We start from the raw sequence: 250419 nt of genomic DNA on the forward strand, positions 1-250419 counted from the left end.
GCAATCCCAGTAGAGAGCCATATAAAGGAGGGAGAGACGGAGACCGATTATGCTGTTGCCTAGCAACACATTTTGAAGCGATTTAGTGCCCTCACACTGGTTATCATGGAGGTCATATATTTACTAAATCCACACCGTGTGCTGGCTGCCACACAGGGCTGTCAACAGATCAACACCAGTACCTGTCCCCGTCCTGCTTGGTGCACGTTGACCTGTCGATGCCAAACATGTTTAAACCTTCAACTAGGCTGAATGTCTCTTAAATCATGGCTGTCTAATTCCATGCATTTGTGGAAACGGCATTTCTTTTGAATGAGTGGCCAATGCAAAATCAGAATCCCAACAGAGGAAAAAGCTAGTCTTTTTCAGCTGTGGGATTTAACTTCTTTGCATAGTTGATCCCTTCAGGAAGGTAAAATCAGAAAGAAAAACACCAAGGAGAGAAACAGAGCATGCTCCACAAATTTGGTGGATGATTCACTCACTATTCCTGAAATATCATTGGCCAGCCCACGTCACTGATTCCTGCATCCCACAATACTTCACTACGCATGTAAATAATATCTGGTTGTTATAAAAAAAAAAAAAACTAAAAAAAAAACTGTCCTCTCAGCTTGTTTTGCTTGTTTTTAAATTGTGTGTGTGTGAGAGAGAAAGAGAAAAGGAGGCATACAAAGAGACAGAGACAGAGAGACGTAAGGAGAGAGAAAGAGAGAGGCGAGACAGAGCTGCTGAGGCACTCACTTCACAGCAATTTAGGTCATGCTAAACAAATGCTATACTAAAGAAGCGCAGACAAATAAGAGCATCTAGCCTTGAAGTGATTTCAGTGTCTATGGAGGCTATACCCTGTGGAGATCACAATGCAGTGATTTAGAACAAAAAAGAAGCTGTATACTTGCAGTGGATATCTCAGGTGTCTCTGTGCAGAATGTGCAAGTGTGAGGTAAATTTAATCAATCATCCCTGGGAGGGCAGGCTGAATTACATCCATGCTTCATATAGAAATATTGAGTGAGTGGTTATTCAGTTATGCATTACTTCCCCCGGTGAAATACATATATGCCAATCCCTCTATTATCAAGCGCAAGTGGTACACCACAGCGGTATTGTACTCTCTCTCAGTGCCTACAAGTCAAGAAAAATGCACAGCAGCAACCATGGTTCAAGGTTGATGAAAACAAAGAGCAGACAGCAACAGAAAAGGGGCTGCACATCCAGGATTCTGACAGTAAAACTCTTTGAGGGATTACCTAATAAGACATATTTATATTTTAAATACCCTGTTGAAGACTGCCTTGTTGTCAAAACAGGGGTTTTGTAAATATTGAGTGTGGGTTTTTTCTTTTTGTGAATTGTATTTTGCAGACTTTGTTTCTATGTAGCAACTTAGAAACCTGATTTATCCTGAAAAGGGGATTGAAGCAAGATTTACCTCTGCTTTCATATAAATTAATTTACCTTATCTGTATCTATTAGCTTTTGCACTCTATGTAAAAATCATCATTCCCACTGTAGATTGTTAGCAGTCACCAGATTGACTTCCATGTTGACAATAAAAAAAATAAAATGGGATGTATACACAATCTCAGCAGAAGGAGAAAAACAAGTCTGTGACAATATGAATAAAATATGTGAAATGCTTATGATTAGCATACTAATGACTAATCATCATGCTAATCAGTTCATTTTGTGGCCTCAAATTGCAGACTGGTGTTGAGGAATATGAGTGTATGAAAATGCATTCTGAAAAGAGAAAAATGCTCAGGGATTACCAGCAGTTAAAGCAATAATTTCAAGGTAGGTTATTAAAAAGTATAGAGAAGGAGATGATGGGCAGATCATACACTGCTTGAGTCACATACAGATTTTGTTTTAAATTTGGCACAGAATTGTGTAATATTCTTGTGTGTGTTTTATTTTTTTTAATTTTACTTGAGTTGATGTTTAGAAAATCCAATTAAAAAACATTTAAATATTGGATTATAATGTTATCTTTGATTTAGTATTTTGTGTTTTTGTTTTGATGATTGTTATTAATAGAACCAATGAATTAGGCATTCAATTCCATCTTTAGAGCAGTTATTTTTAATTTATTTAAATTTGTCAACATATTTTGGCGATAAAACAAGTTTATATAGCCACATTTTTAACACAATAATCATAATCGTGTCCATAAAAAACTAAATAAATGACAAGAAATCAATAAGGAATCTTAAATGTGAAGTGCAGCACCTTGGCTGCATCCTTCTGCCAAATCTCCCCAACATTCAGATGATTTTACAGCCAACGGGCGAGTAAAGAGGGGCAACCCAAGACTCAATCTCAGTCACATACTTTAAAAGCCATTACAAGAAAGGAAAAGTAATCCCAGCCTAATGGAGCACGTACAGCGTTCACAAGTAGCCAAATACAAGCTTCCGACAGAAATGAAGAGACTGGGGGCTGCTGGTGAAAATGGCAGTGAGCTGAATCAAACCAAAGCTGCAGGGTTAGGAGGTCAGCTGGCTGAGCGTACATGTCACCAGCTTATTGGACATGCCTGTATGCTCCATCAGCAGGTGTATAAATACGTGTCATGTTTCACACCCCATGTCCTCAGGGACGGCTGCCCAGATGGGGTTTTAAATGTTGCATTTCATGTGGTATCATTTAGTAGGTTAGTTTACCCCTCATTGGTTTGCCATCTGGTGCCCTCTCTCAGCCTGTGATAGGGACATTCACACCGAAGTGCAAATGCTCCTGATCTCCATGCCAGAGGATTTCCAGAAGTTTGCACCACAGTCAGTGTGCACTACCTCAACCTCAACTCAGTGACATTAAAAAAGTGTATCTACATGTTTTGTTTTTGTTGTGTTTGTTATAAGGATCCCCATTTGCTGACGCCTAGACGACCAGCTAGTCTTCCTGGGGTCCAAAACAACATTTAATCAGACAATATTAAAACATTTCATAACATATACTGAAAATAAAAAATAATAATAATACCACAATATCTGATTACAAAACTAAATAGCACAGAATGTTTTTTTTTTTATTAAAATTAAATGAAAACAATAACAAACCAAGCAAATAGAGAAATATCTTGAAAACGAAGTTATATATTACAGTTACATGGATAACATTAGGGTAGCTTGGATTAGCATGTTCAGATTTTAAGCAGGAAACTAAGTGTTAGCAGCCAGGACATGTGGAGTTTGAAAACAAAACTACAAGCATGAAGGCAAACTACAAAGGCTTCAGATGTGGTGGAGTTGGTCGAAGCGTGGACAAGTTGTAGCCGACGTGACATCACTGTTTACGCAAGAAAAACAGCTGAGCTGAAGAAAAACGTGTGCTTAATATTCATGTAAATCAAACAAGTGGGCCTATTTAGATATGCTGTGAATCACTTACCGTTGCACTTTAAATTGACGAACTGCTCCTTAAAGAAATGTTTTGATCTTGTATATCACTTTCCGGATGGTTTCTGTAGGGAAAAAAAGAACAATCCGCGGCTGGAGCCACTCTTCGCTGATTTGCTGCCCATTTGAACATTTCCTCCCCCTAATCTATAAACATTTGTTGCTTTACTTTCATTTTTCCTTTTTTTTGAGCTTATCGTCCACGAGTTTATTCTTCTCATGTCATCCCCTCATTTGTGGAAGACGTCGGGCTTTGGACGATTTCATGCAGAGTTAGACAACCAGCCAATGTTCCCTCCCTTTATTGACGGATTCCCTATATCACAATTTGCCAGGTTTGCAGACATCCGCTGACTGGCCTCACCTTCCAAATATACGCGTTTGGACCAGATAATGCTGCTTATATCACCCCCCCCCATATGTTTCCATGTTGGCACCTCGACCATACATTTCATTACTGGAGGGGAGGGGGTGCTCTATTTTTGTGGGAGGGGGGCACATTTTGCTGGGCGCAGAGATAATTGCATTATAAATAGTTCCATCATAAAAGTGTCTGAGGGAAACAACCTGAATAGAAGACTTTTAAAAAGCCCCCAAAACGGACTAATATTTATAACTTTGAAATGGCAACTGTCTTCATTTATAGTCCGTTTTGTGTGTGTGTGTGTGTGTGTGTGTGTGTGTGTGTGTGTGTGTGTGTGTGTGTGTGTGTGTGTGTGTGTGTGCAAAACTTGCTTGTCTGCCTATGGGAGGTCATGGCAAAAAAATGTGAAAACCTTTTTATTGGTGTTTATTGAAATAGGGGAGAAGAGTATAACAATTTAAATATTCAAAAACAAACATGTAGCAAGTGCGATGTCAATGTAGCCTATAGATGAGGAGGAAGAGGAGGAGGAGGGGGGTCGACTTTGAGATGACATTGAGGCTGTAAGGATGGGAGCCGAGTCTCTGGTTGTTGATGTTAGACAGTCGCACAAGGCGAAGCGGCTGCTGCCCGTGTTGATTCAGCCTCCTCCTCTTCCTCCTCCTCCTCCTCCTCTTCCTCCTCCTGGTCTTCAGCACTGCTCCCCGCTGGACAGCTCCTGCTTGGACATCTCTAACGCTGCATGGTCCCTATAAGTCTTTTAATGGAAGTAAAATCTACTTATCTTCCAAGAAATATTGGGAGTTTACAACTTTATCCACAGGAGGAATCTACGGATACCTCGTTTCGAGATTTGTGGCAGGCAGCGTATCCTCGGCGGCACAGATCACAGATTCATTGTGAGTAAACTGGGTGCTGATTCCTGCGTCTGTCTGTGCGTGTGTGCGTGTTTGAACCCTCATACAAACGAGTCTGGCTAATGCATGATTCTTTTTTATTTGGCTTTGCAGCAATAGTGAGTGTGATTAAATTGTGAATGAGACTGTCAATGCGTTGTTGGGGTCAGTGTAATGACTGCATGATGAGCTCCGCACCTACATGCTACAGCCAATTAAATGCCGAATTGTTTACGGTTTGCTTGTCTATTGGATGGTGCAAATGTAGAGACGCATTCTCGTGCGTTTAATAACATGTTTAGTTCTCAATGTTTCGCATAGAATGAGGTGGCAATTTGTGCAGCCTGATGCGTAAAGCTTTTACGCATAGGACATCCCTTTGTCTCCACAATGCGTTTTGTGTTCCTGTTTGTTTGAGACCTCTCTGTATCTCTGCTTGCATTTCTGTATGTGGATAACTGTTTGGAAAATCTGCAGGTGGTAATTGGTGGACTCTACTTCATTATGCTTAATTATCATAGGCTATCTGCTATTGCTACGGTGCGTCTTGCGCTTGAAGCGCATGTATTTGGATCCTGTAATTTGTCTTAAAGTTTTCTTTTTTTGTTGATCTTAGTGATATCCAGCTCCGTTTCTTTTATTTGGCTTATTTAATTGCGGGCTTTGTTTAGGCTATTAGGGTTGTGCTGATCTGGTGTTGGCTGCTGTTAATTTACGCACAATCTGTCGTCTGTGTTTTAGTTATGGGAGCAAGTCCAGCATGACTTTGTCATCGATGTTTTTTTGTATTGTTGGTGTTTGTTGAGTCTGATATAAATGAAAATTTTGTCAGGCAGCAAATGTTCAAAAGATGCTTTAGTGTGCGTTTATAAAAGCGTATTTCAGTAAAACAGTGCATGTTTGATTTTATTGACATTGTTTTATTGTACCTGCCGGGGAGTAAATGATTGTCTGTGTTTGCTTTACAAGTAACCACATTTTCAGCGCGTCCTGAAGAAAAAAAACACAAAAAACGACCAAATGCTCTATTCACGATTGCAGGTTAACGGCGACTGACGAGCCGTGTGTGCACAGGCTTCATCTCCAGACATTTGGTCCAAAGGTTAGGTCTAAAAACCGCGAAGCTGCTGTCTGCGTGGTCTGGTGCTGAAGCATACCGTCCGACTGCCAGGACCTCTGCCAAATCCAGAGACATGGCGACGAACGGCACCAAAACGGATGGACAAGTCACAGAACTGAACGAGGTGGCCACTAATAATGACAAGCCCAAGTCACTGGACGTGAAAGCCGAGAAGAAGAAAAAGGATTTGCCTGACAGAGAAACATGGGGAGGGAGATTTGATTTTCTCCTGTCGTGTGTGGGTTATGCAATTGGACTGGGAAACGTATGGAGATTTCCCTATCTCTGTGGAAAAAACGGTGGAGGTAAACATTATTTTCACAGCTAATTTAAACAAATTGCACGGCCCATTCAGCTCCATGATGCACATAGTCGAGTTTACCTAAATGACCGTGTCGATTACATGAACATAATGAACATCACACTTTTACAACCCTAATTAACTGACGTTGTGCTGTGGTTTTTAAAGTAATGCGTCAGTGCAGTTTTAGCCTAATATTGGTCATTTATTTAATGCATAACTTGATCTACTTTTGTCCATCCAGGAGCCTTCTTGATTCCCTATTTTTTGACCCTCATATTTGCTGGGGTCCCCTTGTTTCTACTGGAATGCTCCCTTGGTCAATACACCTCAATTGGAGGGCTTGGTGTGTGGAAACTGGCTCCTATGTTTAAAGGTATACTTCACTTAAATACTTCTGGAAAATTGTGTCTTGATACCAGGCCTGCCTAAAAAAAAGTATGGTATTTGGTGCTTTCATAGACTATCAGGATTTATGGAGGCCATGTAACACACATATCCAGTGATAGTTTTACTACACTGCCTAATTCATTTCTGTATGATAGGTGTGGGCCTTGCAGCAGCTGTCCTGTCCTTCTGGCTTAACATTTACTACATTGTAATCATTTCTTGGGCCATTTACTACCTGTACAACTCCTTCACCACTGTAAGTATTACACAGTGAACTCACATGATTCATAAAAAAGCTGAAACCAGCATAGGGTCAAGGTTGTTATTTATCAGTTCATTAGGAATTCTAGCCTGTGATACCTGTAAGAAATGTATAATCCATAAATGTGTCAAGTAGGGGAAAAAACACTGCAATTTTTGTTTTACAGGATCTTCCATGGAGCACATGTAACAATCCATGGAACACAGAGAAATGTTATACAAACCACTCCATTGCTGATACAACCAACCTCACCAGTTCAGTGTTGGAGTTTTGGGAGTAAGATATTGACTGCTTTCTCTTGCTTTCACAACAGCAGAGCTTTAAAGTATCCTGCATGCATCCCTGAAATACATAAAAGACAGCCTCCTCTGCTGCATGCTTATGTCCCTGTGTGTGTGTTTGTGTGTGTGTGTGTGTGTGTGTGTGTGTGTGTGTGCGTGCGTGTGTGTGTGTGTGTGTGTGTGTGTGTGCGTGTGTGTGCGTGTGTGTGTGTGTGTGTGTGTGTGTGTGTGTGCGTGTGTGTATAACAGTGTCATTGTTGCTCGCTCTGACTTATAGGCGCAACATGCATGAAATGACCGATGGCTTGGAAAAACCAGGCCAGATTCGAGTGCCACTGGCAATAACGCTGGCCATCGCCTGGGTCCTTGTGTACTTCTGTATCTGGAAAGGGGTTGGCTGGACAGGGAAGGTAAGACATTTGCCAGATTTGGGTATCCAAGACCTATTATGCTATGCTGGTTCCCAATAAGTAGTAGTATGTGACAGCAATGCAATATTAATCAGTCTAATATCACCTCATCAATCATTTACAATGCAGTCAGGATTGTCCAGATTGATTTTTAAATAAGAGAAGAGACATCAAACACTCGTGTTTAGTAATCCTACTCTGCCTCATGGCAGATCCTCTAATTCCAACTCTCCTGACACCGTGTCTATACTGAGTGTGGATTCATGATAGGAGGAGCAACAAACAGCCATACGCTACAATCTGGTTTTGTACTCTCCCTTCACTCCCTGCAGCTTCCCTCCCATGTGGTGCCACATTTCGAAAGTCTAGTGCATCACATGACCATGGCAAATAAAATTTGTTTTGGTCACAAAAACCCCATCCCCCTGCACACTTTTCTCACAAATTGCTTGCAGAGCGTCATACATCTACACAGCCATTCAAAGTGAAGCTGCAGTGATTTCTTTACTGAATTATTGGTCTCTTTATCTGTTTTGTTTTTGTGTGTGGAAGAGACAGAATGAATTAAATCTAGAACATATTAACAACCCTTATGAATATTTCTGAATAGTGGGGGGATTTCAAATTTACAACTTCTGCATGCGTCATAAATTTACTTCAGATTCAATGGTGTTACCCTGCTGATCCTGCTGTCTCACACTGTATAGGTCGTTTACTTCTCAGCTACGTATCCCTACTTCATGCTGTTTATTCTCTTCATCCGTGGCGTGACTCTACCTGGAGCTAGAGAGGGAATTCTGTTCTATATCACCCCGGACTTTGCAAAACTCAAAGAATCGGAGGTAATGACATATTATCATATGATTCATACCTATGTACTGCACGCCTGAGTGAGCAGAGCTAGGGCCTCACGCAGCTAAATGCTTGTGTTTCTTTGTCAGGTATGGCTGGATGCAGCTACCCAGATCTTTTTTTCCTATGGATTGGGATTGGGCTCACTTATAGCTCTGGGCAGCTATAACCCTTTCAATAACAATGTTTACAGGTAAGACTGGTCATGATTCATGAATAGAGATAATCTATTTGAAAGAGACAGAGAATGCTGCTGAATTTAATATATCAGAGCAAATTGTAATAGCTGAAGATTATTTTACTATATTATAGGCCTCTATTGAAGACCTTATTCAAGGATACTTAATAAGAGCTGTCTGCGTTTTCAGCGTCCTCCAAGTTGACAAAAAATCCTGGTGAGGCAGAGATGGTTCAATATAAAGATCTTACTCACAATTGTATTATGATGTTATCCTTATCCAGTCCAACCTTCTTAGTTATATCCACAAATATGTGCCGTCCTCCTATCTCGGGGCCCGGGCCAGTTATTGCAACAGAATATTGGAAATAACATTGTTTTTAAGGTTACCAAAATAAGTACTAGACTGTCAGCCTGTCTATCCTGACCTTTCAATGTGTCCCAATCAAAGACTCTTCTCTGTGCCTGTCAGATACAGCTGCACTTGTGGAAAGCTCCAAGGTTCATTGTACAATGCTTAGAGTACAACGGTGCATGCAGAGGTTATTTGTTTAACTAGAACATACATACTAGGGATTTCTACCAGAGAGCCTTTGAAGTGTCTTTTAAATGTAAGTTGCTGGCATGAATATAATATTCTAAGGAGAAGGCAGTTTCTTGTGCGTGCTAGAGGGAAAAAAAAAACTATGATTGCGAAGTGTTTTCTCCAGCAGCCCCATGGTTCTGGGTCACATAAACAATCAGTAACATAAAAATAGTTGCGCTCATTTTGTGTGCTTGTTTCAAATGAATCTATGTTCTTTTACATATATATATAATTCTATGAAAAATACATGTTTATTGATTGTCATGAGTTCTTAAATGAGATCTGTTTATGTCTGTCTTAAACAATAACGTGATTTTGTCAAACATCTGTATGATCAAAAGGAACTAATAGCAGAGATGCATTCTCACAGCGACTCTTTCAGATCTCAGTCTCTCCTGTGTGGACTATTTTGAGGGAAGCTTGATACAGAGAAAAACATAAACATGTCTATTTTGTATTTCCTCTCCCCAGAGACTCCATCATTGTGTGCTGCATCAACTCATGTACCAGCATGTTTGCTGGCTTTGTAATCTTCTCTATTGTTGGCTTCATGTCACATGTGACAAAGAGACCCATTGCCGATGTAGCAGCTTCAGGTAGGATCGCATCTACTGTATGCCTTTTTTTTCTGTACTGTTTTTTTCCTCTGCACAAAAAAGTGCACTGTCACTTATTAGTGACTGCTAAACACAGCATTTGTCACTTTTATGTGAATATATGTGTTTGCAGTCATAACAGAGTGTTATGAGAATAACCCTAATGAAATATGATTTTCCCATTTACTATCCAGGTCCTGGCTTAGCTTTTCTGGCCTACCCGCAGGCTGTAACCGAGTTGCCTGTGTCTCCTCTCTGGGCCATTCTGTTCTTCTCCATGCTGCTCATGCTGGGGATAGACAGCCAGGTAAGGGGCTTGGAGATGATCTGCTCATGGGCTGACCTAAATATTTAAATGCAGGTACCTATCATGCAGCTCACCCCTGCTCTCTGTTGATAAGCATGCAATTTGCTTCTTGTGGACAGATATAGCTGATCTTTGACATCAGCTGTCAAGTCTTTTCAACACAACTTTATCACCTCCATGTGCCCGCAGGTTTCCCTGTCGGTGTGGGTCTTTCTTTTCTGTATGATAATTGGGTTTGAATAAGGCCACAGAGACTAGAAAAAAAATTGTAGTATATATATATGTTTCAAAAAATTGTAGTATATATATATATATATATATATATATATATATATATATATATATATATATATATATATATATATATATATATATATACACACATATATATATGTATATATACTACAATTTTTGTTGTGGCTATAATGTAGCTATACACTAGATATGACCACCAGCTCTTCAAAGGAAAAGACATCAATTATAACCCTATTCTAAATAGGGTAAATAGTCTTTACATATCAAAGCTATTACCAAAATGGCTTCCAAGAAGTGGATGCTTGGTCATTCAGAAGATTGCGTTAGTGTTTCTGTCCCATGGTTTGGTGCACACTGCAACTCTTTGTCATTTGTCATCATCAGTCAGCCTAACCACTAAAATAAAAGTTCTTTGGTGAAGAATACATTTTGCAAAATATTCACAGACCTAACATATAATATATATAAAAAAAGATAAAAATGCTGAATTTATTTAAAAAAAACATTTGTGTCAAAGAACACAGTGATAGCGCACATATTCACACTTAAGCTTAATGCTGTTACTATGATTTTGTCTTTCAGTTCTGCACTGTTGAAGGCTTCATCACTGCTCTGGTGGATGAGTTTCCCAGAGCTCTTCGGGGTAGACGAGAGATCTTCATCGCGTGTGTCTGTCTGGTGTCCTATTTGATCGGACTTTCAAATATCACACAGGTACAGCAGGGGCAGCTCTCTTATGATACTACTGTCAATTAATGGAACGGGATTAAACAAATAAGTAATAGAATTGAAAGATGTAATTAAAATATACAAATCCATGCATCTACTGTATGTAGTGGGCAAGAGGCTATTTAAATTTCCACTTGTTCTTTTAATTGCATCAAATGCATTACCAGAATATGTTATACTGTATTCTAACACTTATCCATGTTTCTGTAACCAGGGCGGAATCTATGTGTTCAAACTGTTTGACTACTACTCTGCCAGTGGAATGTGTCTGCTGTTCTTGGTCTTCTTTGAATGCATCTCCATATCCTGGTGCTACGGTGTGTATCATCAGTGTTTCATGCAATATAGCAGAACAGAACAAACTTATCATTCAAAAAATGCATTTTTCTTTAATTTTACAAATAAAGTCAGTGAAATATCACATACATAAAAAGAAGGGGGGAAATATGAAGGTTAGAAAACGTCACACCTATCCAGAGATATTTGCGCAGCTTCAAACACTGTTCTGCCTCAAGGTCATGTGTTCCACCTCACCGTCCTCATCATCATGCATGGCAGACCGGCAGCAAATTGAAATAGATTGGATATGAATATTTTGATCATAGATTCATTTGTCTCGCAGGTGTGAACAAGTTCTACGACAACATCCAGGAGATGATTGGCTACAGGCCTTGTATATGGTGGAAGATGTGCTGGCTCGTGTTCACCCCTCTCATCGTCGGCGTGAGTACTCTGAACTAATACAACCGTACATGTAAAGTCATGACATGAAAAATGAGACAATAAATAAAGTCAATATTACCTGCCTACGGCCATGTCAGGCTGAGACAGTGCTGCCTCTAGTCAGTGGTGTCAGGATGCATAAAGTGTCTCATGTCTCCCACAGGGGGTGTTCTTGTTCAGCGCCATACAAATGGTTCCTCTCAAAATGGGAGACTATGTGTTCCCAGGCTGGGGTCAGGGAGTGGGCTGGCTCATGGCGCTGTCCTCCATGGTTCTCATACCAGGATACATGATCTATATGTATCTCGGACTTAAGGGCACTTACAAAGAGGTAAGAAGTGAAGTGTCTGTTGGGATTGTTAGGTGAGCATGAGGTCTTGCTAGCTTGTGTTGCTAGAGTTTTAGATCTATTCTGACTCTGTAAGATAACAAACATTATACTTATACTGTTATGTAATTCATTTGCGTTGTGTTTCTGTCCCAGCGACTTCGGATAATGCTTCAGCCTCCGGCAGTTGTCAGGCGACCTCTGGAGAATGGACCTGAGCAGCAGGTGGAAACCAACACCGCTAACTTACCCAGCCCTACCAATCCAGCCAGTCCAGCTAGTCCTGCCAACCCAGCTCCCGTAAACCCTGCCAGCCCCACCATTCCACTAATCCGCTCCAACCCAAGATCCCAACACCAACTAGTAACCCAGCCACCATCACCACTACCACAATTACCCCCACCACCACAGCCAGTCCGGCTAACCCCCCCACCACAACTGTTAGCCCGACCAGCCCACCACCCAACCCAGCTAGCCCAACGGAGCACGTTAACCCCCCGAACCCAACAAGCCCCACCTCTAACCTGACCAATGCCGAGGCCAACGTGTAGTCAGCAAAGAAACCCTCATGGAGCATGTAGACAAAAGAGAACATTACAAAGGACTTCCAAGATTTTAATTGATTCACCTACCTCCAGGGGCAATATGTGATCAAAACAGATTTTCAAACCATGTTTAATTTTTCTGCATTTGTAAAACCAAGCCAATGATGTCTTATTGTTGGTTTGCAATCTGAAAACAATATCAAAGACTGTTAGTGTTCATAAATACAACCATAAATCTGAATAAAAAAAAAAAAATGTTAACATACTGTGTAATACTGTGAGAAAAGAAAAAAACATATAGATTAGAGATTTGTTGAATATCTTCATGAATCAAGTAAATACCGTGTGAATATAGTAGATAAAGTAGTGAACAAAATTGACATCATTGAAGAGTGCAAGGGATGGCGTCAATTTTATTGTGGATGTTTACTAAACCTCACACAGTTGTCTCTTTTCCAAACGTTACTCTGTGAGGTAAACTACAGGCCACAAGGCGAGCGGGGAGCTCTGAGTAAGCACAATGCCAATAAGAAGTTCATGTTTAGGAGCTCTGTTGCAAAAGATTTTGTGTGTGAGAGAGACTGTTATTTTTCCTTCCTTTTTTTCAGTAAAAAAAAAGGGAAAACTTTTATGTGATCGAAACATTTTCAGAATTATTTTTAGGATGTTTTATACTATATGTGTTGGGATGGAGGACCAAAATCAATAGGCAGACAAAAGCAAAAACTATGCCATTTAGTGTTTGGTTGGCGAAGCACAGGGTACAATGAAGTACAAAAGAAAAAGAAAAAAAAAAGCACAGGGTTAGAAAAATGATTTACAAACAATCGACTATCCCTTAATGCTGACAGTCAATCCTGTTTACGTTTTGCATGCTTTCCTCAGGAACATCAGTGAAAATTTCTGAAATGTCTCCTTACAAAAAAAAAAAGAAAAGAAGAAGAAGAACAAAGAAGGCCTTAAGCCAACCAACCAATTTTAACTAAGCCATAGTCTGTTTACATGACTGGGCAGAACTACAAAATACAACTTTGTATGCTAGAACAAAAACCTGGACCAACTCTGTGTTTAAGTACAGTCATTATTTTTTCTTTATGTGTAATGATCAATTATAGTTTGATCAATATGTATTCAGCAATACATATGTAGATGTATAAGTGCAGGCCAGTAAGCAAGTGGTCTGTTTCTCTTTTTGTTTATGTTGTCTTTGCTTTACTAGTGAAAAGCACAAAGCTTTAATTTCCCCAGACTTTTGCCATGGCGTTTTAGGACAATGTTAGTTTGCTTCTATGGCAGCTACTGTGAAAGGCATCTGGTTGAACAGAACATGTTTACTTTGAAAAGCAAAACAACTGAGCGAAAATGTGAAATGGCTACAGTTCATGTCCTGTGAATTTTGTATAAAGTTACTCTACCACAGTTTTCTCTGGAACTTTGTTGTAAAACTGTACTGTGTAAAACATGTAACTGTAAATGTCTGTAATACATTGGAAGTTATTGTCTAAATGTTGAAAAAATGGAGTTGCTGTTTTCTGCAATAATATTTTGATCACAGAAGCTAAAGCACATATCTTACAGAAATATACGAAATGATGATGACAATGAAGATGCTGACGATTATATTAAAAAATAGAAACTATGTCTAGTAAAACAATATTGTTTTGTATATTTTTAACTGTCTCACTGCCTAATGTAAAACATAATATAAACATGATATGTATCTAAATGGTGTCACATGATAAAGCACGATTGTTATGTTATACAAACAGAAAAAGACTGAAAAAATAAAGAATTATAGAAAATATAAATACAATACATGCCTGGCATATGTCCCTTATAGCATGTGTGCTTAAAGTAGCAGCCCCGTGCTTTTCAACACTGTTATCAGGAAATTAGGTCAACTAACTATCCAATGAAAATATGTATCCAGTACTGAATCCTCCTGCAGTTCCCTTTTTGTAGAAAACCCTGTTGTTGTCCATAGAGTATTTCTAGTCAATAGGTATAGAAAAATGCAATCCCAGTAAAACTACAAGCAGGGATTAAGAGGAGAAAAGTACAAAGTGTTGTGTAGCTGGTTTCACTTTTTGTTTAGTTAGAATGAGGCCAAGTGGGACATGTAAAATTAAACAAAACCTCTCTTCAGTAGTTTTGGGTGAAGAAGCCCCCAGCTTAACTCTAACATGGAGGTAAAAAAGGAACTTAACATTACAGTAAAATGAAACATCAAAAGAAAATGAGAGAAATGCATCTGAAGCCCATCCTTGTGGTTTATTGAGTGTCAGAAACACAAGCTAATAGAGAAGCCTCGGAAAGAAAAACATCACCATAGAACAGCTCTTGGCCTGGGGCCTGGCGTGCCCACCCGCCCCATCTCCCCAACCTCTTATGGCTCTGTGTGCATTTGATGTGTGTGTGTGTGTGCCTGCTGCATCTTTTCCCCCACCCTCCTGCAGTTGCTGTTTCCATTAGCTTCCAGTGTGATAAAAGAGACGGCACCAGCTGACACTACCACAATGACTCGCCGTGGATAAAGGAATGAGATGTCCCCTCTAGTAGCTTGTGGCAAACTGTGTGTGTGTGTGGGGTTAGGGACAGAAAGCTATGTGTTTGAGTGTACTGGGGTTTGAATTATGCCCCTAAGGGCAGCTGATATAAACTAGCCCCTGATGGATGGCTTACTAGCCTCCTTTATTCCCAGTTGTGTAATTTAGCATCATTACCTATGAAAACCAGTCACCACCGAGACAACCCAAACTGATGTCGTATATCCACAAGAGCCATAGATCATCATTTTCGGGCAGGGGAGGACAGGAAGGTGGCAGCTCTTGATTAGTTGGGAGCAATCTAGCAGAACACAGTTAGTCTTAGGTTATAGTGCCAGCAATGTTCGGCAGTGATGGCTTGAATGTCTTTAAAATTGTTATTACCAATATATTTATACACAGAAAAATAAATATTTTTTCTGGGCTTTAGTAGGGTGCAAAACATGTGCTTTTTGTTTTTCTACCAGGGAGGATGTTCAAATAGTTGACCTATTTCTGAACTTCCTTTGTTTCCCCCCAGCGTTTTCTCCAACGACCAATACTTGCTGACATCCCAGTAACTCTGAATGCTGTGAGCCATTGATTGTGTAACCTGATTAGGAATTTTAGCTACACTTCAGATGTTTTTATCATGGTGACATACTGTGTTTTGTCACCATAAATGGTGCCTCCATAGTATTTAGATACTTAAAAATGTTGACGGTTGCAACAACACATTGTAACCCCATAATATCCGGATTGGGTCACACATTTTGATAGTGTGATGGCAGAGACTGGTGGCCGGTCTTTGTGCATTGGTCTGTCTATAGAGCATTAGTCTCGCTTTGCCTGACCCTCCTCCGAAGCGCGCTGAAGGAGGGTCTGGCTACTCCACAAGGCATTCGGGATGGGAGGAAAACGTGCTCTGGTTTAATGGCATTTCTTTAAATAGTCATGGGCGGCTCTAAGCTCCGCAACAGAGCTGCTGCAAAATAGTCATGCGAGAGAAAACTCAGATTGGACAGATAGTCTATCTAGCTGTCTCAATTTACCATGCAGAGATCTGAGGAGCAGTCAAAAATAGTCCTTATTATCCACCGAATTAAAAATTCCAACACAAAGGAAGCGGAAGGAAACTGAAAATACATGCATCCGGCGGAATTTCCTGTGGCACCGGAGCAATCCTGGAAGTGTAACGTCAAGGATATAGACTAATAGAGCATTAACACCTCAACTATCAAAATTTGGTCAGTCCATCAGTCATTTTCCTATAGCTGACACTTTAGCGTCACTGAATCTGATGGTCACAAATTTCACCCGTTCCTATAATGTTATATGTAACATTAGTGACAGCAGATGCAGATGGTGGTCAAGTTGGTGCTCATGTCCAAATGATAATTCAGTCTTCATTTTGTCAGTCCATGATCATCAGATATCAGTGTGTCGGGTCGCGGGGGGAGCAGCTCCAGCAGGGGACCCCAAACTTCCCTTTCCCGAGCCACATTAACCAGCTCCGACTGGGGGATCCCGAGGCGTTCCCATGCCAGGTTGGAGATATAATCCCTCCACCTAGTCCTGGGTCTTCCCCGAGGCCTCCTCCCAGCTGGACGTGCCTGGAACACCTCCCTAGGGAGGGCGCCTAGGGGGCATCCTTACCAGATGCCCGAACCACCTCAACTGGCTCCTTTCGACGCCGGCGAGCAGCGGCTCTACTCCCGAGTTCCTCACAGATGACTGAGCTTCTCACCCTATCTCTAAGGGAGACGCCAGCCACCCTCCTGAGGAAACCCATTTTGGCCGCTTGTACCCTGGATCTCGTTCTTTCGGTCATGACCCAGCCTTCATGACCATAGGTGAGGGTAGGAACGAAAACTGACCGGTAGATCGAGAGCTTTGCCTTCTGGCTCAGCTCTCTTTTCGTCACAACGGTGCGATAAATTGAATGTAATACCGCACCTGCTGCGCCGAATCTTCGACCGATCTCCTGCTCCATTGTCCCCTCACTCGCGAACAAAACCCCAAGGTACTTGAACTCCTTCACTTGGGGTAAGGACTCAATCCCTACCTGGAGTAGGCACTCCATCAGTTTCCTGCTGAGAACCATGGCCTCGGATTTAGAGGTGCTGATCGTCATCCCAGCCGCTTCACACACGGCTGCGAACCGATCCAGTGAGTGGTGAAGGTCACAGGTCGATGATGCCATCAGGACCACATCATCTGCAAAGAGCAGCGATGAGATCCCCAGCCCACCGAACTGCAACCCCTCCCCACCCCGACTACGCCTTGATATCCTGTCCATAAATATTACAAACAGGATTGGTGACAGAGCGCAGCCCTGGCGGAGGCCAACCCTCACCTGAAACGAGTCCGACTTACTGCAGAGAATCCGGACACAGCTCTCGCTTTGGTCGTACAGAGATTGGATGGCCCTGAGAAGAGACCCCCTCACCCCATACTCCCGCAGCACCTCCCACAGTATCTCCCGGGGAACCCGGTCATACGCCTTCTCCAAATCCACGAAACACATGTAGACCGGTTGGGCATACTCCCAGGCTCCCTCCGGGATCCTTGCGAGAGTGAAGAGCTGGTCCGTTGTTCCACGACCAGGACGGAATCCACATTGTTCCTCTTCAATCAGAGGTTCGAAATCGGACAAACCCTCCTTTCCAGCACCTTGGAGTAGACTTTACCAGGGAGGCTGAGAAGTGTGACACCTCTGTAATTGGCACACACCCTCTGGTCCCCCTTTTTGAAAAGGGGAACCACCACCCCAGTCTGCCACTCCTTTGGCACTGTCCCAGACTTCGACGCAATGTTGAAGAGGTGTGTCAACCAGGACAGCCCCTCCACACCCAGAGCCTTGAGCATCATCCTTTGTGCCTTAATGAGTAAATAAAGGGAACACATCCCAAAGTCTGTCATTTTCATTTCCTGTTTCATAATGCGGATAATATGAAGCCCATTGATTCTGTAACTATGAATAAGGGGTATATAAAATATAAAATAAACTTGACCATAAACTGACACTGTACATTAGGTGTGTATATGTATCAGCACTGTGCACGTTAATTGATATAGATCGTATTATTGTGTGATACTATTTTTTTTCTTCATGCAGTCTCTGGGCTTATCAGCTCCATTTTGTGGCCAGATCTGAGCATGGGGACATTGTTTGGAGTTTAGCATTTCTTGGCACTCTCTGTCGCGAGCCTATTTTTAAAGTTAAAAAGTGCTTGCAGTGTGGCCGCAAGAGAGGACACTGAAGAAGCAAACTGGTGATCCATGATGCTTTTATGAAAGGATGACAGAACGCTACAGCTTATAAACTCACACAGGCTGGAATGATTAATCCTCATAGCCCACTTAGAGCAAGAAAAAACTAATTCTGCTCTGAAGATGAAAAGGCTGATAATTAGGTTTATACTTTCTCTGTTTTTAACCCCCAGTGCCAAAGGATTTTCTTAATTGTAACGCCCTATTGGATTTATGTTGTGGGTCACCGAACCTGCATATTTTTGATGTGGGTTTTGTGTGATCATTTGTGACATTTTTCCTCTGATGCATTTGGTTTGCCCCAGACTTCTGTCTGAGGTACACTCACCCGAGAATTCAAAGCAAATACATTAATGAATAACTAATCTTTGCAGATGCATGAATCTACATATCAATGTAATCAGAGGATGTTGTGTGCATGGCTATTTCCAGCAGAGGGGCTGAGAGGATGTCAAGCATGCAAAGCCTCTCTGCATATATGCTAATTGGGCTCCATTTTCCAAATCTGAATATGAACCTTGCCGAAATGAACTTTTTTTACCAGTTCACTTTTTAAGGTGTCTTTTTGCACACGCACACAAACTTTACTGCTGCTTACATCAAGCATACATTTAAGCTGTGCAGCTGGGTGAGATCTGAGATGAACGGGTGCACTCTGGGACATGAGAAATTGTGGTTTCCCAATGATTTTGCTGTTTGATAGTGTGCTCTCGTGACACAGCAAATATAGCAGTTATTTCAGGCAGCGAAGCTCAGAGGCAAGCGGAGGCGCATACGTTTTCTGTACAGATGAAAATGCCAGATTCTGAAGCCTATGCCAGAGAGGTTACCCTGTCGGAAGGGCTTATCACACTCGCTGTAAGAAAATCTATGGGTTTGAATGAACAAATCCCCCTCTTCTGGAAAGTACACAGACCCTTCAAAAAGGACTTCAATTTACATTACATTGCCCTTCCCCCATCTTGCCTCTTTTGGCAGCTCATAAACCTACAACATCATATGGAGTAAGTATGGAGGAAACCTGTACCCGTCTATCTCATGTGGTGTCTAATGAAAATATTTTAACTGTTTGAATTTCCCCTCTGTATTTCAGTATATACAGTCCGTGTATGATCCAAAAAGAGGATAGCATTTTTATATTGCAAAAAAAGAGACTGTGATTACTTTGTAAAATGAATCTCTGTGACAGTGAATTTAAAGTCACAATAAAGAGGACAATTTTAGCTAATCATGAGACTGTCCCCTGCTACTTTCAGTTTGCTGTAGCGCTTGTTGTCTTTTGTCACAGCTTATAACGTCTCCCCAATGTGCCAGAGGCTTATGGGGGAGTCATTGTAGATTACTGCCTGGGTCAAACACAGAATGCAAATCAGGCCAAGGAACAGGCAAAGTGAAACACTGGAGAGAAAAAAAATCAGGGTGCAGGAAATATCTTAAAAAAAAAGAAACTGCAATATGTTACTTCTATAAATTTGTCATATACTCTAAATTGCAAGTGTGTTTGTGCGTGCGTGTATACAGTTGCATATATTTCAATATTTTGAAAGAAAAAAAAAGAATATCGGAGACAATGTTTTCTAATATTAATTATAACTATTTTGAGAGGCGGCTAATTTACAGGACTGAATAGGTCATGGCAAACATAAGCCAAGGGGAGAAATTCCACATCGTTAGCAAGACATGTTACTCTGCCTAGATGTCACGCACAGTGGGTGCTCTGGATGATCTTGTGCCCTGATGTGAATCTAGAGGGAGGAAGGGCTAGCTCTCCAGTGAAGCTCCTCTAATGGTTTCCCCTGGATTCCCTGCCCAAAGGCTTTCAGGCCCTGTGCTCTACCCTGGGCTTCTTTAGGCTGTGGGACTTTGATAATAGCTGACAAATGAAAAACTCTGCCGACATCAAATGGAGTTATTTGTTTCTCTGCTCTTACACAGAAACGTACTCCACTCCGCTGTGTTCCACTGAATTCTCATTATTCTGCAGCTAATCTCCTGAAACTTAACCCACACCGACTAGCAATGCTGCACCTCTGTGTGTGTTTACAGTAAGTGCATATTCTGTGTTGTGTTCAGTTGTGTTTGCATAAATGGATGGATACACGTGTGTGTGTGTGTGTGTGTGTGTGTGTGTGTGTGTGTGTGTGTGTGTGTGTGTGTGTGTGTGTGTGTGTGTGTGTGTGTGTGTGTGTGTGTGTGTGTGTGTGTGTTTGTGCGTGTGTGTGTTGTGTTTATGTTTATGTTTAGCATGGATTTACTGTGAATGTGTACAAATCCTCCTGTTAAGTGTAAAGACAAGACCAGGCAGCTGCTCCGGGCACAGCTTTAGTAAAGACCTGCATTCTAAATACATTCTGTCAGATTACACCGGCACACACTTAGCACTTCACTCCTCAGGATGTTGGCTGAGTCTCCTCAGTTTATAACAGCTGGGAACTGAAAGCAAGGTAGAAGGTGAGGGACAGGCGATTAAGAAAGTTAACGACTCTAAACTAGTGTCAGTTTATTTTTATAAAACATATCGTAAATTGAAGCCAAGCAAATACTCTTGGTAATGGAACAATCACTGTTTATTTTATTCTGACACATGACAAATGATTTGTATACATTGTAGGGGGAGAATCACAGTTTCATTTTCTGTGTGTTTGTGTGCAAACAAATGCTAATTTGATTATTTTTGGCACTTTGTTATATGCAAATGTGACCAAGTGACCTCCACACGTGCTTTGCATGCATTATCCCTACTGTTGCATGACATTTTCACTCATGTAGTTATGCCCTTGACTGCACATTATGACTGTGCAGAACAAGACAGAGATATTTAAGCCAACCCGATATGCATAAATACCCCCCTCCCTCAAATACGAACTGAAAACTGAGACAAACACACAAGACACGTACAGTGCTATGCTCTGGGAGACATTTTGAAGGCCTGTTAAGATGCAGTTTACTCTTTCTGACATGTAGAAAACACACGGACAACTTTTATAGAAGCACTGTCATATGCAAACAAGCTCATTCATTCCCTGTCTGTCTCCTTTTCTTCCTTAAACAACATATACACACACACACACACACACAGGCACACATCATGATTAAGAGCTCTGAGGGCCCTCAGGCCACGCTTGGACTTGAGGCTGCAGTGAATCGTGACTCATAGCTATGATGTGGTGCATGCTTTCTATTCTGATCTGTCACAGAGGTTGGGAACTATGCTCACTGATGAGTGAGCCGGACCAGGCAGGGCCACAGCGGCCTGCCCAGTCTGTCCTTCCTCATCCTCAGGCACCTCAGCTGTGCTCTCTCTCTTCCTCCCCTGACCTGAACAGTGACAGGTAAGACGCCCCGAGAGCAGCCTGCATACTGCAGAGCTGAGAGGCACAGCAGGGGTTAATGAGGTCAACAATGAGCCAAACTGTGTGCAACCACTAGTGTTAACTCACTAAGACACAGAACCAACTTATATTCAGCAGCACACAAGACATATGTTGAAATGTGTAGATGCCAAATAAATATAAAGCGTGTTTGGATATTTCATATTGAATGATTACAGATTAAGCTCACATGGTATTTACTTATTCAGTGTTTATGTAATTATGTGTATTACGTAATTGTAAAATAAATCACATCCTCTCCTTTTTTTATGCACTTACAGAAGGTATAGAACCCGCATCGTAACCTGCATTTATAAATATAAAGCATGGGGTACAAATGTGAATTATTTTTGCCATTTTGTTTAACTTCCTACATAACAACATAATGAAGGAATTTACAAGTTTAAGTTTAAGTTCTCAGTTAATAATAAATGCTTCCATGTCAAAGAGCACAATGATGCATCTAGTCTCGATCTTAACTTTAACCTTATATTTGGGATCAGTTCTTTTGTTCAAGTTTGATTTCTGTTGTACAAAGTTGGTCCAGTCTTTATCAAGTGTGAGAGAATGGATCTTCACTCAGTAGACACACAGGTCCTCAATGTACCTGTATGAAAATTTGAAGAAAAAAAAATCCTCTGATGACATTTTCAAGGTTGAAGACACTTTTTAGGTAAAGAGCAGCATCTTGAGTGGCCACTAATAACTTTTCTAGACGATCATTTAACCGCAACTTGATAAAACTGACTTCAGTTAGATAATACTGACTCAGTGAAACTTTGGCCTGTAGTTCAAAAGATTTTCCAAATTTAACAGTGTTCCAACTTGTTTTATGACAGCTGGTTAAAAACAAAGAAATTAAGGTATATATCCTTGAGCTAAATTGGACACAGAGCACTTAGGCAGTTTTACAGTTATAAAAGCTTTTTTAGGTTCAGTGTGGACATACAAGATGGCATCATAAAAACCTTACTTAAAAATGTAAAACGTGTATGTCTGAACATTAGCTCCTATACTGTAATAAAAGCTTTATTTATACCACATGCTCCAGACTTCCTCTTCCTTCTCTAATGTGCGATTGTCTGTAAGTCAGTTAATGCTTGGAGATCAGCATATCAATTTTCATGGTCGTCTGTGTAAAACCTTTAACATTGCTGCAGTTCAGTCAGTTATTTACTTACAACACACATTTCTTTTCGTTGTGTCAAAGATGGCAGTGAAGACACAAAAAGAAAGTTATATCTTTACACTTATTTCTCAAATCAATGACAAATCCATGGCTGGTGTTAGCTCAGTTGGTAGAGCAGGCGCACATATATAGAGGTTTACTCCTCGACGCAGTGGCCACTCTCCCCTTTCATTTCTTCATCTGTTCTGTGAAAATAAAGGCCTAAAAATGGCCAAAAAATCATGACTTGTACCTGTGTGCAGTGTTTTACTGCTTGTGTTTAATTTAAACTCAAGGAGTTTTGTGTTTTTAATACTTGAATCCCACTGAACCAAAAAGGTAGGTAAGTGTTACTTATTAATTATACAATAGGAGTAACAGTGTAAATGTAATACCATGAAAATCCTACCATGTAACCGCAAAATTGCATTTGATGAATATAGGTTTGAGTTCTGGAAATGTCTTGTCTTGTAAAATACTGTGAATAACTTTCTAATTCATCAATGACTGCCCTTTTTACTTTATTATTTCATCATTATTCCTGTTATGTTGTGGCAAAATCAAGGATGAAATTCCAGTATATACAGTATTCTATAAATAAGACCCCAGAATTAATCTTGGAACTATCAAATAGGTCTGACGATATGAAGGGAGGCAAAGCGTTTGGTAAGTTCCTGTGGTCTGTCAAACACATCCGCTGGCAGGACCTAATGTGGCGTGTGACACGTCACACCCTATCACTCTGCCTTACAGATGACCAGCCGCTTACGTATGCCGCGTGCACCACTGGATCCCAAACCAGACACTGTCAGGTGTGATAACAGTTTGAGCACCAAACCCACTCTGAAGCCTTGCCCTCTCCCATTCCCACACAATTCATTTGATGCTGCAACCGCACAGCTCATGGTCGGCTATGCACTTCTGCAAGCATGTGCCGTGCCCTAAAGATGCTTTTATTCCTGGTTCACCTGCACATTTCCCCAAGGCTGAGGGCCAGAGATAACCCTGCCGCTCTGCTCCCTCAGACCGGCGAACCACTCTCCATCACTGGGGGGGTTTACAGAGATAAGGACTGCTGCCGATCCCAGCTCTTTGGAGGGAATCAAATACTTGTACGTCACCTGAGGTTCACTTTTGGGGGTACTTAGACAGTCAGCGACAATGGTGCATGCTATACATATAAGCTACATGCGCCAGATACAACTTACAGTATGTCATACTATTAGATTATTGTACAACATTGTGCAAACAAGTTTTCCCCTCCTTCAAGAGGAACTATCCTCTTAAAATTGCACGCAGTTTTCCCGCTGCTCTTTATCTCGTAATTTGTGCCCTTTGGTACCAAAATGTGCTGCCTACATTTGGCATTGGAGGTAAATGTTCCCCCAGCACACAGTCATTATTTCAATCCTCCCAACGCTGTGGACAGGCCCCAGCCTCTTTGACAGCATTTGATGCTCTCTTTCTCTCTGTGTGTCACCATCTCTTTCACTTGATGGAGAGAGGGTTTCATTCTTTTTCTTGGCCTTTTCTATTGATTTCATTTCATCAAGGCTACCTGGCTTTGTGCGAGCATGTGTGGTGCAACATGTAGTCGCATTATGTTACTTTGTAGCAGTGACAATCATTCTGCTTGCTCACGCATAGAAGTAAAAAGAGAATTCTGCAAAATGTTGAGTAGAAACCCTTCCACAATAATGATTTCATTATAATTCTATCAGTTTTGTAAGAATGTTTTTGCTATTGTAGAAGAGGCCAGCCCGTGGTTAAAATGTTAAAGCTACAATGTACTTAATATTTGTGTAGCTTTCACATGAAGCGACTCCATTTTCTTTCATTAAAATCAATCTCTTCCTGTCACCTTCTTGGTTTTTTCTTTTGACTGGGTTAAAGTTGATTTCCCTGCATAAGCGTATAACAAAGCTGGTAAATGAATAAGGGCACATCCAAAAAGCGTAAAGACTTCTATGCCTGAAGCATCTTGCCTATCTGTTCTAACCTGGTTGGTAACCTGTTTTTTTTGGGAGTACTGAAGTCTGATAAAAACAATGTGATGGTGGAAGAGAAGAAAAATCAGCAAGGAGCAATTGTTCTGTGCTGGATTCTCTTTGATCTGTAGTGCAGTGAAAGGAGGGCATTATGTAACGTCTTCAGCACACACATGGCCGACTGTGTGACTGCCAAACACACGGGGGGAGTGGTGGTGGTGACGGTGGTGGTGGGGCTCTGTGGCAAGAGGGGTGGGGGGGGCAGACAGTCGAGAGGAAAGACCGTGGAAGACAGTAGAAGATGGACTTGTGAGGAAAAACATTGCTGCTCGTATTGGTGTTGGGTCACTTTCCTTATTAAGGCTGCTCAGTCAAGCAGCTGTAATAAAGGTCCTAACAAGCCTCATTATGAGACATGAGAATGCCCCTTAGTGATGGTTCAAACATTTATCTGCTGCTCAGTGCCCAAAACCCACTGTCACAATGCACATCCTTTTCTGCCTGTTGTTAAGAGAGGGAATTTGAATAATTACATGGAGTCCTGATCTTGTAGGAAAAATATGGTCTGTGGCTAACAAGAAATATTACCCTATCATTTGTATTCCCTAATTGGAAGCAATTCATTATCTTGTAGGAACAACAAAATGGCAGCACAGTCATGCTATTGCACAGCAGATGGCCCTTTAAATCAATCATTTACAAATCAATCAATAATATATAAAAGTATGACATTTAAGCCAATTGTATGAGTAGGAAATCACTGGCTGTGTCAAGCACCATACGGCAGGCCAAATGTGTGCAACAAAACAGGTCAAAGATGGAGCTGAGACAGCATTGAACATAGAGGGATGCAAAGGAGAAATTTATTAACAGGACGCTGCCAAATCAATGTAGCATGCACGTCACACAAGACAGCCTTATCAAGAAGGAGCTGTCTTAATTGATGGGAGGAGGAAGTAAGGAAAAGGCAAAGAGTGATTGGTAGTGTGTTGGTGGTGGTGTAAAGCTGAAAACTGATGTTGAGATGGCTTGACAGGGTCTGTTTCTGTTCATTGCAAGACTGTGATCCAGAGTGACCGTGTTGTCTTCCCTTCTCTCCATAAAAGGTTATGCCATTGCCAGCAGTCCAAATGACACAATGAATGAGCCACAATTGCCAGAGCCACAGAGGCTCGTCAGGTCAGTCTTAAATTACGTACCAACACTGGACTCAATCTATACCACATTCAAGAGTAATTTATGGGTACTTGGATCTCAATATTTTCCCCCTTGTTTGCGACCTATAGTAAGGCTACGACTGCATTTTAGAAAATGACGTGCTTGGTAATAGAGTGTGTTGGGCTGTCAGCTCAGGGTGCGACTTCCGCATGCATCGCAAGGGGGGGGGGGGGGGGGGGGGGGCTTTGGGCCCTTCCGGTTGCTTGTTTGTATTTTAGATTATTTTGCCCAAGGATGTGTGTGCATTCTCACAGCAGAGAGCCACAGAAATAAAAAAAAGAGGAGGAGGTGGGGGAATAGATAATGTTCAAATAATCTACAGGCAATCATGCAAATTCCCCAGCCGTTGTTGTGCATTCAGGGATGCTGTAGATAGGGGTGTAGCCTCACATTCTATTCAGGCACAACACATTTGGAATTATGCAAAGAATGAGATCTCTAACATGTAGGGAATGTGTGTGACACTGCAAGGGTCACTTCTTCTCCATTGAGTCTGTAGTTAAATCATGTAGTTTATCCAATTGGATTAATTACTCCACACCGTGTCCAGAATGTGTCCAGAATGCACGGTGTTAAACCGTTTCCATTGGTTCATTCCTTTTACGTAAGAGCAAAATGGAGAGGACAGTGTTCAACATGTGTGTCTTAACCGTGTCTGAAGGCAGCAGAGTCCATCCTGTTACAGCAATAACAGAAGGCAGCAACTGAGAAACCAGTCCTCTATTGCAAGCACAGATGTCATGCTCCTTGTGGCCTTCACACACTGAAGGGGCCAAGTCGAATTTGGCGTGACCCTGATGTGTCATCTTGATTTAGACAGTAGTTTCACGTCGGCCACCAATGTGGCCCGATATCTGTGTGCATGCATTTGTGTGTGGATCTGCGATTGGTTTTGCGCAAGCAGGAAAAATGTGGATCTCATCTCCATTATCCCACAAGAGGGATGCCTTCCTTGGAAGGCATGGTGCAGCAGAAGCAGGGGCATTGTGGTTGGTGAATGGCTGGGTCTAATCTCGTGGAGGCAGTGGTCTGTTGGAGGGGCTTTTGAGCAGATTTGAGCCTGAGGGGCGAGAGCAACAACAACCAAAAAGAAAAAATCTTTCTTATCTAGTTTAAAGATGTGTGTTATGAATGGTGCTCAGCAAATTCAAATTAGCCAAAGTGGAGGTATACTCATTTACATTTATTCAGCCTTTAAAGGATTCTATTTATAGCTTAAAATGCAACTACGGATATGCTAATCTGGCACAATTTTTCCAATACAGAAATGCATCTACAATGAAATGTCAAAAAAGATCCTATAAAAGGCAAGACTCTGGGATATGGAGCCATGTTTGGTAACATCTACAATGCATTCTGCTCTCAGCATGACAGCAATGTGTTGTTAATTAGAGACCCTTTTTACATGCAAAGTACATTTTCACATTATTAACAGATACATTGAAGAAATGCGGCATCCATATCAATCTTCCCAGAATGACGCTTGTGTCTTTGTTTAATCTCCAGGGACTAGGAGAATTTGGGGGCACCTGTAAAGTGGTTTAACACCGCCATCTGCTGGTTGGGAAAGAAAAGTCAGCTAACCTCTGATCCAACTACAGTCTGGTCTCACAAGAACGATCCGTCTTATCCCATTTCCATTAGAACATAATGTGGAGGCTAAATGCTTTCTAGGACAATGCTTAAATAGTAATCTAAACAATTCTCATCACTGACGATCTACTCTTTTCTCCCTTTAAAAGTAATGGATTTTTCCAGCAGCAATTATCCACTCTTATGTTACCATAACACCAAATCAACTAAATATCATCTATGGCCAACTGAGTCCACAGAGGCTTCAACTGTAATGCCTGTGGAAAGAGGTCAGCTGCTGGTCGAGAACTTGACGACTTTGTCATAGGATTTATTATGCACACAGCAATTAAGTTGAAATAGAAAGATATTAAATATTCAGCTGTTTTGACAACCGGCACTAGAAACATAAAATCTGAATCACAAGAACCAAATAACTGCATGTGCAAGACCTAAGGAGAGACACTGGGACAAGAGAGGGTGACTTAGTCCAATAATATTGCAAATATTACAGTAATTAATTCTAAACAGCAACAGTTCCTTTAATATGTTTTCCAGATTTCTCTACTTTAGGTTTATCTAACTGAAAAAATAAAACCAAATATGACAGAGAAGCTGGTGACAAGACACTGAAACTAGCACACAAAAAGGCTGCTCCAGGAACAAACGCAAACATCAGGCACTGTACCACATGTACACGGTTTAATCACACATAATATATAAGGTCTACCATAAAAGGACATTTTTCCAATGCTGGTCCTTCTAAGCCAAAGAGGTCTAGTTAATATGTTGATTAGTCACTTCAGTTTGCAACCGTTGCAGTGCTTGTCCAAGGAAAACAGAAAGAGCGAGGACTCCTGATTGGTTGTTTCAAAAAAGATGTGCTCCAATCAGTGAAAACACCTCATCACTGACTTAAGTATCTGCAACATTGAAGGTGCAACAAAGACAGCTACAGTTTTACAACGTAATATAGCAGTACAATTCAAAAAAATCTTATTTTATTTTGGGCAACTGTCTGCAAAAACACTTGGATTAGAATTAGATTTTGCTGTCATCACAGTTGATTAATATGTTCATCTATATCATCCATGACTTTGTACTTTTTTTTTTTTTTTTTTAAATTGTAATTGATGTTGCTTTGATAAACTTTTGATGTTGCCTTGAATCAGAAAATCTGATCAAAAATGGAAAAAAAACCTTAATGTTACTGCAAGTGACATACAAACAATATAATAGAGTGTATCTCATCTGCTGTTATGACTCGAGTATGTCACATTTTGTTTGGTAAAAATTACATAACAAGAAATGTGCAAAGGTAGGCATTTGTATATTTATTTGGAAGAAAGTAAGTACAAAACAGTGGCATTTTCTTCCATAGAAATAAGGACAAAAGTAAACAAATATTACTTTTTTCTATGTGGATGACACCTGGAGCAGGACCTTTCCGCAAACAGTGTTTGCGATACAGGTAGTCTAAATATAGCAAATTAAATAACAATGGACTAATACCCCAAACATATTACTGAAAGATCTACTTGTGTCAAACAAGCAAATTCTATGATAATCCCTACATTCCACTATGGTACACACAGAAAGCTAAACAAACTCTTTACACGGTTAGTACAGAAGTCTTTGACCCTGCACCAAGAAAATCTTTGATCAAAAGACCATTGTGTTCCTGCACTTATTCATCATCTGACAATTGTGGGAAAATAACCAACTTTTAGAAAGATAAAAAAGCATGGTTACAAGGTAATGAGCATCCATGCTACATATGAGTACACTTATCTGAATAGAAACAAAATATCTATGATCATTCCGCACGGCGCAATGATAGTCTTATAGGAGTAAAATAAAATATAAAAGACAGTATAGTGTATGTAACAATTTGAAAACTGTAGAATATTAATACAAATGTATGTTTTCACATACAGTTAATTGACATTCAAAAAAAATAATAATAATCTGAATTTACAATACCATATCTTAAACAGTGTTGACAAATAGGTTACGCTACTATAAGTAGAGAATTTCAGGAGGGTGAGAAATTACCGCCGGTGGGGGAATAACAAAACTCAACTGCACATAAAAAAAAAAAAAAAAAGAAGAAACTTTTGTAACCCACTTACACCTTTCCTGCATTATAAAAAAGGAAGACTTTGGCAGCTCACACCATGACATCACCTTAATTAAAAAGGAAAAATGTACTTGTCATACTTGTTGTGCTTGCTAAACACAACTGAAGTGACTGATGTGTCAGACAGTCATGGTGGAATGTTGATACCTACTCGTGAATTAAGGACACCCATACTGTATGTGCATTAGATCTTAAGCTTTAAGGGAAATCAACTGCTTTGTCACTGAAACAGTGGAGACATCCTCTGTTGTTCTCATTAGAAAGAAAGAAATTTAGAAACAAAGTTAGAATTCGGTTGTCACCATGTTTTGCCGAAAGTCAACATGAAACTATCCTTATGTTCAGAATAAATAAAGCCACTGCTAATACACTGCTACCGAAGATCAAATTCAGCTGTATTCAGACATGTAGAAAGCTATGTAGCATCCAGGTCCAGAGAATAACAAAGCAATATTAGCCTTTTAAACTGTGTTCAGACAACCTTGCCAGAGGCTGTAATTTGTAGATGGGTGCTAAAGATAAACACCTATATATAGTAATGAAAACCAGATACAAAAAATATATTGAGTACAACTGTACCAGCAGTGAGTATTTCTAAAATGTTACAGATAAAAAATAAATTCTGAGTAAATATTTAGTATAGAATAAGGTTTGTAATAGAAACCAGCTATTTGAAACATGCTTTCTAGTTAGACACATCTACTATGATTGATATTAGTTTACTAAGTAATCAGCCACAGTGAGCATATAGACAGGAATCTAAGATAATTCAGTTAACAGTGGATAAGTCCAGTTCAGGATCATAAAAAGAAGACCCATTAGTCTAGTGTCTTCAGAAAGCAGGGGGGGTGGGGGGGGGACCAGAGCCTTAAACGCATTATCACAATTTCAAAACACAAAATGCATTCGTGAACACATTAGTTCCAACTGAAACAGGTAACCTGCTACCTAAACTGTCAGAAACAAAAAAGAGCAAAGGAGACCTGGCTGTCTTTTTCAAGTAATATAGATTAAAAGCAGAGGGATTTTAGAATGAAAAACAATAAAGACCAGATCTATGGCTTATAGGTTGATGGGAAAGGCAGGGTATTTTCTTTGGCTATCAAGGCAGTTGAAAGGCAGGTAAAACAGATCATCAGCTGCTAACCGACCACTTTCTGAATCTCATTATCAATGCAAAATAAAATCTCTGATTGTACAGTTTCCACAGCTAACATTGTCAACCTAACTATGCAGTATTTATTTTCTCTTCTTCAATAAAGAGACGTTGCCAATAAAGAGTGTTCTAATAAAATAGTTGACCTCGAGGTCCACAAGGGAACAGCCTATGTGAGCACCATATGTCGTACATTGTTCTTAGCTAAGGGAAGTTGATGCTTGGCAAGAAATGGCAGTGGGGAATCTCCACTGTTAATATGCAAACACTAAGAAAGTGATAGTAATGTTTACTCCCCTCTGCTTCATGGATCTGTCTCTGGGATTTGATGACCCCCATCCTTGGCCTTGATTTGGAGCCAGGCATCTCCCAGCGCCTTTGCAAAGTGATCATCCACTGAACCGGTGATAGACACAGAGTTGGAAACAGGCTCCGCTTCTTTGTAGTTCTTTCCAAGGCTGCGACGGAAGTGCTCCTCAATCACGGGATCGCATTCTGTGTTAGCTAAAGCAACATCAAGTGTCGAGGAAGGAGACCACAAATATGGTTATATGGTTATATGATAGATAGATAGATAGATAGATAGATAGATAGATAGATAGATAGAATATCAAATACCTCAATATCAACACCGCAATGATATTGTGGTGTTGACTATTGGTGCTTTCACAAAATATTTACACAATATTATTTTTGATAAATAATCATCAGTAATGTGGATACAATGACTAAGTGGGTAACGGCAAATAATAGAACAGTTACAACAGTCTGGTAAGTTCAGAAAATGACAACTTTACTGTAATGCAGCCTTTAAAACCAGGAAAAGACAACACTTATGCCATATTACAATATCCAAAATCTAAGACGATATCTACTCTCATATCACAAAATCGATATATTGCCCAGCTCTAAATAAATAAACAAATAAATAAATAAATAAATATATACATATATATATATAAATAAAAGATTACACCCTGGCTTACCATTGGTCTTCATCTGATCAGTAGGTGGGCTGGGGGAACAGCCATTCATGTGGCAGTGCGAGAGGTTACAATTGCGGTTGCTTGCAGGGGCACAGGTTATAACGGAGGGACGATTCTATATTTGGAATAGAAATGCATACAATCAGCTAACACAGACACAGTACTATGTATGGGTTGGTACACTCCTTACGGATGTCCTCCAGAGAGACTTGACATGTAAAGATTACCCTGCACTGCTTAGTATATTGTCTATTATTTGTCCAGAAATGTTTATGAAATTGCTGAAAAGACTTTCACCTAAAATGAGAATTTTACAATCTCTGAATATGTAAACCGAGATAAAGGTCTCCAACAGATGTAAGGCAAATACATAAAACCGTTGTACTTTAGCAGAGGAATGTGAAGACAACCTTCCACAATAATCTACGCAACCATGCAAGGGATCATTTATCCAATTGATTAAACATAAAAATTGTGTATTTTTTTTAAATCAAACTCTTTTATCATCTATAGCTCATTTAAAGTTTAGTGCTTTTATTCTTGTCACTGTGAACTTCAGATGCGCCCTCCTCCATAAGTGTTAAAAGTTGACGTACCTGCTGCCGATCTGCAGTCCCACCCACGGTAGACCTCTCTCTGGCCCCACCTCTAATGTCATGGCTGCTTTTGGTCAAAGCCAGAGGCTGGTCTACAGCATAGCTAGACATGGAAGCATACAGGTGGTTCCCATGGAGACCGTTGGAGGAGGAAGTAATGTGCTCCACAGGAGTGTGACCTAGGCCCCAGTGGTCATTACGATTGTCTCCAGCAGAGGGACGGGCCCTAGACAAAGAGAGTCCAAAGTCAACATATACCACCAACAGTTTCACCTTTTCGTAGACAAGTCATACACCAGCTGTCACATCTCATTTATAAAAAAAGATAAAAAAGGCTTAAACTGGGGAGGTGGTGTAGTTTGTCTTTTTTAGTGTGCAGCCCTTGAAGAGAATTAAAGATTATATGCATGATTTCCCTTTTGCAGACTTTGTTGTGCTAGTAATCCAAGTTGTCTCTTAAAACCGTGATACTTTACAGCCTGGAAGGAATCTTTGCATTCCACCAGGGTTAATGCTGTAAGGTTTTGTTTCATAATCTCAAATGGGGCCATTTCAGGCTGAACGGTTCAACTGTTCTTTGACTTATTCAAAAAATAAAATTTGTTGAGCATTGAGTGATCCTACCCAACTGCCAATATGGCTGTTTCCTTGTTTAAAAAAACTTGGTATTACAAATAATAACAAACTGCTCTTCTACAGGTGTAATGTACGCTTTAGGGGAAGGCAATCAGTGAATACTAATGTTCGGGTTTGGGGAAATCAAAAAGCATTATTAAAATGACCTTGTGCTGTGCAAACGTATTTCCATTATTTGGCCAGAGTAAACCAAATCTTACTTTGAGATTTCATTAAGCTCCCATGCGGTAAGATATGAATGTACAAATCGAAGTTCTGGTGTGTGTATATTTTGAGCGCAAAATACTTTTCACAGTGAATCTATTTAACATGGAGCCAATGCCATGCATTACACTGCAGGTTGACACAGGACAACAATTTATATCTCTCTTTTTTTTTTTTTTTAAAAAGGCACTTACAGCTGTGTGGCAAACAATCTGCTCATTTTGGTCACATGGTCTTCATCACAGTTGATTCGGTCGTCCATTTGTTCTTCGCCATACTTCCGTTTGCTTGGGCAGTGTGGAGGAGGCCCAGTTATGTTGGACATAGCAGTGGGCAGGGAGGGCTTCCTGGACTCATCTGTGTGAAGGATTCGGCAGTACAAATAATGTAATGAAATTTAGATTCTAGCAACAAGTACATTAACTCCACATGGAACATAAACTACTATGGCCTAATACGTCTACATTTATTGCATCATGACCACATGTAAAAAGTTAGTTTGATTAAATTAACTTGGCCATGGTATCCATTCAAGCAATCATTGGTTAACCAGATTTTCAGTTTAAGCAAACCAATTGTTGGCCAGCAAAGAATAAAGCAGGAAATAGTTTTATTGAGGTAGTGTCATTTTAAAATTATCGGGAAAAGACCATTAAACTCTGACCCAGATTACCCCGCTGACATCCCAAATATGGAAAGTTGAGGACATTCTTTAGTCTTCAGGGACAAAATTGATTTCCGAAGGCAGCTTTGATTTAAAAGGTCAATTGAGCAATGAACAAGTCACAAGAGTAATTTACTTCTGGAGTAAAATCACCTCATAAACATTGAGGAAATAACTTATTGTCAATACTCAATGCTAACTTTTTAAAGCGGTTGCTGGCTTGGCAAACAGGCATCAACTTTTGGTTGCCGAAATTAACAATTCGGTTGGCATGTTTTAAACTGCCTACATTTGGAGCAATTCATTTCATATGTAACTATACCACACATTTTAATAATGAACAATGAGAGAATGGTTGGCAATATAATTTCCCATCCCTCTCAAATAGGGGTGCAACGGATCACAAAACTCACCGTTTTGAATCACGGAGCAGATCAGCACAAAAAAGGGGGGAATTTAAATAATTATCAAAAATGTAATGATAACTTGTAACAATAATTACTTCTTTCACCAATAAATTGCTGTTAAAGACAAAAACAGATGAGAAAAGGATTTTTACAATAACTTTGAATGCACCACGAGGTTTACTAGTTTTAAGTAAAGCAACCTAGCAGTAACCAGTGCTAGTTTGTGTCTTTTAGCACATAGCTTTAGCGGCACACTGTTGTATGTCCCACTGTTGGAATCCTCTACAGTGAAATACAGTCACACTTTTACACCGTTATCTGTCAGCATGACACGTCATGTCACTCTCATGTAGATACTAGGGTTGCACAATCTTGACAAAATGTGATATTGCGATATCGATTATGAATATTGTGATATTGATATTAATTTCGATATTTTTAAACCTATGCAAAATTACAAAAGTTACGGAAAAACGCATCAAAATAGATTCATAACAAATAAAACAAGTTTTCTTACAACACAAGGTTTATTTCAACTGACGGTCATATTGGACTGGTACAACATGAATAAATAAATAAATAAGGACCATGTCTACAGAACAGGACATGTTTTACTGGTTGTACAGTATAACATATATAAATAAAGAGAACAGGGCACAACTTTCTTTCCATTTTATTGTCTATTTTTTCACTGAAATGATGATTATAGCGTTTCAAGTGGGCTCTAAATCAAACACAACTAAGCCACACAACCAACGGACGGGACGCAGCGCTCCACAAAGTAAACAAAACATTGCATACTTATCGCGACACTTTCGATATATTGAGATAACGATATTGAGTCGATATATCTTGCACCCCTAGTAGATATCTTAAAGTAAAGTGTAACCGTGTTTACTAGTGGGAGATATATATATATACACATACATACATACATACATACATATATATATATATATATACACACACACACACACACACACACACATATATATATTATTATAGTATATCATTATTATTATTATAACTATGTTTTCTGGCGCATACAACAAGTTCCTCTACTCAAAAGACCAAGATTCCTTGCGAATAGAACATGCGCAGAACACAAATCAATGTTCCTTTTGATGGGGATATGCCGATACGCGTTTACATGACCAAAATGTTGGGTTAGAAAAGGGGTAACCCAGGTAGCATATTCGGGTTCTTAAAAACCGGAATATGAGCATATTCGGGTTTTTGCCGGTGTTTACATGGCCGTGCGCGACCGGGTTATTGCTAATATTTCGGTTTTGAACGGGTTATTGGCTGCATGTAAACGTAGTCAGTGAAATAAAACATGTTTTCGCCGATTCATCTCTAGAAATGCGACTGTAGCAAGCATGTCGCTATCACTAAGTTATCCACATTTATATTTACACGCAACAAATGATATATCCAGCTTCAAAAAAAGTCTAAAATCTTAAATTGGCAATTGACAAACTCCATTTCTCTAGAGACTGAAGCTGCAGCATGTTGATTGACAGGTTTTAATTATGTAAAGACATGTTCAAGGCATTCAGATAGAGCCTGTATCAGGGCCATATTTAGTTCAATGTGTTGTCACTATTTTTGGTAGCCTACTGTACTTAATTGCCAGTATGTACTTTATTTTATTTATTTATTGAAGCCTCAATGTTTACAGGCTTGTGGTGATGCGCAATGTGCTATAGGTGCAACATCAGGTCATGGTTCATGTGTGCAATAAACATTACACTTCATGAGAAAAAAATCGTGGCAGAGAATCGTGATATCAATTCTAAGCTAAAAGAAAATCGTGATTCATATTTTTCCTTGAATCGTGCAGGCTTAATCAGAGAGCAGCGCAGACATTTAAAGCAGCACCATAACAAAGGCACTGAAATCCCGATGCTATTCAGTCTGGTAGATACCCGGCACCGGTGCCATATTAGCAACATGCGCTGTTAACATGAACAGAAAATTGTGTTGCCTGTATCTTTTCAGAGCAAACGCACGTGTGGAAAACGGTCGCCCAACAGTTGAAACGTTATGTTGCGCATGAACGTAGTGTTTAAGACAACCAAATAAAAATATTGACTTCTTTGGAAATAAGATTTTCCAGTTTTGTAAGTTTTGATTTGTTTTTATATTTAAAAAAAACAAATATTGAACAGGTAGTTGCCAAAGGAGGCAACCAGAGGCCACGAAATGGTTGCCAATCGACTCGACGCAACCGTTACTGTCGAGCCCTGATACTTTTTCCTGGCAAACTGTTTATTTATTACTATTTATTCTAAAGCGGGGTCTCTGCAGGTTTTACAAAGTCAAATTTAAGACCTTTAGAAGACCTACTGTATATCCTCACAAAAGTACTTGCAAAGTGAATACATTTATTAAAATTGAATAAAAGCAACAGAGTAATAATCTCTTCATATACAGCCAATTATATTTGGACAAGCGAAAGAACGAACTACAACACCACGGAATCAAAAAAAAAAACATTTAAATGAGCATTACAGGTAGAGTTACATGGACGTAGGAAAATGTAAGACCTGTTTAAAATGATTTAAGACGTACAACCCAATACTTCAGCGAATTTAAGATTTTTTTGATTTTTAAATTTTAGACTTTAAGACTGCGGAAACTCTGTAAAGATTTCTTGTGGATTATGGCCTTCCCATATAGACACAAAGAGTGTAGGCTAAACAGTTTTATGTCTGACCCTTCTGCATCAAATAAGGCAACATTTGTAGAGTTTGTTATTGATCTTTGTGGGTACTTGGGTCTGTGTGCAGTTTATAACATGCTAATAAGAGTTTGCAGAAAGGACAGATATGTAATTTATGTAAACAAAACATTTTTTAAAGAGGTATAGGGATGAGGAAGTGCTGGTGGGATGAACGTGAGGTACATGGTTGTGCATATTAGCACTGGCACAGTTGTTTGAGTTGTAGTATATGATAAATATGATTTAATGGTTTGAGTTATGAAGGGGTAGGAGGTTTAGATAAGTGAAAACGTTTTCCTACCCTTTTTTACACATGTAATATTTATTCATGTTGTTTATGTTTTATGAGAATTTGGATATTGAGTTTGCTATATGTGTACCGTTCATTCTATTCAAAACTGTAAAGTTGTGTGCTTGTCAGTAGCACTGCACAATAAATCTTTTTTAATCAAGTTATTTGCAATAAACACATGGCGAAAGACTGACATATTGCAAAAGACAGTTTTTTTATTATTTTATTTTAGTTAAGAGTTATCTGCAATTTAGAATGTAGCTATCACTTTTTTCATTGGTGCCTTTGCGTTCAGTTCAATGTTCAATTTGTTCAATAAAAGAAAGTTGGAAAAAAATGTGTTGAATTTAAACAGTATACTGAAAGCAGCATAACTGAATACACTTTAATATTTTTATTTATCGCAAGTAATGTCGTTCTCGCATATTTTTCTCATATCGTGCAGCCTTAACGTTACATTTAACGTTAACGTTACTTGTCAAACCAAAACACTAAGAAATCGGTGTTGGTAATTAGGGAAACCGCAACTTGTTAGTTCCACAAATAAGTTAAATACACAGTATAAAAACTTAATACAACACACATATAATGTCAAACTAACCTTCGTAGTGCAGTCTCCCGATGTTATTGTTCATCTTGTCCAGGAACTGAGAGTTCAACAGGTCCATTCTAGTGATTAGCATTTACACGCACAGGCTAGTTGCTAACATCGATGTTAGCAAGACACACCAGCGATGCAACACAAACGTTATATCCTGAAGAAAATTAAAAAACATTGGGAACATCAGATAGTAAACAGGAAAGTAAATGTGGCTTAACGTTACATTTGAAGCTAATTTAGCTAAACATATAGGCTCAGCTAACCGCTAGCTAACATTACAATGTTAGGCTAACGTTAGCTTTAGCCAGCTGGCTACATTTGTTAGTTTACTTAGCTAGCTAGATAAGACATTTAGCTACAATCACTAATGGTAATGATTAATATTACAATAGTTTTACACATTCTGTTACAGTAGTTAGCCAACTGTTGTCTTAGTTGCAGGCGCTAACAAACTAGCCAGCTAACTTTAGCTACTTGACACAAACTAGCCAACAGCTAGCTAGCTAGCTAAGCTAGTCCCCAACTTTGGTACGATCATTAACGTTAGTTCGCTATAAGGTCCCATATTCTTGAACTAACGTTACAAGTAGCTCATTAGTGACAACTTACTTTACGTTACGTGCGTTTCTATCCAACAACTAATTTTCAAAGTAGCGTAACCTTAAAAGTTTACTCACTTCATCGACGAAATTAGCTTTACAGCCACAACATCACCATGGCTAGCCCAGCTTGCCTTTACACTGCCTTGCCTTCAAGGCACGCACTTTCCCACCGCACCAGTCGTTACACAAAAGAGTGGTGAGTGGCCCTAGCGGAGACGAGGCGAACGGGGGCGAAGTTACCGTGTCTGGGGATCTGCTCGACACAAACTTGTATGATGACATCCAGCTAAAAGGTGCCTTTATTCTGTATAAATACTGTGATTTGCGGAGGCGCATTGCATTCACATAAAACATTTAAAAAAAGTAATTTCATTATGTTGCATCTTTAACTGTCCGTTTTCATACTGTGGACTTTCTCATCTAGAAACACCTGACTTATCATTTCAGCAAAGTTGAGGTTGATTTTGATGTTCACTACACCACTTCTACCAGATGATGTCATCCTAGTATCCATGCATAAGATGCAGCACATATAGTACAAGTACAAATTTAGACTGTCCTTATCGATGTCTGGCATGACCAATATTCAAAAAGAAAATGAGACCCCCAGGTCCTTGTTTCTATGGATATTCTGTCAAGAATAGACCATAGGCTACATAACCTTTATTTATGTATCACAAAATCACAAATTTGCCCCAAAGAGCTTTACAACCTGCACAACAACTCCCTCTGTCAATAGATCCTTGATTCAAATAAGGGAGAACATTCCGACAACTATGCAACAGCTGTTAAAGAGTAGCTAGACGGAGTGACAGTAAAATAGAGGAACAAAATGACAATATTAATGCAAACCATAGGTGCAAACATACAAGCTATAATTAGAGCTGCAGTTGTCACTGTCATGGATTTAACAAAACTCCACTATTCATGTGAAGCTCAGTTTTGAAAATTGTTATTCATTTTTCAGGATGATTTACTGTTTACCAATTCCTTCTTCTGTTCCATTTGCTAAAAGCAGATGCATGTGCTCCTCTCCCAAATGTGTTACACACATATACATAGCCTACAAACAGTTCACTGCTTGAAAAAAAAAAATATATATATATATATTTATTTGTGGTTTAGAAATGATAGCAGTAGAGACATGTTAATGTTAATGCTAATTTAGACAAAAGGGTAACTTAGACCTTAGTTAATCCACATTTAGAGGTATAAAACAAATACAAGTATGTATTTTGTAGACAATTCAGCTGACCACCTGTTGTTGCTTTGCCTGTTGCGTTGTCGTTTTAATTCTTTTTTGCTTCCCTGGTGAGTAATCTCCACCTTGCATTCGTCACGCTGCCAATAGGTGTAAGAGGGCGAAATATGGAGGTAAGTCCCTCTTTGGCTAATGTTTTTTAAAGATGGAGGCTACATGGCTGCCGTCATTCGAGCGAGTCTCTCATATGTATTCTGAATGATTCTGAATGTCAGATTCTACGCTTACGAGAATACTTTGATTAGTTGGTGGAAGTAATTACACATGAATGAGTACATATTTGTGAAAGAACAAAGTGTTTTTTGCTAAGAATCAACTCAAAAAATTACACAATGTAGGTTTAAATGTTTTTTGTATTAATGTTAATTAGAAGATCATTTAATACAGATTTGTTTTTGTAAGTTGTGTTATTGTGCTATCATAAGCATTAAGATTGTATGTGTGCAGAGGTGAATGTGTTTATAAAATGAAATTGCACATAATTATAAACTGTGCCATAGTAGACAAGTGCTGTCCAATTAAGTCTAATAAAACAGTTAGGTAAAGCATGTCTTGTAGAACATTGTAATAAGTAAAATCAGTAGCTAGCTATATATGGATTGATAAATCTATTAAGAGAGAGGGTTTACTGCATACATTTGTGTCTCAGGGGACTTCTGCCGATGCTTCTCCTCTCATTCAACATTGCCCACCAGTCTAAACAGCCATTTTAGATTTCATGGCTACATTATAAACAAACAGAAATGCTGTGCATGGACAGAGGGCAAAGAAGACACAAGGAACAGAGGGCGATTATGATGTAGTACTCGGTATACCCTCTTGCACTTACACTGGATAGCCCTGTATTTTAAATGCTGTGGTTCAAAAAAGCATGACGCCTGTGAGGCAGTAGAAAATGGGGGAGGGGTAAGGCACACCAGTGAGAGAGTGGAGAGATGAGAGAACAAGAGGAGGAAGGAGAGGCACGGCCGGAGCATCATTTGCAATGGTTGAGGAAAGCACAGGGTAAGGGGATTGGTTGAGGGAGAGTGTAGCGTCACCAACACTGAGGGGGAGCTCTGAGGATGCTCCACTGAACTGGGAGGGAATACGTTCGCTGTGAGTTTTGCATTGAGAGCTCAGCCATTATCAGCTGTACACTGGGAACAGGGACTCCTCTGCAGAATACATATTCACACTGCTTGTTGACTCTTCTCTCTCAGCTGCAGCCATGAATTATTTGCGTCGGCGTCTCTCGGACAGCACGTTCATCTCCAACCTGCCCAATGGCTACATGACAGACCTCCAGAGGCCTGACAATGCTCAGCCTCCGCCACCTGGCTCCACCACCCCTGCCAAGTCCCCTACAACTGGGCCTACACCTCCAGCCACTTCCCCGGCTCCAGAGAGGAAACCCCAGCCATCTCAGTCCAGCGGAGCAGGCTTCTTTAGCTCCATCACCAACGCTGTTAAACAGACAGCTGCCTCAGCAGGGCTGGTGGAGCAGACCCAAGTCACGACACCTAAGAAGTTCAAGATTCTCTTGGTAATTGATGAACCACAACAGGAGTGGTAAGACAATATGTTGTCATATAGTTAATCTTAAACTATTTATTGGCTGTGTATTCTTTGTGTGCTCATCCTTAATGCCTATTTATTTTTTATGTTTCCTCATAATTCCTCTGAATGTAGTAGTGAGGTAAGGGTTAAATAACCACTGAACCAACATATGTGTCATGTGACCCTGCAGATGTGAATGGGAACTGCTGCTGTTGTTTGATGATACAGCACATATACAAAGAGGCAGCCAATAAGGTCCATTGATTCCCCAACAGTAATGATATTACATCAAGATAGATGACTTTTACTGTCCTCTATTTTGTTTGTGTTGTGAGATGTGTTTTTCTGTGGCAGAAATTAGGTTGGATCAACTAAAATCATTGATAGTATTGTCATGAAATGTGTCTTTTTGCAATTGTTAGAACAAAAGATGTTCCAGAGGTTGTGCAGAATTGGGAAATGTACATTATTTCTCTGGAAGGAGTCTAAATACTGCAGTGCTTTCCCTCCATCAATAGGGTTTCCCCCTGCTCACTAATAGGAGATCACATGACATGCCCTGCACTATGCATGGTGCACAGTGTTCCATTAGTCAATCATACAAGTGGTGTGCTGTAGATAGGTAAGTCAGAAAAATTAAATAGCATTATCTGCTTGGCTATATCAGTCTGGGAAAAAGGACCATTGTGTCATTAATGTTAAGAGTGGACTCACATTAGGCATTTAAGACCGTCAGTCCTAGGGGATCTTACTCAGAGGTAGCTTAAAACAGGCATCTTTGTCAGTCAACTGTGGTAAGGAATTAAAGTGATCTAAATGAGTATGTACACAGATTTAGAGGAAATTTATTTTGACTAAAATCTGGTCAAAGGATAAAAAATATGGTATCTATCGCCACACGATCAACACTTGTTTACACAGCTGATATTTTCCACAGCGATGTCACACATTTGCTCAATTCATCTATGTGATTTTTATTGCATCCTATAGTATTTATGGGCATTATTGGTTACCACCTAGAGATAAAAAGCAGGAAACTGAAACTCAACTCTATGATGCCTTACTAACATACAGCGCAAAGAGACTACTTTCACACTGGATGGTATGCTGACTTTGTGGACATTTTGGGCTTTCCTGATGTAAATAAAATCTGAATGAAATCTACTTCCCCCTTCTTTAAGCATTGGACAACATCACAATACACACTCACTCATCATTCATCTTCAACCGCCTATCCGGGGTCGGGTTTCAGGGGGTAGCAGCTCCAGCGTGGGACCCCAAACTTCCCTTCCTGAGCCACATTACCGACTCTTATCATCACAATAGTTGATAGTTAGATCTGATTTGTTACTTATTGATTTCTGAAAATTGCCTACAGTAAACAGTAAGGCTATTTTCACAGAGCAAGGAAAAATATCAGATTAGATAACCTTTACATTTGGGAACAATATATACAGTGTAGGTGTGTCATGTTGTAAACACGGGTGTCACATCAAGGTTAAAATGTCGTCTGCATTTGATGGCCACAGTGGCGGGATATCATTTTACACTGATTAAGATACAGCTGAATTTAATTGCCCTTTAAACACACTAAATCACACAAATATTAGGATATCGGCTTGGCTAATTCAGTGGCCTTGCAGAGTCCACAATCCTGTTTGTGTGTGCATGACTAGCCATTTATATAACAGAACCGTTGATCTATTTTAATAAGATCAGACCCCCATCAGCGGGATAGATGCCAACCTTATGCGTTCACTTCCAGTCTGATGTGCCAACACTGATCTGCAGTTCTGGCAGAGGAACACAATATAATACATTTATTTATCAAAGGTAATTTAAATTGAGAATATTGAGTAGGTTGAGCTGTGAGATAATGCTTCATTACACATCGTTCTCACTGTCGGCATTTAACAATATCTGATATGAAGTAGTGCCTCTCTATTTGATAAAAACGTTAAGTGATTTCCTGCTCTGAAATTCTTTCTTGCCTTATGCAGCTTATTCAATATAATGTTATTTTTGTGTTCATGAGCTCCACAGAACAGCATTGCTACTAACAGTTTCTTGCTTCATATATCTAGTACACATCCACTTGGGAGAATCAGCTAAAATACTCTATTCAAGAGCTTCCTCTGTCTGAGTGCTGCATCTATTTTTCATGGCTGCTCAATATCACCGAGTGGGGAGTTGGACATGTTTTTTTATTAGATTTAGTTTGTTTTGGTTGCTTTTAAGCAACCCATCATCCAGTGGTTGTAAGACACTATAGCAGTGTTCTGTAGATTATAGGTGTTTATGTACAGACACTTTTTGAAATTGTGATTGAAACACTACATGCTTTGTATTCAGCTCTGACAGTGGAAGGACAAAAACCATAAAAAAAAATAGCTGTTGGCAAGCTATAGGAAGATGAAATGTGTCTTTATTTCCATGCAGGTTTTGCTGAATACCAAATATTCTCTGTAATGTTGGCACACCTTGAGCCTAACGGCCTGTTTATGTGCTGTATCTCATTGTGTGACGTCTGTTTTAAGGCTTTTTTTCTGCCCGCCGCTGCAAATGAAAGCCAGAGTGATGAGTACTGGTGGCCCCAAGATATACAGAATGAAATCATGAAAGAGTCCTTCAGACAAATTGCATCTGGCAGAAGATTCAGCCATCAACATTTATTTTGTGTGTGTGTGTGTGTGTGTGTGTGTGTGTGTGTGTGTGTGTGTGTGTGTGTGTGTGTGTGTGTGTGTGTGTGTGTGTGTGTGTGTGTGTGTTTGTGTGTACAAATACTGTTTTTCTAACATCACGGTGACATACCACACTGTCAAAGTACTTTGTTACCATGACATTATTTGTAAAAGATAGAATTTGTGTATTCCAGGTGTTGTAGAGAAAAAACATTACTTAGATTAGGTAAAATGACCTAAAAATAATGTTTATATAAAATGTATACAAAGTGTTTGCAAATGGACACCTTTCCAGCAACAAATGAGGATTATTTTAGTGTCTGGGATGTTTTTTTATTACACATCTCATTCGTACCATAGGCAGTTACTGAGAGCTTGGCAATTAGTAAAAACATAACATTTCACAGAGGCCTGTAAATGCAAAAGGTCCTGCAATTTTAAAATCAGCCAGAAACACATTAGTGCATTAATATGGATAAGTATTTGAATAAGGAATTTGTTGTGTAACAGGTGGTGTTGAGCAGAATAATTAACTGTAGGATAAAATGTGTGCTGAAAAAATCACAGTGATCGCCAGGGTCACAGCACATATAGACACAGAAGCCTTCCTTCATTCAGCCAGCATTTTTACTTGTTAGATGACGCTGCCAGTCACCCAGAGAGGTCTGTGTGATGCCAGGAATACTGTGCTATAAATTGCTCTTATGACAGGAGAAGCAGATGTTCCACTGTCTTACTTATCAGACTAATGGCCGACATGTACTGCTTCCTTATTCTCCCCATAATGTCGCTCAATTTAAAGTAGAGAGGCTTAGATTCCTTTTATTTAGTCACTTTGTGTTAAAAAGTACAAAAATACGTAGGGGACTGTATTAAACTGGAATGTTTTAGACTGAGCTTAACCTTATTCAAACATTACCAACATATGAGAGTGAATGTTAAGCAGGCTAAATGATGAGACATTACAATGCACGGACTCCCGCTTACCAAGCTCTCGGGTGAATCATCTGAATGAAAAATTATTTTGCAGCAATATGTAATTTGGCAATTTGACAACGTGCAACCATTAATGAACTCGCTGTATTTTTCATTGTTTATAATTCAAATCAAGAGTACCCATATTGATTCTTACAAAGAAATGATCCAAGAAAACATCTCAGTGAGCAGAAAGCAGCCCGGAGACTATCTCCAGTTTTAAGGCCAGTATGTTAGTCAATGGCAATGGCAGAAGTATTCCTAATAAATAACAATTATGTCCTTTGTTTTTGGATTAAAAGCTAACACAAGGAGAACAGAAATGGCCTTGGCGTTAACCAGAGGAGCTGGTGACTGTGAGGGGACTGTCAAATACTTATACATATTAATGCAAGTGCTGAAAGATCATGTTAAACGTGGTGTCCTCTTTGAGCGGGAGGTTTCCATGCTCAGTATACCGAGCTGGGCTGGGCTCTGCAGAGTGATATCATAAAATCAACTTAACACTATGGTCCACCAAATAGCGTTCCCCAACCTGATAAAGATTTAAAAAATGTCTCATCTCGGTGTTTGTTTGGAGGAGTCGTGTTTGGGAAACACTGTCTCAGTGTACAGTATGTATTGGCAAAGCACATTCATCACAGTGCAGATTATGCTTTTCATTTCCCCTGATATAGGAGCAGTGAATCATGTTTTAATGCTTGTTTTCCTCCGTAGTCAAATAGATCCCCATGCCCCCAATTAGATTGGGAATGAATTATTCAGCTTTACCTCCTCACTTGGCAGGGAGTGCAGGGTACATGAAAGCAGGGTGATACAAACTAAGAGGAAAAGGAAGTGAGAACTCCACAGCATGTCGCCTAAATATATCAACACAGCCATACTGAAAGGTGAACATTCTACAAATCCTATTTTGGATAAAGATGGTTTCATAATGTTCTGCATCACACCAATATACCAGTGTTGCACTGCAGTATATGTTAGTTTAAGTATGGGCTTTAAGCTGTGGAAAAGAAACCAGAATGAAACCTGAAATGGAAGGGAGGGGTTCTTTTTTGGACTACATTACTATTGATTTACTGTAGTCTGTACTGTATCACCCATGGTAGTATCTACTGCCAAAGCATTTGTTGTCAGGCCCAGCCCCAGCACATCAGTAATAGGAAAAAGCCAAATAAATCAAACACACTGTTAACACAACAATCATTGCGGCTTTCATCTCTGTGTGGTGTCAGTATATAGACACTGATCCATTTTAATCTTAAATACCATGGCAAATGATTTCCACTTCACCAAGCGATCCAGGGAAAAGAAGAAGTAAAGGACCCACAGGTGTCATTTTTATTCAAGTCAGAAAAGCCAAAAAGTGCTGAATCACAAGTCATGAAAGGTGCAGCCATTTTCAGAAATTGTGTATTCAGTGTCTACAATACGACTGTTACCTCACTGCATCATCCTTGATTCACCCCATGTGGTACTGCTAGTGAAACCAGGCAGTAGGGAATGCTCAATTGTGTCTGTGTGTATGCTGTGGAAGGCTTGCCTTTTAAAATGATGCAGCCTAGAAAAGTGTTGCAATGTTTTATCGCTATCCTTGTTGCCAGATTGAAGGGAATAAGTGTTAGAGAGGCTGTGCATCAGTAGTTTGAAAAGTGTGAAAGGGAACATTTGTCTACTCTATGCTGTATAACAAAGTGGGATGTATTCAACTATAATTCATATTTAGGAGTCCTTATTCTGTTATTAAATTAAAAGTTAAAACATTGTTTGTGTTTCTATTTTAATCAGGGCAAAATTATTCCGGGGAAAGAAACTACATGGGGATTATGACATCAAAGTGGAGCAGGTACGTTTCACCAAGCCAGTGTTATCCATTTGAAGTACTTATGTAAAGAGAAGTTTAAGTACTCTGTCCTCATATGCTTCTCTTGTCACCGACTCCTTAGGCGGAATTCAATGAGATCAATGTTGTGGCTCATGCCAACAGGACTTGCAACGTTAACATGCAAGTTCTCAGAAATGGTACCAAGGTTATGAGGTGAGACACACACACACACACACACAAGAAAATGATAAAGGAGGGAAGATTTATCAAGTCATAGATTAGTATGGTTTTAATCAATAGGGATGTTGTGTATCCACCTACAGTGCTGACAGATCAACCCTGATCACAGTTTGTAATTGTTCTGGTCAGATTTTTGTCACATCTCTGCTACAATTTTATTTTCTAGGTCATTCAAGCCAGACTTTGTCCTCATTCGTCAACATGCCTTCAGTATGACCCAGAATGAAGATTTCCGCAACCTGGTCATTGGTCTGCAGTATGGAGGTGTCCAATGCATCAACTCACTCGAGTCCATCTACAACCTGTGTGACAAGCCATGGGCGGTAGGCACTTAGCAGGAAGAGAGAGCTTTACTGTAAAGCAATGCAGCAGGGAAAGGGACAATAATAATGAGCTATTATCTATCTGCATTGCATCCTATCTATTAGATAACTGTAATTTGCTCTGTGACATGATTTAAAAAAACTTATATCTGATTTATTTACCTTTTTGTGTGTCCAGTTTGCCCAACTTATCAACACCCACAGGAAGCTTGGTTCGGAGAAGTTCCCTCTGATTGAGCAGACCTTTTACCCAAACTACAAGGAGATGGTGAGAACCAACTTTTTACTGCATCCAAAGATCATTTCAGAAATTGTGTTTGACATGAAACAAAACATGGGTTGGTTATGATATAAGGCAATCACTTTCTTACTTTAGGTAAGCATGCCATCATTCCCTGTCGTTGTGAAGATTGGACATGCCCACTCCGGTATTGGAAAGGTATAGAGATTTCTAATATAAAAGAATGCATTATTTTGTTTAGCTATTTGTCTATTTGTCTACTATTATGTTGTTGTCTGCAAGAGTCAATAAGGTGCCAGATGCCTTTTTAAATCCTGGGTATTTTGCTGGGTTCTGTCTCATGTGTCTGTTTTTGTGTACAGGTGAAGGTGGACAATCACAGTAAGTTCCAGGACATAGCCAGTGTTGTGGCTCTCACCCAGACGTACACCACCACAGAACCTCTCATTGACTCCAAGTACGACATAAGAATCCAGAAGATTGGCACTGACTACAAAGCCTACATGTAAGTATAATTACACGTTTGTTACCTCAACTTTACAAGTGAATGAGAAACAAATAATCGGTTGTAATCTGTGGGCTTCACACACTTCAGGAGAACGTCTATATCTGGTAACTGGAAGACTAATACTGGCTCAGCTATGCTCGAACAGGTGGCCATGACTGATAGGTGAGTGCTAAACAAGAATCCTACGCTCCAATAAAACAAACAAATGTTTCATTGTGATGTAGAAAATTATCTCAGTTTGAGAAAAGGTTAATTAGCTCTGCTACATGTGATTTCTTAGCAAGCAGCTACCGGTGTGTTATTTTATTTGTAGTTAATCAGTTGTGATAATCAGACCGTGGTGTCTCATTATGCTGCCATTGGTTTCGAGTCATGCCTTGATTGTTTTGTTTAGGTACAAGCTATGGGTTGACACCAGCTCAGAGATTTTCGGGGGCCTGGATATTTGCGCAGTCAAAGCTATCCATGGGAAAGATGGCAGAGATTTTATCACAGAGGTAGGAGTCGAGGATAAGGGCTTACAATGATATTTCTGGTACATACTGACAAATTGTTCCTCTGGGTCGAGTATTTCAGTACATCAGCCAAAATAATGTGACATTTGTGTCGACATCCTTTTTCTCTCTCTGCTATAACCATCCTCCATTTGACATAGGTGGTGGGCTCCTCCATGCCCCTGGTCGGGGAGCACCAGGCCGAGGACAGGCAGCTCATCGCTGACATGGTGTTGGCAGCAATGAACCAGTCAGCAGAGAAGGAAGCTAATGCTCCCCAGAGACCCACTACCATACAGCCATCCCAGGTATAGTAACACCCAGGCACAGGGTTTTAGAAACGGCTTGTTTTTTTATTATCAGATACACAACAATTTCAGAAGATGGATAGAAGAAGTCATTAGATCTCAGGCTCCCTCTAACAATGCTAATAGAAAATCACAGGTAAAAAAAAAACTAAATGAGAAATAGATAGAACAAAATTAAACAAGAAAAAGAGCAAAGTTGTGGAGGAGCCCGAGACACGGCAGCCGTCCACGTCCGGCGCCATCTGTTAGTTTAGTTTCATTGTCAATCAAATGATCTCATTACAAGAAAACCATCACAGTTGTCGCTGGATGAGTAAGTTATTCATTTGTCTTTTCAGGGAGCTGGCCAGAAGGGAGAGATTGTTGGTGAACCCACTAAGAACGGTGCTGGGAACCCGCCTCAAGGTTGTCTGCAGTACATTCTCGACTGTAATGGCGTTGCAGTGGGTCCAAAACCAGTCCAGGCCAACTGAGTCACCAAGGAGAAAAGTGGGGGAAGTCTAGATAACAACGACGAAACTTAGCCGAACACAAGCACAGACGTGTGTGTGTGTGGATGCTAATAGCTAGAATCAGATCTGGGTGACGTGAGCTCGGTACAGCTGAGTGCTGGTCTGGACTGTGTTTTTAACTCTATGCAGTGTCAAAATGTACTGTCTACTTGTTGACCTGTTGATTTGTGTGCTTGTATAGGTCACCTATGTTTCAGTAGCTGTGGTGTTTTCTTTGGGGCTGTTGTTGATGATGTAAAAAGCAGATTGTGCCTACACTGAGTTCAGTGCTGCTCTGTGCTATCCGTTTAACCCGGGCTATATATCATTTGTTTGCCCCCCTACCCCTACCCCCTTTTCTGTTTTCTATTTTGGTGTGCACCTTTAAATATCGTTCAAACTGATGACTATGGTGCAGTTTGAAGTTTGTGTAAAGTTCAATATGTATACAGTATGTGAGTGTGTGTATGGATGTAGTGGTGATTATTTTTCATACGTATACTAATAGATATTTATTTTTGTTTTGCATGATTGATACAAAGTACGGCGCAGTCAGTTAATAATGTCTGATCAAGTGAGATGTTCATGTAACATCGCTGTGTTCCCCAAGCTGTGTTCCCCAAGCTGTGTTCCCCAAGCTGTGTTCCTATGATTCATGCATTGTGAATGTGTCATATACTGTAGAAATGCATATTATAGAAGTTCTACAGGATACATGTATTAATTACCAAACATTCATTAACACAGTGTGCATACACGTACAATAGAGACATACAGTATGTGGCCTTTCTTAGAGTTAATTTTTTCATCTATATTGTCACAATGTCACCATGGAGAAGTAAAGGGATTTAAGAATATTAATAGATGGACACATAATAAATATAAAAAAAAATTATTAAAGATTTTATCATGTAAGTTGTGTCTGCACACACAACTTAAATATATTTATATCATTTTGAACCAAAGAATAAATGATTTACTTTTTAATCAGTCTTTGCACTCCAGTAACCCACAATGTAAATATCAGTAAGGGGACTGTTAAGACTGCAGTATGTCACATGGAGTGTATAATTTCACCAGAGAACAATGTTCTGAGACAATATTTATGTTCTCAAATATGCTGTTGTAATTCACACGCCGGTGTGAGCTGATGCTGTATTCAAATTGTTGTCTTTTTGCGTTTGGTTGTGTGGAGGCAGACATTACAGCTGATAATAAAAAGGTGTATAATGTATGATCTGCCATGTAATGACAGATATAATGCCCTCCCCTATGACCCTCACACTGGATATTGGCTATCATGGTGGTGTTGCCATGACAACAATGCAAGAGCTCTGAGGTTTTAGTGTGCTCGTGTTACTGCCATTCAAAGATTCAATACTTGTCCTGTGAGTTGATGGAAAGTGCAATATAGATCTTAGTTTTTTACTCAATAATTTAATGTATTTATTTTGAAATCAGATCTTAAGTATAGTCATCCACACACTGAATTGTTTTAAAACATTTTTACACAAATCACTTGGTTGTTGTCCAGTGGCTTTTGTGGAGGCCATTTCATATATCTAATACCCTAAATGGTGAAACAGCTAAAAAGCAACCAAATCAACTGTAAAAAGAAATCTGTACCGTTTTCCAAAAGTAAAAAAAGTATGTTACTACTATAAAATATGTTCAGCAAGCTCTGTGTGCAATTCTTTTCCAAGTTGTATAAAGTGCCATTGTATCTGTGAGCGTATCCTTGTAAAAGCCATGCCTGAGGCTTTATGGGTGTGATGTTCTGTTTAATAGGAAATATGCCATGGCATTGATTTTTAAGGGAGGAACATGCAGAGGTACCCCAGCTGCATGGTAGACCTTGGTTCAGTGATCGTGATTGAATATTTGATCAATTATAACTGGACGTGTTTATTTGCCCATTGTGTTGAGGTGAAACTTGTATATTCAGACCTGCAGGACTGTAACTATTAAGGGCCATAGTAACTTGCTAAATATATGTACTTTCAAAACCGGTGTTGGACTGTTTAAAATCAAGTTCAGAATACAATATATTGTGGAAAAAACGTCCTTTCTGGATATTTCCTCTCTGTCACTGGCAATAAAGCTTCCTTTGCAATATATGTTTGGTGTGTGTCCTCATATGTGTGATGTTATGAGTAAAAATATTTCTTAAGAAAACCATTATGCTCAACAATGTTACGGGTTTTATCAAACATGCAATGAAGTGAGGAGGCCATACCACTCCAACAGTTCATATACACCACTGCACACACCCTATTGCTTACAATGCATGAAGCGATATCTGTATTGTGATAATGCATTCCCTCCGCTTTGTTTGTGCCTTTATTTTGTGGTGTCTGTCTCACACGTTAACAATGCGGGATTACTGTATTTGTGTCAGATTAGTTAACAAATAAATCCATGAGAACATGCAAGACATATGGACATACTAACATCTCATTTGAAACATTCACTCATTATTTGGTCTTTTTTGGTAAGATGCCTGAATATCAATAATATGTTTTGTGCTGAAATTAGAGGGCCCAGTGGAACCCCAAGGATTTCTTTCAGAAAGGCATGCTCCATAGTTGACCTCTCATACAAAGTCACGATTCTCTTGTCTTCCAGCAAATCCACACTGCCAGTGAAGATACAGTGAACGCTGAGACCATCTGCACTTTGAGGAAGTCCTCTGGAAGTCTGTTCTCTGACTAAAGAAGCTTTATTTTCAACCTAGATGACTCCACAACTGCTCACCTGCGAGTTTGCTTAGCTATACAGGAAATACTGACGTTATAGTACATATTAGGTATAGTATTAGGTTCTAGTATATATTAGGTATTTTGTCAATGACATGATATGAACCATGCTGTAAGGTGAATGTCTTTACAAATCAGATGTATACCCACTCCAAGAATAATGAGTTTTGTGACTGCTTCACTGGAAATGTATTTCTTTAGTTGTATGCTGTCTGGTACTCACCTTCTGAACATGTAACCCTAAAATGTGGTTATAGTGATTATCATTAGTAAATACTGTGTACTTAATAGTGGTTGTAGTGGTTAATTTTTAATCTATTTCTAATAACTTTAACTTAGACCCATGGTGATGATTAACTGGGCTTAGATGACGGGTTTATTTCAGTTGAGATGTGAATGTGAACAGTCACTCTTGGGATTTAAAGTCCAATTTATGAAGTGAGATGAAGCAGCAAACAAAAAAAAGTGTTCTGTCTCATAAAGTGCAGGAAATAAAATGTGATTAACTTTTCTTTCAAATATTGAATGTGTGACAGAAACATTGTATATTACATGTTGTAATTCCTGACACAGAATAGACATCAAGACAGTCATTATTCACCAACGTTTATTAATCATTCAGGTTTATCATTCTCTTGATAACACTTCTACCACATTGAACAATATCACAGAAAAATCAGATGAGTGCTTAGAGACTCCATCATGATTGCCTAGGTATATTGTATCAGCCAACTGGTGACAGCGTCATTTCAACTAAACGCTTCCTTCTACACCTGAGCTACCTTCACTTAGAGAGCACAAGGAACCCACAGCATATGCATATATTATCAAGTTATCATACATGGTCTTTTAACACTGTTTCAGTGTTTTTGCACCAACATTTGTTGATATGCAACACATGCAGTATGATCTGTACTAGTGAGGTTATTATTGATGTTATCAAGGGCAGTATTTTCATTCTATGTGAAGACATTCTGAAACCTTCAAGAGATCCCCTCCAGACATGTTTTAAGACACACGTCTTGAACTCAGTTTTCACAAAGAAACTTTCCTTCGTGTCAAACTCTTCATAACCATAAGAATATGTTCGAAATTCTTCTGATAACCTCAACATTTCTAGTTTGCTCTTTTCACTGATATGATGCCTTGGTGTGCATCCTCTTGTTATTCATGACAGGAGAGACTGGTCACCAGCCACCAGCACTGGTACATCTTCTGCCTACAGATGACGCATTTGTAATTGCAATGGCTGCAGAAGCCCTGATGGGAGCATATGTTTGCTGAGAAGTCTGAGATACTGGAGCTAGATGACATAGCAGACTATCACATCTGTTATTTGTCTTAGAACAGCAAATTCATGTTGTTTGCTTTAACAAATCAGCAAACATCTCCCACAGATCAAATATGTTCACCATTATGTATTTGTGAGGCTTCCAGATAGTGCTGATGTTTTTTCCCTCTCATACCAAGCACACTGACCTGGGTCTGGTGGTAGTAAAATACACAGAAGAACTCTGAAGGGCCCTGAAGCTCCAGCTGAGGAGCTTCCGTCTAGACTCCTCCCAGCTGCCTGCCAAGCTGCTGCACAACATGAACAACTTGTGCCTTGCGGGTGCACACTGCACTGACCATCTGCTGAAGAACACAGACAAAGAGTAGCGCTTCCATCCCACAATGAAGGAGAATGAAAAAGTGCTGAGTGATAAACACAGGGATCATTGAATATCACCTGATTATCATTTGTAACATAACGTAACATGACATAACATAGTTCCTTTTTAGTACTCACTGCTTTTACTGGTTTAAAATCAAACAACACCAAACAAATATACACCATCAACATTGCTGCTTTAATAGTGAAATACTGTGGATAACCCAGTAGACATACAGAGCTTCTTGTTGCCATCTGGTGGTGGAGATGAGGCACAAGAGGCCTACATACAGTATCTGTGTTATTATGGTTACATAATTAGCCAGTTGAGCTGCATGAGTGTGCCTTCCCTATGTCACAGAATTGATGGAACCATTTAAATGACAATCACAACACATCACAGAGGTGTAGGTTGCAGTTACAGCATCACATATACATATGTAGCCTTCTATTGTAGGCCCATTAGGGAACAACACCCATATGAATATCAAATTGATGGGTTTTTATTGCCAGATAGAGTTGAAAGGTGGTAACAGAGAAAGGCTAGTAGCCGTCTTGGTAGACACTATTAAAATGCTCACAGGGTTCCTGTTATAGATTGGCGCACCATGTTTGGGGGTCATCTCTGTCAAATCGCATGTATATGGACATTGTCTTTCTCTCTTTCCTTTGACTCTGCATTGCTTGAATGGATTTGTTTTTTACGCTCCAGTGGAGTGAGAGAAACAGCGGAGAGCAGAGTTCTTTCTGCCTGTGATGAGCAATTCACTCATACACTTATCCAGAAAATGAAATAACTTTTAGATTCATAATTTTTAGTGGTGGAAAGTAACTAAGTGCATTTACTTAAATACTGTACTTCAGTAAAGTTTTGAGGTAGGTTAAGTGTTACGTTTTAATTATACTCTACTACATTTCAGAGACAAATTTTGTACTTTTTACTCCACTACATTTATTTGACAGCTATGGTTACTTACTACTTTTAAAATTAAAATTTTACATAAAAAATGTAAATAAGCTTATAAATAAAATACATTGTTAAATATTAAACAAGGTGTTCTCAAACTTTTGGGATTTTTACCCCTTTACAAAAGATAATTGTTGCCCTTCTCAGATGGTTTCTATGTAATGCATGCTACTTCCAACCCCATTAATCATCTCATCTTGTGGTCCTATTAAAAGTATATAAAGTAGTTCTAACAGCTTTTGCTGACAATACCTCTGTAGTTTACATAAATAGGCAGGACTTTTACTTGTAATGGGGTACAATCAGTTGCCCCTTTGGTTACAAATAAAGTTCTACTTGATTACATTACATTGATATACATTACTGTAGTGGTACTGTACTGGTTCCACCACTGTTTATAAGGACTTATATGAAGAAGGCTAACACGCATCATGGAGGAACATCCACTAGATGGAACTATTGTAGGCTAGGGGTGTAGGACGTTTGGGCTCGGTGGGTTTCATTTTGGCCAGCCTGCGTGGCTTCTTAGAATGCAGAAATAGAACAGATAAACACATATAGTAAAACTGTTGTAAAAATAGACGCCTAGAGGTCAGCCGATGGCTTTGCTCTTATTGCGTTGCTCCACTTTTGATGACGTGAAGTCTATTTTACGCTGTGATCAAATAAGATATAATTTAGAAAGCTTCTATCATGTTTTTTGCCCTGAGCTTCAATTCAAATTCAAAATAAACACTTTGTTCCATATTTGGATCACAGCAAATATTCCCATATTTACTATACATTTGCACTTGGCACTGGACTAAGTCAAGTAGTTCTGCCCAGCAGGACCTACACGTTGGATGTTTACACTAAAACAAAATATAACTGTCCTTTTTTACCACGACATGTCCCTGCCTTACTGAATGATTGTTGTTCCACTTAACTTGCCAGTGGCTACGCACTGCACTGTAGCATCAGCCAATGGTGGAATCCCTTGGTGGCGTGTCTGGACTGGATCCCATGTGGGGTTACACCACGTTGCCACTGCTACAGCAAACATTTCACCCTGCCACAAAGTCTTGCACATGTGTGGGATTTTACTGTTAACGAACAAGAAGAGAGACAGTATAATCGGATGTCAACTGCCCACCTCACCTGCTTCCATACCTGCACTTAAAATGAAGCTCAAATAGTCAAACATTACCAATGCAACATACAGTATGTTGACTATTCAATGTTTTTCCATGATATGAAGTAAAAAAATATATATAAGGAGCACATCTTTGGCAAAGTAATTTAACTTAATTTTATTAAAATATTGAATAGACAACTTTCTCACCACGTACACAAAAATGTTTAACCTCCTGAAAGAGACATCAAAAGACAAAAAAATACAAATTAGTTTCCAAATCATTTTAAACATTTAAGACAACCGCCAAATGTCCAGCTCATGATAGCCTACCCGTGGTGAGGACTGATAAGAATGTATGTTTACTCAGAGCTTTTAAGCAAATGTGTAGACTGTTGAAACATGACCATTGCTTTTGCTAAAATGTGCAAATTGAAATTTTACGTCATCACTCATGCTCGCTGTCTGACACGCTTTAAGTCCTCCAAAATGACCCCAAAATATAAACAATTAAAAGAACAAAAAAAAAAAAAAGACAACAATTTCCCATATCTATGCAATTATCATTTATGACAATGCAAAATTAACTACTACTGTGCAACTAAATGGACTACATCCAACGGCTTTGTTTGTGATAACAAGAGGAGGTGAATTGTGCAGGATCTTAGTCCAGGCTTTGTTTCCTCTTAAGGCATGTAAGCTTGAAAGGTCCTCTTCATCAGAAACCAGGGCTGCCAGATAGAAGGGTGTGCTTCACATCACAGAACCCAAATCAAGAGAGACACATCTGTCTTTCTCTTGAGCTTCCTTCAGTGTCCATTTATCGTTGTCTTAGGTAGGTGTGCGTGCATGTATTTACAAACTTTACCAAATGCATTGCCTCTGCATACTTCCTAATACGTGCAGTGATAAGCAAGGCACCAACTTGATGCATCTTATGACAGCCTCTTCATGTGTACATCTCACTGCAATCCATCATCACTCACTCCCTTCCGTAGTAAATCTTAGATGTACTTCCCTGTCTCCTCTCCTTATATATTCTATTGATTAGCATGGGTTTATGTATGATTGCAGTACACCGTTAGGTCTACATTTGCATCTGTATGTGGACAATTTTGGGCGTACTGAGCATTTGGACTGTTTGGGATATTTCGAAAGAGAAGGAGGAGGAGGTGGGGGGGTGGGAGTGTAAGGGGCGGTGCTGTCTGAGCCTCTAGAAAACAGGCAGTCTGGTGGAGGTCAGAGTACAGGCATTGATATCCTCAGTGTGAGAGGCTCTGTGCAGGGACGGTTCTGAGGCACTGCGGTTTATCTTAGGTAGGGCATGCTGGAGAAGCTCAATGGAGGACAAGATCTAAAAAAAAAAATAAAAAGACAGAAGAAGAAATAAGATTAATTAAACAAAAACACTTTTTGTTTAGCTTGAAGTCTACAATTAGACTGTACTTCACCTGCGGGAAGAGCGGCCTCTCGTCCTTGGACTTCTTGATGCAGTCGGCCACCAACCTTTTCATGGCTTTAGGGCAGTTCTTGTAGAGCTTACTGAGGTCTGGAGACAAATAGCCTCTTCCCACCATGAAGATAATCTGAGAGGAGGGAGTCACACGCAGCAGATAGACTGAGGGAGTGTGCGGAGCATAGATCACATTTGCAAATATTTCCGAGTTGAACTATTGATCCAAGTCAGTGCGACAGTAAGGACACCTGATCAGTCCTAAATCGGCAGTCCATCTCAGAGATATTTTAGAAGTACAGTCAGTGAGCCAAAGGTGACAAGCCTCTGAAACACTGCAGCTATTGTGAAGGCATGAGTGCATGATGCAGCAGAGATAGAATGGATGATAAGAGTACTCTATGTGCTTTCCAGTTCAGCAGTGGAACAGAACAGTACTTATGGGCACACTTTGTACTTCAGCCCATTTTAAATACAAACACAGTGAACTGAACAAGGAACCAGACACGATCCAAACCAGGTCTCGTGGCCTGTGGGAGGACGAACACGAACACACACACACACACACACACACCCGAACAGGGTTGTGTTACGGGGTCTAAAATTAGGCCAGTGGCTCCAGGACGCCCGCCTCTGTTCCATGGTGGGCCTTAGGCCAGCTCCACAGCCCCCTTCAGACAGCGACCCAGTGTCTTTCCACCACCTTCTGGCCCTGGCCTCACAGTCTGACACTGGGACCCAGGCGAGGACTAGAGCTTAGGCACTTGTCTGACCGTGGGCTACAGCTCTGTTTTACACACCCAAATCTAATAAAGTAGCAACAACTTGCAGTCTTAATGTCACCTATACGCAGATCTGTACCACTAAACTATTGTCACCTGACATACAGTATGACATGTAGAAATTATGAGACTTTACCTGATCTCTAGTTGCTATCAGGGAGTATGGGAGCTCTCCCGTCATTAGCTCAAAGAGAACAATTCCATAGGAATAGACATCAGACTGGAAGCTGTAGGGGTTGTTATCCTGCATCCGGATAACCTCAGGAGCCTTGTGGACATACAGATTTTTAAAATGAAACACAAGGGATGATATTTTCTTTTTAGATTTTTGTTACATTTATTTTATCCATTTGTGTTTCAATGTAGTCTTCTTATATGCTTAAGTGAACTCAAAGCTGTGTTACTGACCATCCAGAGAATGGATCCAGAGGGCTGCTCCACCTGATGAGAGCCGCTCCATCTGGCCTTCACCGTTGCCAGACCAAAGTCTCCAATTTTCACCGTTAGCCCTTCATGCAAGAAGATGTCTACGCTGCTGTCAAGGATGCACAGCTAAAGCACACTGAGTAAACGTACATCCTGATCAGTATGAGGATTACACACACACACACACACACACACACACACACACACACACACACACACACACACACACACACACACACACACACACACACACACACACACACACACACACACACACACACACACACACACACACACACACACACACACACACACAAGGATACTGTTGGACTTCATGTCACGATGAATGATGTTCTTTGCATGCAGATAGCTAAAAAAAATGAGGAAGAAAAAAAAAAATTAGATGACATCTTGGTTCCTTTTAATTTTGTTTATCAGTAAAGCTCCAATCGTCAGGGCTTACTCCATGCCCTGAGCTGTCTGCCTGGCGATGTCTATGAGCTGGATTATCTTGAAGTTTGTCTCCAGGACGTGAATGTGTTTGTAGAGGCTGCTGCCTTCACACCACTGGGTCACAATGGCCAGGTTGTCCTTCGTCATGTAGCCCATGAACAACAGGATGTTGACATGTCGTGTTTTCCTGTGACCAGAGGAAGAGCAAAAGAGGAAATTACCAAAACGAAGATAAAAATCAAAGTTTGCATTGAAGATGATTCACCAAGAATTTAACAATTTGCAACTTTCAAAAACAGCTGAAAAACGCAGCTTAACAAAAACACCCAATGTATCGATGCCATTGCTTACCTCAAGACTGCCACTTCATTTCTGAATGCCTGAAACTGCTCTGGTGTGGGGTCAGTCACCTTCAAAATCTTCACTGCTACATCACCTACAACGCAAATAGTCTGCTCAGTTACCACTGACCCACAGAAACCCACTGTGAGCTCATATGAAAAGCCATGCTGCATGCACACGGATCACTTTTCAACCATTTTATGTGTCAGGTAACTGATTTGAAAGTGTTAAGTGTAGTATGAAAATGTGAAAGTGCTAGCGGTTACACCTGAATGTGCCCTGCCCCATCTGAAATGCATTCCTACCATGCCATTTCCCTTTGTACACAGTTCCAAATGAGCCTGAACCGATGCGGGAGTTCAGATAGACCTCACTGGCCTCAATCTCCCAGTAGTAACTGGAGTCCCTCTTGTCCCGAGGCCTCTGGATAAACAGAAATCAACAAGTAGGGTAGATTGCATAACTGGTCTGAAAGTATTTACTCTATAGCAGGGTTACTACAGGTTTCACCAAGTCAAATTTAAGACTTTCCAAGACCTTTTTAAGACCATTATGAATGAAATTTAAGACCTATATCACAACATCAACAAAAAAAAATTCCAGACGGAAACGTCTGAAACAAATCCCAGATTTCCTGATTGGCATTATAGGACTGGTGTCTAGATTGTAAATAAATTGCATATCGGTCTCATTTGTAGTCGTAATACAGAGAATGATATATTTGGAAAAAAAAACAAAAAAAAAACACATTCTAAAGCGCTGCAGGAACATTTCAATGATCATTAGAGGTAGCATTACATGGACGAAGAAAAATGAAGACCTTTTAAAATTATTTTAAGACCTAGAACACAATACTTTCATTTTAGACTTTTTAAGGCCTACAATTTAGATGTTGAAATTTTAGACTTTTTTAAGACCCCGCGGAAACCCAGTATATACACACACACAATATACCAGCAGGGATGTAAAGAGTACTAGACTATTTTATTCAAGTAAAAGTAATATTACTCCCGAAATGTAGCGAATAACAATACTTCATAAAATAAGTAAAATGGCTGATCTTTAGAAAAAAATTGCCTAATTCATTACCTCCTCTTCTGCATACAAGACAAAACATAGAACTTACAATTTTATTTTTCTCCTGAGTGTTGAAGGACGGGACCCTCTCTCGCTGAGCAGGTGCAGGGGCTTTGGACTGGGGCTGGGACCAGCCTGTAGGGCTCTGGCTGGGGGAACTCCCCGCTTCAGGAATACAGAGAGAAGATTGAAGCAATTCAGGACGGAAGGAAATCAATCATTTAGTCCAGGGAACTCTATGTATATGTTGAACTTACATGTGGCACTTTGTAGTTTGGCTTATTTGAAGCTACTGTACTTTGAAGCTAATGCACTTCATCTACAGTATATGATTCTTGCTGTTCTGAGTTTGTACCGTCATGGTTGAATGCACTTACCGGAAGTCACTTTGGATAAAAGCGCTAAATGAAATGTAACGTAAAGGATTATATAGCGTGTCAGAGAAAGAAAAAAAAAGAAATTGATTCACGTACGTATGGTGAAAAAATTCACCATACGTACATGAATCAAGGAGGAGAAAGGAAAAGAAAATCGCAATACTCAATACTTTCGAATCGCAATACTTCTAGAATTGCAATAAATAAATAAAAAATAAATCGCAATACAAATCAAATCGGCACCCATGTATCGTGGAAGAATCGAATCGGGACAAAAGCATATCGACCCAGCCCTAGTGTCCGATAGCAAAACTTAATTTTTTAGGATGTCACTAAATGGAATATAAGAATTCTCTCTAATCTATTCTTCTCTATTTAACAATTTGGGACACAGCTTCACGCTTGTATCAGGCTCACCCTCAAAAAATGAAGCTATGATACATGAACATGAAGTGGCCTATCACATAAAGATTAGTGTTGTATTACCACCTCTACTGCTTAGCTATTTTTAATGTCTGTTGAATAGGATAGGTAGACCTCAATGTCCAATGAGAAAATTTCCATTTTGGAGGTAGAAGCGGATGGCTAGATAATCAATAGACAAGTACAGGTTTGAATTTGAACACCTCTAGGTTTTAAATGAATGCACAATTAATAAAGGGGATAGGTTAGTGGGGAGGGTGAAGGGAGGAAGTGTGTAATGCAGCACAAAAGTACACAACATTACGAAATGCAGAGCAAGTACTTACCCGAGTCGTGATCACGCATTGCATCCTAGAGAGACAAAAAAATAAAACTTCTGTCAGCGTGTTCAAACAGTAAAACACATGCTGTGCAGTCACTCGTGGTTTGACTTCAGTACTAAGATGTGAATGCAGATAGCCTGTTTGCAATGCATGCCATTCAGACCGCACACAGACGCTCCGCTTTCTAACCTTTTCTGGACTCTCAGATGAGGCCTCAACAAAAGACTGGGAGAAGTGCACAATACCTACTTTCCTCTTCAGCCAGAATCTATGGCACCAGGAGCTGGGGGAGGTATTCAGGCAGTCTAGCTACTCCCCAGCAGGGTACACAATACAACAGGCCAGTGAGGACAGGAGGAAAAGGGACACAGTAAAGGAAAGTAAGGAAGGAATGATGCAAAGAGTGATGCCCAGGTTACTGCCTGGACAGAATATAGAGAATATATTCTACAAAGCAAGTCAAACGAGTGAGCTGATTATGCAAGAAAAATGGACAGTGAAAAAGCAGAAACTAGAACTAAACAGGGGGGAAGTCAAGTGTCGCACATTTTAAAATCGCTCAAATAAGATGCCATCAGGGGAATTACACAAAACAGGCTCAACCCCGTCCAGGTGGATTGGATAACATAACACAGAGGTAGATAAGAGGTAGAAAGAAGCAGGGCGAAGATAGTTTGAATGCCTAGAGACGTACGTAGGAGATATTTTAGGAGTGGCTTGAACCTACAGGAGTACCCAAGGAGTTTGGTGTGTAGTTACCTCAATCATGCTGCTGTCTACAGGCATGGTAGTGCTAACCATGTGGACGTTGGGCGTGGAAGTGGAGCGCTGTCTCTGGGAGAGCCAGCCGCCTGTGGGTGTGTAAGGCGTGGTGTAGTTGAAGGCATGGGGGGTGGAATATCGGTGGGCTGAGCTGTGAAGGTGAACAGGGATGGAATATTACGACAGAGCAGCTATAGTTTGTCTACATCTTGTGTCACTGCTTCAAAATGACACACACACACACACACACACACACACACACACACACACACACACACACACACACACACACACACACACACACACACACACACACACACACACACACACACACACACACACACACACACACACACACACACACACACACAAAGCTAACACTGAATGCTGTGACTTCTTTAAAAATTGGACTGCCTTGGGTGTGGTGGTGGTTGATGCAGGGGCTTTCTGGTTTCATTTCTGTCATTTTCTCTCCCTTTCCCATTTCAAGATTCATCTGTTTATATTGTGCCATCAACAAACTGCTACCACACATGCAAAATCAATAAGAGGCATACCATATTGGGGGGAGGTGCTGCAAAGATAGCACTGTGAGGAAGTAGTTCTTGGTTCATTTTATTGTGGCCTTGCCTTTATACCATTTTCGGCTAACTTCACACTGTAGAGGTATTTTTCCCTTGATGTTTGCCAAGATCAGTATTGGCTCAGCTGAAGAGTACAAAGCTCACCAGCCAAAAATGTTAATCTGCAAAGAATCCAAATGTAAGTCTGACTTGAGAAGTTCATTTTACAAGCCCAAAATCGAATCCAGTTCACATATCCCAAAACAGCCCTGTTACTGGATTATTAAACTGTGCTGTACTGTAGCTGCTGGTTAAGCTGGGGACAGTGGAAGCTGAGTGACGTATATAAACAGAGATCATATTAAATAACACTTATGACCATGGAGTGCACTCCTTGAGAACAATCCCCCTTCTGGCAATACATGACTATGTTTCAAAAGAGTATTTTAGATCCTCTGCATGGAACAACTTGATACTTTGTGAGCGCTAATTTGGCAGCTCAGAGTGCTTTTTAACCATCTTAAGTGCTCCTGAAACAACAGGCTCTTTTCACGCATCTCATTACATCAGCACTTGGACTGGTAAGCCCCCATAAAGCTGAGGACGTTATTAAAAATAGGATTCCATTCAAGTAAGATTAAGGTTCTTGCCACATTAGAACTATGGCTGTTTCGCAGTCAAGCATGACACATAACAGAAAATGACAAAAGGTCATCATGGCTTCCTAAACCTGCCAATGTATCTCCACATCTATTAACAGTACACTCATCCAATACCTCATTTTTATTAGTCAGTACTCTGTAGCAACTAAAGCATTTGTGTTGCCAGCAGTTTGCAGTTCACACAGCACCCCACATGTTTTTAACCTCTTGTAGATATGAAGCTGTTTTTGTATGAGAGGGTCCCGGTTTTGTTTATCTCGTGCACACGCACGCAGACGAACGCACGTGACATGCCAAGATATGGGGCAATGCACCCGTAAAGACAGGGAAGAGGAAACTGTTAGCAAGTAAACATGGATGTAAACAATGCTGGATTTGAAATACTTAAAAAAAACGGCTTTGCAAATGTTTTACGAGGATTGGACACATTTGTTAGAGCTCAAGAATACACACACAATGAGTCTGGGTGACTAACACTGAATGTAAACATAACTTTTGTTTGTTTACAAGAAAACTCTACAGGGCCCGACTAAAAGACAAGTAAAGTCCTTCTTTCCTCTGGAGGAAAAAGAGGAGGGCTCAATTCAGAAAAAGCATTTTCATATAGTTTGTATCCTGTGTGTGCATGCGTATGCTCAGTTTTCCAAAATGTCTCATTTGTGCATGTATCATTTGCACCTGAGAATGGGTAGAATGTAATCTTGAGGGCAATAACTACTGTAGGTACGAATAGTATGTAGCCTATAATACTAAAAACACTGAGAGGATGGGTTATGGATTGGTCAAACATTAAAAACTTTGCCTTACCTTGGAAACCGTGATAAGGATTCTCTCATTCGCCGGGACGTCAGTGGGGGGAGTGACGGGGCACCACTCTCACCAGGTGTTGGACACAACCTGAAGATGAAGAGTGATAGAGAGTAAATCTCTCGTAGCATACAGTGTGTGGGAATGTGGGAGCGCTTAATCAAATAACAGCTGACTGCTACAGACTACAGTGGTCGTCAGGTGAAAGGGCTCATCTCTTCACTGACGATATGGATCTTTCAATGCTTACGGTCTGTGCTATAGCCTGCATGCAAAATAAACACTAATAAGCTTCTATTCTCAGTGTGAGTATGCAAATCCATATATGGGCTAAGACCTAATCAGGAGACCTGTGGTATCAGCAGAACCAGCTTTCCCTATTTCATCTCAGCAACACAATTTCTGATGCACTATGAATCCAACCTCAGATTGAATTAAATTATATACATATTCTATATAATGTATCTATATTCTATATGGCAAGCATATCTGTCAGTTATATTTCTATAATGAATTATTCGTGATGTAATGTTCAAAAAGTATTGTTACAGAATGTAATGACAAGTTACTGATGGCCTTTTTTACATTATACTCTCATTTCAAGGTGAAGACACTTACAGGAGTTGTCTGATATTGCTCCAGTCCACACACATCGTGGGCACTTTAGTGCTACAATGCTCATGGAATTTGTAGCCGCACGTTTGGCAACGGAAACCATTCAAAAGAAACTTCTGGCAAATGTCACAGAACGCTAGTTTCAGATATGTTTTCCGAACCTGAAAATGACAGAAATGTTGTTGTTGTTTTTTTTTATTTCTTTAGCAGTAACACTTTGCAGTGACATGAGTGTGAGGATATCGTAAAAGCTTTAGGTACTCACAAAATTATGCGTCGTCAAGGGAACATGATCTAAAACCTCCACCAGTAGCTCTTCTCCAATCAGGGAGGTGCAGTCAGTGTTCCAATCCATGCGTAATTTTTTACTAGTGCAAAAATAAAAAAAAAAAGGACAAAAGGCTTTGCATGAAGGGGTATCAAGCAATCAAAAATAACCACAGTGGGTAGGAATGTGATTTGTACAATTTCTGATCTTACAAACCCACGGTAGTCCCGAGCTCACCTCCTCTGTCCTGGATGCAGCCTAAAAACAGCGCAGCACTGAGGCTGCAGACCTCGCACCTTTAATGCTTTAATCAGGCAACTGTGCAGGGTCATTCCTGGTCGCACGTTTACCTGAGGGACAAAAAAGTATTCATTCCTCTCTTGCCTGCCAGGATGTAAGCAGCTCCATATTCCTCTAGGTACTATGTGTTCAACTGCAGTATTTTTGCGGCCTTATTGGAAGTCTGGAAATCAGTATGCCATCTTCTACATGCAGGAAAAAAATCCACTCACCACAGTGCGCTGCTGGTTTGGGAGGTAGACACGGATAGTGCTGCTCGTCTTAGAGTCGGGCATCTTGCTGTCGTCTGAGGAGCGACGCTGACAAGGAAAGCCCTGGACCAACGTCGGGGAAAGGCACGGGCCCTCGAACGCAGAGTCCTTCATTCCGAAACCGTTGCTCAGGGTCTTCCACGCTCCCTGGAGGTGCTCCATTAGTAAAGCTAAGTGCACTCAATCTGTCAAGTGCACTCTGAAAAAAAGAAAAGAAAATGCACACAGTATTACCAGTCCAAATGCTTGAGAGCTCACACCAAGAACTGTCTCCCTAATATGACCTAATATATCAGTTCTCTTTCTTCTGTGTAAGAATATTGGTGGTGTGCAAACTTGGTGTCAAAGTTTAGGTTTGGGTTAGGACATCGCAAACTTGTTTGATGTAATCTCCAAACATCATCTCTCCAAGTGCAACTAACCCTCTTGGGTGATGTCATGATTAGGGCCATTTCAGGGTTATGCCAGTATGTTAGTAGCGAGTATGACAGGAAAAGTAAAGAGAACATGTACTGTTGTGAACTGTTTAGTGGTCATATTTTCTTATTAAACTATGGGCTCAACTCTACACTATATCACACTATAGAAGTAGTTTTAAGAATAGCAAGTGCTCTTTTTGGCATAACACTAGCAATTGCCCTCTTCTTTTCATTTGAGAGGGAGCAGCAGAGCAATGTAGACACACTAATTCACTCAGAACAGGGGAATCTCAGGTTGTTACAGAAGTCAGCCTTATATGCGCTCAGACTTTTTCTGCATGGTCAGGCATAGGGCTGCACGATATTAGGAAAATATCTAATTGCGATTATTTTGACTGACATTGCGATATGAATCACGATATTGGAGGGAATGATAATTTTTGTATAGTTATTATCATTTTCATTGAAAAAGTGTGATTTTTTTTCCGCAAGGATCTGTACCAAAAAAAGATTTTTTTCTTTAGTCTGTAGGATACGATTTGTAGGCCGGGATGTCTCTGCAGCACCACAATACTTTATTGTACAATTGTTTGACACATATTTTGTCTTTAACAAATATTGCGGCCCCCCTGCAATTTGGATATTGCACTAGTTCATATTGCGATTTCGTTAAAATTGCGATTAATTGTGCAGCCCTAGTCAGGCAACTAAAACTCAACAGCTTGTAACATTTAGTATCACAATGTTCATATATAATGTCTAATTTTAAAAGATAGAGGAAAATAATAACTTTAAAAATACTGATGCACTAAACAAAAACATCTATGATTCTTGAAAACAAAAAACTAAAAAAAATTATTTGTCAACCATGCCATGGCTTGAAGAAACTTCTGCTTTGTTTTCAATACAAACTGCAGAATCTGTAAAACTTGACCGATTCTTGGTCTTCATTTTCAGTGTGTATACTTTAACTCTGGGGGGGGGGAAATCCTAATTATCTCTGGTGAGTCCTATTTAACGCTGAAGACATGATCACTGCAGTTGGTGGTTAGCTGTCACAGCACACATACAGGTGTGTCATCAACACAGAAAAGAAGGAACTTGGAAGACTGTGGGTCTTCCACCCTTCCCACCATGCTGCAGGAATGGTGTTCAAAACAAGTGCTGTGATCCATCCAGAAAAAGGCTAAGTTATCAACAGAAAAAAAAGTGAAGTCCAGAATAATTAGACTTTACTCCCATGTGCTGCTTAGAGCTGCTCTACAAACAGACCAGTCTACCACAGTCAACTTTACAATCCCACAACTATTGTTGCATCCACAGAGGGGATATCTTTGTAGGTGAGGTCAGTGTCAGCAGGTTAGCATATTTTGGGAGACTTACGTGGGCTCGCTAAACTGACTTTTAAACGCCTTCAATTGAGTTGCAATTAAATCCAACTTAGGCCTACTAGTAAACGTACTAGTAAAATAAGCCTACTAATGAAAGGCTTGCACGATTTACACAACTACGGAAGCCATTAGTGTTTTTATAAGGCCTGGTAGATCCAGTTATTACTGTGAAATTGCCTGTAGGCCCTCAGAGGCGATCTCTATCGTTAAACTTCACTGCTCAGCTCTGTTCGCTCTCCATTCAAATGCCCCTTGTTCAAACGATGCATGTCGTGGTCATGCGCCTTATGGAGAAGCATTAACAAGTAAGTTGTAGTTAGCTTCTTCTTTTTTTTAAACATAATTCAAAGAGTAGCAATGCTAAGAGCCAGTAGCCTGTGTGTGCGCTTACCAAGAGAAGTTAGGAAAGTTGTGCTCCGCCATAACTTCAGGAAAAAGTGGCGTCGGTGACATCATCATATTTGCAACGCATTCAAAGAAAAAGGAAAAAGTCGAAGTTGGTAAAGAACCTGAAATTGTATCAAATTATGGATCCGGTAAATGTAGCAATAACGGTAAGACGTGGAGGTCACAGGCGGGTCTCTTTTACGAGCCACCAAATATAATAGGAAAAGTTTGATCTCCCAGTCGTGGTAAATGCGAGAAAAAAAAAAATCCGTCGGATCCTCAAAGTGACAAGGCGAGGGATAGCCTACTCTTGAGTCCCGTGAAGAACTTTCAAATTAAAACTCCAATAATTGATCGCCACTGCCTTGCTTTTAAATCAATATTTACGTTGTTAAGGAGAAGGTGAAAAGGTTTGAGTTGGTGTCGTGCGTCCGTCTGACGCCAGTGATTGAAACAGGACCTTGCAGTCATAACAAGAGTTGCAAGCATCATCAGCATTACTCACACTGCGCAACTATAGCACACATTTAATCCCTCCCACTATGGTAAAACAGTTGTTTTTGCTTTTTATAAATGAAAAGTACATTTTGAAATGTTGGTTTCTAAATATGTGACCATATTTTACAGCACACTAATAGGCTAGTCTATTTAAAGTCCTATTCTGTAGTCGCGTTGAGCTCATACAGGTTCATTTTTCCCTAAAGGCAATGCGTGTGAAACATTAATATAGGTTTTTAATGCACATTTATTAAAATAATAGTTGCAACAGCAACTTTTGAAAAGCAACAAAAAACAAAACAAAAAATCGGCCCACTACCGGTTTGGAGTAAATCCATTATGAACTCCAAGTGCACCATCATCTGGAGATTTGGGCACAGTGCAGCATTGTAGCATTGGGAATTATTTTGGAGTCTTTCTGATATTCATGACAGCCATGCTACATTTTACGCATCTAAACAAACACACAATAAATAGTCGACAAAAAAAGTCCCACCTATAGGCCTAATATTTAGGTGTGAAGATTTCTCTTTAAATTGAAGGAAATGCATAATTCTTTAGTTCGTGGATTTGAAATGGTTAAAATAACAGACTTAAACATTATATTTTTTGTCAGCCAAGAACACATATTCTTTCCAAAACTGGTTTCGAAACAGTACAATTGTGAACCCATAACCTCTACACTCACCATGTGTTCACCATCTCTGTAGCATCCCGGTCTGGGTCCCCTGAGGTACCCTACAGATGGCTCATAGGTCCTTTCAGCAAGCTGGAGTTGACACCATCTGAGATTAAAACAGCTTCATCAACCTCCCCGGTCAGTGTGTCTTGATGGGTTCAGCATACATTGTTTCCATGAAGCAGCAACAGACAATTTTTGCTAGAAATCTAAATCACAAACCCATGTTATATTCCAATTTTGCGTTCATTCTAACCATTTAACTTTACAGTTTAGTCTATTTTCTGAGAGATATTCCATCTAACAAATAACAGACATGCCAAATACTGTTTCTGTGAAGATGAGGGCAGGGCTTTCTCATTGGGGAGCGTTTTAAGGTACTCCACCCCACATGCAATAGTACAAGTGTATTTTAGTCAGCATGGGGGAAATATGGTGATACATCTTTTAATCCATTCAAAATTATGCACCACAGGTTGTGACATTTCCCCCTGCTTTGTATCAAAGGTTGTGAGCTGCAGAACAAAGACCATGGGTAATAAGAATTGCTATCTCAGAGCTTTACAACAAAAGCCACCTTAAGACAGAGATGAATGCATCTTTCCCATTATTGATCTGAGCACTCAGGCCAGTTAGCTGAGATGCTTGCAGCTCAAATGGATTGTTGTCTCTATCAGTCCACTTGTATTTAAAATATGATGCAATCAGGATTCGTTAAACAAGAAGGGTCCGCATCAGGGTTATACAATTAGTCTGAAACACACACACTATTGCTAGATTGTTATGCTATTATTTAGGTCTATTTATTTATTAGTTTAACTTTGGGGCATTCTCAAACAAACTAAGTAGCATAGCCTATAAATGGTAATTTCAGATGTTTTTAAGAAGTGCACAAATTGTATACAAAATTACTTCAGTGTTTTAAATTGACCTCTTATGTATTATTCATCACTGACTAATAATTGTTGCTTATTTGCTCAGATTCAGATCAAAGATTCTGATCCACTTTAGTCTGGAACACATACTTCAAATACACTTTTTACTTCAACACTTTCATCTGGCTGGTTAGTTTTAACGAGAAACAGTGGTAGCATTTATTAAGAACCAGAACATCTCTACAGGCACTGATTCTGTAAACAAAGCCACTCTGAGACATGTCTTAGATACTGCTGTTGATTTAATTAAATAAAACTGTAGATATCAGGAAAGTTAGCTGGAATGGGTTACTGAAGAGATGAAAGTGGTCACCATACAGCCTAATCACACAATATAGGCTATTATCACATGAACCATTGACCATTTCAAATATATTTTAAGTTTCCTTTTAAAATGTGAATAGTTAGTATTTTACATCCACCTTTCTTCATTTTTGGAAATGATAGTATGACCTTTATTGTGAGTTTAGTCGTAGTAGTACTATTTTGCTATTATATACATCTTTCTTCCCTAATGTTGGTCATTAAGTTGGAAAAATAAGTCCAGTCTAGGGAAATGGGATAATTCTGTATCCATGATTGGCTGAATCATAGAGGCGGTGTCCAGACATTCTCGTGTTTGATTGGTTGCTTGCAGAGTATGTGACCAATGACTATGCAGGTTTTTACTGGATACTGTGAATGGCAATTCAGGAACTCCCGTTCATCACACCGCATGTAGCGCAAAGAAGGAGGCGTAAACACTGACAGAGCTAGGTAGCCAGCGAGGTAAGCAATAAAACAGCACTAAAATGTGTTTGATCAATATACATTATACACCTGTAAACTTTGAAACGACACCGTGTTAAAACTGGTAATAGCGGAAAATTAGATGTTTGGTCGGGTTTCTTGTTTATAAACGCACTGGTTTGGTCTTACTAACGAAGCATCGGGTTCTCAGTCCGGCCTGCTAACGTTAGCTCGTCACAACGACTTTGGTGTGTGCGCCCTGCGCGGGAAATTTTGTTTTTACGGTATATTTACTTGAATACCCGGCAGAAACCATCTACGGTAACCCTTTATCGCCCTAAGTGACGGACCGACACTTTCTTACTAGAGGGGGAAGACCGATCGTCGACTGAACCGTGCTTCTTGGTCGTGATCGTGAGGTGGTGTGCTAACATGTGCTAGCCAGCAGCACCAGTGTCTCGCGAGTACGCAGAAAAATCAACGTGACTAGGCCAACGTTAGCGTAGCTTCAACCTTTGGCATTTGATTCTGTTTCAGATCGGAAACACGTTGTCTGGTTTACTTAGCTACGTGGATAATGGCCCGTAGATTCTTAAAAAAAAACGCCTCGCGTTATCTTTAATCTTTAGTAGTCCTCCGGCTTGCAATTTTAGCAGATGCTCATCATAACACGATGTGGTGGGACTGCCCTCTGGAGCTAGCTTTCCAACTTAGCATACAACCCACGGCATGCTTTCATGGTCATTTATGTAGTGCCGTTAATCGGTTGCGTGTGGCACCGTGGTGGACTAAATGATCGAAGATAATTTAAACTCTGCTGTCTGTAGCTACTCCAGTGGACACGAGCTCTTCTGTGGCTACTTTAGAAACATTGTTTCATTAACTATTTAGCAAAAACAGTATTATGTAAGCCATAACTCGAGGCCCGGCGTGCATTTGGATGGCCATTATAAGTATTGGAAGCAACAAGTTGAGACTTTGCTCTAATACACAGGTTACTTAAATCCAAATGCCTTGTTTTGTTCTACCAAATAGTTTTCTGGGTAACATTACTTTCCACTAACAGCTTGATTACTCATTAACTCACATTCTTCCCGACCTGATGTCTTTAGCACCGTCAGCAAACGAAAGAAGTGTGGCCTATGGCGATCACAACATGATTCCGTTGAGGAAATCGTGTAAGTTAGCTTAGTAGTTAGTTGTAGTCTGATGGCCAATAATGATAGACACCACAGCTGAAAAATGTACATGTTTGATTGTAGATTAGATCCCCCCCTGGTAGTCATGCTAGACTCACTCGTGCAGTACTGGTGGGACAGTTGAGTACTGTACTCAGACATCTTTTTAAATGGTTTTGATGAGATTATTATGTCCATGATGAGGTCATTCTTGATGACATGGCACTAATGACACCTGGTTGCACTGCTTAAACATCCCACCATCAGCAACAGCTGTCCATTTACTGCTTGTAAACAGCTGCATTGCAAGATTTATTGTTCCAACAGGCTTTTACACCACATATGACAAATGGCTAAATATGTGTGTTGTAGAGCTAAAGCACATTTATTTTTTTGGTTTCAGTTTATTTTGCACAATTTAAAATAAAACAAACTCAATGTGTTAGTACGCCTGGAAGTAGTCTAAAGAGATTTGGCTACTAGTGACGAGAGGGTTTTAACAGCATACGAAGCAGCTTAATTGTTGAATGAGAGGTCACTTTCTAAGCTTTATTAAAGCCAGAATGTAGAAAATAAACAATATACACTGGCATAAATGTCCTCCCAAATTCTTGCCTGTGCCAGGTATGATTATAATGTACACATGGAATATTGATGATGCATGTCAAGATAATAGCCACATTCCCAGTTGAAAAGAATTTTCTTCCTTTTGTGTGTTTGGTGCAAAAGTGCAGAAAGGTGGCTGGAAATCACAGCTAAAATGTGCCCAGTGTAGACTGTGTGTGTTTGTGTGAGTTCAATAGTGCCTCTAAAGACTTTGCTTTTAACTGAATTTTGTTTACTGATATGTGTCATGTTTTTGTTCAGAGAATGGAAATGAGCAGTAGCAGCGAGTGCTTTGGATGTGGCCGCTCTGGGCATTGGGTCAAGCATTGCCCAAGCGCACGTGGTGGAGGTGGACGCGGCAGGGGTCGGGGACGAGGCAAGGGTACTATCTAATATTCAGGCCACACCCAGTACAGAATAATTATTACAATAATCTGTCTTACATATTTTTCACTACACATTATCATAGACCATATGACATATGTTATGACTACGTCTGCTATAAATAAAATTGAATGTGTTATTCCCTATGTAGCTGTAGTGTGGGGTTACTGATGGGTCTTGTTACAGCATTCCCAATGGAACATATTAATTTGGGGAGTTGCAGCCATAACTTAAAACCTTGTCTTCTGTTCATCTTTGCATATTAATCTGTCTGTCATTCCAGAGCTGTTCTGTTATCGGTGTGGAGACCAAGGACACATGGCCAGGGACTGTGACCAAACTGAGGATGGTGTGCATTGCAGTTCTAATTCTTCCATTTCAGTTCTAGTTAGTTGGTGTGAAGTGGTGTTTTCTTACACCACGTTACAGAAGTAATTACAACGTTTTGATTTCCATGGTACACATACATAACAGTATAGTATCTACAAGATTTAACATTTATTTAGAACCAACCTTTTTTTTTTTTTTTAATGGCAATACATTTTTGAGAAATGGGTATGTTTATTTATTTATTTATTTCTGTTTAGCATGCTACAACTGCCACAGGAGTGGCCACATTTCCCGGGACTGCAAGGAGCCCAAAAAGGAGAGGGAGCAGCTCTGCTACACCTGCGGCAAAGCTGGCCACATGGCCCGTGACTGTGATCATGCCAACGAGCAGAAGTGCTACTCCTGCGGTGGGTTTGGCCACATCCAGAAACTTTGCGATAAGGTGAAATGTTACAGGTGAGTTGACTCGTAGTCCAGTTTTAAATCCCGGTCTTCTTTTCAACATTACAGTATGCTTATTGTGTTCCTGTTATCATTTTCTGATGTTCACTTGAAAGCCTTTTTATTGTCTCTCACTTGAGCTAACGACTTTCGTATCCTCTAGGTGTGGCGATATTGGCCACGTTGCTGTGCATTGCAGTAAAGCCAGCGAGACTAACTGCTACAACTGCGGAAAGGCGGGCCACCTGGCAAAAGATTGCACCATTGAAGGCAGTGCATAATCAGTGCCCTCTGTTGCCCCTCCTTTTTTCAGATTGATGGTTGGTTGTATTATTTTCTCTGAATCCTCTTCACTGGCCAAAGGTTGGCTAACGGAGGCTAGTCCCAGGCCAGTGAGCCTCTCGACATGTAATACAATGAAAGGGGTGAAAAAAAATCTTTCTGCATTCAATACAAAAATGTTTTAGTTTGGTAGCGGTGTTATGTATAATGCTTTGTTAAAGAACCCCCCTTTCCAAGCCACTGGTGATCAGAGATGAATAAATGGGACTAAATATGGGAATCTATAGGACCTCTGAGCTTGTGGAAGAGAGCCTCAGTAAAATGAGATAGAAGAAGGGAGTAAATGGAAACCAAACTTCCATGTATGGTTATTTTGGTTTGTTTTAGTGGGATATGAGTTGGCCAAGAGAGTATGACATGGAAACAGTTCATAACATGATGCATTTCAGCCCTACAAGCAGCTAAAAGGGCGATAACAAACCACATGTTATATTGCTACGATATAAACATTTTGGAGGTATTAAAAGAAACGCGTTCTTTTATAGAAATCTGTTTACAATTTAAATATCACTTGGTAGTCCAAGGTAGACTTTTTCTTTTAAAATGGCTTTGGAATTTTTGTTTTTTTACCTTGGCAAAATTTAACATCAAGAGCAGTTGTCAGCAGAATTAGGAGTTATTTGGGAATGAAAAAATGTTTTCACAGAAATCAAAATGTTATTTTTGTACAATATCACTTAGACTACTGTATAAATACCATTTGCTTGTACTCAGTTTTTAAGTCGGAAGGAAAGTGCAACTGAAGTCCTAGAAAATAGAAATGTAATTTTAAACTATCAATAAAGCTGGAGGAGCACGGGGAGGACCTGGTGTCATATTTAATTTCTTCTTTTAAAATGCCTTACTTTTACAGATGTTTGTCCATTCTCAAATGATCTGTCTCAAGTTGTACTCTGAGTCTGACATACTGCATAATCCCCTCATGAGCCTGTATAAAAACAAACTTGTATGCAAAATGAACTGCTAGACCTATACACAACTGATTCTGATCTGCAGGTTAACAGTACACAAAGTCTTTCTTTGTTCCACAAACATTTTGTCCTCTTTTACTTTTTGTCTGCCCTTTGTTAATGTATCTCGACAAGGCGTCTGCAGCATTAGATCCCTAAAATTCGACCACATTTGCCCTGAACTATGAGCATCCATTCAATTTGTACAGCCACTCTTCAGTTAAAAAGGGAGCTTTGATTCACAGAGCGTGTAGGGTAAAACTGGAAAGGGGATTCCGGTGTCAGGTCAGATTTCCCTGTCAAATTCCTTCTGGTTCTCTGCAGCAAATTTAGCCACCCCTGAGGCCCATCTAGGACATGACGACAGACTGCTGCACTGTGGCACCGTGCTTGTGGTTCTGTGCCATAAAGGAAAAGTCGGGGAGTAAAATGAATTAAATATTTATGGTTAATCTGTATCCATGTTGTGCGAGTCGCGCTGGATATAAATAAACATTCCATGAAATATATAACCAGTTTATAGAAAACAATGATCGGATGGGTAATGGCGATCAATGAGCTCGTGTGTTTTTTCTGCAGCCCTCTCCCATGATTCATCGAGGTGCGTGGCGTGCGAAAAACAGAAAGCTCCACCTCGGTGTCTAAAATGGCAGCGGGGGTTGCAGTGCAGATGCAGCTCTACGTCTCCTTCCGGCAGAGATGCAGCAAAGGACTCAAAGGACCCTCCTACTCCTCATATGTCGTCATCGGGTCTCACCCAGTCAAATTCTAGACGAGAAAACCTACGACGAAAAAAAAAAAAAAAATAAGCTCATCAGCCAGCGCGGCCGGACCGAGCCGGCTCTCGCTTCGTGCCGGGTCGTTTTGATTGATATTGTTTTTCTCTTTTTTAAACCCGGCGATAAACAAAAGAGATGAGGGGACTCCTGCCGTTTTACCGGGGCCTGTGCACCCTGAGTAACCGTCAAGCCAGACGAAAAGCTGGGATTGTCGGTTCTCGGTGCGGGTTTTGCGGAACTCAGTCTAATAGCAAGGTACGGGTCGAGCTGTTGCTGCGCCTCGGACTCATGCAAACAATACGTTGTTGACAAGGCGATGCTTTGTACTTTGTAGTTGTTTCAGATTGTTTGCTACGCTAAATCAAGTCGACGTTACATACGCTACAATGTTGCTTTAGATGCGGACCCGCTGGCAGGAACAACAGGGGATCTGACATCAGGGATAACAGCAGATGTAGCTTACAGTAGCCTACTGGGTTTCCCCTCATGAGAAAAACAATCGCAGATACACTGGGTTCCCAATTTTCTTTTTTCTTTTTTTTGTCCCACTAACCGCATACACATTGAGATGGCTTTAAGATTATTTATGCTAATAATGCATATACCCCTATGCACTGCTGTGTCACCATAGGATTCCCACTGTGGATTATCTATGGCTGCCCCTTATGTTGCCAAAATAATAAAGGGCCTATATTATGTCATACTCGAGACTAGAGTCAGCTCTGTCCCTAATATGTTATTAGAAATACACCATGATGTGTGGAAACTGTTTTCACATGCATTATACACACTAGAACATAAATTTAATTCTTTAAACATGGCAATTTGTGTAGAAGAGGAGCCTTTGATTATTGTGCAGGGTTACAAGTTCTCCAGTTCATCTTTCATTCCCTTAGACCATCACATTGATCAGACAGTCACCCTCCTTCATCCACACTGTGTTGCTTATGTTTTTCTACTTGATTTATTGCCTGCAGTTTGGCTCATTAACTTGTTTTTGTCCATTCCTTTCCTTCTACAGCCGCAGCCAAGCTTTGGGCTGTTGTTTGACATTGATGGCGTGCTTGTCCGGGGAAGGATGCCAATCCCTGCTGCAAAGAAGGCGTTTGAGAAGTTGGTCGACTCTCAGGGACAATTTGTGTTGCCAGTTGTGTTTGTCACAAATGCAGGGAATTGCCTCCGACAAACAAAAGCAGACCAGCTCTCTCACATCCTGGGAGTACCTGTGAGTTACCAAACTGTTGAGATTGATCCATGGCTGTAGAATGAATATAACAAACTGAGACACAAAACCTGCACTTCTTTTTTAAATATTTTTTTTTATTAATCTGGTGTCCCTTTTCACCTCTGCTATTAAAATCGCCTAACACTTATCTATTTCCAGATTACACAAGATCAAGTCATCATGTCCCACAGTCCCCTGAGGATGTTTAATAAGTTTCATGACAAGTGTGTGCTGGTGTCAGGACAGGGACCAGTCCTGGAAATTGCTACAAAGTATCCTGGAATCTTGCTTTGCTATGTTTTCTGTTTGCGATCCATTTAAATTAGGTTTGCATAATACACTTCATTTGTCCTTAACACTGTGTCTTCAGCGTGGGCTTTACGAATGTTGTAAGTGTTGATATGCTGAGGGAATCATTCCCATTGCTGGACATGGTGGATCACAACAGGAGACCCAAATTGCCGGTGAGATATTGAAATCTGGTGCAGAAATTGGATGTCGATAATGCAAACATCACACTGTTCTTTAGTCATACACAACAGCACATGTTTAGCTTTTCTGTTTTCATTACAGTCCAATCCTGTTCGCAACCTTCCTAAGATTGATGGTGAGAACATGTACCTTTCATCAGCTGTCAGTTTCATACTTATTCCTCGGCATCGGCTTTGTCAGATTTAATGTTACCATTTTAATTTTACATACAGCCGTGGTTCTGTTCGGGGAGCCAATTCGATGGGAGACCAACCTCCAGCTGATAATTGACATCTTGTTGACCAAAGGGAACCTCAGCAGTGTTCACCAAACCCAAAACATGCCTCAACTCCCCCTGCTGGCCTGCAACATGGACCTCATGTGGATGGCTGAGGCACATTCTCCACGGTAACCAGCGCTGTCACACAACAGTTAAAAGAAGGATTCCATTTATTAACATTAGCAACTAAAGCACAGATTTAAAAACTGCCAAATGTAAATATATATATATATATATATCCCTTTGTCTTTATTTGGCTCAGGTTTGGCCATGGGACATTTCTTGTTTGCCTAGAGAACATCTATAAGAAGATAACCGGTAAAGACCTGAAGTATGAGGCGCTCATGGGAAAACCGAGTGAGCTGACCTACCATTTTGCAGAGTACCTCATCAGAACCCAGGCCATGCAGATGCAATGGAAACTTCCCGTCACTTCCCTTTATGCTATAGGGTAAGACCCCATGTTTTTTCCTTTATTGCAAATGTAGTTAACAGCATATGGAATAAACTAAAGAAGCGATGAGACCAACATCATCAGAATTCACTTTTGACACAGTCTGATGACAATGTGACTTTGAGTACCTAAAAATGCGATACATATATTTGATGTATTGTCATTATTAATGCACATGTAAGTAATTAAAAGATGAAGAGAGCAGGAACAAGAACTGCATAATAAAATTGAGATAACCTCACTTGACATTTATTTATCAGTTTTTAAACGTGTGTGTGCTCACATTTTAACTTGCAATTTTTAACAAACTGAATAATCTGGTGAGAAACATAATGAAAATACAAAATGTGAACATATCACACCTTCCTTTTCAGAACTTGCAAGTTTCACTTCAACTTTTTATCACGATTGTTTCGGTTGTGTTGTTCCAGCAATTGCTTTAATTGCTCTTTTGTTGGCGGAGTAGCATAGAACAGCAGAAAATAAACACATTCTTGCACAAATCAGTATCTACTGTAGGCTAGCTTTATGCATACCACCTGAGGCACTGAGTAATCCCTTCCCTTCTGTACTCTTAGGGATAACATTATGACTGACATCTATGGCGCCAATCTATACAACCGCTACCTGGAGCAGAGAGTTTCTCGAAAGAACCCCAAAACTGTTGCTAAGATGGTTTCCGCCACAGGGTCCACCACTGCAGTGCCCCAGGAGGAGGAGAGGGACAATCTGTGGGAGAGCGAGCTAGCGCTGCCCTCTGCCACTTCCTGTAAGTCTGTCCTAGTTTGCACAGGGGTGTACAACCCCAACGTAGAAGTGCCGTCGGATGCAAGTCACTGCATCAAAGAGACTGTGTTCCACGGCCACCGGGACTTCAGATTTGACCCTGCGCTGGTGGAGCCAGACCACATTGTGCAGGATGTGGCAGAAGCTGTAGACCGCATCTTTGAGCTGGAGAAGTTTGTGCCTCAGTAGAGTTTAGCCAACAGGTGTTGTGTGATTATGGAGGTCCTATAGTCGGGAGGGGGAGGTGGAGCATTACACTGGGTAAACCACTCAATGCATAAACCTGTAGGAGCCGTACACTGTGGACATCGGCAGACAAAAAATGGGTCACCTTATAAACTTTGATCATTGAGAAAAACTTAAGAGAGAATTAATCATGTAACTGTTACTGTCAACTGCTCTTTAACATTCTATTTGTGATTACCTTTTATTACCTGTTTTCATTATGGAAACATTTAAGGAACTGCCTTATTTTACCCTACTAAGTTTTTTTTTTTCTTGTTTTTTTTTTTAGATGATAGCAATATTTTAGATAATTTCAAATCCTGAAATCATCCTTATATTTATTACAAGAATTTACCAGTGTTTTTAAGAAGCCTATTCAGATAACGGTCGACCCTTATTCCCATGGTGACTTTTTATTATTACAATTTTAATCATGTGTTTACCCATTTATTCTGGAAGTTCTATGCATGAACATGAGAGTAAAAATTGTACTGTAAAAACAACAGTTTGATGTGCTGTATTGTCCTCTAATAGTACTGTCTGTCTGCATTATGAGAGCCTTGACCAGTATTTGCACAGATCAGACTTTCATCTTTGTTAAATGTTAACGTATTTTCCTGCCATACCCTGTTTATTATGATGTAGACATAATTTTTTATGCTTCAAATTGTAATTCCAAAAGCAAAACTATATAGACATTTAGATACAATCAAAAACCTTTATTGCTTTATTTTAGATCATTTGTAGTATTTCACTCATTGTAAATACCTTAGCGTAAAAACTTATAAGGAATCGTTAAACTTGCTTTGCAAACTGCCTGTGTGTTGGTTTTTTTTCAATCAAAAAATGATCCACAACTTATCACAAATGGCCAAGATATTGAGGTAACTGTAACAGACAGCACCTGGGTAGATCTTATGTTATGCACCGTCTCTACAGTATGCTCTTAATACTCAACTAGCTCAGTCTTCTTGTTCCGTAGGACTGACAGATTGTTTTTAAGACAAATGTGTGAATATCTAGGCTTTTCCAAAAAGTTTAGAAGCCAAACTAGTCTTCAATACTCTAGTGTATCTGTAATGTACACATTTCTTTAGCTTTAACCCAAAATGCTAAAATTAAGCATGTTATGACTTTCAGTGTACATAAGAAACTTTTCAGTTGGATTATTATTTATTATGCATTTATCTGGTGCATTTCCTGCTTAAATGAGTAAAATGTCCAAGACTAAAATTGCCTTGTAAGAAAAAAATGTCAGTTACCCAGAAGTCTCAAGAGACATTAGTGTAGCGGTTTAGCATTAAAGGTCCAATATGTAATACTGACAGCTAGCTTTAAAAATAGTTACTGCAGTCCAAAAATTCTAAATACTGGAGAGAGTCATCTCCCCGGCCCCTCCTCCCCAGACTCGGAAGTTAACGGAGGTTGCCAGGTTGAGAGCGCTTCCAACAATGTTGCTTGCTATGCTCACATAGCGAGACATTACCCCACAGCACAGCGGAGTAGCTAACGTTAGACGCTGGCTATGTTGACAGTCATAAAAGCCTGTGCTCACGCGGAGCTCTGTAGACAACCACCCTATCTTGGCATAAAATTATGGCAACAGCCGCTAAAAACACCACTAGGTCTCCTGTCCTCTCTACCCGACTGCCAGACACACTTTCTCAGTTTAAAATTATGGCAACAGCTGCTAAAAACACCACTACCTCGCCCGCTCGCCGTCCTCTCCACACGACTGACCGACACACTTTCTCAGCTTAAAATTATGGCAACAGCCGCTAAAAACATCACTACCTCGCTGTCCTCTCTACGAGACTGACAGACACACTTTCTCGGCTTAAAATTACGGCAACAACCGCTAAAAACAGTGCAAACTCGCAGTCCTCTCTACCCGATTTACAGCCACCCTTTCTTGGTTTAAAATTACTCACCGTTTGTTGGCTACAGCCGCTGAACAGGCTATGTTGTAAACAGCCATGGCCCGCTTGACTGGTCCTCCGGTAATGTTAGCAGTTATCGCGTGTTAGCATGTCGGCATTAGCAAGGACCAGTAGGGATCACTTTACTGGCTGTGTCTCAATTGTTTTTGTGAGTGACCAATGAGTAGCTACTCTCTTCAATGTGAGTACACAAATTTTGAAATGACTGAAAATGCCCGTCCCTAGTAGCTGTAATAAATTAGCCTAAAGCTAATGCTTACCTGTTCAGGAGGAACCTCATGAGAGGAGGGCCCAAAAAGATGCTAGAATGAATAGCTGTGGATGCGAGGAGGGGCCCATAGAAAAAGCCTATCTACAGGGCCCAGAATTTTGTGCTACGCCCCTGTCCATGGCTGTACTATAGCTGTAGTGCGCTGGGTTTGCATTTTTACAGGTATCTGGCAACCCTGTCTGGCTGTTACAATGGCCAGTTGATAACAAGCATTATTGTCAGAAAAGATAGTATTTTAGCTTAGCATGTTTCCTTAATATCTGATGACATATTGTAGTCATTTTTTTATTTAATACAGTAAATATATTACATATTGCACCTTTAAAAACAACTTTATTGCAAAAAACAAAGAAATCCGTTGTGCTGCCGTTAATTCTATTTGCCACTCGTGTTTTTTGTAATTTCACTGTAGTAGGTCCCTCAGGTAGCCTTTATCTTTATATTGTGCTTCTTGTGCAACACATCTAGTACTTGTGGCAGTAACTCCATGTTGATAAGTGGTTTTTCTAGATCCTCCGCACACGTGAGGGAATCCATGCTGACCTCTGACTGCGCAGTGTGCAGCCTCCTCCTGTGTTTGGGCTTCAGTGAGCGCAAAGAGTCGGCCTCAAATCCCGAATGTCTCTCATATATGTAAAGAGTGAATGTGCAAGTTTTGGCTAGTCTCAAGCTCCACAGAAGCAGAACAATGAGGCAGCATAGCATCACTCCCATCACAGTGCTATAAGTCCCATAAGTACAGCCTGCCAGGGCACAGGAAGAAAAGTAGTCGTCGGTGAGTTCAGTGATGGCTCTCTGAGACACAGAGCTTGGACTGGAACAGGTGGGCTCCTTGGAGACAACATCCCTGTTCTTCAGTAACCAGTTCCTCAGGTATTGGATCCTACAGTCACAATGAAAGGGGTTTCCAGATAGTGAGACCTTTTTCAGACCAACCAGTCTGTCAAAGAGGCCTGGAGTCACCGAGATGAGCCGGTTGTTCTGCACATCGATCTCTGTGGTGTCTGAGGGCAGATGAGGCAGCTCCATGAGGTTTAAAAAGCTGCAGTTGACCTGCAGGCCAGCAGGCAGGAGGGCTGAACATCGGCAGGGTTGACCAGTAGTGTGTGTGCTTAATGTTGCCCAGACAAGGACAGCTAAGCTTAAACCGGAGAGCATCCTGCAGGATGAGGAAAAGGTTATTCCAGTAATAATTTCCAGTTAATAATATGAACGGGGAGCATGATGTTATATTGAAGAAATCTAAAGTCAGACAGTTTCCATAAAGCTGTGCATTAGAACAATATTAACATGAAGCAACAAACAAACTGTCTATCTTCAGAGTCTTGATTTAACTGTTTATGCCAAAAGTGAATACATCAATGAGATGAATGATATTAACCACATCTGTGTATCCTTAAGCTGTAGTAAAGAGATATAGCCAAATGACAAAGTCAATGTATTTGTTTAAATAAATAAAAAAAACTTTTAAAGTCAAACCAGCTTAGAAGTTACCTCTTGTGTTGCCAGTCATCCTTAAAATGTTCACTGCTATAGTCCAATGTTGCATTTGAGTAATTAAAAAAATTCTCCTGGACTCAAGGTGTCCCTGTTTCGTAACGTGTTATTAAACAGAATAATCGCACACCCAATACAGAGCAACGTCAGTCTACGCAACGCACCAATAACACTGCACGGTTATGGCGCATTTGACATGGAGGAAACCTATCTGCTTAAAGGAGATAATAGTTTATCTATTAAAAACAGTCGGAGGCTATCTGAAGCTCTCCCACACAATGTTTATTACTGACATCCACTGCAGTGCTGAGGATACAAGGGATACTTTACTGCAACATACAGCTGGGAGCATGTGAATTTACCTATGAGATATTTTGAAAGCCAAATACTAACTGAGCTTAAGGCCAAAGAGCCAATGTTTCTTAATGGAAATTCTGAGCTGCAAAGCAGAATGGACAGAAAATCTACAATCCAAGAAAAAATGTCACACTTCCATAGCTTCAGAGAAGTGGGTTAAAGCTGAGAGGTAAGAAGAATCATTTTCACAGGCTGATCCTATGAGGAACTAATTGTGTAGCAGGTGCACTTTTCACCCATAGGTGGTGTAATGGCATAGTTTTTTTTCTTCTAATTTGGTAGCACTTTAATGCATGCCCTCTAGTGGAAATGCTGCAACACTAAGAAATGGTAAGTAATGCTGGAGTCTGGAAGTGGAAGATATGGGAGCCTAAAGATAATGCATTAATGTGAAATGCATTATACAAACACAGCTGACTTAGTGCTCAATAAGATACAGTATTTTGTACTTTATATACACTGGAGAGCAAAAACAACACATGCGTACCATAAGTCATATATTCGTTTATTTTGCGTTCTCAACATTGTCACAGTTGAAGTTTTACAATAACTGGGGTCTTACTGACTCACTACTCACTGTACAAACAGAATGCACATATAAATGAGGCCATTCTTGTCTTTTCCTTTTTTGTTTTTTAAATGTGTCTCAGGCCAGACTAAACAGCTTGCAACAGGATGCTTGTATTTTGCTGTGTGTGTGTGTGTGTGTGTGTGTGTGTGTGTGTGTGTGTGTGTGTGTGTGTGTGTGTGTGTGTGTGTGTGTGTGTGTGTGTGTGTGTGTGTGTGTGTGTGTGTGTGTGTGTGTGTGTGTGTGTGTATACTGTATGAAAAGAGAGCTGGGTGTAAATGGCAGCGGACTTTCAAACAGTCTGTTTTTTTATTTCTACAGAAAATGCCAGTTCATGACAGCTGGAGGACAATCGATATGTTCATGAATCACCTCTCTAATACATGAGGTGATATATATACATCCTGATCTTAACTGCAGATATCAGAATAGAGTACTGATCATATACACATTATGTACAGCTGCTTTACCCCCCATCTTGGTCCCTTTACAGCTTCATGAAAGCAGTTCATCAGTTTGCACACCACAATCCCATATTTACACGATGAAAGCCCTCGGCAACAGAAGTGCAAGGTTCTTAATGTTTGTAATGTACACAATGGCTTTGTTGATGAAATGCATGCTGAGCTTCAATAACTACCAGCCTAAACATGGAGCAACAAGAACACGTCAACATCAGGAAATTCCAAATTGATCAAAACCAAAAGTCAAAATGTATAGGCTGATTTTTTTCACTCCCCAATAGCTCACAGTGAACAGGACACATGATCCATGCAGTGCATTGTTGGGGTACTTTCTCACAAAGAATGACTGTAGACATTTCAAGCACTACAACACACACCAAAATAAACAGTTTCCTCGGTTTGCATCTTCCCAAGATTTCAGAATTATAGCAAAAATATGAAATCAATGGCAAAGACACATTCAGTTGATCATTAATGTCCCATATGTGATATGTCTGTCATCTGAGCGTTCTTTGTTAATTCATGTGAGGATAAATGTGTAAGAATAAGCCTGACTTATGGCAATGGTTTTCTTTGTGAATGTTAAAATACATTTACAACCTGAATATTGGAACAAACAGTTTACTGTCACTAATTTACACACTAGAATAGACTCTTATTTGTAGAATGTAGAAAGTTATTCTTTACATATACCCAGTTCACTTGTTCAGTTTGCATTTTGTATAGTATAACTGCATTTCCTGAAAAAATGAAAGTGTCCTTTCATATGTGCTTATCCAGCAAAATATTTCTGTTCAGCCCAAAGAGAAGCATATTCCTTTTATTAAAATATATATACACATTCCTCTTCCCACCGTGAACTGTGTAAGTAAGTATTTATATATTCTTAAATGAAAAAAGATATTTTTTTCCCACTTAAATTTCATCCTAGACAACAAGATAACAGACTTCCACTCTCAGTACAAGTCTGCATTTTCCAACATGATTGCACTTAAACTTGCTATGGTAACACTGATTTGTTATACAATGTGCAGAGGATAGCCTCACATTAACAACATTACATGCAAAAATCACTTAATAGACATTCCACTGAACTCCAAGTCTGTACCTCTCATTAGACCACGAGGACAGCCACACATTAATTTACTGGGAAAAGACTCTGACAGGGATCAAAAACAAAAATTAAATAAATAATGACGCAACATGAGAAAAACGCACAAATTGGAGGGACACCTTGCTTGCTGTTAATGTACAAAATCAGTACAAAGATATTGCACATATGATAGAAAAAAGATGAAAAAAATATTTCACTATGTAGGAACTGATTTTATTCACTCACCAAACCTCGTTGGTAAATTAAAAAAAACCAAGATACTAAACAAGGCAAAAGAAGATTTCAAAAGTGTTTCTGTTTTTGATTTCCAGAGTCAAGAGAGCAGCTGTCGCATATGTTAAAGGCAACAGACTCAACATGTTCAACTCGTTCTGTGGGTCCATTTGTAACATTTGAACTGAGCCTCCAAGCATATTTAAAATGTCTTTTCACTCTGAATCTTCATTACTTTTTACAGTTTAAGCAGCCACAGTATGAGCAGTAAACTAAGATTAAAACAACCAACCAGCCCAGTTCATCATTTGTGAGAGTTGACAGGAACAGTCTGCTTTGAGGCTTCAGCTGTGAGCACAGCATTTTAAAGCCCATATGCAACAGCTGCCACCCAAAGGCTCCTTCTGATCCATTTGAAAAGGCAAAAAATTCCAGAATAGATTATAGGCCGCGCTGAATGGGAGTTCACTCCTTTCAAATCTACATCCTGTTACCACAGAGTCAGTATAATACTGATAAAATTCATTTTTGCTGATAATAATAATTGTAAGTATAATCTTACAAATTACTTTACGCACAATATACTGTACATGAAGTATTGACTAAATAGATTATGCATTAATAGTTGGCACATTTATTTATGAGAGCTAGGAGAAACACATATAGCTGTCATCTACAGTAAATACAGAACTAGAACTACAATGACTGAGACGGTCCACTCAGTTGTTTAACCTGTCCTTTGATTTAAGTTAGTGTGAAATGATTATACCTAGGTTCTTCACTACATATGAGCTCTACGGGAGGCAATGGCAAATTGCATTCATATGAAGGTAGGATCCGCAAACCAAAGAGTTGAAAGTTGACTTCCGAAAGGCTGTGCACAAGAAATGATGCCATTGATGTGACAGAGAAAACCATGTTCTCGTCTCAGGTCGTCTTTCCTCCTGATTATGTGAAGGTAAGACAGGCTATTGAAGGAATGAAGCTGTGTGGAGCGGCTTGGTGAGAGAACACATTTTCTCTACAGCCGTCACGGCCGGGCGGTGAGTGGAAAACATAGAGCATCTTCCTGTACAGAACCCCTTCCCCTCCCCAACACAAAAACCCTGACGAGGCCATGCCCATGATCAGGCAAACTAGTAAAAGGCCCCTGTTGGAAGATTTAAGTCCGATTTCCATCCTGCATATTAGTTGGACCTGGAGGTGAAAAAGGTGACCGCGTGTGATTGGTTTCCATCACAGCAGCAGTAAAACACAGTGGACAGGCCATAGAGTTATGCTGTCAGTCCCTTTGGTGTAAGCAATTGTCCCTCTTTCATTAAGTTCCCTCCTCGCTCCTCCTCTTGGTGTTAGGAGCATCACACTACGGTGCTGATGCCACTGTGTTTAGGTTTGGGTCCGCCAGGTGCCGAACCCGCTTGCTGACTGTGGTGGTGGGGAGCATGCGAGGCGTGTTGGGAATGCTGGCTGTAATGGCTGTGCTGTGAATGGAGGTGTTGGTGTGCATGTGCGGCGTAGCCTGGGTGCTGGTGGTACTGCGTGTGGGGAGGGGGGTGGTAGTGGTGGTGGTGGTGGTAAGGCGGCGGGTTCTGTGGGACTTGGCAGTACTGGGAATGGTGGCCGTGGAGTTGCACTGTATGTGCTACCTGTGCTGTGTGGTGCAGGTTGGTCGGGTGGGGCTTGTGGGAAATGAGAGTGGGTTGACCAGGTTGAGGGAAAGGGGAGTGGCTCTGGGATGAGGGTTTGCCTCGCTTGCTGCCAAAGAGCGACCCAAGGATGGAAGTCGATGCTGAATTAGGGATGGAGGGTTGGCCGCGGGGTGCGCCCTCACGTGGCGTGGTGGCTCTCCGGCGTGTGTGTGGACTGCTAATGATGGACCCCTGCAGGCAGGAAAAAAAGGTAACAGCATGTCCGTCAGACACTGTGCAAGTGCTACTGCACAACAGCTACTGAACAACAGCTACAAGGCACCAGTAGGATGAATTCACACTTTTCTTATTTCAGATAAACAAGTAGCAAAATGTTAAAGGGCATGCAAATGAGAAACTAAAAATGTTTTCATGGTAGGCAGCAGCAACACTAGGAATATTCAGCTTCAAGATGAATGGAGCCTATTTTCAAAGGAGCTCTGCTGGAAAGGAGCTAACTGGCTTGAAACAGTAAATCTGTAACATGAGTAATTACATTAATACCATTGGGAGCATAAATCATGACATCAACAAAGGGAGAAAAGACAACATTTCATCTTCATTGCAGTCAGTGTGCCAAACCCTCTAAGAGTCACACATGCAACTTGTTACAATAGTTTCCACATGCAGAGGATGTGACAGGCAAACTCAGCATCCACACATTAGCATTCAACTAGAAGTCAGAAGGCAGGAGAAACTAAGCTCTTGTGTGCAGACTTCACAACCTGGACACTTTTCCTCCCGTTTCTGGGTGCAACACTGCTCACTATCCAGGTATGAATTCTCCTAAAAAAAAAAAAAGCTTTTCCTTTGGCACATGCTTCATCTAAGACTGGAGAAAGACCACACAATGTCTTTGAAAGAAGAATGACATTTTCAGGTTTCCAGACTTCAACCCAACACTTGAACTCATGGACACATGACATGAAAGAAAGATGAATGAATGAAATCCACATCTTTATAAGTCCGTGTGAAGCCCATCAGTAGACCTTTGACTATGAAGGCTATGTTCCTCCTCCCTAAACCTTAACCAAGCATTTGAGTGAAAGTGGGGATATGGGAAAAAACAAAGACCCAAAGAGGAAGAGGGGTTTCCTAGTGTCTCACAGAGCTACCACCCTGCCACTGAGAAGAAGAACCAAATGAAAACCGCTTGGATGTGATTGAATGAAAGACAGAGACAGGCGACAAGGGGAGGGATCAAAGGAGGGATTAGTAGAGTCATGCTTGTTTGAAGATAAAAGTGTATATTGGCCATATAACATGACCAAAACAGGAGATCGCTGGCTTCCAAAAAAAGTGGCAGGATCAGAGGCAGGCAACCCATTCATGCACACTAACTGAGGCAAGCAGGTTATAAGGCATCCCAGGAAGAAAAATAAATGATCCAAACAAATGGACTGAGTCTATGAAGCAAAGAAGGTGTAAGACTAAAAATAAATGGTGTGTTTTCACAGTGCACATCATCACATAGAGAGTAGCTTGGATACCAGCTGCTTCCAACTTACTTCCATATTGCTGTCTAGTGATCCTGCACTGCTGCGACGCCCCCGCTTGCCTGCCCGAGACATGCAATACCACAGATTAGAGATCGACAGCACTCCTGGATCGACTACAGACGTTTAGGCCGCCCACCAGTCCCGAAGGGGGCAATGCAGTGAATTGTGACTGTGAGTAAGGTCCAAATATGGGCGGGAAGGGGAGAGCGCGTTCAGGTCTGGGAGAGTGGTGGGTGACAGGTGGTACAGTGGCTAACTGTATAGTGAAGTCACATCTTCACGCAGGCTGAAAACTAAAGCTGTATTTTTAATTTCAGTGATTTAAGTTTTAAAACGCACTTCAAACTGCTTAAAATGTTTTTAATTCATCTCTATAAATCTCAACAAATAGGGACCCCAGGGGCATTAAGTCTGACAGACCAAGGAAATGTCCAGAGTGAAGTTTAAACAAAAGATTGCAGGCTATTTTGAAAAACCTTTTAACAGGGTTGATGCCCTAAACCAAATTCTCCCTGATTTTTGAGTTGATAAAACATGACAACTTGTTCGCTAATGTTGTCACAAGATGTAGATTTTCAAAAGGGTCAAGGTTGCCGAAAAGCCAGTCTCAGTGACAGTCACAAAGGAGGAGACACATCAAAAGCAATACAGTGGTTGTTGCACATGGGATGTACAGGCATATACAGGTCTGAGGGCGAACAGAGCACTTTTGCTGTTGTTAGGCACACTCAGCCAATGATACATGACCAATAATCACACATAAACAGGAAAATACCTGATGTGTATGGAAATAACACAGTAAATACACATGAAATGGGAGTATGGAAGGAAAGGAAAAAGAAAACACTTAACAAAAATGACCCCACTAACATGCCACATCCTGTATCGAAAAACACAGGAGACAGGAGGCGGAGGGACTTCTTCACTGACTGACCTATTATTTTCCATCGAAGTAGTGATCATTAGAACAAAGCGTATAGTATTACCAACTGTAAGGCAGACCCCTGACTGGATTTCATTTTGTTATCAAGTTAATCACCCGATAACTTCACATAGCTGTTATCTGTAATGAATGAAATGTATTCTTGCTTCAGAGACAGAGCGGCTGTGCTAAACATTGATATTCATGGATGTAAAATGACTTTTAACGGCAAGACTGAAACTAAATCTTGATCTTGTTGCTGCTTAAGAATGGTACACGTCAGCACTGATTTGTTTAGTTCACAAATATACGTGAGAGGAAATGGCAAGTGATGTTTGAATAAAACACAACACAACATTATCATGGAATGTCTTTGAATAAAAGGAGTGCAAAAGTGTGAGGTAAAAAAAAAAAGGTGACGATTATAAACATGGAAATGTTCAGAAATAACTACATGATTAGAGGTGAGAACTGCCTGTCAATTTCATTCATCACTGAGAAGAGAAAATCTAGCAAACACTGCGTTCCTAAACAATCAACCTCTTCTGAAATGCGTCTGTATTCAGTCTGTGAATTGTAAAAAACTTGGAGCACACCTTTCTGCTCTCTAAAACAAAAGTATGCTGAAGTTAAACATTGAAGGACACACCGTGTAGACCAAACTATCCAATCATGAGTGAGTTATATAGTGGATTTAAAAGGGGAAAACTCTAAAATCAATGTATGGTGCCGTGAAAAAAACATTTTGCTATTTTTATCCCCTTGATGTCATCACAAAGAGGCAGAGTACAGAAGGAGAGTACTTTTCCATTAAAGAAGCAGCTGGCAAAAACAAAGACCTTTTGGCTGTACCTGCTTCGGAGAGGTCTCGCAGGGAGCTGCTGAGGGCGCTTCTCTTCAGGCCCTCACCCATGGTGTAGGTGTCATCCAGACTTGCGCGGTTCATGTTCCCGTTGCCAGCTTCCTTCTTCAGACCGGAGCTCTGCGACATGCTGGGCCTCACCACCCCCTTCTGCTTCTCCAGCTCAGCTGTGGAAAGGCGCCAAGGAAAGACTGAGGTAAGTGACAGTGGTTTTACATCTCACTCTGGCCAGGGAATGACTTTATAAACGTCTCCTATAATGTATTCATCCACCTTTTGCTGTCTGAAACTCACAAACGTCCACTATCGATGTACATCATTTCCAGCATTCTGTTCGTGTACGTCATGACGGAATTGATCTTTGAATGTCCAGAAAAAAAAACTCTGCTCTCCCTTCTGTTAGCCATCCTGTGATCTCTGTAAGCATTCTCCCTTGTAAAGTGCTGCGGTTGAGTAATGAGGACCATACCCTGTTTCTACTTTACACGGCCTGAGGTAGACAGAGTAGGAGGGGGGGATGGGATGGGGGGAAAAAGGCAACTCACACTCTATTCTGTATTTCTCCATTTCCTGGACCTCGGCAATGGACTCTCGTAGGTCGTCTGTGAACTTCTTGCGGTCCTGGGGGTTGGGCGCGTTAAAGTTGATGAGGACTTTGATGTCCGCACCTGGAATCGCTGATGTAAGTCGGATTCCATTTGGGTAATCTGGGGCAACAAAACAGAGTTAAAACACATTGGGAAAATCTGTCTGAAGTTTGGGGAGTATAAACAATGTCACAGCCCATTGGCTTGACCTCCCTTTTCTGCTGGATGTGTTACTGTGCTGAATCAAACCCTGTGGTGTAAACACTGTCAGCTAACACGCCACAGGGATAAAGACAGAATAAAAGGAAATGCCACTTACACTGATTTTCAAACAGAATGACTTGCATCCCATACAGAGAAAAGGACTGTCTGAAGCTGTATGTCACCGAGTTCTTCTTTTTCTGGAAAATCTTAGTTACCTGAAATCAATGCAAAGAGAATCTTTTAAGGGTTTGTCTAACGAAAGAGAGTAGAGGAGAGAAAAAAGGAGAGGAGAGGAGAAGAAAGGAGAGGACAGGAGAGGGCTTTTACCACTAGCAGGTCATTGAACAGGAAGATCTCCCGCTGATGCAGGCCCAGCTTCTGGAGCTTGTTGGGATCTGGCACTTCAAACAGACGGCAGTAACACACCAGCCGGCGATGGGGCAGCGACAGCACCTATGAGGCAGAAAAAAAAAGAGCTCAGATACCAACACTTTAGAGGTCATTATGGCCTCAGTCCAAAAGATAATAAGGAACAGAAGTCCTCTCTTCCTCTGAGCAGAATTTAAAGGTGTAGCCAAAGCATGACTGATATACTCTTCCTATGTGTTTTGCAATCTTCACAGTATTCACAGTAATGTATGGGGAGATGTGGTGACATTTTGGGTTTAGTGCTGCCACATATACCGTTCTGTTTCTGTAAATAATCGCAAATGCACCAAGTCCACAGCTGAAGATAGTCCCAAACAAATGCCCTATTTACTCCTGATTGAGTACAGACTACATTGCTCAGTTGTTTCAAGAAATGATTTAGGCTTCCTTTAAAATTAAAGCATATACTATGGGCGAAATGAATGTGCTTAGTCATAAACCTGGCTCTAGGCCATAAAAATAACTAAACTAAAAAATAAACTAAAAGGTATTTATTACCAAAAAGAATATAAGCTCGAACTAAATGCACGTATGAGGTGTGAAAACCAGTAACATCAGCTATGTATGGGGTAGGGAAGTCAGAGAATACTGAGGCACAGACTGATGTAAACTGTTAACCATTGCAATGATACTGTATAATTAGCACTATTGTATTAAAAAATAATGTACTACTACTAGTGCTAAATCAGCGCACAGCTCCTTCCATAAAGATAATAATGACTAACAATCTCCATACAAATCTACAGTATATTCTTTGACTGAGAGGCATGTGCACGGTGGCATCCAGCCAGCAGTGGCGTACACCCTGCTGAGCACAGAATCCAAACAATACAGCTCAATGCCACCCAAGAATTTATGTATGTCGATTCTTCAGTCTCTAGGGTGCAGAAATGACAGATGAGACACTTCAGGGGGGAAAAGTTTCTGCCTCTTTAGATAATCTGACACTAAAACTACCTGTTTAATGTGCATTAACTGCAATGTCCAGGGACAGAGACAGGAAGCTGTGCACACACACAGTGAAATAATGAATGAAAAATGATCAAATATAATATAATTTATGGATATTTAGCCTACTTACACATCCCAGGCCGTGGTGAAGTGATCCAATCTAAAAACAGAGAACAACGAAGATGTTATATGCAGCTGCTATGTTAGGATTATTAAAACTATTGTGTCTGATTAGTCTCCTGCTTATTAATGGATATAAGGATTTGCCCTTGCAGAAAGTGCACCTATAGCCTATTAAAGTGGCCATGTAAACGCATGCACCTCTTGGAGTCTCTATACAGGGTGGTGATCTTTCTCTGCTGCCGGATTCAAGGAAGTCTGTAATGATGTTGGAATGAAAACAGATCCTCCCCTAGAAGCCCACTCTGAGCAGCACTAGTGGAGCTGATTATTTGGTGTGGTTTTTATGTTCAAGTGTTTTACTGAGTGTCCTCCTGAGCTTTTAATTTGGCGGCTAAATGGTGACAAGGGATCATTTTTTAATACATGCAATTATTACTGGCAGAGCAGAAGAGATTCCATCCCATTGGAAACCAACTAAAACAAAGTCCTCCATGCAAGACAAGCCTCTCCCCAATGCTGCATAGTTTAATCACGCTTTTAACCTTCACACATGAAAGAGACATCATTGCCTGCAGAATAATGCAGAATTGGTGCTCTCCCTGCTCCTGAGAGGCTGGAGCACAGTCCGAACCAAATTTGATAATAGCTCTGGTTCAGTAATCATACACAGAAATAAACTGACTAATGATTAGTGAATCAACGGATTATTGTAATTTCTGCCGCCAAATTAACTGATGGTTTTAAACACTTGTCCCTCTGAAACTAAGTAAGAACTATAATGTGCTACGGTGGCAGAAAGTGCCCATTTTTCATCAGACTGCAGCACTGGGTGACATCTCTCAAGGGCTTCGGGTGTGTTAAAATCACCAGCGTGAAGGTCTAAGCCCAGGCATTTGTCCCCTTTCATACCCAAAGGTAAACCAGATTATTATTATTTTTTTTAAATATCTCTGTTCCCTCTATGACTTAAAGTCTGTAAATTTGGGAGTGAGTAAATCAGGAGAAAAACGGCATTTTATTTATGGAAAGTCCTTCTAGGCAGAAATACCTCTGTGAGTACTTAATACAGAATAGCATGAACAATGTTGAATTATTATAGGTCAAAAATGACATGCCTTAAAAATTATAATATATTTTAGTGGACTTAGTCGAGTAGGTAATAAACAGCACTTACAGGTTTCTTTCCCACAATGAGCTTCTCAACCTTCTGCACCTGCGATACGTGGTCTTCGTTGGTCTTGAGCTCTCTCTTACGGATCCTCTCATAGATGCCTACCAGAGTCTCCCTAGGGATATCTTCCCCATCATCTACACCTGGCACACAGATTAAGAGAGTGAGGAGAGAAAATAATACTAAACTAGTCTATTTCCTAGCACATTTGTGTAGCACATTTTAAAATAGCAGTGAATAGATTTTGTTCACAAATAGAGTATCCTTGCATAATCATATCGGTCATTGGTTATGTTACCTCTTAAATTCTTGATAAAGTCCTCCATCTTCATCTTCCTCTCGGGCTTGACATTGGGGCTGTACATGTCAGTGTTGAGGAGGATGATGGCGAACGCCAGGATGAAGATTGTGTCAGGGTTCCTGAACTGCCGCACCACTGTAGGGTTACAGATGCAGTAGCGCTGGCTAGAGATATGAGACAGGAGAGAAATATCACCCATCTCAATTTACAGCCAAACTCAGATTTCATAACACATAGACAGTCATGGTCATAGTAGTGAAATATTTGCAATATTGCCAGAAGAAAACAGAAGTGGTGTTTTAGCTTGTTCTCTCTATGCACCAATAATTCTCGAGAATACAGCTGTGAGGAAACCCAGCAGCAATGACTTGCTTCCAGTATTAAGATCAAAACGCATTATTACATGCTGTGTCTTATGTGACACAGGCATACTGTATTGTATGGATGTCCAAGTGTGAACACAGCATCAGTGTTTTCCCTCCTGTCCCAATCATTCACTGTGATAATTGGTGACTCGGGATGTCTCGTTTCCTCTGTTTTCTCTGTGCAAATATTGGTCTGTCGTTGCGGTGTTTAAATGCTATGTGTCATTGTGTGATCTAACCTGAAAGCTTCGATGAGCCGCTCTACCTTCTGGGCTTCACCCTGAACACGGATGTGGTTCTGAAATTTCCTGAGAGCCTCGTCCAGCTCCATACTCTGGAAGTCCATTTCATCTACCACACAGCTGGTACATAAGAGGACAGATGGCAGAAAGAATGAAACACAAACATGGCATACAGCAGCTTTCAGATCATCATCAATTCTTTTTTATCTTAAAGTGATGGTTCGGAGTAATTTCACCCTAGGGTCCTTTGCACCATGATCTCGAGCCAAACCCCCCCCCCAGAAGCTTTTTTCACCTGGGTCGAACATTGGGAGCGTTAGCGTAGCGTAGCGTTATCAGCTGAATAGCTTAGCGCAGAGGCTAATGGATCCGAAGTGTCTCTTAACATTACCCCACTAATAATGCCCGAAATGATACCAAACGTCTACAGTAGTACAAATAGGTTATGCACTCATAAAACGATGGATTGTAAAATTTGTAAGTACACCAGAAGTTTATGTAAATAACACTTGCCTGCTGGCTTCTGCTCTCGCTGCTGCTGCTGCTGTTACTACCGGGCAGTAAGAGCTGCTTAGGGACAGATACAAATTACAACACGACAAAGAGATGCAACAAAAATATTTATTAATTTAATGATTAAATAAGGTAATGTCTCCAAACTTACCTCAATTATTACTTGTCTCCTGCTAGTTATACTACAGCACTTACTTTAAAAATAAGTTAAATTAAAAAATATTTTTGTTGCATCTCTTTCGTTTTGTTAATTTGTAGATGTCCCTAAGCACTCGTCTTACAGCAGCAACAACAACAGCAGAGAGCAGAAGCCAGCAGGCAAGTGTTATTTACATAACCTTCTGGTGTACTTACAAACTTTACAATCCATCGTTTTATGAGTGCATAACCTATATATACTAGTGTAGACCTTTGGTATAATTTCGGCTTATTAGTGGGGTAATGTTAAGAGACACTTCGGATCCATTAGCCTCTGCGCTAAGCTATTCAGCGGCTAACGCTACTCTACGCTATCTCTCCCAATGTTAGACCCAGGTGAAAAAAGCTTCTGGGGGGGTGTTTGGCTCGAGGTCATGGTGCAAAGGACCCTAGAGTGAAATTACTCCGAACCATCACTTTAAGTCGGCTTCGATTGTATCATACAGTACATCTCAGTGTTATAAAATAAAAGATTTCTGGTCACATTTGTGGCATGAGTAATTCTTATCACCTATAGTATCGTAATAAAATGGGTTTTAGGGAGCCTGATACATGTTTTAAAAGAAATTAAAAATAACTTTAGGTTTGTTTTTGTTGTTCAAGTGTGCACATAAACAATGATCCTGGACTTTTCTTTGGGGGAGAGTAATCATAATCATACTTACTCCAAGACATCTCTGTTGAACTGTTTTTGTCGATTGCCGAGAAATTCTCCAATCATCTGCCGGCTCAGCCCCTTCCTCTGCAGCAGGAAGTGAGCCACACCAACCGGTGTGTCAGGGATGAATCCCCTCTCAGTCAGGTACTGAATACCCTTTTCCGGCTTCCTTATAAATCCAACATTTAGATGCAGGTGAGTTAAACAAAACTGGAGAGAAAAATCTCCTCCTGTCTAATCAATTAATTTAAAATTCTGAGAAAATGCATAAAGGCAACTTCTTGAGGTGTCTTCTACAATACAATACAAGTATTCTTAAGGCATGTTTATTCTCTAACTGAATAGAAATTCCCCTTTCGGTTATATCAGTCTATATAACAAAGAATTACAAAGCCATGTTGTCACACTGTTGTCATATACAACAGACTAGTGTTAATTTTGTCACCTATTTTTAATTTAGTCTTAGTTTTGTGCCAAATATACTTGTTAGTTTTAGTCATATTTAGTCATTCACTTATCTTTTTTTGTTAGTCAAGTTTTAGTCGACTAAAAGTCTCGTCATTTTAGTCTAGTTTTAGTCAAATAAGAACTCAATATATCTTGGCAAGTTTTAGTCAAAACATTTTAGTCGTTTTTTAAATAAATTATTTCTGAGATTATTTCTGATAACCATTTCAGTCAAATAGTTATATAAAAATAAATTATATAGAGTTATATAAATATCGAGCCTCTTCCTTATTTCACCAGTAAATTCCTGTTAAACGACAAAAACAACTACTGAATAGGAAAAGGGTATTTTATAATAACAGTGAACACAGCACGTTCAAGTTAAATACTTATCTGAATTTTTTCTTCAATGCAAATATATATTCTTTTGAAATATCCCATTTGATATTAATACAGTTTATAGTGCAACACACAGCAAATGAATGGTTTCTCAAGAGGCTTTTCTAACATTTTCTAAACAATGGTCAAGCGCCTGCTCCACCAGAGCTGAGTACCTACTTGTTGAAGAGATTCAGGCCGATCCGGTAGTGTCTCTTGCGAATAACATCATTACTGAAGATGGGTGAGTCCCAGCTGTTGCGAGTCTCTTTGTGGTAAGTCTGCTTGCTGAGCGTCTGCTCTCGTAGGCTGTCTCTCGACGAGGACTCGGAGCTGCAGTTGATGGTGTCGTTAGAGTTGGATGTGCTATTGATGCTGTCGTTGTCCCCGTCTGAGAAGTCAGATTCTGACTTGCTCTGTCTGTTGGCTGAGCCGTTGATGGCTAAGTGGCTTTCCAGCTGGCGGTGGCGGTGGCGCAGAGGTGGCTCATCGTCACGGGAGGAAGCTCGCGGTGGCGGTCCGTGGGAAATGTGTTTAGGGCTCGCCTGGGATGATGTTACAATGTGGCCGTGCGGTTCATACACAGGCGGCCGTTTGACAGAGCCCCGGTCAGACCGGTCACTGAGCTCTGCAGAGCTGTCACTAGGAGGTTCTATGGTCAACAAAGGAAGATGGTCCATTCTAAGTCGCTGCTCTTGGCACTCTAGAGAAGGAGTGCTGCGGCAGCTCGTGTCTGTGTCACGACCCTCATCTTTGGGGTCAATAGGCCAGTAGTCCTGGGAGGAGTTGACCGACCGCAACCGCAAGTCTGATTCTGTGCTGGAGGGCTGGTCCCCTGACCTCGACAGAGCAATAGCGGGGGACATGTCCTCCTCATCGATGAACAGAGTGACATCGCTATAGGATGCCAACGTTTCATCGTGCATTCGTCCAGCTGCCCTGCGGTGGGACTTCACTTGATAGGGCACTTCCCTTTCCACCTTGGAGCAGCCCATGGTCTCTGGGTCAGGACCCTCATCCCCCTGAAGGCTGCGACAGTTCAGTGCATCATCTATCGACTCAGCCAGAGATTTCACCTGCCTGGAAAAGGCGTCCTCCAGCTCTGTGATGGCATCTGTCAGGTCACCCTGTGGGGCTGGGTGAGGTGCCATGTTGGCCTGTTGGTGGACCTCTATATCTCCACACTCAGACTGCACCATGGACAGCGGGGTGCCATCCTCTGTCATGGACACCTGCCTCCCTTCAAAGTAGGAGCTGTGCACTTTCTCGGGGCCCTCAAACGAGAGCTGCATCCTCATGTTGGAGAGAACAATGCGTCTGGACATACGGTTCTCAGACATAGAGCTTCTGAGACGTTCAAAGTTCTTGTTCATCTGATACTGGCGGAAGGCTGTCTGGATGGTGCGGGCCGCATGCCGAGTTATGAATCGTCCACCATATTTACGTTCCAGCATCTCCACCTAGAGAAAGAGAGTAAATAAACTGTGAAACTGTGCCACCCATGGGATATATCATTTAAGTTTTCTTAGCTATAGAAAAGTCATCCTTCTGGATGTAACTGATAATTTGCTTCTTCCAGTTGTGAGTGGCTCTGTGACAAAATGTAATAACAGCTTTTCCTGCTTTATTTGTACCAAGAATATTCTCACACAGCTGGGTGACTGATAAGTTACCCACACACAATTGTTTAAAAAGAAATTGCACTTTTAATCTTGTGATACAAGAATGTAAGAAACATGGACCAACTCCAAAGCAAACCATTCAGCAAGGCTACTTTGGAATACCTGTTTGTCCTGGAGGTCAGCAGAGAGCTCATAGCTCTCCGAGAGCGAGCGGGACCGCTTGATGGCCTCCTCCTCAGCCTGCTTACGGAGGATGGACTGTGAGTGCTGGAGCTTGGGCCGACGGGGTCTCTGAGGCCCAGGCTGGACCCCGTGGCTGTAAAGCGGGCTGTCAAATCGGTCAGGGCTGATGGCTGAGCCGTGAGTCACTGGGCCCTGGCCATAGCTGGCTCCACCATCCAGGGAAGGGCCACTCTCACTGGGCCGTCCATCCCCTTCCACACTGCAATAAGAGAGCAAAGGATGTTTAAATATTTTATCTTCTTGCTACAATGATTAGACAATGAGAATTACATTAGTCAGAATTTGACTGAAGTATGATCAGGTTAATGGCAGCTTTCTTCCTGATCCATCTTATGAAATGTCAGAGCAAAAAGTAGCTTAACTTCAGGGAATAAGCTGCTTTAATAAAAAAGTAAAATGACTACTCTAGTGTATTTGTCGAATATACAAACAACTAATAGTAGTACAGAAGTGAGAACTGCAGTGTGTATGTGTACATGTCTGGGACGTGCTGATTTTACAACTTTACAACACAGATATACAGTAAAACCCACATGTCATTCAACTGCCTAAGCTGCCTAATACTGACATACTGGTATATGACAGTCGCTGTGCTACATTCAAAAACCACAAATGCCACGCAAACACTCTCCAAATATTAAACACATCCAGTCATCCGTTGTCCTTGAGGGATTACATCTTACACAAATAATGTGAAAAAACAAGGTTACTCACTCACTCTTACATTCTGCCGTATTACAAGAGGACTGCTTATTACGAAAAGAGCGTCTATTTTCTATAAATTGCCAACTTTTCCTCCATATCTTGTCCACCATTTTTTCAGTCAAGTGAAGTCCAGAGTACACAGGCTCGTCCAGGAAACTAAAGTTTATGCCACCTTAAGGACCAATCAGCGACCAACTGGAGTTACATCATGTTTGCCGGAGATACGACACACTGTTCCAATACATGTTACAAAGTCCAGTTTAGAGTAGAATGAGCAAATACAACTTTAGCGGTCCCTTAGAAATAGATATGTGGGTGTATGTGTTGCCCACCTGCTCAATAAAGAATATTAGACTAACATTTCTTGTCCTCTGTGGTACAAGGCATTCACTGTCAGCCTAATGTGTTTGAACTGTGGCTGGACACACCCATACAGTGTACACAATCCACTTCCTTCATTAGACAGCCTGAAATCAACATTCTGCAACAACAGCTTGCAAGCAAACAGCAACCAATGCCGAGTGAAAAAAGAGGAACTGAATTTGGTTAAAAGTTCAAGCAGCAGATGTATTTGTAAACTCCTTTTGAGACCACAATGGTAAGGTTTTACTCAAAAGTGAATACATATTAACTGGTTTGCAACCCTATTTACTAAAGCATGCCAACAAAAAGTTCACAAAAGATGGTCAGTCATGGTTCACTATAGCCTACAATTGCTTAAAGCCTGATAGAAATTTCAGGCTCGGGCATGTTGCCTGCGTCAGTCTGCTACAATGCATACTTCTGCTTACTATTTTGTAAATTTGAATCTAATTTACAACCCACAATTTTTCCCTTCCTGTCTGCTGATTCGTGCGTGGTACACATAACAGGGCCAATAGAGAACACCTTTATGCTGCTGGACCAACATAAAACCTTGCACAGCACAGTGAAAATCATACTTTATTGCATAATCGCCATTGGGACGAATCTCCCCAACCATCTGTCGTGGCAAACTGTGACGCCGCCATCCCTGGAGTCAGAAGACACACCTTGCGTGCTGTCACAGCACCAGAGTAAAGCCGGTTGTAATTTGTGGTTTCATTATTTCTTCATAAAAAAAATTGATAACTGACCTGGATAAAGTGATGATGAAAGGAAGCTTTTGGCTACAGTAGTATATTCACATTAATAAGAAAGCCTATATGACTTGAGAGGACTGGACACTTAAAACATAATTGTATTTCAGCTTAAGGGGCAAATTTATGGTACCAAGAGAGTAATTACATTTTTTAATTGCGAATTAAAAAAAATGTGCAAGGAACTTGAGGCTATTGAATACTGTATATTCAATCAATATTTATGTGACAAATGTCTCAACAACTACTGAATTGATTGCCATGAAATTTGGTACACATAATCATGCTCCCCTCAGGATGAACTGTAATAACTTTGGTGATCCCCAGACCCTTCATTTGACGCCATCATCAGGACAATCTGTCCAATATTTTGGTTAAAGATACCTGCAAAACTAAGACATTCCCGACATTCCTATCAGCCTAAGCTGTACTTTTTGTTAAGTGCTAAACGCAAATGCTAGCATGCTAAACTAAGATGGTAAACGTTATACTGGCTTAGAATCAGCATGTTAGCATTGTCATTGTGAGAATGTTTGCATGATGCTGTTAGCCTTTCGCTCAAAGCACTGCTGTGTACAAGCACAGCCTCAATATGCTGCTACATGGTTGTAGACTCTTAGTTTCATCATGTTATGTTGTTTTGCTGTATTGTATTCCTACTTTGCTATTTTGTTGGGAGTAATTGCCTTTCAATTGTTTCGCCTAATTATGTAATTATTTGTGAATGAAAATAAATTTCAATTCATGTAATATGACAATAAAACTGTGGGACTGTGAATCTGTGTCTACATTAAATAACTGAACACATTAAACTACAAGCTGCTTTTAATAGCTACTACAGTGCTCATCTGGGGTTTGCTCTCTCACTCAGTCACCTCCAAAAACATAACATCCAACTATAGCTGTAGTACTGGCTTTGACTCTCCCCGATGGGACCCGGAGCCGGCATCTTTTCTTCCATTTTGTTCTTTCTGCTTCACTTTCTACCGATCAAGCATCCAGACTCCAGAGGAAAGGAGAGAGCGCGGGAATAAGTGCTGCAGTACTTTTTCTTGCTCTGAGGTCATTGAATACTCCACAGAGTGAGGTCAGTTGTTCATGATGGCGGGAAAAGGGGGAAGGAAAAGAGAGAAGCATTTAAAGAATTGATATTTTAAGCTGTGATGGATGTTGAAGGAAAAAGGAGGGAGTGAACTACAGCAGAGCAGGAAGTTGCATGACGTTATTCCAGAGATACACATGGTTCAGACAGAACTCTGAAGGGCATGTTTATCGTTTATATGATCCAAACACCCACACTAACACTATGCCACTTTGCACAGATATATAATTTTTCCTGTGTAAATATTTTTTTATAAGTTATATATTGTATGTTTACTGTCTGAGTTTGTTTTGCACTGTGTGTCTAAGACGTCTAAGACAATGTTACGTCATAACAGACAATAAAGTTATCTGAATCTGAATATTAACATATTGTATCCATAATGTACAAGGATTGTAAAACCAGTGCTGAGAGATGAAGGATGAACCAATGATGGTTCTCGCCGGACCACTTCCTGATAGTGACTGTACCGTCCTTGAAATATGATCTCACAACATGCGCAACAGTGTCTGTCGCTCAGTCTGGCTCTTTATCCACCAGAAGCCTCTGTTAGTTCTGATGTAGGCATGGATAAGCATGTCAGCTCAGCTGGCAGTGATTTCCAGCCAGGGGATCCAGGGATTTGGGGGGTGGATGGGGGGGGGGTCACCCATCTTTTTTTCTCTCCTCCTTTCCTCTCAACACATCCTGAACAAACAGGCCCAGACCCCTGCCCAGGCCTCAACCCGTTCCATCAGTCGGACTTGAGGGAGAAACATTCCTCCATCCCGGAAAAGAGGAGTCACATCTACAGGAGTTCTGGGAATAGAAGAAGGCTAATGAAGTGCAGGCTGACGCTACGGAGGAAGAGAGAGCTGCAGTGTGGAACTAACATAACTCCCAAACCAAGTCACAGAGAAGACGGAGAAGTCTACAAAGTGCTTTGTGCTTGCATGTTTTTCCAATCAACTTCTACTTAGTTTTTTTTAAGATGCGCTTCTCAGTATTTAAAGTGTAATTGAATTTTGAACTTAAAAGCTATTGAAATGAGCACTATGCTAAATATTTATAGACAATCTTTCCACATGCAATGTGTTCACAGGCACAACACTAATCTGAATACTCCTCACCCACCGGTTTAGACTTGCCTTTGACTTTTTTATTATTTATTTTTACTTTATAGTGTTTTTACTATCCTTGAATTGCAATACCAACATGGTTGCGAAGAAAGTCTGATCTGCCTGCTGAGGATTATTTTTGTTTGTGAAGCACGAACGGCAGATGGTGATGGAAATCTGATTCCCTCATCAGGATAAAATATGTATAATAACACTAACGCAACACATGTGAATGCATTGTCAGATGTCCTGCTTTAAGTGACAATTATTTATGCGTGTATGTAAACATACAGTGAACTGACCTTTCAATCAAATTAACACTCTTCTCACCCCAACATCCACTGACAACATGAGCACCGGACACAACAAAAGCAGATGTTTTCTCTCTCTATTCATAGCAACTCAGAGAGCTCATAAATACAGATGCATACACCAGACCTCACAACACAGATGTGAGGAAATCAATTTTGCAGGTAAAAAGGTTAGGAGACCACACAGTACCATGTTAATGAAGTCCAGCATTAAAAGGTAAACCTGCCAGTAAACACTCAGGTATATTTCAGCACCAATAACCACACTAATGGATGATTTTGTAACGGCTATAACTAGACAGCGAGGAGCAGGTCGGGGATTTACTGTATGACACAGCTGCAAACTGGAGAGCTGCACTGGCCAGCAGACTGACAGTATCACTCTTGACAGTTTGCAGCAGATGGAATATAGTCGACTGGTGGCTGATAACTACTGTAAGTTGTATACTTTAGTTTGAAAGCTTTAGCCTGGGTGTCTCTACAAATCAACTGTCATCTGGCGTCCAATCAGACCAGAAACAGTCTTTGTCTTGGATGTACTGGATGAAACAGTCTTGGATGTACTTGAATGTATCCGCATGTACAGTTGACTGCTTAATGGCTTCAAACTGCATGTACAAATGATAACCTTTCTTCTTACTATTATACTTATGAATAGCATGTGCGAGCACAAAGGTATTAAGACGTCGTAGTATTCCTTGAGTACTCAAATCCCAACAAATTGAAGATAATTAGCAGTCATAACATTATGATGAATAAGTGAAAGACACCAAGCTTCATCAGCACAGCCCAGATGCAGCAAATTAAAACATACTCCACCGCAAGTGTGATGAGTGGTTTGATGTTGTGCTGATGCCATCAACGTACTTGTTAGTTAAAGCAATCAGAAATCAATACCATTCCCCCGTTGACTGCCGGGCCTCATTCTGTCTGAATCAAAGGCGTCCCTGCTCCTCCCTCCTGTCAAGACTCATACAACAGCAACAGAGCCACTGTCATTATCTTTCAGTAATGAATAATTGAACTATCACTACACTCAGCACCTGCCCTTGAAGAACCAGCTATGAATAAGCCCACAGTCACGGCCAGCAAGCGGGAGGGCCACGACACAGCACAGGAATGCTCTTCAGCCGAGCTGGGGTTCTGTACAGTATGACTAAACACAACACAATAGCAGACACGTACAGTGACTCAGAGAGGGGACATGATCTGTTTTCCACTGTGAGGGAGTCAAAATTGAAATGGCAGATCCCACTTTAAAATTCATGATCTTCGTGGCTTCACATTATCATATTACTGCTGTGATCTTCGAGGGTGGATTAAAGCACAAAAGAAGCAGGTTAAGTCATCATGTGATCGGAGCTCTTTTCGCACACACACACACACACACACACACACACACACACACACACACACACACACACACACACACACACACACACACACACACACACACACACACACACACACACACACACACACACACACAGTCTCGCTGCTGTTTATTAAACACAGCCTTATGAGCACTAGCAGCCTCGTGTAACCTCATCCAATGATACAAACATTACAAGAAAAACAAATTTACACTCTCCAATTACTCTTACCAGCCATTAAGCTCCAGTTCCAGCAGCGACTGGGTCTTCTCTGAATTACACTGCAAACACCACATGCTGGCCAGCACTCACAAGACGATGTAATCCAAACATTAACAGTCCCGCTCACGAGTCCCTATTACTGCCTAAAAGCTTTCTCTAACAGACAGACATATTTCAAAACTGCCATCTGCTATAGCTTGTAGAGGTCTTGCAGACGTTCCCATTTCTTTGCCATGTGAAAGCAGCTCCCTATGGAGGATAGGCCTACATGTTTAGTGCTAAGTGGCAGTCTTTAATCTCTGACAGACAAATGGAGATCTTTCTTTTTCTCCAATCTTCCTTTCTGTCCTTCGTGTGCCGGGCTGGTAGGAGTATAAGGGGGGCGGAGGCTGGGAGACAGGGGAGTGTGGGTTTTTGCCAGGCCCTGAGCAGTATGGAAGGGGGCGGGGTGCAAGGATGGGGGTGTGTGAGCGTGGTGGCTCTGTAGCTGGGTAGAAAGAGAGAGAAGGGGATGAGATACCTCCTGCACAACACTAATCAAGAAAGGAGGGGACACACAAATGACCCTGGAGCAGGGGACGTGGAATAGAAAAATCACCTTTTTTCCGGCATGTTATCAAATAATGTGGAAACCTATGAAAAAGAGAGATCCAGACAGCGAGGGCGGGTGGAGGGGGAGGGGGGGATGAGAGATAAAGAAAGGCGCTAAAATCACCGTTATTTTAAGGGGGAGTGATAGCGTCCCGCCAGTTAGGTGCATAAGTATGGTAGATAAGTAGTAATGGGATTGAATGGAGAAACAGGTAAAAGGACAAAATATGAGGAGACGGTGGCATAAAGACAGACGGGGTCCATAGTGTCAGAGGAAACCTGTCAGGAGTGCTTGAATATCAGAGGTACCTTTTGGTAGCCTTTTTTTGCACGAAGGAAAAAGGACTTAGTGGGTAGAGATGGCCAATATAAGAGAGTGACTCTATTTTTAGAGCCTTTCAGGGCTGAGAAGTGACTGTTATGATGTGCACTAAGAAAAGAACCACAGCAGATTCTGTGTCTTTGTGCTGCAGAAAATCACTGTAGAGTAGAAGTTTTCCACCATTGCATTAGCCCTTCTACTTTCAACCTCCTTTACATCAGCATTGTTTAAATTTTATGGATATGTGATACTGCTAAAATGCCCACTACATTGCACCATCGTTGCAAAGCTCGCCAGGACTTCCGTCCAGTTTCGAAGTCGCAGCAGACCCCAAACTGACGGTGCCTCGTCTCTGGACTTCACAGTGTTGTTGAGACAGGCCAGTGACTAATCACCCCTCTGAGAGAAGGGGGTTGGGGTAAACAGCCCCCAAGTCAAAGGTATTTTCTACCTAATGACAACAGGCACAGGAAACAGAGGAGAATGGCTCCCACATGGAGCCAGTTTACAGGGATAGCAATCACACACACACACACACACACACACACACACACACACACACACACACACACACACACACACACACACACACACACACACACACACACAACACACACACACACACACACACACACACACACACACACACTCTCTGGAGGGAAATGTTGATGTCTTCTAATTACAGGTCTTCAACCCTAAAATGATCACCTTTACTAGTCTGTTTTCATCTTAGACTTCAAACGAAAAATGCAGAACGAGAGACTAAAAGTAAAAAGTATGCATATCTTAACATGTGTTATGGGTCCCAGCAGGGGTTTATGCACAGACTTACTTGCGATGGGTGACTCAGGCAGAATGATTATGTGTAGAAAGGCAGACAGACAGTAACTGGCCAACTGATCTATTTCAGTTTGAGACCTTGGCCCTGTACTCTGTTGACTACAGCTGCTAATGCCGATACTTGACTCAACTTACACATCTCACCTATCACGCAATCTCACCACTCTTCCTCAATTTATTCCTGAGTGCCAGTAAACAAAACAAACAAAAAAAGGGGAGCAAAATCCATTTTAGGACGCCCTTTTAATAAAGCTGGCATGCTCATTATTCTATCATTTTGTTATCACCCAAGAAGCACAGATGGAGGCAGACATTTAGATTTTGAAATGTGTGTATGATATTAGATATTAGCCCCGGTGCAGGCTTTGTTGTGCTGGCAGACCACAGGGAGCAGCTAACAAGACGTTATTTGTTTGGTAATGACATATGAGTAATATCATGGTCTCATTTTGAAGGCAGGCATGAGATGCTACCAAGCCCCAGGCCTGTCGTGATTGTTTCAGCATGAGGCTCAAGGACAGCATCAGTTTAAGCACTGAGGAGAGCTCTGCTGAAATGATCTGATTAGATGAATTCCGGGTAAAGCTGAACTGTGAAAGTTTGCAAAAACTCAGGACACTTAGTAAGCCTGTGTAATTATCTTTGTCTGGCTGCCTCCGTGTCTTACTCTCTCTCCTCTAGAGTTACGATCCAGTCTAGTCGTCCTGTCTGCTGAAGGCCCACTCCATCTCCTGAGTCCTGGCTGCACGGCTCTGCTCCAGCATGATGTCATTGAGAATTCCAAGCAGAGGCCCACTCTCTGCTCATAAAACGCTATTTCTTCAACTCAATACATATGGTCTTTCTGCATTTCAGCTCCTACTCTTTCACCCCCCGTTCAGTTCCACAGCCCTCCCTTCTTTTCCTTTCGCTTCGTGTTTTAGTGTGAGGAAAGTTGGATACATTACACTTGGGACAAGGCCAAAGAGGCATCCACAGGTCAGCTACACACAAACGCCTATATCAGGTGCATTCCCACAGAAATAGTACCTGAACATTATCAGAAGAACCGAAAATCCTGGATTTTCTCATTGGAAAGAGATTGAGAAAAGACAGCAATGGAAACGGCAGCAAAGGAAATGAAAGGGGCAAAGTGATGGCTTCCTGGAAACTTAGTCACAAGACGCTGTGCGCTCTGTCTACATGACATCATCACCGTTTCTTATTATCTTCTTTTGCTGGATGCTGAGCGACTTAGACCTGGGCTAAGAGATGGAAAAAATAAAATGAAAACTCAACCCTTGCCTGGTCTGGAAACAATTACAACAGGCTGATGTCATAGTCTGATACAACAGTATACTAAATGAGATGCAGTGGCCCGGCATAGCTTTGTGAACACAGAGGACTTTGTATAGGAGGGAAAAAAGAAACACAAAAAAGAAACAATTTTCCTATGAATTCTCAGGAACAAAGAATTTGTGTGCGTAAGAAGGATCTGGCAGCAGATGTATAAATAGAGCTGAAATGAGAGTAATTAAAGGATATGCTGCCTCTGCTCATCACATCCTGGCGGCAAAGCTGGAGCAGATGTGTTGCCCATGGGATCCTGTGGGAATGATCAAAGATCATCAGTGGCAAGTGATGCCTGAGAGGCTTTTCTCTTTTCTTCTACATCACTTTGTCATTTCAATCTGGATAGAAACAATCTGTTGTCCAGACACATGGAAACTGAAGGCTGAACTGCACTTCTGAGATTAGTTTTGGGGCATCAAAACATTATTTTGAGGCCACTTAGTGTTTTTTATTTTCTTTTTAGATATACCCTTTTCCCTCAGCTGGGACTGGGTATTGAACATCAGCTCAGAAAGGATCATTGCTTAAAGTTAAAGTTAAAGTAGGAATAGTAGTAGACCTTTTGGGAAATAGGCTTATTTGCTTTTTGTCGACAATTAAATGAGAAGATTGTGATCACTCTCATGACTCTAAATATGAGGCTACAGCCAGGAGTTGGTTAGCTCAGGTTAGTAAAAAAACTGGACAGTTGACCAAGAAGTCACATGTTTGTTAAACATGAGAAACATGTTCTAATTGCTCAAAAGTATCAGTTTTATATCTGTATCAAAACCCAGGCAACTTATTCGCACTAGTATTAAAATATTTCAAACGATACCCAGCCCTAACAACAGCCAGTTTTAAATGGCACCTGGGTAGCTTACACACAGCAAGAAGGATCAAGGTTTGCTCCTCAGTCTGTTCAGGGTGGAGCTTTTGCTTGTTCCGTCAGTGTTTGTGTGGGTCTCCTCTGGTTTCCGCTTACATTCCATATGCAAGTCAGGTGTGGTAGAGACTCTAAATTGCCCAAAACTATGAACGTGGGCATCTACCGACTTGTCCTGGGCATTTCTCTGCCATCCTCAAAATGACTGAGTGGGCAGAGAAAATGCATGAATAAAATGACACCCTTATGTTGGGAACCTAGCAAACCTTTACTTAAAAACTCAACCACATGTCTGTGTACTCCTTTCTGTATAAGAAACAATATATTTCATGGAACCATGGCAAATACAGGACTTTAAAGCTGTACTTCCCCAGATTGCATGCATGTGCTATCTCTCCCTCTCTATAAGAGGCAGAAAGAGGTTGTGTATTGTTTACAGTTACCATTATTAGAAGCGGGCCCTGTTTGTCCATTTACAATATTTCCTTTCAGTTCACTCCATTACCAGATACCACATTTCTCTGAGGCTCTTCAGTGTAGCCCCACCCCAGCAGAGAAAAACTACAGCAATATTCTCCCCTGCTAAAAATAGACCCATGCGAGGTGACACACTCTGGTAAACACTCTGCAAGGGAGACGAACAATGCTCTGAAGAACAAGAGGAAGAATACACATTAACAAGAGAGAATGGCCACTTAAAGCCCTGCTGATTTTATCTCATTATCTGTTCCTTGGTGGCAGATCGATGTGCAGAGCTTTTCAATGACATTGTAAAATTTTGAGGTCAGATGGAGAAGTGCGAGACTTAGACTGGTGTCTCCAGTGGTTAGTGCTCAGAGCAGCCCTGACTGTAAATGTGACAAAAGCCACAGCGGGTATAAATACCCAAGTTGGTCATGATGGATACAGGAGCGAGATACCGCAGCCAAGACCAACAAAACAGGGCTGACATGATGAGACCCATTCCACAGTGGGCTCTCAGAGTGACAGTGCCACCCATTGGTTAGAAATGATACTACATGTCCCCTTAAAGATGTATATAGCAGGCCTTGGGGCTGACATGTGGCAGTGATGTCATTCAGGACTACTGAGGTCAGATGTGTTTGTCATGGTTGCAATCGGGAGGGTGGCTGGGTTATTCAAAGGCACCAGGATGTAAAAAGACCAGCTTTTTCTAGTTTGGGAGATGTTGGCGGGGACATGTAGGGGTTGGTGCAATAATCTATTTGGGGCAGTGACAGACTCACACCTGTCTCAAGTCACACAGAAAGTCCTGTGGTTGACATGCACTACATGTGGCACAGCAAAGATGACCACCAGCATGCCATCTTCATTACCAATTGTAAAGATTACCTTAAAAAAGATTTTTAGGATTTTTGAATTAATATATACAGTATATTTTGTATTCAACACATTTCCTTTTCTGTTCTTTTAATACAAATACATACAATATTGTAAAAACGCAAATAGTGTAAGTAATTGGACATCAATTTGCACTCTTGCGATTAACAATTTTTTTAAATCACTGACCATATCAAGTAAATGTGCAAACTTTAAAATACAAAACTACTACTACTAAAAAAAAAAAAAAAAAAATCAGATGTCTCCATCAATTCAAGCCCCATAACCTTCCCAAGTATCTGCCTCCCTGCCTAATAGCACCATGGTGGCCAATCAATCATCGCACAGGCTCCCAATTTGTATAACATCAGCCAAACACTTTTAAATCACATCTCTCTGCTGCCCTGATTCCAGAACTGATTTCCAGGAACCATTCATCAGCATAATCCTAGAGAATAACAAAAAAAACACATCTATCCCTTGATATAAACCAGACATGTTTCTAAAATAATTATCCGTGTGTGTGTGTGTGTGTGTGTGTGTGTGTGCGTGTGTGTGTGTGTGTGTGTGTGTGTGTGTGTGTGTTTGCACGTGCATGCATCCGTTTGTGTGCCTGGCATTGCAATCAATTTAGAGCCATGAGCTACACGTAAATTACATCATTGAACTGGGTAAATTGACTGGAGGGCTTACAATGATAATAATTGCAGCTTCAATCAGATTCCATTCATTTTCGGGTGCATCAGTGATCAGATAAATAGCTAATGATGTTGAAGATGTTGTGTTGCTCAATCATTCAAATCACTCACAAGATTACATTGGCATTCAAGCGTGAAATAGTGTATTGGTTTTAAGCTGATTGTAGTATAAACATGTTTCGAGTAGGCAAACAGACATGTTAATTGCACGGAAAGTTTTGAACTGATACGGTCTTAAATTAGGGATTCAGCATACGTGTCAATACAATAGAACCACATCCTTCTACATAATATTCCAACACAAATGGGGGGTTAAGGTTGAAGAGAAACATAAAGGGAGGAAACCGATCCAAACCTCTACATTCCTATAATACTCAGACTGCGATAGCTTACATTCCACCACCACTCACCTCTCCACACACAGCTGTGCCTTCGTGGCATCCGAAGCCCACGGCAGAAACACTACGGCTATTGAGCGGCGAGGAGCACCTCACGGCTCGGCCGTCTACACTGGCACTGGCTATTGTTTGTGTTGGCATTGCATATAAAGGCAGTCTTTCTCATGTCTATTCCATAACACCATTCCAGTCTTTGATTAAGGAAAACACAGTAACTAAACAGGGGCTACGCTGTAGTGAACCCCATGACATCAATATTTCAGACTCTGAATGAATATATATATATATATATATATATATATATATATATATATATATATATCAATATTTAATAAATATTTGTTGTTTTGTGGTTAGTCATCATTCTGAGCCATTCTGACATTTTCAAACTTTTATATTCTGCTCCACTTGGAAGTGAAAGTACAAAACGTATTTCATTTTAATGGCCCTCATTAGTCTGACAGTGATAGAAACATTCAGGAAACATAATGTTATTTTAGGAGAAAAACTGGAGGACTGGATACAGATGTGACTAAGTGAATGCAGCTATATGAGGATCATGATATGTGGTTCAAATACGGTGAAGTCACCTGAAACTACAATATTCACATCATAAATGTCAACACGGAAATACATGTCATGCTACAGAGGAGCCATTATTGTAAAGATAAACCTCATTTCAAGATACGATCTGTTGTAGTCTCGCATTGCCAGACCCTCCTCCGGCTGGCTAGTCTACACAGCATTCCGGGATGGGAGAAAAACGTGCTCTGGTTTATTGGCATTTCTTTAAACCAATCACAATCGTCTTGGGCACTGCTAAGCACCGGACGGAGCAACGGCGCATCTGCAAAATTGGGAAGGAACGTGTACATTTAAAGGTTGTTTTAGTCGTGCAACAGAAAACTCAGATTGGACAGATAGTCTAGCTAGCTGTCTGGATTTACCCTGCAGAGATCTGAAGAGCAGTTAACCATAGTCCTCATAAATCCACCGGAGTTTAAAATTCCAACACAAAGAATGCGGGAGGTAACGGACATCCGGACGAAAAGAGTGAAATCGGTGGAATTTCTGGCAGCAACAGAGTAATCCCAGAAGTAGAACGTCGTGGATATAGACTAGATCTGTTGTGATTCAAGACATTTAATCAACTTTTACAGGGCAGTAATAATAACAGAAATCAGACTACATTGGTTAAAAACAACTATAAATATTTCTTATAGCACTCACAAGCAAATCTAAATGAATTTGCTGCTATATCTTCACCAAGCAAGAACTTTTTTCATGAATTGTTAAGAGACAAGAGGTTTGACCAATAAAACTGCTGCGTCACAGACCCATTTGTCAAAGGAAAGCCTTTTGTTTTTCTTTTTTCCAAAACTCTGCACATCCAAGCAGAAAACCTTCACTGCAGGCCAAGTCATCAAAGAATGAACATGAGAAAACTCAGTATCGGCTGACATGTGATGAGAACTTCCCCCCCAGCCGCACTGAGAACTTGATCACTTCTATTTAAATATTAATTGAAAGCCACAGTTGAAAGTACCTGAACAATGAAAGCAGGATTAGGAAAGAAATAATTAATGATTCATATCTCTCGTTTTTCTTCACTAGACATGTGTGTTAAGGTATTGGCGAGGCTGAAAAAAAAGCCAAAAAGTGTTTAGAAATTTAAAAAAAGAACTACCGTACTAACTGGACAGTGAGTCATTTTATGAAAGTAACACAGACAACGGGGAAGCAACCAATCACCGAACAAACGCACAGAGATAAAGCGGTCACCCTCTACGCTCCTTTTTTCTCAGGAATGTAAAATAAAGCTGAGGAAACCTTTTGTGCATGTCACGAGAGTGCTGAGAAATGGATTCATGTTGACATATTCCAGAGGAACAAGATATCCTGACTGTGCAAGTTCCATTCATACCACATTTCCACAAGACCTGGTGGGTGCAAGTCAGCAGATCTTATTCAGGCAGGCTGGGTAGGACATGAAGACTGGCTTTACAGAGTGAGAGAGACATTCTGAGAATAACAAGCAGACTCAAATTCATGATAACAGCCCCTTGAGGAGGGGTTACACAGCACCATGTTGATTGTTTCATTTCTCTAAATGCCTCCCATAACCCTTGCTTGAGACAGTGCCAAGGTATTTACAAGAAAAGAGGGTTACACACGGATTAATTCGCCATGTCTATGACAAACTACCTGACAGCGGCTAATGTTGTTTGGCTTCCATTTAATTCACACACAAACAAAAGTTATTGGACAGTTTCTAGTGCACAATGTAACTCAATAACGACATAAGTCCTACAGGGGCAGACTAGAGAAGAGCCAGCCACACGTATTATAAATCAACATTAACACAACGCTTGCAACACAACAGCCCAGATCAGAGGAGTCTCATAATAAAAAAAAAAAAGAAGACGTTTGTAAAATGTATGTAATTACAGAGGAATAGATTTCAAACGGAGAGTAAATCTGTTACCTTTGCTGTAGCCTTGGAGGTTTGATGTGCGCGTCATAAAGCGGTTTTATTGACGGAAAGCACAGCCCAGGTCTCTGCAGGCTGCAGGGCACATCGATCTGTAGCCCCTCAATTACTTATTTGAGGCCCCCGTCCCAGCTCTCTGAGCTGAGAGGATGACAAACGGGTCCTTTGTGCAGTTATGCATTGTGTTACAAATTGTAATCATGTGAAGATGTGTCTGTTTTAAAAAAAAAAAAAGCAAGACAGTGAAGGCAGGGGAGAGAGAAAGGCAGGGGAGAGAGAGAGGGGGGGGATGACATGCAGCAAAGTTTTCGGGCTGGACTCGAACCCGGGCCGCTGCGGTAAGGGCATATATGTATATGTACAAAAAGCGATAAAGATGTCAGTGTGAGAAATAGGGCTCCACTATATGAGGACAATACGTGAATATCGTGATAATGATATTATTTGCAATTCATAAACAGATATTAATGTACTCAATTCTCAATTTCTGCTGCTTTCAGTATTCTGCTAAAATACAGAAAAAGCTTGTTTAACTTAAACAAAATTAAAATCATCTCCAACATTATTTTATTGAACAAATTGCAAATTGAACATAAAAAGCACCATTAAAAAGAATGAGTTATATTTTAAAGTGTAGTTTTCTACGGATACTCTTTCAAGCAATGTCTCGCGATATGTCTCAGCCTTTGACGATGTGTTTATTGTGCAAGTTGATATTGCGATAATGATAAAAAACGATATATTGTGCAGCCCTAGTGAGAAACACAAAAAGCACTTAACACTGGTACTTTTGGTTTTTCCACTAAAGCATGACTTACTCTTGGTTTTCCATGAGACACACTTCCAAAATAAATGGGCTTGGACACGTATGTGGAAATATCAGAGGGCAGAGGGGATGTTTCTCTACCTCCCATTTTCTGGGATCCTACAACTTTGTCTGAGAAGTAGAGGGTGCGGCCAGGATTATTCCCACATCTGCAGGTTCGAGTTTACATTTTAATCAGGGTAACCTCAGGTATGAAAGGGTATAGGTATCAAGATACACTATACAAAAAGGACATCAACATTGGAAAGCAAACAACGTATAAGATATTAATTAATGGCAAGAATGTAGCCATACAGATGCATTTTACTGTATATGCAGAATTTGGACCACACTAATTAGCAGCCAACTAGCCTCAATCGTAGGCCTTGATTCCAATAGCTAGTTTTGTTTTCAATACAGTTGCAGTTTGTAAAAGGTCACAACACATTCAGGTAGCCATTTAGCTAAATAGCATATACAGCATGTAATATATGTTACATATCTCCTATAAATACATTGTGTTTTTTTTAATGTCAATCTTTAAGTTTTAGTTCTCTGTGCTCCACTATGTTCACCAGCTAGTCACCAACTTTCTGTGGGTTTTTAGAGCTTTTTTTGCTGCCAACAGCTGCAGCTGGAAACGGTGCTGATGAGAGCAGGCCATAAAACCATGAGCTGAAAGATGCTGCGGGGAACTGCAGAGGGTGGTGAAAATTATCTGTGGGTTCATCACTTTGAGCGACCCCTTTCACATTGTCGTAGTTATTTGATCCATTGTTAGCATAAGGATATTGATTATAGCAGCTTTAAGTTATTTATGACTTTATTTGCTTGAAGAATCTAAAACTCTCTGGTTATTTACTCATATTTGATAAGCATATTCAATATTGGATCCAGATTCTGTAAAATGCTATTGAACGGCTACCTGGTAGCTATTAATCAATACCTAGAGACCTCCCTGTACAAGCAGACACTGTAGTTCAGTCAGTCTGTCAGCCTTCCAGATATTTTCCCGTCCCAGCTGTTCAACAACTCCACTGTGAATAAGGTCAATTGCCTCACTTAAACCTTTAACCAGTAAATTGTATGTTCACATTACAAAGATGTTGCAGTGACAGCTGGAAGGAGCCGTTTCAGAGGGACATGATGAGTCAGCAACACAGTAACATCCTGAAATCAACCCTGATAACAGGTTAAGATTATTTTCCTTTTATAATCTGTTCATGCGTTTGGACCTAAGCAGTAAGAGCTCAGTGATCATCACCGCTTTCAGTTACACAGGAGGGCCAGTGTGAGTGGTTTACTTTATTGTCTACTGGCAGTCCTTTGCAAGTGCATGAACATCTGCTTAGCATAAGGTGAGGATTCTTGCTCCTCAGCATCATGTCTAAGCAGATTTGAGACCTTATTTTAGCTGTTTCCTAGGCGGATACAATACAGAATAATGAGCAGCGTATCCCCAGAACTTTTGCAATTACTCTGCATTTAATGATGAAACACAGAGGAATTCTGAGTAATAAAAAGCTATTGAGATTCATAGCTGCTGCACTTTGCCTAAGGATCCCAGATGGGAATTCTGGTGATAGAAGTGGACTGAGAGAGGAAGGGGTGAGTTGCACGTGATGAGGAGCAAGAGAAAAAGCAGCATGCATGCATTCAGTACAGTGCAGCTCTGTATTCTCAAACCGCCATTCTCGCGTACAGCGTGACTGATGAGGGAGAAGCCGTCTCACGCTCTGTGCATCTAATAGGCTTTAATGATGGTCTCTCTCTCTCTCTCTCTCTCTCTCTCTTCTCTTCCATTCTGTTAACATGTCTAATGAGAGCAGGTCCGGGTGGACTGTGCACACAAGCTCTTCATGAATAATTGGGGAAAATAGATCATCAAGAGGTCCTGCTATAGGTGTCATGGAAATATGTCAACAAGATGCTTGACATGAGCAGGACAATCAGCAGGAATGTGCTGTGAGTCAGAAAGATGTTGGGATTGGAAATGGGGGATTGGGCAGTTCAGAGGCACATACATGAGAGAGAAGCTGAAGGCTAATGGGCCACAAGTTCTGTGGTTTATACAGCAGCTGGTAAAGATGCATTTTCACTCAAAATAAGAGGCACAAATAAACACAAACAACTCTCCTTCCTGGCACTGTGCATCAGCGTGAGTGTGACATCAGACTACAGAGCAACGGCGTCGGCACCCCCGAGTACGAGCATCAACGGTTCCATGTCACATACTTTCCATATTGACACATTCATCTATCCTTTTATTCTGTTCACCTCACATAGGACTGCAATTGATTATTATTTTAAATCTGTTGATTCTTTTTCAGATGAATTGGCTAATTGTTTAGTCCGGTAACATGTTCACATAGCTTGTTATATCTATCCAAATGGCTAAAAATTTAAAAAAGGTATTCAATTTACAATTACATAAAAACAGAAAAAAAGAGAAAATCCTCACACTGGAGGAGCTGGAAACAAAAACATTTTTTATTGTATTTTTGCTTGATAAATGACGTGAACAATTATCCAAATTGTTGATGATAAATTTTCTGCCTAATAATTTGAGCTCCACTCTCATGCACGCACGCCAGCTCACCACACACCTGCAGTGTCTGACAATGGAAACAGCTGCTGTCCCCGTAACAGAACCTATATGAACCTGCACTTCACAGCCAGAGAGGTCTCACACACACACACACACACACACACACACACACACACACACAGACACACACACACACACACACACACACACACACACACACACACACACACACACACACACACACACACACACACACACACACACACACACACACACACACACACACACACACACCTTCAGAGTTGAGCCCACCTACCTCCACACGTGTCCAGGTTGGCTTATACAGTGTGAAATAAGATCCGGGCTTTGATGACAAATTGCTACTGAAAGGTAAGGTGACCGTAGTTACTGGAAAGCTAGACTGGCTTTGTCAGGCACAAGAAACTGGGAGCTTCCATCTGACTGATTTACTCTCCACTAATCAGCACGTTCCCCTAAACGTCAATGAAAAGAGGAGGTTCTCCTCACACAGCAACTCCCCCTGCCTTACTCAGCTGTGTCCCTCACAGCCTCACTCTCTTTGAATCTCTCTCTTTCTTTCATTAGTCTATCTCTCTCTCTTCCCACCATCAGCTGTCTTCTCGTTCTCGCCCGCAACATGCCTCTACCCTGGTCTGTGGTCATTTATTCAGCTGCTGTGTTGATGTCTATGGTTCAGTGGGGACATGTCCAGAGCCTGCGTGTTGCAGCTCTGCAAGGTCACCGATTGTTTTTTTTTCTCCCCTCCCTCTTCAGGACACATGGTGTTGCTGAAGGGGAAATCTGAGCTCTCAACCAGAACACATCCTCACACAGCCCGAGTGCAATCCAAAATGTAGTTACATAACAGGTCATCTAACAATCTGTTTATATCTGAAGAGAAAGCAGAACATGATTCACATTTAGTTGCATTGTCAAACACAAAGGTTTGAGTTTGACAATCAAAAACAGGTGAAAAATCAGTGACCATATATCCTTCTAATACAGGCAAAAGTGTGACAGTACAAGATGTGATAGTGGGATTTAATTCTGGGGGAGCTGAAAATGTATCTGTAAGCAACAGTCTAAGACTGCTGTCCTGCAAACATCCACCTCTCCATGTTTCCTCTGCTTTTGTATCCTGCTCAGGCCAGTTCTGTCCAGTTGGCCATACCTGTCGAAAACATGTCAATCACAAGGCAGAAAGAGCAGAGATTCTTGATTTCTTGAGAAATGAGCACACATTTGGTTTTGTGGATTCCTATGATTTAAATAAAAATAAAACTGTTAGCCAGATACCTTTCCTCTTTGTTTTGCAAGATACATTCAGGATAGAAATAACAGATGTGAGACTCATTCTACTAAATAAATAATTTTGCTCCCCTGTAAAATCATTATTATACCAGAACTGTTAAGTTAGTCTGGGCAGTAAATCTGGGAGAAAAGCCAGAGAAACAAGGCTGCAGCAGCCTCCGTGAGACTCCAGACAAGGCAAGATCCCCCATCTGCCTTAATTTGTCCTCTCTCCACTCCGCTCACAGTGGAATTTAGGACTGCTCATTTATTTGACTTAAAATATCTTCCATTGTTTAATTACTTAGCTCGCTGCCCTTGACATACTCACAGCTGAATTCCCTAATCAGTGGCCATTAACAGGCAAAACACTATGACGAGTCTGCTTCTTTAGGAAAAATGTCGTCAAAGCCATCCACACACTGGAAGGAAGATGCACATGAGACGGCTGTCCTAAAGTCTCTCTACCAACAGATGGTGCTAGTGTACAGTCAATGCTGTACTGAGACTAATTTAGAGTTTAGGGATATATGGCTGATCAAAAGACTCCCACTCGTCATTATCAAGAGAGGCCAAGGAAACAAGTTAATGTAAAGTAGAGCAGCAGTGGGAGGGTTACTGTTTTAAAAAGGGAGAAAATGTGCAGGGAGAAAGGAGTTAGATAGTGAGAGAGGAATTATTCTCTAGTTCCCAAAGGAGCTTATTTAAGCTGCAGGCGGACATGTCCGGGTCTGTATGAGGAGACAGGTTTTATCTCTTAGATAGTTAGTCTCACTTGACTGGCCCTTAATTTGAAAGGAACTGTCTCCAGTCTGGGTAAAGAAAACAAACAGATGCCATACAGTAAGTTACAAACACACTTTCCCATAAAATCAATAGATAGGGAATATCTGTCTGGTATGAATGAACCTTGGTCACTGAGAAGAAAAGTCATGTGACTATGGGACCCTGAGTGATACAGGCATTAGATGAGTCTCTGTGGATGCTGCCTCATAGATTGAAAGCAGGATTTATCACAATTGCACAGATCTCTGAGACCAGTTGTCAAGGAAACAGCTAAGGCTGACAGAAAGACAATGCACTGTCCGTCTCGTTAGAAGTTATAGACGTCTGTGTATGTTCAAGAAAACAGGCCTGCATTTACACACAGCTCAGAGCAATTAGTCCAATCAGGATAAACATTTAACTTTAATGACCAGCTATAGTCCCAGCCTCCCTGTCAGCATTATTTCACTCAAATATGAGATTCTGCTCATAATGAGCCTTAAATAATAGAGCCACAGAGTATACAGATAATGCATGCCCCTCTCCCAGTGGTGCTTGGTACAAATTATCCATTACATTAGCATTGAGAATCTTGGATGTTCAAATGTTTAGTATTTTGCCAAGAACAATATTTTATCCATTTATTTACCTATTCATTGCAGGCTGAGACAGAGCTAAAAGCCCCCAAAGGGACAACTCTGTTTTATAGAGTAAATGCACTGTTGTGCTATTATCAACTCCTCCCCCTGACCCTACCTCACCTTGCTCATTTCTGACATAAATCAAAACACACTGTGGATAATGAGGGTCTGCTATGTCAATGAAAAGACTTGGTGGATTAACAGCAATTACCAACCTGAGCTCTGGAGGCTCAGTTTGTTGGCAGCTGAACATCAGCTCCCTGTACCAGTGGTGCAGCTACAGGACACAACAGTGTACACACACACACTGATTCCCATTCATAGAAAAAGCACAGAGAGATGATGTGAAGACCAGGCACGCCAGCCTTTGGATTATTCAGCAGTGAATTTGGCTCTAATTAGGGCTGCAACTAATGATTATTTTCATTGTCGATTAATCTGTAGATTATTTTCTTGTATAATCGATTAGTTGTTTGGTCTATAAAATGTCAGAAAATGTTAATCAGTGTTTTCCAAAGTCGTCCTCAAATGTCTTGTTTTCTCCACAACGCAAAGATATTCAGTTTACTGTCATAGAGGAGTAAAGAAACATTTAAGGAGCTGGAATACGAGAATTTTTATTTATAATATAATAGTAATAATAGTTAACAAGTAATCGATTTTGCAGCTATAGCTCTAATTTTGCAATAATGAGCTGTTCCTTTTTTAGTTTGCCTGCAAGTGGATACAAATAGGTACAGTATATGAATCAATCAAACTGAAGACTAACAAACCAAGACGGTATACTGTATATGCATCTGTGCATGGGCAAGAGAGTGCACATGGCACAATGACTACAAGGTGCAGAATGTGTATAGAAGAGCTGCAGTGCAGCAGCATGAGCTCATCACTCTTCTCTTCTCCCCCTCCTCCTCGCCCCCCCATCCCACCCCTCCTCACGCTCGCCATTACATAAGTTAATGCAGAACACACCCTCATTATTCTCCAGGCAGGCGCTGTGAAGAGATGCAAAGGAATATGTCATCAAATGTAGAGTAACAGAAAAAAAGCCACAGTAAGAGACAGCGCCTGTGTTTCCATCTGAGCTTTCACAGTCCCCCACTCATCAAACAGAGCGGAGCATATTTTGGCCATGCTTTAATCATACATACAGTATAACGTGTGCAAAAAGGAAAACTGGGAGACATTATTAAAACATGACAATTTTTCCTGATGTACGCATCTTTATTTGTACTGTATGCATTTTCCTCATCAGACACCTCAGTAAACACCCTGAACATGAAAGGCGCTCTCCCTAGAGGGTGGCATTCTTCAGCATTAGAGTAAACAAACTGGCTTCCTCAGATGATTAGCATTTCAAAAAGCTGTACAGCTTAACATGAGCAGTGTAGATACTGCAGCAGAGGCAATGTTCCCAAATATATTATCCCATAATGTTGCAACCCTGCAGCAATAGGAGACAGTTACAGACTGTAGTTTATTCTCAAGCCTTTTCCTTATGGCTACACCACATTAGCCCATTTATTAATGTCATCATCACTTGTCCTTTCAGCAAACAAGGAAGCCAGGCAGAAAACTAATATTCTTAAAAGGTGATATAAAAGTAATATATAGAAGAAGAGAAGAAGAGCTCTTCCCACACAATGCTCATGTCTCTCTGGGAGAGACACACGTGTAAATTATTCAGTGGTGTGGACAATGACTGCAACGTAAGCATAGATCAGAAAAAAAGCCTGTGCATAAAGTGCTTTAGATAAAGTAAACCTCAAATACTGAACACCAAAGCACAAAGACATAGCAATCTCTTGTCTCTGGTCACGGGCACGGATAAAAAATAAATAAATAAATAAAAAAGAAATCCATTATGATGCACCCCACTGTGGAGGCCAGCCAATGGCAATAGCCTGAGGATACAGATTGTTGCAGTGTAAACCTATTTTCCACTGGATACGCATTTTGACAAGCATGAGTGCAAAAAAAGGAAATTTACAAAATAGGAAATATGATAAATCAAATACGAACACCTACATTTGGGCTTAGCACCAGTCTGTGTGACTGTGGTCCACCTCTGTGGAAGAATAATTACAAAAGGAACATTACTATGAACTTAATCTATTCAGCACCAAATCTGCAAGGCAAGAAAAACAGTCCACTTTTGTGTTCAGGCTAACTGCAACTTGAGATCTCCATCATCCTGACATTTCTGACCAGAATACGGCTTCCATCCTAGACACGTCTAAGCTTTTCCACCCCGGAGAGTATTTTTTCACCCACCACAGTGGAACTGCAAGCTCGCTTTGGCAGGTTGCTACTTTTCCATTACAAGCAGTTCCTCTCAACCCTCCCCCCCACCCCCCCAAAAAAAGACTTCAATTGTCATAAAGCCAGCCTAGCAAAGCACAGGACCAACAACTGGGTCAGTGCCTGCTCTCATGCTCTTTTGAATCCCCTATTCTACAGTGCTATAGGTCCAGTTCAGGCCAACATCGATGTGTGCTAATGTTCCAAGAGATAAATCCTTTTGGAGGCATTTACCTATTATGAAGCAGTGCAGTTCTGTCAGGCGGTGTTTAACATCCCAGTTCACTCAGATGTACTCCTTCCCATAGATATCCACTATGGGACGAGGAGGCACTAGTGACAAGCTCCAAATCTGCACACATTAAATAAGTAATGCGGCCGGCGTATTCTCTGACACAGAGTCATATCAGATGTACCCTGGTGTCTACGATGTCACTGCTACTGGATTCCTGTCTCAGTCATGAATCACCTCGTTACTTTAATCTCTCAGACATTTATGGCATTAACCCATTCAGGATGTTTACCTCCATTTGCTCAAAAATATTGTTCTTTTTGCTTTCTTTTTCTTCCCCCATGTTCCATCAAGGAAAGAGGGAAGGGAGGGGGATATAGAAGGATAGGATAGACAGCAAAGGGAGAGGGGTCTAAGGACGAGCAAGGAGGATTATGGCTTACTGTTGCTGACAAAAAAATAGCCCAATCAGAGCCTGGAACCCACGTCATTGAAAAAAGTAGCCCAATTTTAGATTTCTCTTTAGTAAAAGAGTGTATTCGGTGCTTTTACTTCCTGTCTTCTGTTTTATCAGTATATTTAGACAAACAAAACTACGGTAACAAAGACCAATTTCTAATAGAAGTCATGAAAACAAAATCAAATATAAAATAATTTAGATTAAACGTTAAAGCTTTTCACTCATCAGTCTTTCATCACAGACCCATGACAACATAATAATTGAAATAGGAAAATAAAGTTTCAATATGGTGTGATAAACTGAAATGACATTTGGTTTTGGATGATATATTGGAATATAGACTTTTTGTAAATATCAGATGAGTGATAACGTTATTATTGCTATTTTGACAAAAGATGTAGAAAAAAGAATTTCTACATCTATATTGGTATTGTCCTCAAAAATGTTTCTAATATTCAGAGTTATGTATACATTTGGGTGGATGACTGATATAATGGCTGAGAACCTCATTATGTATTTGCTTTGTCTGCCAGTAAGAAGCAGTTTTTATAGTAGATTATATTAAAAGGCCTGTATGTTTGGAGAGTTCAACTTTGCGTGAGTTACAGAAGTGCTAGAAAACAGATACAGTACTTCTGACTTTCCCTGCAGGCTACATAAGTAGAATCACTGGCCGAAAGTAACAGAAACGTACAATGGAAAATAAAATCGGTCAGTCAATCACATAATTCCATCACTATGGACTCTGAATAATAAGAGGAAGAAATCTGTTCTATGTAATACAAAATAATAAAATCTTTCTGCTGGTTTCTGTGTTCATTCAGAGAGTGAGATCTGAACCTGTATGTCAGAGGACATTCCTGCTGTACACTTCTACTCTAAGACAAAGTTAAATGATAATAAGGCTTAAAAGAGATTTAAAAAGAAAAGAAAACGCAAGATTATTCTAAAGTCTTGATTATCGAAGACACGTCCTTGATAAAGTCGACTGCCCTGAAATACCTTGGAATGTCTTTACTGTTCACTCTCTGCCTTTTCAGCTGTGTGCCAGTGATAATATATTTCCGTGGTTCTGGAAAGGAAACCATCAAGCTTGAGCATATAGACAGGAATGTTATTTAATCAGTGGAACGTCAGAAATATCTGCACAGACTGCTGTGGTCGGTCGGAACGACAACCACCACTTATTCTGCAGGCCACTGCCGTCCACACTGGTCTGTGCCGGATGCTCTCCTACCTTATAGTTCGGCTGGTAATGCAGTACTTCCACATCGCATTCCACATGGCAGTGACATCACCAGAGGCATCAGACATGCCCGAAAAAAGTGCGCATGGCACTAAAGGGAAGTTTCAAAAAAATTTTAAAAAAAACACTAAACTGCAGCAACTCCCCCTAAAAGAGCCACCAAAAGCACAGTCTGTGCTCACTCCCTTCTCGACCACAAATTACACCCCACATCCTTCACTTTCCATAGAAAAGCCACAGAGAGATTCATTCTTTCGCTGCTAAAGTTACTTTGTCTGTGCCTTTTCGAAGTTTTCCCTGCCCCTAGTTTATGTTGGGCGCAGAGTTGCTGCTCTAGCAAACTGTCTGATGACCAAGTAAGGTAAAGGCTTAGTACGTATAGCAGAGGAAAATCATCCCTCTTCTTAAGAAAATCTCTCCACCCACAACGAAACACACACCAGTCCTCTTTCTGCTCTCTGCAGACACCCCTTCCTTTTTGTGCCGTCCAATGCAATCTTTCACTCATCTGCTGCTCCCCAATGGTGATGGGCAGGGCCTATGTTGTGTGTTTGATGTGTGCTTGTGTTTATGTGGAAGTGACGGTAAGAGAAAGAGAGACAGAGAGGCAGAAACCGAGTGATAGAGATAAATGGAGAGATAGAAAGAGCATGTGAGAGCTTTCAGTCCCTATGTGTATGGTAATACTTGGGCACATGTCCAACAATCACACTGCTCTCAATGGGAAGGCCACGCAGGAGGGAGGGTGAACCCCAGTTCAGCAGCTGGGAGAGGCTGTTTTGAGTTACTACACTGACCTTGCTTTAACAACACAGTCTCAGTCCTGGGATACAATCTGACTATGTTAACAGTGCAGCCAGAGCAATGTAATGAGTTACGCCCAATGACCAGGATATTCCAGTAACTCTGCGGGATTAGACACATTATGAGTCGTTCACAGTGTGGGGAAAAAAAAAAAATCAACAGTCTTCCTAAATAATGCCAAAGACCACTGAGTCACAGACTGAGATCCGCCATTAGCAGTAGTTAGCAAAATATTTAGTTAATCATTTTGAATTAAGTAGACCACACACTGATTTGAAATGCTGCAAACAACTAGGGCTGCACAATATATTGTTTTTTATCGTCATCGCAGTATCAACTGGCGCAACATACTGGACACATCGCGAAAGGCTGTGACATATCGCAATAGACACAAAACTGATTTTTTTGTGTTAGTTGAAAGAAAATATCAGTAAATCCCCACATTAAAATGCAATGTGATTCTTTTTTTAGTGGTGCCTTTTATATTCAATTCAATGTTCAAATTGTTCAATAAAAGAATGTTGGAAATTATTTTTTTGAATTCACCAAGCAATGTGTGGTATTTTAGAAGAATACTGAAAGCAGCAGAACTAAGTACACTTTAATATGTATTTATCGCAAGCAATATCTTTATTGCGATATTCAACAACGTTATCGCATATTTTCCTCATATCGTGCAGCCCTACACACAACCCTACAATATCAAAAATCTGACTCAAAAGATGATAATAATACCATAGGCATTTGGTATTGAGGTAGCACCAACAGCTGTGGGGGTTCCCTGAAGCTTACGTTCAAAGAAGAGTTGCCAGCTAAATCGGTGATGCATTATTAATGAACCACGGACATACTGTATTCTCACCTTCAGAATATTAACGCTCTTGACAAACTGTGTTTTTATATATATATATATATATAAAAATATGTGTGTGTGGGTGTGGGTGGGTGTGTTTGTGGGTGTGTGTGTGAATGCATTAGCATATAGAGATGTGACAGAAGGCATGTGCTCCTGAATTTCACAGGTACGAGATCAGTGTCTTCACACCGTAGCTTGCTTCAAAATCAGACATCAAACATCTGCACGACGGAATGCGCATGAAGGAAAACCTTTGCAAACATAACCAGTTGGATGTTATTGGTGTAGCAGGAGGAAAATGGACCAAAAATATGGTTGCTCTTGTCTGTACAACTGCAAAACCTTGGATCTGGGATCCAAATGATGTGTAATAAGAGTGAGCTAACAATTCTGAGGAACTACAGTCCTTTGAAGCTGAAATTGCAGCTTGAAATACACATGTGAGATTACAGAGCATCTATTGAGCTAAAAGTGAAGACCACCCAAACATTAAAAGCACCTTTATCATTGTGGAAAATCCATTCATATCTGTCTTTTTCTTTTCATCTTCAACAGAATAGTGGTTGTTTTGTGCAAAACAGTTTAATGTACATCTCAGTTTGAGGGGGTGGAATGTATCTATGGAATCTGAAGCATCAGATATCTGTGTTGTGATTTTTCTTCTCTCTTTTTTTTTTATAAATGGTCTCAACACTGCAGCAGGGGGATGGGGTGAGTCATTTACTGTGTGAGACATACCTGGAAGCTGTCAGTGGTAAAACCTGTAATACGTTCAAAGAAGAGGAAATGTTCAAGCTACTACATATCTTGCCTCCTCTGATTTACTGTTGTGTGAAGTGTCACCAAAAGACATTAAATCAAATCTGAGGTTATGATTGGCATGTTGCGGTGAGGATGCGAGCTGCAAAGCTAGACTCAGTAATCAGGCGAAGATAATGCAGTAGGTGAAAGGTGACCGAGGAGAAATCCAAGTGGGACAGAGATGAATGAATCTAGTCAGAGCCAGCTCAACGCGTGTTTTTCAGCAGTGCCAATGCTAAACAGACAACCGACACAAACAAGATCATTCTAAGTGCCAAGTTACTTAACCAAGTGCTTCTACAAAACAGTCCTAACCTGGTTCGCTCTGAGAAATCGATAGCAGTTCAGCCAGCTCAAGCGCTCCTGGGTAATGTCTCTCTCAGGCAGCCAGTATGTCAGCATGCAAAGCTGAGCACCACAACAGTTTCTCTATCAATCAGCCATGCTTTGATGAAGTAATACTAGAGTCTGTCTAAAATCATATGGATTTGCTTAATGTTGGGAGTACTTCAACACAGACAGCAACATTAGCAAGCTGACAGCCGTGTGTGATAATTATGAGTTTTCCGAAACATGTAGCGCAAGAAGTACAACAAACGATCTAAGCCAAACGTGACTGCAGATCGCAGCCATTTTTAAAACATACCTCTTATAAAAGTTGTTGTGTGGGTGCAAACACAGCACATGCCAGTAATCCAGGCAAAACGCTTTGAACTTCCACATCCTGAGCTCAGACAATCAACAGGGTAGAAGAGTAGTGGGATCCAACAACATTAAAAAGCACCATGGCACCACAAGCGCAGGACCCTGCTCATTTCTTCAGCCAGTGAATCCCTGGCGTGGACGTGGGATCTGTCCTCCTCTGGAGCTCTAGCCTCGCCACTGCCACTGGATGACAGCTTGAGCGGTTTTAACCCGCCCAGAACCACATTACCGCTGGACCTGTCTCAGTCATCGCCAACCCAGGAAGCCAGGCCTTTTAAGAACCCTCTGTAAGGACTGATTCGGACCCAGTATTAATGCTCAGGATCCATTATTCCAAATAAGCTCTATTTTGGCTGCATCGGCTCTCTTATAGCTCCTATCCAGGTCAGTTGGTCTGTCCTCTGTGATGGTCCCTAAACACAGTGCGTCAGCCCGGGATCCTCTGAGACATCATGGCTACAGCAGAAGCTCTCCACCGCTCCAGCATGCACAGGTACTGGAATGTGTAGGAGCGCAGATACGAGCAGGAATCCTCCAATCGTCCCGTATCCCTGTTTGAACAGGCACAAACTCAACAGGGATCATCAATGGCCTCCTCCTCCGTCTCCTCCTCTGCTGCACGAACAAACTTTTTAATGATGCAAGAGTCTTTTCTCTCACTTTTTCTTCAGCAAAATGCCATGCTTCTCCTTTTCTCCTTCCTCTAGTTAAATCCTGAACCACCTCCTATCTCTGTCCCCTTCTCCTGATCCTCTGCCTCTTGCTCTCTCTCTCTCCCTCTCCCTCTCCCTCTTACTGGTACTGCCATCCACACAGGACCTCCCAGAAATGTGCCGATTCTGGTTGCCGGGCAACACTACCGTACTACTGAAGCTTCAAATGGAAGCCTAGCAGAGCAGTCTGCTATTGGTCGGTTCTTCAGCGGGGAGGGGCTGCTGCAATGTTGTATGACCACATGAGTTTATACACACGCTTTGTTTAAATAAATATGAGCTTCAAGAGCTCTCATTTTTTTCCAGTGTCTAGTAAAGGAAAGGGAAATATTGCTTTACTTATCTCATCAAGGTCATGGAAGCATTACAAAAAAACACAATTGCACATAAACTGCTTGAGCAAATGCTCAGTTATGGTCAATCGAGTGATTAATGAACTGAATTAAACTGTAAGGCTGATATACGAATGGGGCAGTGCCAGAGGTATGCAGGGAGAATGTGGTGAAATTGAATTCCGGTGTATAAGAGGGCCAGTTTGTTAAACCTGGATCAAAGAAGTGTGTGTCTTTATTAGAAGCATGTCCAAATGTGCTGCAGTGCTGCTTAGCAGAGCTATACGACTTACAGACACACAGAGTGTTGCTCTCTCTTCTTGCTAAAGGTTTTTTAGCACTTGAACACAAGCACAGTGCTGTTCTTTCTCTGCCTGAGATGCAGTGCCACGCTGCAGTGCCACCCAGTCCCAGCAGTCATGGGAAAGGGGTGTGGAAGGGCCTCTCATCAATATTCAGCCACTGTCAGAGTCCGAACACACAAACACTGAAAATACTGCATATGTACACAAACAAGTAGAGTCGCATATGCAAACACACACAAATAAGCAAACATGCATTAATGTGTGTGTATATTTACACATGAACACACTCATTGGTATAGTTAGATCTGTTTCGTCTGACAAGTGATCTCCACATGACTCTTTTCACACACCTCCTGGCACAATACGGGCTTCCTCTGTTTTCCCAAGCCAAGAAGATATAGAAAGGCCAGTGCAGCACAAAGGCTATACTGAGAGCCTGTGTGAACAGCAGGGACACTAAGGAATTAATTAATCTACAGACTATTCTTCAGCCTTTTGTCACAACGCAGGGCTCCTGATTTACACACATCTCACAGAAAATGACCACACACTGACTTTATCCGTGCTCTTCAGCTCAATCTTCATTGATGAAAAATAGCTTTCAGCGAGTTAACATTTCACACTCTCCCCACATAACAAGTGTGATTATCTTCCAGTTAAAATGTCTTAACTCTGAATTTCAGTGGTTACACATCATTTGTTGGGAATTAAAGACACATTTGGAGCAGATTATAAGATAATATTTAGCGATAGAGGCTAATTTTCTCACTATTTCCAAAAGCACATTATGTCTGTTGATCATCTTGATGATTTACTCATGTGGTTCATGCCAGATGGAAAACCCGTTTAGTTCCCTCTTTCTAATTCATGTCTGGTTGCCTTCAGTGGTGAGTGTGGGTGGAACCCCCACTGTTGAGCAGAACATACTAGAGTCTGTCAAAGGAAAAGAAGAGCACTTATTGCACTAAAACACAGGTGGCTCCCATTCAAGCACCCATGACAAACTATTATTTGTTTTTGTAGGGTGAAGAGCTGAGTAAGTGTGTATACAAGCACAACAGGAGATGATTTAATAAGTAGATGGATAGATCGCTCATTCAACATGGCATGCATTGGCATGTCCATATGTGTGGTGAACTGGTGGCAACTGTGTGCTTTAAAGTGCAGTGTAAAATGAACATTCTTTCTACGTATCACAATGTGTACCTACCTTCTGCCTACACCAAAGTAATACTAGCTGTGAGTTAACATCTGCAGGATGCCCGCATTTTCAATGTTTGACAGGGTCTCCAGTGACAAATGACATTTTTCGCCATTTAAAAAAAGCTAAGAGTGAAAAATGACAGAACATTTCGGAGGAACATGCAACAAAATTACATGGATACATGTAGTGTGCTTGTGTCTGCAAGGCTTCCTCTATGTCAGTGCATTTCTGCAGAAGTCAGAGTCAATTATGAAATAGGTCACATAAAGCTACCAAAAGCATGTTTTTGTAAGTTAAAATGTGTGCAAAAAGTATAGTGAGGATAAGAAAATATGACAAATATTTCCTACCTTCCTGACTAAAATCCCCATTGCACTACAGGTGGATCAATATGAATCTACACTGTTTCACAGATCAAATGGCTATAAAAGACAGACACTCCTATCTGCTCAGCTATCAATCTGAATAAATGGCCTCATTATTGTCTTCACATTGCTGCTGCTAGTGGATCATACTGTAGTACACTGATGTGGACTGATATGGAGCATTACAGTGCAGGGATCCCACTTCTCCTTGCGAATGACCCAGTCAATCACTGATACGCTGCCCTAAGGATTTCATTATGACCTGCTCTGAGCAGGAGATGCACAGTCAATAAGCACTTCAAAAGAAAATGGCCTGCTGCAGAAAATCCTCTGGTCAACGGTATGTGAGAAAGGGTGAAAGAGGTAGCTGAATGAAAAGTAGCGGCCAGGGAGTCCTACTCATGCTTGTGCAATACAATGGAAAAACAACGCATGGATAAGAACCTGAAGCAAGAATTTAAAAGATTATACAAACATGGAAGAAGATGACAGCTATGGGTGGCCCCTTATTTTAACCCTGACCTTTTTATGTCTTGTTAGGCCTTCCTGCAAACTGATCCACTCAAACAGAAACTATATAAGAAAGATGGAGATGGCACAATATATAATAACCATCATATATCATAGAATGAGAGCTTGCAAAGTTGCACTGAAAATCCATGATAAAACATCATTATAAGTAGGATTTAAAGTACACACAAGGACGTGAGCTCATAATGTCTGTGTGAAGGACAGGCAGCCTGTCTGAAAGGATGTGTTAGAAAAGTTCACCCCCTAGTGGCAGATTGGAGTAGCTTCCATGCTTTCAAAGCTTATAAGGAGCTAATGAGCTGATGTGATTGGGTGAATGAGGAGACTGACAGGCATGCTGATTCACTCAGAGTACATGAACACAATAAATCATGGAAATTAATTTATTTCTTATTCATACTGCATCTGAGAAGCATTCAACTTCTGCAGAGCTCAGAACATGAGTGGCTGATGTGAACATCTCTACACAAAAACAACACACTATTTTAGATTATTAAACACAGTTAATGTCAGCTGCATTGGAAATGCAGCTTAAAAACTGAACAACAGGATGATTTATGATGGTGATTTATACTGTCCAACCTCAACTCTTTACATATGTGCCTTACTGATGTATCACACCTTTGTGCATCCTCTTCTATTTAGGAAAAAAAACACTTGATGCATTCAGTGAGAATTGTTGATACCATTAGTGGCAAAGATGGAGGCACAGAGACTTAAGAGTATCTGACTAGCATGTTAGTGTATACTACGGTGCAGACCATTCCATATCATTTTACAAGGTACTCTGGGGAGACAGGAGACAATCTTACATTAAAGTTATAGCAGTTTGCATGAGCACAAGCTCTTGCATCGATTGTACAGTACAGCTGTTTAGCCCCCAGCCTGAAAGCATCCACGCAGAAGATAGATGGAGGGGGGAGGGGGAGGGTGTGGAGACAAAAGCAGGACAAGAGAGAGAAAGACACATGAAGTAGGGGAGAGATCCATAATAACAGCAGACTGACTCCCTCCTCCAGCTTTGGCTTTGTATTAAAGCAGAAAGCACAGGCACAGACAAACAGCAAGGCAAAGAGAACAAAAAAAGGGAGGAAAAATCCTCTGTGGCTGGTTGGAGGTGGTTCCCACAGTTTTCCGACTCTGCCAGCTATCTTGAAGGCTTTCATAACCTGAGGCTGGGTAACAGAACTGATGAGGAGCGCTGTCTCCACTGTGAAAGAGGGTACACTTAGACGAAGGACCGCCAGCACAGTGAACACTCAAGTGTACTACGCAACAGAAGAAATGCTTGCATCTTCTTTAATAATTATATGAATGATATGGCTTGTTGAATGATTTGTACATGCTTATAACTGAGACTATGTTAACGTGTGACTACGATTCACCGTTTAAAATCCCTAATAGGATTTACATATCTTGTATGAAGTTAGCAAATACAGCGGCACAGAAATTCCAGTGTCATGAAAGCGAAAAACATGTCTAGAAAGAACATACTGTATTTGCATGAGTCAGTTGGCATGCACTCTGTAGAAATGGCTTAAAGTCATTTTCCAATCATGAAACAGCAAACAGAAAACTGTGTAAATAAGAATCAATACGCAAGATAACATGCTCAGGGATATCTTGGTATGGCGGTTATTATGTAACATTGTTGCTGATAAACATATCCTCATATCTGTTTTTATTTTTGCCAGAGGAACAAAATGTTCTGGAGACGGATCCTTTTATGATGCACCCAACTCTCCTCTGTGCTGTCGCTTCTGACGTTGCTATTGGCAAAGGCAGGAGCTTATTATGGGCTGTTTCAAACCACGGATGCATCAGACACTAGCTACTCCCCTGAGGAAACTTGAACACACTGAGATGTGCCCCTGAGAGCCCAACAGCTCCCGTTGGTTTGATAATCCTTACACATGGCTGACACAGCTCCAGTTGAAAACTCGACCACTGAAAACGGTTTTAGTGTGCAAATGACAACCTTTGAGCAGACCGAGTTCGGCCTAAGCCAAGTTGTGCTATTTTGGCAAATGCCAAAATGCTACTGTAGCATCGGCAGGGAAAATGGTACAGTAAGCTGCTTGATTTGGCAGACCGATCTGGTGTTGCGGCTCTTTAGCTCTACACTGTCAAAACACTTAAGTGAGGGGATTCTTGACCCTTCTATGCTCCATTCTCATATTTATGATCTATTATGCTCTACCGTTTTAGACTATATGGCTTTCTATTCTGTTCTGTCTTGATGGAGCAGGAGATGAAATCTTAAGGTGTGAATGTCCTACTATCTTTCAAAACCATTAAGGGAAGATCAAACAGTTGATCAATAAATAAGCTATACAGTCCTTGGTATAATGACTGAAGTAACAATGATGGTGCATTAACGGCTATAATCACGTCCACCTTACAGAATGACTGTGGTCATTTATGGCAGTGGACAGTTACTGTAGCTATCAGACAAGTGAAAAATCAAAGGGTTATTATGCCGACAGGTCTGCACATTCATACAGCATGTACCCCGGCTTTAACGAGTGACTCACTTACAGCTCTGTAACGTTGTGCCCCCATCCACTCATGCTACTGTATATGAACTGACAGCATGCCCTACCAATACCCAACCCTTGTGACGGAAAGGCAATGCAATGCATTGTATTGCAGTCGTTGTCTCATTGCTATAGCGGCATGCATCCTATAGTTGCTGGCATATGCAGAGCTATGCTGGCAGTTGTCTTTGTTCACTCTCTCAGTTTGCAGAGTTAGAACACTGTGCTGTCAAAGGCTCAGGCTCAAAGTGAAGGAATGTGCTGTCAGTGACTTACAGCTCTGGTGACGCACTCTTTTTCATTCAGCACTGGCGTCACTTGAACAGGGGCATAGCATTAAGAATCTCTCAGCCAATAATGGGACATGGGCTTTCCTGCTGTAACGGCTATATGGCAGGAATGCCCTCTGAGAATGCATGACATTATCTCAATGATAGGTAAAGCCCATTGATGTTTATTAGCCACCTTCTCCGTGCAATGTTATATTCAGTGTGCTGAGTACAGAGAAGAGAGTATGAATCCCAGAAAATAATCCATGCACAAAGATCAAACCTCCTGAATGGTAATGTCACGGACAATAGGATTACCGAGCGTAGAGTTTCGAAAAAAAGTCGGCACATCTCAACTCCACTGCATATCTTTCATGATCAAAAATGAGCATATTATTAGAAAGTGATGATCCCTTTTTTCGTGCACAAGCCTGCAAGGTTAATAACTGCTGAACAACGAAGCTGGGCAGCAACACTGGTGCAGAGGATCTAGTGTACAGATCCATGTCATAACCCCTCAGACAAAACTGACTCAGGGGCTGTAGATTTAGCAATACCATACAGTTTGATTATTTGTGTATTATATGTGCAGTGTGAACATACAGTATCTCTCTCCGACGTGACAACCAGTTACTTAAATTCCTTGTCAAATAGCACATGGCAGCACATTAACAGACCTGGTTTGATTACTTATTGTAAATGTCTCAGTTGTTTGTTTTTTTAGCTTGCCCTGCATGTAGAGTATGCATTTTGTTCCACTGTACAAAATACATATCTTGCCGTGTTTTACAGTATTTTACCCAAGGCAACCTCTGCATCCCCTTCAGGCCAGAGTAGTGAAGTGTAGTATTCTTAAAGGCCAACAAAGCCTTCGGCCAAGTCCAGGTTATCCTCCTCTTGGCCTTCCAGTGTTGTAGCCACAGCAATATCATTCCAGAGGGACTGGAGCATGCCAGCGATGATGAAATGACATTTACAACAGAACAGACTCATCCTGCTCCAGCTTCTCATTAAAAAGGAGTATTGGCCAGGCACTGTGAGCCTCAGTCTGTTTGAGAGACAGTCAAACTAAGACATTAGTGTAAATCCGTGGCACATGTCCTCTGTCCCCTTACAACCACAACAACAGCGACCGTTTCACAAAGCCATCAATTTGCACCACACTTTCATTTTCCTGAGAGCTCTGCTTCTTGGCCCGGTCACATGACTTTCTGTGGTTTCTTTCTCTTTGGACTAAAGCTTGAAGTTAATGGGGAGGAAATAAATCAGCCCCTCTTTCAGAACTACAGACAGACCAAGATGTTCAATTGCCTATTATGCAACAACAAAAAACAGAATGTAGCATGTAATAAAATTATGATTACTGGTACACTAAAGGAACATGAGAATCTGAGGAATGTATTCATGCATTCCTGTACGCTGTACAAATGGAAAAGAGAGAGAGATTCAAGCCAGTGGAAGGCAGGAGCAGATTGCCTGTGAAGGACTCAGTGGAGACCCATGAAGGTCTCATATTCATTAAGATGATTGATCCCCCATGTATGGGATTAGATCATGACATGGCAGGGTAATTCAGATTAATGTTATGCACCAGCTGGTAAATCCATGTGTGAAAAATTCAAGTGTTCACATATATGGTTATACTTATAGGACTGTAAAGGAATCAGAGGGTCTACACACTACAGCAAATTAAACAAACTTAAATGTGCCTCTACAGAGAAATAAGGTAGCAGGATGCTTATTCAGCTAAATACTGAAGGTGTTGAGTACTAGAGGGTAGATTGTGTGCAGACCATACTTGTACAGCACCACACCAAAAATAACCCTAACCAAAAAAAACATTTAAAATCTAATTTTGTCCACCTTTCATCCCAGCAGATCTGACATATAATTTACTGAAGTAGAGATGCAAGATTTCCATAAAGACTGTAGGACTCATCACTATCCCAAAAATAACACCTCAGACTCAGCCGCATTTCACACACACACACACACACACACACACACACACACACACAAACACACACACACACAAAAAAAAAAAAAAAAAAAAAAAAAAAAAAAAAAAAAAAAAAAAAAAAAAAAAAAAAAAAAAAAAAAAAAAAAAAAAAAAAAAAATAAACAGCACAAGCTGCAAAAAAAAAAAAAAAAAAAAAAAAAAAAAAAAAAAAAAAAAAAAAAAAAAAAAAAAAAATATACAACAAACTCAGGAACCCATGTGCCCAGTAAGAGCTGTCACAGCATCACCCAGAAATGAGTCATTTTTCTCAGCCACCCGAGGCTCTAAAAACATCACTCACATGACTCTGTTGTGATTGCAGTCATAATGGTGGGGAAATACAAAACACTCAGGTTTCATCACATTGTATGAAGACACATGGTATTACATTCAACTTGGTGAAATATTTGCATCTCATTCACACAAACAAACGTATGTTCCACCTCATCGCCCCTCCCCTGGAGAGAGATGTTGTTTACTAAGAGCACAGAAAGGGAACATGAGAGGACAGAGCAAGTCTGGATGCCATAGGTGACTCAGCATAGACACTGGAGAGGTAGACACCGTGTTTTCCTCCACCGCTTCCCACCCGACTGCTGTCTCCATGAATGGGAGCTACACCAGCGAGCCCGCCTGTCATACTATCCGACAGCAATCACAATGAACATGCTACTCACATGTCGTAGAGCCGGTAACCCATGGCAGAGCCCGGTCTGCTTGAGTGGGACCCAGGGTCTCGCGTTCGCCTAGGGTCCGTGCTGCTCACCACGGCGCGCCACACGCTTGGTTTGTCCATCGTTTATGCTGGTCAATGGGACTGTGTGACTGAGACGGCGTGCGCACACGGGCTCACTCACATTTGCTATCCCTCTCCCTCCCAGTCACAAACACAGGCAGCCAGAGAGCAGTGTGTGTGATGTAACGAGGAGCGTCCAAGAGGCTGATGGATGGTGGTGGGGGTTGGTGTGGCTGGTGATGGAGGAGGAGGAAGATATGGGGGGTGGGTCGTACAGCCAAGAAGCTAAAGGTCTGTTAAGCACTGATGAGAAGCTTCGGTTTTAAAGCATGGTGGATGATGGGTAATTCTTTACTGGTACCAGTGCCTGGGGAGGCTGCCACTCCTAAATAAAAAGCAAGAGGACACAACCTGCAGGTGAGCTACAGGGAGATTATACTGCCTCACAAACACAGAGAAGCATCTGCAACCGCCTCTATCCACCCTCTTATCTGTTTTCAGTAGTACAGTCCTCAGCAGGGCCACACGATTGGCTCCTTGGTCTCCATAGAAACAGGAGGATGTGTCAGAGGGCTCATTATCATGCCTTCTCTCCTTTCCCTCCCATTTTGTTTTCACTCCCTCTCTCTTCTCCTTCTCTCTCCCTTTCCCCATTTCTCTTCTTCTCACATACTCACCCCCCTACCCTCCCTCTACTCCATCCTCTCTTCTGAAATCAATGCACTTCTCTCTGTAGTGTTTTTCAAAACACATCAGGCTTTCCAGTCTAATGAGGAGTGGTGCAAGCAGGTAAAGATGCTGCATAGCTCTGGTTAATTATGTCTGCAGAAAAAGGAAACCTTACAGAACTAAGACCGAGATTAGATAATGGAAGCATATGAAAATGTCAGAAATAAATCAGAAGGAAAACAAGTCATTTGGTAAAGGAGTTACGGGTTTTGTTATACAGTTCTGGACTTTTTATTGCCAGAAGTTTTGCACAGACATTGCATCATGCACAAGGAATGCCAATACCAGAAAAAAGTGTGAAATATTAAGCAAAGGGGCAACATTACAAAAGAGTCAAGGTTTATTCTGGGCGAAGTTCTGGCAGCAAAATGGGTCAAAATGAAGACAAAATGTAGATGGTGTACACAATGTACTGTGCCCCTATTAGGAAATGGATCGTACTGTTGTTGACACCTTCACCAGGTAACAGCATCCAAAGCGGGACGGTAGGCATGCATGCAGAGTGTCTATGGAGACAAGCTCTCTCTGCACGCACGCACGCACTCACGCAAGTCTGTATTACTATCTTTGTGGGGACATATCATTGACATAATGCATTCCCTAGCCCCTTACTCTAACCTTAACCATCCCAACTAAATGCCTAACCTTAACCCTTACCCTCACCCTAACCATAACCTAATTCTAACCCTAGTCCTAAAACCAAGTCTTAACCCTCAAACAGCCCTTTAAACTCGTGGGGACCAAAATGCTGGTCCCCACGAGGCTGTGCAGACCCCACAAGTATACTGTAGTCCCCGGCTTTTGGGCCCCAGGAATATAGTAAAACAGGCACACACACACACACACACACACACACACACACACACACACACACACACACACACACACACACACACACACACACACACACACACACACACACACACACACACACACACACACACACACACACACACACACACACACACACACACACACACACACACACACACACACACACAGCTAGAGAGAGAAACCCTGGGTTGATGGCTCACAGTCTCCAGGGGAGGATGTGTTTCACCTTGGGCAGACTCGATGGCACACAACGCAGTCGATGTATCGCGTGTTAGAGCCAAGGTGACTAGTACCATCAGACCTTTGTCTTTTGCCTAATGAACTTCTGTAGTGGCTAATTGTACATGTTCGTCATCTCACTGCAATTACACTGGCTATGTACTTTCTAATTCTCTGCGTATCCCTCCAGCTCTGACGCTCGTCACTGAGCCGTGTGTGTGTGTGTGTGTGTGTGTGTGTGTGTGTGTGTGTGTGTGTGTTGTGTGTGTGTGTGTGCCAGAGTGCCTGTTTGTGCACACTTGTTTGTGTACACCTATGAGTGCAGAGTGGAAACCCTGTATAATTTTTATTCCAACATTGTCCAACTCTTCATATCCACATATCTAGAGCAAGCTAACATTTACTGTCCAGACTGCCACAAAATGCACTGTGTGCACAAGCTTCCCAGATGAGTACTAACATATTTGCTGTCCTCAGAGGACAAACCCTTTCCATTTTGGACATGCCATGAGCTTTCCTTTTGCGCCACACTCAGGCTATGACATCCACTTTACACACAATATATCTCAGATTATGAAGATTGCCATTAAATCTACGGAGCCTGTTCCATGTTTGTAGACAACCCCAATGTCTTTCTTTTAAAGGACAAACTTGAGTTTTTGAGTCATTTTAGACAATACTTTAATGTTAACACAATTGACATTTCTATTCAACACTTTCAACTGTTGGATGTACAAAAGACTACAGCCTCTAACTAGCAGATTCTACCTCCTCATTCCTTGGTAGCACTTGTAATGTCACCTAGAGAGTTAATCAGTGAGGTGTTTCGGCACAATTTTTCCAAAGCTTGTCATGTAATTTAACCTCCAGTTTGACAATTTGTGTGTATTTTCACTGTGTGTGTTTTAAAATGTTGTGGAGGGAGTGGCTCATACAGGGGAAACGATGAGCTCCATTCTGTTCAACATCGAGTGTGTATCTGCAAACCCCGAACAGAGTGTTAGTAGTCTGGACACACACACACACACACACACACACACACACACACACACACACACACACACACACACACACACACACACACACACACACACACACACACACACACACACACACACACACACACACACACACACACACACACACACACACACACACACACACACACACACACCCTGAAAGCCAGCATGCTCTTTCAAATTGTCCAATAACCTTAAATTCATGAATTCAGTGAGACACTTTTCATCACAAAAGCATGGGCTCCACAAGAGCACAACGTGTAAAATGGCATTTTATTTTCTGGCCTAGCGTGGCCCTACACACATAGAAACATGTTGCTATGTGGCCTTTAAGATGTATAAATACTGCATACATTGGCCTTCTTTTGCCAACCTCACCGCTCTCCTCTGTCACCATATGGCCCCTTTTAATCCAGCTGGCCTCGGTGTATGATGTGGGCTGTTGGACTATAGCTGTAGGATTCTGGGCAGGACTGTGTGCAGAAGGCTTCCCAGCCTGGCAGCACACAAAACACACACAGAGCACAGATACACATACTGTATATGCATTGCATACAGACACAAACAACACATACTGTGGAAAGGCTTTTAGTGTCACAGGTCCAACCTAATTGCCTTGTGTCTGTCCTTACACTGGAGCTGAAGCAATTAGTTGATCAACAACAGATTGATCAGCAAACAATTTTAAAACTGATTAATAGTTTAAGTATTTTTCTAAGCAAAAATCTCCCTAAATGTGAAAATTCTGTTTTTTTAGTCTTCTATGATAGTTAATTGATCATTATTATTGTTGGTCTAACAAAAAGGCATTTGAGGATCGGCCCTCTTGCACTCTGGATACTTTTTCAGTACTTTCTGACATTCTATAGTAGGCAACTAATCGGTTTATAGAATACCAATTCGATAGATTAATCGCTGATGAAAATAATCAATGCAGCACCATCTTAGGCTAAATATTGTTTTCCTGGTTTAGATGTTGCTGTAAAAATGTGTCATTGTAAAAACGAGAAGAGACAAAAAAACGAGAAGAGTTGCTCAACTGAAAATTGAAAATCAAGAGTTTCCTGACATCGCTTGTTTCTCGCTGAATTGGCTGTCAGTCTCTGCTGAGTTGCCTTAGCTTATATAAAGACAGATAACAGAGATATACAACTGCTGATCACAAAACAGCAAGTTCTGTACACTTAAACTTCTCAAAACTGATGCAGCACTTTGTTGCCATCAAAGTGCATTCTGTTTTTCTCTTTTTAGGGAGGCTAGCATCCTCTTGGATGTTTTAAATCTTTAACAAGACAAACTGTATGTTCATTGTTCTGCGTTGTGTATGAGTCTGCACAATATGGAACAGCAGTACTGCTGGAAGTGTCTGTGCCTAACAGTGGGAAGCATTATTTTGTCCTCAGCTGAGCTGCTCTGCAGGGGTCCCGTCTCCCCTCTCATGAGACTTCAGCCCACTTCAAACACATAAGTAAAAGAGAGAGAGTAACAGAGAACAAGTACAGAGAACCAACATTCAACACAGCACTATGAGCTGCACACCACAAGATGGCAGTGCATAACCTCCTCTGCATGAACAATGGCAGCCTGATGTGACCAGTGCCACAATGTCATCAGGAGGGTTATTGTTGGGCCACATGACAGACCAAGTAAGAAAAAAGCACATGTTACATGCTTCATTTAGCAACATTAATAAAAACATATGTGGACTCAACAAACCATTTTGAAGTAAGACGGAACATAACAATGCGCTAAATCCCAGGAATTAGTGTAATGTACTGTTTGTGCGCTTTATTACGTTATAGTTAAGATGAAAAACATCACAGTTACCAACAGTTATTTCAGCAATGTTGTGTTCAGTTTTGATTAACTTCTTGTTCCACAAAAACATTTTCCTAACCATTTCAATTAGTGTCAACAGCTGGAAAAACTGAACTCCCCTGAGATAGTGACCTCTATCATCCTACGTTGGAGGTTTCCCTGCTGTTTTTTTCCATGTACCAACACAGCTCAGCCTCTCTGTAGCTCTCTGGCAGAGGGCATGGCACTGTGCAAAGGCTCCTTCTGTCACTGACTTGGACTTAAGCCTGAGAACATCAGAGGCAGAAGACAGACAAGCTTTTCATAGCAGGCCAGACAAAGAGATGTCTCTCTGTTCCTAACTGTGAAGTACAGACAGAGCCATATCTTGACCCCTCAGGCCTCTGCTGAAGGTCTCTGCTGCCACCACAGAAGTTTATGCTTCTCGATAAGCTGGTGTCAGTAATACTGATGTGAAGCTGTAGCAGCACTAGCACTCTAGCACAAACACAGCTGATATTTCCAGTGGTGGAAGAAGTACTCCGAGCTATTCCTAGTAAAAGTCCTGTCTTTAAATCTTACTTAAGTAAAAACAAAAACAAGCAAAATATACTATCACACAAACAATGGCATAATATTCCAGAGCTCTTTGATCAAGGTGTGCTGATTTTGCATGTCTCATTAATACTTTATCATGGCCCATAAAAATAAATAATAAAAAAATGTATTCTCACAATCTAATCTCTCTGTCATCTACACTTTCTGCTCTTCACTCGCAGGAGATTTCACCCCAAACACAATTCAGCAGTGGCAGCATCTATGTTAATATGTCAATGCACATACAGAAACAAATCCCTCTTCTTGAGTATCAGAGTTGAAAAAAAAAAAAAAGCAGCTGAGAACAAGCGATCACGCTCTCCAGTCTTATTTCCTGGGAAAAAGTGTGCTACTCCTTGCACCCTCACCTCATCCCTGAGAGCCCTCCCTCTGTTTGATCTGAGCGGTGATACAGAGCTATGGAATTGCAAATGCCTTCTATCAGACTGGGAGATATATCTGGAGCGCACAGAGGCCCTTTTGCCTGATATTACTGTGGCATGGAACTGATGAAAGGATAAGCTATGTGAGAGACTCACACGCACAGTATCACTAATCTCTCACTACATCTAATTTACCAGGGAAAGTAGAAATGGGTACTACAGTAAAAAGCAAAGCATTGGTTGAGAAAAAAGGATGCTCCGATATCATGTTTTCACTGGCCTCGAGGAGGTGCATCGGTTGAGCTTGTATCACCTAGAGGCTTTCAAAATCACACTGTCACACATGATTTTGTCAAGAAATGTAACACCTGTGCACTGTCTCCAGACAGGTGGGTGTCTTTTCATTACTGCTGAAGAGATGCATTTACTCCAGGCACATTGTGCTTGTTCAACCTTGACTGAAACACAAACTCCTGCCTTTCTGATTTATAATAAAAAAAAAACACATTTTGTTTTAATGAAGCTGCTTTTTCATGCATACAGATTGCAGATTTCGAGACAATTGTTTTTTTTCTCTCCATCTGCTGAAAAGAATAGTAATTAATAATTCACAAGTGTACTATGTCTTCCTCGTGACCATATCACGCATAACGTCATGGTCAATTACTGAGAGCGGCTGCTGGCTGATATGCGATTATGGGTTTTGGGTTGGAACGGGATGTATGTTTGTTGGCTTGATAGGACATTTTGGTTATTATGGCTTAATACAGAGACAGGGTAATCTTGTGCTTCCACACTGATTCACAGCTCTCACCTTTGACAAAGCACAGTACAAACTGAACAGAGAATTGTCTAAAGAAAACAATATGTCGGGTGACGTCTTCACCAGTCGCCACACAAGCAGGTCCTTGAACAATGATCAGAATGTATCATCACGTGTATTTTATTTACATTAGGTATAAACACACAGTATATTGTCTTTTACACAGCTAATGTGATGTTCTGTTGTGTAAAGGATAATTATATATATTTTTTTATTAAAATGCAAATCCCATTTTCCCCAAACTTCTTATAATGCTTGTTTTGTTTCCCAAACACAAATATATTCAGTTTAAAATGACATTAAACAGAGAAAAGCAGTAAAAGTTTATATTTTAGAAGAGAACAGCAAATGTTTGGTAGTTTTTGCTTTATAAATGACTAATAATAGATTGATTATCAAAATCTTGATTGGCAATTAATTTTCTCTCATTAAACTAACTGACTAATCCTCGTTTCAGTGGTACTTTTTTCTATTTTATCTATTACAAAAAACCATTTTCAATTACTGTTACTTTAGTAGTTTTAACCAACTTAAAAGTAAGTAAATTTTACTGAAAAAAGTTAATTATGTTTTAATATTTGTACACAAACATTTGCAGTTGTGGATTCAATATCAGATTATCATTTTGGTGCAGCATCAATTTACATCTATCTAAAGTCTTTAAATAGCACAGGGAGGGACTCAAATACATGTGAATCACAGCCAATACTCTCACAACTGAATGCTGGCCAGTCTTTATTGTATTGTGCCATGATCCGTCAAAGCAATTTTTATGTGCTGTCTGAATGCAAAAGAACACACACACACACACACACACACACACACACACACACACACACACACACACACACACACACACACACACACACACACACACACACACACACACACACACACACACACACACACACACACACACACACACACACACACACACACACACACACACACACACACACACACACACACACACACACACACACACACCCCTCTGTCGGCCAAAAGGATCATCAGCGATATGAGTGAAGGGCACATTTTTCTCAGTTATTTAGAGTCAAAGCAACTTATCATAAGCCACATGGCGGTATGCAGTTCAGAATCAAAACTGTGTGTTTCCAGTGATCCCGCTTCATAGCGCAGCAAGGAGCCTGTAATTAACTCTTAGAGAATGTGATGACGAAACAGAAGCTGGGAACTTCAAAGACAAACCGAGAGCTTTCCCAAGAGTTCAAACACATTATGGAAGTGGGCTCTCGGTTTCATAGGCCTATTAAATCATTGTGCAGTTGTGATTTCCCATCTGGTGAAATCAAAACTTTACAATACTAACAGCAGTAAATAAAAAAGGCTAATAAAGAAAGAATTCATACAACTTTTATAGGAGGCAGAAGCCACTTTCATCGCTGCTTTTTTAAAACAGACAGTAACTCTTGCACACAACAACTGCTCCTTCATTTCCCAAGGACTGTTTGCTGCCACATACAATAAATGTTTATTGTGTCGTTAAGCCCTTTCCAAATGACCTTAGATATTGTCAAGGCCTTATAGAGAGGAGGAAGGCAGCAGTCGAATAACACAACAGCAATGCCGGGTTCATGGACCTACATGTGGTAATGCTTCTCAATTTCTACTGCATGTGTCACTTGTCCACCATATTGACCCCTGCGGCTAGATAACAGCCTCATGAGCTGCCTTCCTGCCTCCAACCTTCAGCAAATGACACACTGGCTGTTTGCAGCAGGCAGACTGGGGGTATGTGATCCCATGAAGGCAAGCTAATCCCAGGAATCAATAGACTCTGCAGGGGTATTATTAGAGGGCTTGGAGATAATCACAGGTTCTGTTCTGAAATAGTCATTCACCATAATGAATATCATAAAGCATCTGAATTATTTATACATGAAATGGAGCTCCTGACGCCAAATCAGAACCTGGACCACAAATAAATGGAGCAGTGCAATATTAGCAGCTAGCTTTAAGAGGGAAATTCTTACAGAAAGATTTACACTTCACCATGACCAGCCAGCCTTATGTTTACCTCCGTAAAAGCCCCCCCATCTGTATGTATTCATCAAGTCAGATGTGTTTCCTTAATTAAGGAGACAGAAAGAGAGAGAGAGGCACAGAGAGACAAACAGAGTCAGAGAGAGTGAAAGAATACAGAAAAGCAGATGGTTTTGGATTGAGTGGGAGAAAAAAAAGAGACTATCTGGAGAGAGAAAAAGGATTCAAAAGAGAAGCGTTAAGTAAGGAAAAAGGAATAGAGAAGCATCTTGGGTATTTAAAAGCATTCATTCTGCCTTGAGCTGGGCTTGATGGGTGCAGCGAGGTCTTAACTCTGGACAGGACTAAACTAGAAAGCAGCTGCAGGCAATGAATACAGCAGCTACTGCACAGGCAATACCCCAATCAGTTAAAACATGCTTTTTTCATCATGGTACTGAGGATCTGCCACAGAGGAAGTAGTTTTCTCCTCTATTGATGAGGTCATCTATATTCCTACGTCAGACCTGGTCATATAATATATAATATACGCTGCTTTTGTACCGTTTCCTTTCAAGTTGCAGCCACATGAGTTCAGATAAATTCACTCTTCTCCTCTCAGTAAACCATACGGACCAATTATCCCCTCTCACAATAATCTGCAATCCTGCATCCCTATTGGCCTGGCTGACTGCTCCACTTTGAACTTTCTAAACCTAACATAAACACACTTCCTGCTTTCAGCTCTCACGCAATCAGTCATGGGATGACAATACGAGCAGGAGCGTACATTATAGTGGCCACAAAAGAGGATATTTTCTACAGTGGGTTTCCTTTTATTATGGCCCCCTACAGCAGGAGGGGAGAACATATAAGTGGGAGAGATCGTTACAGAAGAGAACAAGTGGAAATAATGGTGACTGAAAGGGTGGAACACAAAAGGAACTTCACAGACTTCATAATCAATTGTAGTAATGTTGACATTGTGTGCAGTATGTGGGGAAATACATCCCAAAAAGAAGAGTTGGGTTGCTCTAAAGCTTACAGCCTCTGCAACATGGAATCAAGGAATATCAGTCTGCCCCTTTTTGTAGGTCTTTTATTTTTATTTTGTAGTAGTATTTTAGAGCTAAAACAATGAATTGATTATAAAGCTTGAGTGATACTAAAGTTTTGATGTTGAACAATCAACGCATCAGTGCTCTCATGGTGAACAAACTATGTAATGTGACATTGTTTCTAAATCACCTTAGACCTAATTTGGCAATTATGTACTGCAATTTCTTTAGCGCCAATACTACAACACCAATATATTCGCAATAAGCTTATATTGGCCGATATATCAGTCTGGCAAAATTTGGTCTGACGGTTTACATAATGAACTGCAAGCAATTATGGCTTTGCCTGGTTGAAAATGCATTGAAACTGTAGCAGAATGTAAATGTTTTTGTCTGACTTGGATTTTTTACCATTTATCAGCATAAACTATGCATTCTGTACTTTGCGGCTGTACTTGCTAAATTCAAATTAAGTTTAATAAAGCTTAGCAGATCAAGAAGCCATTTTCACCTCTTTTACTTACAGTATATTGGCATTTGAGCCATTTCTGCAGCTAATGGAAACTTGAAACTATCCAATTTATAATTCATCTCTTAAAGTAATTTACCTTCTTTCATTTTATGAATACAGTTTCCCTGTTTTAACATTTAGCGCTTTTATGCTTTACATTTAATTTCACTATAATTCCTCCCCCTCTGCTCTGGTGTCTGCAGGCCCAGGTTTTATTACCAGCTGCTGATTGACTGTGCCAGTGAGCAGTGTTGTATGAAGTACTAGAAAGCAATACTTGAGTAAAAGTACAAGTATCGTACTAGAAAAAGACTTTGGTAGAAGTGAAAGTTACCTTTTAGAATATTACTTAAGTAAAAGTCTTAAAGTATCTGATATATACTGTACTTAAGTATCAAAAGTAATTTTCTGATATTTAATGTACTTAAGTATCAAAAGTAAAATTGGTTTTTTTTAAAAGCAAGCGGTTAGAACTTTTATTGTGGCTTTCTTATAGTAAAGCATAAAGCATATTCAGGGACTTTTCAGGCACAATTCTCTTAAGTTCAAAGAACAAACAGCATATGTTTAGAGCTGACATCAATGTACAGAAACATTTCTTGCAACACGGGTGTATGACGTTATCTTCACCACTACCCTGTTCACCGAGTTCACCACTATTGTCGGGGTGGTCGCAGGGCTCAACATAAAAAAAAATCCCCACTGGCCCCAGGGGCCAGTAGATCAGAGTTTTGCTGGCCCCTTCTACATTTTTACTGGCCCTGAAAGAAATATCATAGGTGATATTGGAAAAGGACAAAAAAGCAGGAAAAAAGCTAGCCACTGCCACTGGATGCTGTGCCATTAGCAGCAAAGCTAGACCAGGGGTCATCAACTACATTCAAATAAAGAAAATAAAATTATACCTAATACGCATCATCTTGTCATCTTGATATTTTCACTTTCTTACTAAATTAATGCTATATTTTTTACATTAGTAAGCAAATCACCTAAAAACATGGAAAATCCTTAATGATAACTAGATAGGCTACTTAACTAGAAAATGATCTCAGATTAGTCCTGTATGCCTAATTTGAAATAAGACGATTCTGTTGCTAAATAATACAACTGGCAACATCGTCAACAATGAAGAACGCGTCATTCACGTGCATATTAAGTAGCCACGTGTATTTGTTGTGGCCTTATAATACATCCATAGGTTTACCGCTCCAGCGAGAGGATGGCTCGTTTAGAAATCAGCTACGTTTACAAGAGTTTGTCCAAAGTACGTGCGTTATTGATAAGTATTGACACTTTAATCATGGAGGTTTTATTGTAGGCTACCTACTTACAGTAACGAGTGTAGCGTTAGTTCATCTGCGCCATCGGCGGTAAATAATCCTCGGTAACGTTTCCAGTCAGTAGGCTACATGTGCTGCGTGTAACGCACACACCAGTGACTGTGGCTGCAACCAGCCTGACATACGTTTTTACTGGCCCGGGCGGGCCATCGGGCCATTGCTTATGTCGAGCCTGGTGGTCTACGATAACGGGAGGTCCTCCAGTAGGTGCTCGTGCTTCCATGGTGGTTTGCAACAAACAAGCGCTGAAATAGAGCGCGCGGCGTGCGGAGCGTGCGTAATGCAATCTAGGAGCAGTGATTCGCCAAACCTCCCTTATTGCAGTCGCACACATTTCTTCTAATTTTATTTTTTAGTAACGAGTAACGAAAATGCTTAGTGGAAATATAACTGAGTAAAAGTATACATTTTATCTAGGAAATGTAGTGGAGTAAAAGTGAAAGTTGACATAAATTTAAATAGCGAAGTAAAGTACAGATACGTGAAATTTCTACTTAAGTACAGTAACGAAGTATTTGTACTCCGTTACATTACAACACTGCCAGTGAGCAGTAGCGATAGATCGATTTTATCGGCCGGCCGATACATCGGACCGATATTTGCGTTTTTATGTGTATCAGCATCGGCCGATATGCGGCTGCTGCGTTCACCGATAGTTTTTTCCCTGCATTATTTACAGACAGGCGTCCACAGGCAGCTCTGTGTTGGTGGAGACCATAGACCGTATATAAACTGGACCAACAGATCCCGTTGCTCTGGACGGAGACCAGTGAAGGATATTAGAAGCACTTTTCCGGCGAGCGCTGAGCGTTACTGCGCAGCCTCCAACTGAGAGAGACAACATAGATGTGACGTGAGCAACCTGTCTGAAAGTTGTAAGTCTTCTGGTAGCTGTGCCAAGAGAAACCTCAATCATTACCAATCTTGCAGAGACGGAGAGCGTAGGTATATGTAAGGAGATAACATGGGCACAGTCTAATTATTGCTAACTAAAATGCTAGTTAACATTAGTAATTAAACCTAAACAGCTCATGTAAGTCAAAACTGCCTGCGAGCTTCTCCTGTACTATATGGTAATTCCTCTACTATGAGACAGTAAGTCGCTTGGTTATGACACAATCGTTAGCCTATTTTTACAAGAATGTCTGTTATGGAGCCATAACGTGAGGTACAAGGTAATGGAGCCTTTTATACATTGTCGTGTTTCTTTAGAAATAAACAATGGACAAATAGTCTTTAAACGCTTCAGATGTAAAGTTATTCACTGTCAAAGTGACGTCAAAATGAATGGCAGTCAATGGGATGCTAACGGGAGGTGATCGTTTTGTAGCATCAACATGGCGCCATAAGAGGTTCGAGATCTGAAGCGAAGCTTACCCCCTTGGTGGGGACGCTGCAGTTCACGTGCAGACCATGCACTGCCCCTCCCCCACTAGCAGAGTGCACAGGCTTCCAGCACTATGGCAGTCTTAAATTACAAATCAAGCACTTTATTTCAATGGCTACTTTTCAGGTTTATTTTAGTGCTTTCAAACGATTAAAATATTTAAATTGCGATTAATTGCATTAATGTCATAGTTAACTCGCAATTAATTGCACATTTTTATCTATTCAAATGTCCCTTGATTTCTTTTTGTCCCATTATTTTTTCTCATTTTAATGCACATGGAAAAGTGGATCGGCTTGCTTTGTTTTTTTATTGAAAACAACATTGGCATATACTGTAGTGTTCAATTTCACACTAACATTCTCACTTGGAGCAGTCATTCACAGTAAGTTTGTTCTTAGTTGTGGTATCCATGTGCTTCTGTCTGAAGTCATCCATCGTCGCCTGGCTTTGACGAGGGGGCGGAGAATTCGCATCAGCTGTGTGTTTGGCCATCAAGTGGTATTTCAGACTGGACGTGCTGCGATGATAGCTCAGTTCACAACGACAAAACACACAGATCACTTTGGTCTTGTCAATGGAACCATTTGGCAACGTTTTAAAAGTAAACTTTGCATTCAGAATCTTATTGGCATTAATTTCGGCGTCTCGCACTCGCCATCCACTCAAAACATAACAAAACGTCTTTGGACGGCTCGCAAGCCCAAATAAGTGTGTGCGGCGTGAACGTTAATCTTGCGATTAAAAAAATTGACGCCGTTAAAATGGGTTTACGTTAACGCCATTAATAACGCATTTAACTGACAGCACTAGTTTATTGTTTTCTTAAATTATGTAAATGTGTTGACAAAGGACATTTTGTGATAACCTGATTATAGTCTTATAATATGTCAGCAAGCAATGCATCATCAAGGCTGTTTTGTAGATGTTGATGAAAGGCTTTTACCCTTGCACAGTTAACCATATGCAGTGCACCCATCCATATGATGCACATTGCACACATAATTTGGGTGATATGAATGTAAGATGATTGCAGAAGTGACACTGATCTGTGTTTTTGTTTATTATTTGTAAAGAAATGGCATATGGAGGAAATATTTATTCATAATTCAAATTGAAAGTCCAAAGAGAAATTGAAGGTCCAAAGAGAAAACAAAGCGAGATCAAATTAAAATAATTCCTTTAGTTTCAATAGGGCCTCCGCCGCTATTTTTTTTTTTTTTAATTTTCCATTTGGCTTTGGCTTTTGAATTTAAATTTAGCATTGGCTTTTAATTTTCATTTAATATTTGGCTTTTGAATTTCAATTTAACATTGGCTTTTAATTTTCATTTAATATTTGGCTTTTAATTTTCATTTAATATTTGGCTTTTGAATTTCAATTTAACATTGGCTTTTAATTTTCATTTAATATTTGGCTTTTGAATTTCAATTTAACATTGGCTTTTAATTTGGATTTAATATTTGGCTTTTGAATTTCAATTTAACATTGCCTTTTCATTTGGACTTGACACATGCCAATGTAAATGAGGAGGCGTGGCCCAAAGGCTGGTGGGAGGGTATGAAACAAAAGGGGTGCAGAGGCACCTTATGAACAGCAGGGGGAGCTGACTGCTGAGGATGCAACAACAGTGAAGTTTTCATGTAGTTACTATAATTGGGCCGTGTTAGTGAGGACTAGATTAGGACTGTATTTAAAGCTGATTCTGGTTGTTTTTATTTATCATAACTGCAACCTCTCCTTTTTCTTTCTCTCACTTTTTTCTCCGGGTGGTGCGCGCGGTGTGAGGTGCGTGTCCGCGCTATTCTCCAGCATGTACTCACAACTATCACTCCTGATTGACGGCCTTTTGTACAGCCCGTGTACTTTTTCAGACTTCCAGCTAACAGCGGTGTCTGTGAGCATCACTGGCCGGCCAGCAGGGAGACGATCCCGGCCGCCACCAGCTGGCTGTCCCGTCAGACTGAAGCTTCTGACAACATCGGAGAAAATGTGCAGTTGGCCATCAACGTTTGTAAAACTGTCCATATTCAAACTCTACACAGTTAATTTATCGCATAAAAAAGTCTCAATAGTGAATTTAGTGGTAAAATAGCACCGCGCGCACCACCCGGAGAAAAAAGTGAGAGAAAGAAAAAGGAGAGGTTGCAGTTCGGACGATGACTACCCGGTTGAGATTGTGTGTGTGTGCGTCCTCGAGATCTGACCACACACAAACACACGCAGCAGAGCTACCCACACCCATGTTTCTACAGTTGCTTAATTAAATAAAACATCAAAAGAGAGAAGTTGTCTCCATCTGTGTTTTAAACAGACACACCTGGGACGAAGTTGGGAACCAGAATCAGCTTTAAATACAGTCCTAATCTAGTCCTCACTAACACAGGCCCAATTATAGTAACTACATGAAAACTTCACTGTTGTTGCATGAAATGTCGTTTGTGTTTAGCCTACATCATCATTTTCTATCATGTGAAATAAGAGGCCAAGCCCAGCCTGTTGGCGAAACTGCAGACAGATGCTCCTCAGCAGTCAGCTCCCCCTGCTGTTCATAAGGTGCCTCTGCATCCCTTTTGTTTCATACCCTCCCACCAGCCTTTGGGCCACGCCTCCTCATTTACATTGACATGTGTCAAGTCCAAATGAAAAGGCAATGTTAAATTGAAATTCAAAAGCCCAATATTAAATCCAAATTAAAAGCCAATGTTAAATTGAAATTCAAAAGCCAAATATTAAATGAAAATTAAAAGCCAATGTTAAATTGGAATTCAAAAGCCAAATATTAAATGAAAATTAAAAGCCAATGTTAAATTGAAATTCAAAAGCCAAATATTAAATGAAAATTAAAAGCCAATGTTAAATTGAAATTCAAAAGTCAAAGCCAAATGGAAAATTAAAAAAAAAAATAATATTTTTAAATTTGATCTCGCTTTGTTTTCTCTTTGGACTTTCAATTTCTCTTTGGACTTTCAATTTGAATTATGAATAAATATTTCTTCCATAATGGCAGAGCAGATTCTGAAAACAAATCCAGTGTGGCAGGGTTTACATTTTTATGATGTAAATTGAGGGAGTGAGCTAGTGAGCAGGGCAGGCAAGTTAGAAATGTAAAGACATCAAAGCGATACTTCAATTGCGATTTTCAACCAGTTTTTTTTTATCATTACAAGTATGTGTAAATGAACTATGGTAAATTTCTTTCCATCTTTCCAGATCTCTGTGCTCATCTTCGAGCTCAAAACCGCTACATCGAGGGCTGTTGCTCGAACTACAGATTGTACTTCTGCATGCGGACACAAAGAGTATAGTGGAGGATCGAGAGAGAGAGAGAGAGAGAGAGAGAGAGAGAGAGAGAGAGAGAGAGAGGCCCCTCTCTTTCGCTCTCAAACTCAGACCGAAGTTCACAAACTAAGATTAAACTGTAAAACTAGACAGTGCTGAAGAAATAACACAGATTCTTACTGTTGCCTACTTTCCGCTTAAAATGTTTTCAACTGAAGCATTTATTCCATCTACCATCTAGACCAGTGGTGCCATTGGGGCAAATTGAGATCTTTTTTTTTTTTTTTTTAAGAAAACAATAAATCAGTGGATTAAAAGAAGATTTTATTTTATTTAATGCGCAACAATTTTGATAATGCATTAGTAGTTACAGTTGTTTATTCAAGCAGAAAGTAATATTTGCAGATTTCAGCTTCTCAAATATGAAGTTTTTGCTTTTCTGTGTATTTTAAATTAAATAGCTTTGAGTTTTATACTGTTGGCTCCCACAACTAGTGATGCACATTTTTTCCAATATGTTTTTTTTTTTTTACATTTTCTAGATAACCGTAAATTAACTGGAAATGAAAAGCTAAAACCTTAATGAAGCTTATTCTTCTTTGGCATTCACTGAAAGATGATTTAATCAAGTGCATGTTGGATATAAAACTAAAATGGAAACGGTAAACTCAACAGAACCATATGAAGAACAAGTATCATGTGTGGTCTGTCCTCTATTTTACACAAAACATGTTGTGTAATCACAAAACCTGGTAAAACAAGTTTCCCTTTGTGCTCCAAGCATTTACAGTAGATGAGCTGGCTATCACACTCTGGTAAAGCAAACACAATCAACGGTTTGTGGGCGTATTGTTGTAGTTTTAAAAAGGTATTTTACTCAACACTCTTTCTGCTGATCATCTTAGCAGGCTTAGTGGCAGAATCGTCATAACCAGCAGTCCAACGACTGCATCATTAGCTAACTACATTTACCTCAAATATGCACAAATATTTGAGGAAATAAGCTCACATCTAAGCTATTACATTGCCTGTCTAGCTCTATATCTGATCAAATGCATGTGATTGCTTTTTGCCGTGGCAGGAGGCAGAGAAAAAAGATGCAGACAGCATGAAAGAACAGGTACAGAGTATGAGGAGTACAAACAAGGAAAGAGAGGTAAAGAAAAAACATACAGCAGAAGCAACAATTCAAATGAATCCCTGGGGTATGTTTCTTCTATTACAGTCTAGCAGCCGCTCTGCCTACACTGAACGTGATTGGTTGTCCCCAGAGATCGCTCCAGCTCTGGCATTGAGCATGTTGATGGAGCAAGTCTCTGTGAACACTGCTTCAACACAAAAGTTGCCCCATTAATTCCTCTTACTTTCTTTAACTCTAAAGTATGTAGGAATTACTGAAACACAGGTATTGAAGTGCTGCGAGTCAACCTCCTCTAACTTAGCTACAGCCAGTCAAAAGATAGAATGGCAACTGCAAATGCAGGAGACAATTATGTTGACAATGTTCGCGTTGTCAACAAAAAAGCCACAGTTTGCAAGCTCTGCTATGTGCGTGTACCATATTCTGTGTGTTTACCATTGCACATTAGCCTAGCAGCTAGTGGAGTTTCCTTCTGTTTATAGCTTGATCCTGACAAAATCGCACAGTTGAATTTCAGCCTACATGCATGTTTTGTAGCCTAAACAGAGCACCTTATATTGGTTATATTAGAGAGAGCAACAAGTTAGCGGACTGCCGAGTCGCCCTCTCTGCTCTCTGTCTGCTCAGCTACTAAGACCGCTGTGCTGGCTCGATGGTGTTTTAACCCCAACCAAGACTTCAAGGCAGCGCTGCAACCTTCATCTTCAAGGCACCTAAAGCCCGAGACACACAGCCGATAATCGGCCGTCGGACAGTCTGGCGAGGTCAGTGACTCGAGTCTGTTCGGTGAGTTCCGTGCCGTCGTCCGTCTGAAGGGCCGTCAGCCTTTATTTTGGCCGATATGACATGTTGAATCAGAAGGCAGGCACTGCCGACAGTCAGACTCAAATGACCAATCTGATTGGTAGAGTGCTAACCTGGAAACGAGGAGCGGGATGAGCATGACTAGAGTCTCTCAAAATCTGATGAAAATCTTTTAAACTGACCTTTGTCGATCTGAAATGAAGACAGATTCAGCAACTGCACGGCCTATTTACCGCTTAAAATGTTTTCAGAAACATGTTTCGGTGAACTATTTTAGTACAACATGAGATCGTATTCTGCCGCCATGACAGTCTGTCTTTGAATTTCCAGAGAAACCAGACCAACGTGACGCGTTCGTCCAATCAGCTGCCGGTTTTCATTTTTGGACGACAATACAGATTAGCGCCGCCTGCTGTTATGGAGACGTATTACGTCTCGTCGCTCCGGTGTGTTCCGAGGCACTTTTTTGACCAACTCAGGCAACTGTGACCTTAGAATCGAAAATTTTATGGAATCGAGGATTTGGAGAATCGTAACACCCCTAACAACTAAAAACACTTCCTATAATTAAAGTTTTCTTTAAACTTTTCCAATATGCTCACTGAGAACATCTAAAACAAGTGGAGTGATTCAGCATACTGCAGGGCATGGTACTGCAGCTATCAAATGGCATACCAATTCATTTTCCACTTCCTTCCAATGCCACATAAACACAAAGATCAATCACTCACCGAGAGCCTCACACAGCCCCACTGCTTCAATGGAGAACGATTATACTGGGGAACAGTAATAAAGCAACCATCTGAAATATCAGCAAAATCAAAATGATCAGGTATTTGACCATCATCTTTTGGTAATTAGGGGTTGATTATAGTGTGTCTGTGTTAGCAAACAATGCTGCTGAGCTCGAGAGGAAAACAATCAACCCCTGATCACAGCTATCATCTTGTTTACAGTCATGATCCATTTAACCTATTAGCTTTTAGCTGTGCTTGAAAATTACAGAGCAACAATCACACTGGGACAATCAGAGAGAGCACACCATGTGTGAGGTGTTAATCACAGAGAACTGGCAAATTCCTCATTTCTGCAGCGGTACCATATTCTAAAAACAACCCACAGATGTTCCTACTCATCAGAAAATGTCTGAACACTGCTCCTTAAAAATAGAACATGTCCCCACTATGCACTGGGATTTATTTTTGGGCTGCACATGAGCCACAAGTGGGCTGTGGATTAGGCGCACATTGCTTTTTGATTATGAAGCACACGGCACCAGGAGGCATTTTCTGAAACTCTCTCCAGCCTTTTGAAGCCCCCTAAGTCTGTCCCACTGATGCGGCTGTCTGCTCTCATCTCTCCTTGTTTTTACGGAGGCTCCGAGCTCAGCACAAGCTAATGGGTGAGCAGCGATGAAGGCTCATATACACAGGGATCATATTTCATTAAGACTAAGCCTAATGATCTCCTACAGTGCATTTGGCCACTGAAGTTCCTTGTGCACATCAGGAAAACAACATTGCGGCAATGAAACTGCTGTGTCATAAAAAGCTGATGACTGGAGAACAGCTGCAAAGACTCAAATATTAGGACACAGCAACGTTGTCAAGCTGTCAAGACCAATATATCTGCCACAGAAAGGCTAACCACGAGGGCATCGATATGACCTGCGATGACTTTTAGACATTAACAAGGCAAGAGTAAGAAAAGAAAAATTATTCTGTGTCACAGTGGTGGAAAGTGGTGCTGTGGTACTTATGGGGCAAACATTAAGCATATAAAACACAGTCATAAAAATAGCATCTTACTGTACCCAAAGGAAGCCGACTTCCATTTGCGGCAGGGGACGACTCTTCTGCGGCCTGCAGACACTATACTCCCAGGATTCTCGGTCACTTCGACAGGTAGGGAGGCATGTCTCCTACAGAGGGACAAACAAAACACACATCTCAGACTGTTGACACAGAAGGGTGGATGTAAAAATAACCTTTAAATGTTATATGACTGCTCTACATTAAAATCATCCATTTTCCCTTCAGACATTTTCCACTGGGGGTTTGTGACTTTCATGTTTTTACCTCTGTGGACAGGCTCTTTTAGTGTCATGTAGCAGCACACTTGGCAATATGTAATTTTGTATTGTAACTTCCTCTAAAAGTGCAGTCTTTAAAAGAAGAATGACGTCAAAGGGTCCGAAACATGATTGGTTTTACTTTCAAACCACTAACCGAGTCATATCAGAGTATACACCACAACACACATATATTAATAATGCCCCATCAAAACAATGCTGAGTTGAGCTTGTGAAGCATTAAAATATTCAACTTAAAAGAACAGATAAGTGTGCATTGGCCCATTGACTGCAACTCATATAATGTAGAGTTTATTGCTTATTGATGACTACTTTTGAAGTTTTTTTTAATAGGTCTAATTATGCGTTTCCTGCCCACAGGTAACTTCCATACATTTCAAAGACTTGACATTTGCTTGAGATGCATGCAGGTAACTTATTACAGTGAATAACATGTGTGTTTGATCCATTATCGTTGCATGGCCTACATATGGTGCATTTATGGGACATCCTACAGATCAGAAAAAAACATAATTTCTTCTTGAAGTTAACTAGAGAAATTTGCAATGCCTTTTTAAAATATTATTTCAAATTATCTTTTTAATAAACTATTAGGTTTGTGTGACCTTTTTTTTTTTTTTTTACAAAGTCCTAGTACAAAAAGGTACACTAACTTGTACTTAATTGCAGTTATCCAACTATACTTCCATGTGCACTCATGATTAATGTACTTAAAGACCGCTTTTTTTGATGTACTAACATTGCACTACATGTATTAACGCAGCATAATTAGTACAACTTACATAGAGATAGAAATGAAAAGAAAAGAAAAGGGAAAATTAAACAACCTGGTTGATCAAAGAAAAAGATGAGGTTGCATGGGGTAGGTTTTTTTTTTTTAAGAGTCTGCACAACTTCAAAGTTTGTGCTCGGTGTACTGCAGTTAAAGCGGTTTTGTCCTCTATACTGATCATTGCTCAGGCATTTCTCATCTCCTATCACGGGATACCATTTCCATGGAGTTGTTTCTCTCTCATCTATTGTTTGTTTAGGTTTTCACTGAGCTGGGCAGGTTGTGTCAGACAAGCCAGGCACATTTCTCAGGCATTCAATTTGCACTCAAGAACCAACAGCCTAATCATCTCTCTCTGGGGATGAGGTCTTCATCAAAAACAAAGCAACATCTGGCTCCGTACAGAAAGCCATCAAGCCTGTAACGATAGCCATAGCATAATTTCATTTAGGCATGTACATATGTTGAATGAATAATTGCCAACTGTCCAGTCAAATAAAACCATATGTCAAATGACATTCTGTGAGACTTGATTTGCTCCTTTAATTCACAACCATGCATTTTGTAAATGCATTTGCAGCAACAAATATAAGCATTCTTCATTCTTAAACACAGATTGTACTCTGTATGAAAAATCCATCTGTATGAAAATGCACTGAGGCCCTGAGTAATATCAATGGTTAATTGTGTCATGGCTGCTGCCATTTGCTGCTGTTTCGGTATAATGAATTATTAATTTAAGAAATGCTAATGTCTCTGCTCTGGTGGAGTTGGGAGCTGTGAACCTTGAATTAGTCTGAATGTATCCTCCTGTCTTCTATTAGTTACTGTGATAGCACTGCAGAGTCAAACACTCAGACCTTGTTTCAGAGCTGTCAGTGCAATGACTGATGCACAAACATCAACAATTCATAACAAAATGGCAGGTTTTTTTCCACCGCAGATGAGATGTTCTCAGACTAAAAATCCATGTCCTTCATTGTCTTTGCTTTCCATCACCATACACTGCACACTCACATGCTTTGTTTAAATCCTATGGAGGGAAGCATTTTCAGAACAATGCCTGATTAAGGCCTGAAATCCAGTCTACTCAGTCAAGGACAAAGACAAGCCGACTCGGTGTCCTACCCATCCAAGTTGAGCATCACTCTCCATGGCAACGAGAGATGGTGAAGGAGACAAGAGAAGACGATAGGTTTGTGTGGTCCCTGCGGAGAGCACTGGCTGAGGGGGAGAGACTGCACTAGACCAGCCCTGAAACCCAACACAGTCACCTCTCCTCCCTGCAGACAACTGCCCCTGACATGTACTGTCAGTGCATCAGAGGACCGACCGCCTCTTTTTAGGTTAGATTTCTGTGTGAATTAAGCACAGTTCAGTCCACACATTGTGTGGTTTTAGAAAAATGTCCTGCCTGCAGATAGAAAACTGCAGCTCCATCGCTATTTCAGCGAATGCCTCATCTGTTAGAAGCTAAAGAAGTTGCAAGAGTGCAGTCTCTTTGCTCCCATTTATATTAATTCCTTTGGCATTTTGTTCTGCTTTGTAAATGATCACACACTACTTTTACATCACATGCAATAACCAGATGGCCTGAATTAATGCTTAAATTGATTGGAAACACTTTGATTACTGGTGTTGTTTTGAGACACACTTTGAGAGAGGTTTTGACCTCCACAACAACAGCCCAGCAAAGCTTTATTCTCTTCATTGTCATCTCTACAATAATGGGGAGAGAGGCTTTACAGTAAAATCCCTGCCTCTCTGTTTCCCCAACTCTCTGTGGAGAATTACAGGGAAATAAAAGCTGCAAACCCCGCCAAGACTTTCCGCCAGAATACCTCCAGTAACTCACTATACTGCAGTTCTCTGGCCTTGTTATGCGTCTGAACAAACATGTTCAATAAAAAAAAAAAAAAGACAGAATGTGCAACACTCAGAGGTCCCACAGTCATGGATACATCATTCCAAGCAATACAATTTCCAATTTCAATTAGCCTCTCTGTTTCTCAGCTGCCATCCATCACAATACACCAGCTCACCGGGCACAAGTAAATAGGTATAGATAACAAGAGCACAAATAGACTTTCAAAAACTGTTTACCGGCAGACAAGAGCACTTTCATCCTGCACTCTTATTGCAATTGGTGCAATAAAGTGTCAGACTACACCTCTGCTGTAGGCTTTTGTTGTGTGCTGCTACTGGGTTTATGAAGGAGAGCAGCACAAAAGTGCATCAGCGAGTGGGAGAACATCTTATCATCAGACATTCACTGAAGAACAATCCAATAAAAGCAGGTCACTGAGGCTGTTGAGCGCCTGCCTGCTTGCCTATCTCACCCAGGTTCCAACCACACCTGAATCAAGCCATCCCTTCAGATAACAGAACAGCAGACCAATTAAACACTGCCATGTTGTCATTTCTCTCTCATTAGCCACGGCGTGCGTATGAGAATAATCCCCTCATCACCGTCAGGGCCAATCATTCTACACACACACACACACACACACACACACACACACACACACACACACACACACACACACACACACACACACACACACACACACACACACACACACACACACACACACACACACACACACACACACACACACTTTTATAAAACCAGTGCGAAGAAATCCTTCGGGAGCATGGCTTATTTATTTATAGCGCCTGTGCCAAGTTCAGCGGCTTTTTCATTATTAATGATAATGAAACCTACCAAGCCATGTAACACACAACATTTTAAACAGCCAGGCACTTGTGTCATGGTGTGGCATATTAACAGGGTGAGAGATGTAAGTGACTGTAGGTCTGCTGTGTGTTGTCAGCAGAGTGCTGTGTTGGCAGTTGTAGTGACTTTAAACAGCTCTGAGCTCTGATACAAAAGGGAACTCGGAGCCAAGATAAATCATGTGACTGATACAGAAATTGCCAGCAATGGTCACAGTAATTTGAAAACTGGCTGCTGCTTCACTTTAAAGAGATGCTACTGAATAATTACACTGAGATACTTATACTATATCTGTCGGGAAAGCATTAGACGCAGCAGCATAAAGAATGTTTCACTGAGGCCAACTGCTTTATTGTCTATAGGGAGGAGTGTAGTGGAGCTCTATCAATATGGAGAAGAAATATCAAAATCCTAAAATTGCAACTTGAACTTAAAAGAGGGGCATTCAAACCACATAAATTAAGTCAAATATCTCCGCTAAAGATTCAGTTGTATTTAATTTTCAACATTAAGTATTACGTGGTGATTAAATTTCACAATCAGGCATTCAGTTGATGGAGATTCAAATCCGTACAACCTTTTGTAAGCATGTAAGATATGTATGTATGTAAGATAGATATGTATGCATGTATGTAAGATAGATATGTATGCATGTATGTAAGATAGATATGTATGTATGTATGTATGTATGTATGTATGTATGTATGTATGTATGTATGTATGTATGTATGTATGTATGTATGTATGTATGTATGTATGTATGTATGTATGTATGTACCTCTTTACTTCCATAATTAACTACATAACACAGTGTTGGAGTAGGAGCAAAATTCATTCATACATAGGACAAGCAGCACTTATTCGGGTCATTAATATAGTATTACTTAAATGCCAATGAGCCTGTTTTCTATAGAATGTTGTGAACATGTTAATGAACACAGCTTCATAGTGGAACCTTTTTGCTGATCTACATTGAGACGTTACAACAGCTCTCACTTAGTGTACCACCTTGTCTTGTGTCCCAGAGTGCCATATACTCCAAATAATCATTGACAAATTAACAATTAATTCATTTATTAACTTTTAATTAAAATGTTGATTTACAAAAACATAACCCTTTATTTTAATATGTAAAGGCTAATAACATTTATTTGTGAGAGTGACTTTAAAATCCACTATTTGATTTTTGATAACTATTACCTATAACGTTTAATACATGTAGGGGTAACAGCAGATCAGTCCATGGGGACTTGGTTTGGGAACCGGAGATTGGCCGTTTCAAGTCCCGCGCGGACCACCAAGTACGGAGCTTGGACTGGTAGCTAGAGAGGTGTCAGTTCACCTCCTGGCCACTGCTGAGGTGCCATTAAGCAAGGAACCCCTAACTGCTCACAGGGCGTATTCCCATGTATATTTCGGGCCAATGTTTGTGTTTACATAACATGGAGTGAAACAAATGAATATACCCCTGGGGATTAATAAAGTTCTTCTTGTTCTTCTAGTTATTTATTGTAATTATTGGACTGATTTATTTGTGAAATCTTTTATTCAACATCATTTATTTTGTCCAATGTGTGTTTTTGGATTAAGTGCTTTGAAAATTGGTCTGTTTATTGATGAATTCATTCATCCACTTGTAAAGTCTTTCATTATTCCCTTGTTTATTGTCAAATTACATATTACATTTAATACACTGTTTTACAATCAGTGTCGGTCCTTCATAAAACACCCTGTGCAATAAAGTCCAATTTACAGCCTTGCTATCTCCAAGGAGATGTGTCAAATGTTCAACAGCTTAACATAAATGCAGTATCACCAACTGCACCTGACATAGGAGATGAGCTGCTCTTTGAGCTTTTTACTAATTTGCAGGATCAGTGCCATCACATCTCTTGCTCAAAGCTGAGCAGAAGCCTGCAATTACTTTAATTCAGAAATATCATGGCTTTTGCATCCAACCCATGTATGCAGCTGCCAAACAAGTCACATGATTCAAAATGTGCTGGTAGAGATGTGCACATTAAGATTGAACCTCAGCTTATACAGTAGCCCAAAAAACCGTCTTAGCATGCCAGCTTCATATTAATAAATGGAAGATTCTAGAAACCATGGCCAAATTCATAACTAAGAACGATATGCAGAGGCCCGCTGCCATTTGAGAGGTTTCCAACCACATCAAAGCATCAATTTGGTGAGATGGGATTGTTTGCATCTGAAGCCTGGCTGTTGATTTCCACTTCTATGCTTTTAGATTCTACCATCAGCAGTAGCAATAGCGAGATATGGAGAAAATATGTTTCATGATAACAAAGAGGACCTTCTGGTATTAATATACAACATCTGTTTAGCTATGGAAAACCATTTCCCCAGTTAAGGTTCATTACACCGGACTGTAAACTAACACTTTTTTGTTTTGGAACATGTTTCCAAGTAAATATGTGCTGCCAGTTTAATATGATCAATAACTCAAAAACAGAGCGCTGCATAGTGAATGCCAGTGATGGCAGTGGAACTGATTGCTTGCTCTTTACAGAGATGTGTGTGCTTAAGGAACTAAATTCTCCATTCTGAAACACTTCATGACTCTCTTCAAATAACATTCATTACAGCATACATATATTTTAAATGTGATATATATATTGGGCAACCTACCTAAAACAAACTATTATTAAACTGATGAGATATTTTTATTCAACTGATTTTATACAGTACATATTACATTTTGATGTAACCTATTTTCTACAAGGAGTTTTTCCTTTCCTTTGGTACTCTACCATCGGGCATACTATGGAGTGGCAGACAAACTTCACATGCACATCTCTCACTCTTGCGTGCACAAACACATTTACTGCAATGCTACAAAGGCTGGCACACATCTCCAGTTTGCAGCCCACTGGATTTGCTTCAAATTTGTGATAGGACATTAAGAGCAGAAGAAAAGAGGCCTGGGGAGCACAGGCAGTCGAGCACCCAAGGAAATAACAGACTTGGCCTGGAAAATGTTCACGTAAACACGGGACAGGCTCCGTTACACGCTGCTCAACTTGTCTAGACACTGGTGGCTGCTTAATACACAGCTACAGAGGCGAAGGAAGAGGCTGTTTGGATCCCACAGCGAGGCATCCCTAAAGAGAGAAGCTGCAGATAAGGAGTGCGTTTACCATTGAGAGAAGCGCCTCTACTCTCTACATGCAAGCCATATTTCTTAGCTGTGTTCACAGCAATGATGGATTCCCGTTACAGTTTTAAATCAGCCCAAATCTTAACTCAGCGGAGACACCGCTACAAATCTATAGCCATTAAGGTTAACACAGCGAACAAGCTAACAACAGAATGTGACCTTGGATTGCACTTTACATAAAATGTCGTCATTTCCTCCGTTCTGTTATATCCACAAATCAATAACAGCACCATCCCTCGCTCTGGCTAGCACCACAATGCCAGGATTTTCAGCTTTACACACTCAAATGACAAGACTTATACGTATAACACCATGTCTTCCTCAAAGCCAAAGCATGATTTAGAAGTGTATTAAGAGAGAATATATTCACAAAATTCAGGCAGATGTACAATCCTGAGCAGATGAAGATAGAGAGACATTGACATACCTGACCATTCTGGAAGAGTCACATTCAGACCTAGAAGACAGAAAAACACAGGTTCATCAATTTTGTTGACTAGGTAGAAACAAGAATGCTGCAGTATGTCAGTAATGGGGCTAAAGACATGTACAGTAACAAAACGCCTCATTGACCACCATCACTTGATTCTGCAACTTCATTACAGCAGCCAAGTTTTGCTATCTGGCGATGAGGGATGCGGCACTTTTGAACAGATGGATCCGGCATCCTTAGAAATGACCACTTTAAATTCCAGGTACAACTTAGTGACATTCACAAAATTATACATTGATATTCCACTGGGTGAGTAAAAAATGTCTCCACTGGCAATGCAGTGCTTATTATAAATGCAGCATCTTGCCTCGTATTGGATTTAGTGGAGTTCCTGTCATTGTGCCCCCTTGTTTAGGAAAACAAGGGTGGACAAAACCTTAAAAACACCTCATGGTCAAAACATTTCTTTTGAATATATCTTTTACACATAATATGTGTCACAGTAGATTAATCACAGGCGTAAATAACAAAATAAATGATGGCTGATAGCTTCCATTTAGCTGCTTCAGTTTCAGCGTCCTGTAGAGTTTAGAAGTGAGAGGAGCTATTCTGGGAGGCCCTTGTTCTGGAAGTAAAACTCAATTTTAGGTGATACGTAATTGCATAGGAGCACTTCAACAGCTTGAAACTCTCTTCATTGGTACAAAAAGAAAAATACCTGGTTTATTTTCTATAAAAAGTCGACGCTCTAAGTCTGTGTACATAAAAGGAAGAAGTCAACTCCAACTCCCAAAGTGCATTTCAGCAACAAAAATCCACTCATCAGGCTTAAAATTTGGTTATGTGGGCTGTCAACACCGTTTGGAAGCTAAAGATTAAACTGATAACACAATCTCAATCTAAATCTATTCACTTCACTTTATGCAATTTAGAAATAGACTGCAGTAAATGGCATTCACACGGCAAAGGAAGTAGTCTTTACACCAGAGAAATAAAATGTAGGTCGTTCTGTGAACCATAGCACTAAGGGGCAATAAAGCTACTGCATGGCTGCATCAGGGCAAATTTATGAGCCCCCTTGTCGCCTTTTTTCACCTTTTACATGGATAAACCAATTAGATATTGTGGTGTAAAGACAGTAGAGTGACTGACTGCAAAGGTTCTTCTCAGAAGGGTACTGTACTGTACATTTTGTTGGGTTGGCTTAAAGAAATCATGATCCTCTCTGTATAATGCTGTGTCTAATTCTCTGTTGGGCTGAGTGATTTCTTTCCTCCTATCTCATAACTCTGAGTTACTTCACTTGTTTGTTTTTCTATTCTGTATGCCGTGCACCTTTCTCTTCACTCCAGAATCTCTTGCGTTACTTAAACATCTGCTTCCTATCGTCGGGTTGATCAGCAAAGACGTCCAGGCATCCTTTAATCATTCCATAAAGCACAGAACAAACTTGATACTGCTGTTTTTGTTTCATTAGAGCAAACCCCATTACAACTGTGGAATTAGGTTGAGGTGAAAACTAGAGCTGGGTCAATATAATGCAGTGGTAGGATGAGATTCATTGACACACATGCTGCAGTCCAGATCCAATGGCAATTACTGAAGCTATTGATTGCTGTGTATACAATTCATCACTGAAAAAAAATCATCAGACCAAAAGCATTTTTCACAAATGTTTTGCTGAATGATATGTCCATCTTTTACACTGATTGCACCCAGCCAGACAGAAGAAACATTCTCAGAACAAACCTGGGCCATGTTCAGGCCCGACAAAACGTAGCAACAAGCTTTTTAAAAAAACTGAAACGGGGGTGTGTTGAGCACCCTGTTGTGTGCGCAACCGCTGTGCCTTTTATTACCACGGGTTTACAGACACGTCTCTGCTGATTGGGTATTACCTGTGACACAGCCAATAAACGAGACACACCCACCAAAGGAGAGGAAACATATCTCAAAGCTGTTGCACACCGTTTGACACTGTTTCGAGGAAACATGTCATTTTGAGATTGGACGTGCACCAGGACAATGAAGAAGTGGTCAGAACCCTGGACAGCTCCTCTGTCCTGCAGAAAGGCCTATTACAAACTACTACTACTACTACTACTACTACTGCTACTACTACAACTACTACAACACAAATCCTGATCTGGGTCATGCCTAGATTGTTAGTTTAGTACATTCTGCAAGACTGTCATACTGTACAGAGAACAGATGGACACAGTGTGAGGTGTCATCAGTCATTCTGTATTCAAGCGGGAACTTCATCCCTTAATGCACTTGATTTCTGAGCCACAGGCTTGTTAAGTAAGGGCTGTACAGGCATACTTGCATTTATCTTCTCCTTTTCATGAAATTTGTAATAACTCTTTTTACCTTGTTACCTCTTTGAGCGAAACGGAATCGATAGAGCTCAGTCTGAACCACTAGGAGTTGTACTATTTGGATTTGAGCCAAATTGCTACACTTATGGTATAACTTTAGAACACAGTGGGTTAAGACAAAGTGGAACAGCTCTTTCAGAATGTATGGCTTTAAGAGACGGGCACATTGATGAAGTTTTCATTAATTTTGCTTTCAGTGTAGACAGCTCATTTGTCTAGTCATGAATGAATGAATTACACATTTTACTGCATTTTCAAAGCAGAATTTATCATCCTAATAATGATGGAAATGTTGATAGACTGGAAGTTAGCATGTAAGTTAAACTGTTTTTCTTCTGCACCGCACAGAACCACTGGCTACTGAGGTTCTTCCAGGTGCATTCCCAAAGCCTTTTAACTAATGCGTGAAATGCCAAATCCCATTGAAAGTATCATTCCACAGGAAGGCCTCCACAAGTTGTGACCTCCCACGGTGGTCCACAGAGGAGCCTAATCTCAGTGGTAGAATTAAAACTTCAACCCAGCTGCTTCCTTAAACCAAATCTTACACTGCTGTATTTACAGTCATGTCAGGGTCGTTAACCTGCCCTTTAACTCACTCTGTTTAACTGTGTGGGTGTCCCTTGCATGGCATACATTTGTGCCCTTTTTTCCTTGCGGCTCTGTTGCAATGAGGACAGCCTGTTTCCTGTTGTGAGGGAGGAAACAGACAGAGGGCACACCCGGCGTAAAAAAATGCTGACTCAGAGTTTATCAATCTGCCTTTCTGCAAGAGTAAGTGCAACTGGACACGACTGCAGAAATGCACTAGTCTGCTCATTTAATCATAGCTCCCTGCCTGGCTTCAAATGAACTGGGGCATCATATACTGTAGACCACACATCTGCAATGATTCACACAGCAACATCTCGCTGCCAATGCATCCCTGTTTTTTGTGTGTCCATATCTTATTCTTAGAACAATCATTTCTGTATTTTCAAATACAGTACCATGTATCATAAAGGCTTGGATACTTTCCTTTTTACTTTTCTCGCCTCTTTCAGAAAAAGCTCCAATGCAATTATAAACCCATTATTTGTTTTTCGCTTTAAAATATTGAGTAGGGTTAAACCTTGAAGAAATAGCTTCTGGCGCTTCATCACATTACCGCCCTTATAGTGGCAACAAGAAAAAAGGCAATAAAGGAAATACATGTGGCAATTTCCTTTACTAAACTCAGAAGAAAATCAGAGGCAATTAATGGTTTGTCCAAGGTGTGTGATTGGTGATATGCTGTGAAGGTTTTTGTACGTGTAATGCGGATCATATTGCATGCAAAACATTGCTGTGTTACACGTTCCTCTTGTTATTTTACATTCCTTTTTCCTAATATTTTGCATATCAGGACACCCAGCCCTAACTTCATCTTTGACTATGCTGGGAGAAGCTAACAGCAGGAATTCTATTATGAACAAGTCCTTAACTGAACTGCTTAGATAAGAGTTATTTCCAAAGTGACCCAAACAGTTATTGGGTTTACTGAATATACTGTGTAATTCGGCGGCAACCGTGACAGCCATGAAACGCTTCAAGCTTCAGAAAACAAACCCCTCCAAGCTGTGATGAAAAAGAATAAATCACATCTGGAGTAACACTGAATTTAGAATTTTTTTTACTGGAAACAGAACAGCATTTCTCGCAATTTTGTGGCTCTGGCCTCAATTCATAACAATGTCACCAAGTGATCAATGACTTGAACCTGCGGTCTGCTATAACAGCTCATTCACACGGACAGGTTCCAAAGAGGAACACTGTGAAGCTTGACATTCCCGTGTGGTATTTCATAGGTATTGTCAATATTTTATAAGATCAGTTTTTCTCAAAAAGAACATTGCAGTCGAGATAAAAGGACGTTTCAGCATTTGCTGTAGATTTTGCTCTTGCTTGTCTGATGAGGGGCGTGCATGTGTGCCTTGATGTCTGCTTCCCTTTGGTTTAGGACAGTTTCTCAGTCCAGTACATAAATTAAAGGCATTCATCATGGGTTAGGCTCCTCGGTGCACCACATACTTGTGCCGTTCATAATACTGAGAGCTAAATGATCTGTATTAATCAGCAACAAATTACAGGCAGAAATATGTCTGGCTAAGCAGATCTAATGAGTCAGTCCAGTCCTCTGTAGTGGTCTGCTTCTCATGGTGCTGTCAAATTATGTATCTCTAAGGAGTTAGTGGTGCGTGACCCTCACTGGCTGTCTGCCCGCCCCCAAACACACACACACACACACACACACACACACACACACACACACACACACACACACACACACACACACACACACACACACACACACACACACACACACACACACACACACACACACACACACAAGCCTGCACTTTCTTCTTTCTTGAATCTAGCAAACACCTGACCTAACACAGAGAGCTGGATACAAAATAACTTTAACTCTGTCTACATTCCTGAACATATTGCTTGGATTTAGATCAGCCTTCAGAATCCCCAGGATTACACAAACAAAAACTGCACACTGGCAGCCAGAGTGGAAACAAGCAGGTTATAGTCCAACACCTAAAAATGGAAACAATGGAAACTGTTGAATCGGCAAGTCACTCACTCAGCCAATATAGACTATGACTATGTTGTAGAGTATGTAAAAAAAAAAAAAATAATATAATAATATATATATATAAATAAAATATTATTATTATATTATTTATTTTTTTTTGTCAAAAGGCCCAGCCAGCTGTGAAAGTCCGTGTTTGACTTCTACCTGTGATGACAAAGAAGATGTGTGAGCAGTAGCCTCTCATCTGTGTTTAGCTGTTGATTCAGCCTTCACCTTTTCCACGAGACACACACACACACACACACACACACACACACACACACACACACACACACACACACACACACACACACACACACACACACACACACACACACACACACACACACACACACACACACACACACACACACACACACACACACACACACACACACACACACACACACACACACACACACACAAACTAGTGGCAGCCTTTCAAACAGCTCTCCACAGGTACTATGCTACAAATTGCCTTCGATTCAGCTGCTGCATCAGCTGAATTTGACAGCTGCAAGGCGGATAATTGGTTCAACTGTGAAGAAATGAAGAATGAACAAGCGGCCGTACTTTGGCCCTGTGGCCCCCTAAGTGTGCTGCTTTAGTGTTGATCACAGTTTGTAATGAGAATAGAGGGTAGAAAGAGATTTGAAGACTCAGCTAGCTAGAAGTAAAAAGGGTGTAAAGTAAATAAAGTGTGCATTATATATACAGAATACATTTAAGAGTGAAGACTCTATTGGATTTTTCCCACAAACTGACAAAATAGGAAAATTGAAAAGTAGTGTTAGTTAGTGTTATATGTATCACAGAAAGTTGTGTTTGTTTTCTTTCTGAGAACAAACTACAACAACGTTAACATGTCATTGTAATGGCAAATTCTAGCACTTAGCATTATAGCAATGTAAGAAAGAACACAGCTTTTTATTACAGTCTATACTATTCTTTTAATTAGCTAATAGAATAGTTCATTTTAAATACGTTTTATACCCAGAGTTGAGAAGATTGATACCACTCTCATGTTGGTTCCCTAAATATAAAAATATCACTTGCAACCGGCTAGCTTAACTTAGCATAAAGACTAGAAACAGTTAAGACTTGTTTTGTCGGTAGCAAAGGCCGCCTACCAGCACCTCTTAAACTCAGTGTGTTATATATTGTTTATTTGTTTCGTTACACAAACAGACATGTAAAAATGACAAGCTGTGTTTTACGCTCAGCTAAGCTAACTGGCTGCTGCTGCTGGCTGTAGCAGCATCTTTAACAATAGCCTACCTTCCTTGTGCAGTTTTCACAGAGTTTCTCTTCAAATTAAGTTTCTCACCAAACTCGCCATATTGTGTGGGTCTAACAAACCTATTGAATGCATTGTTTTCCTCATAAAATATTTGCAAAGACGATTTTTTATATCTTTCTGAAGCCTGCATTGTTTACATCCATGTTAACTAGATAGCATCCTCTAGCTAGCAAAAAAAAAAAAGGGGGGTGCACTCATTAAAGCATGATTCCATAGTGCTACTAGTGGTCAAAAACTCCCCAGGGTACCTTTAAAGCTGCTTACACATATAGCCGACGGCCGACCGTTGACAGAAAAGCCAGTCGAAATGATCAGTCTCCCTGTGTTGGTCCAAAAAGTGCCACAGAACACACCAAAAAGACGAGACGAGACGAGACGTAATAAATCTCTATAACAGCAGGCAGCGCTAATCTGTATTGTTGCCCAGGAAATGAAAACCGGCAGCTGATTGGACGAACGCGTCACATGGGTTTGTTTTTTCCGGAAATTCAAAGCCAGACTGTCATGGCGGCCGTTCAGAATACGATCTCATATTGTACTAAAACAGTTCACTGAAACATGTTTCTGAGAACATTTTAAGCGAGAAATAGGCCGTACAGTTGCTGAATCGGTCTTCATTTCAGCTCAACAAAGGTCAGTTTAAAAGGTTTTCGTCAGATTTTGAGAGACTCCATTAACCTCATTCCGCTCCCCATTTCCGGGTGAGTCCCGACTGCCCTGCCAGCGACTGCACATGTCAGGTCGGCCAAAATGAACGCCGACAGCCCCCCAGACTGACGACGGCACGGGACACACCGAACAGATTCGAGTCACTGACCTCGCCAGACTGCCTAACGGCCGATAATCGGCCTGGTGTGTCCCGGCTATAAGTCTCATTTTGATGCAAATCAGACTCAACTATATTTGGTTGACACTGAAATGAAAACCACGTAGATTTAACTGAATCTATAATAGCTTAACACAAATGGCAGATAGGGACTTTAGTTGAAGCCATATGTATAGTATGTGGTTGTTTGTCCCTCAAGTTCCTATTTGCAGATCATACAGGCAGAATGCAAATGAGGCACAAGGCTCTTCTTTCACACCACGTTGATTTCTTTCTATCTTAGAATTAGGAATCTGAGAGTGATCACAATCTAAAAGTCTAATGTTTTTTTTTAAATAGACGCCTGAAATGAGGCCACATTATCCAGCACATGGACACCCACAATGGAATTTAAAAACAGTATTATCAAATGTCAAAGGAAATAATAGCAGGATTTAACTTGCTTGTTAAAAGTTAAATCAAAGTGAGGCAGTGGTACAGAAGTGAATTTGGTGATTTAAACATAACATGGTTGCCTGACTCACACTAAGCTTTACCATCCGACTGCCCTTGGTGTGGCCTTTACCAGTAACACCATCAGATAGAGGTTAACAGTGCTCGTTAAAGTCATCATTATCTTTTCTTGTGGGACAACCAGCTACATCAATGGACACAAACCAACCTTAACTCTGTCTTAACAGGCCTGATTGAGGGAACAAGAGGTCAGCGGTGCCTGGCTTTCCTCCTGCATCACTGAGGCCACACTGAGATGTAAGGAGGGACAGTCCAGTACAAATGAATGCAGCCTGCAGTTGATTTTAAGTGCAAGTTGCAAATTGTCTTTGGCCATTGCTTGAAATTTATAGGTGGGTCTGAATGCAAATCATCCCTGCATCGACATTAATCTAGCAGGGGTATTTCATTAGAGGGTGCTTTGCTGGAGAGAGGGAGTTCATGTGCTCGTAAATTTGGTTTGGCACAGTGATTGTTCAGCAGATCGCTGGGTAAATGAGTGGACGCCGCCAGCCACAAGAAACAGCTTTCTCCATCATGCTATTATTTTCTGCCGAGGGGGTCCCAAAACACATGCTAAAGGCATTACGTTGGCTTGGGGTGAACTATTTATGAACTTGCCAATCTCCAGTCTACAGGCTCCATCCAGAGGACGTAGTACGTGCAGTCAAGGTTTTCTTAGGCAGCAAATTACATCAAAGAAGTCAAGACACAAGACAAGACAAGTCTTCACAACCAAAACAGAAGGCAATATAAAACCACCAGTGACTTTGGAGAGATAATTTAGAATAAGCCAAAATCGACAACCAATATCCATTGATTAACTCCTCTGACTATTAACTCCTCTGGCGTGATTTCAAACTAATCAGAGATGTACTGTACTGTGTAACATCAATATTAACAGTTCAATGATGTAATGAAATATAACAAAATACCTCTCATATCAACACAAGTACATAAAATAGAAATTAGTGAGATTTTGCAAAACACGTATAACATTAAATTTGCAGTTTTGCAGGTATCTGCATACAGTAGTGCAGTAGTTAATGCAACAATTTAAAAATATTTTTACTATTTTAAACCCTTGTTTAACATCCAAGTTTCTACCTTACAGTATTTCTAAACTGTTAAGTAGGGCTGAAACTAACAATTACTTTCATTATCTATTAACCGGCAGATTTCTTTGGTCTATTAAATGGCAGAAAAAGTCCATCACAACTCCCTACAGCTCAAGAGGACTTCCTCAAATTTCTTGTTACATCTGACCAACAGTCCAAAACTAAAACAATGTTCAGTTTACTACAATGTAAAACAAGAAAAAAAATCCTCACATTTGAGAAGCTGGAACCATTTCTCCCTGTTTCCTTGAAAAATCTATCGGAATAGTTGCCAGTTAATTTTATGTTGATTGACTAATCGACCAATCATTTCAGCTCTACAGTAAAGCAAAGTATAAACAATGAAATCCAACATTTATTCAGAATGCATTAACCCCACCCAAGACTTTACTGACTTTAAAGGTCCCATGGCATGAAAATTTAACTTTATGAGGTTTTTTAACATTAATATGCGTTCCCCCAGCCTGCCTATGGTCCCCCAGTGGCTAGAAATGGCGATAGGTGTAAACCGAGCCCTGGGTATCCTGCTCTGCCTTTGAGAAAATGAAAGCTCAGATGGGCCGTTCTGGAATCTTGCTCCTTATGAGGTCATAACAAGCAAGGTTACCTCCCCTTTCTCTGCTTTTTCCGCCCAGAGAATTTGGCCAACCGAGGAGAGAGAGACATCATGGCTTTCAAATGAGCAAAGTGGCAGTTGGTCAAGGCCACACCCCCACCCTCCACCTTGCCCCTCCCTCTCTCCTCCTCAATAGCTACAGGCACAGAAATGGCACATCCTAAGGAAAGCTCATTGTAGGACTGGCTCTAGTGGCTGGAATTCTGCACCAAGGCTGAATTTCGGGAAAGAGACTTCAGATATAGTATTAGGGGGCCACTAAGGTCTATAGAAAAGCATCCAAAGAGCACCATGTCATGGGACCTTTAAAAATCAGTATCCCTCCAACACAATTTATTCCAATTTTTGTCAAGATGAAAGAGAAAGCAAAGCCCCAAAACAGCAGTAAAACATAAATAATAACACTAAAATACTTTATCAGATCACTGCTTAGAATACAAACATGTTTTTCTAACACTTACTTTCCATCAAAAACTCTTATTTGCATAATCCTGCAGCTGCTTTAACTTGTCAAACATGCATGTCTTGAGCATCAAAGCTATCATAGTTTAGTAGCAGCTGAATATGTGCAATAAATGTAAACCACTCTACAAATATGGATATACTGTATGCATTGCCTGAGGATTATTTGTACGCGTTTGTTTTTGTTTTTTCTCTTGATTGTTTGTCTCATATTCTGGCACACATACTGCCAGAGATCTGGCATAGTATCACCAACTCGAGAGACTTGCTGCTCATTTATCAGCATTGAAACATTCATATTAGCTCTATTAGGGCATTAACAGGGAGAGAGTTTGAGTTAGAAATGATATGTCACGTTATTCATCAATATTTGATCACTCAAGATTACTTATGCTTCTTCACTGACTAGTAGTCATATTGAATTTAAATTAAATGACCTCCACAAACACTGCAGCCACAGCCATCGTACTCAAATTTGACAACAGGGCTTACTTGAGATATAACACTCCTCTGAATACAATTTCCCATGGTAATGCCTGCTATCCAACTGTCTTGTGTGGTGTAATAGGCAGAGAATTACCTTTTAAAAGATTAAAGAAGAGTTTAAAGATCTAAGTTAGAATGCCGTTTCAGTACATTTAGGGAAACTTGAAACAAAAGCTGTGCAGAAAATGACAATGACTTTGTAACCTGCAGCTGAAGAAGTTATCTCTCCAGCGATTACGTCAGCGGCCCAAATATTGTTTACACTCGGTTGGCTAGCCAGGCCTTTGAATGCTAAATGTGGGCTGGCAGATACATCCACCAGCACCGAGATAAGAAATGAAAGCACTCCCGGACACTATTCCACTCCAAACCCCAGAGGACAGGTTCAGATCACAGTGGATCCACTCTGATTAAACCACCAGCCTCTCCTGCATCATGCACATAATAAATCTGTTTGTTTCACTTGACAATGTATCATATTCACCAACAAGACAGGTATTTAAAGTGATGGTTCGGAGTAATTTCACCCTAGGGTCCTTTGCAGCATGACCTCGAGCCAAACATCCCCCCAGAAGTTTTTTCACCTGGGTCTAACATTGGGAGAGTTAGCGTAGAGTAGCGTTATCAGCCGAATAGCTTAGCGCAGAGGCTAATGGACCCACGTTTGTATCTCGTAAATGACCCCACTAATAATGCCCGAAATGATACCAAACTTCTACACTAGTACAAATAGGTTATGTACTCATAAAACGATGGATTGGAAAGTTTGTAAATACACCAGAAGTTTATGAACACTTACCTGCTCTCTTCTGCTCTCTGTTGTTGTTGCTGCTGCTGCTGCTACCTGCAGTTAGACGAGTGCTTAGGGCCGTCTACAAATTACTACACCGAAAGGAGATACAACAAAAATATTTATTAATTTAATGATTAAATAAAGGTAATGTCTCCAAACTTACCTCAATTATTAATTGTCTCCTGCTAGTTATACTAGAGCACTTACTTAAAAAAAAAAAGTTAAATAAAAAAATATTTTTGTAACATTTCTTTTCGGTGTTGTAATTTGTAGACGGCCCTAAGCACTCGTCTTACAGCAGCAACAACAGCAGAGAGCAGAAGCCAGCAGGCAAGTGTTATTTACATAAACTTCTGGTGTACTTACAAACTTTCCAATCCATCGTTTTTATGAGTGCGACGTTTGGTATCAACGTGGGTCCATTAGCCTCTGCGCTAAGCTATTCAGCTGATAACGCTACTCTACGCTAACACTCCCAGTGTTAGACCCAGGTGAAAAAAGCTTCTGGGGGGGTGTTTGGCTCGAGGTCATGGTGCACAGGCCCCTAGGGTGAAATTACTCTGAACCATCACTTTAAGTCAGTTAGACTTAAATGCTCACGAAAAGTAATTTATGACTAATGTGTGCTGCAAAAACTTGCAAGCCAATGTTGTATTACTTGTCATTTAATTCCTAAGTGAGCAAAAGGGATACAAGCAACTGTAGAGCACTGTTAAAACAAACAGCAGGAGAGAAAACTGCAGAGGGTCAGCATAAATACTGCTGGACTAAAGGGCTGACAAGGCAGGCAACTCAGGAAAACTGATATGTGTGTGTGATTGCTAATTTTTGACCGAGTGCTACACCAACCACCTTTAACTTGAACTTAAGAAACTGTGAATAAACTGTTAAACAGGAGTTTTAGCTTTGGATTTACAGACCGATCCACGAGAGCGACTCACTCCTCAGCTGATTCTGCTCAACCAACTCCTGGCGGTTAACCAGGTGGACGAGTTTATGGATCCACATCTGGGTCAGTGCACACCGAGATGATTTCCAATACCAGTGCAGCAGTCCCACATCCTGAGAACCTGACTGACAACATTACCCAGGAGCCTCTTTGGCAGAATTCACAGAGAAATCTGTTGACTTGGCACCACAGGTTCCACTATCACTAGTGCATCACATTTCCTGCTCTCTGCATTTTGTTTCTAAAAGAATGTAGAAGGGAAAACTGAAAAGCCTTCCATTTACTTACAACAAAACATAGCAGCAAACAATCTGTATCATTCAGTAGCAGAAACTCTTTATAGGTCACTTGTTTTGGAACAGAATATGACAGTTATACAGGGTGTAATATTTTCTTTCTTCTCCCCCCCCCCCTTCTTCCATTCCATTATGAAGTCACTGAAATCCTAATCCAACTAAGAACTGACAGCACAGCTCACAACTATTGCATACAGTATGGACAAACGATACACTCTGTATTCAAGATGACTGTAATATACAAATACACCATACAACCAACAAACTGAAATGAAAAGTGAAGCAAACATATTATGGCAACCTGCATGCAGTGAACAAGAGTGTACAGGTAGTGGATTTAAACTATGCAAAACAGATAAGCAAAAGACCAAAAAAGCAGCAAGAGAACTTTACATAAAGCTGGGTCACTTAAGGCTGTGAATAATATGCCACGAAAACAATATCCCTTAAGGTATCCTTTCCCCATCACCCTCCAGTACTATTATTTTTTACATCTAATAAAATGTTTAACACCCAGCATGAGCTCAGCAGTTAGCTCTTGTCACAGCAAGATGACCTAGGATTCAGATGTCGAACTATTCCTTCTAAGTATTAGTCTTACTTTAGCCTTTCACTGAAGGCTGCAGGGAAATTGTTACAGTAAATCTGTGCATTTTTTGGATAGAAAATTATAGCAGAATAAATCAATTGATGATTTGAGACCCAGAATTGGCTGCTATTGGTTTTCCATCCTACTAGCTAGTTAATGGCAGTTATTTAATGTAACTGCTTTCACCTGCTTCCTTACAGTAGGTGCAATGTAAGCTGGAATGACAACCACTATGGTAGGAGGGGAAAAGGGACTTGCTTGACAGCACGAAGAGAGCTGTCTACTACATTCACGGCCGTATGTAAGAAAAACCTCAAGATTATCATGTGACTGGAAGCCGGATGCGTCTTGTCTCTACTAATGTAAATGACAGTCTCATGGGGAAATATCAAGACAAAGCCAAGGTCTGAAATGTGTCTGTTTAAACAACATCAGGATCCACTGTTTGCAGATGATGTTGATATTCAGGCTTGTTTGTAATCTCTGATTTGCATTTTTCAGCAGTTTCGATATGAAGTGAGTGTCAACATTTAAGGCCAAAGCCCCACTCAGGTTAAGGAGAGACGAAGTGGACATGTTAGGGATGATAAGAAGTATTTTCAAATATATATATATATATATATATATATATATATATATATATATATATATATATAAACACACACACATACATATACATACATACATACATACACATACATACATACATACATACACATACATACATACAATCCACCACTTTGCTCCAGATTTGCTAAACTAATGACATTCCTATCAGCCTCAACTGTAGTTTGTGTTGCTAATTAGCAAATGTTAGCACACTAACACGCTAAACTAAGATGCTAAACATGGTAAACATTACCTGCTAAACAGCAGCTTGTTAGTATTGCCATTTTGAACATATTAGCGTGCTGACATTAGCATTTAGCTGAAAGCAATGCTGTGCACTGTGGCAGTAGACTGGTAGTCTTCTTAAAATTTGATAGAATTATTCATCAAAAACAAATTAGAAAAAAGTCATTTGTAAAATGTCTGTGTTTTACTGACATATAAAAAAATATATATATATATATATATATATATATATATATATAGCACGCTAATATGTTCAAAATGGCAATACTAACAAGCTGCTGTTTAGCAGGTAATGTTTACCATGTTTAGCATCTTAGTTTAGCGTGTTAGTGTGCTAACATTTGCTAATTAGCAACACAAAGTACAGTTGAGGCTGATAGGAATGTCATTAGTTTAGCAAATCTGGAGCAAAGTGGTGGATTGAAAGACAGACTGACCAACCAACCAACCGAAAGCCATTGCCATCCGTAGAGCATAGCTGAAAAATAATAAATGTCCACCAAGAGTTTAAGATGATGACACAAATGGCTTGTAGCCTTTCAGCAGCTGCTCAGACCTCCCTCTGGATGTATGCAGTCACATGCAGATAAGGAAAAGACCTCCCAGTTAAGGAATTTCTGGGAATCCCTCAGAACAAAAAACTAAAATAAAGCTAAACAAAACAAACACATTTTCTTCTGTGGTTGGCTGTTGAGGGCTTGCCAGTTTAATTTCCAAGCACACACTATTTAAATCCCATTTTATCCATGCTAAAATGACCTTTACAGGCCTTGCTTAAGACCACTGCATTCTTTTAATTGCTCATCACACTTGATATGACATTTTAAATCCTGTATCCTCCGTAAACCACACTTTACATTATTACCGGCTGTCATATTTCATCAGGTTCACTGGGGTAATCACCGGCTCCTTACTAACCTCTGTGCCAGTCTGCTAGAGCTGGACTGAAATAGTGTTCAGACACCGTACAAAATAAGAGATAGTGACAAACTGATTTTCCAGGGAAATCACACAGAATACTCTGTAGTGCCCGAGAGAGATTTATAAAGGGAGCGAGCTAAAGGTCAGTGTTACAGTACGTCCCAATCCCATGAGTCTGGTTTTATCAGCCAGCAAAGACATACAGTCCATGAGTCATCATTATTGATTTGCTGCCAGTGGTCTTCATGACATCAACACGCCCCTGGACACTAAGGTCAAGCATGATCATATGATCCTACAGAATGTCAAAAGCTGAGTTAAATGTCTGCATGCTGAGGCCTTTTGGAGATATAGCCAACAGAGGGTAAATTTCGACACAGAACTGGTGCAGGGAGGGTAATCCTGACAGTGTGTCGGACTATCAAGGTCTTTACCAACACTGTTCTGATATAATGCTCCACTACATCTGCCCTACGTACTCTGCTTTGCTCTGCCTGGGGCTTAAGCCACTGCCTGCAGATAGGGCCAAAACATAATTGCATAATGGATCCTTCCCAAGTATGTGCCTTTTTCCCAGGGGTTGTAGCTATTGCATTCCATATATCATGGATGTGCTTGTCCACACACATGAAATCCTCTTTTAAGACCACTGAGGGCTACAGCACAGGCATAGTTCAGACCTTAGTCTGCTTAAGTTACAGAACCTGACAACCATCAAACTGATACAAAAATGACAATGTAGAATAACCAAAAGTCTATATTTTATGAATAAAAAAAAGGTTTAGTTCAGATATAAAACAATGGACATGTTTGTATCAGTGTCTAATTTACAGCATATCCAGATTAACTTAATCTGATATTTTATACACAGCGACAGTTACACATACACTCTCAATAGCTAAATGAAACAACTGGTCTGGAAATTTGACTCTGTTGGGAAAACTATTTGATTTGTCAATCATACCTCCCAATGATACTATGATCAAATTCTCTCTTTCATATTTCCAGATATGATCAGGAAAGCTCTGTGCTGTCGAACCATACCCATTTTCTGTAATTCTGTAATTGTGTTGCACATTAACTTCTGGGGATCTGATATAGCAATAATTAGGCTTCTTTAATCAAGTACAATTTTATAAACTTTAAACAAAAAAAAGGACATTCAAACGGGTATTATTTGACTTTGATAAAGCTGCTTTGTCTTACTTTTCCTGTGCGATATGTTCCTTTATGGCTCCCAGTGTGAGCAGGCTGTTGCTGCCCTGCAGCAGCCTGCAGGCTGCCAGGTGCCGCTGGTACTGCTCCTTCAGGCAGGCGTTCTCAATGCACAAGTCGGACACTTGCTGCTCCAGCTCCTCTATCCTTCCCCTCTGCCTCTCCAGCAACTCCTGCTGGGTCTCAATGATCTTGTTAAGCTCTTTCAAATATTCCACAGCCCTGGTAGGGTTCTCGGTTGGGCTTTCCATGTCGCTCCGAGTGCGCCGAGGTTCCCTGTTGTATCGCAGAAGCCGGGTGCGATGGTTCTGTGTACAGTGGTCCAGGCTGGGTTTAAGCGCAACAATTCAGTAGGTTGCGCCTTTTACGCCTCGCCATTGTCTTTTAAGTCGGTGTGGGTGACCATTCAGAAGCAGAAATGCGCCCCCGGGTACGCGCGTTTACAAGTCCCACTGCACACAAAACTAGAAGCTCCTAATCACGTAACAAGCTGCAAATGTCAGCGGGCGTCAATATCACTCAACCAAATGTGACAGACTACATTATGAGCATCGTGGCTGGCTGTCTTTAAGTCTGGTTGTTCCCCCAGTTGGCGGCACATTTCCCAGGTACCTTGCTTCGCTCCATGCTGTTCCTTTGACTTTTCGTAAACAGACGCTGGCTGTCAAGTAGGCGGGGTTTTCAAGTTTTATGAATCTGCAGGTCGCGTTGAGCGCAGCTGCTGTAGGGGAAAATAGGATGGCAGATTTGCAGTTCGTCATGTTTTTTTTCCCCCCCTCAATCTTTTCTCACGTCAATTCACAAGATTTCGTTTTTAGTGCGTGTGACACAAGCATGCGCCCTCTCACGCTCCGATTGCAAACAGAACATTACACAATAACTTTGTTGCAGTGTAGTGCGCCTGTGTGTAATGCTGTAGCACAGCACAGTCTGGTGGTGCTGTGCCTTGCCTGCAGAGTTGTTTACTATGCTGTCTGTGTATTGCCATTTCACCAGCAGGCTGTAGCCCCAGCAGGCTGTACCCCCTGTACCCCCTGGGAGCAGCGTGTGTTAGTGTTTGAATCAAAAAAGACCTATTAACACCTGGATGTGTGGCAGGAGACTGCAGATGTGTCAGATGTGTCCCATGGGTGTATGGGAGCAAACTGCAGCACTCCCCTGTGATATATATATAAAAAAAGGCTGATGCGTAAGTTTCATGGGTGGCCAACCCAGTCACAGCTGCCCTGCTTAAATAACTGACATGATCATAGGATTTTGTTTATGACATTTTAGAAGTGGAACTAAAAAAAAAACTGGCAAGTTTTAAAGCAAACAGCCTGTGTAGGAGAATGAAAATCTGTTTGCTATTTAAAAAAATATATCCCTTGCAGGATATTACAGACATCTATATAGGAACTGAGAGGGGAATCAGTGACCGAGACTGAGCTATGGCAGTTTGCATTATTCCTTCTGCTCTCTGTGTCTTGTGATCGAACAACCATAGCTGGCTTTGTTGTCAAAGCAACACTCACACTTTAGAGCAGTTGTCAAATACTCACATTTTCATATCCACTCATTTTCTTGTTGATCATTTTTTTCAAAGCTGAGTTGACATTTTGTATTCCTGGATGCAGTTACATTGCATAACACAGAGGGTGAATGCTTTCTACATGAAATTGAAGGCTTTACCACCTGAAGGCTGCCCTCAGATGGTCTGAGATAACTTTTAATGTGGAGGCAGAGCTGCAGCAAACCAGTGACAGTGGGAAGCAGTTTAAGGGCATAGAGTGCAGATGCAGTACATTAGGTTCTTTTCTCTGTGGCTCCCTAATCCACATGGCCGGAGGCCAAGGACGGCTGCAAAAGCCTCGACATGCCACCCAGAAGGATGTACAGTACACAGCCATTAGCAGCCAATAGTGAGAGGGTGATGTTGCACGTCAACACTGCCAAATGCCATTCTTAATTCCCTAAATTCTGATGCATTTGCAGTAGTATTAATATACCCCACAGAAACTCCACACACCATCATTATTAGGTACATTTCTTTGTTGTGTACCCTCAACACAACAAAACTGCCACGTTCTACAAGCAGTGTTAGAGGTAAATGGGACCATCTGTCAACCGGAAGGCCCACATTCACATCTATGCGTTGTAGCACCTATTAGAGCGGTTAAAGTGTCCTTCGGTGAGCTATTTCATGCCTTCCAGCTCTGACACTGCTGTTCCTCAACTGATCTTGTGTTTGAAAGACAATAAAAATAGGTGAAGAGGATAAAACAGTAGCCTGGCACAAAATCACATCATAAAAATCCTATTTTTGAAATCTGAATCTGATATTTTCATATTTGTATTTTTATTTATTTTTTATTTATCAAACCATGCAGCTTCATCAGTCAACTCATAAAAACTCTTTGAAAGTTTTGAAAGTACTGGAACTTTAACTACTTCAAAGAAAAAAAAATACTGCTTGTCATTATTATGCTCTCGGCTCTCTCGCTCTTCTTCCTTCCTTTGGCTGACCGGTCATACTGTATGCCGGTGCCAGTGCAGGTGCCAGCCAGAGAGATTTATTTTGTGAAATCGCTCACATATTTGCACTGAGGCAAACCCACTCGGAAGTGGTCTTACTTCAGCCCTACAAAACATTTGCCAGCTGTGATGGAAGAAGGGCCACAATCATTTAACCAGCAGAGTGGAAAACTTTATTTTCAGAGAACGCTAAATAGCTACTCTCTGCTGAGACCGACAATCACCTCATAGGCCTGTAGTCATGCATTTGTGTGATGGATCTTAATCACAAGAGGGAACATTGTAGGCAATAAAGTAATTTACTCAGTTTTATGATATTAATACATAATTAAAGTCATAAATACTGAAACCAAATAGGTTAGGGAGTTTCCTCAGTCGTGCTCCTGCAAAAAATCCAAACAGCAAGAATATAGATCAGGAGCTTGATTAGGTTTGCATTGACATTTGTGTCATTTTTATATGAATTCTGCAACATAAACTTCAGCCTTTCTCACATCATTCTGCCATTTTCTTTTTCTGTGGAAACACTTATACTTACATAACCGAGGAAAATGCTTACAGTAAACATCTACCACCAAATCCAGTTCATCTAAGTTACAAATGACCAACTACTGAAGCTTTCACTGGGCTCACACCAGCAACCTCGGACATTCCTCACATAGATTGCTTTCCAGGCAGACCTTCTTACACCATCCTGAGGGAGCAGCCTTAGCATTCTTGCCAGGCCTCATTCAATGCCCACCTCATTGATCCCCTCCACCGACAGCACAGTAAGCCATCTGGAACAGTGGTGGTTTCCCTTCACCCGGGACGCAGCAAGATGGCTCTCAGCTCGACAGGCTGACAGGTGGGTTTTATTCAACCCGTGTGCCTTAATGGAGAGAATAAATTGAGTGTCATTTTAGCTTAACACGGATGACTGCCTTAATAAGCTATAGATATACTATGCGGTCACGTTTTAAAACCCACATGCCACCATCATTTGATGGGAGTAATTTATGATTATTTCCACTTTTAAATTTCATCACATTTTAACTGAAACGGGCAGTAAATCTAAACTAGTGTGCTGCAGTGCTACTGCTATCTCCTATAAGCAGCTGCTGAAGCAGACAGTCAATCAGTTGGTATGTATTCTTACACAACAGAACACATCAGTTAACATGCTTTCTCCTCATAAGCCAACCAACATCTTCAGAATACCCGTGAGCCCATGTTGTGGCCATAGCTTGAGCTAAACAGCTGGTCTGCCTCAGCTTCCTCACAAACACCTCTCAGGCATGAGTTGATTTTGCGTCTACCCCCTCTGAGAAATAAGGAGCATGTGGGAAATAATGCAAAGGCTATAGCTGGATGTCCAACTCAGGATCATTTTTGGGTGGGTTTTATGTGTCTGTTAACACAATGTCCACAGATCCCTGCGATTAGCCTTAAGTAATATAACAATTTTGATAATTAATTGTTTCAAGCAAAAATTAAAAAAATAGTCTTTTCAGATTTTCTACTTTTGTTTGCAATATTATATTGTGAATTGAATATCTATAGGCTATAGGTTTTAGACTTATGGTCAGACAAAACAAGTGTTTTGAACCCATCCAGCTTGGAAGAAATGCTCAATTATTCTAAAAAATAACCTGCACATTGATGAAAAAGTGTTAGTTGCAGCCCTAAATAACATAGACCCTAGAATTACTAAAAAGTGTACAAATGCACACAAGATCCATAAAGGCCAGTCGCAGCCCAGAAGTGTACTGCAACTGATGTTCTGCTGCTTGACAAATAATTGTGCACATTCTCTGCTCACCTCCTCAAGATTGTGTAGCGTTTGCTGACATGCAGGTGGCTGCCGAGGGCATACAAATGAGCTAGATGACTGGGGCCCACCACAGCAGTCCAGAGCAGCGTCACAGACAGATGGGAGCTATTTGATCAGATGTCGCAGACCTTTACACATCCTCAGGGAGCCAGAGAGACAGACACTCTCCTAATCCCCTCAGTTTGTGTACCACGTCAGACTGTGGGGAGTGTACTGGTTTTGGGATAAATGGAATAAATGAAATTCAGCCATTGCTAACACACAAAATCACCACTTTCATATAAAGAGGAACTTTATATCTAACCCTTGCATTACTAATTTCTTTTCTTGTGCTGTTATTAAGATGCCTTTACTGTGGCTGGGTTAGCTCACTTGGTAGAGCAGGCGCACGTACTGTATGTAGAGGTTTACTCCTCGACAAAGCAACCCCGACCTGCGGCCCTTTGCTGCATGTCATTACCCCTCTCTCTCCCCTTTCATGCCTTAATCTGTCCTGTGAAAATAAAGGCCTAAAAATTGCCCAAAAACCTAATCTTAAAAAAAGATGCCTTTACTGAGCAGTTACTTGTGATTTTTTTCTACATATACACAATAAACAAGTGAAACAATTAAACCGTGAAAACTTCTGATCAAAAAGACGTACGGAGTAGAGGTCAACATAATGCAACAACAAAAACCAGTGTATAATAGATCAGATGAATGAAACAGCACTGATGCAGAACATTCATTCATAGAGGTGTTCGCGTAGATAATCACAGGTTGAGTGCTGTGAGTGACCGAATCAATGTTGAAAGTGTAGTAAAAAAAATAAATAATCTGTATTTGGTTCAGAGTGTATTTCTTGTTATACAGAAATGAAAATATGAGTTCTATATTCAATTCAAAACAATTCCTCCAAGAGCATGCATTTGGTGTAAGGCTATTCATCTGTCAATATTGTGTGTGAGTGTGTGAGAAGATGCTTTTTATTTGTCTGTATGTTATTTTGTGAACTTTGAGGCAAGATAGATTTATAAAAAAGGTATTTGATTAATAATTACAAGATGCTGAACGTGAAAAGTACAAACTTTAATTAGCAAAAAGGCAAGAGCATGTTCACACAAGCAAACAAATGTGTCTGTATTATGTGCTGAAAGCTGTTCAGATAGGACTGTAAGGCATGAGTAACAACAGCACAGAAGCTATTTGATCATCACATATACTCCTCTTAAAGTAACACAGAAATTCACTAGCTAACATAAATACGATTCCTTGTCAACATTTTTTCTTCAAATACAAAAATATCTTATTTTAATTAAAACAAAGTCACACTCTTATGTCTCTGCAATTCAACAGTGCTACATTAATCTGCTCCAGAAAGTTGGTTGGGTAAAAACAAACTGGAACAGAAATATCACATATTCTGAAATGAGACCGGATCACATTTGATTCCTTCTGCGCTGAAGCAACACCGGGATAAAAAAACTGAATGATGGTTCACAATCTTTAACGGTTTCACATTAATGAAATACACAGGAGCTGCATGCTGTCATTTTGAATAATGAGGAAGTTAAATGCACAGTACAGAAATAAACATTTTCCTGGTTGGGATTATGCACATTTGATACCATTGAGGAGGACGTTTCAGTGGACAGCATTTTCACAAAATCTATTAGCTACAACGAAACAAAGGACGTTTCCTGCTCATAAAAATAAAAATTTTCAAGTTAACGTTTGCTTTTCATCATACACGAATGAGGTTCCTCCTGAGATACTGAATTTCACATGTCAGATATATTAAGTAGCACACAAATAATAGGTGAACAAACACAAAAAGCAACCTTATTTAAAGCACAAACTAGTGGCATTTTTTTTAAGCACTCTGCAAAAGTTGTCAGTTAATAACAGCGGTTTTGAATAAAAGATATTTCCATGGCAAAAGACACACATAAATATAGATCGGTTTCCACACAAAAGACTAAAAGAAAAATAGCCCTGTTATCTCGCAGCAGCTCTTAACTGATCTGCTATTCTGAAAATTAAGTTTCTTTTAATCATCTGTGCCAACATATTATGAATACAATGGAGTGAAACAGATTCTGCAGTCACATCCCACAGCATTCATACTGTGGGACAGAGGCACGTTCACTATGCATTAATGGCCTGTGGTGTTCTACTTTTGAAGAACAGAGACCAGACTGAGAGCTTTATCAGGACTTGTAGTCTGGAGAATAGAGACGCGACCTGGGGCTGCTGTTTGGGTCCATCCTCGGTATTGTACGGTTAAAGGAATTTCCTACTGGAGAGTCTAAACCTGAAAAAGAGTCAAATATAGCACTGAGTAAATAAAGCACCTATAGCATAATAGGCCAGTCTCTTTGTGGAGAGATAATATTATAAAGAAATAAGTGGAGCCTATTAAGTGCTAGAGGTTAAGGTTGATCAAATATGGCATTTTTAATGCATTTTAATTTAAAAAAGGAAATACCACTTGATTTAAAAGAAAAACAAATGAACAGCCTTATTTGTATTGGTAACATGTATAGATCTCTCCCAAACAGACTGTAGCAGCCAGAGCGCAGGCTATAAATTGTGATGTCAAACACTGCCTGCGGCAGAGTCATTCACAATGAATTGGAGACTTGGGGACTGAAACAATGCTTTTTTTTGCCTGGTTTTACATCCAAATGAGCTTTCATTTACAATGGGTGAGGTGCCATTTCATCAAAAAAAATCTATTTTGACTGGCAGAAAATTGTCCTGGATGCTGTCAGACACCTCTTTTATCTTTACTAATTAATTCTCAGATGAGCTTTACAGCCTAGCGGCGTCACAGAATCAGGGGTTGAACAAATTTCTCTTTACTGCTTGAAGACCAAAGCGAGATGATTACATTTTAATTTTTATTGAACTGACATGTAATGGTACCTCCCTTTGAATGTATGCTTTAGTCTTAATAGCCACTGTGGGAAAGTGTCACAGTGTCAGTGTCCTACCTGAAATGGGTGGTGGTGTCCTCTGGATGAAAGCAGGGTGATAAGATTGTTCCCTTGGGCTGAACACAGTGTGGAGGACTGCAGGTGATAAAAACACATTTAAAACAAATCATCACAGTGTTTCAAGAGCTCAGTATCACACAATTTCTTCACAAGTTTAGGTGCTTCAAAATGTGTCTGCCTTTGGTGAACACAGACAGTACTTTGAACACAACAGCACTTGTTGTTGTTGAAGGAACTCATTATATTCCTTTTGTGCTTTCATTTTTACATATGTATAGAAATGAAATTACAGTTTTGGTTTCGGGCTGCCGTTTTTACAAGAGAGCGACAACAATAAAACATACACCTAATTCCGTTAACCAAAGAATGACAAGATGAAACTGAAAACAGTTCAGGTGAAACCAAACACTTACTTCATTAACACACAGAATAATCCACACCGCATTAGTATTACGGTACCTCCAACTACCTCCGTTTCACTAGAATAGCATTTCCTACAGAAATGAGGTGACCCACCGATGATGATGATGGCTGTACCGGCCAGCAGAGCAAACAGGGTGAAGAACATCATCTGGTAGCAGTTTATGAAGCTGTGCAGAGAGTGGCCCCCCTCGATGTTAACAAGTGGAGGAGCAGCTGCTGTGAGAGTGGTGGATGAGACAACAGGCTGTCAAAACCGCTTCAAAGTGCTGAGAACAAACGACACACTAACAAATATCTGCTATGGCACTGAGGGATAATGAGGCTCATAACAGTGGTAGTGAAATTTGACAACTGAATGAAATTATGGTTTCTAATAATCCTGCCTTGTCTGTGTGCTTATGTCCTACAGATGACAAATATTGTATTATTCGATCCGCAATCATCTATTCTAAGTTAAAATTCTCAGTGTATAAGCACAACAGACCTGCCTTGGAACCAGCATGGACATTCCTAAAATGCCCAGTGCATGCCCCACCACCATATACAGTATTTGCTAATTTAAAATGAGGAATTTGACACCATAGATGGAACAATTGTGGATGTAGTCCAATAAGGCTGGAGTGCTTACGTTGCAAGTGGCTTACAGTAACATTAGCTTGTCACTCAGTGAGACAGCGGAGGCACCAGGGATAAATGGAAAATGTAAATTTGACAGTATACGACAAGTATTTTAGGATTAGGCTACGTGGATTGCATTGAAATTACTTGGAAGTGATTATGCGTTAGTTCAACTTTGATCCAACTTCCATCCATCCATCCATCCATCGTCAACCACTTATCCCGCGCACAGGGTCGTGGGGGGGCTGGAGCCAATCCCAGCATACGTCGGGCGAAAGGCGGGGTACACCCTGGACAGGTCTTGATCCAACTTGATTTTATTTATTTATTTATTTTAAAAAAGGTGACAGCCCTACTACCTTTTCTGTAACTTATAACATAAAGTACGCTTTAAGCAGCATGACCTTGTGGCTTGAGGTACAGTGCGGTGCCTTGTCATTTGCACTAAAAGGATATCTGACCTAGCTTGGCAGCGTTGGGATCAGCCACGTGAATCAAAGTGACTGGGATGACAATACTCTGGCCGGAGGAGGGGCTGCTTATGGAAATGGAGGCAGAGACCGCTGTCTGAGGGTCCACAGCGCTGACGGTGTACTTGGAGAAACTAGGGAAACCATGGTGAACCTCATTCTCTTGGACGGCAATGTTGGGAGAAGTAGACACCACCTAAAGATGTGGAAAAGTGTTATTTACATATATACGTCATTCTTAAAAAGAAGTTTATTCTAATAAGGGTCTCACTATATGTAAAAAAAAAAAAAACGAAAAACAAACAAACACAATGGCACATTTTATTAGAAGTTCTACTAGTACTACTACTAAACAATGTTTTGCCTGACCTCCATGTTGGACAGGGCAGCAGTGGGGCTGTAGACGGTGAGCTCCGCTGACGGGTGCAGGTTTGAGAGAAGCAGCTCAGTCTGGTCAGAATAGAGGCCTGGCTCTATGGGCAGACTGGTGCTGACTTGTTCCCCAGAGAAGGAACTGCCCTCCAGGCCTGCCCTCACCAGCAGGCTGGTCATGGACATGCTGAGCACACGGGTCTGTTGGTCAGTCGTCGGCTGCAAGGTTATGGAGCAAGTGTAGGAGCCTGGGGCAAGTATTCACAGAGGTAAAAGAAATGGTTCAAGGTTCATTTGGGACTCAGTGTTCGACCCTTAGTGTCAATGTGGTCTCAAATATATACGGTATATACGTATATATGTCTGAGTTTGCCAGGGAGGGTAATTTCACAATTTGGGAGAGGGGGGGGGGGAGTCCCAAACCCCAAACACAATTAGACAGTGCTTTCAAGCAACAAGGAGTCTCCTCAGTTCAATAAATCACTTGAACACTTTTTATAGTTCCTGCTAAACTCATTCCACGGGCAATGTAGATAGATTATGTCCTCGTAAATGGTGTTTCCAGTCGTGCGAACCGTACACATAAACAACCAGTGTGCCCAGGTTAGGTTTAAAAGTAATTTTATTTTGGAAAACCTTTAAAAGAAAAAAAAAAAAAAAAAAAGGTATGTGAATGTAAAAACAAAATCAATTTCAGTATGGGCAATTCTAAGAGATAGTTTTCAACCAACAGCTTTATAAGAAGTACAATCCGTGTTATAAATGTATAAGGAAGGAATGCCCAAACACAAATTCAAAATATATGATTGGATTGATGAGTGCTACGACACCACATTAATCAACTAACATTAGTCATTTAAATCAAGGTTACATCAGTGCTGCAGGAGTAAATAATCCCTAATGCAGTGTATCTGAATATAATAAAAGTATAGTACAAGTATAAGAGAATCACTGCTTCTTTGACCATGAATGTGATTTCTGGTCTGAATTCAGATAATCCTTACCAATGCTGGAGTCAAAGCTGGTGTGTGTTTTGAAGACATCATTAGCAGGGAAGTCAATGGCATCACTGGTGAAGCTGAGATGGCAGCTGACAGAGGTTTCTGGCTGCAGCTGAGAAATAGCTTCAGCCTGGGCAGAGGAACAGGTTCCTGCATGGTAGAGCACACCGCCATAAGATACAAAAACGTTGGACTTTATCACACACTTTGTTATTAAATCAAAACAATTATATCAATAGACTTTAGTTTTTCTGGGCAGTTACAAATAACAACAGAGACTTTAAGCACAGTTTGAGAGTCCGATAAAAAAAGATTGATAGTCTCATATCTGTCAACCATGAAGCTATAGCCAGTCGGTCAAGTTATCTTAGCACAAAGACTGGAAACAGCTAGCCCGGCTTTGTCCAAAAGGTAACAAAATTCTCCTACAACATCTCTAATCTCACTGTGGGTGTTATGTGCCTGAGCAGTTGCCAGGCAAACAGCATACACTCCAGAATTACAGGTCGTCAAAAATAGTCCAACACATAAACCATCCTTAAAAAAGTGAATTGTTGATTTTCCACTTCTTTCCTGTCTTTGTGCTAAGCTAACTGGCTGTAGCTTTATATTTACCATAAAGACGCAAGAGTGGTATCAATCCTCTCATCTAATGACAAAAAAAAGCAATTTGAGTGTATTTTCCAAAACTGTGAACTATTTTTTTTTTTTTTAAACTAAGACTTCAATAAAACTGAGTCAGTTCTGTACCAATGAGGTTGGTTCCTTTCCCTCTGGTAGTGAGTAGGACCTTTGTTTCCTTGGCAATCCTGATAGGTGTAGCCTGCGCCATAGCAGCCGTCATTGTAGTCGCTTCTACTACTACCTACAGAACCATACAGAGAAGGAAAACAGCCAATAAATCCTAAGAAGATTCAGGTGTGAGCTTGGGGAAAAGAATCACATTATAATTTAAATTTAGAACTAATCGTTTACATCAATCACAACGGACAGGGAAACAAAAGTAATTAAAACACAGCTGAGTGTTTAATATAACGTTATTGCAACCTCGATCAACGTCTCCTCTCACACGGATTAAAAAAAATAAAAATCTTCATTCGGTTAATTTTGTTAGAAAGATAAACCTTGCATCAAATCTCATCAATTCTCATTCTAATAGGAACTATTCATAAAATAGCAGGTTACATTCAGCTCACGAGCAGAGAGGAGCATGGCTGGATAGAGTGTGGTGACATTCACAGAGAGAGACAATTAATCCTTTCCACACTCCATCATGTATGACAGTCCTTCCAGAGTTTTTTTGTGATTGTTGTGGGCAAAAATCCTTGATTATGCGGCACGTTTTCTTAAAAAATGCGATGGAATATGCGGGATATTTATGCAATTTTATGCGATGAAATTGCGGGAACTTGCGGTTTGATGAAAAAGAGAAGAAAAAGTGATTCCCCCAACACCCTGCTTTTTTAAAACTTTGTTAGTTTAGATATTTAGTCATTGCAATAAGTAAACAAATAAGATACAAAAATATATACAAATAATATAATATTAAAGTAAAAATAAAAGTAATAGTAGTATAGGGAAATAAAAGATACAAAAGAGACAGACTTTCAAAAATCGTTAAACAAAGAAATTTGAGTAGACATCAGATATTAAGATAGCTTTCTTATTGGATACCAACTTATGAGACTCAAAGTACATGTCAAATTCAACCTCCAACACCTGCTTTTCGATGATGTTCACGTCGCGTAATTACGTCACTTCATAACGTTCCCATGGCAACAGGGGAAAATGGCTGCTCTTGAGTGAAGCAGAGTGATAGGCTCTGGTGTGAAGTAAACGCAACATTTTTACAACTTTCTGCTAAGATATATGTGACTTTTTTTGCAACGAAAATGCGTGGATTATGAAATCATGCAAGCGCCGCATATTTTGCGCGGAAATCGGCAATTTATGCGGCCCCCGCATGAATATGCGGACTTTGGTTGATTATGCATTGAATTATGCGATCGCATAATCGCGTTTTTCTGGAGGGACTGGTATGAGAATTGCAAAAGTGGTAATGTCATGCACACACATTAGGCTGAAACAATGTGTTACTGAAAGGGGATGATGGATATACTATACATCTGTTGTACTTTTAGTCTCGTTAGGATATGTTGCTGAAGGATTGATGATGCACTGGTGGACAAGATCAGAATCTCTGGAGAATAGAGATGTCGTAGAGAGTAGAAATAAAGAAAGCTGAGAGGTGTGCTGTCTGCATAATTAGAACTGGTTTCTTGTAGCTCATTTATCACAGTCGTGACTAAAAGACAGGGCAGCATGGTGGCCCAATGGCTAGCACTAAGACTTCACTAAGACTAAGACTTCGAGTTTGTATGTTCTCCCCATGTTTGCGTGGGTTTCCTCCGGTTTCCCCCACCATCAAAAAAAACATTGCACTAGGTTCTCCAAGGCACTGGCTCGGATCTGGAAATGGCTGCCCACTGCTCCCTTGAGGGATGGGTTAAATGCAGAGAATGAATTTTGCTACATGTATGTGACAATAAGTACCTTTACCTTTTTTAAATGGGAAACACAGTGAGTCAGCGAAGCATTGCGGTTAATATACTTACTACCTACAGATAACATACCTCTCTGTACGTTTTCAAAACCCCGGGTATCTCGTAGTACACAGTAACTGTGCCCGAGTCTCTGGCTACTGCTGCACCACTTTTAGAGTCCACCTGAAGAACACCATTAGCTGAGGAGCTCCAAGTACCATGACCACCTGCAGAGAAGGCAAGATAATGTCCAGCTTTTAAAGAATATGTACACTTTAATGAAACAAAACGGCTTATAAAATGAAAAAAGGTACAAAGATAAGGATCTCCTCAAACAAAAGCAGTACTAAAATTAAAACCGACTTAAGGAAAATTTAAAAGGAAATTCAATAAAATGCAGTGCAAGACAGATGCTTCCAATTCCAAAATAAAATTTTACTGCATAAAGTTTGTGGAAAAACACAAAAGCAGAAAATACATGACTAGGCTCACTGGAGTGCCAAATCTAAACTATAAACTTTCCAAATGTTTTTCCTTCGTTCTTACGGTTCAAAATAATTATTTTCTGATCACACGTCTGCTGCTTGAAGAACATGTAGATGTCTCACCATCCGGGCTGGTTAACTGGGCACTGAAGCAGACCACATCCCCCACCACCAGTCTGTGGGCTTCATGTGGATGGATGGCGTGCTCGACAGGTAGTGGAACATAGTCCGCCACACCCACGTTTTCACTGTCCCACACTGCAAGAAGAGTAAAGCCTACATTGATGGTCCTCACTGTCAGAGTGTGGTTACCAGGCCCAATCCCCACTTGCACCAGGTCATCTCTGCAGGACAGAACAGAGGTACAAGTTGAATTATGGATCAACTATTATTTATAACTAATCAACCTATACTTTAATACAATTCATTAACGGAAGTCAAACATGGGCCGATACAAAGTTATTGTAGGCTCAGGACCAAAGCCCACACCTAATCCAATTGCTCTCTCGGTGGCTCACTGTGACACCCTATGCCCAGTCATTGATCCCCATTTGACCCTGCGTTCATCCCCTTGTGCTCGACCCCTCTAATCCTTTCATCCACGACCCTAATTCATCCCCCCACTCCTTATCCTTGTCGTTAAAATAAACTATTTTGCAAACATAACTGGCATTGTCTTTGATACTAGAGAACTCAGTAATCTGGGTAAAACTGGGCCAATAGTGTTATACATGCTTAAAAAAACAAGCTATTGAGAAACGTTTTGAAAACAATACTTTCCATTCCTTAGTTTAGCTTTTTATAGTTCCACGTCCTATTATATTTATCTTTTTCCACCCTGAAAAAAAAAAAAAAAAAGTCTCTTTTTGCCTCCATCTCCAAAGCATCAGTTCTGAACAAATGGGGCCAAATTGCTCGCACCTCAGAAAGCAGTAAAATCCAAATGGCTCCTTGGAGACTTCGTAGGATATAATCATAGACCAGCCCTTTTAGTCCCAAGACTACCGGCCCTTTACCACTCTGATTTTTATACTTTCCCCCTAAAATTGTCTGGCAGCATGTGGAGAACAAGGTAATAGACTTAATTTATTGTGCAGACAGATGAGGGAAGCAATGCTCATCCCATTAATTTAGCTCACTCACTCAGGTGGAAACAACTCCATCTGAAATGAGGTTGAAGGAACAGCCCAGTAAATCAATGTTGTGAAATCCTACTGTAGCACAGCCTGCCATGACCTCAACTACTCAGGTTGTACTCTACAGTTGCACAATGCACACAGCCTGAACCAACGGCCAAAGGTATGGTGTATCACAGCACTGGCCAAGTTTAGAAAATAGAAAAAAATGTTAGTGGATAAATCTCGTATGGATCAACATCATAAAAACACACCATGACCAAGTACATTTAAAAGAAAATCAAAAATCAATTTTGACATTGTAAGAATGTTGAGAACAATGATGGATACATGCATTCCAAATTAAACACATTTTCTGTTGAGCTGGTAGAGGGTGAGTAGTGTGGGTTGACATGACTTGTGTGGCAGAATTTGAAATACGGGGAGACATTCGGTCACGCAAGGCTGCATGAGGTTGAACGAACAGACCACTCAAAGAGGCCTTGGTACTGGCTATATATATATATATATATATATATATATATATATATAGCCCATAACAGCAGGATAATAGCTTTTTAACTTTGGGACACTAAGCAAACTGCAAAACATATCCTCCGCCCTCTTCTGCCTGTCTACTGTAGAAGTTTCACTCACTAAGTCACACGGTTTATAAAAATATGAATTATGTACGTACATAGAACCTATAGATTGTGTGTTACCAGACCTGTTTGTGGAAAACGTAAGGTGGGAGTTGGAGCTGTGTAGGGCCTCTCCAGTGCTGGCATGAAAGTGGACAGTGAAGGTGAGCACTATGCCCAGAGGGAAGGCTTTCAGGCTCTCTCTGGTGTGCATGTAGAGAACTGGACTGGAACTGAAGCGCACATAGGACACAGGTACCACCTGAGGAACAAAGGGAAGAACCAGTATAGCACTCTGTAACTGCATTGACTGCCATGGGTCAGTAGTGTTAAGTGTTGATGCTAGAATGGATGGTCCGGAGGGACGGGCGAAGGCATGACCAGCGCTACTCGGCTTCAGATTGGCATCCCTGATATTCTTACCCTAACCCATCTCACTCCTCATGCCTAAACCTAACCAACCAATCAGAGTTGGGTCATGTCTTCGCCCGTCCCTCTGGACCATCCGTTCTAGCATCAACCATCATATGAACCATAAAGAAATATTGTGCTATAGATGTGGAGGCAAAAAGCACGGACAGTGAAAAAACTTTTTCCACATAAAGCCAAACTGGAAAAAAAAACCTTGACATACAGTAGATGTGAAATGTCTCCTATTTTAGTTTCTTTAACCAATATTCTCCAAACATATACCCTTTTTTTTAGCTTATTTTCTAATCACAATATACATACAAACATAATTTAGTGTTCAACCCATTTTAATTAAACTGGGTAATTTGGAATTTAAATCATATACTGTAAATGTTTTAGCAGACTGACATTTCAATGGATTTCACTGTTAATATCCATTAGATATTGCCTTTAAAACCAAAAACCTGAATCACTTTTCATGCAGTGACTCTAAAACTGACCTTCAAAGCAAGGATGAGAGTTTGATTGACACCAAAGGTCTCTTGCGAGGTGATCAGCAGAGAGGAGATGCCAGTAACAGAGCCAGAGAAGAGGAAGCCCTTATCATCCACTTGAGCAATAACAACCTGGTCAGGGCAATCCAGCATTCGATAAGAGAGTGCACCTACACCATCCCTATTAGACAAACACAATCACATCATGTTTATCCAATCTGTCATTTTGCAATGAAAGTTGGAGAAATACACACATTTTTTTATACAAATGCTTTTAGAATCGACAAAAAATACCGTGCAGGCACTCGTAACTCACCTGCTAGTTTGGAGTTTGAGGGCTGAGTTCGGAGCCATCAGTAACTCCCCAGCCTCTACTTCTGGATTAAGCATATGTAGCTTGTCATAGACCTTGATCAAAGCACAATGTTGAAACTCCAATTATTAGAGGGATTTAATCATTCTTTGATGTTTCGGGACAAGTGATATGTCACAGTTTAATGCAGTTTGAAGCTGGATGCATTCAGCTCTAACTAATCTGCAGTTTTATCACTTCACAAAGTCAACATCTTCAGATATTCCAAAGCTCAGCAACTTAAGTGCTCTGCTGCCTTAAATGCCAGCTTTCTCTATTGTAAAGAAACAGCAGCAGGACACAGGTCATGATAAGCAAAGTAGTCCATAAAAAGAGGTCTTTATAAAATATCTGCATATACAGTATTTATAATATTGGTGTTCAGGACACACAGATACAATGTTTACAGCAGTGCTTTTTTTTCCCCAAGTGTATTCCCATGAAGAGGTAGCCACAGTGCTGTACCTGGATCTGGATCTCATCCGTGAGCTCCTGCAGATTCCCTATTAGCTGCCCAGCCTTGGGGTCAGTAACTCTGAGCACCACCTTCAGCCCTGTCCGCCCTCTCGTTCTTCCAGTCACCCTCATGCCAAAGTTGTGCTCTGACTGGATCTCCACGTTAGCCTGAAGGAAGACAGGCACCATTATGAGAATGGCAAGAATAGCAGCAGCAAATCAAATAAAAAGGCAACAGTGATGAGGAAGCAGGGACAAGGCAGATGCTGACAAGGAAGCAGAGACAAGGCATATGCTGTTGCTTTTTTAAAATCATACTGTAATGCAGGAACAGCACATCTTAAGTCAATCTGCTAAATGGATCAAAGAGACAACACAAGCTAAGATAGGAATGGCTGAGTGGCAGAAAATGTGATATCAAATGCGAGCAGCAAAAAAACCTGAGGGCAGTGTACCTCAATGTGTCTTGGCTGGACATCCAGAATGTCTCTCTTGGTGGTGGACCACGTGAAGGTGAGGCCAGGTACAGCATTGCCAAAGGAGAAGGGTGTTTGACTATTGGTCAGACCCATCACATATACAGGCATCTAGAAAAGGAGATTAATGAAGGTGATCAGTGAGTACATTGCCCATAGAGAGCTGAATTAATGGTTTTACAGTTAATTGTAGTGCTACTGTAAGCATTTTTACTGTAGCTATTCTCCAAAATAATCATACCTGTGCCTTTGTCTTCATTCTTGTGATAGGTGCTCTGATTCGAATGGCTGTCAATTGCACAACCTCAATTTCTACTTGATCCTGTGAACACAAGAGAACAAGCTCTTTATTGTAAAATCTTAGCGATATACTGTACTTGCCCACATTATCTCCATCCATATACACACACACACACATATATATACACATACACATATATATACATACACACACACATATACATGTATATGTACATGGGCTCAACATGTACTATTATTATCTTGTGGGCGTTGTTGTATGTTTGTATATGTGTATATGTAATAATATGTGTATTATATGTGTATTTTATATGTGTCACATATACGTGTGTACCACACACACATATACACTATGCATATGTATATACGTTATTAATATATCATTATATATACTTATGTTGTGTATACATGTATGTATTACTAATAATATGTGTATATGTATGCATTCCCTACTACCATGCACATATAATAAACATACGTATATGTATAATTGCGTATATGCAGTATATGCACTATATATATGAATAGTATAATGTATTAATGTGTATATGTATATAATATACTTGTGTATGTATGTATGTATATGTGCGTGTATGTTTATGTGTATTACTTGTTTTAATAATAACGTACAGTATGTATAATGGTATGTATGATATGCATATGTAATATTATCCTCCCCCTCCTGTATGTATACCCTTAATATGCCTATAGTATGTGTTGTGTGGTTAGTGTTGTTACCCTGTTGTGTGTACTGTATGTATCCGTTGTATATGCCCTGTATATAATACAAATGTGTATGCATATGCGTATGTATGTACATGTAAATATGTGTATATGTGTATGTATGCTGTTGTGTATGTATGTATGTATAATATGTATAATAGTGATAATGGCATGTATATATATAATAATGTGTTGTATGTACTTAATTGCTCAATGTGTGTGTTGTGTGTCTGTGTGTGTGTATGTATGTATACTGTGTATGTGTTATACACATGCTCCTGTATATGTGTATGTTGCGTATGTATATGTTGTTAATAATATGCAAGTGTATATGTCGTTATATGTATTGATATATGTATATTGATATGCACATATATATATATATATATAATATATATAATACATATATATATATATATATATATATATATATATATATATATATATATATATATTATATATATAATATATATATATATATATATTATCATATATACATATATATATATATACATACATATATAATACATACATATATATATAATATATACATATATATATATATATACACATATAATATAATACATATATATATATACATATATATATATATATATATACATATACACATATAATATATATAATATACATACATATATATATATACATATATATATACATATATATACATATATACACACATATATATATATACACACATATATATACATATATATATATATATACATATATATACACTATATACATATACACACACACATACATACATATACACATACATACCGTGAGATATGCATCTACCCTGTCTCATGTATATACATACTGCACCCTTCCAGTCACAGTGACATTACCAACAGTAACACCCCTGACATGGCCCATGCCATTAACAGAAGCTATTTCCTCCTTGGAAATAGAGAAAAGGATATTGGACTGAGGCTGAGGGCCCCCCTCAGATGTGATCTATAAATGACAGCAGGAATGAAAAAGGGAGGGAGATTTTGAAAGCGAGAAACAGGAAGAGAGAAAAAATTAGCATCACTCTTACATGAGTGACCTTGACAACACTTGACAGTGTAGTCAATAGCTTTCATCAATGCAAGATGTGATAATAATTTGCTAAAAGACATTATTCTTTGTGATTATAATTTGCTAAAAGACATTATTCTTTGTGTATTAAAGTACTCAAGATTAGAAAACTGGATATCCAACACAAATAATATGTAATGCATATATAACATTACTAAGTTTATTGTTTAGCAATTAGGAGGCCTCTTGGATCGATGGTAAATGCTTTCTAATTCAAGCATGAACTGAGGCAAATGAAAGGCGAGCTGGATGTTTAGACCAAGAGCAATTAGACTAACGTCATCTTCCAGAAGAGTCCTGGCAGAGGGCGCTTTTGGAAGATAAACTGAGGACCAGATGAACTCTTCTGGCAGGGCGAACTGAGACCAGCTGTTCTCAGACAAAACTTAACCATCAATATATACATACCTGCATCATTGCTCCAATCAACAGAGTCATTTTCCTTGGGATGAGTTTGAACGGTGGAAATACCTACAAGTGGAAAAAAAAAAAAAGTTACATGTGCAACACATATGCAAGAGTCAAAATTTGAACTGGCATTTTAGAAATTCAAACAAAAAGATACCTCAATTTGCTGAGGTGCTGATGAAATTTTTTTCCCATGTTTATCCACAACAACACCTGAAAGAGTGGTCTGACCAATAGAAGCACCTTTCACCACGAAAACAGCAGTATCTTTTTCTGTGGACTCCGCTAATCGTCTGCAAAAAAGATATTTAGAAATTTACATGAAGCCTTGCAGGTTCCTACATCCTCAACGGCAAGTTTTGACAAATGACTTACTTTAGAGAGACGATTGTAGAAGCTGCTTTGAGTTTAAGATTCATGAAATGAAAATAGCTGGCTGGGAAGGGCTGCTTATTATCATCCAAGACTCTGACATAAGCTCTCACAGATTGGCCAATCTCCACCTGTAATACAGATTAATGACATCAATCCTTTGGGAAATTGTCATTTTGGTTCACAGACGGGGCAAACCTAATGACGGCAATTCAAGACAGGCTGACTTTCATGAAAATCAAGACGACGACCTTTTTTAGTGCTTTGACGCCATTGAGGCGTTTCAGGAATGTGTGGTACTGATAATAGGGATCATCTAGTCAAGCTGTGTCTGGACCCTCCAAAAAGAGGAATTATTGGGGTGGGAAACACACCTTGTCAACCACTCTCACATAAACCTCCAGGATGTCAGAAACGTGTACAGTGGCCTTGGCAGGGGCTGGAAATGCCAGACAAAGGTCATGAACCATCACCTTCACCTCCCCTGGGTAGACTGGAGAGACCTAGGCACACACAGCAAATCAATCAATCAAGTGAGTGCCAGAATTATCTGCATTCAATGGATCATTGTTGTAGTGTACTTGAATCCACAATCCAGGTTGGGTTGTGGATTAAAGTACACCAGTTGGGAATTCCTGGAAATCCACAGTATGTTGTTCAATGTCACAATTGTGCATTGCCCTGAACTAATCCCATCACAGTCCAGATGTTCATTCTTACCTGAGCTGTTCCTTGGGCCTCCTGGAATACCACGTTCGCTATCCCTTTAACACTGGTATTGACAAAAAAGTGCCCTGAACCTTCTCGCAGGGCCAAATTCGCCTGCAAAACAAAATACATTTACTGCTTTGCGACAGATCTGAAAATCACTTTAAGACTGAAATGATTACATATTGTGTCTGAGTTTACTGTAATTCTTTTTCTGACACTCAGCTGGCATGAGACCTCAAAGAGGACCTCTGACCACACTCTCACTAGCTGTAATTTAACCCCCACACCTGCCAAACACTGCTCCTATATTACACAGGATTAGGAGAGGGAGGCCCACTGAGGGAATTAATTGTGAATTAATTCAGTTGGTACCAGTGTGATGAAGTTAATTTCCATGTTTTGTTCTGCTTGATTAAAAGAGTACCGGTACATTATATCCTTTATGATGAAATATCAAATGCAATTTTGCTTTTAGCAAAACAAGCCAAGTCTGTCGGTGTTTACCCTTGCAGGGGTAAAGAGATATGTATAAATCAGTCCCTTACCCGCACATCAGGGTGGTTGTATATGGTAACTGTGTCAGGGGAAACTTTCACATCTTCGACCAATAGCAGCTCCAGGGTGGCTGAGACAGGGGTCAAGGGGTCATACTGTCCAGAAGTAGAAGAAGGGTTGGAAAATACTTAGTGTTATAGTTACAAATGTAAATATTATACCTGCATACAATACAGTATGTTGGTAATGTCAGAAAGTAAGCTGAAGTTGGGACAGAACAAAAGAAAAATAGCTTCATTATCACATTAAGGTGCAAGTTTATTGGAACACAGCATCAATATAAAGAGTATTAGCCCTGCACACTGACTCCAAACAACACAAAACACAACATGTCCATCCCAGTCAGATCTTTATTTAGGCAAAAAAACTCACCTGACATTGATCTGACTGGGAGCAAAATGTAAGCAGATCCACAGGACAACATTATACGGTTATTTTGAATAACGTTTAGCTGCTTCTGCTTTTTAGAGGAAGTGAAACATTTTGACACATCTTAGTGGTTAAGTCACTTACTGGACTGGGAACTTTGGCTGCAGTGAGATGTAAAACCTGGTAACCCAGAGCTGTCACTGTGATGGCAGCAATGCCTGTTTGATGATGGACAAGAACTGTCTGCCGTCCTGCCACAGATAACAACAACAACAAGAGAAACAAAATAGTAATTTAACAACAACCCAAACCATTTGTCATCACTAATCTATAGAAACAGACAGCAAAGACACAAAAAAACTGTATTCCCAGTAGTGGGTGAATGGATAATTCTCTGTCTGCCTCCACTGTCTCAGAATTAAATCCTGCCAGAGCTTTCTCTCCTGCCTTTCCCTCATTACTTTCCAAATGTCCAAACAAAAGAGTTAAGCCGACAACCCACTCTTTCTTAAAACACAACAAAACAAACAAACTAGAAAGGTTTAAGGCAAGACACAATGCTTTACCGTGAAGTTTCATCTGTTTGTTGCCATCCTCGAACAGCTGTAGCTCCATGGGCATAGTGGGTTCAATACTGGCCAGCGACACCATGGTCGATTCCCACAGTATGCTCAGAGAGCTGAAGTTGTCAAACCGCCTTCCTTGTTGATCAAAAGCAGCCAAATCCAAAATGGGATTGCGGTAATTTGAAACCGGTACCTGTAGTGATGGTCAATTCATTTTCCAAACATTATGCTTCTATTATGAAACATTTATAATCCTTATCATCATTGAGCCAAAGATATTTTCTAATCATTTTACAGGAGCAATAATGTGTTCATATTTTTGTGTTAAAGTCCTTTTGTGAGAGAGCGGTCGCTTTCTTCAAATGGCACATGTCACCCAAATGAAATTCAGTGATTTCAGCGTGAACAGCCATGGACAAAGGTAAGTAATCAATGCAAAACAAATACCAGTAATAAAAAGGTAAACGTAGGCAGCTAAACACAGCAAGGTGAAGCGTGTTGACCCTTGTAAAGGGACCACATACATACCACTTGTTTGTTCTGCTGCAGCAGCGGGCAGGTCAGGTCCAGCTGTGGGCTGGTATACACTGGGACCAGGGTGAGGCGAGACGGAGGGGCACATACAAACTTGACCACTGCCGGCTCCACAGCAGGATAAGGATTGGTCACACTGGCCTTGTTACCCACCATCACCTCCAGCACCTGGAGAATAACATGATGACAACTGAAGCGGATGACAAAATACTAAAGTCCTATTTCTATAACTATTTGGAGCCAGCACAGTTAAACAGCAAGGACCCCCCCGTATACAGAGGAGTTCTATGAATAACTATAGGTAGATTATAAAGCTAAGATTTTGAGATATTGTATTTATTCTGAAATATTATGAAATGTAACCATTCAATTCTTCGGTTGGCGGCATGAATGGAAAATAGAAATTTAAGTATAAACAGTATAATTTCAGGAGTTCCCACCTGCTCTCCCAGGGCCCTGCAGGTTGCTCTGACCCAGTGCTGGTTATAGTTGTGAGATGAGGGACTGGTCAGCGTAAGGCGAACACTGGCCTCATCCTCAGCGCTCAAGTTGCAGAAGAACTTTGAGGGCTCTAAAACCCAAGGTCGTGGCCCGCCCTCAAACAACATGTCTTTAGATGATCCCAGAGTCACCACGGCCACAGATACAGGGTCAATCGCCTGCCAAACAAAAGTATTTTATTATGAAATGTTACAGCAGCACACTTTCAGAAAGAAATGCTTTTACAAATGTCAACAGATTTGGGGGACCAAAATCTAGTAAACGCAGAAAGCAGGTGTGCAAAATGTCATGGAGGGAGATTTTGAAAAATCAAAGAGAAAGATATCTCAATATTTAAAATGAAAGCAGGTATTTATGTATATCAGCTTGGGCATTAGTGTTAAGAGGAACTAAGCGGGTGAAATGTTTAGCTTAAATTATTTTACAGCAAAGAAACAAAACTGGGTCATCCATTAGCTGCCAGGGCAAAACAAGTGAACAAACATCACAAAAATGTCTGCAATATTTTGAAGAATACTACTCAATCCCATGATTAAAAAAAATGCATGACCTCAAAAGTGGTGCATCAAACAGCACGTTACTGTTAACCTGACTCCGCCAGATGGATTGCTTCGCATTTGCTTGGCATATCCATCTGGGAACTTTCCGTTGGAGAACTTTTGGGAAGGGGCGAAAATACTGGTTAGCTGATTGGATAAACCATCTGTCTATCACCACCTAACCCACCTCAAAACCAACGCTGATTGGCCCGGTCATTTGGCTAACGGCTCCAAATTTTCTCTATCTCAAGATGCCAGACTGATCTGCGAGTGGAAAACTGGAGCTTGCGAGATCAGGACGGTCTCGCGAGGCTACGTTACTGTACTGATCACCTAAATGTAATGTGCAAGAAAACCACAGCTGTCCGAAATTCTTCATGACAGGAGATTTGGTCAGTCATAATACATCTCATACTATTAAATTAAAAGAACTCTACCACAACAGTTTAATTCATTTTCATTCCTGTGCAGTACTAGAAAACAAATCAGTGTATTAGGTTTAAAATGCATAATTAAAATACACAGAGGAAAGAGGAGGAGAACGTTTTAACACTCTCTGATCATCGCATTTCTAACCTGATTGTAAGGAGAGAGTATGTGTATGAATGTTCATGAGTGGGTTTGTTTAGTTTGAAGACAAAAGCTAATTGGTGTTATGAGGAGAGTTAAAAGAATAATAGCAATCACAACAAAGACTTCAGGTAAAGTTAAAAGATGATTACACCATGCAGATGCCTCAGCATTCAAAAAGAAAATGTGTGAAGTATACCATTAACTAAAGAAATAAAAAAACTTCACACAACGAAACTAATTCTGGAGGCCTTGAGAAACATACATTAAGAGGGCAAAATGATAAATCTCAAAGTTCATGATGAGCAAGGCTGTGGAAGGACAAAACCTTTGGACTCACTCTGAGAGGAAGATAGGCAGCAATGGTGATCTTGGCACTGAGGTGAACGTTGCCGTGGGTGTAGCTCACAGTAAGTATGGTGTACCCAGTGGCCAGGGCCTTGGCTCTCACCCCACTGCAGTGCTCCTGGCCTGGAACCAGCCTCTCTGGATCAGGACAAGGAGGGTAGGAGGGAGCCAAAGAGTAAGATAGAATGCAATATCACAATGTACAAATAACCACAATTGTTCACCCAGATGCTCATTTATCTTCCTATCTTAAACCACACTGGAGTACAGAGAGGTTGTGTTGTTTGTGCCAGTCCAATATTCTGATTAATAATACAAGATTCCAAAATGAAAAACTGTAAATGTTGCTAAGAGAGGAATTTTGAAAGAGATAAACGTTGCAATTTGAAAGCCATAAAAAATTCACAATGCTTTAGAAAGAGTTAGAGTCATCACAATACGACACAGTCAGATCACCCAGACTCACCGTCTAGTAGTTGGAAGACGCCATGGTTCTCCTGCTCAACCTGCAGGTCAAAGTGGGAGCAGTCACTCAGCATGACCCGCTGTTTCTCCACCTCCTCCAGGAGGCCAAAAATCCTGAGGGGCAGATCCAGAACCAGGCCCACCCTGGCCTCTACTGGGCAAGGGGCAAAGTCCATGGCAACAGGCTCAACAACATACACCTTAGGAAAAACAGGATCAAAGAAGTTTAAAAGTGTTAGACTGAGGGCTGGGAATGATAGTTAAAGGGGGAGATTCAAGCTATAAGACTGCAATGTACTTTTATGGCTGCACAATTAGGTTAGACAATTACGCAATTTCATGTTTTCATGATCAATCATGATGATGCACTTCAGAAATAATTTACCATCTGTTGGGTTTTCAATTACTTCAATGACTTCCTCAAGCACATAAAATACTTCCATTAGATATGAGAAATTACAGCATTTAATAAAAATGTAAGCCCGGAAGAAGCAGAGCAATATTCTTTAAAAAAAGAAATTGTAGCGACAAGTCCAAAGCTGAAGAGTTGTTCAAACTTTCCCGAATTTTAACATTGAAATTGTTCCGAAAAGTGAACAAACATACTTTGCTTTGACATACATGTAAAACCCAATGAAACCAAACAAAGTAAGTACATTTTGTGCAAAAGCTGCATCAAAAGTGAAGGCTTACGCCGAAGAAATTAAGCATTAGCAACTTCAGGAACAAAAATGATGAGGAGCACTTTTCAAGTCTCTTTGGTGGCGGGGACACGAAACCCTTTTAGAAAACCCTAAAAAATGTGGTTCAAATCTTAAGCAACAATCAAAGTGAAACTAAAACCTGAAAGATAAGACAGACAATCATTATACAACTATAAAACCGATAAATCAGTTATCAAAGTAATTAGTAGGGATGTAACGATGAACGGTGTAACGGTAAACCACGGTAAAAATGTTTAAGATAATAATTACCGTTGTCATTTAAAATATCATTATCACGGTGGATTACCACGGCTTCATCCGAGTCTCCTGAAGTTGCCGTGCGGGCGCGGTAGCCTACAGTGCGTTTCTTGAAGTTGGAATCATGGCGGAAGGAGGAGATGACAGCGCTCAGGACATTTATCAGCCTTGTAAAAAAGGCCATAGTAACAGTTGCATGCTCTCCTGAGATGATTGACCAATCAGTGACGAGAGTCATCGCTTTGATCTCCTGTCAATCACTCTTCCACTCCTCAGACAGGAGAAGGGGACAGAACAGCGGCTGTAAACAGACTTTTTTCTTTATCATTCCTTTTCCGTTTTCGTACTTGCTAAACTGTCATGGTTTTACTGCCTTGTTATCTGTGTAAACATTTAAGCTACGTTTATTCATATTTCAATAAGTGTTCTGTTACAATGTGGATTAAGTTTTTCCCATGTTACGACGTGACAATTATTTGGAGAGAGAGAGAGAGATATATATATTATCACCTTGATAATATTGCTGTTGCTGTGTTTCTTATTGCATAGCTGATAGATGTGCAGATTGTTTAATATTACTTGTGCAGCCACGTGTTGATATTCAGGTTGTGTTAGGGCAATTTGCTAGCAACGTGCAATCGCCAGTAAACAGACTAGCGCTGTGAAGCCACGTACTTAGCTATTAAAGGTGTATTACACGGTTTGTTCCGTTATGGATATGTGTGCTGTAATAGATGTGGCTTATTCTCAGTTTGTGTTACTGAGCAATATGTTACATTTATGTTAATTATTACAGAGAAATGTAATGTAATTCTTAGTATTGTTTCTTGTTATATGCTGGTGCCTATAACATTTAGTTTTGGTAAATAATGTTCATAGTAAGCCAAATGCTTATTAATGTGTATTATTATTTGTTTATATTTCAGAACCACATCCAACTTCACATGTAATGTCAAATACAACTTCATAGTTAACTTTATGTTGGAGTTGTAAATAAATCTTCCTGATCTCAAAGTCGGACATCTCTGGTTCAAGTTCTTACCGGACACCCTACAGTGGGCCAGTGTTTCAGTAGCCAAGACAGTTTTTACAAGCCTATTGCCTATATTTTTGTAATATAATAAACACTGTTACACTTTATGAAACTATTTCAGCTTGTGTAGGACTATCAGTGCTTCTGAACATATTGAACACACTTTTAAAAATACCGCGAGAATACTGAAAACAGTGATCATTTTGGTCACTATAACCATGAGGTTAAATTTTCATACCGTTACATCCCTAGTAATCAGGATTATCATTTCAGCCATAACTGCCAAATTAATATTTAACAGGTGTGTTGTTTACCATGTGACGGTTTTCCAGGTTAACTTACCTTCATCTGGCCGAAGTGTAGTGCGTTGCGTAGATCATGAGCATAAACTACACTGACGCCAATGTCACTGACTGTTGTCATCACTCCTTTCACAGTCACTGTGGCCACAGCTGTGTTGGAGGAAGACCAGCTGAAATTTCCACTCCCTCCTGTCGCCTGTCACAAGCACCAGAAAAAAAAAGGAGTTATCAAATGCACCATAATGACACCTCTCAGTGGTAAAACGATTTGCATTCATTTTGAGTTTTATAGCAAAGTATGAATATGAATAATAGCTAAAAAATATATATAAAAAGGTTTAATGGTGTCATATGCTCGGTGTCACTGCCCAACGACAGATAGGAGATAAATATAATAAAGATAAAAGCCATTGGGCACCCAGTGTTTCATTCTGAAACTGTACAATTACCTTTATTGTGTATTGATAAGCTCCAACCTTGGGCTGCCATGGAAATGTCAGAATACTGGGACTAAGAACTATAGGGTTATAGATTTCTACATCCTGTTCATTGTGGACTGGGTTGGCGAGTGTATGGACCCTTCCAGTCTGAAACAGAACAGAGGACACAGGAAATGATCAAGCTTGCTCTACTGAAGTGGAAGAAAGGAGCAGACTGTAAATGCAATGATGCTCCAGCTGAAATATAGACTGAAAAGGGTCAAAGTTGCAATCAAACTCACTTCATCCACAACAGCTCTCAGGGTAGCATCAATTAGAGTTAGGCCTTCTTTGAGCGCTTTGACACGATGATATGATCCATTCAGAGAAGACTCCAGGAGTTCAAAGTACTCCAGGGGGAAGCCAGTGCCAATACGGACATTCTGCAAAAATCAAAATCAACCACACGCAGATTTTGAAACTACTGTCTTTGTAGGAGTCATTATAGAAGGCTGGTTTTTAACTTTTACAGACTTAGGTTATTTTTTTTAATGTGTGTCAAGATAATACTTCAATAGGTGACAGTTTCGTCATCGCTCGTTTAAAATATTGGCTAATGAAACTCATAGGCGAAGGATGGCTCAAAGTGCACTAAATCTCTCTCTAATGTCTCTCAGATGGGTTTCAGGCTACATCAATTTTGTATTCCTTTAAACAGGTACTAGGAAAGTCCTATTCAAATCATTGGAACACAGGTCCATTATCTGAGCAATGCCACTAATAAGACAACTACTACTACTGAAATGTGACAGCATAAAACGATGCTGGTCACAGGAGTGTGTCCAGAATCTATTTTAGGAGAATATTGACTTTTACACTACTGTCAACAATTAACGTAGTCATTTTAGTGAAGCATACTCACATCAGAGAGGTAAATTTTGTTGCTGGATTTATCAAAGACTTCGATGAGGATATCGTATACTCGGCCTGTTTCGAGAACCCAGCTGTCTCCTGGATGAATTTTAAAACCTAAACAAATTACAGAGAAAACAGAGGTTAGCTATGCATTTAAAAAATAAAAATAAAAAATTGACTATTGACTTTTATGTTTTTAATGGTAACAAGAAACAGACCTAGGTAGCCTGGTTCAACCACATACAGGGTGCTGTTGGGTAGGCGAGATACTCCTTGCATTCGAAGGCCTAAGTAGATGCTACTAAGGAAAGTAAACCCAGGCACACTCATTGACAATGACAACTCTAAACATGATTTTTTGCCAAATGCACAATGCTACTCCACTGCTCCCAGAAAAAAAACAAGATTTGGTGTAAAAACACCTTCATCGCTGCAGTTAACCCACACTATATATTATCGGCTGAAGATGTCAAGGCAAAGTACAAGAAATTATAATATTATAATAACTACTACAGAGTGCAAATATGACTTGTCAGAGAAGGATACTCTTATGATCCAGCACCACGTTGATGTGTCCAAGTTGAGTTGCTGTAACTCTGGAAGTGCTTTGATCCAGACTGGCCACAGCAACATTTGGGTTTCCATTAGTGCCAATCACAGGGTTTGGTAGGGGGGAATAAAAAAAAAAAAAAAAAAAAAAAAAAAAAAAAAAAAAAAAAAAAAAAAAAAGGGGGGGTTTTTTTTTTTTTTAAGAAAAAAAAAAAAAAAAAAAAAAAAAACCCCCATTTATAAAAAAAAAAAAAAAAAAAAAAATTAAACAAAAAAAAAATAATTTTTTTTTTTAGAAATAAAAAAATGCTTGAACATTATGGAGGTGTGAGTTTGCTAAATAAAGCTTCAGAAACAGTAGAGTAGCTATAGTAACAGAAAATAGATTTTTACTCCTCAGTGAACATGAGTCTGACCTGTGATCGAGCCCTGTCTTATCTTCAGGACTTTGTATTGGATTGAAGTTCCCGCCAGCAAGTAGACGTCATATGCAGGACTCAGCAGGATGTTCTCTAAAATCAGCAGTCTTACCTCTGCAGCACCCACATCCTGTATAACAGATACCATGGTTACAAAACACAGCTTCATCTTCCCGCCTTAACAAATGAATTATTTGACAACAAGACAGAAATTCAACTTAAATGTCACTACTGCTGTGACATCATATATAAGGCAGGAATGACTCATTACTAGCATGCAAGTTTTTGGCATTTTTAGTCTAAATTTCAAGAGATAAACCATCTCACGGAGGGCACAACCTAACTAGAACATATTATTCTTCTTCTAAGTCGGTCGATGACTGTAACAATACAGTGGATTATTTCAACTTTGTGCTGGTGTCATCAGCCAAGAATAATATCTTTTGTACCTCTTAACAGCTTACCTTATACAATGACTCTTGTATTTTGGCCTTTAATTTAGCATGTCCTGTTTTCAGTCCTGACACCAAAATAATATCGCCCTGTTTCCCAACACGTTCCATTTCAGATATGTATCCAGGGGGTGTGTAGGTGGACTCTGAGAATTTTAGTACCCTTGAGAAGAGAAAAGAGTCAGATTAAAAAATACATCTGACCTAAAAAATTATTCAATTTCAGAGGAAGAGGAACTAAAAAGTAAAAAAGAAGCCTTACACTACTTTGGTAAAACAGGATCCCTGTATTAAAGGTTTTATAGTTAGGTTAGCATATCAATGTAGGTTGGTAATTCTGTCTACTTTTGATTAGATTTTCTAAAAAGTAAAAACTGCTCAGTGACGTTTGAGTGCAGTATTAACACAGGGAAGCCTACCGTAATGAATTGTATGAGTCAGAGAATCCATTCACATCTACATCTTTCACTAAGGTCCAGTCAAACACTAGACCCGCAAGGGTGCTGAAGGTGTTTCCTGCAACATAAAAAAGGACAAAGAGTCAGACCTGCTATTTCTTTTAGTCATAAACTGCAAGACGAGCAGAGGATATTTGCATAGACCAGTCAACTTGTGTTATAGGGCTGAGGTCACTGTACTTGAACGTATAATAGATGCTGAGCACAATTGTCTGAAAGCTCATGGCACTCAAATTAGCTAAAACAAAACCAATAGGCATTTCATTACAGGACACTAGCCGCTCATTTGCAATCTACTCTGTCTGAGGAATCTAAAATTCACTTTTAGGCTAAAGCAAACCAAAACAAAACACCAGGCCCTGGAGCCATCATCAGAAAGAATCAGGCTGTAGCTACAGCTCATTAAACTAAGTGTGTCTGCCTTGAATGGAACCAGTCAAACAGAACACAGGCACCTCACAGTAGCAGCCAGAGGGGATAAAAATTGCTGCCCAGAGCCAGCTCAGTCATTACTCTTAGAAGTCTTTAGAGCAGCAAATAAGCAATAGAGCAGGGACTTGTTACAATAGAAAAATGTATATTATGAGTAATATTACACATATTGATGTTAATTAAACTATTTAAAATTAATCAATTTAATTAATTGATAAAAAAAATTAATTATTAATCTTAAGGTGATATTTATTTATCATTAACACCAGCAGCCTATAATGTGAATCATATTATCCTGCCATGAGTCAGTCACTCTGTCACCTTCAGAGTCCAGTGCATGAATTTTGAGTGCCAGTGGGGAGTCCTCAAGATGTAGCTCTCTGGTGGTCGACACTATCTGGATCTCACTGACGATGTCGACAATGGCGTCACAACGCAGTACCTGTCCTGTAACTGCAAAGGAATGAGGGGACAAAACATCATATACACAGTATTGTACAGTACTATAATAAAACACTTTCACCAAACTAAATTGCTTGGTGTTTTAAATAAACATTAATTTCAAAATGCAGAACAGTAATTCTTGTTGAGGCACAAAGCATACTGATCGACCTCCTGACTAAAACACATACTTTATCATGTGTATAGAAAGAGCAATGGAGACTGATAGCTCTAAAAACATCTGCTTTGAGCACAATGCTCCACAGTTATCAGTCAAGTCAAATGTTGTGGTTTTTCTGGTCTGCTAAGTGGGCTGTTGGCATGAGCAATAGATAATATTGGATTATGTTTTGGTTAACCTGAAACAGGTAGAGCAAGATAGGCCACACTTAAAGTGAGCGATTGTGGTCTGAACAGATTACTTCATTATTTTATTTTTTTTATAAAGTGTCTAACTTTCCTGATTCCAAAGCAAATGTTCACATCTGCGACTGCCAGTGATCCATTACTGGCCAACAGTGCCACAGGCAACAGCTGACATACAGCATTACACAATAGCAAAAAAGGAAGAATGAAGTGTTGTGCAACAGAAGGACCATTAAACTCTGGAGGGAATAGAGCACTGCAACATATCACACCGTATACTATTATACTCATATGTTATAGTCTACAAACTGCACTTATACCTTGTTCCGTTATGTTATGTACTAACTTTTAGAAATCCTTAATTATGTTTTCTTAGTTATTCTTCAAGTTAGTATCCCGCCATAATCTGTATGTAAAACCAAAAAGATGATGAATAAATGAGAACACAAAACGGACTCAGCTTTTATAATGTTGCATGCTTCCTAATTCTGTAACGCCAGAATTATATGAAGAGTTTGTAGTTTATATATTCTGATACATACATACATACATACATACATACATACATGTTCTAGAACATTACAAATGTGACCATAAAACAGTTCTGTGAATCCGACACTACATAAAAAATGAGAATAACAGACCCTACAGAAGCTGGCAACTGCAAGATTAACATGTACTCCACACTACATAATAATGAAGCGCAACAATTTGTTGCAGTGACCGTCCACTCAGCCCATGAAAATATGATAAAGAATATTTTATTGATACTGATCAACGTGAGTTTTTGACTTCTAATACTCTGCTTTTGCACCATCTAGATCATAGTGCAAAATGTGCTTTTTTTCAGAGAGCAAATCCACTGAGCGCTGCACAGAGGCTGATTTGAAAATCAAGCACCGGCATCTTATACCTATCAAGAACCACTGGGCTGCCTGAAAATGTTCAATTATCTAATCTATGTGACGTGTGTGAAGTGACTAACAAATTCATGGAGCTTTTCACATCTTAACCCTATAAAGTTTATATATAAACAGCCTCCAAAAGTAACCACCATATGGACAGCATCTGCTCCTGAACGGGGCCCTTTTAACTGCAGTTCATTCTCAGCAAAAGAAGAACACAAAAACCAGAATGTGACAACAATTTCCTGGGACATAATAATTTCAGTATTTAACCATCTCTCAGTTTCCAACTGTTGAAAAAAAAATATCTTATAATATTCCAGCTGTTCCTATTTTTCCACTTAGGAACCTTGCATTTGAATGTCTGTGTAGAGCCAAGCACACTTCAATATGGTAGTGCATTTGCCAAAACCACAGAGATGATGATGATCTTCAACACAAATACACAGAAAAATTTACAACTGAACCAACTATGCACAAATTAATTTCCTAACTCATGCATAGGAAAATTTTTTATGAATGAGCGACTTGTGTTTATTAATGTAGTATTACTCTATTTACCAACATCTTCAGCCAGAATGATGCTGGTCAGTCTGGAGGGCTGGGTGGAGAGAGCCTGGAGAACAGCTCTCCGGGAGCAGCCTCTGCCGTTCTCCTCATTCACAGCCTGGATGCTTGCTACCTCTGGTCTGGTGGAAGACCTGAAGAACAAGTCAGGTAGCTACATAAGCCATATAGTTCTTAATTTGTCACTATTACAATGTTGACCTTATATTCATTATAGAAAGATTTGAGGTGGAATAACATTTTCATACTTGGGATGGAGTTGCAGCTTTACTGTAAACTTGGATTGAGTAAAAGGTGAACACAAGAAAAGCCCTTAAATGTATCCAATCTAAAGCCCAATGTACAGTTGTTATTGACGGTGTCAGAGAGATGTGCATCCATCTTCTATGGATGAACAAACTTCAAAAAGATTTAACGTTAGCTGTTTTAGGGCCCACACACATTGCCATGAAACTGACTACAGTATACTTGGCCATGTGGCCTCCCATGCCCCATGTAATATGACACCCCTTCACAGAGCATATGCCCTCAGCTCCCCTCCAGTTCAATGAGGCAGACTTCAGTTTATTCTACTCACCATCTGTAGCAACCTTCAGTAGTTTCCAATGTGAAGTTAATTCTTGTACTTCTAGCAAGCGGTAGCAACACTTTGGGAATATTTAGTTTCGAGGAACCGTTAACTTGAATAACGGTTATAAATAATACCAATGCCAACACTGATAATTTGAACGAAGTCATTTCCGTTTCATGAGAGTGCGTAAATGTATTGTCAGCGAACCTAACGGTCGAATTAATGAACGCTAAGGTTCTGTACTGTACTAGCTAAACTTCCTCCGTCCCATTAAGTTAGCGAAGGTTATGTGTGCTGTAGTTTTGGAGTCGTGGCTCTGAGAAAGACGTTAAGGTGAATTAACATCGCTACTGATTGAAGCCATTTCAAACACACGCTGTCTTCCTGCTCAGTTTGTCACTATCGTTAGAAAACAGACAGCATGCACATGATGGTAACAGTTGATGTCCCATTACAGTAGCTAGTCCTCTAATTCAAGTCCTTCGCTTTGTTTATCCTCGGAGTTGCTTCAAAGCACACAGCGACTATTAATTTGAAATCCCCTGTTTTATATCAATGTAAACAGTTAGCCAACAATAGCTTAAAATACGTAGCTATATTTCATACAAATACCCGCCATTAGCAATAATTGGACTTCCAGCGTGCATGCCGGGAGTGGGTTAACGTCATAGACCACGGTAGGAATGACGCGCTTTCTTAAAGGTGCAGTTTGAATTAGATTGAATTTAATCGATATGAATTGAATTGAATCGAATCACTATACAAATGTATCCAATCTATTTAAAGCTTAATGTGCAGTTTTCATTGACTCTGTGTCAGAAAGATGTGCATCTCTAGTCTAGATAGTGTAGTCTAGTGTAGGCTCTAGTGGTGTTGTGTTGTATATTGAGTTATTTTTAATATGTTGTCCCTCTCATGTACTGTATGTAGTGGTGGACAAAACTTTAAACACCATAATGCAATCAAATACGACACCGTAATCAAAGATTGCCACAGACATGACCATAACTTTGAACTAACACTTAACTGACAGTGTCAAAAACCTGTTTTTGTTTATTCACAAAGATATTATCCATTGCTTACAATTAATATATATTCTCACTCTAGTGATATCTTTAAGTGTTTGGCTAATGCTTGAGACTTTTACGCCAATAGATCCAGCCAGTACAGGCCACTAATCAAACATTAGCCTGCCCTACTACACAAGAAATATGTGCTCAGTATTGTGAATTAATATGGCTGACACAAGTAACTGAATTGGTTGTTTTATATTAAACTATAAATTAATCTGAATAACCAGACAAAGCAGACCATCATGAATGTCTGGCTGCCAGTCATTCTTGCATTGTGTCTCTTGGATGCACCCTGAGGCTGTCTGGGTCTTGGGTCTTACAGTATTCAGTCAAGAACGTGCAGTGTACGACGTTTCACCCCTAGGTGTCACTGACAGCTACTTATAAGTATGGCTGTGTATGTGCATATATTATTCTCACCCAGGCATGGGTGACAATAATGAGTAAGGGATAGTTTATTATATGAAATATGGGTTAAAAAAAAATTGAAATCTCATTAGTGCCCTTTAAACAATGCAATAACAAAATATCAGTGCTTGAAAAGACTATGGCTGAAAAATGGCAGCATGTTTGGCTGGGTAAAATCAAGAGCAAAACTCTAGGACATCTCAAACCAAAATTCCCCTTCATTTGTTTGTGTGTGTGAGATCATTTTCTGGCATTACAATTGGTCCTGCGATAGTACATGAGTTGTTGACAGAATGTTAATTGTACACTTTAATCCGCTTTGATGTTATTACAGTAATGCTTGCTCCTCCTGGTATGTGCCTCTCATTTTCTTGACACAGAAAGATGCACAGCTTGATTAGAAAACACACTGTGGTTTTGAAGTGTTTTAGATAATGCTGCGTTGTGCCAAAGGTGACATATTGTTTGAGTCAGAGTGCATTAGCAATGAAAGCCCATCACTGACTGGTGCTGTGTTCCAGACTGCCTTTAATGACAACCATACTGTACAGTATAGTTCAATCTACACATATGATATACTGTATATTCACACTGCACATGGTCTAAAGGAACAACTGTTCCAACTTAGTTTGACTTTTTCAAGCTATTTTGGGTTGAAATAACATGACGTATCTTCTTCAGTACAATGATGGCAGTTTAGAATGAAACCTGAGAAGACAGCACAACTTTAATTTATTTTGGCAAAACCGCTCTGTGTGGGCTTCAGTCCTACGTTTTCAACTTTGTACCCTATCAATGGGCAGTGCACGTACAATTGATGTTAGGAGTGAATGATGTAATGTCTGAGAACATGGAAAACAATACCTGAATGTCACGCTCTGTGTCTCTAGCACTTCACATGGAGGCTCATGTCTAGACAACACAAAGTGCAGTACCAGACTGAACTCATTCAGAGGGAAAGGTTATTGTAATGCAGGGCATTGGATAGATATTGTTGTGATTTCCTCAGTACAAATCTGTCAGACTTAGAGCTCAGCAACTATTAACTATATAGCCGATTAAAATGGGTAACTCAAATGGTTGCAAATGTTTTTCCTTAAACTGTCTGATTTTGTGATTGTGTTTTTGGTGAGGTAAATTACCATACCCTTCAAAGATACTGATTGCAGTACAGTTAATCCACTATTATTTCTGAAAGGTTGGACTTTTAGATTCTAATGTGTTGTATGTAATGGCCACCCACTTTTATATTGGGCAACGGTGCTGCATTATATACCACACCACCAAAGCCTTTTACCTCTGCTATTAGACTAAAAACTTGCAGCAACACCCATATGTTGCACATCAAATATTTTCCTATGTCACAAATGGCTGCAGCTGCTTTAAAATTCTGTCTCCTTATCTGGCATGCATCACCGGTCACATCCTTCCTGGTGTGAAGTCAGGAACATTTCTTTACCACCATGCTTGGCTTGGTCCAAACAAGTGGTTGCAGAAGGCCATGGCCCTTACTTAAACCCTCACTCAATGACAATGTTCTCAGCTGGGGACTCACTGTCCGTTGGAAATGTAATAGGCTTTGGACGGGTCATTGCTTTAAATAGTTTTGAAAGTACACAGCTTAAAGGTCCCTAAAACTGCTGTAGGTAGGCATAATAAGAGGTGGTACTTTCCAGTGAAATCAGCCTTTGCCTTGGGGAGCTATTTTGTGTGTTTCAAGAAATGTAATAAATGAGGTGGGACTAGCTCAAAGGAGACTATGGATGTCCAAAGGGTATTGACGCTGCAGTTTTCTCAGCAATCTGGTGAACTTCATGTTGCGTGCTATTTTTTAATCAATTATAGTAAAAGAAAAAAAATGTCCTTAAATATCAATATTTCCCTTGAGAAGTAAGACACCTTGTTCACTTTTAGAATAGATTGGTCTACAGACAGTAAAACAAGTCAGTTCTATAAAGCTGTGGTTTAAGTGTGAAATCCTTTTACATAGTCTTAACTGCTGTAAATTCCCTTGCCATTTCCATGGTGTAGGCATTAGGTGGATAGAGATGAGTGGGTTTGTATCTGCAGCTCTATGCATTCATGATCATGGACAAAGGAGTTGTAATCTTGCCTAAATGCTTCCACATGCCCCACATTTAATGTGTATGCACTACTCTTTAAAATGCATTTCTAATTTAAATTCACATAAAATTATATTAATTCAATCCTATTTGAGACTCGCTTGTAACATCAGATGATTTTAACTACCTCCTAAACATGATATTGTTATCACACCACATTTAAATGTGTTAAATATTCAATGTGGAAGTAATGTGGAACTAAACATTTTGCTATTTCATAGCTGAGCAAAAGGCTGTGGGGCTGCAACCCCACAGCAGACATGCCCTTTAACTACAGCCTAAAAAGTCTTTACAAGACACAGGTGGGGAGTCACTTTCGCCACATTACTAGCTATATAATAATTTCCCATGGCGTAGCCCCATGCAGAGCCACAGTGCCCTGTCGTTGCTGGTTTGTTTCAAGACTTCCTCTCTTCACTTCATTTTATACTGTAAACCTGCAGAAGTGTGTTGAACTTAATAATTGAATGGTCCCATGGCATGAAAATGTCACTTTATGAGGTTTTTTAACATTAATATGAGTTCCCCTAGCCTGCCTATGGTCCCCCAGTGGCTAGAAAAGGCAGAGTCCTGCTCTGCCTTTGAGAAAATGAAAACTCAGATGGGCCAATCTGGAATCTTCCCTTTATGTCATCATAAGGGGAAAGGTTACCTCCCCTTTCTCTGCTTTGGCTGCCGCCAACAGCTGCCCAGAGAATTTAGCCCGCCCATGAGGAAATAGAGCTACAACCATGGCCGCAAGCTGGTCAAGGCCACACACCCACCTTCCACCTTGCCCCACCTCTCTCCTCCTCAATAGCATTTAAAGCTACAGACACAGAAATGACACATCCTAAGGAAAGCTCATTGTGGGACTGGCTCTAGAGGCTGTAATTCTGCACCAAGAATGAATTTTGAGAAAGAGACTTCAGATACAGTATTAGGGGACCACTAAGGCCTATATAAAAGCATCCAAAGAACAGCATGTCATAGGACCTTTCAGTGTGTTTTAACCATTCTCATGAACGGGTTTGTATGATATTGTACGAAAATGTATGCACACTAAAACATATGATATGAAAACTAGGAGACCTACGACCGGTCACGTGACATTGGCTACAGAGCTCCGTGCTACAGAGCGGCAGTTGCTAGTTGTTTAAGCCACTACAGAACTTCGTGCCACTGATTACGGTGCTCCGCATTGTGTTCCGTCAGGTCAACGGTAGTTTGTGGTTCAGCTACCCCAGAATAGGTGACTGTGCGTTGGGTAGAGTCAGGTCAGCGGTAGGTGGTTTAGTTACCCCAGAATAGGTGACTGTGTGCTGGGTACAGTGTACCGCAAACTGCCAGTCATGTCAGCGGTAGTAGGTCTAGTTACACTAGAAAGTGGGTCTCTCAGTAGGGTAGAGAGGACAGCAAGATAGACAGTGGTGTTTTTAGCGGCAGGTGCCATAATTTTAAGCCGAGAAAGTGTGTCTGTCAGTAGGGTAGAGATGACGGCGAGGCAGTGGTGTTTTTAGCAGTTGATGCCGTAATTTTAGGCCGAGAAATTGCGTCTGATAGTTGGGTAGAGAGGATGGCGAGGTAGTGGTGTTTTAGAAGGTTGTTGTAATTTTAAGCTGAGATAGGGGGGTTGTCAGTCTACAGCGCTCCGCGTGAGCACAGGCTTTTATGACATTAGCTACTCATTACATGTCATTTAGCTGATGCTTTTATCCAAAGTGACTTACAATTGCTATATATCAGAGGTTGCACGCCTCTGGAGTAACTAGGGGTTAAGTGTCTTGCTCAGGGACACATTGGTTGATGTAATGCAGTGGGAATCGAACCCAGATCTCCCACACCAAAGGCATGTGTTATATCCACTGTGCCATCACCACCACACCATACTCCACTGTGCTGTGGGGTAATGTCTCGCTATGTGAGACTAGCGTCAGCATTTTTGGAAGCGCTCTCAACCTGGCAACCACCGTGAACTTCAAGTCTGGGGCAGAGGGGCCGGGGGAGACGACACGCTCTAGCTAGCTGTAGTATATTGGACCTTTTAATGGTCATTAACCACATATGAGGTAAGTTACTGTCAGAACACTTTGATTAGAAGATTAAAGCAACACTAAAGAACTTTACCCGCTTCGGTCCCCCTACAGGTTGTCTCATTGGAACTACAGCTCGCGCTATCCGATCTGGCAAACTTGCATAATGTAATGTAATGGACAATTCTGCTTCCAACCTGTAGGGGGACAGAAGCAGGAAAAGTTCTCTAGTGTTGCTTTAAGAATAATTATCTGGCACTTTGTATGTGCTTGTTGCTGGAATTCTTGCATAATTCTGTAATGGGATGATGTGTGAGGAGGATTCCACTTTATGTTCTTGTGAAATTATTTATGAAATGAACAGATAATGGACTAATACAATATACCAATTTAGACCACCCTACACACAACCTCTCTGACCTAACAACACTATGAGGCTACCCACCTGTTTAAACAAAACAGAAGATCAGTACAATGTAGGCTATCATACAATGGATAGATAACATTAACGCCTGCTGCATTAGGGGGCCCAAGTAGACAATGATGTCACTATCACTGGCATCAGTTGTAATGAAAACCCTGAACAATATTAAGGATATGTTATCATCAGAAGAACTGAGGCAAGAATGACTTCACTCTGCTTGGAGAACAAATAATAAACACAGTGTAATAAACTTTAAACTTTAATTCAATAATCCTTGTGTGAAACAGAGAAAGTGCCCATTAGGTACATTATTATGAGGCAGGGTTGCAGTCAGTGGGCTTGGGAAATTAGTAGTGGCATAAGTCACCATTCAAACATGCATGAATGAGAAATTACAACAGTGTGGGGTGCAATTACCTCTCCCAAATAAGTGGGTGTCAGATGATATTATCTTGCAGGCTGAGAGTCATTACTGAAGAGGGTTTATGGCCCCAGAAGATTAAGGAGAGGTCAACTACTATGTGAGGACCAGGTCATTTGGTCCCTGCTTGTGACATGAGGACATCTCTCTATATTCTAGAGGGCCCTCAGATGTTCTAAATCTACAAGGCATGAATAATTTAGGGACTCATTTCTGTTCGACCACTGATTTTTATTACAGATATGATTTATTTTTATGTAGAGACTGCTGAAAGCGCAATGTTCAGAACTGAAAGCAGCATTTATAGTTGTTGAAATGGCAAAAAAGGATCATTCATTTGGCAAGACATGACATTGTTGCAATAGACGTGTGTTATGTCATCTTTGTAATCTGTACAACATCTGTGGAAGGAAATAACATTTGATTTATTCTGGTTATGTTTTTACTTGCCGCCATTCGAGGGTCAGCCGCTTATGTGTGCTGCCTGGTTGTGTTTTAGGCTCCGCAGCAGAGCAGGGCTGCACAGAAGGGTGACAACAGCTCTCCAAGCCAGGTCCAGGGCCACGTAGCTCACATGCCCATGTTATTAATGATCAAGTGGGTCAATTGTGAGTTGAACTTGTGTTCAGTGCACCTGCGTCATACATGTGTCTCCTGTAGGGATACTACTGTTTAACACAGCTGGACTACAAGCAGGTCAGACTAGATACCATTTCAAACTGAACCAGAAAAATCAATACAGCTGTTATTGGTAGGAAGTAATATATTATTAGTAGATGTAAATTAAGTCATTAATGACTTGCAGAGTTATATGTCCATATGATCATACACTGCTCATAAGTCACAAATATGCAAAAAGCAGTGTCATTTTTATGATGATTTGAGAATTAGATGAGAGAGAAACATTTTATTCAATAAGGAAAGACATCTGGAGGGTCTTCCTACTGTGTGACTGGTGCAGCTGGGCATGCATTTGATTATAATGAACAGAGACAACTAATAATGGGGGCACTGACTCGTCTCTGTCATTGATTAGTCAAGGGAGACCCCTGAAACAAAGTGATGAATCGACCCAGTGCCTGTGTGCCTGTCTAATCAGTCTATTTATCCACTGAGGCAGCTTTTGTCTATATTCTCACTAGTGACTCAATTATCCTACAGATCAAACTGCTTATGAGAGAAAACTGGAGAGATACTGAAAAGATAAAAAAAAAAATCCACTGTGGTCTGTTTAGAACCTTGTACCATGCAGTAGGAATTCCAGTAATTACAATTATAATACAGTTATCCAAAAAGCTCTGTTGACAAAGATCACAAACACCATGTGATGTGTAATCATGTCTGTATGATTAATTTATTAGTGTGGCTTTTGGGATCTCTGGGAATAAACGGCATGTCAATGATATGGCACCTAATGGTAAACCAACTAGCTGCATATAGTGAGGTTGAACACTAATAATTGTGAACATGCAAATGTACAAATACTAATTATATAAAAAGTAAAGATTCTGTAATTTTTTATCTTTTCTACACCATATCCTAATTGATTTTTGGATCATAATAATAATAATTTAGGTAGACAACACATTTTCCACTGACGTTGCTCCATGTTAAGTCATTTCTCTTATTTTGGATGATTATAATCCAGAAAAGGGAACCGAAATAATTTCGAAAGAGTTGGAAGTAATTCTATGGAAGTTTGTCCCGCCCCCGCGGAAAATAAAGGTAGCGAGGGCGCTCCCTGCCAGCCTCCCAAGTCGGAGTCAGGACATAAACTTTACGCACAAGTTTCCTTTAGGAGCAAAGCGGCGCTGCAAGGTCATAGCTGCAAGGTAGGCAACGGGATTTTTATGGATAAAAACAATCGATGTCAATGCACGATTTGTTAGGCTACATTGAGCATTTTTATTTCCACTAGACATGTGAACATATAGGGACAACTATTTAGATTATACGTTCTGTGATCAATACTGTCATATTTTAAAACTTGTTTGATTTTTAGAGACATAATTTCTTGCCTATATGCTTGATTGGCATGATTCCATGTGTGCGTAGACTGTGAAGTCCAAATGTTAAAGTCGCCTCAATAACACGCTGAGAAATCATCAAGTGGTTTGATAACCACAAATGCCGTTGAGGTCCCCAATTCGACAGCGAGTGTGCTCTTTCACATAGGTTAATAGCCGACATTCGCGAGCCATTCATTAGCCTACCCGTCATTGGATTGACGTTTCAGCGTAGGCTATATTCGCTCGAGTGAAAACAATGTTTGCACCGGTTTTCACGTGCGTATGTGCGTGCGCGCGCGGATCACAGTGAGCAGAAAGGATAAAGGTAACTTTTTGGCTACTGGGATGGCAAGGCACACAGTCGCTGTTTGAAATGTTTTGTGGGACCTTCCCTGAACTGATAGCTGAACAAACAACCCAACAGACCTACTTTTCATTCACAGAAAGCATGAAGGTCTTTTAAGCTACAACCAGAGAGAGTTTTTCTCTCAGTCCATCAGATTTCATTATCACCTAGTGGCCTTTTTTCCTGTGTTAAATGTTCCCTTTCACTCATGTTGTAGACAAACAGAGTTTCAGTGCCTTTAGGGCTGAGTTCAACACACCATGGCAGTGGGCCATGTGCCTGTTAAAGACCGCAAGATCTGGTAAAATGATTTTGTACACCAGCAAACAAAGAGCTGTAGTGCACTTTGTGTTGTTCTGTAGCGTTGCATGCTATGAAGAAAGACACAGCTACAGATGTTATGTTTATTTTGATGATCTCTACAGTAGATCATTGTGAATGCCGTTGGATTTGATTTGATTTTATATACTGTAGAAGCACTGCATGTTTTGCTCACATAGGCTGGAATTAGATTCACCAATATAAGTGCAGGCAGATTGAAATAACCAGGTTCCAGCATGTCTTTTTTATTTTCTAAAAAGATTATAAGTAACACCTACGTTCTTGTACTGTATGTTGCAGCAGGAGCTCCATACTTCCAAAAACAAGTATAGGCTGTTTAGAAAAAGTAAACCGTAAACATCTTCTATCTTTTGCTCTCTGTATCTGCTCCTCTTTTGGTGGGAAACATTTCCAAGGACATGCAATTTGGGGGGAAATGTGATAATGAAATAGGCTGTGGAAAGAGCAAGACTGAAATTGGTTCGAATCATTTCAGCAGGAAATGTCTTAAGATGAGTTTGTCATGCAGAACATTTTTGAATTTATCTCTCTTTATGAAGCTTTTTTTTTGGCAAAGTCTTTTGCGTTTGGCACAAAAGCAAGCAGCGAGGAAAAACAGGAAAAGTAAAATAGAAAACACCTGGTTCTCAATGTGCTTGCTGATTTGAAGTCACATCACTTACTCACAGAATCAAGCCTGTCACATTCTGACTTTGTGCTGCCACTGTCTCTGTACAGTTGGTGCATAAAGAAAAGCTCGAAAAAATCTCATCAAATCCATTCATTTTTATACCTTTATAGGACTTTAATAATTACAAGTCATATTTTCTTATAACAGTACTTGTGCTACTTTACTGTCAGTATCATTGGTGTGTTACTGTGTCCCTGCAAGAGCACGGTTTGCATGCTCCACCAACTATTATAAGCAAAAATGAACAATGGACTCAAATGACTGTACAGTGTTTCCACAACATCCCGCCATATTCTGGGGAGGCATAACATTTTATGAGAATACACTAACATATGCTGCACATAGATAAACTCAGATAAGCAGTTCTCAACACAATTAGAACACTGATTTTGTATGGCAAACTTGAACATTTTCATAGAAGGGAGGTTTTGTTATTTCAACTTTGTTTTTTCAACAACTGGCAATTTTTGTTGGGTTATTGTTGTACATATTTCCCTTTAATCTTACCTTTGGCCAAATTTCCACAATCAAATATAAACCACAGCTTCCATCCCCTGTGGTGCCCAGAGAGTAGGCATGGAAAAAAATGAACATTTGGCAGGTGGCCAAATTAAAGCAGACAGGTTGTTAAGTTAAAATGTGTTTTTGATAATAACTGTGAAAACAAACCAAAACTAATAGGGCACTGATTTATATCAAGCTGAATGCCAGATAACACTTGTACTGTAAATATATCATTAACCACTGTTTACTTTCACAGGCTAAAAGACACAACATTCTTTCTCATCTGGAATAAAATCTAGCCTGAAGAGGACCTTACTTTGAAGAACTGACTTACATTTTTTATTTATTTTTTGTACTTCTTTTATGCAAAATGAACATTCAGAGGGCAACGTTGTTTTTATGTTGGATGATTCTGTGCATGGACACCTGTCTAAGCCAGAGAGACTGCACAGGTGTGGACTGTCCTGTTCTGCAAAGCTGTATTGAAACAGTTTTAGAGAAGGGTGCCTGCTGTCCCACCTGTACACAAAGGGGCTGCACCTGTGAGGGTTACCAGTACTATGACTGCGTCCAAGCAGGCTTCCGGAAGGGGAAAGTCCCAGAGGGGGAAGCTTACTTTGTAGATTTTGGAAGCACTGAATGCTCCTGTCCCCAAGGAGGAGGGAAAATAAGCTGTCGTTTTATTCCGTGTCCTGAAATCCCCCCCAACTGCATTGATATTTCACAACCTGCAGATGGGTGTCCGCAATGTGGGCGGATTGGCTGTACCTATGGCAACAAGAAGTACGAGGCGGGACACTCCTTTCAGGTCGACAATTGTCAGGTTTGCCACTGTCCGAATAATGGTGGGAGGTTAATGTGCTCACCTATCCCCGGTTGCGACCTTCGTAGTTCTAATAAGCCCATGTGGGCTACGACCACTGAGAACAACAACCCTTTAGGAGACATTAGCAGCCGTGATGACAACCGACAAAGGAGTCCTGTGGAACCATTTTCCAAGCTGGCAGTGGGAAACACTTTACCACTGTATAAGCAAGACCCACCCAGTTTTGGCACAGGGGATTATGACTACACACTGGCAGGGCCAACGTCCTCCACTATCCAAGATCTGGCCCAACCACTGGAATCTACTACAGTACCGCCAGTTTATCCAGAGTCAAGCTCCAATTCCTTCAGCTCCCATGATGACAGGAGACATGAGCTGAGGGAGACACAAAAAAGCTCTGATTCAGAGAGGAGCAGCGAGGCTGAGGTCACACATAACATGGATACAACCACTACAGGGACTCAGAGCGAAACATCAACATCGCTAACAACTACACAGGGAGTGACCACAGAGAACCACAGGCCGCAGCAGGAAGTTGCTGACAGAACCATTAGACACAATAGTGGCAGAAACGGAGTGGCACAGGACACTTTAAAAGACACAGCATACAACGCCCGTGGAAACAAGGGGGCCAGGCATTTTGGCCATCACAAACATACTCAAGGCAGTCGTACAGGAAGTCATGGCGGCTCCCATTCTGTCGGCCATAAGGAACAAGAATCAGTGGAGCACAGGCAGACGCTGAGTAGAGAGGAGCAGACTTCATACCCCTCAATACAGTTCAGTCCCACCAGCAGAGCTCCAGTCAGGATGAGGGAGGATGGAGAACAGCCTCAAAGACAACCCCAAACCCTCTACAACTACAAGTCTCAGGATGTGGAGGGAGATGCCGAAGGTACGTTTTAAAGAGTTTTAAGTCATCTTTTTATGATCAGTATCCTAACTCTTCTTGTTTAACAAAGTGATTGAAAGCAGTTGAATTGAGAATAAATCTGAAACAAAAAAATCATACATCAAAAAACATCACAGTGTGATGATTTTATAACCCAGCGATGACGACGTTAGGCCGTTACTATTTCAGAAGACATCTTCCTTTTCCTTCTCTCACATCCTGTCTTTTGAAGAGGAATTCATAATCACTCTATAAACCCTAACCCAAGCTGGCAATGGTCCAGGAAAAACAATTGTTCATGAAAAGTCTGTTTTCCCTGGATACCATTTATCTACCTTAACCATTCAAGTTGAGAGAATGCTATATTTATTTCTCTAGAGGTTTGTAAGTAGGGACTAATACTAAGCCTAGCGCCATAGTCACATTATTATGCTTCTAATATGTCTGATAAATTCTTTAAGAGCACCTGCAACTGCAAATTCTCTCCCTACTATTACATGCTCTGCTGAGAGCTCTGGGGTTGTGCATCCTGCTGCCTGTATCCTTCATGTGATTATCAGCATGTTCTGAAACAGATCAACCCCCTTCAAGGCATACAGGCCAATCTACTGCACACCCCAGGAGGGAAAGAAGATGAGGAAGTGATTACTAGGATGTCTTGAAGATGAGTTACTCTGCACTGGGAAACATGAGAAAAACAACATGTTTTATTCCAAAATATGATGTTTGGTTACAGATAAAATATAGATTTATAACATCTAATAATCTCATACAATGTCATATAATAATCCAAATTTAAGATGTTTTAGCTTTAATGAATGTGATTTTATGCAGTTATATACCTAAGTGTTAATGATTAATAAACATCCTGCCAAGGAAAACCTAATTACATCATAGTTCCCCATACTTGATGGCACAATGTAGTCTCACTATATTTTAAGACTTTCCTTTGAAGTGAGTGAAATAAATTATGAAGGATTGAGATTTATGAGCCTTGTCATTTCATCCCCACTCCAGTGGCTGAATTACTAAAGAAAAGAAATCTTTCTTATTATTGCATTTTGTCCATGCAAACCAAAATCCGGAGGTGTGTAGTTAACCTACTTTACAATACTATGATTTGTGTTGAGACCTGTCAGGACTTTTCTTTCCTTTCAGCACCTGGCCTCCATAGGTATGTGTAGAATATGCTGAATGTATCTGTGAGGTGTTTCTGTCAAGTTCATTTACCAGCACCACCAGATAATATAGGAACTGGACTGGTTTGTTGCTGTTTGCCATGACACATTTAGTTAAGGAGGGCTACAAACTAAGGTCAACTCTGGGTAAAATGTGAAACTGTGTGAAACGTCTGTGAGTTAATATAGAAATTCTTTTATTCATTCAGGGGAAACATCAGATATTTGTTTTGACACATTTTCCACAACGTCCATAAGTGCATTAGGATAAAATCCAACTATTCAATTGTGAATTAAGGCTTCATGGAAGAGAGTTTGAGTTGAAAGATATTTTTTTCTCCTGGGATAAGGAGCTCAAAGTAACTGGTGTGGCTAGTCAGTTTGTAGGATGGAATGACACTGCATGTATACTGGGGAAGGTCATTGGACTAAGGGAAGATTTCCAGAGCGCTGACATGTTAAAACAGACAGGAAAAACCCAGCTGATAAGGGCCTTGACTAATGCCTGTTATCAATGCCATTAGCAGAAGATGCCAAAGTTATTTGGAGAGGAATCGAGGAAGCATTTATAATGAAAACACAACCATTATTCTTTAAACATAAATACACGCCTTTGCAGTGGAACACGGCCCAAGATAAATGTTTTTTTCTTTCAGTCAATAACTCCTGCTCATTTTCCCTCTCTATTTCCAACCAGAAGCAGTGTGTGCTCAGAAGGGGGATGGGGTTGTTCAGGCTTTCTGATGCTGAGCTGGACCTAGTATAGGATTTCTTGGGGGTTGTACCTGTGAGCGGCATAATACCCATGTGATGAATGAGGCCACTGTTGTGGCTTGATTGCCAGACGCTACTCACTGCTCCCTCATGAGCCGGTGTGATTAGCTGTCTCCCGTGAGGCTGCTGGTTTCCCAATCTTCCCAGTAATCACCTCATCTGAAGCACACCTTCAGACATTCTCCACTCAGTAACTTCCCCTCCTACACCAACCTTAAGACTGAACTAAACTAGAGGAATGGTAGAAATGGATAAATGGGTGAAACTGAAGCATAAAAAACATTTGAGGTGAGGTTGGAGTTACTGAAGAAGTGATGTTCTTTGTCAACGGTACTGTCACAACATGCTGCATATGGGAGTGAGCTGAGCAGATGTGTAATTTTCCTTAGGATGAAAAGGAGGGTGAATTCCAGAGCTGGCTGTGTGAGAGTTCATTCCTACTGTACCATTACTGTGAACATAAGTTTAAAGAAGATAGCTCACTCTGGTTAATCTAGGGTGCCTTCCAAGTCATTTCCAGGAATTCTGGCATATCTCCCATCCCCAACATGTCCTTATTTTAAAAGAAACGCCTGATCCACATGTCACCCATGCTTATAAATAAAACATCTGCTCCAAATGCAGGAAACCACTCATTAAAGAGACCCACTTCATAAGTAGAGAGTGATTGGTGATAAATTGCAGCACAATAACAGATCTGCTTTTTGTACCATCTGTATTTCTGTCTTTAACATACAAGCAGCTGTACACAGATCTTTCAGACTTACAATACAAGCATGTTTTCCCCTTTCATTTGAAATCTTACATTTATATGTATGCTTCATTAATATAATGATTTATAGTTACCTTTAATGGGGCTTGTAAAACTAGCCAATTAGATAATATTATTCCTTTATTTATTTTCATCCATCAGGTCCAAAATCAGGATTTGGATGGATTTCCTCTGGCAAGAAATAAGCAAATTCCCTGTGTTCTGGTTTGTGAACACACCTTAGAATATATAAAGCAATGGGAAACCGGTTCAGATTACAAGACTGTGGAGAATATTTGGTCCGAGACGCGCAGTGGAATACACTTAACCAATTTAATATGCAAAAAGAATCTCTAATGCTGATGTGGCCTTGCAGGAACTTTACAAAACATCACGGCTGTATGCACGCTTGGGTGTGTAAGGACATGTGTGGCATACTTAGGAAACACAAGCTACAAGTCACAGTAATTCAATGTACCATTAGTGATATGTCCTGGCAGTATATTTTAGCTTTTCATTCAGGTTATCTAACCACAGAGAGGTGTAATTGGATTGGAGGTTACTGTTTGAAACCATCAAAGACTAATGCAAGCCCTCGGGGCACTCATCAACTAAACCTTAACCCCGATTAAGACTACACAAAGATGAATCACATGAATGTTGGCTCACAATCTCAGGGAGATTAAGACATAAGATGTCAATTATTGAAACCTGAATTGGCCGTTTTGGAAATGAAGTCATGGTGACAGCAGGAGAGCCCTCCCTGTTATGTCACATCCAGCTGTTCTTGGACAGTGATTATGTGTTTCTAAAAGACACAATATCTCTGCAAGTACTCATGTTGAAGGTGAGAAGAACATTGTGTCACTCCCTTCTGAGCTTAACCCGGGCCTATACACACACACACACACACACACACACACACACACACACACACACACACACACACACACACACACACACACACACACACACACACACACACACACACACACACACACAAATGCTTTTAAGCTTTCATCATCAATTATCTGACATGTTCAACCACGTGAGTTTGTATGTCATGGACCTTTGGCATGTGCTGTTATTCATGTTGTTGGTCATGTTCTCTTCAGCCCATGTGTATTATAAGTCACTGCCAAGTCCACAAAAGAAAAGACACATGAGCCTTGATTAGTGGCAGTGCACTATGACACCTCCAGACATGTTGAGAGTTGCCCTTTTTGGTTGTTATTCTAGCTTCATATTTTCAAAGGGTGTGATGTCACCAGTTTTGGATTTGGACAAGAAAGCATCTGGTGTTAATTCTAGTCTAATGGAAATGTATAATTACAGGCCTGGGACATAGAGATGCTCCTGGGCCACCTTCAAGTGTGTATTTTAGATTTCCATTGTGCAAGCACAATAAATCAACTTAGCTAATTATTGCACAACTGAATGGAGCAAGTTGTGATATAGTCTTAATTAGAAGGTCTGTCAAAGAGACAGATATAAATAGTTCATCATTGTCTTCATCCCCAGTAGTTATTTTGGTGAAACGGTCTCCCTTTAAAGTCATTTGATCTACTTAACCCTTTGTTAACATGGTGATAAACTGTATGTATTTTAACTCTGTATACATCCCACATTTTGGATGGACACATGGAGCAAATTTGTGCAATGTTCATAACGGGTGATTCCACCTGGAGAAAATGAATAGGAGGCAAAAGAAGGAGGATGAATAATTATGTTCTTTGTCTTTTAATATACATTCACTCAGGTTCAAAGGGACTTGTTTAACTGCCTAGCTGGCACAGATACTGTAGTTATGTATCAAAGAGGCATCGTGCCTTTCCAAGGTTTAGATTGTCTTCTTTTTATACCTTTAAATTATGCCACTGCAGCAGTAACTAGCTCTACTCTAAATAATTGCCTTATCTAGAGGTATTTCAACAAAAATAAAGTGGATGTGGAAGTTGAAATGCTACAATGACCTTAGGCACTCTGTCTGTGCGGAGCTTCATCTACTTTGAACTGCAATAATAGTTTTGCTTGGTCTCTCCTCTGTGTTACCTACGCCATCATTTAAGGCTTATATTGGAACAGACCATGCTGTGAGAGGTACAGTTTAGGATTACATTTTTAATCAGACATTCATGGTCCCCATAGGATGGACCCCAATAACGTTGGTGTTCCACTGACTTTTTTCTGTAGCATCACTTCAAATTTAATACTTTGGTTTTTGACCAAATACTTACAAAAACTTATGACCATTAGCCTCAGCTATACTTTGCATTAAGTGCTAGTTAGCAAATGTTATGCGAAACTGATGGTGAACATGTGAATCAGGTGAAACATTACCTGCTCCTGTGGTGGCCAGTGTCAACGCATACAACATAATAATAAATGTAACTAAACATGTTACATTAAATTTAAGAGGGTTAAGTTCAGTTGTGATGAGATTGGATAGGTTAAGTTAAATAAAATAAAATACTCAATGTCAAAAAATATTGTGTTTGGTGTATATCCAGAGAGGCAAATATATTGACCTGTTGACTGTTAAGTCATGCAGGTCATGAGTTCCATCTCTATAGCACTGGAGCCACAAATCAAAGCTGGAATGTGCTGCCCTGTTATTGAAGGAACAAACATGCATTTTTCCTGTTAACTGGATAATGTAGTTTTGCTCTGTCTCCTCCCTGACCCTGTTCGAAGTGAAGTGCTAATATGTCACTCTTGCACTCTACTCCAGCTCTGATTAACAAAGAAGGAAAATTTTAATCTGAAGGTAATTTTATAGAGTTTTGGGTTACATACTTCTCCCTGCCAATGAAAGTTAGAGCCAAGTCCAGGAGTCTGAAAAGAAAAACACACGTGTAGCGTGTAGTCACCAAAACCAGCTCTAAGTCTGTTTCTGAGACAAGTGTTCCACCAAAGATGAAATCCAGTTGCACTTCAGATATCCTGTAACCAGATGTTATAGAATCTCACTGATGGGATTCTATGATGGAAAATGTTAAACATCCTCTTCCAGCTGAATTCACATTGTAACCATTTCATATCATTCCTCTGATACGCTGGCTGCGCTGAGTGGTATAAACCTGGCACTGAGTTTTTGTGTTGCATTATAGTGTCTGCCAAGGAGCTGGTGAAGACCTGCTGCGAGACAGGGGAGAAATGGGCTTCAGCTAATGGTCACTGTGACAATATGGAGCAACCCACAAAAGATAGGCACTCCATCTGCTGGTAAGGCCATTATTAAATGCCCACTCACATTATTTAGCTTAATTCTCATAACTAAATACAACACCGTAAATCATCTCAAATTATCTTCTGTGGAAAGGTAGTTGACTGTTTAACCACTTAATTTTACTTATTAGCAAGTTGAACTCTGAGAAAGATCAGTAAAGTGACATAATTAAAATGTGCAAAAGCCAATGCCAAAGAAATGTTCATATTTTGTTATTGAGTGTTTTCTTACGAGATCAATCACATTTAGGTTGATTTTCTTTGAAAACACTGAATGGTCATCAGAGCTTTGACCAGTAAATTATTAAGGTTTTAATTTTTAATTAAATGTATAGAAACTTGAAAACAGTTCAGTCAGCTCTGTAGTAGTAGTCATGGGAAGAACAGCCAACCCACTCATTGTTGCTATAGGACCACAGATGCAGTCCATCACTTGAAAAAGCAGTCCTTTCTTCTTTGTGCTTTTCTCTGCCAGGACTGCCCAACAACAGTGCTGCAGAGGTTCCCTGAGAGAAAGTCGGTGTTTGGCTGGAATGAATGCAGCCAGAGCAGGAAATATGTGTCAAGAGGACGTCAGTGATGAATGTGGGATCGATTCCTACAAGGCAAGCATCTATGACCAGATACCCCCACAAAGAGCAAACAAAGTTCACTGGGTTCACAGTTAAAACTAATCACATTTTTAAATTTTAAATTAAGCCCAATGCAGTCTGAATTAGCAATTGATGCATGCATTAGTCACAGTAGAATTGAAAGCACCTATAGATGTTAATAGTCTGAAGCCAGTAAGAGTCTCTCTGCAGTGTTCGTGTACACTTTATTCTAGATATCTCCTCTGAGCATTACTGCTGTGGTGCCAATTCCCTGTTATTCAGTTACCTTATTTAATTTAGACAAAATGATTTATTACAATTACGGCTGAAGATTCCCACAGTCCTAGAGCTTTACTATACCTTCAAAGCAGACCTCAGGAATTGGAAATGTGAGATGTCAATTGTTTGGCCTCTCTGAAATTGTGGAAACATGGCCTGATAAATGATGTGCTAAAACAGTAGCAGCGGTAGACACAAGGCTATTATGGCGGTCAATTAGGGTCAAGTCGCGGTGACTGTGTAACTCTATCGTGTTTGCCCAGATTCCCAAAGCAACTAATTTCCATCTGACCTTGGTGTTGAAGGATACCTCACCCGCTCAGAGCATGGCTCAGAGGCCCTAGAGCAGCATGGGGCCATTATCGACTCTATACTGCAGCAGTACAGCTGTTAAATATTGGTTTTCACCACCTTTCTATAGGACTCCTGCAGATTTAGTAATATTATGCTATCTACAACCACAGTACATCAGAGTGGTCATTACTTCAGTTTTATGTTTCACTCTGTACCTATGCATTCTAAGTGGTGATCTTGCTGAGAGCTACAGGGAAACAGAGTGAGAGACTGTGAGCAAGGGGAGAGTCGCCCCACATTCATGCTTGTCCTATCAAAGTTCATTTCAACAAGATTAAGAGTCTACAGCCAGAGTCCATAGGGTAAGCCTCCAAACAGTCTACAGAGACACAGTGGTGGTGCTATGAGCTAAATGCTAATGTCAGCAAAATAACATGTGCATAATGCATGATACCTAAAGCAGGTAATGTTTACCCTGTTCACCATCTTAGTTTAGCATAACAGCATGCTAACATTTCCTAATAAGCACTACAAACAGAGTACAGCTGAGAATGATGGGAATGGTGTTAGGTTTGCAGGTATTAGGTCAGAAAAGTATTGAAGAAATTAAAAATTTGCCCTTATGATGGCAATTGAAGAAAAGTTAAGATGTGATTATTATTATGTTACTTCATCCTTAGGGGTTGACTAAATGTAAGTAGTAAATGGCATTATATTGATAATGTGAAATCAAATCAGATGAAAGCCTCATGGTGGCGCTAGGAAAAAAAAAGTCGAGATCACCAGTCAGTAATCCTCTGCGAACCATTATGTCAGTACAAAATTCTATCGTTCTATAGTCTTGACCAATGTGGTGGACCGTCAGACCGGCATTGCCATCCTTAAAGCCGTGTTGCTAGCATCCCTAAAAACAAACTGTGCATAGGTACAGTATGGACCGATGAGTGTAGCCTTCTTAATTAAATGTACAATAGCTACTCTAAAGAGCTACATGACACATGATGTATAAGGACTGACTGTGTGACCTGCAGGAGTGCTGTGGCTGCTGCTCTCTGGGGCTGCAATTCCACCGTGAGGGGCATCGCTGCGAAGCCCACCAGTACCTGGGTTTCCATTGCAGACATGTCTTTCTAACCTGCTGCAAGGGGGAGGAGAGTAGGGCTGGGAATCAAGACGGCTGGCATACTGTCAGAGAGAGGCCCGCTCTCAACTCCACTCCACAGCCAATAAAAGGTACTGTCAACAAATATTTGCTCACACCCTAGAATGTAAATCCATTGCATGCTCCATAGCCAAGGGAGGCGATGTTGGGTGGGGGGCATTGATACACACCAGTGCGCTGCCAGGGAGAAGTACCAAATATACAGCATACCAAAGACAATCCATTTTCTTTAAAAGGGAGCATTGTAGTAAGATCCCCCAACCCTGCTGAAAAATGTTGCGCCTCATTGGCCTCCCAGAACAAAGTATAGCAGCCCAGGTCACCTCTGCGCTGTAATAATTTTAAGAGATATAGTGCCTGCCTGCCTGGCAATTTAATCCCTTTTCAGTAAACCACTGTTTTGTTGGTAGTAACTCGTTTAGGGTAATAATGTGGTAAAGTGGCAGTTGTTGGTGCTGTGTATTTATCCCTGCAGAAATAAACATTACAATAAAAACATACAAGGAAATAAGTTCTCTTGTAGTAGTTTTGGCCATTGTTTCTTTTCTGTAATTATTATATTTGGTATTTTCCTCTTTGGAAACTTATCTAACTATGTTAAATGTTTTATGCAGTTTTTCATATCATGCAGCCATATTGCCTGTGAGAACAACAGCCACTCTCTCCGTGTGCCGTAGTGTCTGACAGCCCGTACCCTAAAGAGGCCTTCTCCATTGGTGAGGAGCGGGATGGGGAGAATGCAGTCGAGGGTCCTGTTGAGGTGGAGGACATGGACGAGTGCCTGATATACGAGGGCAACATCTGCCACCACAGATGTGTCAACACGCCAGGCTCTTACCGGTGTGAGTGCCTCCCTGGATATGTGCTGCAAGACGACGCTTTCACTTGTGCACAAGGTAAAGTAAAGACCACCGATCATATCACACAGTGCCAGCAGACATTTTCAGTGATGTTAGTACACAGTAAAGCGACTCTCTGTACCCGTTGTTCTTTGAAATATGATTTACAGTCTGCATTCCTGTCAAGAAGAGCCCATTTGTTGTAATTTTTATACGCATTCACAGTGTATTATTTTCCTGGTGTGTTTGAGTTCCTTCCTGTCTGCAAGCCCTGATACTGCCTAATAATAGGTATTTGAATCACACACTAACATCCCTTTCCTGGACTGACAGTGATGCTTATCACGTCTCTGCTGTTGTCCAAGGGCTTTTTAGCTGAAGAAAATAAACATTTTTACTATTTGTAAATCATTCTTTGCACAAACTGAAGGTCCATTCAAGTCCTTTCAGGTAATGTTGTGTGCAGTGTACCAGACTTTAATCAACAGTGGCTTTCACCAACGCAATCCTGTCTCAACAGGATACTAATGTCAGAGCTCTCAGCAAATTACAGTGAGGGATGGGGCTCACTAATAAAACCAAATATTTTTCTGAAGGCAATGTTTTTTCCTGTCTCACCTTCACTGCTATTACAGCTTTCATCTGTAGCTTCTAGCCTCATATCGTTAGATGAAGATGTAAGAATTACACAAGGTGTAAGCCTCTAACTAAGACCGCAGTAGATTGAGAGGTGTAATTCTTGATTACAGTGTAATTCATCACTTCTGTGATGGGGATTATTCATGTTTCTGCAGAGACGGTGGACAAGGAGAACAGACTGAACGAGGATGACAGAGCGGCAGTGGAGCCCATTCTACCGCTTCCGACCCCCACCCACCCCCCTGTTCCAGTCAACCCCTGTGAAGGTTAGAACACGTACAGCTTAATGAGGGGAGAGGGAGCTGCAGGCCTGACAGCCCACAACGAGCGCTTTCATTCTTCGCTTACGTCTTAATGGGAGACTGGAACACGCATTTTGATCCAGTTGAATATGTTTACAGGAGAAGCCAGCGTGCAGGCAGCTTTAGATTGACATGTTTATTATGTCAAACTCACCCTTTCCATGAAATGTAATTGTGCTGCAAATGTCAAACACAAGTGGTGAGATGTTATCAAAGGTTAGTTTGTTTTCAGCATCAGCCACTCATTCACAAGTTCTCCATATTATAATCTGTGCAGGGTCACATTTTGTTTGTCTTGTTTGGTTTCCATGACACCAGGGTGGAGGTCTACCACACTGTGGGCCAAAAGTAGTAAATACAATATGACCAGGTCAGGGATCAACCTGGAAAAAGGGAAATGAGCAAATGGCAATAAAATAAATAATGTTATGTTTCCCACCCAGAGCCTCAATGCTCTCATCTGTTTCACCCTAAATATTGTTGTATGGACTAGTAGTACAGTATGTTTCATTTAAAACTCACTATACAGTATTATTTTCAGGAAGCCCATGTGAGCAACACTGCACCTCAGTGGGCGGAAGGCCACAGTGCTCCTGTTTCTCAGGATTCTCCCTTATGGCTGATGGACGATCCTGTGAGGGTAAGGAACTAAAACTTAGTGATAATGCTGATTTGTTTTCTTAAATCACACAAGGATAGCATGTGGAAAGTTTGTGCAATCACAGAAGTGAAAAATGGCTCGCAATTTCAGCCCTCGTTTCAGTCGTGTTTTTCAGCCAGAGGAGTTTGGTTCAAGATGACGAGAATTTCTTGGCAAGACTGTCTGCCACTGATTTGTCTTTTTCTCTAATCAGCGCCTCTATATGTGCAGAGGAGATACAGCCCTAATCGCCTTCACTCTCAAAAACACACACACAAAAAAAAAAAAAATATATATATATATATAAATGGGAGCCCTTCTTTTCATCTTGTTCTTAAACTGGGTCTCTACCAAAGGGTTGATAACTATCCATGCATTAGCCCGATATATCTTACCAACTACATCTCATATGTGCCTTTTATTTCCACTCAGAATGGTGGCTAAATGTGTTTTATCATGAGGTTGATCAGCTACTGCTCTATGTGTCCAAGCGGTCTCCCTGGGGATATACTGTATCTAAGTTAAGCCATAACCACTGGTCTGTCTCCTGTTTGACAGCCGCAAACAGTGACACAGAGAGAAGCTCAGTATGGTGACAAATTTCTCATTGTGTGGATGTTACACCCAGTGGCCCTGCCCCTAATCTCTCTTCCAGTGGAGGGTCCAACCTGTCTCTCCAATCTGCTTTTAACTGCTGACAGCAACACACACACACAACGACTCAGTACTTTTGTACATCTCCTTATCCGCTATTTCTAAACCTATTTTCATCCAGCGTCTTCTACTGTGCACTATTCATTATTTATTCTCTTTCTTCACACTGACACATTATTTGTTGTTTTTTTCTTTTAAAATCCAGACATAAATGAGTGTTTCTCCATGAGTGTCTGCCAGTTGAATGAGCGCTGCGTGAATACTGCAGGGAGTTATATCTGTCAGAGACCGATCACCTGTCCCCCGGGATACCAGATCAGCAACGACATTTGTGAAGGTACACCTCACCTTATTAGTATCTAAGTATTTACTTTCACTCACTGTGAATATGTTGTTAATACCAACAGGAGAGCATTTGTATTACTGCATGTTCACAATGTAAGGAAAGCACATTGTTCAGGAAAACAATCACTTTGACCACCCTTGAGAGTAATTATTAAAAATTAGATTTTTTTTTATTCTTCACATCCAGTGATCATGTAATTTCGTATGTGAGTACACAGACAAGAGGGAATAATAAGCAATATTAATCCAGAGAAATATTTCCATAGTATTTGCTTGCTGTTAACTCCTAGTATGAAGAGCTGCCTGTGTTGTCTTTGCGGGTGGCACCCAACTGGCAATTGAGAAATGCAATTGTAAACCTCCCAATACGTCTCATTATTTCCATGCACCATAAATTGAGCCTGTGCAGAGGTCTCCATCATAAAGCAGCAGCATGTTAAGGAAGAGGGACTCCTAAGAGGCGTTTTAGATGTGCTATTAGTGATGTTTGCCTCTGCAGATGGGTTTCTGTAAACTCAGGCAAGGAGACTCAGTTAATCCACAGCTCCATGTGAATTTAAAGAATATTCAGTCAGGCAAAATGAGCATTTAACAAGAAAGTATGTTGAAAGGTAAACCTCCAAACAGCTGCCACTTTGGGCTGCCGTCATACAGTGCATGCAGAGTGAAAAGAAACGTCTTTGTGCTGCGCTACCTATTCCCTATTCATGGCTTACTAAGAGACTGTAATGAAACACTCCTTTTGCCTCCTCTCACAAATGAAGTAAAGTAACCGCACAAGGAGAAACTGAATTGGGTCCCTATCCCTTGTCTAAACAAAATGATACTCAGGTAAGACCATGAATTAATTGTGCAATCTTGCATCAATATCCACTGTCTTCCTAACTCAGTTTTGTGCCATAAATTACATCCTTTCTTTTCTTTTGGTGTCATGGCAGAGCTAGTAGCTAATGCGGCATGAATTTCCATAGTGCAGATTTGCCAAAATGTACTCAATATTAGATGAAAAAGAAGGCTCTGGTGTGATCTACAGCTAACTCAGTAATTTATGGTAACATTACACTTACTGCCACATTATCCAAAGCATGGTGGGTAGATTAGGGCCAAAACATATTAGGAAAATAGGTGTTTTTATTTTTTATACAATCAGTGGATTGTATACAGAGTACTAAAGCAAATAGTGTCCCGTTATCGTGGTATTTGTATCCCTGGAACATCAATAATCTATGCAGTCATATTTAATTCATATACAAATACGAAAAAAAAACTTTGGAAATAGAGGCAAACAAGAACAACAGCCATAGCAGCTCTGTGAAGCTGTACTTAAGCCAACAACAGCATATCATGGCAATGCTTTTCGACAGAGGAATCACAAATCCCTGCAATGTTATTGCAATCCATCAGATAGTTGGGATGTTTTAATCTGGGCGGAAGTGGTTGACCAACCAACCAAACAACAGACTGACATAACTCTGCATAGAGCCATACCATTAGCCTGGCTAAAACTCCCAAATGTTAAACCCATTTAAAATTGCGTAAAGCTTTTCTATTCATAAAAAGAATCCCTGCACATGCATAGTATCTTGATGGCATTTCAACTAACCTCATTCTGGAAAGGTGAAAACTGTTTAAAAAGCCAAGGGTTAAAATTTCCCCAGGAGGTCATAGCCAATCCCTCACACATTTATCCTGCTTCCTAGCTTTTCTCTGTCTTCATCTGTGTCAGGCTCACTCAGCTCCTGCAGACTCTGCCAGGCTTGTGACAGGAGCAAGGTGCTCAATCACGATCTGCTGTTTAGAGACCTACCCTATATCAGCAGGGTTGCTTGCCAGGGCTGTTTTAGGCCGTGCTACAGCACTTACAGTGGAAAACTCCTGCAAGCATGCTTGGAAATATAATACACTCATGCATTATGCACACACATACACACACACACACACACACACACACACACACACACACACACACACACACACACACACACACACACACACACACACACACACACACACACACACACACACACACACACACACTTTGTGTTCCTTTGAGATTATGATTTTTCTCCAGCTTTGGTTCATACTATGGCAACAGATGTGGAAGGCTGATTGACAGGAGGTGAATCCCTCAGTAGACAGGTGTTAGAGGGCTCTTGGAGAATATACTGCAATGTTCATTTACACACTGAAGAGGCCTATACTGCATGTGACTTCTGCTCGTTTGACTCATTAGATCTATTCATCTAGCTGAAATATTAAACTGCCATTGTGGTTGTAATTCAAATCAATTCAATTTTATTTATAGTATCAAATCATAACAAGAGTTACCTCAAGACACTTTACAGATAGAGTAGGTCTAGCCCACGCTTTAATTTACAATTACAAAGACCCAACAATACTAAGTGATTAGTATAGATACATTTTAACGTTTTAACGTTTATATTGTAATACAATATTTTTTGTAATACAATAAGTTTACACTTGATTATCTTCTAGAGTATTGACAGGGAAAGCATTATGATAGATGAAGAGCAGTAAAAGTGAGCACCTGTACAATCTGCCATTTAACCACATTGCCATCTAGTGGTTATGTATGGCATTATATGTAAATATTCTTCAGCATGTAGTTACCACATGTAGTAGATTATTAGACTGAAACTAATAACGTAATAATGTGGTTTTTTTGCAATTAATCATTCATTCAGTCATTATTAGCTTATGTATTAATCATCTTCCTTAGATATCAATGAGTGTGTGCAGCAGAGCCATAACTGTGGGTTCGGCTTTGAGTGTGTGAATACCGAGGGCTCGTTTAGGTGCAACCCCAAACCTCGATGTCCTGTGGGCTTTATCCAGAACGTACAGGGCAACTGTATAGGTAAGGAGAATAACTTTCTCACTGAGATGATTATAAACTTGCTAATACCCATTACAGCGAGGTTTGCAATTGTGCAAAAATGATTAAGGGCAAAATGTATGGAGATTTTCATTCAGTTATACATATGTATTTCTGGGTTTATTTGTGCTAATAGATGAAATAAACTGATGTTTGTTTGGGGGAAAATGAATGAATGAATGTGCGGCACTGTATTAGGGTTAAATCTTATATAGCAAGCAAACAAGGGTTTTACATAACACAAGTGAGTGAATCAGGCCAGCTACAAAATTTCCCCACAGGTGAATCATAGTCCATGTAGACACATGGTTGTACGCCATGCAGGTGAATCAGTACGGCTTCAGTGACAGAGGGGTTAAATGCCACACAGACAGGAGATCAGACAGGTTGCTGTTAGGGGCTGCAGAGGGGTGGATAAAAGCCAATCCTCTGTCCTCCTCCAGTACAAACTGATGCTTTGGAATTAGCCCCCAGGGGCAGGAACTGGGGCATGTCGAGGCAGCCGACGCCCCTGTGAAAGGATTGTAAAAGAAATGCTCTAAGAAATGATAAAATTGAGAAAATGTCAGACACACACACACGCCACAAAGTTATCCGAGGGAATGCGACTGTGTGATGTGCGTTTGCTTTGATATCACGCAGTATGGCTAAGAGCTGCCCTCTGGTCTCTCATGCCCTGCCTTGATGCCTTTGGGTCTTCCTTCTTCTTCTGTCTTTCTTTATCCTTATCTCCCTCCCTCTGTCTCTCTCTCGGTAACAGACATTGATGAGTGTGGCGCTTCGTCCCAGCCATGTAGCCTGGGATTTAACTGCATCAACACAGTGGGATCCTACATTTGCCAGAGGAAGATCATATGTAGCCGTGGCTATCATGCCAGTCCTGATGGATCCAGATGTATTGGTATGATTTGTAGTTGTCACACATGAAAAATGTGTAATCTGATGGTTTAATATACTGTCTTGAGGACATAGATGTAATTCAGGCAAGAGAGGTTGGATTACGAAGAATGGCGTTATTTTTCGCCATGTTTTTCCGTTGCAGCAAAGAATAAATACAATTTCACACACTAAGGACATAGTTAAAAAAACTAATAACAACCAATAACATTCATTCATGGCAGCTGGATGTAATTTCATTGATTTCTCCATCCCTTTACCATTCATGTGTGTCTTGCACTGTAGATGTGGACGAGTGTCAGGGCGGTCTGCATCAATGTGGAGAGGGTCAACTGTGCCACAATCTGCCTGGTTCCTATCGTTGTGAATGCCAGACGGGCTATCAGTATGACTCATTCAGGAGGATGTGTGTAGGTATGTTGTCATATACATCGTCAAGAAGCACATGCTACATGCTACATGCTGCACATACAAGTTTTAAGAGAAAGAAAAGTGGAGCTTTGTATATTTCGCCTTTACTCCCCTGTCTCTCAATTCCCTGCTCATTCTGTTCTCTTCTTCGGTTCCTTTTCACCCTTCATCACTTTCGCACTACAGTACAGCCACCCCACTTCTATGTCTGCCTACTCTGCTGCTCCTGTTTATTATTCTGCGGTGGGAGAGCTGCTGCTATTTCCCAGGCTCTGCTGCAGTAGCCACTGGGCCGATCACGTCTCCTGCTGCAGAGGACTCTGTTCTGCTCCTGCTGCTGCGGCTGCTGCTGCTCCCTCTCTTTGTGATTCACTGTGTTGTGACTCTCATAATAATGGACTCTGCTCAAGTGTTTAGACTATCAGCAGGCAGCTGGTCCCCTCACATTACACTCCCGTTGACATGCACTCAAACACGCACAGGCATGCACACGTGTATACGGTCGTGCAGTGCAACAAGCATGCTAATGCTTGGTTGCACACGGGCACTTGCACACATGGGTGCAAACATACATATGCAATACACACTCACAGAGGTATGATGACACTGCTTCTTCCTCTCAGATGTAAATGAGTGCTGGCGCTACCCAGGCCGCCTGTGTGCCCAGACCTGTGAGAACACCCCAGGCTCCTATGAATGCTCGTGTACCTCTGGCTTCCGCTTATCCGGCGATGGGAAGAACTGTGAAGGTGTGTGTGTATTAACGCCTGCCTGCCTGGGTGTGAGAGAGTATGTGCATCCATGTGTACGTGTTGGTGCATGTGGTTGTATGTTTTTTTGAATCTGCTCATGACAGTATGTCTGTGTGTGCCTGTTTTGTTGGTGTACCAGGCTTGTGTGTGTGTGTGCATGAACAGTGCAGATTTCTAGACTAAGCTGATATAAAAGCTGGCCACTGTACAGCATATTTCTGATGAGGGTGATGCCATGCCTTAAAGCACAAACCAGTAAAAACATAATTGGCTTAATAACAACATTGTGTTTATATGTTAGGATAAAAAACATTGAAAATCCTTTGATCAAGTAAATTGTGACAGTAATGAGCTCTAACCTCTAATCTCCAGATGTGAATGAGTGTTTGGCCAGCCCATGCAGTCAGGAGTGTGCCAACATCTATGGTTCCTACCAGTGCTACTGCAGACAGGGCTACTACCTCAGGGAGGATGGGCACACCTGTGAAGGTGGAGCACACTCTTGTACACATCACAAATACCACATTTATACCAAACGTATGTTTGGGCAAGTTTATGAATCAATTTCACATGATTTACTCCCTCCTTGTCATCCAGACATTGACGAATGCTCCCAAAGCATTGGCCATCTGTGCACCTATAAGTGTGTGAATGTTCCTGGCAGTTACCAGTGTGCTTGTCCTGAATATGGGTACACCATGTCTCCAAACGGACGCTCTTGCAGAGGTGAATACCCCTCTAAAAACAAAACCAACAAAATGCATGCACACTGTACTGTAGCAGCATCATTACATTAGTACCTCATTGACTTCTGCTCTGAAATATATTTTAAAAGTGGCTTTGCACCCATTTAATTTTACACAGAGTGTACAGTAATGGTTATGCTCAGATAAATATAATTGGTACTTTTACAGTGGCTCGGTAATTACACAGACTGTAAAACTTTATTGGCCTAAAACTCTTGTCTCGCTAATTTGATTTTTTTACTTGAGCAGTTTTTCCCCACACAAGGACTAGATTTTGTCTTACATGTTTCTGCAATGAGGCTTTTCCTCAAAGTTCAATCGTGCTGTGACTAATGTGTTTCCTCATCTCCAGGCAGTAAACCAGCCCTTGTGCATTCTGTGTGTTTTTAGATATCGATGAATGTGCCACGGGGGCCCATAACTGCTCTCTAGCTGAGACCTGCTACAACATCCAAGGAGGGTACCGCTGCCTTTCTCTCAACTGTCCACCAAACTATCGCAAAGTGTCCGACACGTAAGTGATAAAAATCTGTTAAAAATCCATACCAATGTTTAATATGACGCCTCATTCATCTTTCATGAGGTTGACATTATTTCATGTTTTTTTTTATGCATATGAGAATCTATGAAGGATAATTTAGAATGGAGTTTTCCTTTCAAAAGAAGAAGAGGGAGGGGAGTAAAATGACAAGGAAATCCCATTTAAAGTGGATCAGGACATGTCATAAAGCCATTAGATGGCATCAATCAGTTTAAATGTTGGTAAATCTGCTTAATACATGTATATTCTTTGTTTGCCTTATCACTCCTTTTGGAAGTACTTGATTTGGTTTTCTTTATAAGACAATAAATCTTGCACTTTGAATTACCTTGTTGTTGGAAAGTTGCCTCAGCTTGCCTTCCCTGTGTCCCCTGTAGGCGCTGTGAGCGGATCAGCTGTCCTAACTACATGGAGTGTCAAAACTCTCCTCTGAGAATCACCTACTACTACCTCAGCTTCCAGTCCAACATTGTCATCCCTGCTCAGATCTTCCGCATCGGACCCTCCCCCGCCTACTCGGGAGACAACGTTATCGTCAGCATCACCCAGGGAAACGAGGAAAACTACTTCAGCACCCGGAAGCTGAATGCCTACACGGGCGCTGTGTACTTAAATCGACAGGTCGAGGGTCCGAGGGATTTCTTAATTAATGTGGAGATGAAGCTTTGGAGACAGGGGACGTTTACCACTTTCCAGGCCAAGATCTTTGTCTTCATCACAGCCAACTCACTCTAACAGTTACAGATGTGCTGTGTGGCCACTATGGACCTTTTTTCATTATCACTATTTACTATTTAACAATGTCATAAAAAAAAGTATACCACTGTCTGTTATGATTGAATAGTTACTCTCGCATCCAGTTGATGTTAGTATTAAAACATTGCTGTAGGAGTAGTAAAATATTCAGAAACTACAAAAGAAAGAAACTACAAAGCTTTGTGTCAGCTTCTGTTTTCATTGCAATTGCATGAAAACTCTGTAATAGCAAATTATCTTTTTTTTCATTACTCACCTTAAATTGCTATCATACACATCATTAATTTCCATGGCTCGAAAGACCCATGCAAAACACATTCCTTATTTTACAAAACCCATCAAAATCGGAATCCAAATTAATGACTTTGGAGATACAAAGATATTTATTATAACACCAGAATACAAATTGCATTAACAGTAGAATCCCCATCTCCCTTTCCCTCCACACATATTCAACATCAGCCCTGTTTTGATTTTCTTAACCAGATGTGAGTAAAGCATACAAGTGATAACAGGCAACCTCTAGCTTCAGCCCAACTCTTTTTTTCATAGTGAGAGACTATTGTATGCCAGTGTTCTGCTCATATCATCTATTATCAGATGATGATGTGTAGTTTGATAACCCTGTGGTGAAAGCAGAAGAAATAGTTTAGTTTCCATTACAGTGCCTAAACGATTTTCTTTTACCCCCGCGCCGCTGTTTTTATTGTCTTTGAAGTATTTTATATTATATCATTTTATATTACTCTATATGGTGTATTTTTGTATCCCTGTAATAGACACATTATGGATGGATGTATCATATTTTTTATTCTAGATTTATAAGTTGCAAAGTATTTTAGTAAAACATAAAAAAAACACCAATGTGGTTTGGTGAGTATTGGCTAATTTTATTTATTAGGAAGAATATTGTTTTTATTCAACAGACTTTAATTATGCACTCATTTTTGCTCATACGCTGTATATAGCAACACATTGAATTCCTCAGTGAAGTTGTTAAAGTATATAATCCATTCTTGTCAGGGCATGCCACACAATAAATATCCATGCCTATTTACATACCTGTTCACACCTTGCTAGTGAACTCACCATGCATGTCGTTCATCAACTCACACCTGTTTGACGCACACACATTTTATGAAAGCTAATAAAAGCAATGATCATGTTTGATATCTGAAATAAAAAATAATTATAGTCTTCTTATATGCATGTGGAACATCTTGTAGGCTCTACACGGATCAACTCCATCTACTGTAGGTTGTAACATAGAAAGAGTTGCACTCCCACCTACAGGATGAATGCAGTCCTACACCCTAATGTTCTGGCTTCCTTTCAAGGCAACAGCAGTGTAGAACAGTCTAAAAACATAGAGGAAGGTGCACCGAATTATTATGAGCCAATTAAAGTATAAAAATGTTGCAAGCAAGGACTGAAGACATTTTTCATTTTAAGAAGCTCTTCCTTCAGCTATAAGATCACCTTCTGCCTCTGCTCAGAGTTCAGCGAACCTCCCGGACCTGCTGTAATCATCGGAAAGGGTGTGTGTGTCTCTGTGACAGATGTATTAATGCATGTTGCACATCCAAACAGAGCTGCTCGCCAGTTTTCTGGTCTCTGAGATGATCTATACCGTTGAAGGTCAGTTCAACAAAAGAGACAGATTTCTGTGATTTCTGCACTAATTTTAGTCCCTTACTCCTCGCTTGGTGAAAATGATAACAGCCTTTTACTCCCAAAAAGAGTCAAGGAAACATTCAGTACAGCGTTCTCATTCTTCGAGTCTAAGACGTTCCTCCTGACATAACTCATAATAATAGCTACGTGTGTATGACTGACTCAAGCTTTCAAACACACCCAGTGACTGAGATGCCACTCTTGGTATGTACAGTACATAACGAGCCCTAGAGCTGTGATTGATGTCTCTTTCCCCTAATTAGCTTTATCTGCTCTTCAAGATTAGGTGGTGCTGTGTTTCAGGGACAGTGAATCACGCATGCCAGACAGGGGAAGAAACACACATCTATTATGGGTTTAGGGACACTGACAGGAAGTTTTTGAAATGTCCCGGACAAAGGAAGAAGGGCTGTAGGAGAGTTATAGTAACTGTACTGAAGTTCATTAGGCCTGCAGTGTAGCGTCAGTCTTATTCCAAAAATATTTGCAATAATTATATAATAACATGATGCTGCATTTGGTTGAAGGGTATGTGAGGGATGGTCTGGGGAAATCTGGGTTAGCATAATGAATGGGGAATGCTTTCCCTTCAATCAATAGTACATGATGACATGCCCTTAAGCAAGGCACTCAATCCCAATTGCTCCAGTGCAGATGTGTTTTATCTGAAAACAGAAAACTGTACATACTTAAAATCACTGGGTCAAAACTGACCCAGATTGATGCAATATAGCATCAACACAATTTGGGTTTATTTCACACAGCACCCAAGTGTTAGTCTTTTCATATTAATTAGTGAGGTTATTTTATTACTGCCATGTGTTAAAATAGCTCTTTTTAAACTTACATGTATTTGTTACTGATTGTAAATGACTTGCATATCCGTCATGTACGTAATTTTTTAACTAGCAAAATACTTTAGTGACAGTTTAATGGTAATAAAGGTTTAGGTACTTGAGCTTGTTGTGTCTAACATGGGTCAAAACCCAACAGTAATATAGAAAAAAAAAAAAACTAACACTGGGTCAAACCAACTTGTTGGTACTGGGTGAAGTTAACCCATTGTGTCAGACAGTTGTTTCCAGAAAAAGCTGTTGAATTTTCAATTTTCCTCCATTGTATAGTGAACATCAGAAACCTCACAGACTGACAAAAACCTGGCAAATAAAACTCAAACTACTTACATGGATAGATACCACATGAGGTGAGTGAGAAACCTTTTTCCTTTGTAATTTGATTAAACTATCCTTTTAAAGCTATAAGAGCACACTGGCATTAATTCAAAAGTAGCTGAAAACAGAAGACTTCATGCAATTGTACTGGCTTTTATTGTGACTACTGTCAATCTGCCGTCAATTCATTGTTATGAAGTTTTTTTAATTATGATAGTGATGAGGATGATGATGATAATGATGATGATGATGAAGTACAAAATAAAACTACTTCTAAAAAACAACTGCAATCTACTGTGCAAGCGACTGTACAGCATGTGTCTGGGCGGAGGTCGGAGCAAAGGCGGGTTGAGGATGGAGTGTGATGAGAGGGGGAGGAGGGGGAGGGTGGTGTTACAGACACACTTGTCTTTGATAGCTCAGGTGGTCATCACCTGAGGGGGAAACGAACGTTAATGGGCATTCTCAGCAGCAGACAAGCACAGGCTAGCGCTCCCTCTTCCTTGGCTGCCATAAACAGGGGGAAGTATGCATCATTAGATTAGGCTGAGGCTAACTACCTGCAGTCAAGCCCACTTCATACAGTAGCTAGCAGACTCAACCTCCGGCCTCCCACTGCTCAGCATGATTGGCTGGGTCAGATGTGGGTCTTGAAGCATAGCACTGTGATTGGTCAATGTGTGGAGTGATTACTGGCATTTCAGTTATTATTGTAGATTATGTTATGTGTCAACATTTCTATTACATGCAATTATATTGACAATAGGGTATGTTGATTGATCATTGACAGAACACCTTAATTACATTAGAGTTGCCTATGAGAGCTCAGTTTGTGAAAACCCCAATAGCTGAGTTCATTAAAGGTAAAGTAAATATGATTTCCATGGCTAGGTCACATTTATCTGGCCCGGGGACTGGGCATGAAAAGACACAGGGCGAGCACAGAGAAAATATCAGTAAGGTTAAACCTCCAAAAGAACTCAGGATAGAAAAGTACACAGCATCATGTTTGTCTTAACTCCTATGGAGGAAAAAAAAGAGACCAAGAGTTGAGAAACGCAGAAAGAAAGACAGCAAGAGAGGAATTTGCCTGAGAGGTGAATGAAGGAAGGTATGTAAGGTTGCCTGTCACTTTGAGATGCCTGATAGTTCTGCCTGGATGTCATCTTATCACACTTCAGCAGATATTGCACCACATCCCTATTCTACCTTTTAGAATGGTGTTGATCAAACTGCATGCACAGAAAAATATAACCCATTCCTGAAAACCTGACATTTTGCCTCCAGTCTGACCCATGAGAATGCCAGAAGGAACAGATCCAGATTAGAGATTCAGTCCTGAGGGCATATACAGAGGAAACCGAGGCTCATCCCTGCCGGAGTGGATTGACCTGAGGGGAAGCTCTCATCCAAGGCTCCCTGGGTGGGAAGATTTACTGGAGTTAGATCACAGGTCGACACTTTGGAAACAGGTTCTCCTGACCAATGGGAGAGGAGCCACAGATGATGCTTGTTAACTGGCATTTTGACAGAATGTAATGCCAGACATCTTTGGCATGTGTGACTTTTGACACCATAAACCATGTTTTTCACTTTCTGGATATACTGTATTGACTGGCTCAAAATTAGGGTTACGTTTATGGGACTGTATAGTATGAAATGTGCCAGTAAAGGGTCAGTTCACTAAATTGTTCTCGCTAGTGGTGTGTAGCCATGCTGATAGTTTTGGATTCACGTGCAGATGTTTTAAGATGTCATGCCATTGATGGATGTAGTGCTCACAACATTGAAAAATTACAGTAAAAAAAATTCAATTAACTATTCAATTAACTATCCATAATTCATCATTTTTAAGCATTAGTTAACTATTAGTTCATGGTTTGTTCATTATTACTTTACATTTAACCTATATCTTTTTGTTCAATCAACAACCAATAACCTACCTCACCCTATGTTAATCTCAAAATAAACATTAACTAAACTTAAACATTCTAAAACAACATGATATAACCCATGTAAAATGTTATGTTATTTTTTGTTCCTAGATTTGTAAATGAAGTAATTTTACCATTATTAACTAGGTACTCAGGAATGTATAAGGTCGGTTAAAACTAGGAAGTTAATGATTAACAGACTATCTACACCTACAGGACTTGCTATGCTTTACAAAGCATTTATAAATGGGTTGCAAAGGCTAGCAGATACAACAGAAACACAATTAAAAACAGTATTTGTAACCCTTATTACGATGTAGTAAGAATGTACATTTATGAAATAGCTCGTAGTAGTGTTATCTAGTTGATATCAGTGTGAATTTGGACCAGAACCAGAAGAAAACTAGATTGGTAAGAGCCAGAGAATTGAACATCAATAAAGAGACTAGGAAACCAGGATAAAGTTTGAGAAGTGTATTAATATACACAGAAACATGGCATACACATATACAGATAAACACAGGTATGAAATAACAATTAAAATAAATAAAGTGCGCATATACAAGAAACCCTTTTCAGTTCTATGAGCTCAATTGTTCTTTGATGACAAGAGTTAAGAGATGTTCAACGTTGGGGCCCATATGAGTTTGGTTTCTGCTTGTCCTACCACCATGAAGAAGGAATCCAGGGCAATCTATATAAATTCAGAGTCTCGATCAAATCTCCACCTCCTCCACTTGTAGATAAGGCCAAATCAGTTCTCTCAATTACTATTCGGTAATAAAATCAATTGCTTAGGCTACAATGAAAATAAAATGAGGTGATATTTCAGTTAAGCCATATTGAAATATCTAAATCTCTATTCAGTTGTACAACCGTTCTTAAATTTCTTCTCTTAGCTATCAAAAGTATATAAATCCCTTTCAGGTATCAAAAGCACATTTATATTAATAGTTCATCTTTATACAAAAAAATACATTACTAATTCAAGTTTATGGAACCTAACTTAGTAACATTAACACTATTCTTAATATAATTGCATAAATTGCATGTAAAAATCTCTCAAATTGTATTAGTTTCCCAATACTTAAGCCACAATGTTGTAATTTAGAGGCATTAAGACATGCGTGCTTATTTATCCCTTCCTCAAGATACTATCTCGTGGCCTCAAGATAGTAAAGTGTCTGACACATGGACCCTTTGTTATTAAACTGGACCCTGTAGTGTAGTGCAATACTTCACATTCTGTGCAATATTCTCTGTTTTAATATTTAGTGTGCAATATAGTTTGCTGCAGTTCTGCTTCTATTTATTTACTAGTACTGTTCATCACAATTCTGTTAATACAATACTTAGAAAGTGTCAAACTTCTATTTATAAACATAATTTTCGAGAGCCTTATTTACTAAGAA

At 40.4% G+C, this 250419-nt stretch overlaps 10 protein-coding genes across 26 annotated transcripts; 5 read left to right on the forward strand and 5 right to left on the reverse strand.

Annotated features, from left to right (window-relative positions):
- Window positions 1-4345: 4345 nt before the first annotated feature.
- On the forward strand, window positions 4346-14181 carry slc6a1a (solute carrier family 6 member 1a). Its single transcript, XM_039801455.1, is given in 16 exon segments — window positions 4346-4667; window positions 5706-6089; window positions 6330-6461; window positions 6631-6731; window positions 6904-7013; window positions 7296-7428; window positions 8136-8270; window positions 8370-8473; window positions 9516-9640; window positions 9835-9947; window positions 10785-10916; window positions 11146-11248; window positions 11554-11654; window positions 11818-11985; window positions 12139-12301; window positions 12304-14181. Coding segments are annotated over 15 exon segments (2082 nt in total). The 5' UTR covers window positions 4346-4667; window positions 5706-5857; the 3' UTR covers window positions 12534-14181.
- A 14772-nt stretch (window positions 14182-28953) lies between these two features.
- On the reverse strand, window positions 28954-38899 carry vgll4a (vestigial-like family member 4a). The gene is made up of 6 exons (XM_039801509.1): window positions 38727-38899; window positions 38050-38203; window positions 33555-33717; window positions 32521-32746; window positions 31925-32039; window positions 28954-31442 (listed from the first exon to the last, which is right to left on the reverse strand). The coding sequence occupies exons 2-6, from the start codon at window positions 38129-38131 to the stop codon at window positions 31243-31245; spliced, it is 786 nt and encodes a 261-aa protein (XP_039657443.1). The 5' UTR covers window positions 38132-38203; window positions 38727-38899; the 3' UTR covers window positions 28954-31242.
- A 1830-nt stretch (window positions 38900-40729) lies between these two features.
- On the forward strand, window positions 40730-52581 carry syn2a (synapsin IIa). 2 transcript variants are annotated; one of them, XM_039801506.1, is made up of 12 exons: window positions 40730-41010; window positions 41115-41463; window positions 46896-46953; window positions 47054-47145; window positions 47339-47495; window positions 47674-47763; window positions 47872-47934; window positions 48099-48241; window positions 48332-48406; window positions 48639-48741; window positions 48900-49046; window positions 49385-51654. In XM_039801506.1, the coding sequence occupies exons 2-12, from the start codon at window positions 41123-41125 to the stop codon at window positions 49517-49519; spliced, it is 1404 nt and encodes a 467-aa protein (XP_039657440.1). In that variant the 5' UTR covers window positions 40730-41010; window positions 41115-41122; the 3' UTR covers window positions 49520-51654. The 2 variants fall into 2 exon arrangements, with proteins under 2 accessions (XP_039657440.1, XP_039657441.1); XM_039801507.1 differs by lacking the exon at window positions 40730-41010 and adding an exon at window positions 52163-52581 and having other exon boundaries at window positions 41017-41463; window positions 49385-49451.
- A 3603-nt stretch (window positions 52582-56184) lies between these two features.
- On the reverse strand, window positions 56185-69386 carry raf1a (Raf-1 proto-oncogene, serine/threonine kinase a). Of its 4 annotated transcripts, none has more exons than XM_039801503.1 (18): window positions 69290-69386; window positions 65868-66105; window positions 65593-65705; window positions 65353-65455; window positions 65091-65248; window positions 64473-64562; window positions 62438-62591; window positions 61868-61987; window positions 61682-61706; window positions 60605-60720; window positions 59784-59901; window positions 59488-59572; window positions 59147-59323; window positions 59007-59053; window positions 58666-58784; window positions 58394-58525; window positions 57474-57608; window positions 56185-57376 (listed from the first exon to the last, which is right to left on the reverse strand). In XM_039801503.1, the coding sequence occupies exons 2-18, from the start codon at window positions 66066-66068 to the stop codon at window positions 57236-57238; spliced, it is 2034 nt and encodes a 677-aa protein (XP_039657437.1). In that variant the 5' UTR covers window positions 66069-66105; window positions 69290-69386; the 3' UTR covers window positions 56185-57235. The 4 variants fall into 4 exon arrangements, with proteins under 4 accessions (XP_039657437.1, XP_039657435.1, XP_039657439.1 ...); XM_039801501.1 differs by lacking the exon at window positions 69290-69386 and adding an exon at window positions 68108-68588; XM_039801504.1 differs by lacking the exon at window positions 69290-69386 and adding an exon at window positions 68108-68588 and having other exon boundaries at window positions 57236-57376; window positions 61928-61987.
- Window positions 69387-70857: 1471 nt separating this feature from the next.
- On the forward strand, window positions 70858-75030 carry cnbpa (CCHC-type zinc finger, nucleic acid binding protein a). Of its 4 annotated transcripts, XM_039801511.1 has the most exons (6): window positions 70877-70983; window positions 72057-72122; window positions 72990-73110; window positions 73396-73461; window positions 73700-73898; window positions 74047-75030. In XM_039801511.1, exons 3-6 carry the CDS (start codon window positions 72993-72995, stop codon window positions 74162-74164), a joined length of 501 nt encoding a protein of 166 aa, XP_039657445.1. In that variant the 5' UTR covers window positions 70877-70983; window positions 72057-72122; window positions 72990-72992; the 3' UTR covers window positions 74165-75030. The 4 variants fall into 4 exon arrangements, with proteins under 4 accessions (XP_039657444.1, XP_039657447.1, XP_039657446.1 ...); XM_039801510.1 differs by lacking the exon at window positions 72057-72122 and having other exon boundaries at window positions 70858-70983; XM_039801513.1 differs by lacking the exon at window positions 72057-72122 and having other exon boundaries at window positions 70858-70983; window positions 74083-75030.
- A 908-nt stretch (window positions 75031-75938) lies between these two features.
- On the forward strand, window positions 75939-79359 carry LOC120559633 (haloacid dehalogenase-like hydrolase domain-containing 5). Its single transcript, XM_039801508.1, has 8 exons — window positions 75939-76209; window positions 76976-77179; window positions 77339-77451; window positions 77550-77643; window positions 77753-77786; window positions 77884-78058; window positions 78193-78381; window positions 78963-79359. Exons 1-8 carry the CDS (start codon window positions 76090-76092, stop codon window positions 79357-79359), a joined length of 1326 nt encoding a protein of 441 aa, XP_039657442.1. The 5' UTR covers window positions 75939-76089.
- Window positions 79360-81912: 2553 nt separating this feature from the next.
- gp9 (glycoprotein IX (platelet)) lies at window positions 81913-83261 on the reverse strand. The gene is made up of 2 exons (XM_039799467.1): window positions 83101-83261; window positions 81913-82765 (listed from the first exon to the last, which is right to left on the reverse strand). Exon 2 carries the CDS (start codon window positions 82762-82764, stop codon window positions 82027-82029), a length of 738 nt encoding a protein of 245 aa, XP_039655401.1. The 5' UTR covers window position 82765; window positions 83101-83261; the 3' UTR covers window positions 81913-82026.
- Window positions 83262-86915: 3654 nt separating this feature from the next.
- LOC120558787 (IQ motif and SEC7 domain-containing protein 1-like) lies at window positions 86916-180252 on the reverse strand. 9 transcript variants are annotated; one of them, XM_039800035.1, is made up of 16 exons: window positions 179513-180247; window positions 163612-163641; window positions 156216-156323; window positions 99142-99421; window positions 97538-98817; window positions 96540-96701; window positions 95161-95283; window positions 94554-94720; window positions 94259-94398; window positions 93092-93121; window positions 91909-92034; window positions 91697-91796; window positions 91336-91497; window positions 90781-90957; window positions 89016-89065; window positions 86916-87699 (listed from the first exon to the last, which is right to left on the reverse strand). In XM_039800035.1, the coding sequence occupies exons 1-16, from the start codon at window positions 179770-179772 to the stop codon at window positions 87178-87180; spliced, it is 3717 nt and encodes a 1238-aa protein (XP_039655969.1). In that variant the 5' UTR covers window positions 179773-180247; the 3' UTR covers window positions 86916-87177. The 9 variants fall into 9 exon arrangements, with proteins under 9 accessions (XP_039655969.1, XP_039655970.1, XP_039655972.1 ...); XM_039800042.1 differs by having other exon boundaries at window positions 87554-87699; window positions 90768-90957; window positions 179513-180252; XM_039800043.1 differs by lacking the exon at window positions 89016-89065 and having other exon boundaries at window positions 87554-87699; window positions 179513-180250.
- Window positions 180253-184895: 4643 nt separating this feature from the next.
- On the reverse strand, window positions 184896-214159 carry nup210 (nucleoporin 210). Its single transcript, XM_039800936.1, has 41 exons — window positions 213507-214159; window positions 212924-213063; window positions 210972-211103; window positions 210180-210276; window positions 209773-209923; window positions 209287-209438; window positions 208887-209029; window positions 208559-208627; window positions 208348-208454; window positions 207728-207868; window positions 207456-207593; window positions 207047-207202; window positions 204711-204909; window positions 204237-204382; window positions 202727-202945; window positions 202281-202454; window positions 201753-201945; window positions 201331-201437; window positions 200808-200912; window positions 200272-200373; window positions 199926-200054; window positions 199555-199682; window positions 199337-199472; window positions 199180-199242; window positions 198509-198645; window positions 197694-197716; window positions 196925-197028; window positions 196663-196794; window positions 196217-196375; window positions 195716-195807; window positions 195406-195580; window positions 194581-194756; window positions 192862-193082; window positions 192344-192480; window positions 190461-190575; window positions 189714-189860; window positions 188707-188957; window positions 188329-188533; window positions 187343-187465; window positions 186824-186901; window positions 184896-186141 (listed from the first exon to the last, which is right to left on the reverse strand). Exons 1-41 carry the CDS (start codon window positions 213665-213667, stop codon window positions 186038-186040), a joined length of 5667 nt encoding a protein of 1888 aa, XP_039656870.1. The 5' UTR covers window positions 213668-214159; the 3' UTR covers window positions 184896-186037.
- Window positions 214160-221714: 7555 nt separating this feature from the next.
- On the forward strand, window positions 221715-245432 carry LOC120559610 (fibulin-2-like). Of its 2 annotated transcripts, XM_039801456.1 has the most exons (17): window positions 221715-221793; window positions 224089-225553; window positions 231364-231478; window positions 231957-232086; window positions 233679-233880; window positions 234487-234705; window positions 235443-235553; window positions 236131-236229; window positions 237089-237220; window positions 239969-240106; window positions 240885-241025; window positions 241307-241435; window positions 242056-242181; window positions 242557-242673; window positions 242782-242910; window positions 243321-243444; window positions 243849-245432. In XM_039801456.1, exons 2-17 carry the CDS (start codon window positions 224203-224205, stop codon window positions 244204-244206), a joined length of 3621 nt encoding a protein of 1206 aa, XP_039657390.1. In that variant the 5' UTR covers window positions 221715-221793; window positions 224089-224202; the 3' UTR covers window positions 244207-245432. The 2 variants fall into 2 exon arrangements, with proteins under 2 accessions (XP_039657390.1, XP_039657391.1); XM_039801457.1 differs by lacking the exon at window positions 239969-240106.
- The last annotated feature ends 4987 nt before the right edge of the window (window positions 245433-250419 follow it).

The sequence above is a fragment of the Perca fluviatilis genome, chromosome 5, assembly GCF_010015445.1.
Source record: "Perca fluviatilis chromosome 5, GENO_Pfluv_1.0, whole genome shotgun sequence".
In the NCBI taxonomy this organism is placed as follows: Eukaryota; Metazoa; Chordata; class Actinopteri; order Perciformes; family Percidae; genus Perca; species Perca fluviatilis.

Excerpts from the sequence above, each read along its gene's own strand:
- cnbpa (XM_039801510.1), top strand. The coding sequence starts at position 72,993 with ATGGAAATGAGCAGTAGCAGCGAGTGCTTTGGATGTGGCCGCTCTGGG. Across the intron at positions 73,111-73,395 it reads GGGTCGGGGACGAGGCAAGG|AGCTGTTCTGTTATCGGTGT; the intron begins GTACTATCTAAT and ends CTGTCATTCCAG. Across the intron at positions 73,899-74,046 it reads GATAAGGTGAAATGTTACAG|GTGTGGCGATATTGGCCACG; the intron begins GTGAGTTGACTC and ends CGTATCCTCTAG.
- raf1a (XM_039801503.1), bottom strand. The coding sequence starts at position 66,068 with ATGGAGCACCTCCAGGGAGCGTGGAAGACCCTGAGCAACGGTTTCGGA. Across the intron at positions 64,563-65,090 it reads AGCAATATCAGACAACTCCT|GTTGTGTCCAACACCTGGTG; the intron begins GTAAGTGTCTTC and ends CTTCATCTTCAG. Across the intron at positions 61,988-62,437 it reads TAGACAGCAGCATGATTGAG|CTAGACTGCCTGAATACCTC; the intron begins GTAACTACACAC and ends GCTGGGGAGTAG.
- gp9 (XM_039799467.1), bottom strand. The coding sequence starts at position 82,764 with ATGCTCTCCGGTTTAAGCTTAGCTGTCCTTGTCTGGGCAACATTAAGC.
- LOC120558787 (XM_039800035.1), bottom strand. The coding sequence starts at position 179,772 with ATGGAAAGCCCAACCGAGAACCCTACCAGGGCTGTGGAATATTTGAAA. Across the intron at positions 94,721-95,160 it reads CGGCTCATCGAAGCTTTCAG|CCAGCGCTACTGCATCTGTA; the intron begins GTTAGATCACAC and ends TCATATCTCTAG. Across the intron at positions 90,958-91,335 it reads GGAGAAATACAGAATAGAGT|CTGAGCTGGAGAAGCAGAAG; the intron begins GTGAGTTGCCTT and ends GCCTTTCCACAG.
- LOC120559610 (XM_039801456.1), top strand. The coding sequence starts at position 224,203 with ATGAACATTCAGAGGGCAACGTTGTTTTTATGTTGGATGATTCTGTGC. Across the intron at positions 235,554-236,130 it reads TCCAGTCAACCCCTGTGAAG|GAAGCCCATGTGAGCAACAC; the intron begins GTTAGAACACGT and ends TATTATTTTCAG. Across the intron at positions 243,445-243,848 it reads TATCGCAAAGTGTCCGACAC|GCGCTGTGAGCGGATCAGCT; the intron begins GTAAGTGATAAA and ends TGTCCCCTGTAG.
- nup210 (XM_039800936.1), bottom strand. The coding sequence starts at position 213,667 with ATGACTTCGTTCAAATTATCAGTGTTGGCATTGGTATTATTTATAACC. Across the intron at positions 208,455-208,558 it reads GGTTGAACCAGGCTACCTAG|GTTTTAAAATTCATCCAGGA; the intron begins GTCTGTTTCTTG and ends TAATTTGTTTAG. Across the intron at positions 202,946-204,236 it reads CTGCCTATCTTCCTCTCAGA|GCGATTGACCCTGTATCTGT; the intron begins GTGAGTCCAAAG and ends TTTGTTTGGCAG.
- vgll4a (XM_039801509.1), bottom strand. The coding sequence starts at position 38,131 with ATGCTAATCACTAGAATGGACCTGTTGAACTCTCAGTTCCTGGACAAG. Across the intron at positions 32,040-32,520 it reads GGACTGCAGATCGGCAGCAG|AATCGTCCCTCCGTTATAAC; the intron begins GTACGTCAACTT and ends TTCCAAATATAG. Across the intron at positions 31,443-31,924 it reads TGATCAGATGAAGACCAATG|CTAACACAGAATGCGATCCC; the intron begins GTAAGCCAGGGT and ends ATGTTGCTTTAG.
- LOC120559633 (XM_039801508.1), top strand. The coding sequence starts at position 76,090 with ATGAGGGGACTCCTGCCGTTTTACCGGGGCCTGTGCACCCTGAGTAAC. Across the intron at positions 76,210-76,975 it reads GAACTCAGTCTAATAGCAAG|CCGCAGCCAAGCTTTGGGCT; the intron begins GTACGGGTCGAG and ends TTCCTTCTACAG. Across the intron at positions 77,452-77,549 it reads GTCCTGGAAATTGCTACAAA|CGTGGGCTTTACGAATGTTG; the intron begins GTATCCTGGAAT and ends CTGTGTCTTCAG.
- syn2a (XM_039801506.1), top strand. The coding sequence starts at position 41,123 with ATGAATTATTTGCGTCGGCGTCTCTCGGACAGCACGTTCATCTCCAAC. Across the intron at positions 47,146-47,338 it reads AATGGTACCAAGGTTATGAG|GTCATTCAAGCCAGACTTTG; the intron begins GTGAGACACACA and ends TTTATTTTCTAG. Across the intron at positions 48,407-48,638 it reads CAGGTGGCCATGACTGATAG|GTACAAGCTATGGGTTGACA; the intron begins GTGAGTGCTAAA and ends TGTTTTGTTTAG.